Here is a 259,737-nt window from a genome sequence, read left to right as displayed (position 1 = left end):
GGGATGCCCTGCCTCCGGACTTCCACTGCCAGCGAAGCACCCATTTTTGTGCTGCTGGGATCCCCCTGAGGCTCCCCTCCGTGGGAAACCCCACCTCCAGACTTCTGTGTTTTTGCGATGCTGCAGGGGAATCCCAGAAGCGCAAAAATGGGCGCTTCGCTGGCAATGGAAGTCCGGAGGGGTTTCGAGGACTTCAGTGTTTTTGTGATGCTGCAATTTCGCTGAGGCTCCCCTCGCTGGGAAACCCCACCTCCAGATTTCTGTTGCCAGCAAAGCACCCATTTTTGCACTGCTGGGATTCTCCTGCTGGGATTCCCTGCAGCATCACAAAAACATGGAAGTCCGGAGGTGGGGTTTCCCATGGAGGGGAGCCTCAGGGGAATCCCAGCAGCGCAAAAACGGGTTTTGGGCTTGCACGCATTAATTGCTTTTCCATTGATTCCTTTTTTTTTTTTAATAGTTTTTTATTATTTTTCATAAAAAGACAAACAAATACAAACAAACAATGAACATAAAGTGGGGGTGTATTTCCCCCGCTTCTTATGAAAGTATAAATTCAAATATAGAAAAAGAATACATATGTATTAACTATTATAAAAAAAAGAAAAAATTAATAAATTTGAATTGAAGTTTACAAATCTTAATGTGGGTATTAAGGTTAGTATAACATAGTTACCAAAAAAGAAAGATACCTTTAATATAATCCTAATTACTATAATAAAATAGTATTAAACCTTCAATCTAAACAGTAAGACTAAATTCAACTATTATACTTCAAAAATCTTAATATATTGCTTATACTTATACATACATAGCTATATCATAATCATCAAAAAATCCTTTTAAACTAATATTACTATTATTATCATCTAGATAAAAACTAATACAAAATAAAGAGAAAGAAAAAACAACCACTAACGATATATCTTATTTTTTCTTATCTATCCATTTGTAAACGTTGTTCCATGTTTCGTAAAATTTAGTATCCTCTTGATCGTTTAATCTTCTTGTCATCATATCCATTTCAGCGCAATCTAATATCTTAGCTATAACCTCTTCTTCCTTGGGGATTTCCTCCCCTTTCCAGTTTTGCGCATATATTATTCTAGCCGCAGTTAATATATGTATGATTAAATAAAAAATTTCTTTCTTATAGATCTGGGTTGTGACACCTAATAAATAAAATTCCGGGGTATTATCTATATCTTGTTTTATTATTTCTTTTAATATTTTTTCAATCATCTTCCAATATAGTTTTGCTTTGCTACATGTCCACCATTGATGATAGTAAGTTCCTATATCCTTCTTACATTTCCAACATATTGGGGATGTTTTGGGAAACATTTTTGCTATCCTATTTGGTGGGAGATGCCATCTATAGAACATTTTGATTTGGTTTTCTTTTAAAGAAACTGATTTAGTCATTTTCCAATTATTAATCCACACTTTCTCCCATGTGTCTATATCTATTTCCTTACCAATATTTCTACACCATCTTATCATAGTATCTTTTAAAGTCAACTCTATATTTTTATGAGCAATAAGTAGTTTATATATTTTCCCTATCATTTTTGTAGAGTTAGTGGTTATTAAGGTAGTTAAAGGATTCTTACTTTTATTAAAAATGTAAAGAGTTTTATCCTTCTGATATCTAGATCGGATCTGGGCATAGTGCCACCAATCTATTATTATCCCTTCTTCTTGTAGTTCAATTCTAGATTTAAGCTTCATCTGATCATTTAATAGTTCTTTATATCTATGAGTCATTTTCTTGTCCTTTATAGACTTTGGATGCGTTATTGCTTCTAAGGGAGCTAACCAATCTGGGATGCTTAAGAAATGATTCTTCTTTATATCTTTCCATACTTCTAGTAAGTATTTCCTTAATGTATGCCTTTTAAAATATGAATGGTTTTTGTCCTTATCATACCATAAAAATGCGTGCCATCCAAGCATTAAATCATGTCCTTCTAATTCGAGTGTTCTTTTATTATCTAAGATTATCCAATCTCTAAGCCATGTTAGTGCAGCGGCCTGATAGTATAATTTCCAATTTGGAAGGCCAAATCCTCCTCTTTCTTTGATATCTTCTAAACAATTCATTTTTATCCTTGCTTTTTTACCTTGCCATATAAATTTTTTAACTAAGTTGGTTAAAGTTTTTAAAAAGATACCCCCTGGGTTTATTGGTATTGTCTGAAAAAGAAATAAAACCTTGGGTAAAATGTTCATCTTAATTGTTGCAATTCTTCCTAAGAAAGATATTTTCAAATTGTTCCAGGTTGCTAAGTCTTTTTTAATTTCTGCTAACAATTTCATATAATTATCATTTTTTAATGTTATTGTTTTCGCTGTTAAATTTATTCCTAAATATTTTACCTTTTTTACAGTCTTTATTCCAGAAATAGTTTCTAATTTAGTTTCTAGTGTTTTGTTCATATTTTTAGTCAAGTAATGTGTTTTGTTTTTGTTTATCTTTAAACCTGCTACGTTTCCATATTGTTCAATGGTTTGTAATAAAGTAGGAACCGTTGTAGTCGGTTCTTCAATTATAAACATTAGATCATCTGCAAAGGCCTGGAGTTTATAGATTTCATCTCCTACGGTTAAACCTTTTATTCTGGGGTCCGCTCTTATTTTAATTAATAAGGTTTCAAGGGTCATAATAAATAACAGTGGTGATATAGGACATCCTTGGCGAACTCCCTTATTTATATCAAGTATTGGTAATTGACTGTTATTCAATATTATATTCGTTGTTTGTTTTGAATATATGGTATCTATTAGATTAACAAATTTTGGGCCAAATCTCATTTTATTTAATTGCATTTTTATAAATATCCAATTAACGTTGTCAAAGGCTTTTTGAGCATCCAAAAACATTAAAGATGCCATCTTATCTGGGTGTTGTTCATAGTACTCTAGTATATTTATTACAGTTCTAATATTATTTTTAATTTGTCTCCCTGGAAGAAACCCATTTTGGTCTTGGTGTATTATTCCATTTATAACTCCTTTGAGTCTCTCTGCATAAATGGCAATAAAGATCTTATAGTCTACATTTAATAGTGATATAGGCCTATAATTTTTGATTTTTTCTGGTTCTGTACCCTGTTTATGTATTAAGGTTGTCAGTGATTCTGACCAAGATTTAGGAATTTTTCCGTCAAGTCTACAGGAATTAAAAGTTTCTAACATATGGTTTCTTATTGTTTCATTATCTATCTTATACCATTCTGCAGGTATGGCATCTGGGCCTGTGGCCTTGTTGCTTTTCTGTTTTTTAATTGTTATTAGGAGTTCCTCCATTGTTATTGGTCCATCCATGGTAGCCTGTTGATCTTCTGTTATTTGTGGTAGATTTGAAGCCTCTAAATAGTTAAAAACTTCATCTTCAATGACATGATCTTTAGCATATAATTCCTTATAAAAATTATACACAATGTCTGCCTTACCTTCTGTATCGTATTTTATTTTACCATCTTTATCTTCTAATTTTTGGATTAATTTTGATTGACTCTGTTTTCTAAGTTTATACGCTAGCCATCTGCCAGGTTTATTTGCATATTCAAAGTATTGTTGCTTTGCTCTTTTAATCTTTTCAGTTAGTTGGTTTTGTTCTATAACTCTAATTTTATGTTTAATTACGTTTATTTCTGTCATTAGATCTCTATTCTTAGTATGTTGCTGCGATAAGGATTCTAATTGTTTTAGTTCGTTTGTTAATTGTAAATACTCTAATTTCTTTTCCTTATTGTATTTTGCTGTATAAGATATTGTTAAACCTCTTATGTACGCTTTAACTGTATCCCATAAGTTCTGTGGAGTAGTGTCTGATGTTTTATTAATTTCAAAAAATATTTTTAATTCCTTTTCAATCCAATCCTTATATTTCTTGTCGTTTAATATATACCTGTTCATCCGCCAATTGTTCTGTTTATTATTCATCGTCATATAGACCACTATTGGATTGTGATCGGCCCATGTATTAACGTCTATGTCAACTTCTCTTATTTGTTCTGCCACCGTTTTTGGTGCCCATAACATGTCAATTCTCGTCCAAATTTTGTGAGGATTGGAATAAAAGGTAAATTGCCTTTTGAGAGGGTGTCTTTCCCTCCAAATATCACTTAATAATAGTTCCGCTTTCATTTTTTGAAAAGTACTGGGTAGCAAGTTTCTTCTTGTTTTTTTACCTTTTCCCCTTTTTTTATTACCTCCCCCTCCTGAGTGGTCTAATTGTCTGTTCGCGATAGCATTAAAATCACCTATTATCAATAAATTATCAATAGCTAAATCTGTTATTATTTGGTGTAAATTTTTATAGAATGTCATTTGGTCTTCATTGGGGGCATAAATAGAAACAACCACTAGAGGTCTGGGTTCAATGTCTACTTGTACCATCAATATCCTACCCTCTTTATCCTTATATATTTGTTTGGAATTTATAGAATTCTTGACATACATCACTACACCTCTTTTTTTTTGGTCTGCTAATGCAGCATACATTTTTCCAATTTTGGGATTCAACAGTAATTTTTGGTTATCTTTTTTAATATGAACTTCTTGTAGTATTGCAATCTGAACATTTTGGTTTCTGATTTTGGAAAAAATTTGCTTCCTTTTTCTTGGTTCGTTAAGTCCATTAACATTTACGGAAAAGATTTTCAAGTCTTTATTCGTTGTCATTTAATAGGTTTTTTGGTTTCTCGCTGAGGTTGAACTCTTCTAGAACCTTGGTCCTGCTCTATTACTTGGGCAGTTGCCCCCAGGTTTTCTTCTTGCTGAGTTAGTGATTTTTCCCCTGGTTGCTGTTGAGCTGGTTGTAGTTGGACCACTAGTTGCTTACTTGCATGGTCGGAGTGGCCCAAACCACTCTGTTCAAGAAAGAACATAGCTTGATCTACGTTTTCCAGTTTGTACCTTGTAGAGCGCCATGTCAGAGAAAGTCCTTGTGGAATGAGCCAACGGTAAGTGATATTTTCTTTAATCAAGATTTTGGTTAAAAAGTGGTAATCTCTTCTGTTTTCTCTGACACTTCTTGGAACTTGTTTTAATATCTTTATTTCTACTCCATGTCATTGAGGCGGGGAGTTTCTTGAATAATGAAGTATCTCATCTCGCAACGCCTTTCTTGTAAATTTAATATGTATCTCTCTTGGGAGGTTGTGTCGACGGATATAGCTATTCGAAATTCGGTATACTTCATCGATTTCTTTCTGTAAAGCCATGGGGTCCTCTTGAAGTATACCTCCAATGATTTCCGCCATAGTCGTTTTTAAGTCTTCATCTTTTTCCTCTTTTATATTCTGAAATCGAAGTCCGTACGAAGCTCGTTGCATCTCCAGCTGGATGATAGATTCATCATATCTTTTGTATCTTTCATCAGCTCTCCCTTCAAGATACTCCATTCTTTTCTCATTTTTGTCAGCTTGCTCTTCAACTTTTTTTACTCGGTCATCACTTTCTTGAAGAGTTTGTTGGATCTGCTTTATCTGATCTTTCATCTCGCCCATGTCAGCTTTCATTTGAGCCATCTCCACTTTAAATTCTGCCAAGTCAGCTTTTATGGCTTCTCTTTGTTGTGTTGCCTCCTCCTTTATGGCTTCTCTTTGTTGTGTTGCCTCCTCCTTTATGGCCTCTCTTTGTTGAGTGGCATCTTCTTGTGATTTGACCATAAAGTCCTTCAAAGCATTCAAAGTCTCATGTATAGTTGCAAGATTGGACTGCATTGTTTTGTCTTTGTCTTTGTCTTTGGTAGACATGGTTAGCACTTGATGCGAAGGAGAAGAATGCGGTGACACTTGTGGAGATAGGGTAGTTGGTGTTGTTTGTTTCTTTGTTGTTTTAACAAGAGTTGAGGTGTGGGACATTATCAAATTAGAATCCACTATTTCAAATTTTAAGGTTAGTTTCAATTTTATATATAGTGAAAAGGAAAAGAAATTACTATAAATTCCAAATCTATTCAATATATTTTGTTTCCCTTATAATATGACTATACCAATTCAATAGCAATTCAATTAATAACAGAGTTCAAAAAAAGAAGAAAAAAAAAGAAATATTATTGTTTAGTGCCACAGGGAAAAAAAACAAATATTAGCCTTTTCAAGTAAAAGGAGGACAGAAAATGAAAGAAGAGAAGGAATATCAACTATATATAGAAGACAAAAGAAAGAAAAGAAAAAAAAAGAAAATTTTTGGAGGAAAAGACTTTAGGAGGAGGGAAGAAAAAAGAAAGGGGGAAAAAGTGAAGTAAAAAGAATTGTTCAAAAAGAAAAAGAAGGAGGGTGATATTTTAGTTCAACTATTTAGAATAGAGCAGGAACCCAAGGTTTATTAACAATGCATGTAGTTCAAACCAAACTTCTTCTAGTAATAGAAATGTAAGGAAGAAAGTCAAAGAAAAATCAGGGAGAAAAAAACCAGATAATTATTCAAAGACACAATAACAGTATTGTATACTTAAGTTCTTCTTATAGATCCTGTAATTTTGCTAGGAAGTAGAAATGAAAATCCAAATCTCAAAGGGTAAAGTTATATTTGATTTCAATTCAAAATTCAAGGAGTAAAGCAATTCCAAAGCTTGCTTGTGTTCAAGATGGAGTCAGTTTATTTTCCAAATTCAAAACAGGAACAAAGAACAAAGAAAGAGATCCCAAGATGGAGTCAAGTTAATTTTCGTGCAGCAGGCAGATGTTAAACCAAGAGTTCTCAGCAAATAATCCAAAAGGTGTCAGCAAATAGTCCAAAAGGCTCAGCAAGTATTCCAAATAGGTTAATCCAACAATAAGTAATCCAAGAAAGAAGTGATTTCAATCTCTTCTAGATTCCATTTAATTCATGATTATTAAGTTATTCATGTTGTGAAAATAGGCAGCAAGGAAAAAAAAAAAAAAAAGGCAGCAAGACTGTGTTCCTCCGCTTCAAAAATTAAGTCCAGAAGATTATGATTTTAAAAGTCTATCAAGAACAGATTCTGATCATCACTAGAAATTTCCTTTAGCAGTTAAAATTTTCTAAATAGTCATGTCAAATTTAAACTATTTTGTTAAAGCATAAAGTCAGAAAATTATTTTGTAGATTCCCAAGTTCACGTTCAAAATGGAAAAGTAAAAGTGAAGAGAAAAAATTAGGTCCGGCTGTTATTTGCGGATGGGTTTAAACAAGAAAAAACTTTCACTTTCGCCCTGGAAAAAAAAAACTTTTACTTAAAAGTTTTACGATCTTCTGACTTAAAGACGAAACACAATGGAGATTTTTACCTTAAGTCCTTTCTCTGGTATATTCTTTTTCTATGTAGATGTAGATATTTTTACTTTCGCTTCTTTGCTTTTATTCTTCCCGCTGAGTGAGGGGAGAAAGCGCTGGCCGGTCCTCTTAAGCAAAGAGGAGCGGTTCTCCCGTCTCCGAAGCTGCGGGGCGAACCGCTGCCTCTGGAGTCCTGGCGATGGGTCCTCGGGCAGAGGAGAGCCCCCTGTTCATGGATCGGGCCATCCGGGCCCGATCCGATCGCAAATGCGACCTTCGGAGGGGGTAGAAGAGATTCGCCTGGCAGAGCCCTGCCAGACACGTCTCGCCGCGATCTCCACCAAACCGGAAGCCTGCTTTTCCATTGATTCCTATGGGAAACATTGTTTTGTCTTACAAACTTTTCACCTTACAAACCTCGTCCCAGAACCAATTAAGTTCGTAAGACGAGGTATCACTGTATATACAGGGGGTGGACAAAAAATATATATGACTATATATATACATTCAAAGAACACATCCTATATCTGAATGAATGAAATATTCTCATTGAATACTTTGTTCTGTACAAAGTTAAATGTGCTGATAACAAAATGAAATTGATTGTCAATCTGTTGCTTCCTAAGTGGACAGTTTGATTTCACAGAAGTTTGATTTACTTGGAGTTATATTGTGTTGTTTAAGTGTTCCCTTTATTTTTTGAGCAGTGTATATATATATAACAAAATAAATTATTTTAATAATTTATGATATAATTGGAATGAAATTTTGATTTAATATTGGTCTTTTTTTACTTCTTGTCTTGCTTGGCTTCATCTATCTGTTGAAGCTCAATACAACTTAGTATTGAAGGCTAACCCTTTATCTGAAAAAAATTCTCTGTTTTAGTCTCACCCTTTCCACAAGTATTACCTTCATAAAACATATGACAGTCTCAGCCTTAAAACTAAGTCTCAGCTATTACTGTGCCACTAATAATAAATACATTCCTCCCCACATTTCTGATTTGATGAAAAGTGGAAGTCCTTACTTGAGGATTACATACTTGAGGAAATCCTACATAGCTCCATCATAGCTATAGTGTATCTACCTCTATATTGCTCACATTCATTGCTCACAGTCGCTCATGCCCTTATCACCTCGAGGTTCGACTACTGCAACGCTCTCTACATGGGGCTACGTTTGAAAAGTGTTTGGAAACTTCAGATCATGCAGAATGCGGCCGCGAGAGCTATCGTGAGGCTTCCTAGATTCGCCCATGTTTCTACAACACTCCGTGGCCTGCACTGGCTGTCGATCGGTTTCCGGTCACAATTCAAAGTGTTGGTAATGACCTTTAAAGCCCTTCATGGCATTGGACCAGAATACCTCCGGAACCACTTTCTACCGCACGAATCCCAGCAGCCAATAAGGTCCCACAGAGTTGGCCTTCTCTGGGTCCCGTCGACCAAACAATTTTGTTTGGCGGGCCCCAGGGGAAGAGCCTTCTCTGTGGCGGCCCCGGCCCTCTGGAATCAACTCCCTCCGGAGATTGGAACGGACCCCACCCTCCTTGTCTTTCGCAAGTTACTCAAGACCCACCTATATTGCCAGGCATGGGGGAATTAAGACATCTCCCCCAGGCTTTCTTATATTTTATGTTTCTTATGTATGTGTTGTATGGTTTTTAAATTGTTGGGGGTTTTTAATGTAATTTTATTATTAGATTTGTTCCATTGTTATACTGTTTTTATTGTTGTTGTGAGCCGCCCCTAGTCTTCGGAGAGGGGCGGCATACAAATCTAATAAATTGAATTGAATTGAATCATAGCCTCTTTACATCGAAAGCCAACTTGATGGTGACATCACACAAGATCTCCCACAGCTCCTAGATCAGTGCTGCTGTTTCCTAACTCTAATTTTATGTAATTAATGCTTAGATGTTTTCCTTAATCTTCTGAGTTGTCTGACAGCTTCCTCAGCCTTAAGCTTCTGATGGTGGTTCAGACAGGGTGATGTTTTGTGGTTGCTCATGGCTGGGAGGATCAGGAAAGGCACCACTATAGGACTGTACATAAGATCATCTCCTTTTCATTTGGACTCTCCGATTGGCAAGCGAGGCCTGGCAGCAGAACGCTAAAACAGCAGAAATTGAGCGTATCAAAGCGCTTCAAAGCGTCTCCACAGCAACTGAAAACTAAAAATGTTATTAGCAATTCCAGGGACAAAGAAAGAAATTGGGAGATGAAATCAGAAACTAATTCCAATCTGAATGGCAGGTAGATGATACATCTATGAAATCGTTTCATAGGATTAGCACTCTCCCAGAAGACGGAATCATCTGCCTTCTACCCCAAAACTCTTATCTGAGTGATGATTAAACGCTGATTGGAAATACAAAAGCAAGCGATCTGAATCTGAGACTGCCACTGTTATTGTTCTTCTGGATGTTCTGTTTCCTCCTAAAGCAGACCAGTTCTAGCCATATTTTTCAAATTTATCTGGATGTATCTCACACCTTCTCTACTTTATAATCTTAAAGCCCCCATCCACATGCAGTGTGTATGCACATTCCATACAAGAAATGCAGGATACCCACAAATTTGGTATTCCAGTAAAAAGACAATTGGAGCGAGTATCTGATCTTGCTAATATAACGGGTTGGAATAAAAACAAATAAAATCTATTTGTATGTTTACTATATGTTTAAGTTCACATATGTCCTTCTTTGTACATCTGTATTCTGAAGAATGGAATTTTTGTTACAGTAGCCATCTGTAGCTGGGAATGACTAACTGTTCATAGAGTTCATGCCCTTAATGGAGGCATGATTTAAAGGATATATGCTGCCATACTTTATCTCTTCCTGATGCAAATGCAAGCCAGCTTTTTAGAATAACAATTAGGGCTCAGTTTACATTGTCTGTCAACATTGTTACTGCATGTTGCTTTCCCATCATGAAGGGTAGTCATCCTGCTTTTATTTATTTATTTATTTATTTATTTATTTATTTATTTATTTATTTATTTATTTATTTATTTATTTATTTATTTATTTATTTATTTATTTATTTATTTATTTATTTATTTATTTATTTATTTAATTAATTAATTATTTGGATTTGTATGCCGCCCCTCTTGCTTTCTTATCAGTTGTAAAGCAATTCATTCTTCATTTGGGATGTTCTGCTGTTGTGTTTTTGATCAATTTACTACATAAGTACCGTATTTATATATATACATATATATATATTTTTATATATATATATATATATATATATATATATATATATATATATATATATAATCATTTTTCATTAGACGGACAAACACAAACAACATTTAACATTTAAGGAGCTACCATTGCTCCTCTTATCGCAGAAGTCTAACTAATACCAAAAAAAAGAAAACTAACTATAGTCAGATCAATGCAGAAATATAACATACATATACTATATTCTTGTTAGATTTAACTCTGTATTCCTTATGTTGATTAATTTTCTTGTCTATAAAGTACCGTATTTTTTGGAGTATAAGACACACCTTTTGGAGTATAAGACACTCCCTAAAAGCAACTTATAATTTGGGTGCATCTTATACTCCGAATGTAGCTTTTTTAACCAGCCCTAACTAGCTGCTAACGATCTTCCTAGCTCTTACTTGCAGGCTCTTTCATTGTTTCTCTCTGAGAAGAATGTTTTTCAAGCCCTAAGTCTTTGCAGGGTTTTTTTCATTACTCTAACTTGCTCCAAATGTTTCTTTCCTAACCAGGTGCTGACAATGTTACCAGCTCTTACCAGATTGCAAGCTCTTTCATTGTTACTCTCTGCAAATAATGTTTTCTAAGCCCTAAGGCTTCCAGGGTTTTTTTCATTGATGTTCCCAGCTCTTACTGGTTTGGAAACTCTTTCATTGTTATTCTCTCCGAATAAAGTTTTTTTAATCCCCTAACCAGGGGATAAAATAATGTGCTGGCTAAGGACGCTAGCCGGATGAATACCTGGTAAGCAAATTCTTTCCCCTATTTTCCTCCCCAAAAACTAAGGTGTGTCTTATACTGTACTCCAAAAAATATGATAGGCCTTATAGCCTGGCTTTGACTTCTGGCTTTTCTGGCTACAAGAGACCAATGGCTCAAGTCTAGCTATGACCTGCTAATTTTGGACTTGTAAAACATGTAGACTTTCTCCAAGTTGTTGGCTTTCTTGGTAGGTGTTCTGTCTGGGTGCCCCCAGACTTCAACACCAACTGAAAAAAGCAGCCAGACACGCTGGTAAAAGCAAAGGCACTTTATAGTTGGAAAAACAAACACAGAGAAAAACCTGTTCTTCCCAACAGACAGGCTATGAGGCTTCACAGCAGAGTCATGACGGCCAGACAATACAGCAGACTTCTTGCTGGCACACACACCACTATAGAGAATAAGACCCACGTCTTTCCCCCCAAGGTTTCAGCCTTCAGGGCCACAAGCCAGAGTCAGAAACGCCAAAGATCACAGCCAGGTCCCAGGACTCCCAAAGATAATGCTCCACAATACAGGAAGGGTGGGTCTGCCTTTTCAGCCTTTCTGGGGAGAACCACACCCAAACCCAGCTGTTGCCTATTTAGGGCTGGAAATACCTGGCTAATTGTCCCCTTCGTTGTGCTGCTCTTCTCTGCCTGAGATCGATGATGGCTAGTGCATTTTCCTCCAAGGACTCCAGGCTGCTTGCTGGGGAGAGCTCCACCCCGGGGGACTCAGGCTGTTCTCCCTCTCCCTCGGCCTGATATTCCTCCTCCCCGTCTGCCTGGGCCTCCTCCTCCTCCTGCTGTTCCTCATCCTCCCCCTCTGAGCATGGAGCCGGCAGAGGTTCAGCCGTTCCCTGAGGAGCCTCAGACGGAATCACAACAGTAGGCACACTGAGTGCTTCTGTATCAGAGACAAATTGCTTGTGTGTCTAACCACACTTGGCCAAATAAAACATTCCATTCTATTCTAGGTGATTCATAACTATATTGGCAGCCAAAATAGCCATGGAGGCATTGTGCCCAGTGACTTGTTGAGGAAGGTGCTTTTCCACAATAGACCTGCAAAGTCAATTGGAGCTGAACAAATCACTCTTTGATCATGCCTTCTTGAGAGTTGTCCCCGAGGAACTAAAGAACCTGCACAGGAAGTTTTCTATTGCCCAGCAGGGAGGTGACACGGAGCTGGGTCCAGGAGATTGTCAATGCTTCTTTGGGGAGAGGGTCCTTTCCGGATCCCTACAAGGAGGCACTTGTGCGCCCCCTCCTCAAGAAGCCTTCCCTGGACCCAGCCATTCTTAACACCTATCGTCCAGTCTCCAACCTTCCCTTTACGGGGAACATTGTTGAGAAGGTGGTGGCGCTCCAGCTCCAGTGGTCCTTGGAAGAAGCCGATTATCTAGGCCCTCAGCAGTCAGGATTCAGGCCCGGCTACAGCACGGAAACTGCTTTGGTTGCACTGATGGATGATCTCTGGCGGGCCCGGGACAGCGGTTTATCCTCTGTCCTGGTGCTTCTTGACCTCTCAGTGGCTTTCGATACCATCGACCATGGTATCCTTCTGTGCCGGCTGGAGGGGTTAGGAGTGGGAGGCACTGTTCTTCAGTGGTTCTCCTCCTACCTCTCTGGTCGGTCACAGTTGGTGTTAGTGGGGGGCCAGAGGTCGACCTCTAGGTTGCTCCCTTGTGGGGTACCTCAGGGGTCAGTCATCTCCCCCCTACTATTGAATATCTACATGAAACCTCTGGGTGAGATCATCCAAGGGCATGGGGTGAGGTATCATCAGTACGCTGATGATACCCAGCTTTACATCTCCACTCCATGTCCAGTCAGCGAAGCAGTGGAAGTGATATGCCTTGTGCCTGGAGGCTGTTGGGGTCTGGATGGGTGTCAACAGACTGAAATTCAACCCTGATAAGATGGAGTGGCTGTGGTTTTGGTTGCTTATCCAAGTGGCAGACTAGGTATTATCTATGTTGTATCTCAGTAGTTTGGCTGAATGAAACTTTCAAACAGTCATCCATACAGTCAACTACTTTTCATAGATAGTAGGATGAATTGCGATTTTCACAGCCAATTCTGGCTGACAAATGGTTATAAAAAAAAGGTTGGGCAAAAATGTGAACCCAATAAAAAAGAATATTTGGAGTTCAGAATTTAACCATGGAGTCCTTGGTGCTCTCTGAGCTCCATTGTTTGTGTACAGATTTTCATTAATTCAACTAGGAAATATCACCAGGGCTAGTGAGTATTGGGTTTGCTTCCTGTTTATATACAGTAACTTGCTTCATTAATGTGGGTGGGGTGGTGATGTTCTTGATAGTATTTTGATTAGTGTATTCTTTCCTGCTTATTTGTCTTGTGTTAATTCCTGCTTAAGCTGGCTGTTGCAAAAGGGAGTGGTTTTCTTCTTAGCTTTTTAATTGTCTCCTTTGAATGGTGTGTAAATGTGATTTATATCTATGTTTTTATCTCCAGATGATAAAAGATGTGAATCCCTGGCTCTTGTCTCAAAATTCAATATTGGAATGGCGGCTAAGACCTCCCTTAGTCAGGTCATACTTGAACTAACAAGGCAGGCTGCACATACTCCCTCCCACCACTCAAAAACTGTTTAACCAAATGAAAATATCGCTGCTTATGTTTAAGATGGTTCACATAGGTCCAGTGAAGGGCTACCAAAATTTTTACTACCACACTGTGGGTGTGGCTTATGCAGGATGCCCTGCATTTTCTTCCAACATCTTTCTGTTCTGCCGGCGTATCTCAACCACCCGTAATTACAGGGTAATTAGTCCAGGAAGACACACACCACACAATAAAAGGAAAACCCAAAAGTTTTTATAAACATAAAAACAGAAACAGCTCCCTTTTTAAATGTCAAAGGGATTTTCTGGTACACACAAGGCACAGGTTAAATGCAGTCCAATTGCTCACCCAATAACTGGGAAATTGAGTCCAATTCTAAAGTCCAGAGAGTTCACACACACAATCCTGAACAGCAAAAACCACGATCTTGATGAAACAATGAATCAGATAAACTGCCATGAGGCTAACACACCAGGCTGCACTTTTATCTGCAGCACTAATTACAGCAGCCCCACCCAACCACAGGTGGCCTCATTTTCTCTTGTAACAATCCTTCAGTTGTTTTCTCCTATGCATCACTCTACGCATGCGTGGATGTGTCATTAATTCTTGTTCAGAATCCAGCGATGATACAGATGATTGATCTCCTCCTGGGCTGTCTGCCAAACTCCCCTCTTCCCTGTCACTCATGCTTCCTTGGTCAGAGGAGACTTCATCGGCAGATTCTACTGGAAGCAAAACAGGCCTGCGGCATGTGGATGTCTCCCCCACATCCACCTCCACATTCCTTGGGGCAGGAGCTGGGCCAGAGCTAACCACAACATCTTTCAGTGCAAATTGGGTGCTCTGGGATGGAGCTCCATTATCATTACCCCACTGCGTCCCCCCCCCGTCCTGGCAGTAGCCAACCCGTGTGTATGTCCCTAACAATATTAAACATTGAATTATTCTCACTATGGCAAATTGGAACTATTTGCAAGCATTGCTAAAATACGCTTCACTGTGACATTATCTGGGCATCAATGACTACCTCTCTACTCATATAAATTAGCCTCGGGGACTCCCTTCTTAAGCTTAGGTTGAAGTCAAATTCCATTGCTGCAGGGCTGGGGCAGATAAAAGAGAAGACACGCCCTGCTGCTCAGTTCCAGTGATCAAGCAATATGAAACATCCTGGCGAGACTGAGGCTGAGTTGTCAAGCAAGGCAGGAAAGTAGAGTCACACTTGGCCTTGCCCTGTCTACTTCTTCTCTGGAAAAGCATTCTCCCCAGTGAGGGCCAAAAGTCCTTGTCTGTATAATTCTTTTTCTTTCTAATGCGTTTCCTGAAAATGCAAGGTCCACTTTTTTCAGATCAACCGACCATTGGTTGTGATAGAAATTGACTGACTGGCTTGTCACCTGGCCCAAAGTCACTCTGTGTTTTTCATGTCTAGCACGGGATTTAGAATTCACAGTCTCCTGGTGTCAAAATCCTGGCCGAATGTGTCACACTGACCACATCCATACTTTGTTTAGCAAGGGGGGGGGAAGAGTCCCGATATATCATGTGATGGCACCATGATGATATAAGTTTGACACTCCTAGCCTAGAACAACCTAGCTCTCATGTCTGTATGATCTATATCAGTGGTTCTCAATTTTTTTTAGTCCATTGCCCCCTTGGTGATACAAACTCATCCTCAGTGACCCCCCACCCCACCCCCTTCAGGTGGGTGTAGCTTGGTCAGGTGACTGGGTGGGTGTGGCCAACTTGTAAAATTTGATGCTCCCTTAACAACGCTCTTTCTTAGCAACCACAATTTTTGCCTCAATTGTGGTCATCTTCCTTCCTTCCTTCCTTCCTTCCTTCCTTCCTTTCTCTTCCTTCCTTCCTTCCTTTCTCTTCCTTCCTTCCTTCCTTCCTTTCCTTTTCCCTTTTTTCCTCCCTTCCTAGCAGGCCTCCCTGTAGCCTCCTATTACCACAAACGGGCTGCAGGGGGAGCACTGCCCCTCACCCCATTTTAGGCCTAGCAGGCATCCCTGCAGCTTCTTGGGACCAAGAATGGGCCATGGGAGGCACCACACACCCCTGCACTCCCTGTGACCCCCCCTGCTCCCTGCATCTCCCGCATACACCTCACTTTATGCGCATGCATGGCAGATACCCCCAAATCAGCTGGCTGACAGGAAGCAGGCACATATCCACAGTGAAGCTGAGCTAGGTGATGGCTCGGGTGCCCTCAGAGGGCTCTGTGGCACACATACCATAGGTTTGCCATCTAGATTGTTGGCGGCAATATGCTGACTCTGTAAACTGCTTAAAAATGCTGTAAAGTTCTATGAAGCAATATATTACTCTTAAGTGGCATTGCTGTTAAAATTCAAAGTCAAAGTGTCTTACTTTATTATTATTATTATTATTATTATTATTATTATTATTATTATTATTATTATTATATTTTTATGCCGCCTCTCTCCATAGACTTTGGTCATTGACTAGACAAATCTACTATAAAACATGGGAATCAAAGAATATAAACTATACAACAAGTTTAATAAAAGACAATGGGATAAAAGATATATTGAATACAGCCCGCACAAGGTGAAACTTTCTTAGTTCAAGCAACTACTTTGACTCCTGAGATCAAGGATATTAAAGCTTCATTGAAAGTATCATTGTATATAAAGCTTTTAAGTCCTTCATAATTTTAGTATGATGGTCAGATTAAGATGTTTAACAGTGTTATGATGGTAACTTGGTACTCTATTATTATTATTATTATTATTATTATTATTATTATTATTATTATTTAGATTTGTATGCTGCCCCTCTCCGGAGACTCGGAGCGGCTCACAACAGAACACAGTACAAATCCAATAGTTTTAAAAAAACAATTTAAAACCCTTAATATAAAACAGTCATACATCTCAGACAAACCATGCATAAAACGGAGCACCCCGGGGGAATCAATTTCCCCATGCCTGACGGCAGAGGTGGGTTTTAAGGAGTTTGCGAAAGGCAAGCAGAGTGGGGGCAGTCCTGATCTCTGGGGGGAGTTGATTCCAGAGGGTCGGGGCCGCCACAGAGAAGGCTCTTCCCCTGGGTCCCGACTATGATGATAGTAGGAGCTAGGCTGCTTTCACTTTGATGCTCATCAAGTATTTGTTGTCTGAGGTTCTTCCTAATCAGCTCATTGTCTCATTGTCATTAATATAGGAATACAGACACCATAATGGCACAGCTTTTCCTTAACTTCCTCTCCATTTTTTGATAGAGGAGTCAGCTAACACATATGGGGTTAATGCCAAGCCTTGATCAATTTTAAACAAACATGGTAAAATGAGGACCCAGATTTTGGTGGCAATATGCTGACTCTGTAATTTGTTGTAAAGCAGAGCGCTATAAAGTGGTATATAAGTCTAAGTGCTATTGCTATTGCTCTCATATGAAGATCAACGTAAGGCACTGATGAAGGCAGTTGAATATTTTTTAGGAAATGTGGGCTGAAGATATTCATCCCTAGAATAATAATATTAATAATAATAATAATAATAATAATAATAATAATAATATATTAGATTTGTATGCCACCCCTCTCCAAAGACTTGGGGTGGCTCACAACAATAGTGAACAATATATGACAGATCCAATCATTAAAAAATTAAATTAAATCCAATAATTAAAAAAAGGTGGAATAAATAGCATTTGATAAAGGAATTGCACAGATGTCTTTGCTAAAATGAGTTTTATTGCAGCAGAAACAAACCAGGTATCCCAAGAATGGTAAAAGACTTGAAGAGTTGATTCATAATGTCACACAATCTCTGTGGCTGTGCCTTCCCCTTCTGCATGGGAAATTAGTCCTAGATATTTAGAGGCGTTTCCTTATTCTGAATTGTGCCCATTTACCGATAAGGAAACACTAGGACTATTGTTGGGGATTCCTCTGAAGGATTTCCTTTTACTGATAGATAGAATAGAATGGAATTCTTTATTCGCCAAGTGGGATTAGACACACAAGGAATTTGTCTTTGCACATATGCTCTTAGTGTGCATAAAATAAAATATATATTTGTCAAGAATCATGAGGTACAACACTTAATGATTGTCATACAGTACAAATAAGCAACCAGGAAACAATCAATAGTAATATAATTCATAAGGATACAAGCAACAAGTTACAGTCAAACAAACAGTCATAAGTGGGAGGAGATGGGTGATAAGAAAAATGACAAAAACTAATAGTAATAGTAATGTAGCCTTAGTTGACAGTGGTGAGGGAAATGAACAACTTGAATAGAAAAGTGAGACCATGACAGACATCCCAGATATGAAAACCTGATTCACAGAAATTGGGAGAAAGTAAATGTCTTGACTCAAGTGGAAGGCTGAAATCAAACCTGACCAAGTACAGTGATACCTTGTCTTACAAACTTAATTGGTTCCGGGACGAGGTTCTTAAGATGAAAAGTTTGTAAGACGAAACAATATTTCCCATAGGAATCAATGGAAAAGCGATTAATGCATGCAAGGCCAAAATTCACCCCTTTTGCCAGCCGAAGCACCCGTTTTTGCGCTGCTAGGATTCCCCTGAGGCTCCCCTCCATGGGAAATCCCACCTCCGGACTTCTGTGTTTTTGCGATGCTGCGATTTCACTGAGGCTCCCCTCGCTGGGAAACCCCACCTCCGAACTTCCGTTGCCAGCGAAGCGCCCGTTTTTGCATTGCTGGGATTTCCCTGCTGGGATTTCCCTGCAACATCACAAAAACACGGAAGTCCAGAGGTGGGGTTTCCCATGGAGGGGAGCCTCAGGGGAATCCCAGCAGCGCAAAAATGGGTGCTTCGCTGGCAACGGAAGTCCAGAGGTGGGGCATCCCAGCGGCGGTGGTGGGTTTGTAAGTTGAAAATAGTTTGTAAGAAGAGGCAAAAAAATCTTAAACCCCGGGTTTGTATCTCGAAAAGTCTATATGATGAGGCATTTGTAAGATGAGGTATCACTGTATATGGGCAAATAACGACTGTGTCCCTATGAAAAAAATAGGAGTTTCTCTTTTGAAGATACTGGCTTGACATCACAGATGCCAAAAAGGTTATTTTCTCTCTTTGCGTGGTTGGTGGGAAGCGGAGGTGGTGGGTAAAAGACACAATAAGCATGGAGCCAGGTCTTTACCTTAGATAAGACAGAAATGATAGAAACATTGGGGAATATGAGTAAGCTTTCTACAAAACGCTTCATCAGAGGCTTAAAATTAAAAAGCCCCTCCCAATAAAGGTTAAAAAGGCAGAAATGGCTACAGGGTTATGCCTTTGTTGAAAAAGAGAACCAGGACTGAGTTTCATTTTGAAAAACAGACCAATGTCTGCCCAGGGAGCCGTTGTGAAAACCTCCTACAAAATCAACATAATCTGCTCTACCTCTTCCTGGAGGTTCCATTGAATTAAATTTTCCCTATTGGAAGGAAGGAAAAAAGCAGACTGTGGAGGGAAAATATCTCTCTTATAGAAGGGAGAGGTCAATTTGGGTCAGGAGGAGGAGATACCCCAGCAGTTAAGATGGAATATCTCAATCAAGGGCAAACCACAACAAGTGTGATGTAGTCAAATCCAGGGGGTGAGATGCTCTTGGTTCACTTGTGCCTGTCGGTTGTCGGAGAGCCGTTATGAAGGCAGCCATTTGGGTTCCTTTATCCTCTGCGTTTTGTGGGTAAAATAACCCAAATGGCGACGTCTGGGCAGGTGCGCATAGCCTCGCGCTGCCTTCGTGACCAGCTCTCCGATGACCGACAGGCATGAGGAAACTGGGAGCATTTCATCCCTGGTCAAACCCCTATCTGACCCAACCAGGACTCTGATTACCGAGAATAGAAGCAACCAGGGACTTAAGAAGAAACAGCTACGAGCGCCCTATTCTCCTCTACAGAATCTGTTGCCAACAATCTGTTGCTTCATTTGCCCAGTGGCAAAATGGGCCCTTATCCCATCCCAGAAGACCACCAATGCATTTCGATGTATTAAAATTGACTTTCCAAATGAACACTCAAGAATACAGAATATGAGGGGTTACAAATATTCAGACTTTATTATAAATAAGAAATACTGTTTTATACAAAAACTGCCAAGTGTTGCATTTTTGTTGTTTTTGTTCACTGCTCCCAAACAGCAAGACCAGAGGTTGAAAGCAAAAATAAAGAAAGAAAAGGGAGTGAAGGCACATACAAGAGGTGCTCACAGATGTGTGTGTGTGTGTGTTGAGGGGAGTTCTTCAGGAGGTGTTTCCTGTGGCACCTATTTTTATGTTTCTGTGAGCAGCTGTTGCATTATTTTGTTATGCAAAGTAATAACTTGGACCTATACAAATGTGATAATGGCTATTATTAACACAGTATTTGTAATTAAGAGATTCCATATAAAGTCTCATTTATTTAAAAAATAAAACAACATCTGTTACTTAAAACCAATTTGTTTTTTTTTAAGGGAGAGAGAAAAGGGAAAATGCTAGAAAGGCAATGAAAAGGCCAGAGGCACACAATTTGAATTCAATGTTTTTACTTACTTTAATATATTTATATATATATATTCTTTTCTCTTTTTTTTGGCAGGTGATACTGTTAGAATGCAGCCATATGACTGGCTTGGTCAAATGAAAACCACTGGTGTCACTTTTTGATTAACTGCTTCATGTATAAATGCAAGGAGGCTACAGGTACAGTTTGGGTGAACTGTTAGAATTGAAGGCACTAGGAAAACATAAACCAAAGCTGAACTTTGATTTTTCTACACGAAGGAACATGTTGAAAACTGAGCTCAAAATTTACTAGCGGGCCTACAGCAATAATCTCATCCTCAGTATAGTGGTGTGACTGTGTATACCCGATACCAGTTCCAGAAATAAACAAAGAGCTCATGTGCTTATAAACCATTCTTGTTTTCCTTCTGTGTAGATATATGGTGTGCCTGGGAGGAAGGGATATAGAGTTCAACCTGTTCCCTGACATGATTGTCTTCACTGGGGGAAGATTTCTCTGTGAAAAGCAGAGCGATATTATATTTTCTACAGAAGCCTAGCAAGACGCTCATAGCCATAACATCAGAATCAATTCAAATTGTTAATAGAAACCAACAAGACAATCCAGAGAAGCTTTGGAATTCAAGTGATATTTTGCTCCCGCTATAAAAAGGGGAGACAAATCCAGATTCGCTTCCTATTTTGCACCATGTAGAATCTCAGCGGCCAAAGTATCACTTCATGAGTGACAGGGCCCCCAAATCCTTTGGGCATCAGTGCTGATTTTAAAAGAGACGGGCAAGAAGTTGGCCCTCCGGGGAATATACAGGGCAATTTTTTTTTAAAAAAAATTAAAAATCTGAAGTTAGTATCACAGAACATATTAAAGGCCAGCACGGGAATGCAATGGGGCAGGTCTGAGCAGAGGGAATGCTTCACCACTGTGGCCACCCCCTGCAAGGCACTTCAAGAGGAAGGAGGGAAGGGAGTAAGTAGGTGTTAATTATGAAGAAGTGAAGGGAACTGTTCCTCTCTAGAAACAAGACCAATTATATTTACACAGGGGAAGAGGAGAGAGAAACAGATGTCCCCACACAAATAGCCATGATTGGAAACAAAAGACACAAAACCCCCACATTCACACAAAAATATAACTTTGAAATAATTAATAGCACCAGTGTGTGTCAGATAATAAAAAAAAATCTTCCCCTCTACGCAAACATACAAAGTTGCATAGTGTTGAAGGCTTGGTACACAGTTCTCCAAAGGCGGGGATGGGTGGAAGCATCAAACCACACTAACGAGGAAACAAGGGCGGCTGACACAATTTCCTCTAGTTCAAGGTGATGTTCAAGAGATTAGGAAGAAAGCCACTTTCCACCTACAAAGCTTTCCCAAAATAGAAAAAAGGGGCAAAACTTCTAAACAGGACAGACATTCATACTGAGTTGCAATCAACTCAGCTGGTCAATACTGCAGCTTCTAAATATTTGTCCCTAGAATGAGGCCTGACCATTTTTCTTGTTTTGCCAGGGGGGGGGGGAAAGAAAGAGCGCCTAAACTTTATTGGGATTCAGTACTTTCAGGCAAAAGACATACTCTTCATGGCAAAATCCTTTCTGACTTTATATAAAGAGAACTGCAAAACCCTTTGGGCTTGTCTTGACCAGATAAAGTTACAACCGTTTAATATTTTGTAGGGAAACCTAGCAAGTAAAGTTCTTTTTGAATAAATTTCTTCACCTCGCCCCCCCCAAACCCCCCTGTTTGCGGGGGGACCGCAAACAGAAATGTTAAAATCTCTTTTTCATTTTTAAGAGAGAGAGAGAAAAAATCTGTCCATCTTAATCCAGGGACAGGAACAATTCTGGCCAGAAGCAGTTTTTTTCCAATTAAAACTGAAGCACCTGACTTTATCCTTACAGGCCCCAATGCGTGCCCCCCTTACAGGCCAAGCTTTAGCACCATGGAAAACTAATAACATACCACTCCTTCCTCATGACTCCTTAAAGGCCTTTCTGAGAACTGTCTCAGAAACGCGATATACATATACATATTGCACACTATAATGGTTCTTTAAAAGCTGGCAGCTGGCCACCAAAGTGTTCAGGGGCTACTAGTTTAAGAATAAACCCTTTCTCCTTCTTAGCGGGAGAATGCAGATTCTGAAATCCCACCTGCATTTCTCGGAATGGGTGGTTATCCTGGCCATTGCTATTTAATACTCTGGTAGCCAAACCGTTTCCTTCATAGATCAACAACAACTTGTAGGAGGGCGGGAGATGCAGGAATGGAAAAGGGAATGGGGAAAAAAAAAAGAGCCTGTGTTTGTGCCCTCCCTTTACTTCAGTTCTCGGTACAAAGTCCATCATACTGTGAATTAAAATTTAAAAATTTCTGAGAAAAAAAGAATGTAGAGTGTTTGAGCAAAGTAGCATATAGAGTGTATGTCTTGATAACTTTCTGATGCCCCAAGGCTGGCAATTAAATTGCTTTTTAAGTTCATATAAACTTGCATTCCCCTTCCCAACCCCCAAACCAGGAAAGGATGAGCGACTGAACTGTGTGGGAGATGAGGTCAAGGTCCTGAAGAACATCATCTAGGAATTAAGGCACTCCACAGCCAAAACTGTTTCACCAGTCATTGAGGGAATGCCGCCCCTGCCCTTGGTACACCCTTAGGGTTTTTCAATGGATGGGGTATTGAAACAGCCACTTGGCAAGGTCTTCTTGATGTCCTCTAGATTGTTAATGTCTTTCAAAATGGTGTTGATGTCCCTGTTGTATTCATTGATGGCGCTAGCTTGCTTTTCAGCTGCTTTCTCTAGTTCAGATACTTTCCGATCTAGATCGCTATCCTTCATCTGATTTTTTGCAGCGTTTAAAGTATCTTCAATGGTGCTCAGCTGACTCTGGTCCACAGGTTCCACTCGTGCTGCAGAGAGAGAAAAGTAAAAAGTTAGGAAGAAGCCCTCTCAATCTATTACAAAAAGTTATTTCTGATTATCAGGTTGGAGAGAAAGACAGAATCTCTAACATTGAATGGCCTTTTGCTAAGCTTGTTGTTGTTGTGGGGGTTGGTTTTTTTTTTGAAGAAACAATAAAATCACCCTAGCTTGCTAAAGTACACTAGAAGGGAACATTTTCTTTAACTTTGCATTCCAATTGTGAAATTCTCATCTGGGGGGCAAGAAGTCTGTAAATCAAAATGTATAGTGATATTTGTACTGGGCCATTCACTCAATTGAAAGGTTTTTTTTGTTTTGTTTTTTAAATGCCTCCTTGGAAATTTACATTTTGTAGAATTTGTAAATCTTCACACTGTGAATATTTATATTACAAAGTGATGTTTATTTAATCTGTGCTTTAGCATATATTTTTTTTACCTACATATGTATGTACATTTTTCTTTTTACAAGAACTTAATGCAGTTTCTTGCTCACTATCAACATTTCACCATTAAGGTTTCTCTCTAATTTTTTTTTCTTTTAAGACTCCCTTGCATGGGAGTGGAGTTGGGTTGACTGAATGGAGCTGAGCGTTTACTGGCTGGATGCCTTTCCTGATGCCTATGTGGAGTTCGCAGCAGATAACAGCTCACTGTGTCCAAAGAGAGAAATATCTGTTGCTATTTAGGAGTGAACTCACAGCCTACTCGTTGTGAGGAGATAGTGCTACCTCTAGTCCACCGCGCCACTCCCTAAAGTTTATCTCTCATATTATATTTTAATTTTGCAGAACAGCCATCAGGATACCGGAAGCTATGCAGCAAACTACACTACTTGTATTACCTTGAGATGCTTGGCAGGAAATTCGCTACCCAACCCTACATTTCATTACTTTGACCTTTTAGATTCTATTCTAGAATGTTTGAAATTTTGGAGAAAAGATCTGTTTAGGATTTTTAAAACTTCTAGAGTTCTAGAAAGCTTGTGATACTCAAATAAAATTTATTTTTCTCTTTAGAAAAGCAGATCAAAATATATGATAAACGAAATACAGTGGTACCTCTACTTACGAACTCAATTCGTTCCGTGGTCAGGCTCGTAAGTAGAAAAGTTCGTAAGTAGAGGCAAAGTAAAAGCGAATAATGCATGCAAACCCATCCAAAAATTCACCTGCCGGCATTCTGATTCTTGTTTGGAGTGGGTAGAGGAGACCGGGGAGGGGGGGGGAGGAGAGAGACAGCAGAGGCTGCCCGGAGGGAGCCTCATGGGTGGATTGACATGTGCAGGAAGCTGGGGCTTCCACCCTCCTTGAAAGTTTTCAGTGGCGGCGGCAGGCAAAAGGGAATCTGAGGGAGTCCCTTCAAGGCACCCAAAGCAGCGGGCTTTAATTCCTCCTACCTTCCATCTCCGCGGACCCTTCCCGATGCCTCCCTGCCAACCGCCGAGGAAGAAGAAAACAACGGAAAAGGTGTGAGGGACTGCAGAAAGGCCCATTTGAGGAACTAGAAGGACGCCCGTGGGGCGGGGTGGAGAGAGCCGGGCAGAGGAGGAGGGCGCAAGGCAGGGTTTATCTCCAAAGTTGTGGGAAGGCGACGCCCAACCCTTGCTCCCAAAGGCCAGGCCGCTATTGAGGATCAAAACATCTTGAAGAATAGCCAAAGGTAATAATCTGACTCATTTAGGGCAGAATTTTCTAGCAAATCATCAGCTGATCACCCTGGTATTAATTTTAAAAATTCAGCAAAAACATGTGATATATATATAAAGAGAGAGAGAGAGAGAGAGAGAGAGAGAGAGAGAGAGAGAGAGAGAGAGAGAGAGAGAGAGAAATATATACCTAATTTTTCAAGAAGGTCATTGATCATGTTCAGCAAATTGTTCACAGAGCTCTTAGCTTTCTTTGCATTATCTTCTGCTTCCTGAGCTGCTTGTGTAGCCTGTAACATTAAACATAAAAGAATGACTCATGGGTGAACATATAGCTATGTGGAATGATGCCACGTCCTACTACCAAACTTAGAGATTGAATTGTGAGACCCACTTTTACAAGCGCCCTGTTAAAATCATTGAATAATGATCACACTAATATCAACTTTCTCTCATTGATGCTTGATCTCATATCATTTCCATCAGATGGCAAATGTCATCAGGAACAAGATAGCCAAAGGAGGAATGTTATGTGATTTCAGTGGTAAGAGGAGTTTTGCAATCTTATGACAACATATGTATTTTATCTAGTTAAAAAGATTGAGAGTAGCATATTGTGATCTCTATAATGGATGAGAATCAGCCAAATGGGTTTTTTTAGCAATCATAATTACTTACCATTCCTGCCATCATCATATCTTGATCAGCACTTTGTTGCTTCTTATTTAATTCTTTCTCTGCTTCTGTCAATTGCTTTAGCATGTCATCAACTTCTTTGTCCAACTCGGTAACAGTCTTAAAGGTGTTGTCTGCAATCTCCTTTGTGGCACTAGCATTCTAGGATTGGCAAAAATCAAATTCTTGAAGATACTGAACATATTCCAAGATTAGAAAATTAGACACCAAAAGCCAAGCAACACAGAGGACTGTTTACTTGTTTCAACAGAGATCCATATGCATTTGCTCTTAACAGATTCTTTAATTAATTTAACAGTCTTATGAATGCCAAAAGAACATTTATGAAAGACCTCAAGCTACAGTATTTAGTCCAGGCAATCCAAAATTGCCAGCAAAAGTGACATTTCATCACAAAGGTCCTCTTGGTCCCATTTGTAAATCTTGAAAGCATTGGATCAGAGCATCTTACAGTAATCTTTGCCTTATACATGGTGACTTGACTTATGGGCTACAGAAATTCTCTTAACTGCTCAGCTGATGTGGCTGGACTACATAGGTTTTCTTCCAGGAAGAACTAGGCAACAGTCTTACTAATAGGCTTTGCATTCTCCAAGAGAACTATAGAGGCCTGGGTTCATAAACAACACAAATTGGCCAAGGATTGGGGAAGACACTGCTTGTTGAATGACTCAGAATTCTGCTACTAATATATATTTTCTCTACAACTTACATTATTTACAGATGTAGCGATTCTCTCGGCTTCATCGGCTTTGTTTTTTGCTTCTCTGGCATCTGCAGCTGCATTGCCTAGCGTCAGTTCTGCTTGGCGGGTCTTACTGTTTGCATCCGTAATGGTCTGGGTAATGGCAGGAATTTTCCTAAGAGCTTCCTCAGCAGCAGTCTTGTTATCATTAACACGCTTATCGAAGTCTGAAACCAAGGGAAAAGAGAAGTGCAGCTACAGTAAGTAGATCATACAAAAATTTGTCCTTGTTCGGAGTGGGTGGAGGAGACGGGGGGCACACAAATTAACCCCCTGGCAGTTTGCAAAAGCAAACATGAAAATCATGGTACAGTGGTACCTCATCATACAAACTTAATTGGTTCCAGGAGGAGGTTCGTAAGGTGAAAAGTTCGTAAGATGAAACAATGTTTCCCATAGGAATCAATGTAAAAGCAAATAATGCGTGCAAATCCTTCAGGAAAATCCCAAACTTTAGAAGGGAGGCGAACAGAGGGCAGGGAGGAGCAGCTAAAGGGGGCGGGTGGAAGAAGCAAGGCTAGGCTAAAGGGTGAGTGGGAAGGAAGAAAGGCAAGGGGGGCACCCCTCCCTTTTCTTTCTTAAAAAGACACTCAGTGCAAACACGCTGTTCTCCTAGTTATTTAAATGGAGTCTATTCCCCCTCCAAGCCACCCCTCCCTTTTCTTTCTTAAAAAGACACTCTTTCAGTGCTTGCAAACACGCTGTTCTCCTAGTTATTTAAATAGAGTCTTTTCCCCCTCCAAGCCACCCCTCCCTTTTCTTTCTTAAAAAGACACTCTTTCAGTGCTTGCAAACACGCTGTTCTCCTAGTTATTTAAATGGAGTCTTTTCCCCCTCCAAGCCACCCCTCCCTTTTCTTTCTTAAAAAGACACTCTTTCAGTGCTTGCAAACACGCTGTTCTCCTAGTTATTTAAATGGAGTCTTTTCCCCCTCCAAGCCGTCCCTCCCTTTTCTTTCTTAAAAAGATACTCTTTCAGTGCTTGCAAACACGCTGTTTTCCTAGTTATTTAAATGGAGTCTATTCCCCCTCCAAGCCGCCCCTCCTTTTTCTTTCTTAAAAAGATACTCTTTCAGTGCTTGCAAACACGCTGTTTTCCTAGTTATTTAAATGGAGTCTATTCCCCCTCCAAGCCGCCCCTCCCTTTTCTTTCTTAAAAAGATACTCTTTCAGTGCTTGCAAACACGCTGTTTTCCTAGTTATTTAAATGGAGTCTATTCCCCCTCCAAGCCGCCCCTCCCTTTTCTTTCTTAAAAAGATACTCTTTCAGTGCTTGCAAACACGCTGTTTTCCTAGTTATTTAAATGGAGTCTATTCCCCCTCCAAGCCGCCCCTCCCTTTTCTTTCTTAAAAAGATACTCTTTCAGTGCTTGCAAACACACTGTTCTCCTAGTTATTTAAATGGAGGAAGCCAATGTTGTCTGAAGACATTTTTATGGCCATCATGACTTTATACCAAAGCGCATGGAACTCTTGTGACCTTCCCACCAAAATGATGCCTACTTATCTATCCAAGCCGCCCCTCCCTTTTCTTTCTTCAAAAAAAAAAGGGGGGGGAAGAAACCCTTTCATCCCAGCAGCAGCGGCTTGGGTTCGTAAGGTGAAAATAGTTCGGAAGAAGAGGCAAAAAAATCTTAAAACACCGGGTTGGTATCTTGAAAAGTTCGTTAGAAGAGGCGTTCGTAAGATGAGGTACCACTGTATTCTTTATGATTAATCCCAGGATGCCATAATCATCCCTGTTTGTTACTATTTAACACTTTATTTCAATACTGAAATAAAGGTAAAGGTTTCCCCTTTCCAGTTGTTTATAACTCTACAGAGTAGTACTTGAAAAATATTCAGAGGATGTCAACTGGTAAATTAGCAGTTTGTTTTATTTTTCTCTCAGTCAGGTTCAAACAAATCGGTTAGGGTATAAGCACAATTCTCTCTCAGAGAAAGTGGCGCGTCTTTAACCTATTTATAGGCTTCACAAAGTAACAAACCTTATTTGACATGGTAACAAGTCTCCCGCCAGAACGAACAGCCAATCAGGAGACAACATTCAAATACTGAGCCTTAGCAACTCTCTCTGCATATTTAACAGTACTTATCTCAAGGGAGCAAAGAGTGGGTTCTAACTTATCTTGCTGATGGTTCTCTTCCTTCCATTCCTCTGAACTGCGTTAGCGTGTGTGTGAAACATGCGCGCACATGCGCCATGGTAAAAAAAATGGCAATTTTTTAAAAAAAACAACCCTCCCCCCCAAAACCAAAAGCCAAGAACAAGATAGTGATGCATGCATAGTGCTGGGAAACCCCGGGGGGGGGGGGGAATAAATTAAAAAAAAATATTTTAAAAAAGATGGCGGGGGCCCATGGACCAGCACCAACAGAACCAGTTCTGTGATGTCATCATGACATCACCAGTGGGACACTACTTGTTCAGGTCAACCAGTCCGAACCAGGAGGAACCCACCTCTGGAGGAAGCCAATGTTGTCTGAAGACATTTTTATGGCCATCATGACTTTATACCAAAGCGCACGGAACTCTTGTGACCTTCCCACCAAAATGATGCCTACTTATCTACTCAAATTTCATGCTTTTAAGCTGCTAGGTGGACAGGAGCTGGGGCAAGTAATGGGAGCTCATCCCATCATGTGGTGCTTGGGTTTCAAACCTGGACCGCCAGCTTTCCTGCTGACAAGCTCAATGTCAGCAGGAAATTGGCTGACATATTCTCCCTACAGTATATTCTATAGGAACTCCCCCCCCCCCCATGCAAGGTGAACATTGTACCTAGGTTTTACCAACTGCTTTGTTTCACATTTGTGCCTAAAATAATAATTTATATATAGCTATAATTCTAAAGGAATTAGGTGGCTTGTATCTGAAATGCATGATGGAAACGTGCATTGGATGACCGTAAATCCAACTTCATACTGTCTGCACTTGCCTTGCACATACTTATGCTTTAAAACACAGTTCCCAACCAATGATCGAGATTATGAGAAGTGTGACCCAAAATTTTGGAAGAATGAAAGCATGGTAGGCTGCCTTAATTCTTACTGACCCTGACTATTCACAGTTTCAAACAGAATATGTCTTTCTTATTACTATTTGGAGATGCCGGGAGTTGAGCCTGAGAACATCTCCATGTAAAATACATGCTCCACCACTGCGCTATAATTCCTGGAAAACAACAAGGTCCATGTGATAGCTTATTCTTTCTTTAAAAAAAAGAATATGGAAACACAGCGTGAAGCAATGAAATGATTTTTTTCAGTGTAGCAGGCATTGCCCTTATTTCCAAGAACAAGTATGGGCTGTGGGTGAGTTGGCCAGGCATTGTTAGAAAAAAATAGTGGCTATTTTGAGACCTTCTAAGAGACTTTTGTGTCTTGCCCGTTTTTTGTTTTGGCCTGTTATTGTGCATTTTGCTATTTTATGTGTCCACTTAAAATGTTATATAGATGTTTGTGTCTGGTATTTACATCTTTAAAAATTATAAATTGGTAATTGATAATTTGCACTCACTACGGCATGTGTTTTGCAAGAGTATCACAAAGCTTGAAATAGGGAAGTGTTTTTAATAGGAAAGTGAACACAAGAACAAGTGGACACAATCTGAAGTTAGTTGGAGGAAAGATCCAAAGCAACATGAGAAAATATTATTTTACTGAAAGAATAGTAGATCCTTAGAACAAACTTCCAGCAGACGTGGTAGATAAATCCACAGTAACTGAATTTAAACATGCCTGGGATAAACATATATCCATCCTAAGATAAAAATACAGAAAATAGTATAAGGGCAGACTAGATGGACCATGAGGTCTTTTTCTGCCGTCAGACTTCTATGTTTCTATACTCCAAGTAAAATGTCTTAAAAGATTTAAGAACCTCTGCCCTTTTCTGCTTGCTGCTTTCAATTACTATTACCTTACTTCCCAAGACTCCTGTCCATTCCCAAGAAGATTGAATTCTGCCTTTCTCACAATACGAAACGCAACTGTCTTTTCAACAGAACACATTCTAGGGCCAGTAAGAACCAAAATAACAGACTTAGACAACACCTTGATCCCTGGCAGGACATCCTGTCCTTCTGTCACATGGATCCTCTGGAAGTCTGCTTACCTTTCAAATTGTTCAGGATCTCGTTGGCCTCCCGGAGTGTATTACTTCCCTTCTTGGCAGCTTCTTCAGCCAAAGCTTTAGCAGCATCTGCTCGAGCCAAAAGCTGATCAGCAGTCTAAGCAAATACACAGCAAATTACCATATGCTCCCTTCTGACATATCTAGTCCAATTCTATGGTTCAAATAGTGTAAGCACAAAAAAGGAAATCTGTTCAAAAATGCAAGGTCATTGTCTAGATTTATTTCTATTCTATATGCCTCCTGTGCCATCAAAAAGGCAGGGATAATGCATTCTATATGCAACCCAAACTATCAACATGGGGCAGGGACAAACTCAACCCAGACAAGACGGAGTGGCTGTGGGTCTTGCCTCCCAAGGACAATTCCATCTGTCCATCCATTACCCTGGGGGGGGGGGGGACTACTGACCTCCTCAGAGAGGGTTCGCAACTTGGGCGTCCTCCTCGATCCACAGCTGACATTGGAACATCATATTTCGGCTGTAGTGAGGAGGGCGTTTACCCAGGTTCGCCTGGTGCACCAGTTGCAGCCCTATTTGGACAGGGAGTCATTGCTCACAGTCGCTCATGCCCTCATCACCTCGAGGTTCGATTACTGCAACGCTCTCTACATGGGGCTACCTTTGAAAAGTGTTTGGAAACTTCAGATCGTGCAGAACGCAGCCGCGAGAGCCAACGTGGGGCTTCCAAGATTCGCCCATGTTTCTTCACCACTCTGTGGCTTGCATTGGCTGCCGATCAGTTTCCGGTCACAGCTCAAAGTGTTGGTCATGACCTTTAAAGCCCTACATGGCATTGGACCAGAGTATCTCCGGAACCGCCTGCTACCGCACAAATCCCAGCGACCGATAAGGTCCCACAGAGTTGGCCTTCTCCGGGTCCCATCGACTAAACAATGTCATTTGGTGGGCCGCAGGGGAAGAGCCTTCTCTGTGGCGGCCCCGGCCCTCTGGAGCCAACTCCCCCCGAGATTAGAACTGCCCCCACCCTCCCTGTCTTTCGTAAACTACTCAAGACTCACTTATACCACCAGGCATGGGGGAGTTGAGACACCTTTCTCCCAGGCTTTTTTATACTTTGTTTTATGTTTGGTATGAATGTGCTGTTTGGTTTTTTAAATAATGAAAGGGTTTTATATGTTTTTTAATATTAGATTTGTTCCACTACTATATTGTTTTTATTACTGTTGTGAGCCGCCGTGAGTCTTCGGAGACGGGCGGCATACAAATCTAATAAATAATAAAATAATAATAATAAATAGAGAGGGGTTTTTTGGTCAAAAAGAATAATTAGATGCAAGAAAGGATAAGGTCTCTAAAACATCCAGAGCTCTAGCCAATCATTCTCATATGAAAAAGAATATGGAATCAGATGATATCATTCCAGTAGTTATAAAATGAAAATGAAACTGTATTTAAACACAAGTGATGTGTACCACACAATGCAATCTTTGTGTAGACACACACTATATCTTGCAGAAAATGATCAAAGAGCATAATGAATAACCATTACAGTTCTGCAATATGTGATAATTATGAAAAGGAATACATAAACAGCACAGCATATATTCTTGACATAGCAGGGACAAGAATTTATGCTGGTTATAACTGACCTGCTGCTCTGTCTTGCCTTTCTCCAAAAGATTCTGAACTTCCAATTCTTTCTCTCGCATATCTTCTCTCAGATCTTCATAATTCTTTAGTTTGTCTTTAATGAGCAGCTCTAACTCCTGGACTTCTGCCTTGATGATCCTTGCATCTTTCTGCATACGGAAAAAAGGCAGGAAGTAAAATAGTTTCAATGGATTTAAGAAACCGAAACTGATATATCACCCTGCACATTTAAGAGACAGTTCTTATAAAACTATCAGCTGATGAACTGGATCAAACAGACCCCTTAAAAGAGTTTCCAGACCTGATGCAGGCAGATCCCATTGTGCTCTTTGTAGCAACAACTTTGACTAATGGAACGCTGAAGATGTTGTCTTCAGAAACATTCAAGAATCATAATCTTTTTCCACATTTTTTAAAAAAATGTTGCACAAAATAAAGGGATTGGGTGCTTGCTACTATGCTTAGTTATAGGCCTTCTCCTTTAAACCCCTCCCCCCCAATGTATTAAGATGAAATTTTGTGAATAAGGCCTGAAGATATGCCTTGGGTGCTGGTATAAGCAGGAGTAACCAAAACATAACAGATCTGACTTCCTATTTCCACTGTTTCTGTACAAACAGGAAAACGAAATAAGGAGGTCACTATCTCTCAATGAAAAATCATGGGTTGCCAAGATATTTCATGTGTCTTTCCAATCTATGTATTTGTTTGTTGGTCATAGGAGTAGAAACCTCCCAAAAAAAAAGCTAAATCATGGTTTAACCTGATTAGAAATTGGAAAGATCTTTAGGAAATCCTGGGTGATAAAATCAGACTGGAGACTTTAAAAAAAATACTATTATCAAGGTTTTAGCACATGACCACAGAAGCTAGATTCAAACAGTGAATTTTAAGTCGGATTTAAGTCAGATTTAATGCCAAGAAAAATGGGTTGGCTTATAGCAGTGATAGCGAACTGTTTATGGTTTGTGTGCCAAAAAGGGGGGATATGGGCGGGGACACACACCAGTCCTGGCACATGTTGGCACACCCATTTTGCCATAGGTTTGCCATCATGGGCTTATAGTGTTTTTGAAACTAGGTATGTATATTATAGCCCTCCTTTACAGTAGTACAGAGCAACTCTGAGCCATCTAATATTTTTCATAGAGTTCCTAATAGATAGATGCCTTGTTTAACAGTTAAAACGAAAAGTGACATCTGCATTTTCAAGAAAAGGACATTGATGTGTCTGAATAATCATTAGGAGACTGGATTGCATTTTATCTACTTGCCAAACTGTATCCATATTAGATGGATTCAGTTAAAATATTCTATATATCTTGATTTAAACCTGGAGTTATTCTGACTTTCACGTGATTTGTTTTAAAAATCATTTCATAAATAATTCCTCAGCCGAGGTTAAACTTCAAGTGCTGCCATCTATAATATGCCAGTACAGTTTTCAAGACTTGCTAACCATAATGTCTAAGTGCTTTCAGCAAGGAGCCCTTCTCAAAATACCTCTAAGCCTGCAGTGTCAATGGATGGCAGAGTGGTGAGATTTGCATAGATCTGTAGAGCTTTTTCCCCAGCTTCTTTTGCATCTGCAGAGACCTTATTTGCCTGTTTTTCTAGGTCTCGGGCAATATTCTTTGCTTGGTTGTACCTAAGAAACAAAAGTATTCCATCAGTGCTCTTAAGGCTGGAGTGAGAAAAGTCTTTGTAGCCAATGTTCATTCTTGGCTATTTGGGGGGATGTTGGGTTTTGCAACTCGGATAGGATCATGTGTCACACAAAAGCAGGATCCAAAGATTCCTCAGCTTTGATTTAATAATATTTTTTCTTTGATCTTGGTATTCAACTTTTGCCATGAGAAACTGTAACTCAAATGGAAGGAGGCATTCAATGGCAAGGGCACAAATGTTTTGCTGAAAGAAAGCCTTCGTTAAAACCCTTCTACCATCTATTACAGTGTTTCCCAACCTTGGCAACTTGAAGATATCTGGACTTCAACTCCCAGAATTCCTCAGCCAGCATTCGCTGGCTGGGGAATTCTGGGAGTTGAAGTCCAAGTATCTTCAAGTTGCCAAGGTTGGGAAACACTGATCTATTAGAAGAGAGAGAGAGAGAGAAAGAAAGGCTTTCCTTCCATTCCAGTTTTACCTCTACAGGTGATATTGAGATCAAATTGAGCAAAAATGTGGTATATTATGTGATATCTTTACACGTAGCCCTTGACTTACAACCATTAGTTAGTGACTGTTACAATGGTGCTAAAAAAGTGATTAATGACCATTTCTTTACACTTACAACAACCATTACAGCAAACCCTATGGTCACCTGATCAAAATTCAGGCATGTATCAATAGCCATGTATTTATGGTAGTTGGGCTGGTCCAGGATGATGTAATTACCATTTTTGGCCTTTGCAGCCAGCTTCTGACAAGCAAAGTCAATGACAGAAGTTGGACTCTCTTAACAATTGCATGATTCACTTAATATCTCTAGTGATCCGCCTAACAATTGTGGCAAAAAGAATAAATAATTTGTAAAATGGAGCACAAATCACTTAACAACTGCCTTGCTTAACCATGGAAATTCTGGACCCAACTGTGGTTGTAAGTTGAGGACTACCTGTACTATTTAAAAAACCAAAAACACAAAACGTTTGAATAATCAAGTTGAAACATAATTTTATAAAATATGGGATAAAGTATATAAATGGTGGAATTTTAAAAATAGTTCTAAAAATTAAATAAGTAAGAATTTATAATTATTTGAACTTATTAATCTGAAGGCTAATAGATAGAATGTAATAGTTTAAAAACAATATAAACATAGAGTATTTTTACAATATGATAAATTTAGAAGTGTTATTTTTTATATTTTATTTTTTGAATAAGTATTTGATATTTTATAGATAAGAAAATTAATTAATACAAAGAATACAGAGTTAAATTTAATAAGAACATAGAGTGCACGTGTTGAGGACTACCTGTACTATTTAAAAAACCAAAAACACAAAACGTTTGAATAATCAAGTTGAAACATAATTTTATAAAATATGGGATAAAGTATATAAATGGTGGAATTTTAAAAATAGTTCTAAAAATTAAATAAGTAAGAATTTTTAATTATTTGAACTTATTAATCTGAAGGCTAATAGATAGAATGTAATAGTTTAAAAACAATATAAACATAGAGTATTTTTACAATATGATAAATTTAGAAGTGTTATTTTTTATATTTTATTTTTTGAATAAGTATTTGATATTTTATAGATAAGAAAATTAATTAATACAAAGAATACAGAGTTAAATTTAATAAGAACATAGAGTGCACGTGTTATATTTCTGTATTGATCTGATTATAGTTAGGCTTTTTTCTTTTCTGTACTAGTTAGAGTTCTACGACAAGCGGAGCAATGGTAGCTCCTTGAATGTTGAATCTTGTTTGTTTTTGTCTGTCCTTTGAAAAATAATAAAAAAATACTTTAAAAAAAATAAAAAACAAAAAACAAAACCAAAGCAATACAACTGTTAATGTATTGGATTTAAGTGAAGAAAGAACAGACTCAAATCTGCCTTCTGCTTTGGAAGTTTATTGGTTGACATCAAGCCTAATTCTTAGCCTAAGCCTTCTTAGCCTAATTTACCCTAGAGAGCTCTGAATGAAATAGGAGGAAGGGTTAAGTTGGTTTGAGTTCTGAGAAGAAAGGTGGGGCTCAAACAATTGAGTAATTGAGTACTTGTAGGACAATTCCCAACAATCAAGCCAAATTTCATTCTGTAGCTTTCTCTGTATTGTTAAACCTGGAAGTTAGTATTAATTTGTTTGAATCATCTAGTCCAGGGGTGTTAAACTTATGGGCCACGGGCCAGATGCGTCATGTGCTGGCCACCATCCACCCCCAGTTTAGCAAAGGCAAAAGAAGTAGTGATGTGATGACAAAATGACAACACAAGTTGGACACCCCTGATCTAGTCCTTAATCCTCCAGCTTCCAATCCAATTAAATCCAATCCTATTCTATTCTTCAGTTCCAGGTTTATTGGAGCTGACTGCTACCAGCTTTTCTACAAAAGCTATAACGAACCATTTGCCTTCAAGTTTATGCTTCACAGACCTACATCTCTGGGAATTACATCTAAACTAGTATTTCTCAATCTTAGCAGCTTTTACGTGTGTGAACATCAATTCCACATTTTATAGATTAGTATAACAGCAATATATTTCCTAGAAACCTGTATTTGAGCAATGCACTTCCTAGAAAGATATTCATATTCTTACCCTTAAGACTTCCAAAGCAAGCCAAAAGAGGCCCCAACATTTTGGGGGGGGGGGCAATTTGGAGATATTAAAATGTGGCCATTTTAATTTCACAATTTAATTTCAACAGTCTGATCTCAAGATACTGAGAGCTATACACAGCCTTTATTTACTCAATACCCATGAGAAATGCTTTGAATCCATCCTAGATCTTGTTTACTTGGTCCAAAACAAAGATCTTTATTTATTTTTATTTTTTTAAAAAAAAAATAATAACTCACTTTCTCCATACAGCTTGCAAGAAGATCCTGACAGATCCTGTGCTGTCTTGGGATGAGTTTCATAAGCAGCGTTTAGTGCTGCTATTACAAGGTGTTTACCAAGAGGCTGTTAGGGCAAAACATCTTTGGGTGATGTCATTGGTGGGGTTCTAAAACCCTAAAGCTAAATACTTGTATTCTAAGTTCTTGTCTTTAATCTCAGATACACAATGGTTTGAGCAGCATTGTTTCAAGTGGTTTGATTATTCTGAGGTGATTTTTCTCCTCATTCCCTCCCACCCCATCTAGTCAGTAGGGCAGCAAGATCAGTAATGTTCCTGCTGTTATTTGTTTACACTGAATTTAATAATATGGGGCAGGTGAGTTGAGAGAAAAACAGCAAGTAAAATCAGACAGAAGAAAAGTGCTTATAGCAATAGATTTGTTAGCTTGCTTAGTAAATGACTGCTATTTTTTAAAGGAATTTCCTATTGGAAGCTAGAATTCACGTGGGTTCATTGCATAAAGAGTGGTGATGGTGTCTTATAGTTTTTATTTATTTATTTGTAGGCTGACAGGCTTGTCTGGGGGGGGGGGAAGCAGATAAAAGAAGATGGGGTCCAGTGGATTATTCCTAATAGAAAGTTTGGGTTGGTTTGTTGAATTGGGGGGAAGATTTGCTCTGTACATGCTCTTGAGTCTGCTAATATTAATAAATATTAATACACATTAATAATATTAAAATTAGAGAGAAAATCGGAGAGGGGCAGCATACAACTCTAATAAATAATAATAATAATAATAATTATTATTATTATTATTATTAATAACAATAATAATAATAATAATAATAATTAATAATAATTGTTGTTGTTGTTGCTATTATTATTATTATTATTATTATTATTATTATTATTATTATTTAATTAACTTCTATGCTACCCAATCCCAATGGGACGTAGGGCGGCTTAAAACAATAAATAGTACATACAATAAACAAGTCAAATAATTAGTAATAAGAACAATAAAACCCATAATAAATCCTAGTAAAAGCACTAATATTAATATTTTTAATATTTTAATTAAAATATTTAAAAATGTTTTAATATTTTTCTTTCAGGGAAAAGACTTTGGTATAGTTTCAGATATGGATTTCTACATATATTTATTTCAGAGCAAGGACTCTCGTTATTTCCCATGACTGGAATCCTGGAAATATGTCAAAGTTTTGTCTCTGTCAGAAGACAGCCAACTCTGAACAATCTAATGGAATGTATCCAGTGCAGCTGTTTTATAGCAAGCTCAAACATATTTCTTGCTTGATATACATTGCTAGTGGTCATCTTTCCGCAGGTACAAAGCCACCTAAGAAGAAGGTTGTGGGTTGTGAGTAATGCTGATTGGTCACAATTTGTGGGAAATCTGAACAATTATTTATTTTACAAAAATTCATCCACTTATCACTTATCCTGACCACTCCTAACTGCAACTTTATACTCATAGACAGAGGAAACCATGCTAAGAGTCACAAGACTGTTGTCAAAAGGAGAAATGCTTGTGATGAGGGGGTCCCCCTGGGGATTGCCATTGTTATTGTAGTCGTTATCAAGAAGTAGTCAGTGTATGGGATCTATGGAGCAGCTGACAAAGATTCTCAGAAACTTTTTCTCCAACCAAATCCTCCCCACTTTGGCCTATTCTTTTCCTTCTTGCTTTTCCTGTCCATTAATTACCGTATATTTCAGAGTATAAGACACACTGGAGTATAGGACACACCTAGATTTTAGAGGACGAAAACAAGGAAAAAAGTATTCTGAATCTAATGGTGTAGTAATATATAATTTAATAAAATACCAGTGTGGCGGAATACTTTTTTACAACCATGTACACTTGTTACAAACTTCAAACTTGACAGCTTTAAAACTTGTGAACTTCAACTCCCAGAATTCCTCCTTCAGTCATGCTAGCTCAGGAATGGGAGTTGAAGTCCACAAGTCTTAAACTTGCCAAATTTGAAAACCCTTGCACCCCTGACCCTTAACCCAGGGGTCTTCAAACCTGACAGCTTTTAATAATAATTTTAATAATAATAATTTATTAGATTTGTATGCCGCCCCTCTCTGCAGACTCGGTAGACTTCAACATTAAGACTAGTTGACTCCCAGAATTTCTCCTCCAGTCATGCTAGATGGGGTATATAGAAGGCAAAACCACCCCCTTTTTGCAAAAACAGGCCGTTTTCCACAAAAAATGGGATGGGCAAAGGTCTGGGAAGCCTGCAGAGAGTTCCTAGGTGCTGGGGGATGGCAAAAATGCCATTTTTATGAAAAACATCCATTTTTTAAATCCATGGCTGTATTCGGTGTATAAGACACATTGACATTTCTATCCTCTTTTAGGGGGGGGGGGGGAAGGGTGTATCTTATACTCCCAAAATATGGTATCTACTTTCTCCGCCCCACCCAATTCTTCATTGTTGCTTGTCACCTCATGCTTATTTGATGATTTTATTAACTGGTTGGTGATCATTGAAGTGGGACACTGAAAAATATATTTAAAGGATGGCTGTTTCTTTAAGCACTAGCTTGGGAAATCTACAGAACAAAATATTCTGTCATACAAATTCTTTTATTATATAGTTGCAATTTAAAATCAAATGATGAATAAAAAAGGGTGTGCCTGTTTGTATTTAGTATATTTAGAAATAGTTATGTTGCTGTAATATTTCATTTCAAAAGAGAACCTCAGCAGCAATAAAGTTCTTGTCCCGTAAAATACAATTAAAGTGCATTTCAATACTCCTGTAGTTCATAGCTATCCTCCTTTGACTTCTGCAGACTAAGACAGGGATTAAGAGAAAAAAGAGAAACAGCTTATCTTCACAATTCTTTAAACTAGTGTTTCCCAACCTTGGCAACTTGGAGATATCTGGACTTCAACTCTCAGAATTCCCCAGCCAGCATTTGCTGGCTGAGGAATTTTGGGAGTTCAAGTCCAGATATCTTCAAGTTGCCAAGGTTGGGAAACACTGCTTTAAACCACCAGGAGTACCTACTTCAATTCTGAAAAGCAATTCAGATATTTAAAACAAAACAACCATAAGCCTTAGATGTTTCCTTGTTACACTTACTTTCTGTTTAGATCACTAATGTCATTCGTTGTTTCATTCTCTCCTGCTAGTGTGTCCAAGAGTAGCTTATATGCTTGTGATGACGTCTCGTTTGCTTCCTTAGCTATTTTCTCAATATTATCTGCTTCTGCTTTATGCCTGGGACAAAAAAAAAGGAAAACATGATTTGAAATACGCTACTATGTGTATTTGGCTCTTCAAGCATCATCATGCATGGTATCTAATTCATCATTCTTCAACAGAATGGCTTGAATTGTGCTTCTGTCGATAACTAACTCAATCTAAGTTGAACAAGAACCTGTTTGTGTAGCAAATGCACCATCCTGGAAATTTTGTGAGTGGGCTGATTTCTGGCCTAGCATTGTGTCCTGGAGAGCAAGTAGTGGTGCAGTCTTTATTCCAGGCTATCCCAGCTCCATGCTCCCATCTCCTCTGGTTTCCACCTTTGACCTAACTCTGAAAATGCTTGCCTTCCCATCTGTTGGAAAGGATTACCGCAAAGATTCTGTTCTAAATCTTGTGGCAGATTACTTCATCCCCATTGTTCAATAATATTGCTCAAACAGGAAATGAGTGACGCATAGTGGTGGGCGGGGGGGGGGGAGAAGGAGGGGCATGCCATGACAATAGATTGGAACTCAGTTCGCTAGAACATGTCAGTGTCCTCAAATCAGAAGATGGAGGAAAAAAGGCCTGGCTGATGCTGTAGTCAGCTTGAGCAACTGAGTCGTAGAATAACATAATCTCACTAGAGACACAGTATAAACTAAAAGTAGGATTTTTTCAATCTCTCAGAGTCCATTCTTATAAAATGTCTTCTATTTAAAATCAGAATGAATTTATTAAGAGAATTATTTTATTATATAATAAAAGTGCGGGTCCACATTTTCCATTAATAGTGAAATCATGGGATTCCTTCATTTTAAATGAAAACAAGCAGACAGCTCATTCTTTCCAAGATAATGCTTGTCCCATATAAAAACTTTAAAGAGAAAACCTACATATAGTATATGCAGTTAAGTATATACGTATATACCTAGCTAAGGCAGTATATACGTATATATGTATGTATGGGTACTTATACAATAGATAAGATGTAACTTTTAGTTAGAGTATAGTTAAATAAGCAACACAATTCCAAAAAGAGTAATAGTATAGAACTGCCTCATTATGGGTTTCTTTTAATCAGTTCTTTTCAGAGCAGAAAAGAGAAGGGAATGTTTTTTTTAAGGAATGAGATTTGGGGATAGAAAGAATATGGAAGCAGAGAACATTTCATCCACAGAATTGAGGAGGAGATCTTAAGCTTAAAAGTGATGTAGAGAAGTTACCACCTAATGTAATGATGGACTTGGAGAAAAGATTAAATGAACAGGGGAGATGGTAGCCTTGGGTTCCTCAACAATCTGTCAAGTAGAGGTATGGTTAAAATTATCCAGAGGAATAAAGATAAAGGGGAAATCTCTCACCGTGCAGCCAACTGGCGAGCTTCTTCTGCCAAGATAGTCATGTTATTGGGATCACTGGTTGATTCTGGTGGAGTGATAGACTGAAAGAGGAATGACAATACTTTCAAAAGCCATTTCTTGCATTTTACAATACCATAAGCAGATAAGTTGCTTGTATCAAGAGAAAAGAAATAGTGGTGGTGCTAAATCTGGTAATCTAGTTTTGTTGCTTTATCTTATCTGGATCCCGCAGAGCTACAGTTTGCAGTGCCCTCATTTCCTGCATCCTTCCACCACATGCAGGACATTAATCCTAGATTAATGACCACAAGTTTAAAATGGAAAAAAATAGAAAATCAACAACAATAACTGTCAAATTAATCAAAATGATTAAGATCAAGTTATACTTTTTCTGCATCCTTCCCTTCAAGATACCAATTTGTAAATCAATATTGAAATATGGGATTGCCTATTTTTCTATATAACTCCATTCACAAAGTCAACTATTTTAAAAAATTGAATTGGTTGCTGGAAATTCATGAAGCTGTTTCAAAAATGCAAAAATTCAGCAAGGCAAAGAGAAGGCAATGTTTTTTCCTGCTATTCAATGCATTTGTTAAAAATAAAGTAAAACATGATCATTCTTAAACACTTTCACATGATGTACTGACAGACAAAAATGTGCAGAGGAAGAAAAGCACATCTTCACAGCTAGGCTTATTTGTATGAGAGTGCAAATGATTTCACAAAGGTTTTCTTATCAATGCCAATCATGGTATCTGATTGCAGAGAGAATGTTTTATATTCAGCCAAAAGGCAATGCAAGGTGGGCATTACTTGGTGGAGATGATTCAATCCTAATCTCTGAAGTGGAGATACAGAAAGGAGAAATTAGCAGAGGTGAAATTCAGCAGGTTCTGAATTTCAGGTAGTAGAAATTTTGAGTAGTTCGGAGAACTGACAAATACCACCTGGCTCCAGGAATGGGGAGTTAATGGGGATTTTGAAGTATCCTCCTTCCATGCCCACCAAGCCACACACACAAAACCAGTAGGAAAAAATTTTGAATTTCAAAAATTAGGAAATTAGGGTATTCGTCTCATGGCTTCTAAATAAAGTACTGAGATGGTCTCATTGCATAGAAACATAGAAGACTGACGGCAGAAAAAGACCTCATGGTCCATCTAGTCTGCCCTTATACTATTTCCTGTATTTTATCTTACAATAGATATATGTTTGTCCCAGGCATATTTAAATTCAGTTACTGTGGATTTACCAACCACGTCTGCTGGAAGTTTGTTCCAAGGATCTACTACTCTTTCAGTGAAATAATATTTTCTCACGTTGCTTTTGATCTTTCTCCCAACTAACTTCAGATTGTGTCCCCTTGTTCTTGTATTCACTTTCCTATTAAAAACACTTCCCTCCTGAACCTTATTTAACCCTTTAACATATTTAAATGTTTCGATCATGTCCCCCCTTTTTCTTCTGTCTTCCAGACGATACAGATTGAGTTCATTAAGTCTTTCCTGATACGTTTTATGCTTAAGACCTTCCACCATTCTTGTAGCCCGTCTTTGGACCCGTTCAATTTTGTCAATATCTTTTTGTAGGTGAGGTCTCCAGAACTGAACACAGTATTCCAAATGTGATCTCACCAGCGCTCTATACAGGGGGATCACAATCTCCCTCTTCCTGCTTGTTTAACTGTTCAATTGCTTTGGTTTAACTGAAGAAACTTATGCAAAAGACTATTAAAGCCAGTCCAGCAAGTGCTTCCAAATGATGTGGCAGCATCACTCTGGTATCTAAATGGGGGCGAGGGCACCCTGAAGGAATGTTTGGTCAAAGACTTGATCAAGGCCAAGAGACCCTTCAAGACTTTACACATGCCCACCCCAGCAATGCTTGAAAATGTTCTGCAGCAGGGCCATTTTTTTAATCTGCACCGAGAACCATTGAATTCTATACATTGGACAATCTTGTGTTAACATCTCTTACTTAGCAAAAATGTACTGCATCTTTATTTTGTATCTTTAGTTCATTATAAGTCCATCTTACAATTTTACTAGGTATTGCTCAGCTTTCATCATTCCCCAGGATGATTTCACAACCCAAAAAATAAAATAAAAAGGAGGCTAGACATTTGGGGGGGAAATAAGCCACATTCGTTATTGCAGGTCAATGCCTAGAAACCCAGAAACATAGAAGATTGATGGCAGAAAAAGACCTCATGGTCCATCTAGTCTGCCCTTATACTATTTTTTGTATTTTATCTTAGGACGGATACATGTTTATCCCAGGCATGTTTAAATTCAGATACTATGGATTTACCAACCACGTCTGCTGGAAGTTTGTTCCAAGGATCTACTACTCTTTCAGTAAAATAATATTTTCTCACGTTGCTTTTGATCTTTCCCCCAACTAACTTCAGATTGTGTCCCCTTGTTCTTGTGTTCACTTTCCTATTAAAAACACTTCCCTCCTGAACCTTATTTAACCCTGTAATAAAGCCTGTAGTAAAGATTTGATTGATTCATTTTTCAAAAGCATCATTGTAGCACTCATAAACTCTGATTAATTCAAGGTGTGAAATGCAAAGAGAGAATGCAAATGTCACTCACCACATTGGCAACAGCCATCCTTGCCCTGTGGAGCATATTTGAAGCACTGTCAATCAGGCCCTCTGTGTTTTCCACCTGGGCCTGGGCTTGCTCAGCCAGGTTTGTTGTCTGTCTAACTGTATTCTGGATGTTCCTCAACCGACTAAGCTGACTTGAAAGGGTTCTGTTAATTTCCTGCAGACGATCCATCAACCCCTGGTCGACATCTGGAATGAGCAAACAACAATGAGTCACATAAAGAAACTGTTTGTTTGTTTGTTTATTGGATTTATATGCCACCCCTCTCCAAAGACTCCGAGCAACTAACAAATAGAAGTTTATTATCGCATGTTTTTACCACCAATTGATTTTATGAAATGAGGGAACAGAAAAGTGGCTTATAAACCCAATGAATAAATACAACAATGAAAGGGAATTATGAATTTCCTTAAGATTTTGTTGGAATATGCCAAAATCACGACCATACAGCTTAGATTTTTACATAGGAGCTTCACAAAGTCACCTTTCACCCTAGAACAATGTTCATTCTGTACGTCTACAGAGGACAAAATTCTCCACTAGGACCATACACAACCCAACAGATAATTTCAATAACAAATCTTCTACTGTTGTTTTTAAATTTATCTCTTCTATAAAGTTTTTCAGTTATCTCTAACCCAAATTGAGTTAAATGTATCTGCTAACATATGCTGTATAACCTTTGCTATATTTTTCTCTTCTGAATGATACAGTATAGTTTTAAAATAACTGGAAACAGAAATTTTAATAAGAAAAGAAGCAACACTGATGTACATAAACAAAAAACTCAGAAGAAAACCTACTCAACTTTGTTCCTATTGCTCACAGAATGTCAGGCCAAAACCATTTTATTTGGATTCTTTGGACTGCCACACTATATACTATTCTATTATGCATTTTTTATTGTGAGAAAATGGGAGGGGGGAATAGGGTGAAGTGGTTAGTATATAGCCATAACAAATTCCTCTCTAGAAAGCCAAGGTCATTCTTTGTCTCTGCGCTTCTGCACCTGCGCTGAAGGAGATGAGTGGAATTGGCCAGAGTGGCACTTGAAAATTGGAGAATGTGATGAACCTGTGGGCATGAAGACAAGGGCTTGAACTTTCAACTGGGTGATGAAACCCTGGGGACTTCAGATTCAGATTCCATCCAGATGTACCAATATGGCTCTAATAATGAATTGGGACTTTGAGGAATACTTTGACTTGGACTCTGATTTAAGTTTGAATGCTATTTGGAACCCTGATACAGTGTTTAGGACTGAAGTGCACATCTAATCCTTTATTTCAAAGTACTGTGGATATTAGTATATATGTATGCATTTGATTCATCAGTTCCCACTTTCTCTGTGATGACAGGGACTTTGGAAAAGCTCAAGATGAATTTATTTTGTGATTGAATCTTTGGATCATAAAATTCAAAAATTGCCTTTAAACAAAATCTGTAGTAGGTTAGTTTACATTTAATATGATACAGTACTTGGTACTGTACTAATAGTAGGTATAGTACTAATAATTGCAACTGTATTTTACATTTTAATGATTATATTATAATCATTAAAATGTAAAACACAGTTGCAATTATTACTACAGTGGTATCTCGTGATATGAACCCCTCGTGATACGAACCCCTCGTGATACGAACCCCTCGTGATACGAACCCCTCGTGATACGAACCCCTCGTGATACGAACCCCTCGTGATACGAACCCGGGGTTCGGAAATTTTTTGCCTCTTCTTACGAACTTTTTTCGGCTTACGAACCCACTGCAGATTGCAAAATGGCGCTCTGCTGGGTGGCGCCGCCTGGCTGTCACCTTTTAAAACAGCCGGGGGGCTTCTCAGCGTTCTCCTGAACCCGAACTTTTCGGGTTCGGGTCTGGGAGGCCGCCGAGAAGCGCCGCCGCCAGGGGGCTTCTCGCCGTTCTCCTGAATGCCAAACCCGGAAGTTCGGGTTCGCGTTCTGGAGGCCGCTGAGAAGCACCCGGCTGTTTCAGAAGGTTACAGCCGGGCGGCGGCACTCGGCGGAGCGCCATTTTTGCGATCGGCGGCGGCGTTTTCGGCCGATCTTGAGGCTAGAAAGGAGGTGTGGAATCCCAATAGGGAATTCCATGGGCGGAGCTTTGATGTCACGAAGACTAAAATTTAAAATCAATTAAATTAGAAAAATCTTTCTAATTCTTGTAGTCTCTCTTTCCGCACTTTCCCTTTTCTTCTTCCTTCCTTTGTTTCTTTTAATCTTTATTAGTTCAGTGATAGTGTTTATGGGTTCTTTTGAAAAACTTTTGTTTATAAACCCATATATCTATTTGTATATGAACCGATTGGTTCTGAAATAAATTATAGGCCGTCAAATGGTCTAACTCAATTAACTGATGATACCTTTGATACTTTGGGCATCTCGAAGTAAGTCCATGACTTCTCTTTCAGCTTCTTTCAGTCTGTCTTCAAAAGCCTGGTCAGTTATGATGTCATCACCTGTTCCTATGTTAGCTATAAGATTTTCCAGATCGCGCAGCCTTCCCCGTTGCTCCTCAACCTGAACAAAGGAGACACAAAAGAACAACAAACCCATAAGACAACCACTCGGGTTTAAAAGAAGGATAAACAAAAAAGATGTTGAAGATATGCAAAATGGCTCAGGGATGAACATGCAGATTCCTGGAACTGTTAGAATCAAGATGGATGTAGCTTTTGTATTATTGTGGTTGCTGCTGTTGCTTTTAAGTATGTAAGGTATTTAAGGTTCCTAAGTATTAAAGTATTTAAGTATTTAAGGTTCCTAAGAGGCCAGTAAAGGGCGTACATAAGTGCACTGGTGTGCCTTTCGTCCCCTGTCCAATTGTCTTTCCTTTCTTTCACCTATCTTATATACAGTAGTACCCCTAGATATGAGCATAATTCGTTCCATAAGGGAGCTTGTATCTCGAGGCAACTCGTATCTGGAACAAGTTGTTTTTTCCCCTCCGAGATAACCAAAAGCAAGGATTTTTGCGCCACCTAGTGGACGCTCGGCTCGTATCCTGAATTTCAGCTCGGGAATAGAACAGAAATGTCTCTCCCCTCGTGGCTCGTATCTTGAAATACTCGCATGTAGAGCAGCTCGTATCTAGAGGTACTACTGTATTCTCTTCCTTTCATATATCCTCTCCTCTAAGTTCACTTTCACCCTCTTTTATATTATCACATGTCTATCTTTCTTCCTATGTATTTGTGTATTGGACAAATGAATAAATAAAATAAATAAAATGTAACATTATTTTTTTTTGCCAGTGTAACATTTTTGGGCCAAGCACAAATGCGCATCCCATTAATTTTCCCCATTTTAAAAATATATCAGCTCTACATCTGCAAAATCGGCTATAAACTAGAAAACATTGTAATCGGTATGACCTTATCTTTCACCAATCTGTAGCATGCAGGGCATTCTTGACAACCAGGCCAGGATCGATTGTAGAAGTAGTTTTCTTCACACTGGTCACAGCGCATCCCCACAAACCCTTCCTTGCACTCACAGCGGCCATCTTCTTTGCACTGAAGGGAGCGGGAACCTTCATGGTTACAGTCACAAGCTGAGGAAACACAAGGCATTTTTAAATATTGAACAGAGAAGAGGCCCATGAGAAAAGAACATTATGAAGAATCTTTCATCTTGGGATATCTAGCATTCGCTGGCTGGAGAATTCTGGGAGTTAAAGTCCAGATATCTTCAAGTTGCCAAGGTTGGGAAACACAGATCTAGAAGACCAATGAATTAAACCTCTTTCAAATCTCCATGGATTGTTGCTACTACACGGGGGCCTTTAGCTACTAGGAAAATGAGGCATTTCTTACTTTTACCTGTTAAATGAAGCCAGAAATTGGACATGCAATACTGGGTAGTCCTCAATTTATCACAGTTCCATTTAGCGACTACTCAAAGTTACGATGACACTGAAAAAGTGGCTTATGACCATTTTTCACACATAGGATCATCATAGCTTCTCCATGGTCACATGATCAAAAACCAGCCGTTTGGCAACCAATTCACAATTATGATGGTTGCAGTGTCCTGGGGTCACGTTGATTACCTTTTGTGACCTTTGGACAAGCAAAGTCAAGATTCACAAGCAAACCAGATTGACAAACAAACCAGATTCACTGAAACAAACAAACTAACTTAAGAATAAAGAAACTAACTTATGATCGGCAGTGATTCACTTAACAACTGTGGGCAGAAAAGTCGTAAAATTCACTTAACAAAAGTCTCACTTAGTATTGTGGTTAGCTCTGGCCCAGCTCCTGCCCCAAGGACTGTGGATGTGGGGGAGACATCCACATGCTGCAGGCCTGTTTTGCCCCCGGTGGAATCTGCTGATGAAGGCTCTTCTGAACAAGAAGACATGAGTGACAGGGAGGAGGAGAGTGTGGCAGACAGCTCAGAAGGAGATCAATTATCTAGCTCCTCCTTGGATTCAGAACAAGAGTTAATGATACAGCCACGCATGCGGAGAGCGATGCATAGGCAACAACAACTGAGAGATTATTATCAAAGAAAATGAGGCCATCTGTGTTTGAGTGGGGTTGTGGTAATTAATGAGGCTGCTATAAAGAGCAGCCTGTGGGTTTGGCCATTGTGGAGGATTATCTGATTGTTGTGTTTTGTGACTGCTTTACTGACTTTGACCTTTTGTGTGCTGATTTTCCCCCGCTTTGAAACTAAACCAGAGCAAAGTGTGTTTCACTTTGTGAAAGAAGAAGGACTGTGAATTGCCTCAAAGCTGCAAGCTAAATATCACAGAACTGATAAGGGACTTGTATAAATTACCAGTTTGTTTGGAGACGAGTGCTCTTTGCTATACCAAAAGAGGGCTTCGTTTAAATGAATTTTCATTATAAAGAACATTGTTTGGAATTTTCAAACGTGTGTGTGTCTGAAATTTGTACCTGTGAATTTTTGGGAGGAGTCTACCAGAGAGCCCGACAGAACACTTAGCAACAGAAATGTGGGGCTGAAGTGTAAGTCCTAAGTTGAGGACTACCTACAAATGGAAAGTTCCAGCACTTCTGAAAGACAAAGTGGAGCAAGGAAAGATTGTCTGATGTTGTTATGAGCACAGTACGGCTTTCTGAAGCGTCAACGATAGAAAGCACTACTGATGACACTTGGATATGTGTTTTGACACTGATGGACATTTACTGCAAATGGACAAACCTTGTCTGACAAAAGCAAGAAATCATGCCTATGGATTGATCCTGCTTGGTTTGGCAATCCATTTTTGTGAAGAGACTAGTAAAAAAAATGCTGGTGTGCAAATCAATTCTTTACATTGATCCAGACACCTGCCTTCATCCTAGATCTTCATGGAGGCAAATGCTGGTGGAGAGGTTATGCGGGTAAGTCCTTGACTTACAACCACAATTGAGCCCAACATTTCTGTTGTTGAGTGAGACATTTTCTTGCCACAGTTGTTCAGCAAATCACTGCAGTTGTTAAACGAATCGTGCTACTGACTTTGCTTGTCAGAGTCCAGCCCATGACCCCTTGACAGTGCAACTGTTATAAATAGGTGCCATAGTTGTTAAGTGAATCACCATAGTTGACAGGTTAGTAACACGGTTGTTAAGTGAATCTGGCTTCCCCATTGATTTTGCTTGGTAATCACATGACCTTGGGATACAGCAACAGTCATAAGTGTGAGCCAATTGCCTAGCATCTGAATTTTAATCACATGATCATTTATTTATTTATTTTATTTTATTTATTTATTGGATTTGTATGCCGCCCCTCTCCGCAGACTCGGGGCGGCTAACAACAGTAATAAAACAGTATATGACAATAATCCAATACTAAAAACAGTTAAAAACCCATTATATAAAAACCAATCATACATACAGACATACCATGCATAAAATTGTAAAGGCCTACGGGGAAAGTGTATCTCAATTCCCCCATGCCTGGCGGCAGAGGTGGGTTTTAAGCAGCTTACAAAAGGCAAGGAGGGTGGGGGCAATTCTAATCTCTGGGGGGAGTTGGTTCCAGAAGGCCGGGGACGCCACAGAGAAGGCTCTTCCCCTGCGTCCCACCAAGCGACATTGTTTGGTTGACAGGATGCTGCAAAAGTAGTAAGTGTGAAAATGTTCACAAATCACTTTTGTTCAGTGCTGCTCTAACTTCAAACTATCACTAAATGAACTTTAGTTGTAAGTTGAAGACTACCTGTACTCATATGAAGGGGAGGTTTATTATATCATGTGACCCAAACCAGCATCTTCGGACGCTTTGGGACAGGGACTCCCCAAATTCCCACCTAGACTAATTTGCTAATTTGGACTTTGTAGCAGTTGCTGTCCTAAAACATCTGGTGGATGTAACAGTTGAAGAATATTGACATGCCAAGAAAATAAGAGCAGCGAGGGATCCTGTCTAGGCATTGTGGCTCATTTTTCTATCCTGTCTGATTCATTATTCAATCATGAATATAGACTTACCATGTATTATGTTACCATAAAAAACCCCAAAACAATGATGCAGCAAATGTATCTGTAAATAGTCTGACTCAATGCGTCATACCTGTCCCACCTAGCCTTGGCTAAGGTGTGCCTCACAGTGATTTCCAAATATGCACATTGACTGTTCAAAGTTACAAAAAAAAGTTACAAAAGAATGACTTATGACTGATTTTCCCACTTAACAACCACTGTAGCATTCCAGGGTCACATGAACAAAATTTAGGCACTTGCCAACTAGCATGTATTGATGAAAGTTGCGGTCAAGGAATTGTGTCACCCATCATTTGTAACCTTCCCAGCCAGATTCTGACAAGCAAAGCCAATGGCATGATTCATTTAACAACCGCAGTGATCTGCTGAACGACCATGCCAAAAAGGTTATAAAATAGGGCAAAATCATCTAATAACTGCCTTGCTGAGCAAAGAAAATGTCGGACTCAATTATGGTTGTAGGTTAAGGACTACCTGTATATAATGTGACAAAAGTATATGTTTGCTGTACATTTCTATTGTTGAAGGAGGGGTCTCCAAACTTGGCAACTTTAAGATTTGTGGACTTCAATTCCTGGCTGGAGAATTCTGAGAGTTGAAATCCACAAGTCTTAAAGTTGACAAGTTTAAAGACTTCAAGTTCAAGGCAAGTTCACGTCCAAAGTTATATTTGCTATTGCTGAAATTTGTTAGTGGTCTAAATGCCACTTGCAAACCAGGATATGTAAATTAGAAACCAGACTCAAAAGAATATGCTTCAGTTAGTTTTACCTCTTCCCATTTTGCATTAAATTACACCGATCTGTATCCGAACAACATTACAAGCTGTCGTTACAGCTCGGCATCAATATGTTTACGATACAGAACAATGGCAACTGCTCAAAAGGAGAAGAAGAAAGTAGGGTCATTATCTTGAAAAATTATCAGAAGAGAATGCACTGGACATTCCCAAAGCAAGTGTTATATGTGCAGTGGATCACTATATCCAAATCTATTCCTCCAAGACTAATTTTTTTAAAGGAGTAAGGAAACGGGAGGATTAAAGAAATAGGGATGTATGTCCTAGATTTTACACTTTCCATGTTTTCAATCTGAGCTGGTTGCTAAAGGCCACATTCCGCAGCAACAGCGTAGGAGTGTAAGAGCCAAAAACCAGGTCAGTTCTGGGACAAAATTCAGGTCAAGTTTTATGACAAGGAGCAGCAGATGGTCTACACTGTTTGCAATCTGAATGCCCTAGAGACAGTAAACCTCATATAACTGCAAAAACATCCTTGCTGGACTTGAAACGAGAAAACATGCAAGAAGCAGACAAAGGGAAAGGGGGGTGGTGGTTAAACCTCCTGTGATGTCCAAGTCTAAGGACACATTAGTAGCAGTGAACATATTCTCCAAACAGAACAACAGAGATGGAAAACAAATGGATGAGGAAGGGTTGGGACAGGAAATATGTCTTCCCCACTCCCCCTTACGTTTGCAGCCTTCAGGACCAAATCCAAAATGGTTGGCTTCACACCTCTCACAACGCTGGCCGGTAACGCCTGGCTGGCATTCGCATTGCCCGGTCTGAATGTCACAGTGGCCATTAGTGGAGCCCAGAGAATGGCAGTTGCATCTAGGAGAGGAAAGGCAACTCAACATCAGTGAAGACAGGTAAGGAAATAAGAGTGTGCATTTCGTTTGTCACGTTTTGAATTTGACTAATTATGTCATAAAAACACAAACACATGTTGCTGAAAGGGATGTAAGTATGGGATGAAAGACAAGATGTAATTTGCTTACACAATCGGTCAAAAGGAAATGCAGCACTCACAGTAAAGCTCCAAATGGGGGGGGGGGAGATTTTCTGTGAATAAAACCAGTTCAATAATGCACAAAAATTTCTATGAATTAAATCAGTTCAATAATGCAGTAACAATGAAGATTTTTGCTTTTAAATTTAATATTCAATCAAATCTTTTAACACAAAGTGCCTATTATATGTTGTGGTTGGCTCTGGCCCAGCTCCTGCCCCAGGGAATGGGGAGGTGGATGCAGGGGAAAATTCAACATGTCACAGGCCTGTGTTATTGCCGACAGAGTCAGTTCAGAGTTTAGTTTCCTCGGATGAAGAAGAAGGTGGGAGTGACTTGGCAGAGGAGGGCTTGGCACACAGCCCAGGCAGTCAATCTCCCTTGTCTTCCATTGATTCAGATGATGACGTTTTGGACCCACGCAAGCGTAGAATTATGCATAGAAGAGACCAAGTAAGAACATATTACAGGAAATAAGGGAGGCCACCTGTGTTTGGGTGGGGCTCCAGTAATTAGGGCTGCTGCTATAAATAGCAGCATGTGGGTTTGGCCATTGTGGAAGAATATCTGATCGGTGTTCGTCAGGAATCTTGTGTTGTGGACTTGGTTGCTTTTTCACGCCTTTGAAACCAAAGCAGAGCAACCTGTGAGTGTGTGTGTGTGTGTGTGTCTTACTTCATTGGAAGAAGAAGGGGTGTGAAGTTTCTTCACAGCTGCTAGCTAAGTAGTTAATGACTGCTTAAGGGAAATTGTACAGGCTACCAGGTTGTTTTGGGAAGAGTGCTCTTTGCAATACAAAAAGAGTGCTTTGTTTATTTTGAATTTTGTGATAAAGAACATTGTTCTGAATTTTCAAACGTGTGTGTGTCTGAAATTTGTACTCTTGAATTTTCGGGAGGCTCCTGTCAGAGAGCCCGGCAGAACATTATAAAGTAAAATAAGAACAATATACAGGTAGCCCACACTTAATGACCTTTTGAAGTTATAATGGATTCCCACCCCGAAAAAAAACTACTTATGACCTGGTTCCAAAATTCCAACCGTTGCATACACCCCCACCCCCCCATGGTAAACTACTAACTACATTTTTGCCTCATTGCAAAAACCTCACCTTTATGACCAGTTGCAATATTCAGGGGTCACATGATCATGATATGTCCAATGATTATAATCAGTGCAAAAATCAGTCCTAAAATCAGATCCAGTCAAATGGATGTCACGATTTATGGCTGTAAGTCAAAGTCTACCTGTATTTGAACTCTCAGTAATCTTCTTCTAAGCCTTGGCAGAATTTTGAAAGCTTGTTTGGCAGGAAACTGGATGAATTTTCCTATCCTTCATTTTAGTCCCAGGTTTTTTGCTCCATATACAACCCCTTGGAAACATTACCTTCCTCTAAACATGAATATTGACACAGATAATGTAACTTCCCAGTTATATAATAAAATCTGAGAGTCCTTTTTGGCTCTGATCCTTAGCAAGTAGGGCAGCCTGACCTTCGTAGCTGCAATGAAATTAAAGTAGATGAGCCACCCACACCACACGCTGAATAAATGAGAAAGCCTGATGTTTTTGTTGCTATTTCCATTCTCTTTTTGGACAAAGCCAGATATAAAGGCTCCAGGAATGGTTAGATTAGATGCAGGTTTTGAAAGACATCAGGAGTGAGGACAGATTGCCAGATCCCCAAAGGCTTCCCTTTCTGAAGCCAACATTTAAATATTGAAAAGTAGCAGCTTCAAAGAAGCTAGATTCTCAGGTCGGTTCCTCTGCCCTAGCTTTATTGTTGAAAGTTTCTCTGTCCTTAGAGAAGAATTTGTTTTCTGTTCTTTTCCTTTTAAATGATTTGCGTTGTCTTAAAGTAAAGTAAGGTGAAGGCAAAGATTCTTTAAGCAGAATCCACATTCTGGGGACTACCAGCAGATGTCCATGCAGTTTTCTCAGGAAAGGGATTTCCTACTGTGTTTTGGTATGGGTTTTTTTGCCTCCTGGTCCATCCTACCCCCTTGCTATTCTCTCTGGCTTCCCATTCAAGTATTAATCACACTGAACCCTGCTCTGCTTTTAGAAAAACATCAAGATTGGCTAGGTGCTGCCATCTGCTGCAGACTAATGGGAAGATCCAACAACAAAAATAAATCAATAGTCCACGGCCACAGCAACTACCTTGTATGTTTGTACACTGTTCCGTTGAAAGTTCTACACAGAATAACAACGAGAAGATCTCTGTTTTAGAGAGTTAGCAAGTTAAAACTCACCAGTGGCAGGAGAAGCAGAAATGACTGGGCAAGGAAGTGCACATGTGTAATTTCATGTACAGTGGTACCTCATCATACGAACTTAATTGGTTCCAGGAGGAGGTTCGTAAGGTGAAAAGTTCGTAAGATGAAACAATGTTTCCCAAATAATGCGTGCAAATCCTTCAGGAAAATCCCAAACTTTAGAAGGGAGGTGAACAGAGGGCAGGGAGGAGCAGCTAAAGGGGGCAGGTGGAAGAAGCAAGGCTAGGCTAAAGGATGAGTGGGAAGGAAGAAAGGCAAGGGGGGCGCCCCTCCCTTTTCTTTTTTCAAAAGACACCGTTTCAGTGCCTTTGCAAGCATGCAAAATCTTTACTCCTCCAAGCTGCCCCTCCCTTTTCTTTCTTAAAAAGACACCGTTTCAGTGCCTTTGCAAGCATGCAAATTCTTTACTCCTCCAAGCTGCCCCTCCCTTTTCTTTCTTCTTTGTGTTTGTGTGTGTGTGTGTGTGTGTTTGAAGGCATTCAAAGCATAATTGATCACAGGGGAGACCGAGAAGCAGCCTCCTCCTTTAAAAATCTTTTTGTAAGTTTTAGATCAAAGGAAAAGAGGAGTAGCAATGTATGTTGAGAGTTCTATAAATTCCAAACAATTATTTAGTGACAACGAAGGTAGAATTTTGATTGTCCAGGTTAATATTGAACCTAGACCTCTTGCTATTGTTTCTATATATGCCCCAAAGGATGATCAAATTGCATTTTATAAAAAATTACATCAAAAAATTATAGAGTTAAATTTGGAAAATATGTTAATTATTGGAGATTTTAATGCCATAACAAATAGGCAATCATTCTTATTTTAAAAGACATACACTAAGAAAATACTTATTTGATGTATGGAAAGATATAAAGAAAAACCACTTCTTAACAATTCCGGACTGGGTTGCCCCATTAGACGCAATAATACATCCAAATTCTATTAAGGATACAAGAATAATAAGATATAAAGATTTGTTAGATGATCAAATGAAATTAAAAACTAGAATTAAATTACAAGACGAAGGGATACAAATCGATTGGTGGCATTATGCACAGATTAGATCTAGATACCAGAAAGACAGTATACTTTATATACCGTATTTTTCGCTCCATAAGACGCAGTTTTTTTCCTCCCAAAGTAGGATGAAAAATCAGCCACGTCTTATGGAGCGAAGATGCAGGCAGGGAGGGGGGGGGAGGCGCTGGAGCAGAGGGGGGCGGCGGCGATATACTCATCTGGAGACCGCCGCCTCTGTCGCCGCCTCTCCTCTTCCCAACCCCGAAGAGAGCCGCGCCTTTCGGCCTCTGGAAGTGCTGGGCCGGGGGACGCCTCCACCCCGCAGGTTTAGGAGGCGAAGCGGCACCGGAGGAGCGTTGGCGGTTCCGAGCCTTTGGGAAGGCTACGGGAATCGCTTCAGGAGGCGGGGAGGTCTCGAAGACCCAAAACCCAGCCAGTCCCTCCTGGCCTTGGCGACCCTCCCCACCTCCTGCAAACGCAGCGGGCAGCGGGGGAAGAGCGAAGAGCCGGCTCCGGCGGGCGCGGGGCTTGGTTGGCTGGCGGGGGGAGCGCCGCTGGTGGTGCGAAGGGAGACCCTCCTCCGGGAGGGAGGGGGCCAGGCAGCAGCTAGCCAGCCGAGTTCGCAGCCAAACTTTGCACAGGCGGCGCCTGTCAGAGGAAGCTGCCCTGTCCCGGCCAGGATCCGGGGGCGAGGTCGTCAGGGTTTGAGGGGCCCTAAACCACCCACAGCAGAAAAACAGAAAAAATAAGGGAGAAAGAGAGAGAGAGAAAGGAAGAGGAGAGATAGAAAGGGGGAGAGAGAAAGAGGGAGAGATAGAGAAGGAGAGAGAGAAAGAGAGAGATACAAAGAGAGTGAGTGAGAGAAGGAGAGATAAGAGAGAGAAAGAAAGAGGGACAGAGAGAAAGAAAGAGAGGGACAGAGAGAAAGAAAGAGAGGGACAGAGAGAAAGAAAGAGGGACAGAGAGAAAGAAAGAGAGGGTCAGAGAAAGGGAGAGGAGAGATAGAAAGGGGGAGAAAGAGGGAGAGATAGAGAAGGAGAGAGAGAAAGAGAGAGATACAAAGAGAGTGAGTGAGAGAAGGAAAGAGAAGAGAGAGAAAGAAAGAGGGACAGAGAGAAAGAAAGAGAAGAACAGAGAGAAAGAAATAGAGGGACAGAGAAAGGGAGAGGAGAGATAGAAAGGGGGAGAGAGAAAGAGGGAGAGATAGAAAGAAAGAAAGAGAGGGTCAGAGAAAGGGAGAGGAGAGATAGAAAGGGGGAGAAAGAGGGAGAGATAGAGAAGGAGAGAGAGAAAGAGAGAGATACAAAGAGAGTGAGTGAGAGAAGGAGAGATAAGAAAGAGAAAGAAAGAGGGACAGAGAGAAAGAAAGGGACAGAGAGAAAGAGAGGGACAGAGAGAAAGAAAGAGAGGGACAGAGAGAAAGAAAGAGGGACAGAGAGAAAGAAAGAGAGGGACAGAGAAAGAAAGCGAGGAACAGAGAGAAAGAAAGAGAGGGACAGAGAGAAAGAAAGAGGGACAGAGAGAAAGAAAGAGAGGGACAGTGAGAAAGAAAGAGAGGGACAGAGAAAGGGAGAGAGAGAAAGAGAAAGAAAGGTAGAGAGAAAGAGGGAGAGATAGAAAGAAAGAAAGAAAGAGAGAGGGGGGCTTTTTTGTATATTTTCCCAATTCCCCTAGGGCAGTGTTATTGTAATAAATATTTTAGCCTACTTTTTGGCTCAAAATATTTTTTTTCTATTTTCCTCCTCTAAAAACTAGGTGCGTCTTATCAGCAGGTGCGTCTTATAGAGCGAAAAATACGGTATTTAATAAAAATAAAAATCTATTAAGTGATTTAATTACTAAAAATCAAAACAGGGTAATTGGGAAAATATACAAATACTTGATTGCTCACAAGAATATTGATTTAACATTAAAAGATAGTATGATACTGTGGTGAAGAAATATAGGCAAAGAAATAGATTTAGACACATGGGAGAAAGTTTGGATACACAACTGGAAGATGACAAAATCAGTTTCTTTAAAAGAGAATCAAATTAAAATGTTCTATAGATGGCATCTCCCACCAAGTAGAATAGCAAAAATGTTTCCCAAGACATCACCTTTGTGTTGGAAATGTAAGAAAGAAATAGGATCCTACTACCACCAAGGGTGGACATGTAATAAAGCTAAAATGTACTGGAGAATGATAGAGAAAATGACAAAAGAGATTACAAAGCAAAACATAGAAATTACCCCGGAGTTCTGTTTACTAGGAATTACTAACCAAAATTACAAAAAAGAAATTTTGTACTTAATCATACATATTTTTACAGCGGCAAGGATTATTTACGCGCAAAATTGGAAAGGGGAAAATATCCCCAAAGAAGAGGAAGTTATCACAAAAATATTAGATTGCGCAGAGATGGATATGATGACAAGACGCTTAAATGATCAAGAAGAAACGAAATTTTATGAAACATGGAACAATGTTTATGTATGGATAGATAAGAAAACAACAACAGAAGATTAATAATAAGTATAGATGTTTTGGTTTAAATCTTTCTTTTTCTTTTATTAAGAATAATATTAGAATTAGTTTATATACATAGAATTGATAAGATTGTTTGGTTTTATATTAGTTATAATTATCTTTCTTTTTTATAATATCACTTTTTCCTTATTAGATATTTTGTATTAGTAGTATTGAACTATGCATTTAACTATGTATTCCTTTTTCTGTATCTGCATTTATACTTTTGAGAGAAGCGGGGAAGATACACCCCCACATTTTATGTTGAATGTTTGTAAGTCTGTGTGTTATTTTAAGAAAATTAATAAAAAAATATTGGGAAAAAAAATCTTTTTGTAAGTTTTAACAGTTGCTTTCAACAAAAGCTCCTCTACTCTTGGTAAACCTCTCTGACGATGTCTCATCCTTCCAGGCCGCCGGTGGTGTTCAATTCCTGCATCAGGAAAGAAGAGCTCACCTTTCACAGCCACGCCCGCTTTGCAGGTTGTAGAAACCTGGTTCGCAGATGCTGCAGTCCCTCTCTGTGACATGTGAAAGGCATTCACACTGGCCTGTTACTTGATTGCAGCTTCTCTGTAAATTTGCTGTGCCGTAAGGATTGCAATTGCAAGCTACAAGAATAAAAGCATAAAAGGCATCAGGACGGGTTTTCCAACCAGAAGTAATTCAGAGGGCAGTTGCAGGAAGCTTAGGGGGTGCACGGTGAGTCACATTTTCACACTCTGAAAATAGGAACCCCTTTGAGTGCAAGAGGGCTGTTAGGCAATGGAAATGTAACAGCCCCAATTTAGTATTTAGTCCCTTTGCTCATCAAATATGTGCCTACATATTGCAATGCATCTCAGTGGGATAGGCGAGAAAGAATACTTGGCACAATTTATAAACAAAGTGTTCCGCCAGGGGTAGGGGTGAGAAAACTGTTTCTTCTGACCACATCACAAACAATCCATAAATACACAAGTTGGAAAACACAACCCCTCACTTGGATGGAACATCTGAATCCTCCACTCTCCCCAGTCTCCACAAATTTCTGCAGCCATTAATGGATGGATGGATGGATGGATGGATGGATGGATGGATGAGGATTTTAAACTACCATATTTTTCAGAGTATAAGACGCACCCCCACCTCCCCAAAAGAGGCTGAAATTATGAGTGTGTCTTATATTTTGAATGTAGCTTTTACTAAGCACCTAATGAGGTATTAACAAGTGAAATGACTTCGGTGCTTTGCTAGCTAAGCAATCTTCCTTTTCCTGCTTTTTTCACAGCTGCTCCTTCCAACAATCTTTTGTGCTTCAGATGCCTTTTTCCTGGACTTCTGGACTTTAGAAGCCTTTTTTCCAGCCCTAACACCAAGGAAGTGATCTTCCGTGCTTTGCTAGCAAAGCAATCTTCCCTTTTCCTGTTTTTCCAATTGTTTCTCTCTCTGAAGAGAGAGAGAGAGAAGTGGAGTGTTTTAGAAACTGTTCTTTTAATCCCCAACCAGGGGATAAAAAGCAAACATGTTTGAATATGGTACTGCTACCGTACTCAGTTACTGTGTAACTGAGACAACTTTCTAGCAGTCAGTGTTTTTGTTTGCTATTTCAAATATTGAAAGATGCCTCAAAAGAAAAGAGTATTATACTTTATTTTATTAGATTTGCTCTTTTATATTAGCATCAGACTCGAATACTAATTAGTTTAGAGCAGTGATTTTCAACCTTTTTTGAGCCGCGGCACATTTTTTACATTTACAAAATCCTTGGGCACACCACCAACCAAAATGACACCCTAAGACACTCTCCTCTTTTTTTCCATCCCTGTCTCCTCCCCCCCTTGTGTGTGTGTGTGTGTGTGTGTGTGTATACACACTTGAACCATTTCCAAAAACAGGTGAGGGCTGGGGGTATTTTCTCTCTTATTCTTTGGGTGCTTTTTATCATATGCTTTAAATCAAGAGTCACTTCTATCTCTCTTTTGTTTCTCTCTCTTTTCTCTCATTCTCTGTCTCAATCATTTTCTCATTTCTCTTTTTTCCTCCCCTTTTTGCTCTCATTTCTCTCTCTCCCTCTCCTTTTCTCTCTCTCTCTTGCTTTCTTTCTCTTTCTCTCTCTTTCTTGCTTTCTTTCTCTCACTCTTGCTTTCTCTTTCTCTTTTCTCTCTCTCTCTTGCTCTCTCTCTCTCTTGCTTTCTTTCTCTCTCTTTCTCTCTCTCTTGCTTTCTCTCTCTCTCTCTTTCTCTCCCAGCAAAAAGTTGTGAGACTGGAACCTGAGCTTCCTTCTTCGCGGCACACCTGACCATGTCTCGCGGCACACTGGTTGAAAGACACTGGTTTAGAGGAAAGCTACCAAGATGGTCAGGAAAGCAAGTTCTATCAGGAAGGGTAAAGAAGCTTTCTATCATTCAGCAGACGTGGATGCCAACAAAGCTTCTGTGCAAAGTCTGCAGATGTGCTAGACCATTTCTGTAAGAACAGTGCCATGAGCACAGCTTCTGAAATAAGGTCTTTGCTTGCTCGTAAGATACTGATTCTAAGGCAAGAAAGCACATGTCAAATTCTAAATTTCTTCTAAGGCAGAAGAAACAACAGTTGCTGAAGTGTCTCCCAGCCGATCCCCTTGCCAAATATTCTTTTGGGAATGGGGAGGGGGGAGAGTTTTCCTCCTGATGAAAGGGGCAGACTGATGTCCTAGAACTGAACTGTGGCAAAAGCATTACTGAGAAAAACAGGAACACCTACCTTTGCACTTGTCCTCTGGATTCTGAGCTAAGGGATTCCCGAAGAAGCCGTCTTTGCATCGGTCACAGTAGAAACCAGCCGTGTTATAAATGCACTTCAAACATTCTCCTGTCAAGCGGTTGCAATTCCCAACTGCATTGGGGTCAATGTTGTCACTACACTGGCAGAGGCGGCAGGGCCTGTTGGCGTTTTGGACAAGAGGGTCTCCAAAATAACCATCATCACACAGCTCGCACCTTTTACCTGTAGGCCCAGGAAACAGATATGTTAGAACATACAAAAAATAAATAAATACCGCAGTCTGTGCAAAAAAACCCTGAGTAAGGTATAAAAGTAGCTGAGGAATTATAGAAAACTTCCATTTTTCACTCTCTTCAGTTAGTGAGATGCTATCATGGGTGCACAGAAAAGCAGAGATTTCAAGGAATTCCAAAGCTTCCAGAAACAACCCAGGTAGTCCTTGACTTACGACCACAATTGAACCCCAAATTTATATTGCAAAGCGAGACAGTTGTTAAGTGAGATTTGCCCCATTTTATAACTTCTCTTGTCACAGTTGTTTAGTGAATCACTGCAGCTGTGACACGATTGTTAAGTGAATTTGACTACCCCACTGACTTTGCTGGGCAGAAGGTCACAAATGGGGAATCACAACTGCAACCGTCATAAATGTGAGTCAGTTGCCAAGGAACCTGTTGTGGTTAGCTCTGGCCCAGCTCCTGCCCCAAGGACTGTGTATGTGGGGGAGATATCCACATGCTGCAGGCCTGTTTTGCCCCCGGGCGGAATCTGCTGATGAAGGCTCTTCTGAACAAGAAGACATGAGTGACAGGGAGGAGGAGAGTGTGGCAGACAGCTCAGAAGGAGATCAATTCTCTAGCTCCTCCTTGGATTCAGAACAAGAGTTAATGATACAGCCACGCATGCGGAGAGCAATGCATAGGCAGCAACAACTGAGAGATTATTATCAAAGAAAATGAGGCCACCTGTGGTTGGGTGGGGCTGTGGTAATTAGTGAGGCTGCTATAGATAGCAGCCTGTAGGTTTGGCCATTGTGGAGGATTATCTGATCATTGTGTTTCCTGACTGCTTTACTGACTTTGACTTTTTGTGTGCTGATTTTCCCCTGCTTTGAAACTAAACCAGGGCAAAGTGTGTTTTACTTTGTGAAAGAAGGACTGTGAATTGCCTCATAGCTGCAAGCTAAGTATCACAGAACTGATAAGGGACTTGTACAAATTACCAGTTTGTTTGGAGACAGTGCTCTTTGCTATACCAAAAAGGGCTTAGTTTAAGTGAATTTTCATTATACAAAACATTGTTTTGAATTTTCAAACGTCTGTGTGTCTGAAATTTGTACCTATGAATTTTTGGGAGGATTCTACCAGAGAGCCCGACAGAACAGATCCAAATATAAATCATGCGACCATGGGGATGCTGCAATGTTTGTAAGAGTGAAAAATAATAATAATAATAATAATAATAATAATAATAATAATAATAATAATAATAACAACATTATTATTATTATTATTTATTAGATTTGTATGCCGCCCCTCTCCGTAAACTCGGAGCGGCTCACAGCAATGCTCATAGGCCCCTTTTTTCAGTGCCATTGTAACTTCGAACAATCACTGGATGAACTGTTGTCAGCCAAGGACTACCTATAATTGAAAAACCTAATAAATCAGCTTGCCCACTAGGAATACAGATCAATGAGGACTCAGCATCCTTAAGAGGCATATGTACTGGGTCAAAAAGTGAAACACAAGGGGACAAGGCCCTGACATAGATGTAACGCAGGGGTGAAATGCTCATGACTGCCAGTTGTCGGCTGTGAAGGCAGCACAAGGCTCCGCCTACCTGCTCAGACACCGCCATTTGGGTTCTTTTACCATCTGTGCACACGCAAAGTATTATGTGCATGTGCAGAGGGCAAAAGAACCAAATGGCAGCATCTGGGGTGGATGGGTGAAGCCTCACGCTGCCTTCGCAACTGGCTCTCCAATGACAGACAGGCACGAGCGAACCCAGAGCATTTCACCCTTGATGTAATGTCAGTGTCAGGCCGAAATCTTCATGTGGAGTTAGAGAGTTCAGCCTGACACAACACAAGGGGGGATGGGAGGGATAGTGAGTAGTCAGAGGGGAAAGTTACTAGACACCACCAAAGATTCCTTTCTCCATGCCAAGGCCACCGTTTGTTCTGCCTCAACTGAAGAGAAGACCAAGTTGATTAGCCCCTGCACACAGACTGGCTCTCCTGATGAACTTGTGGGTGTGGGGGATGTAAGATGAACCTTAACCTAGGTGGGATTCTGGGAAGTACAGTGATACCTTGTCATACAAACTTAATTGGTTCCTGGACAAGGTTCTTAAGGTGAAAAGTTTGTAAGACGAAACAATGTTTCCCATAGGAATCAATGGAAAAGCGATTAATGCGTGCAAGTCCAAAATTCACCCCTTTTGCCAGCCGAAGCGCCCGTTTTTGCGCTTCACTGGTATCGGAAGTCTGTAGGTGGGGTTTCGAGGACTTCAGTGTTTTTGCGATGCTGCGATTTCACTGAGGCTCCCCTTGCTGGGAAACCCCACCTCCGAAATTCCGTTGCCAGCAAAGCGCCCGTTTTTGCGCTGCTGGGATTCTCCTGCTGGGATTCCCCTGCAGCATCACAAAAACATGGAAGTCCGGAGGTGGGGTTTCCCATGGAGGGGAGCCTCAGGGGAATCCCAGCAGCGCAAAAATGGGTGCTTCACTGGCAACAGAAGTCCGGAGGCGCAGCATCCCAGCGGCAGCAGTGGGTTTGTAAGGTGAAAATAGTTTGTAAGAGGCAAAAAAATCTTAAACCCCGGGTTTATATCTCGAAAAGTTTGTATGACGAGGCGTTTGTAAGACGAGGTATCACTGTATTCAGAATCGGAATGACAATGGAGTAGCTAACATGGTTCTGTTAATAAATCAAGCTCTGATTGAGAGAATTGGACTGGGACTTGGTTTATTTCTCAGATGCTATTTGGAACGCTGACAGTCAGTTGGATCAGAAGACCCTTTCCAGCCCTATGATTCTATATTCTATGAATGACTAGAATTCTGAAGGAAGCTTTCCCGACTTGTTTGTTATTCAGATCATTTTGAACAGAGACAGAAGCACAATTTGGCTTACCAGTAACACACCAGTTATAACAACAAAAAAGGAGGAAAAGAAAGAAGTTTCTGCAAAGCCAATGGAAGCACTTAGGAAATAAGGATTGCATTTTCCATTCATAAATCCAGTATTTTAACCAGACCCTTTGGAAATAATGCTCCAATTATTAAAACACCCACTGCAAAGCACCAAAAATGACCCTTGAGGCAGTCCAGACATAAAACTCCCCTTTGTAGTTTCAAACGTTGCAACCTCTTTGAACAAGACTTAACTTGGGCAGCTACTAGAAAAGTTGCCAAGTTTCTAGCGATAGTTGTGGCTTACAAAAATTAGTTGGCATCTTCCTTTCATTGTTAATTGTTTCAAGTTTGGTTTCTCTTTATTTTAACTTTTGTATCTGTGTTTATTGGTCTGACGAGTGTGGCAAAAAGAAATGGAAGGAAATGCTGAATAATAAAACAGCTATAAGTTTATTTTTAAAACTGTTCTTACTGATGGAGGGGAAGGAAGGGAAAATAATGGCTGATTGACATGCAATATTTCAAGTGACATGCATTAACTGCTTGGAACAACCAATAAATTCATTGCTTTTTGAAAATCGGACTGTACTTACTTTGACCAAGCTATAGCTGGTAACAAATTCCAGTTAAGAAGCAGAGCAAAAACAAAGAAAAGGTAAAAAAGTACATAAACTATCATCTGGCAAGAAGTATAATTAGAAGAATGGAAAGATCAAAGGTTAAATGGGAACCAGAGTTTAACAATACAGTGCAGTAACGTTTCAAAGGAACTTCCATAAATAACCTTTCCCCAAACTGGGTGTTCTCCAAACGTGCAGAGCTTAACTTCTAAAATTTCTGAGCTAGCAGAGCTAATACTGACAATTTTGGTAGTTGAAATTCACACAGCTGAAAGGTGCCAAATTTGGGGAAGTCTGGGATATAAGAAACCAGACTTAAGAGCAACATTAAGAAGGGAAAAGCACAATTCACGTTATAATCTAAGAGAAGCAAAAAATATTTGGGGAATAGGTGGATAAAAGAAGAACCCCATTTATCATATATTTAGGAGGAGGCTTTTTGCCCTACATCATAGATTATTTCTCCTAATGGCTTCCAAATGTGAAATAGGTTACATTATTTTTTCCACTTTTTAAAAAGGTTTTCTACCAGTGCATAGGACTCCTATACAAAATGGGATCATTTATAGACTGGGGTCACCCACTTAAAATTTTGAAGTGTTAAATATAAATTAAGCTCTGGCTGCCACATTTCCATAAAACCCATAGCCTTGAGGCAGGTTATAGTAATAGTTATCTAGCAATTGATTGATAGGGGAGAAAAAAAAGAGTTAGAAGCATAAGACCTTCAGAGAAATCAGGATCTCAGCCTGAAGCATGGTTGTTCGGACTGATAAAGAAAAAAAACTATCCAGCATTCAGAAATGCACAGCAAAGTTGATTTTGTTTACTTTTACGACTCAGACAAGTTGGGTCATGGACAGACACTCTGTGCAACCATCTAAAAACTGCCTCCTCTAAGAGTGATACATTTGCCAAGATTGGCCAATTTCTTTATTCCTTGGGGCCAACTCTAACATTGTTCGGTCATAAAAAAGAAAAAGGGGTGTGATTTCTTCCACCGGCTGTAATGATAGATGGGTCCAAGCATTTATTGAACCCATTTTTAAAAAGCTATTTTTCTTGTGCTTTCCTGGAAATTTGCCATACATGTTTTTGAAACAGCTTTTCCATTTTAATAGGAAGGAATGGGAGGGAAGGAAGGAAGGAAGGAAGGAAGTGGAGGGAGGGAGGAGTAAGGAAGGAAGGAAGGAAGTGGAGGGGGGAGGGAGGGAGGGAGGGAGGGAGGGAGGGAGGGAGGGAGGGAGGGAGGGAGGAAGGAAGGAAGGAAGGAAGGAAGGAAGGAAGGAAGGAAGGAAGGAAGGAAGGAAGGAAGGAAGGAAGGAGTTATCAATTATTGTCATGTATAATTAATAAGCCATGGTGATGCAGTGGTTAGAATGCAGTACTGCAGACTAATTCTGCTGAGTGCTGGCTGCTAGCAGTTTGATTTTCACTGGCTCAAGGTTGACTCAGCCTTCCATCCTTCTGAGATCAGTAAACTGAGGACCCAGCTTGTTGGGGGCAATATGGTGACTCTGAAACTGCTTAGAGAGGGCTGTACAGCATTGTGAAGCAGTATATAAGTCTAAGTGCAAAGTGCTATTGCTACCATCCAGTAATATGAATTAGGAGTGACGAAATGAACTGGGCAGAGCTCCAACATTTATATTTTTGGTCCAGGCTCCAGAACTGTCAGAAACTATATGTCCAGAATGATTGATCCAGAAATTGGTATTTCCATTCTTACTCAAATAATTCTCTTTTGCTCATTTGTTGCATAAAAATGAGATTCAATATAACTGAACTTTGGAAAAGTCTTATGTTTGCTGGGGGGGAAAAAACCTAGAACAAATCCAAGTCCATTCATTACTCCCTCTACCCAACAGTGCAACAGGGCTTGCCAAAGTTGTGTCTTCATAATGAGAATCTAACAAGAGCATACCTGTGGTTCCAGTTGGACAACTGGTACAGACCACTTCCTTGGTCTTGGGAACTACAGCACAGCTGGAACCCCCGGGACATGGACATGGCTGGCAATCTGAAGAGGTGCCTGTGGTGGCGTCACCGTAATAACCATCAATGCACTTCTCACAGTGAGGACCTGCAGTGTTATCTCTGCAGTCACATGCTCCTGAGGGTAAAGAGAGGAAAGTTTATCAACCAGAGGCTGAAACATTAGGGCAGCAGCTTTCCCCCAGGAGATACTCCTGATGTGGCACAATATCCTGTTTTAGATGCAGACAAGGGAAAGGCGCAGATAAAGCAAGATGCTTCTTCATACATAAAAAGAATTGAATATAGATAAGTAGGGCAGTGTTTCCCAACCTTGGCAACTTGAAGATATTTGGACTTCAACTCCCAGAATTCCCCAGCCAGCAAATGCTAGATCAGTGATGGTGAACCTTTTTTTCCTTGGGTGCCGAAAAAGCATGCATGCCCACTATTGTGCATGTGAAAGTGCCCACACCAATAATTCAATAGCGAGAGCAGCTTCTCCCATCACCCCGGGAAGGAGAGACTGTTTCCCAACCTCTGGTAGGCCCAGTAGGCACGTGTTTCACCCTCCCCAGGCTCTAAATGCTTCCCTGAAGCCAGGGGAGGGTAAAAATGCCCCCACCCCGGAGACTCTCTGGAAGCCAAAAACGCCCTCCCAGAGCCTCTGTGCAAGCCAAAAATCAGCTAACACATGCACGTTGGAGCTGAGCTAGGGCAACGGCTTGCATGTCAGCAGATATGGCTCCATGTACCACCTGTGGCACCCGTGCCATAGGTTCGCCATCACTGGTCTAGATCAATGTTTCTCAACTATGGCATTGTGTGGACTTCAATTCCCAGAATCCCCCCACCAGCTGAAGTCCATTCATCCTTAAATGATCAAAATTGGATAACACTAGCCTAGATCAGGAGTCGGCAACCTGCGGCTCTGGAGCCGCATGTCATTCTTTCATCTCTGTTGTGGCTCCATGTTGCTCAAAATAGGCGTCACAACCGCCAGTATGCAACTCCTGCCAGTATGTGATTTATTGAGCTTTTCAATTTCTGGTAGGCCAACCATGGATAAATCCAAGAAAAAGAAAGTTTCAGAAAAAACCCAGAATATTTTTAATTCAGCTACATATTCTAGTTTTGTGGCCGCTCAAGAAATAGTCAGGCACAGGAAGGGTTTGTGGCTCTCAGTGTTTCCTTTTCTGTGGGAAACAGGTCCAAATGGCTCATTAAGTCTTTAAGGTTGCCGACCCCTGGTCTAGATAATCATCACATCCAGGACATCATAATGCAAAACAAAACCTAGCACCAACAGTATCTCCCATGATTCTCTTTACCAGATTCAGAGTTGCAGGTTTCACTGTGCCCGTTGCAGAAACATGGCACGCAAGGACTATAAGGTCCGAGATTTGGAATCTCCCTTCTGTAGCCCTGGGCACAGGTTTCACAGAACTGCCCCAAGTATCCTGCTGGGCACATACAATTCTCCACCCAAAACGCTGGTGTTCCACTCTGAGGAATATTTGAAGCGCTCACGATAGTAACCTCGTCCAAATACCCAGCACCTTAAGAAAACAAAAACAAAGTAATCAAGATTAATAAGATGTGTAGAAGTTGTTGACAACCTCCATGGCACAGTAAAGGAGTCCACTGTTTCCAGGCAAGTCACAAAAAATTAACAGAGCTGGATTTGTTTATAGTTTCCAACCATTATTATTATTATTATTATTATTATTATTATTATTATTATTATTATTATTATTAATAATAATAATTAGATTTGTATGCCGCCCCTCTCTGCAAACTTGGGGTGGTTCACAGCAATGATAAAAACAATATACAGTAACAAATCTAATATTAAAGTTTAAAATAACAATTTTACATTAAAAAGCCTAAAAACCCCAGGATATAAAAAAGCATACACACAAACATATCATACATAGAGCTACATAGGCAAGAGGAGATGTCGCAGTTCCCGCATGCCTGACGGCAGAGGTGGGTTTTAAACAGTTTACAAAAGGCAAGGAGGGTGGGGGCAATTCTGATCTCTGGGGGGAGCTGGTTCCAGAGAGTCGGGGCCGCCACAGAGAAGGCTCTTCCCCTGGGTCCCGCCAGACGACATTGTTTAGTCGATGGGACCTGGAGAAGGCCAACTCTGTGAGACCTAACTGGCCGCTGGGATTCATGCGGCAGAAGGCGGTCTCGCAGATATCCTGGTCCGGTGCCATGAAGGGCTTTATAGGTCATAACCAACACTTTGAATTGTGACCGGAAACTGATCGTCAACCAATGCAGACTCATAAAAAGTTATTTTTTTTCTCCTAGCTTTTGCATCAGAATTGTTTTCTGATTGGCTGATATGGAAGGAGAGAAAAGAGTTCCATGAACCAGCATCGCCAATAACCTTGGCCTTCTGTTGCATTTTCTCCCAGAGTTTTAAACTGAGATTTGGGAGGAGATCAGAAAGTCTGTCTGGTGGGTTTCGACTTGACTTAAATCCCCAACTGGTTGTTATATCTGTATATCTAATTTCTATGGCTCATGAATCCAGGATTCCCAGTGATTTATAATCTTAACAACATAAACGGAGCATTTAAACATGCACATGTGTACAGACACACCATAAAACACAATTATAGAACAATATTCCTGACATAATTTAAAGCATCACATAAACTTATCCAGCATCAAGGATTATTCACTTCCAAGACCCTGAGGTCTGCTTTGGCTGCTTAGTTCTTTGTGTCAGAATTAGAGATGGCTGGGATTTCATATCAAATGTATCCTCTGCACTGATCAAAATGTTGTATGGCAAAATATATATTAAAAAATCATTGGTGTGTGTGTGTGTTTGATTGTTAAAACATTGGATTTACAGGTTATGCTCGACTCTGCCAAGTGTTCCACTTTAATGTGCCACTTCAATGTGTTAACCGGAGTAGTCTCTTGATTCAGAAAAAGAATTTGGGGATTGGATTAGATTAGATTTTTTGGATTTATATGCCGCCCCTCTCCGCAAACTCGGGAGATTCCCTTAGTTCTCATTCAACATAATGGTATACTTCCATCCAAGACATTTTGTGAGCTAATTAACGTTTGGCCATTAACACCCAGGCAAATGTTATTTCCTAACAAATGAACCACATGTTATAATTATTTTTTGGTCAGACTAAGGAAGATGGCCCTGGCCACCTTCCTTCACTCACTGGATTAGCCCTTCCTCTGCTTTAATCATGGTTTTGCCTGGACTAGCAACAAAAAGAAATTATGATGCTGACTCTTTCATAATCAATCAAGACATCAATGCACCTCAACAGTTTCAAATTGAAGATTTTGGAAGATTCTATTTATATTTTTTAATCACATTTTGATTATAATTAGAAAGTTTTAATAGTTATTATTATATTAAATTATTATACATACTATAACATGGTTGGTTATGACCTATAAAGCCCTTCATGGCACCGGGCCAGATTATCTCAGGGACCGCCTTCTGCCGCACGAATCCCAGCGACCAGTTAGGTCCCACAGAGTGGGCCTTCTCCGGGTCCCGTCAACTAAACAATGTCGGTTCGCGGGGCCCAGGGGAAGAGCCTTCTCTGTGGCGGCCCCGGCCCTCTGGAACCAACTCCCCCCAAAGATTAGAATAGCCCCCACCCTCCTTGCCTTTCGTAAGCTCCTCAAAACCCACCTCTGCCGTCAGGCATGGGGGAACTAAGATAATCTTTCCCCCTAGGCTTCTACAATTTATGCATGGTATGTTTGTATGTATGATTGGTTTTATAACAAGAGTTTTTAGCTGTTTTAGTATTGGATTTTTATATTCTGTTTTTCTCACTGTTGTTAGCCGCCCCGAGTCCACAGAGAGGGGCGGCATACAAATCCAATTAATAATAATAATAATAATAATAATAATAATAATAATAATAATAATAATAATAATATAATAATATAATGTATATTATTATTAAGTTATATTATTATAGTTATTATAGTTAGAGTCATAGGGCACATTGTCTTTTATTGGTAAAAAGCTGCCTATCTCACCTGAAGTGACTCTGAGTGACATACAATAATAACCAAGGATTACAACATTTTGCCAACCCATAATCAAATTATTTATCTGGTTCCTAATTTGTAATCAAGGTGTTCAAGGGGTCGGTATTACTTTAAGAGCAAGACCTACCCACGATGTCAGGATATCACTGTGGGCAGATGTCTTGCCTTTGTACAGTAAAGGCTGAGAAGCACACAGAGGTGGCAACCAGCCAAACATTCTCCCTGTAAAAGCATGGGTGGGTTAGGAATGCAAGAAACTTATTTACACACACCATTCCTTCTGCATGTATCCTCAGGGAGGGGGGGGAACTGAAACAACTCCCACCTTTGCAGATTGACAGATGGATTGGTGAATTAATGTTTCCCTTTGAGGGAGGTTCAGCAAAACCAGGCATTCTAGAGAAAAAAGCATTTCCTTCCCCCTTCTCTCTTGACTTTCAACCCAACCAGTGCTGGGATTCCTCTTCAAAACTGGGCTTGCCCTATAACTGCTGTCTCAGAACAGCTTTAAGAACAGCTCGGCCTCACGTACACCACAACTGCTATGGTGCTGGCTGCTGACGTAAAGTTGTTTAAATATTTGGGGTGGTAGTTGTTCCAGCCACAACTCTAGGTGATCCTGCACGTTAACATAGAAGAATGTAAATCGTATCCGGATCTCTGTATTTTTTCCCTTGAGTGAAGTCATTTCCTCCTTAGATATGTGGACCCTTTTAACGCAACTATATGTGTATGTGTTATATTTTTTGCAAGCTCTACATCATCCTGATTTAAGAAGCCCTGGTCAACTTTTGTATTTTGGGTGTAGGTGGCAAGTTAGTATGTATGTTGCGTTCATTCAAATTGCAAACTTACTTACTTACTTACTTACTTACTTACTTACTTACTTACTTACTTACTTACTTACTTACTTACTTATTTATTTATTTATTTGATTTGTATGCCGCCCCTCTCCGTAGACTCGGGGCGGCTAACAACAGTGGTAAAAACAACATGCGACAATCCAATACTAAAACAGCTAAAAACCCTTATTTTAAAATCCAATCATACATACAAACATACCATACATAAATTGTAGAAGCCTAGGGGGAAAGAATATCTCAGTTCCCCCATGCCTGACGACAGAGGTGGGTTTTAAGGAGCTTACGAAGGGCAAGAAGGGTGGGGGCTATTCTAATCTCTGGGGGGAGTTGGTTCCAGAGGGCCGGGGCCGCCACAGAGAAGGCTCTTCCCTTCCTTTCAAGGCTGAGGTGGGATAACATCGTAAGAAAAAAAGTGAAGCATTCTAATATCCCAAATCTTCAATGTGGAGATATTACAGTGGAACCTCGACATACGAGCAGCTCTACTTACGAGCTACTCGAGATAAGAGCTGGGAGGGGAGCGACATTTTTGTTCGCCTCCCGAGCTCACATTCAGGATACGAGCGCCAAGGAGCTGTCTCCGCGTTCGGCTTCAGGAGACAGCTCCTTGGCGCTCGTATCCCGCGTGTTTTAAAAGGTTGCAGCCGGCCTGGGGGGCTCGGGGGGGGTGCTGGCAAGCCCCCCAGGCCGGCTGCAACCTTTTAAAACACGCGCGCCGCTTCGCAGCTGTCTCCTGAAGCCGCTTCAGGAGATAGCTGCAAAGCGGCGCGCGTGTTTTAAAACGTGGCAGCCAGCCTGGGGGGCTCGGGGGGAAGCCCCCGAACCCCCCAGGCCGGCTGCCATGTTTTAAAACACCCGCGCCGCTTCGCAGCTGTCTCCTGAAGCCAAACGCGGAAGTTAGCGTTCGGCTTCAGGAGACAGCTGCGAAGCGGCGCGGGTGTTTTAAAACGTGGCAGCCGGCCTGGGGGGCTCAGGGGGAAGCCCCCGAACCCCCCAGGCCGGCTGCCACGTTTTAAAACACCCGCGCCGCTTCGCAGCTGTCTCCTGAAGCCAAACGCTAACTTCCGCGTTCGGCGGCAGCAGGTTTTTTTGTTGTTGCACGGATTAATTGACTTTACATTGTTTCCTATGGGAAACAATGTTTCGTCATACGAGCGTTCCGACTTACGAGCCTCCTTCCGGAACCAATTAGTCTCGTAAGTCGGGGTTCTACTGTACTATGATCAATTTTACGAAATGGGCAGAAGCATCATAAAAAAATAATCAAGGAATGCTCTAAATAGGGATGCACATTTTCTAACTCATACCATAAATGAGCGTGGCCACCATTAATGCAGTAAAATAGTTAACACTACAATATTTTTTTTACAAAGAAAAGAAACAGGCATGGAACATAAAACAGACTAATCAAGATCCATCTTTCTGATTAAAGCAGACTTGTTTGAACGAAATGGTTTTGCCATGCAACAAAACATTGGAAGAAACACAACAAACATTCCAAGAATTCTGTAAGATAGGTGCAACTGCAAAGAAAGGCATTTCTTGACATTCAATAAGTTTGATCATCAGCAATTACCACCAACTTACTCTGCTCACTGTAGGTTCCACGAATCTTGATAGCTGTTAAGTTATGGAGCAACTTTTGGAATTCAAAGGGAGTGAGAGAAGGCCTCCAGGGGTAATCTGTTGCTTCATGGAGCCTAAAGGGAAGTAGCATTGAAATAGTTTTTTTTTAAATAGTTTTTATTGATTAAATACATTAAAAACAACAGAGAAAAAATAGCAACATATTGTGAGAAAAAAAGAAACAACATAATAGCAAGACAAGCAAAGACAGACAAAACATTTCACATAGACAACAAATTTGTCAACTATACTGTTGACTGCTAGTTTGCGACTTTCCTAATTACGGTAGATACTATCAAAAATTTCTAAATGTTGTCAGATAGTCATCTACCGAGGGGTTTACTATTCCTCTTATCTGAAATATAATGATTTTTCAATTGTATACAATTTTAAATTATTTGTTCATTTCTTTTACTTCTTCATGTATTTATATTGTTTTAGCCAATTTTACCATCGCTCCCATGCATTATAAGAGTCTGTTTTGTCTCTGTTGAATGCATAACATTCTGGCTGCTATTAAAATATATAAAATCAGATACATATTAGCAATGTGTGATGGGGGAAGGTGCCAACAGTAGTACATCTTATAGAGATTTTCTTTATAAGGGATTGCCAGTGCTAACTTATAATTTTGGTTCCAATTTTTTCCCCATTCATTTAGATTTATCGGATAACCAAAATTTTGGGCCCATGCTATCATAGTTGGCTTTACTTGTTCCTCCACCATTAGGTGTTCAAGCAATATACTTTGCTATCGTTTTAATGTCTGACCCTAAAAGAACACTGTCCAACTCATTATGTTTTTGAAAGCCAAAATTTCTTTTATCCTCATTAAATTTTGATTTAATTTGCAAATAATTTATCCAATCCAAATTTATTCCTTTGTTTGCTAGAGTCTGTTTGGATAGTATTTCATTGTTTTCATCCAGTATTTGTTGATATGTGATTTTCCTATCTTTTGTCCTGAGTGTTGGGTATGTTATTTTATTATTATTATTATTATTATTATTATTATTATTATTATTATTATTTATTAGATTTGTATGCCGCCCTTTTCTGAAGACTTGGGGCGGCCCATGTTATGGCCTCAAATTGAGAGATCCATTTTGGGATTGCTTGATAAAATTGTTTTTTTGATTTGAATCCAGTTATCTATTATTTATTTATTATTTTTATTTATTAGATTTCTATGCCGCCCCTCTCCGTAGACTTTTCCTTATGTGGTGTATTTTAAAGTATGAATGTTTTTTATATATATCACTACCAAGAAATGTATGCCAGTCGATCTGGAGGTAAAAACCCTCCAGAGTTAATATCCTACTGTTTTGGAGAAGTATCCACTCCTGTGTCCATTTTAAAATCACAGCCTGGTGGTACAATTCAAAGTTTGGCAAGCTGAATCCCCCTCTGCTCCTATGACCCTGTAACAGTTTTAATTTTATCCTTGCTTTTTTTTTTTAACCACCCCTCTTATGGTCCACATTCTTAATTTCCTCTCTAAAATATTAAGAGTGGTTGATCAGGCTTGCATTAAAAATGTCTTAGGATCCTAGTCCTAGGGAACGGGTGAGGAGTAAGTGATTTTTTTTTTGTTTAGATTGGAAAAACAGTTTTTTGAAAGTTTTATTGGGGCTACCTGAAATAAAAATAATAGTTTTGGAAGAACATTTCCCTTGATTACAGCAATTTTTCCCATTAAGAGTTTTAAAGCCAACAAATTAAACTAACTGGTGTTCATGTTGCTTTTGAACAGGATGTGTCTGATATTACTGGGTAACAGCATCTCTCTCTTCTGTTAGTGTTCAATAAAATAAAAGTCCCTATGCATTTTCCTTGTTTCTTCTGCTGTCATTCAGCAAGTAAATAGGCACATTCACAACTTCCCAATCATTCCCTGCATTTGCACTTCAGACTAATCCAAGTTAAAACTTAGGAAACAGCCATTGGTAGTTAGTCACCTGAACAGAGGATCCCTCACCTACCCAACAACATGGTCATAAACAATTGTAGACCATGGATATATTCTTGGTAAAGGCAGAGATACTTTGCTCCACATCCTAATCCACCAAGTAAAAACAGTTCCCTTCTCTTCTGGTGAGGAAACAGGGAGAAGGTACCCATTCAAGGCTGAGCAAGACTTCTGCATGTACCGAGCATCACTTACTCCTCACCCGTTCCCTAGGAATAGGATCCTAAGACATTTTTAATGCAAGCCTGATCAACCACTCTTAACCTTTTGGAGAGGAAATTAAAAATGTGGACCTTATGGGGTGGCAGAGATGTAAAGTAGGTAAGGCCACATCAGACCAAAGTAGCACAATTTCCTATTTTTTTTCTTCTTGTGGGTTGGGGAGAATTAAAACTATATATTAAGGTAAAGGTTTCCCTCGCACATATGTGCTAGTTGTTCCTGACTCTAGGGGGCAGTATTCATCTCCGTTTCAAAGCCGAAGAGCCAGCGCTGTCCAAAGACGTCACCGTGGTTATGTGGCCAGCATAACTAAACGCAAAAGCTGCACGGAACGCTGTTACTTTCCCACTAAAGCTGTTCCTTATTTTTCTACTTGCATTTTTAATGTGTTTTCAAACTGCTAGATTGGCAGAAGCTGGGACAAGTAACGAGAGCTTACTAGGGATTGGAACTGCTGAATTGCCAACCTTTCGATTGACAAGCTCAACATCTTAGCCACTGAGCCACCACGTCCCCTAAAACTTATAAATCCCCTATATTACTCTCACATTAGCTTTTCCCAAAGGGACGGGAATTTCAATTTTTAGCAATTCTGTATAAAGGAAACTCTATAACAAGCATGCAGTTTGGAGACACACATAGCTCTGAGGCTTGGAGTTGTCTATTTCTGTTTTAATGATTTGCTTTCAGTCTGCAAAATCTGCCTTGGGGACCATGCTTTCCACAAGCCCATCTAAAGTCATTCCAGTATCTAGGATAGCGCAGAAAATTGTGCACAGGGAAGAGACTACTAGAGAAAGCTGCTTTAGTTTACTTTAAAAATAAGATGATTTGTTCATATAAACTGCCTAGATGGGATATCAGTTAAAATCACATAAAATGTGTGAGAAAAGAGGAGCAAGAATAAGCAAAATCAAAATAAAGGCTGTGTATGTATACGCCAGAGTTTTTTCTACTGGGTATTATGAGACGTACCTATTCTAAAAATGTAAAATATCTAAGCTTGCATATTACAACAGCTGCAAGGATTGTATTTGCACAGAACTGGAAAAATCCGCAAATACCTGAAGACAATGAGATCATCAAGAAAATATACGACTGTGCAGAGATGGACAGATTGACAATGGAACTTAATAATCGAAAAGAATCGGACCATTATGAAACCTGGACAAAATGGTACCAATGGACCAAAAAACGAAACTCAAAAGAAACATTGAAATAAAATATCAAGAAATCTAAAAGTAATTAGAAGACAATGTCGATAGGAATGTATATATGATGTAGATTCATCTGTAAATATGATTATGTACTTTTTAAAAAATGGAAAAATTTAATAAATGTATATTTAAAAAAACCAAAAACAAAATAAAGGCTGCTTCCTACCTATCAATTTGCAACTACTGCTTTCAACTATATCATTCATAGAGCTCTCCCGCACTTCTTATCTTTCAGATTGGAAGCTTCAATCAACTTAAAAAGAAATGCTGAGTAACTGAATTTAAGACTTTAATGGAACGCTCAGCTGGGAACTCAGCGATAGTTAAATGCTTAGAGCTACATGGCTCTGAAACCAGAAAAGTAATAACAAATATTATTTCTCCTCTATTAAAGTTAATGAGGTTGCAAAATGTTTAGTTTTGGCAGGGTTGTAGCACACTCCACTCCCTGCTGTAGATAATTAATTGATGGGGGGAAGGGTGTTCTACCCCAAGTATTATTAAAAATAAAATCTTACATAACCATTAAATCCATTATAAAAGCATTACCAGTTACCCCCTCAAGTATAGGAGAAAATAAATATTTCAGTATACAGTGTTCCCTCGCTTTTCGCAGGGAATGCGTTCCGAGACCACCTGCGAAAGTCGAATTTCCGCGAAGTAGAGATGCGGAAGTAAATACACTATTTTTGGCTATGAACAGTATCACAAACCTTCCCTTAGCACTTTAAAACCCTAAATTGCAATTTTCCATTCCCTTAACAACCATTCAGATTAATACTCACCATGTTTATTTATTAAAGTTTATTAAAAAATATATTTATTAAAGGCAGACGAAAGTTTGGCAATGACATATGACGTCATCGGGTGGGAAAAACCATGGTATAGGGGGGAAACCCGCAAAGTATTTTTTAATTAATATTTTTGAAAAACCGTGGTATAGACTTTTCGCGAAGTTCGAACCCGCGAAAATCGAGGGAACACTGTAGTGTACTCTGCCACATTATTACTATCACAGAGTAAAGGTTGATGCATCCAAACAGAGTTGTGTCCCTTAAAACTGCAGTTAAACTACCATTTAGTATTTTTCCCAAAAGAATAGATTTTAGTAATTTCTAATTCCCCAAGGACGTATCAAAATTATTCATTTCGCACTATTCATTTACAATCCAATGTAAATAAATATTCCATTTATAATAATTTGTTCTAATATTTTCAGCTATGCAAATAAAGAGCTTTGACCAGAATCTTTACCTCCAGGCAATCCTGACATTTTCCAGATTAGCAAATACAGACACTTTTACCTGAATGAATATTTCAGAGTGTTCTCGCTGGGGTAGGAGTTGCCTTGAGCAATCAAAGGTACAGATACTCTTAGTCCAGCACCTTCAAGGACTACATCCTCAGCAGAAAGGCGAGTGTCTCGCTGATCAACCCGAAAAGAGAATGACAGGTTTTGCCCATAACTTAATATTTGATTTCCAAGGAATTTGCCTGAGACAAAAGCAACAAAATCCACATTCAAGTAAAGGTAAAAGTAGAATGTTTATTGACAAATCGTTTATATAATCCAGAGGTCTTCAAACATGGCAACTTTAAGACTTGTGGACTTCAACTCCCAGGATCCTCCAAGAAGCATAGCCAGCGTAGAGAATTCTGGGAGTTGAAGTCCACACAAGACTGAAAGTTGCCAAGTTTGGGGACCTCTGATATAATCTGTACATAATCATTATTCCTTTGTACCTGGTGCACTGAAATAGATGGGAAAAGCTGTATCTGAGATTACGGATATTTCTTGAGTCTCAGGTATCCAGCGAATGGAGATTTCAGAGGCACTTCTCTTTTCCACATGCCAGTCTTCCTTCCCTGAAAGCCACAAGAAGAAACCATCTTATGTTAAAAGTTGAATTCACTTTATACATGAAGAAATAACTTGAATTGCTTGGTGAATTCTATCACGAAAAGGAAACAGATTTCAACACTGATTAAAAAGACTCTGTTGTGAGTTAAGAAAACTGTTACACAAACCATGTTGGGAGAAAATCTTGCTTCAGGGATTATAGAAATTTCCACTGAGTGTGTTATTAAATTGGTAAGAATAGATAGTAGACTTGATCTTAGCCACACAAGTTTATTTATCAGATTTAGGGACTTGCCCAGAGTTGCTCTGAGAGTGAGATGGGTGGTCTCTAAATTTGATAAATTAATAAATAAATAAAAAACTGAGAAGCCTATTTTATTAAGTGTAAACTGGAACAGAATAGACCTAATTCAGCCATATGATTCTTAGCCTCCTTCACAATATTGAGATTAACTCTGCTCAGTAGCAGAGTTAATTTAGTCAATGGACTTTTATTGATCATTTGATCAACCACAGTTTTATATACCATATTTTTCGGAGTGTAAGACACTGGGTTATAAGGCGCACCTCAGTTTTTGGGGAGGAAAATAGGAGGGGGGGGATCTGCTTATCTGGTTAGCATTCAGCACATATTATACATATTACTATTCACTGGTTAGGGCTTACAAAAAACCTTATTCGAAATGAGTAACAATGAAAGAGCCTGCAAGCTGGCAAGAGCTGAGAAGATTGTTCATTAGGGCTGGAAAAAAATTTGTTCAGGGCAAGTAGCAATGAAAAAGAGCCTGCAAAGCCTTATCTACATTCTTTGGAGAGAGTAACAATGAAAGAGTCTGCAAAGTAGGAGCTGGGAAAGTAGCATCTTGCTAGGGCTGTAAAAAAAAGCTTAGAAAAAGCTACATTCAGAGTATAAGATGCATCCAAAATTTTCATCCTTTTAGGGAAGAAAAAGTTGTGCCTTATATTCTAAAAAATACAGCATGTACAATGAAGTAGCTACAATTTTCATTTTTCTACTCTTTTCCAGTCACATCATTTGCAAGTTATCATGAGCAGAACTATTGGCTTATCCTTATTGGTTACACATGTTCAGCATATTATTTCATCCTCTCTTACTTTGCTTCTTACCTACAGCAGATAAACCACTCCTAAATAAAAAGTTTTACCAAGTTTTAACAAAATTCACAAGCCAGTAACTAATCCTAGGCTAATCTGGGAGCAACAACTCAAAATAGAGCTTGACATGGCAAACACATCCCATCTGGGGTTTGTTTTATCTATTTGTGTAACCTGCAATAGTTTGTGTGACAGAGGTATGTAGTTTAATAGAGTTTTTCAAATTGTGTTTCATAGAACCTTAGGACTAAATAAAGAGCTAAACAAACAAACAAATAACTATCTAACTATGATTTTCAATAACTAGAATTTGCTTCTTCATCAAGGGTTCCAGCAGATTGATAGCAGCTCTCCAATTTCCCCAATTTCTCAAGCTGCTTCCCCCTTTTCTCTTCCTTAGCTAAAAGTTTGGGATCTCATGCCTCCAGAGTGGTCATTAGGCAGAGTTTCTTTGCACGGTTTATGAGAGTTCCTTAGGTCCCATGGGAGCTGCACTTCTCCTCACGAAACCATCGAGAGTACCCCTCTTTTTCCTTGTTCCCTCCAGGATCTGATTTGACTCTAGGGGTTCCCAAAACACGAAAAAAATCACCTGAAACAAGCAGAGCCTCACATGTTCCAGCCACTACAGTATGATGTCACTACCAGAAGTCTTCTACCATGATGTCTTTGCCACTACATCACATTGTCTCTCTTCAGTCAGCATAGATCCTTTTTTTCTCAGGTGCCGAAAAAGTGTGGCTATCGCACATGCACAAGTGCCCACACCCATAATCCAATGCCTGAGGAGGGCAAAAACATTTTCCCCCGCACTCCAGAGGCCTCTGGAGCCCAGAAATGGCCTGTTTCCCAACTTCTGGTGGTCGCAGTAGGCTCATGTTTCACCCTGCCAAGGCTCCAAAGGTTTCCCTGGAGCTGGGGAAGGGTAAAAAATGCCCTCCCCCATCCCTTGGAGGCTCTCTGGAAGCCAAAAACACCCTGCCTAAGCCTCTGTGTGGGCCACAAATCAACTGGCCAGCACATACATCCATGTTGGAGCTGAGCTAGGGCAATGGCTCGCATGCCAGCAGATATGGCTCCATGTGCCACCTGTGGCACCCGTGCCATTGGCTCACCATCACTGGCATAGACATTCAATTTCTTCCTCTCTAATCATTCTTCAGAAGCTGCTATTCAATGTATCAATTTTCTTTGAAAAAAAGAGAATTGAATTCTGAAAATAATTTACATTATTTGATGATCTCTTGTTACTACCTGAAGAAATATTTATCTTGTCAAGGTCTAAGGCAAGACTACAGGTTTTCCAGTTTCTAGTCTGATACACTATTTCAAATATGCTCTCTCTATGGTTACCACTGGCTATAAAATATAAAGAACTTCACTATTACATGAAAGATACAATGCAAGATAAGACAATGAAACAGCTGTACAGTGATACCTCGTCTTACGAACTTAATTGGTTCCGGGAGGAGGTTCGTAAGGCAAAACGTTCATAAGACGAAGCAATGTTTCCCATAGTAAACAATGTAAAAGCAATTAATGCGTGCAAGCAAAAAAAAATTGCAAAAACGGCGCTCCGCTGGACGACGACGCCCGGCTGTCCCTTTTGAAAGAGCCGGGCGGCTTCTCGGTGTTCTCCCAAACCCGAACCCGGAGGTTTGGCAAAAGTTTGGGTTCGGGAGGCCGCCAAGAAGCGCCGCAGCCCGGCTGTCACCTTTTGAAACAGCCAGGGGGCTTCTTGGCGTTCTCCCGAACTTCGAACCCGGAAGTTCAGCAAAAGTTCAGGTTCGGCATTCGGAAGGCTGCCGAGAAGCGCCGCCGCCTGGCTGTCACCTTTGCAGAAGAGCCACGGAGCTGTCGGCCGGTCGGGAGGCTCAAACGGACGTGGGGAATCCCAATAGGGAATTCCATGGGCGGAGCTTTGACATCACGGAGAAGTCCTTTCTGGAGTCCATGTTTTGGCCGGCCAAAAAGGACATTAAGAAAGAAGTTTCAGGAGGTGATGAAATACACAAACTTATACTAGTTTATAAGCAGATATGGAAAACTCTACAAGTTACCATGCAGCTTGAAAAATAAAATTTATATTCTAAAAACAAAAGGGCAATGCTCAAGAATGTTCCTTTTGAAGTCTGCAGCTCAGACTTCAACCATTTGTAAAATGAAAATTGTCACATACATGAGTTCAATGGAAGCAGCCAAGATCACATTGTGACATGTGAAGGATAATGAAAAGGGGGGGGGGAGTTTTAAAAATATGCATTAAGATGCTTTACTAATTACATTAAGGCTGTTGACTATGTAAAACAAAACAAATTAGGGATCGTTCAGGGGATAGCAGGCCACCTCATCTGCTATTGAAGAATTGATTGCTTGACCAGAAAGGAATCATTAGAATCAAATATGGAATGATTAAATAGTTCAAACACTGATAAAAGAATGTGCCACGGTTGTACATTGTCAATCTTGTTTATTTCACTTGTACAGAGATCATGAGAAATATTTGATTAGAAGAAACAGACAACAGAATTAAAATTGCTGGGAGAAACATCAATATATCCTTTTAACAGCTGAAAACAAGGAGACCCAAGTAAACTGTTGCTGAAGAGGAAAGAAGAAAACACGAAGTTAGTCTGCTGCTCAATTTAAACAAAAATTATCCCCCCCCCCTCTCCCCATATGATGTTAATGGCAATGCTAACCAAAAGGAAATAGGCAGAAAAGAAGCAGAAATAATAATCAGACCTGAACTCCACAGGCTCAGTAATTCACAAGAATGGTGACTATAACTATGAAAGAAAGACAAGGGCTTCCAGAAAAAGGCTTTGACAAAGCTAGACATTCTATTCTAAACACATCACATTGGCAACAAAGATAAAAAAAAATGTCAAAGTGATGGTTTCCCTAGTTGTAACCATGGCTATGAAAGGTGAACCATTAGGAAGGCAGAATGAAGAAAAACAGATGCTCCTGAAGTAGATCATTGGTCTGGAGAAAAACTTTGAGAATACCTTGGATTGCAAAAAGAACAAATTACTCAATATTGGCAGAAGTAAAACTAGACTGCTCACAAAAAAAAGAATAATAAAGCTAAGTTTAAATATTTTGGAAATATTTGAAAACAAAAGTCCCTGGATAGGATCCCAATGCTTGGAAAAATGAAAGGCAATTAGAAAATATGGCAAGAGTGTTACATAAACACAGGCTTTGGAGAATTCCAACAAGAATTGCTAACAATCCTGATGAACTGATACCCATTTGACAATTAAGAGTTGGAAGCAACTGAATAACTGAAAAACAATAACAAAACTTGCTATTATGCTTTGATTAAAAAAAACCTAGAATTGCAAAGTTTTTTTAAAAGCTGTTCTCAGCTGCACACCAGACAACTCTGAGTCAAGCTATGAAGCAACTGAAGCTGAAAGTTAGAAATTGTACAATAACATTGATTATATAACACCTACTTAAAAGATTATAGCTTGTTACGGTATAATTACATGTTTCATTCTCCTAATTGCTAAACAAATTGACTATTAAGTTAGCATAGGCAAGTTAATTTGTCTTATTTTACTTTATTGATTTCAAGTTTTGATTTTTATTATTGGAATACAATATTATGTTATATCGTGACTGCACCAATGCTTCTGCAAAAAAGAAAACAAGCTGATTAATGCTTTCAAAGCATTGTGTCTTACATGGCATGATAACCTAATCGAAGAAAAGCTAAAGTATAAATTTACCTGTTTGGAAGGTGGATGTAATTTTGGAGGTAGTGTATCCTTCAGCATTAGTACAAACAGAGGAATGTCCAAAACAGAAACAGGGAATACACCCTCTAGGATTGTCGGCATCCAGATTAAAAAAGCCAGGTTTACACCTAAAAATAAAAGAAAACACTGAAATTCATAATCCGTCTTTTCTGTTTCTGCATCCATATATTAAGGAAAGACTTTTTAAGGTATAAAAAAAGTCATATCTATATTACATCAGCCTTCCATCTTTCCGAGGTGGGTAAAATGAGGACCCGGATTGTGGGGGCAATATGCTGGCTCTGTTAAAAAGTGCTATTGTTAACATGTTGTAAACCGCCCAGAGTCTAAGGAGAAGGGCGGCATAAAAATCGAATAAATAATAGGAGAACTTCATGCTAAAATATTATAGCATTTCCCTTCATTTAAAATCTCAGCCAGCACCCTGAGCTATGAGATGAAAATAAAAGGAGGCAGAATTTACATTGACATTCTGATCCCTAAGCAAAAAAAGCTTGGATTATAGAGATTTCCCTATAGTGAGCGTAGCATTGTTTTGACTATATGTGCATTGAAGAAAAGCATTTCTACATATATGCTCAAATACAGGGATATTTAATGACCTGAATCTATCAGAGTCAATTAAATCCACTCCATGTTTTCTACAACAATATTATGGTAATGCTAATATTTTCTATAGCAAATTCCACTGTTACAGAAGTCATTTTTTTCAGAAATGACAGGTGGACTAATAGTTCTGGATGGACTGCACTTCTGCAAGTTGGGTAGAAAAATCTAGAGGGGTGGGCCAGAAGATGACACATCTGCCAACAGTGGCTTCCCCAATAAAAGTAAATTGCCAAATTGCCAAAATAAATCCAATTCAAAATTTTTCTTCTCCACAATCGGGAACAAGAGTTGATAAGGATCTTGATTTTAGATTTATCCAGGTAGATCTATCCAGTTAGCACCTAGCTTGAGCAACCTCAGGATTTTTGAACAAAACACTTGGATAATCTGCATGGAGGTTTCCCTGAATTCCTTGCCAGGAGGATACAAGAACACAACCAATTAAAATAGTTGATTCCCCCTGCTAGAAATTGTTTTACCTTTCACAGTTGAACCCTTCCACATTGTCTTTACATGTGCAACGCCCTGTTTCTACATTGCATTCATCTGTGCTGCCGTATAGATTGCAGGAGCAGCGCCTGAACAAGAAGAAAAAAGTCTAGTTGGAAGACTGTGACGAATAAAGGAACCAGATATGTGCAAATATTCAAATAGGGACTGTTTCATACTCTAGTACAGTGTTTCCCAACCTTGGCAACTTGCAGATATCTGGACTTCAACTTCCAGAATTCCCCAGCCAGCAAATGCTGGCTGGGGAATTCTGGGAGTTGAAGTCCAGATATCTGCAAGTTGCCAAGGTTGGGAAACACTGCTGTAGTAGAATATTTTGCACACATTTAGACACAGGTTTTTCCACCTTCCCCTTTACTTATAGGACCAGGTCACTTTTACCTGCATCCAGCCTCGGTAAGAGAATGGAAGCCGGGTTGACACCTATCACATTTGTCACCCATCACACCACGTTTACAACTGCAGCGTCCATAATTGTCACACTGTGTGCTGAGGGAGCCTGTAGAAACAAAATAAGGTTAAAAGCACTCCCTCATAGTGATTTATTCCTCTTCAAGCAAAGTTCTAGAGAAACATTGTTTTTGGATTTCCCTTTTATACTGTTTCTTATTGAACTGCTAAAGACCATAAACAGAAGTCAGATATAAAGTATAATTGCAAATGGGTAAACATTTAAAATTTAGATACTTAAATAGAGTATATGTTTAGCCCAAGTATTTTAAATGTATACTTAGAAGTCCTTTCCCACAAAAATCCATTTTTAGTTTTCTCTTAATAAATCCTTTTGCTAAATTTAGAAAGGAGAAGTTTAATCTGTCAGTTATTTTTAAATAATAAATTCAAAATATTTTTACCTGGAAAAAAAATGAGGGAGGGAAAAATTAAAACATGGGAGTACTAATATTCCCATTATATATGCAACCGTAAATAGAAAAATAAACATGTTAAACATCTACATTCAGAAGTTCTATTCCCAGTCTGTGTAATGAAAAGTAGATAGCAATATTCCATTTGAAGCTAAAAAAACAGAGTCTATATATTTGAAGAAAGCACTACATACAAATCAACAAAAGTCTTTGCTATTTATTACATTCAGTCAATGCAATTTCTCACACTAAACACTGATCTAAAAAAGTATGGATTTAGTTTCTTAATATTTTACACTAGTAAATCTGACGTGAAACAGAAATGAATTTCTGATAGCACATACTTTTATAAGAGTACCGTAATTTGTGTGATTTACTTATGCATGGTATGATTTAATTGTATAGTTTTTAATGATATGGGTTTTTAGATGTTGTTTTTAAGTATTGGATTTGTCACATTGTTTATCGCTGTCGTGAGCTGCTCCGAGTCTTCGGAGAGGGGTGGCATACAAATAATAATAACAATAATATTGTTAAGTAATTTCTTCAATTTCCACAAAATGTGAACATTACCACTAGTAATACAGTGATCCCTCGAGTATCGCGAGGGGTACGTTCCAAGACCCCTCGCGATACTCGATTTTTCACAATATAGTGGTGCGGAAGTAAAAACACCATCTGCGCATGCGCGCCACTTTTCCATGGTGTTTTTACTTCCGCTACATACAGCTCGCCGCCCGCCTGCCCGCCGCTTGTCCGCCGCCTGCCCGCCCGCCGCTACCCGCCCCCTCTCACCGCCGAGTCCTCCTGCAGCAGCGCTGGCGGCCACCGTTCCCCGTAAGCACCCCACCCACCCGCCACTCGCCCCGCCCGCTCACTCGCCGCTACCCGCCCCCCTCACAGCCGAGTCCGGTGCTGGCGGCCACCGCCCCCCCGTAGGCACCCGCCCGCCCGCCGCCCCCCCCCCCGAAAGAGATGAGAGAGGGAGGAAGAGAGTGTGAGAGAGGAAGAAAGAGAGAGAGAAGAGTGGAAGGAAGAGAGAGAGAAATGATAGAAAAAAAGACGTCATCGGGTGAGAAAAACCATGGTACAGTATAGCAAAAAAAACGGGGAGTATTTTTAATTTATTATTTTTTGAAAAATCGCGATATAGCGTTTCGCGAAGCTCGAGATCGTGAAAATCGAGGGATCACTGTATGTAGTAGGAGTACAATATCTCCAGTATGGTCTAGAAAAAAATTGGTTAATGTAATGCATTTTAGAGAACAGCACTATTTAAGAATAATTTATAAACTATGAATATAATTTGTAACATAAATTCAGAAAATTTGGTAACAACTTGATTGCAAACATGCCTGAGTGACAAAATCACTCCATTGGGCCATTGCTACTGTGAGGCAATTTTTATTACACTTCCTTAGTTGTGCAAACTCTTTGTTTCCGCTATTGTACCCTTCATTTGGCATTCCCCCACAATGGCCCATGATTTGGAATTAACCTCTTCCATTTTACATTTGATGATAACTGCATCGCAAGGTGGAAAGACCTGAACTTCCATGGTATTGCACCCAATCACCTGCCCAACCGTTCAGTATGTATCTGAGGAATTTTATAAAATAGTTTGCGATCCAGCAGCAGGAATCTGGTGCTGAACAGAAGGCACAAATATCTCCCCTCTCTCACTTTGCTAGCGGCTGCAAATTGTAAAATATAGTTCACTTCTGGATGATATAATCTAATGCACAAAAGAAATGTCACAAGGAAGTGAAGTCCAGATGTACATAGATCAAGTTGCAAAAAAAAAGTTGCTGTCGGTAGAGCCTGATTTAAAAAGAAATACATGAGGAAATCTGATTTGAAGAAACCAGTTAGGGCTTCCGCTGATTTGGAAGACAACAAACATTTTTAAACACTCTAATAAGGTTTTATATTCCTTTCAGGTCTCACTGGTGACTTCATTCAGGACAAAGGGTAGAATAACTATGTTCAAGAATTCTATGGGATCCGTGTATGCCAAGACAAGTTCCAATAGTTTAATAAGTCAGAAGGATACTATTTTCTGTACCAAATAGATGCTGATGATTTAATTCTGTATTTTCACTTGTGGTTTTCATTCAGAATTGGTTGATAAAGTTTAAAACAATATTTATATTCCTGTATTGTTTAGCTTTCAAAAATATTCAGATCGATTTTACTTTTAGTAAATGCTTTCACTGGAACTTAGGTTAACTCTGATCTAGACTACACAATTTCAAATGGATGTCAAAGGTTCAACTCTGGTTTTTCTATAGCAATCAATCAACGAAACAAAATGAAATAAAATAATGTATAATAAAATGTTTGTATAGATAAAACTAAATGCTAAGTAAAATCATTCTAGTTTAACCTTTTTTTTATGGTATTCTTCTTTTTTCCACACAAAATATATTCATTAGGAGATTTAATGCACAGACTCAATAGTTCCATATATATTTTTCAATCAGGGCTTGGATTCTTTTTTCTACTGATGATTAGGAGATACGTCAACTGTGAGTCTTCTATTTAGAATTCATTTCATTACATCTGAGCCTCAGTCCTTCAAATCTTTTACAAAGAGAGATAATCTCTCTAAAAGATGCCAATTTCTGAAATTGATTCAGTAGACCACAAATAGACCACCACTTTATCAAACCCTGTACCTGTTAACAGCTACATTAGTACTACATTCCTCATACATCCTATGCCAGTGATGGCGAACCTTTTTTTCCTCGGGTGTCGAAAAAGCGTGGGTGTGTGCACCCATAACTCAATGCCTGGGGAGGGCAAAAACAGCTTTCCCCAGCCCCCGGAGGCCCTTTGAAGACCAGAAACAGCTGTTTCCCAACTTCTGGTGGACCCAGTAGGCTCGTGTTTTACCCTTCCCAGGCTCCAAAGGCTTCCCTGGAGCCGGGGAAGGGTAAAAACACCCTCCCCCATCTCCCCTGGAGACTCTCTGGAAGCCAAAAAAACACTCTCCCAGAGCCTCTGTATGAGCCAAAAATCAGCTAGCCAGAACACACATGCACGTTGGAGCTGAGCTAGGCCAGCAGACATGGCTTTGCGTGCCACCTGTGGCACCTGTAGCCTAGGTTCGCCATCACTGCCCTATGCTATCAGACTTGAAATTTTGGGGGCTAGATCAGGGGTCCCCAACCACCGGTCCGCGGACCAGTACCGGGCCGCAAGGCATGTTGCACCGGTCCGCGGAGTCAGCAGCTGCTGTGGAGCTGGCGAGTGCCAGGCTGTTTCCTGTCTCTTTCCCCTCGCGTTCACTCGGGACCGCCGTTTCCCTCGGGCTGAGAAAACCTTTACTTGCTTGCTTGCTTTCTTCCTTTCCTGTCTTTCTTCTCTTGTCGAAAGTGGTCTATTTCCTCCTTGCGAAGCCCTCGCAAAGCCCTTGCTCTGCCTGCAGCTCAAACGGAAAGGCTTTGGCATTGTGCAGCTCTTTTTTTGCTAGGCTCCCCCACCCTGTTCCCGGGGTCCTGGGTGGGAGCGAAGCCAGTGGTGTGCGTGTGACCATGAAACCCCCACCACCAGCTCTGGTAATTTTCTTTTGGAAGGATTCCTTGCTGCAAGAAAATTACCGGATCTGGTGGTGGGCACTCCAAGCAGGCAGCGATCACAAAGGAAGGTGACTGTGTCCATGGAGGCACCTCCCCCTCCTCTGGGATTCCTTGCTGGAATCCCAGCCGGAGCGGGCGGTGGCGGGGGGTGTCCTCTGAATCTGCTGAAAGGCAAACGGCGGTCCCGAGTGAACGGGAGGGGAAAGAGACAGGAAACCGCCCCTTCCTACACTTCCTCCCTCTGTCACCTCGGTTCCCCCGCAAAATTAAAAGGGGGGGGAGGGAAGAGAGACAATGGAATGATAAGCTATACCCTCATGCTTAATCCCGCCCAAAACCACACCCCTTTCCGCCCCCACCGGGCCATAGAAAAATTGTCTTGCTGAAACTGGTCCCTGGTGGAAAAAAGGTTGGGGACCACTGGGCTAGATAATTTAGATCTACGCCGCCTTCAATCTGACCTAAGTGTAGCATACAAAATTATCTGCTACATTGTCTTACCTGTCAATGACTACTTCAGGTTCAACCGCAGCAATAATGATCTCACAATAGATACAAATTTAATGTAAATCGCTCCAAACATGGTTGCAAACAAATTCAACTTCTCCAACAGAGTGGTTAATACCTGGAATACATTACCTGACTCTGTAGTTTCTTCCCCAAACCTCCAAACCTTTAATCTTAGACTGCCTACCATCGACCTCACCCCATTCTTAAGAGGTCTGTAAGGGGCATACATAAGCACACCATCGTGCCTAGCGTCCCTGTCCTAATGTACCCATGTATTCATAAAATCTCTTGTTCTCATAACCATGCTTGTACTTCTTATATATTCACAATCATTTTTATTTTTTAAAATATATTTTAATTAATTTTTTAAAATTAAGGACAAGACATACAACATTTAACACAAAAAGGAGCTACAATTGCTCCACTCAGTATAGAAGGAAATGATATTTTTTTATCTCATTCCAAACATCTAATAATGCCTTTCTGATTGTGTGTCTTTTAAAATATGAGTGGGTTTTAAACTCTTCATATCAGACAAAGGCATGCCAACCTAGCATCAAATCATGGCCCTCTAAATTTAATAATCTTCTATTTTCCAAAGTTTTATCCAAGATAATGCTACTGCTTGGTAATATAACTTCCAGTTTGGGAGGGCAAGCCCACCCCTCTATTTTTGACCTTCTAGTGAACTTTGTTTAATTCTTGGTTTTTTACCTTGCCATATAAATTTTTAGTAATCTTAGTTAGTTCTTTAAAAAAATTCCCTCCCAGGTTTATTGGAATTACCTGAAATAAAAACAATACTTCAGGGAGAATGTTAATTTTAATTGTAGAAATTCTTCCTAATAAGGATAACTGTAAATTATTCCAAATTTCCAAGTCTTTTTTAATTTGACCTCAAAATTTTATATAGTTATCATTTTTAAAAGATTTATTATTATTATTATTATTATTATTATTATTATTATTATTATTATTTAGATTTGTATGCCGCCCCTCTCCACAGACTCGGAGCGGCTCACAGCAACAATAGAAACAATATATTACAAATCCAATAATTAAAAAATCATTAAAAAAACCCTTATGAAAAATAAAACATACCCACAAACATACCATGCATAACTTGTATAGGCCTGGGGGGAAAGGAATATCTCAATTCCCCCATGCCTGACGAAAGAGGTGGGTTTTAAGGAGCTTGCGAAAGGCAAGGAGGGTGGGGGCAATTCTAATCTCTGGGGGGAGCTGGTTCCAGAGGGTCGGGGCCACCACAGAGAAGGCTCTTCCCCTGGGTCCCACCAGATGACATTGTTTAGTCGATGGGACCTGGAGAAGGCCGACTCTGTGGGAGCTAACCGGTCGCTGGGATTCATGCGGCAGAAGATTGTCCCGGAGGTATTCTGGCCCGATACCATGAAGGGCTTTATATGTCATAACCAACACTTTGAATTGTGACCGGAAACTGATCCGCAATCATAGCTTTGGCAGAAATCCAAATACCCAAGTATTTTACTTTTTTTGTTATCTTCATTTTTGTTAAGTTTTCTAATTGTTTTATCTGTGAATCCATTATGTTTTTGTGAGTAATTGTGTCTTTTCCTTATTTATTTTCAAACCTGCCACTTTCCCATTTTATTAGGTCTATTAATTTCCCTATTAGGTCTATTAATTTCAATATTGATGTCAGGGGATCTTCTATTATAAAGACCACATCATCAGCAAATGCTTGGACTTTGTATGTTTCTTTTTTTATCTGTAATCCTTTTATGTCATTTTTTTGTTCTTATCTTTATTAATAATGTTTCTTGTGTTAAAATAAATAACAATGGTGATATAGGGCAACCTTGTCTCACTCCTCTTTGTATTTCTAATCTTTCTGTTTGTTCATTGTTTAATATAATCTTAGCTGATTGATTTGAATAAATAGCCTCTATTATGTTAAAACATTTGGTTCCCACATTCATCTTATTTAATTGCATTTTCATGAAAACTCAATCTATGTTATCGAATGCTTTTTTGGCATCTAGAAATACTAGTGCCATTTGTTTTTCTGGGTGTTGTTCGTAATATTCCAAAGTATTTATAATTGTCCTCAGATTATTTTTAATTTGTCTACCTGGCAAAAATCCATTCTGATCTTCATGTATTATTTCATTTATAATACTTTTAAGCCTAAATGCGTATATTGATACAAAAATTTTATAGTCTACATTTAATAACAAAATCGGTCTATAATTTTCATTTTTTTCCTTTTCTGTTCCCACTTTGTATGTTAATGTTATTAAAGTTTCTGACCATGATCTAGGCAATTTACCATCCGCTATTATCTTGTTAAATATCTCTAACATATTTGAAGAGAATATATTACTGTCTAATTTGTAAAATTCCGCGGGTGCTGCATTTGGGCCTGTAGCTTTGTTATTTTTCTGATTTTTAAGAGATTGCTGTAATTCAAACATTGTAAAGGGTTTATTAAGTTTTTGTTGCTGTTCTTCTGTTAATGTAGGTAAATCTATAGAACTTAAATAATCAAAAATCTCCTCTTTTTTATTTCTTCTTTTTTATACAATTTTTTATAAAATTCTAACACTATTCCCTTCTTTTCGTCTATTCTATGTCTTATTGTTCCTTTACCATCTAGTAATTTTTTAAATAATTTTAGATTCTCTGTCTTTCCTTAGCTTATAAGCCAACCATCTTCCTGGTTTATTTGCATGCTCAAAATATTCTTGTTTTGCTCTTTTTATTTTTTCAGCTATTTGTTATTGTTCTATCAATTTTATTTTGTGTTAGGTCCATCTGATTTTTAACTTTATTATCATATTCATTGCATTGCATTTCTAATTCTAATTTTTTTAATTCCTCCTCTAATTTTAGGTATTGTATCTTTTTCCCTCTCTTTTTTTTTTGCCATATAGGAGATTGTCAGGCCCCGAATATATGCCTTTGTTGTATCCCAGAGATTTTGTGGGGTTGTTTCATTATTTTTATTTATATCGAAGAAAAATTCCAATTATTTTTCGATCCATTCTTTATAAAGAGGATCTTGCAGAACATTTCTATTCATATGCCAGTTATTGGGTTTTTCCTTACCTTTCCAATATATAACTAGTGGGTTGTGATCTGCCCAACTATTGGTTTCTATTTCGATATCCGTAATCCATTCCATTGTGTGGGCTGATGCCCAAGTCATATCTATCCTAGTCCAAATTTTGTGAGGGTTTGAGTAAAAAGTATATTGTTTGTTTTGAGGATGGCATTCACGCCATACATCTTTTAACAACAATTTCCAGAAAGTTGTTGGTAAGATTATCTTTTTTTTCTTTTCTTTCTTTTTACCTGAATGGTCCATTTGACTGTTAGAGATTGCATTAAAGTCACCAACTATTATATAATTCAATTATTTTGTCATGTAATTCCTTGTAAAATTGTTTTTGGTTATCATTCGGTGCGTACATAGATATAATAACGAGAGGTTTTGGTTCTAAATCTAATTGTACAATTAAGATTCTATCTTCTTGATCACTATATATTTGTTTTGAATCTATTGCTTCATCAATATACATTGCTACACCTCTTTTTTTGGGTCAGCTAAGCTTGTATAGATATTTCCTAATTTTGGTTTACTTAGTAATTTTCTATTTGATTTTTTAATATGTACTTCTTGCAGAATATTTATTTGTGCTCTTTGTTTTTTAAGTTTAGTCAGTATTTGATTTCTTTTTCTAGGATTATTCAATCTATTTACGTTGACCGAGAAATTTTTTAGATCTGGTAACATCTCTATTTGTAGTATTTCTTGGTTTCTTTGAGTTCTCGTAATCTACTGCTTAACACCAATTCTTGTTGTATTTGTGGTTGTTTCCTTCTAACATCTTGTATTTCCTCCCTCTCTTTACAGGCAGCCCCCTGCTCCTCTTCTTTGTCTTTGGTTTCTTTGCGTGGTTGTTCGATTCTGTTCAATCTGCTTTGCGTAAAAAAGGCTCTAGCTTCTTCTACATTCTTAATCTTGATCCTCGATCCTTGCCAATACAAGGAAAGTCCTTCTGGTACCAAACATCGAAAGGTTATATTTTCTTTTATTAAAATACTAGTAAGAAAGTAGTATTCTCTTACTTTTTTTGGAACTTGTTTTAAGATTATGTCTTTCCCTTTATACTTCCAAGTTTGGTTTCTTGTCCATTTTAAAATATCATCTCTGATTGTTTTCCTAGAAAATTTAATATGAACCTCTCTTGCCAGATTGTGCTTCCTCGCATAGCCGGTCTGGACTCTGTAAATTTCACCTATTTCTTTTAAGAGTTCTTGTGGGTCCATCTGCAGGATCTCTCCTATTATCTCTGCCATCTTTACGCTTAAATCTTCATCCTGTTCTTCACTTATATTTTGAAATCTCAGTCCGTGTGGGGCAGATTGTAATTCGAGATGGGTTATTGCTTCATCAAAGCCTCTGTTGATTATATAACTATGTTCTTCAAATTCTTCCATCTTCTGTCCTTTGTTCTCCACTTTGTCTTCCATTGTTTTAATTCTTTTTTCATTATCATGCAAATTTTGTTGTATAACTTTTATGTTTCCATCCATTTCTTTCATGCTTCCTTTCACTTCTCCCATTTCAACTTTGAGATCACCCATTTCAACTTTGAGATCTCCCATCTCAACTTTCATTTCTTCAAGATATTTTTTCACTTCTTCTCTATTTGTATCCATAGAAAATTGAGTTTTCTGCATAAAGTCTTGGATAATGGCCAAGGAATCTTGTATAGTCTGAAAGTTTGGTTCTGTCGGAGCTTTCTCCTTTTCTTTTTCCTTGGCCAACATAGTTGTTATTGATCTTTGTTGTAGTGGAGATGGTACTGGAGAACCTTTTGGAGTGCAGGATGGAGTCGATGTCTGTTTTGTTGTTGTTGTTGTGATGGTAGTCATATTTAACATTTTGGAAACAAATTCTCATACCTCTAATATTAATGTCTAGACTATTTAATCTTAATATTGTAACTATTATGTTATAACAACTATAATTAAAATGAATACAATAATACAGTAATACAATGAAAGAATGAAAAAAAGAAATACAAGTTGAATACAATAATACAATATCAAAGAAGAATACTAAGCAATCCAATAAAAAGTAATATACTGTATCTCTATATCTCTATATATTTAAAAAAGGAGAAAGAAAACTTAATCAAAAAGCTATATGTATAATTTTTCAAAACACACTCTTAATTGATTATTATCACTTAAAACCCCTCAGTAAAACAAATATTTGACAGTACTTTTTTTAAAAAAAAGAAAAAATTGGTAGTGTATAATTGGTTAGTTAATTATTCATTTTAATTCAACCTGTTAATCTATTTAATCCGTAAAATCAACAGGAAACAAAAGTTAAAAAGGAAAGAAGGAAAAAAAATAGAGAAAAACACATCTTCATTTAATGAACAACCTATCTATAAAGTTTGCGGCATACCAAATTGAGAGGGGGGAAATTGAAAGTTTAGCACATCATTCTATTTCTATAATTAAAAAGAAACCATAAAATATAAAATACGCTTGACAAAACAAACAAACAAATACATAAAATAAACTTTTCTTGAGAGATTGAACAAAGAGAAACTAACTCCTGATTTTCAAAGATGTCTTTAATTCACCTTTAGGCAATTTTTTTTCCAAACAGAAGCAACCCACAGAGTTTAAACAAGAGGGAATTATTTAGCTTATTGAAGCCTTTAGCATGTACAATCAACATTCTTCTTTCTAGTCTATAATTATTTAGAAATAATTACTCAGACAAAAATATTATCTTAAATCAAGCTCAAAATATTATCCCAAAATAATCAACCTACAGATTAAATACATACTGATTGCCTGGGTGCTATGAAATGTATTAAAGGGTTTTACTGAAGTTTGTAAATTATTCTTGAATGCATGATAAAACACGATATACCAGTATGACTCTACCCGGATGCTCCACTATTTATACTTGAAACAAAACTAAAGCAATTTGCATCAGCCTGGTATTTGGAGATCTCAGATTGATTCCGTGAATGATTTTTAAACCTGAAAATTGGATAATGTCTTGATTGAGAGTATGCATAACTTATTTGATGCTTTCAGTCGTATATCTAAATCCCTTATTAATGTCCAAATGCAAAGCTCTGCACATCATGCTTATTGTGTGATTAAGATTGAAACTGAGGACACACATGGTCAGCTGAAGCCCAAACTATCATTCATCCTCCAAAACAATGACCTTTTGTTTAGCAACTCGTTGAAGTTACATTGACATTGGAAAAAAGTAATGTACAATGAATCCTTGCTCTTATGACTTCCACAGCATCCCCATGATCACGATTTGAACCTTAGGCAACCATTGCATATTAATAATAGTTGCAATTTCCCATGGTCACATAATCGCCATTGGTGACCCTCCTAATCAGATTCTAGCAAGCAAAATCAAGGTGGAAGTTAGCAGGAATTTGTATGTCATGGTGACATGACGCCCTTGCCTAACAATGCAATTGCCATCACTAACTGGGATGGTTGCTTGATACTTTGCTTTGTGACTGCTTTGTTTAGCAACAGAACTGATGGTCCCAATTAAGGTTGTAAAGCGAGGACCATCTGTAGTGCTTTCAGCTCTCTCAATTACCAATATATGGCCATATCCTCACATTTTAAATTAGAAAATGCCACCCAAATCCCTCAAATAAAATTAAAAGGGTTCTAAAGTAAGAATACACCTCTACCCCAACAGGGCCTAATATTTCCTTGACTAGTTTGCATTAATGTTGAATTCAATGTAGCCTTTGGCTGCAGAATAAAATAAAATAAAATGTGACCTAGAGCCATCCAAAAAGTTATCCATTCCTAATTGAGACCTTAAACTAAGCCCTAAATTTAGACCTGTGTAGTGTAGTTTTACAACATACGGATACTGTTTCCATATATTTCCAGTTCTGGCCATAGCACTTAGCTTTCCACTTTAGTGTAATTTACCAAGAGCTTCAATCACATACATTATGATTTAATACATTTCCACCACACACAATCCAGTATTTGTAAACCTAGGAGTATGCTGCAAACACCCTCGTTTCAATATTACGGAAAACATTATTGGAGAAAAAGTGTAAATGCAGAAAAGCAGTCTCCTTAATACTTACCTACAGGACTGCAATTACATGGCAAGCAGCTCTCCTCACTCCCCAGGCGGTAGAAGTTCTCCCGACATCTTTCACAGTTTGGTCCATCAGTGTTACCAAAACATCCTGTGCAGTGGCCTCCATGGCCGGTGGATCGGTACAGCTCAGAATCAAAGTAACACTCCTGTGACCGTCCATTACAGTTACAACCTGTATGTCGGAGAGCACAAACCTAGGTTATTTATTTATTTATTTATTAGATTTGTATGCCGCCCCTCTCCGAAGACTCGGGGCGGCTAACAACAATATAAAAAGACAATGTAAACAAATCTAATATTAAAAGACAATCTAAAAAACCCCAATTTAAAGAACCACTCATACATACTAGCATACCATATATAAATTCTATAAGCCTAGGGGGAAGGGAAATTTCAATTCCCCCATGCCTGACGACAGAGGTGGGTTTTAAGGAGCTTGCGAAAGGCAAGGAGGGTGGGGGCAACCCTGATATCTGGGGGGAGCTGGTTCCAGAGGGTCGGGGCCGCCACAGAGAAGGCTCTTCTCCTGGGTCCCGCCAAACGACATTGCTTAGTCGACGGGACTCGGAGAAGGCCAACTCTGTGGGACGCTGGGATTCGTGCGGCAGAAGGCGGTCCCGGAGATATTCTGGTCTGATGCTATGAAGGGCTTTATAGGTCATAACCAACACTTTGAATTGTGACCGGAGAATTGATCGGCAACCAATGCAGACTGCGGAGTGTTGGTTAGTTTAAAAGGCTGTGAAATTGGGGGAAGGATTAAAATTCTTTTCCAAATCGTCAACTTACCACTACAATACTGCTGACAGTTAATATGACCTGGGAACTCAAATTCTTTTATAAAATGAATTGCTCAGTTCAGGTACCGTATATACTCGAGTATAAGCCGAGTTTTTTAGCCCAAAAAATGGGCTGAAAAACACAGCCTTGGCTTATACTCGGGTTATTGACAAAGTCACCACACGAGGGCGCCATTGCTTGAGCCAGAGCGAGGAGGCACCAGCTTTTGTCCCCTCTGGCACGCCGTAGTTCCTCTCCCTGCCTCAAGCAAATGAGGCAGCCATTTGCTCCAACCGAGAGAGGGAAAAAGCAATGGTGAGTAACTATTCTTTGCTCTATCTGCATTACCCTTAGTCGGATTAAAAAGGCCCCCTGCTGTCAGATTCTCCTCCCCCTCCTTTGAAAGGATTTAAACTGTTTAAAAAATGGTATTTTGTGGTAGTTGCTGTCCTTGCTTGGATAGGATCTAATAATGTGTTATGAGGCAGAGCTAGACAGGAATTCTTTTTCTATCTGTCTATTTTTCTATCTATCTATTTTTCTATCTATCTATTTTTCTATCTATCTATCTATCTATCTATCTGTATCTATTTCTATCTATCTATCTATCTATCTATCTATCTATCTATTTTTCTATCTGTCTGTCTGTCTGTCTGTCTGTCTGTCTGTCTATCTATCTTTCTATCTATATCTATCTGTCTATCTATCTATCTATCTATCATCTATCTATCTATCTGTATCTATTTCTATCTATCTATTTTTCTATCTTTCTATCTATCTATTTTTCTATCTATCTATTTTTCTTTCTATCTATCTATCTATCTATCTGTATCTATTTCTATCTATCTATCTATCTATCTATTTTTCTATCTGTCTGTGTGTCTGTCTATCTGTCTATCTATCTTTCTATCTATATCTATCTATCTATCTATCTGTATCTATTTCTATCTATCTATCTATCTATCTATTTTTCTGTCTGTCTGTCTGTCTATCTATCTTTCTATCTATATCTATCTATCTATCTATCTATCTATCTATCTATCTATCTATCTATCTATCTATCTATCTGGTTTTCTATGCTGATAACCTCACAGCAGCTAATGCTGAAGCTCTTCTTTGGATACACTTATTTATTTGTTTGTTTGTTTGTTTATTTATTTAATTGGATTTGTATGCAATCCCTCTCCAAGGACTCAGGGTGGCTCACAGCATATATAAAAACAGAACAATAATGTAAATCCAATTAATGATGAGAAGGAATCCAGTTTTGAAGGATTTTAACTGTTAGGTTTTAGCTTTGTTCCTGATCGAGCTACTTTTTTTACTTTTTAATTTATTGTTAATATTGTTAATTTGTTTACCCTCTTTTAAATTTACAGAGCTAGTTTACTGGTTTTCTTTAAAATAAATATTCTAAAACATGTCTCAATTAATGTAATTTTATTGTTTTCCATTTTTATAAGTTACCAGTAGCCACTGCATTTTCTAACCTCGGCTTATACTCGGGTCAATACGTTTTCCCAGTTTTTGTGGCAAAAATTGGTGCCTCGGCTTATACTCGGGTCGGCTTATACTCGAGTATATACGGTAATTAGAATGGCCCAGGAATGAAAAATGACAGGCAGAGGTTGGGAAATCAAATTATTCCTACCTGTTTATGGTGACAGAATTTTTTTTCCTGCTCAATGAAAATTCTATTTTTATCAGGTTGAAAACATGAATCACTTCTTTCATCCCCCTTTAGATTTAGGCTGCTTTAAAAAACAATACACATTACTGTGGTTTCTCTTTTCCTACCTCACAAAATACCACAAGTACCACAGCTGGAGAGAACCAGTGAAGCCCCTGGATTAGAAAGCTAAAGCTCTGACTACAGCAGAAGACCTTAAATTGGTTTTGAATGAGAAACAAAAAACAAAAAAAACCTATGTCAAATGTTCCCAACATCCAGATGTGTTGGACTTTAATTCTCATAATTTATTTCCCATTCTTTCACAGCCAGAATGGCCTTTGAATAAAGCAAACTGAGAAGGGCCAGGATGAGTGGATTCCCTGCTCCACCCTCCCAAAATGGAAAAAAAATAATAAGAGCTTTTTCTTTCATAACTCAACTTAATTTCTCTCAAATCTTGAATGCAAATCAAGATATGGGAATCTGTACTGAAGAAACTTTAATAGGAAAGTGAACACAAGAACAAGGGGACACAATCTGAAGTTAGTTGGGGGAAAGATCAAAAGCAACGTGAGAAAATATTATTTCACTGAAAGAGTAGTAGATCCTTGGAACAAACTTCCAGCAGACGTGGTTGATAAATCCACAGTAACTGAATTTAAACATGCCTGGGATAAACATATATCCATTGTAAGATAAAATTCAGGAAATAGTATAAGGGCAGACTAGATGGACCATGAGGTCTTTTTCTGCCGTCAGTCTTCTATGTTTCTATGTTTCTAACTCAACTTAATTTCTCTCAAATCTTGAATGCAAGCCAAGATATGGGAATCTGTGCTGAAGATACTTCAGCGTGGAACTCTGAATTCCTCTCGTTCATGAATTCTTTGCTAAACTTTGACTTACAACCAGAAAATGTCCTATGTGATCCATTTATATATCTGTATAATTGGGAATACAGACTAAAATTCACTAATTCCACAAATGGTCTCTTCTTTCCAGCTAAGTAGGCAAGAAATGAAACTACCCAAGGGGGTAGGTGGTGGTGCATATTCTGTAATAATAAGGGCCATTTTGGTGCAACTGCTCTGCTTCCATTTGCATGGTTGACTTCATTGCCCACTATAAAATGACTAGCACACAGACTAAACGTTGGGCTTGGGAGATGTTGCTGATTGCCCTGGAGTTTCCACCAAGCTGACTTCCCAGCTGTGCTGCTGTTTCTACCCTTCCCACAGCCCTCCCACGCAGTTACTCTGCTCTCTGGCATGCAAACTTCAGGGAAAGATAACAATGAGACCAGACTCCCCCCCAGCTGCATCCTGTGAGAAAAGAAAAAAAAAGATTTACTTCTGCTTTCTTTAGTACAGACAGATGTAACTGCTCATGTCTAGGATGTGAAGCAAAACAAGAGCCATTCACCATTGGCTTTATTACACTTTCAGCTGAAGTCACAGATTTACACAGACCACTGGAATGAAAGCTGGGAAGCAAGGGATCATTCCAAAAATATTCTTTCAATTTCTCCAAGATTTACTATTGAATTTTCAAACCTGTGGATTAGAGCACACTTCTTATAACAAGAAAAAAGTATGTTGTGTTTTCAAAAACCAATCTCTTCTGGAGTTTATCCACTTCAGAGTGGAGAGTAATTTCAACCCATAATCAATGGGTGTGCAACTGCAGCATACCAAACATGCCATGGATAAGCACTGTCATTCTAGGCTAACTAGCTCATTCCATGCCTGGTTGGGCAAAGAAAGTGTTATATATTGAGCTATCACCTGGATCATTGTATAATTCTCGGGAGGATACCTGCCCATTACTCATTGCTCTAGATCATATGTTATCAAAAATCCCAATACAGTGGTATCTCTACCTAAGAACACCTCTACTTACGAACTTTTCTAGATAAGAACCGGGCGTTCAAGATTTTTTTGCCCTTTCTCAAGAACTATTTTCCACTTACAAACCCAAGCTTCTGAAACTGTAACCGGAAAAGGCAGGGGAAAAAACCTCTGTGGGGCCTTTCTAGGAATCTTCTGGGTTGAAACAGGGCCGGAAAAGGCGGGGAGACGTTTCCATGGGGCCTCTCTAGGAATCTTCTTGGAGGAAACAAGGCCTCCATCCTCCCTGTGGTTTCCCCAACCACATACATTATTTGCTTGTACATTAATTCCTATGGGGAAAATTGCTTCTTCTTACAAACTTTTCTACTTAAGAACCTGGTCACGGAACAAATTAAGTTCGTAAGTAGAGATACCACTGTACTTAGATTTGTTACTAAAAGGATTTACCTTAACAGTACAATTTATCTTAAAAGTCTTCCATGGGAAATTATTTGTGCATTATATTTATATTTATTTTTAAGCAAGACAGAATCCTGAAGCAGCATTTTTTTTAGCTTCAAATGTTTTTTTTTTAATTATTTCTGGGACTACTTGTATTACAATTTGATTTAGCAGAAAAACTCTCTCTTTTCCCTCCCTATCACTGTTAGAGATATTGACATACAGAACAGATGTTGAATTAAGTTATTTTTCAGCTCACTGAGTAAGTTTTAGGAACTAAGAGTAGTAGACTGTTCCCAAGGTCTCAGAAACTGATGCTGCTAATACATGCTAATTCACAGTCCTTGGTTTAAAACCCTGCTGTTCTGTTCGGGTCTGTGAGACCCGAAATCAAAGTTTGAGACCCCGTAAAAAATTTTCCCTGCATATCTGAAACTTGAAATTTTCATGACTTTGCATCATTTCAGGGGTTCTCTCTATGAGAAATTTTTTTGAGGGGGGGTTCTTTCTTGCTGAAAAAGAAAAGTCCCTAAAGTTGTGTTCCCGGGTCACCCTGACCCAGACCGAAAATTCTTCATTTGAAATGCTTATGTTTGGTCAATTTGAAAACCTTTTTCACTTGGAAAGTAGTCTGAACATTTCTGCACACAATGAAATGAAAATTGAACTGAAAAAAATAATGCTTATTGGTTTATTTTGATCATAAAAGGCAGCCCCCCCTTTTTTGTGAACTTGTTTTCAATTTATACATAGTTTAGCCTGCAAAATGCATTCAATTTTACTAAAGTTGGTGTGGGATTGGTAGTTTGAACATTTCTGAACATAAGAAAAATATAAATGAACTGAAAAGAATGATGCTTATTGGTTTTTTAAAATCAGAAATACCCCCCCCCCGGGCTGCTTGCAACCATTTTCACTTTAAATTTGTTTTTAGGCTCCAAATACGACATATTTTTAATATCTTAGGCATTGCTAGATTTCATAAATTGTGCTCTATTCTATGGAAGAAGAATTAGCACTTAAAACAGGATTGTTTTTATAGCACAATTTTCAACAAAATGCTAAAAAAAAATCTAAAATTTATGTTTTCAATGTCCACAGACCAAAATAAATCTTTGCAGAATGGCCATTCTTTGTCAAGTGGACCAAGAGTCCACTTGACTGATTTTTGCAGCCTTATTAGAAAAGAAACCATCACAACATATATGATAGAAAAAAATGTGCTCTTTCTAATGAAATAAAAATTAAGATGATTGAAGGTGAGAAAACAGAGAACTCTGTTTCACTATCTTCAATCGTCTTCATTAGAAAGGACAAGTTTTTTTCCAATCATCTTCATTTTTATTTCACCGGACAGAACACGTTTTTTTCTATCATATATATTGCTTTTGTCGTGGTTTCTTTTCAAATAAGGCTTCAATTTCACCTGGTCCAGTTGACAAAGAATGACCCAGAACAAAATCAAAACTAAACCAGAAAGACGGAACTGTATACCAGCAGCCAAGTGAAAGAAGTCACTTTGTCAAGTGGTTTGGTATAAGTAGATCAGAAATTTCATTCTTGAGGAAATTATGGGGGGGGGGGGGGGGGGGGGGAAGGAATATTTGCCAGGTGATATGCTGATACTGTCACTTTATAATAGATGTTCAGGTGTCATTATGGCACTCTTCAGCTATACACTTACAACAAACTATTGTAAATCTGTTCTAAAATTATTTTTGACACCACCAAATTTCTAGGAATATTAACATTAGTTGTTTCGCCAATTAATTTAAAAAAACAGTCACCTGAACCTTTTTGGTTGTGCTGAAAATTGTATGTTTCAGAATTAATTTTAACAATTACAAATCACTCAATTACCCTTTGACTCTAAACTGATTTTCTAGCAATCAATTGTTACTTTTCAATGGGTTTTTTTTTTGGGGGGGGGTTCAGCATTTTACACTGAATCCATACATTTTACCTTTTTATCAACACTTTGTGATGTGTGAATTGCTCAATTACTTTATTTTCTGTAATACCTTATTTGAAAAGATACGTTTTAATTATGTCTTTGACCCAATTCTGCAGGAATTCCAAAAACCAATGGAAGGGGTTTTTTTCAGCTTTGAGAAAACTATTACCACTGTTAATCTTCAACCAAAGAGTTTATGATGTCTTTAAAGTTCATGGATGTGAACAAGGGCATCTGTGAAGAAGGGGTCATAAATGCTAAGAGGGAGGGTTGTGATCAAAAGCGACAAAGAATCAGAACTTTGATCACACAGTTGTACAGTGTTCCCTCGATTTTCGCGGGTTCGAACTTCGCGAATAGCCTATACCACGGTTTTTCAAAAAATATTAATTAAAAAATACTTTGCGGCTTTTTTTCCTATACCATGGTTTTTCCCACCCAATGACATCATATGTCATCGCCAAACTAATAATTTTTGCAAATAAATAACAAAAAAATTAATTATTGTTAATAAATAATTATGTTTATAAATATCAGGATCACTAAGTGTCTTATTCAATGGTGAGTACCAGTAATAATGGTGAGTAAATGGTTGTTAAGGGAATGGGAAATGGTAATTTAGGGGTTTAAAGTGTTAAGGGAAGGCTTGTGATACTGTCCATAGCCAAAAATGGTGTATTTACTTCCGCATCTCTACTTCGCGGAAATTCGACTTTCGCGGGCGGTCTCGGAATGCATCCCCCGCAGAAATCGAGGGAACACTGTATTTCCCATCTTGACTCTTTTGACTCCCCACACTATGGGCATCCTGGATGGAGATAATATCTATGGAAGCTTAGAAGCTGCAGAGATTTCAAAATATAATTTCAAGTAATCAGGAGACAAGGTTCAAACATATTTCATGACACCTTGATACTTTTTAATACTATTAGCATCAAAAGACTGTAATTAAATTTTGAGGACCGGCTGTTTATCAGCTTAATTTGAATACTTCCCTATTCTTGAGATTAAAAATCTGGGTTACCTTATCTATTTATTTTGGCACACTAAATAATGGCTTCAGTTATAACTGGTTGAGCCCAGAATTCCATAGTAAATCAACACTATATTAACGAGAACTGAACTTATTTCACAACAGTTAAATTTACTAAAAATAAACAAAGAGAACAAACCTGCAGTAGGTTAATGTGATCTAGTTTTGAGATACCAACAGGAAAATTACCTAACTTTCTGCAATTCCCAAGACATTTTTATCAGACACCAAGAGATAACATGAACAAAGACATCTGGGGTAAAGTTAAAAATATGCTATGCTTTTGCACTGATATAGAATATCCAGGACAGGAAGTACTACAATTTGCCAAGAGGAAAATGGAAGAAAACTTATTGAAGGCCCTTAAAATTGGCTGCCACCCTCTTGACAGTAGGAAGTGGTGAAATAATTTGGCAGAAAGATCTGGCCTCTTGTGATAAAAGCAGATTATTTTAAAACCACCCCAATACACACTTACGTAAACATTCACTGGCACTCTCAGCCGTTGCTCTTCGCCAAGGCCGGTCATTGTAGAAAGGAAGGCATTTCTCACAGTCAACCCCAAAGGTATTGTGTTTGCAATTGCAGGCAAGCTTTCCATATTCATTTTTCACACACTCGCTGGCATGGCCATTGCATTTGCATCTATAAGACAAAACAGATTTTAGGAAAATTAATTAATTAATTAATTTATTTATTTATTAGTTTATTAGTTTGTTTGTTTATTGCATTTGTATGCCGCCCCTCTCCGTAGACTTGGGGCGGCTAACAACAATGATAAAAACAGCATGTAACAATCCAATCCAATACTAAAATAACTAAAAAAAAACTTATTATAAAAACCAAACATACATACAGACAGACATACCATGCGTAAATTGTAAAGGCCTAGGGGGAAAGAATATCTCAGTTCCCCCATGCCTGACAGCAGAGGTGGGTTTTAAGAAGTTTACGAAAGGCGAGGAGGGTGGGGGCAATTCTAATCTCTGGGGGGAATTGGTTCCAAAGGGCCGGGGCCACCACAGAGAGGGCTCTTCCCCTGGGTCCCGTCAAACAACATTGTTTAGTTGACGGGGCCCGGAGAAGGCCCACTCTGTGGGACCTAACTGGTCGCTGGGATTCGTGCAGCAGAAGGCGGTCCCTGAGATAATCTAGTCCGGTGCCATGAAGGGCTTTATAGGTAATAACCAACACTTTGAATTGTGACCGGAAACTTATCGGCAACCAATGCAGACTGCGGAGCGTTGGTGTAACATGGGCATATTTGGGGAAGCCCATGACTGCTCTCGCAGGTGCATTCTGCACGATCTGAAATTTCCGAACACTTTTCAAAGGTAGCCCCATGTAGAGAGCATTGCAGTAGTCGAGCCTCGAGGTGATGAGGGCATGAGTGACTGTGAGCAGTGACTCCCGGTCCCAAATAGGGCCGCAACTGGTGCACCAGAAGAGAGAAGATCTTGCTACAGTGCAAGCTTCTTAATAAAAAGGACTGAGAGGATAACCTTAGTTTTGTCAAATAATTGCCCATGCTGAACCAAGATTGCAATTACTTTAAAAAATACCAAAGCTTTTTAAATTTCAAATTAAATAATGGAAGTTTAATAATGTAGTTGTGCTATGCTTGAGGAATTATGTTTTTCTAATTTTCCAAGCAAGTGTATGTACTGAACTGTCTTGACAGAGCTCTGTGGCCAAAGCTGGTCTCCCAGAGTTCCTATCTGGACGTAAATTACAAAATTCTTCCCAGCAAGGCAAGAGGTAGACAAATAGCAATTTCACCAATTCTGCTTCAGAATACAATGTACATCTTAAGACAAATTTGCTGGGTTTTGTACTTTATTCTTAAAACTAAGAGCTATCTGTTGAAGTTGACAGAGACATATATGGTTAAAATTTAGTCTGACATGTTCCTGACTGAATATATTAAGCTCTATTTCTTGCTTACTGACTTCTGAATTATTTAAATAACATTTTAGAAGCAGCTTAAGTACTTCACAAACTTAGCTGATCTGTTATGCCTAGGATTCTAAGAGTGAACATTTATTCTATTTTCATTTTTAAAACAAGGATAATGACATAATGAGGGCCGTAAATTCCATTGAAAGCCAATATGAAATGCTGATTCATCAAGCATAGCAGATCATGACTATGCCTTTTGGAAGCATGAACATGATCAGACAATAAAGCCATTTCAAAGTGAAGAAATGCATGCTTATTACTATCTTTAGAAGCAATACACATCCCTAAGCTCAACTTTTATCTCACCAATTGATATACCTCCCCTTCTCCCTTCTCCCATTCCCTCTCTCATCTCAATTTGAGGATATAGATATTGGCCCATCTTACAAGATTACTGAAAGTTGTTGCTATGACTAATGAATGTTACGGAAAAGTAGTAGATAAAATTTTAAGGAAGATTTTCGGCTTACAAACTGAGCCAGAAGGTAGAGAAGGAATTGTAATTAATGGAAAATATCAGAGTGGAATAACAAGAGAATTTTCTTCTATGTGTCGATTATATTAGTCACATTAGAACAGATACTGTGCTTAAATCAGAGATATAGCATGATCAGCATGTAACAGTTAAAAGCAAGACATTTATTTTCATAAGCATCCAAAGCAAGATGAAATTTAGTGTGAATAAAGTTCAAATAAAGTTACGGGTACAGAAATAATTCCTGGATCAGTTAAATATGAATATAAAGCTATAGCAACATTTTTATTATATCACAATTTTTAAAAAACAAGAGTTTTTAAAAAACCTGTTTCAGAGAGAGGCTGAAATCACGCCAAAGCCCTAAAATAGTGTTTTTCAACCTCAGCAATTTTAAGACGTGTGGATTTTAACTCCCAGAAAACCTCATCCTGCACAAGAGTTTGAGAAAGACAGCCCTAAGCAAGAAATTATTTAAGTTTTTAGAAAGAGAATCACTTGGGATTTATTACTTACCGGCCACCCACAGCAAAATCAGAAATTGCATAATAATAGGATTTGAGAACCTTGGGGTCATTAAATACTTCGTCTCCAAAGGTATTCAGGCGATTGAGGCTTACTCTGATATCTGTAGCTGTAACCCACTCCTGCAAGAGAAAATGGAAGTTAAACCACATAATCTAAATCAGTTATGACCAAGAAAACCACAAGAAAAACTTAGTATTCATAAAAGCCACTGCTTTCCAAATGTGAAGAAACCAAAGGTCATTTAAATCATTCTTTCTCAATCTTAGCAACTTTTGAGTTGTGTATACACTCATACATGTTAAGGTTGCTGAGGCTAAGCAACATCATTTAAAGGAAGTGGGAAGAAAGACAATTAAGAGCCACATATATGGGGTAGTGGTGGTGGTAGTGAAGAGATAGAAAAAGAACTAAAACCTGAGTTACATTGACTAAAGACAAAACAGAGAAAGATCTTTTTGAATACAGTTTTAAAATACTAGAGTAATTCCTTTTTAGCAAAAGATACTATGACATCAGCTACAGCCAAAAAGTACTGGTATCTTTTCATCAAAGAATCACAATTTGCCATGAAATAAGTGTATGTGTGTGTGTATGTATGTATGTATGTATGTATGTATGTATGTATGTATGAATTAATTAATTAATTAATTAATTAATTAGATTTGTATGCCGCCCCTCTCCGGAGACTCGGAGCGGCTAAGTTGAAACTGACATTACCAAACAGCATGTAACATTCTTTAGCCCCTAAAGCAGATGCTTTGCTTTTGATATGTTGTATAATTTAATATGTTGGAGTTTACTTAATGAGGAAATAATGCAAAATTAAGTCCTTAATTTAACATGCATAGTCCACGGTTCTCATCTGTTTTTCTAATAGGGCTCTTGGGTTAATTACTTAAATAAAGAAGAAGTATCATCTTTTCTGACCAAAATATAACTAACAAAAACCTGTGCCTGTGCCTGTGAGAGATCATAAAAGCAAGCAATAGCTATTTTTATTGTCTTCCAGCTGGTTTTCAAATCTCTGGTGCATAAATGAGCATCTTCAATAATCATTGCAAATAAAGCTAATATTGAATATGAAATAAGGTTTGTTCAAAAGGAAATCATTACAGCATGAGACCACATCATTCAAACCTTTGCTGCAATGTATCAGATCTCCAACAATTATTCAGACCAAAGGTCTCCAACCTGTCAGCTTTAAGACTTGTGGACTTCAACTCCCAGAATTCATCAGCCAGCTTTGCTTCAACTCCCAGAATTTCCCAACCAGACCATCAATTCGTTAATACAAGTTCAACTCTGAGTTATAAATATTCTCCATTATTATTATTATTATTATTATTATTATTATTATTATTATTATTATTATTATTATTATTAGATTTTTATGCCGCCCCTCTCCATAGACTTTATTAGTACAAGTTACATAAATACACAATGCACTGAAAATGCTCTTTAATAATTTTAAATTTATACAGGTATGGCACATAGATATCAGAATCCAAACTTCCGCTGACATTCAATATTTTGAATATCCCTAAATTTTTGAATATCTAGTTCAGTGCATTCTAATAATTGTGTATTAATTACTATTTATAATTATTTTGTAAAGAATATGATACCTGTTTCCCTGTATTACTATTACTGCAAGGGGCTCTAAAACCACTTTGTTTACTGTATGAAATGTTTCTATATATACACAGACCTATAGAGACAGAGACACCCCAGTCTAAAACTGCTATTTTGAAATATCATGTAACATGAATTAATTCATCAGAAATGCATGCTATGTGTGTGGGAGGAAACATGTCTATACATTTTTGCAAAAATTATTTTCAGTGAAGATTTGTGATATTATCTGGACTTTAAAGGATTAGCAGCAGAAATATCAATTGGATTCTGCAGATGACAAAATGGAAATCCTCCGCATATTTGGAATATTAGAACATCTTGAAAGTCTGACTTGCTATCAATTTTGAAAACATGATTTGGACAGTATGTTATACTGAATTTTCCATGCTCAAAACCTAATTTTGTCCACTTTTCACTTTCTGGAGAAAAATCAAACAAGGGATACTGAGCATGATTTCTATGAAATAAAAGGAAGGAGAAATTATTAGCCTCTACAGTGTTAATTTTTTATATTTTACAAGCTGGATTTCAGAAGGCATAGGACACAGAACCTTTGAGCTCCAAACAATTATTTAAAAGTAATTGTCTAGCTCAGTGTTTTTCAACCAGTGTGCCGGGGCACACTAGTGTGCCGTGAGACATGGTCAGGTGTGCCGCGAAGCTCAGAGAGAGAAAGAAAGAAAGGAAGAGAGAGAAAGAAAGCAAGAGAGAGAGAGAAAGAAAGCAAGAGATAAAGAGAACAAGAGAGAGAAAGCAAGAGAGAGAGAAAGAGAACAAGAAAAAGAAAGCAAGAGAGAGAGAAAGAAAGCAAGAGAGAGAGAGAGAAACAGAGGGAGGGAAGGAGAGAGAGAGAAAGACATAGAGGGAGGGAGGGAGGGAGGGAGGGAGCAAAAAAGAGAGGAAGGAAGGAACAGAAAGAGGGATGGAGAGAGAGAGAGAGAAAGAGGGAGAGAAAGAGGGAGGGAGAGAGAAATAATGCGAAAGGGAGAAAGAGAGAGAGAATTTTTTTGTCCAAACTTTTTTTAGCACCCACCCCCCCACCCCGCCCTCTCAATGTGCCCCAGGGTTTCGTAAATGTAAAAAATGTGCCACGGCTCAAAAAAGGTTGAAAGTCACTGGTCTAGCTCAACAAGCAATATCTTCAAACTTAGATGACTCGTACTTCAAAACTTTCCTCTAAGTTGCATTTAGGTATACAATTTGGGATAAACCCCCTTTGAATGGTGTGGAAGTAGAAATGAATTTCCAGTGGGAAAATTGCAGACTACGGTAACCGGGAGCATTACTCAGGTGATCCCGAGGAGACAGATAAACCTCCAAGTGCTTCAAGGACCCTCTAAAATGGGTGTCAAACTCGCAGTGCCACATTTTCATCATGTGATATATTGCTACTCTCCCCCCCTCTTTGTTAAACCAGGGGTGGGTGTGGCCAGCATGTGACGCATCGGGCCCACGAGTTTATCACCCTTGCTCTAAAAGAAAGTTTGCAAGGAATATAAATTTTTCCTTTCTCTACTATCCTGTCAGAGCCAAAGAAGCTTCTAGAATGAGAAGCTAAAAGGATTCAGAAGAAAAAAATAAGAAAATCCAGTTGCCTCCTGAAAAAAACACCTTTGGAATAAGGAATGAGTGATATAACTTGATATTTTGTTCTTTTCTTTTCTTGGCTAAATCATGGTTTTCTCAATTAAGAAATTCATTTTGTTCCCCTTGAATGACCTTAGCATTACCAATTTTGATTTCAAGTCCACATTCTAATTCTTCAGCCAGAATTGCCCTCTAGTGGCCATGCTGGCCACCAAACTTCTAGCTGAGGAATGGGTACTCTCTGGGATAGTCTCTGTGATTAATAGAAGTCTTGCTCAATTTGTTCATTATATTACCAAGCTCTTGGCCTTCAGGGACCACGAACTGGGGAAGCTAATTGGCCAACAGAATGGAAGACTGGGAAAGACGTGTCAATGAAAATCCAAATGGCTAGAGTTGTGATTTTGTCAAACCTGCAAGTCACAATCTTCTTGGACTGCATCTATATTTAAAGACCCGAATCAATACAGAATCATTTATTAAGCAAATGTAATGGTGGTTGGCATTATTTTTTCAAACTATTTTGGCACAACTATTTTGCAGCTAACCAAGCTCAACCATTATATTCCCAGATATATTTTGCAATTCCATCTGTTGTGTACTGTTACTTTTTGCAAGCAGATATGCAAAATCAAACGGTTTAACTGTAGTGCCACCTTCCCCAATGGGTGCCTTCCACACATGGATAGGGATTATGGTTCTTCTGCAAGGTGAAATGAGGAGCCTGATATAGTGTGTCATTTAATGGACATTTAATCAACATTTGGGTGAGCTTAGTTCCAACCTCAGATCTTTATATGGGGTTTTCTTTTGCTCCAAGTACAGTGATACCTTGTCTTACAAAATTAATTGGTTCCGGGACGAGGTTCTTAAGGTGAAAAGTTTGTAAGACAAAACAATGTTTCCCATAGGAACCAATGGAAAAGCGATTAATGCATGCAAGCCAAAAATTCACCCCTTTTGCCAGCCGAAGCCCCCATTTTTGCGCTGCTGGGACTCCTCTGAGGCTCCCCTCCATGGGAAACCCCACCTCTGGACTTCTGTGTTTTTGCGATGCTGCAGGGGAATCCCAGCAGGGGAATCCCAGCATCGCAAAAATGAGCGCTTTGCTGGCAACGGAAGTCCAGAGGTGGGGTTTCCCAGTGAAGGGAGCATCAGTGAAATTGCAGCATCACAAAAACACAGAAGTCCTCGAAACCCCACCTCCGGACTTCGCTGAGGCTCCCCTCGCTGGGAAACCCCACCTCTGGACTTCAGTTGCCAGCGAAGCGCCCATTTTTGCACTGCTGGGATTCCCCTGCAGCATCGCAAAAATGCGGAAGTCTGGAAGTGGTGTTTCCCATGGAGGGGAGGCTCAGGGGAATCCCAGCAGCGCAAAAACGGGCGTGCTGGCAACAGAAGTTCGGAGGCGGGTCATGCCAGTGGCATTGGCTTGGGTTTGTAAGGTGAAAATAGTTTGTAAGAAGAGGCAAAAAAATCTTAAACCCCGGGTTTGTATCTCGAAAAGTTTGTATGACGAGGCGTTTTTAAGACGAGGTATCACTGTATTTCTTTTTTTTTCCAGGTCCATATAGGCAAGGATTGCCATGTATAAGAGAGAGCATGTATAAGAGAGAGAGCAAAACAGACAGCATAGAAGCATGGTGCAAAGAACCACCAGTCACTGTCTAGAATTACACTGGAGTCATCTCACTACCCTCAATATAATCCAGTTATATCCCTGTGAATGTGAGGATACTGTGGAAATTAGCTCTGTGCCACACCTTCCCTGCCCTATGTTCCAAACCATCTGGGATGTTTCCAGGTTCTCAATCCAAAAATTGGGGGACAAAATAAAAGAATTTTAATACGTAGATAAGTATTTGCTTTTGCTTTTCCACGAACATACACATAGCATATCCAAAATACATTGTAAATACAACGGGTTACATTGTGTGCTGTGTTGATGCGTAATTTGCATTCCTTGCTTGGTCTCGTTATCTTTGCCATGGTTCGTTTGCTAGCCAATGCAAGCTTAAGACATCATTGTTCCAAATGGATATCCAACTTGAACTTCTGTTTTTTCTCAGAACAAAAAACAACTAATGTAACATGCTTTCACTGCATAGCAGCATTCTTTGTTCACAATATCTCACACTCTTCCTGTTCATTTATGTAGAATAGATTTAAAATTATGTTAACAATAACTTGAAGAGGAAGTTAATGCATCCCATGAGAGAAAACAAACATCATAACAATTCAGTGCAAAACTTTTTTCCTTAAAAGGGAAACTCTGGTTTTCTCATTAGAGGTGTGAATCATTATAAATTTAACTAGCTAGAAGTTGGCACTGGTTTTCTCCCACCAAAATGCTAGAAACTTGACTATGAACTAAAACATTATCCTAGTTTTACTAGTCTTGTTCTGAATTCAGTATACAGTGTTCCCTCGATTTTCACGGGGGATGCGTTCCGAGACCGCCTGCGAAAGTCGAATTTCTGCGAAGTAGAGATGCGGAAGTAAATACACCATTTTTGGCTTTGGACAGTATCACAAGCCATCCCTTAACACTTTAAACCCCTAAATTACCACTTCCCATTCCATTAACAACCATTTCCTCACCATTATTACTGGTACTCAGCATTGAATAAGACACTTGGTGATCCTGATATTTATAAACATTATTTATTAACAATTTTTTTTTTGTTATTTATTTGCAAAAATTATTAGTTTGGCGTACGGCGTCATCAGGTGGGAAAAACCGTGTAGAAAAAAAACCCGCAAAGTATTTTTTAATTAATATTTTTGAAAAACCGTGGTATAGGCTATTCGCGAAGTTTGAACCCGCGAAAATCGAGGGAACACTGTACACGTAAACATATGCACTCACTGCCTAGCACAAGCAACGAATTGTGACCTCTAGACCAGACTGGTCTGTTCATGATCCAAAATCATTTGTTACATGTTAAAAGTTGCTTTAGAGAAACTTCTGAAGGCAGCATTCTTTATACATTTCTTGCCTAACTGCATATGCATGCATTCTTCCCCATTGACACAACTAGCCTCTCCACTCTTCATACACGTACTCTTAAATGAATGTATGTCGTATAGCAAATGCTGAAGTCATTAAGTATTTGCTCTGGGGTATTTTTGTTGGAGAGCAGAAATAAATGTCAATAAATTGTGATTACATGACTGAGGTGTTGCCAATGACCGTAAATATGGGATGGTTGCGGAGTGTCCAAAATGTGGACATGTGACTACCGAAAGATGGTGGGAGGCCATTGGAAATTCAAATCTGGGCCGTAAGTACCATATTGAAGGTGTCTCTTATAAATTGAGGACTTGACTAAATAAATAGGAACCTGCACATAGTGAATGCTTCCTCCTCCATCTTGATTTCTTCCCTATGTCTATTATCTTTGGCAACCACGTCAAGTAGGTTTTTATAGGGAGGGATGACAAAGAAGTATGATCCCTCTCCTTGCATACCAAATTTAAGCCATGACAGTTGGCAAAAATGGGGAGAAAGTGAGACTATACAGAATGGCAAGTGTCAGGTTCCCTAGGGAAAAAAAACAAAGAATGACGAGATTTTGGAATGACGTGGAAATTAAGAAACGAAACATGTCAGTCTTAATGTTTGATCCCATTCCTAGTTTTCTTACCTGCAAGACAGGACTGTTATCAAAATTATAAGCACTGGGCCTTCCCTCCAGTGTTGAGAAGGCCACATTGCCACCGGTGAGTGGTGAGATGTCACTGAACTCATCTGTACAAACGGCCTGCTGTTCGTCTTCCCAACTCTTGACAAAACCTCGATTGGGTTTCTGATATGTTTTCTCACAGGAGCCGCTGTAATATTGGTAAGGCACCCATGGGCCATCTTCCCGAGTGCGCTTGTAAATGGCAAAGCTCTCTGGACGGCTGGTATGGAACTTTAGGCGTACATAGGTGATGTCAAAGGCCTTTCCTACAAAGAAGAAAACAAAAGAGATATTGGCAATGCAGTCAGAGATGTTAAGTTATTTTTGCCTGATTGTAATATTTGGGGGGGTTGTAAATTTTACTGTTGTTAACTTGCCCTCCTTTTTTTTTACTGCTATTATCTTGGAAACCTTACAGGCAAAGAAGCTATTTGAACATTTTGAAAAGCAGGCAAGTACAAATGTTATAGTACCAAGATAAGAATGGGTATTTTTTTGCACTGCATTTATTTTAACTTTTGGTGTGGCACAATATGCATGTGGCCTGGGAGAACCTCAATTGGAAATCCTTGTTCCAGCTCCATTTCAATCTAAAGTTTCCAAATGTAAAATAATGCACTTGGGGAAAAGGAATCCTCAATCTGAGTATTGCATTGGCAGTTCTGTGTTAGCAAAAACTTCAGAAAAGAAGGATTATGGGTTAGTGATTTCTGACAGTCTCAAAATGGGTGAGCAGTGTGGTCGGGTGGTAGTTAAAGGGTTAAATAAGGTTCAGGAGGGAAGTGTTTTTAATAGGAAAGTGAACACAAGAACAAGGGGACACAATCTGAAGTTAGTTGGGGGAAAGATCAAAGGCAACATGAGAAAATATTATTTTACTGAAAGAGTAGTAGATCCTTGGAACAAACTTCCAGCAGACGTGGTCGGTAAATCCACAGTAATTGAATTTAAACATGCCTGGGATAAACATATATCCATTGTAAGATAAAATTCAGGAAATAGTATAAGGGCAGACTAGATGGACCATGAGGTCTTTTTCTGCCGTCAGTCTTCTGTGTTTCTATGTTTCTAAGTTGTATGTTGCCCTAAAAGTCTGACTAATCTATCAGTTTTATATCTATATATCTAATGGGCTTGACATTTATTCAAAGCAGGCACTGTAAAAAACTGTCAAGATAATATTACTTAGATTACTTTAATTTAAATGCCACATTTCCCCCAGTTCACTATAAGGAGGGGGGGTGACAAGGTTCCCACAATCTCAGCTCCTTTTCAAGTGAACTCGATGCTGCTGACATTAGAAGAATAAAATGTACTCTCCTCTAATGTACATCCTCCATAGGAGGCAATATACTGTACTACTTCTTTCACTTTCCCCACAGCCCTCAGATGATATGAAAAATGCTGAAGCTGAGCCAGAGAAATGGTGTAATCAGCCTCCTGGTGTTACAATTGGCATCTCAGTCACTTCCTCATTTCATGTCATTGTATTGAAGAGGCCAAGGAAATGTTTTAACAAGCTCAAACCTAACTTATCCTAGGAAGGAAAAAGCAGAGGAAGCTCCTTTGACATTATGTCTTTGTGGATAATCAAATAAATAATAGCATGGGGTTTACAAGCCTTATTAAGACATAAAATATGAGTATGCACCCCACTCCTTTCCCATAGTGATGTAAAAAAAATTCCACTGCCACCAGTCCAGATTCTTTCAGTTGCTGGTTTATCTCCAAATATAGCTAATAAATGTCACATAAACTATTATGAGAGAGCCTCTTTCCAGGGATTGTGAGTCACTTTAAAACTTCTCTTTTATCAAATGGTTTGTACAATGTCCTCCTTCTGATAAACCTTTCTTATATTGTGTAACAAATCCCAGAACTATGAAGATTATCCAAGAAGTAACCTGGCATTCCTCAGCTGTTTGAGATTTACCACTCCTGTAATCATTGATCATTAGCAAAACCGACCAGAACAAATGAGAATTGCAATCCCAAGTATCTGCATTCCCTTCTAATCTATGTTTTTCGGAAATTCTTCCAAACCTCCAAAATCACAACTATTGCTCCACAGAGTTTAAAAGTTGTCTGAAACTTCTACCCACTGTGTTGTATTTTTTTTTTTAAAAAAAAGTTCTTACTTGACCAAATGCACACAATTCTTTTTTCTTTCTTCCTTTCTTCCTTCCTTCCTTTATTTCTTTCTTTCTTTCTATCTATCTATCTATCTATCATCTACCCCTCTATCTATCTATCTATCTATCTATCTATCTATCTATCTATCTATCTATCTATCTATCTATCTTTCTATCCATCCATCCATCTATCTTTCTTTCTTTCAAATGCACACAATTCTTAACTAGTCTAAGAAATCAGATGAAAAGCTGCCTTAATGTACAATCGTCACCCATATGAACTGAGAATATTTATCAAAGGGTGTTCCCAATTTTGTATAAATTAAGGGGCACCAGTCATTCTGTCAAATAACTTGGGGGATCCATCACAAACAAAACATAAAGTTTATCTTTCCCAGAAAGTATTGTAAAATTCAAAAAACATTGTTTTTAATGTTTCTAGTAAATTTCAAAGACAGAAAGTCATTTAACCTGGGTTGCACTTACAGAAACATTCCTCAAACTGGGCGTCCTTCAAAATATTAATGCTAAATATAGAATTATCCAGTTGGGAATTCTGGATATCAAAAGCCCATCGGGAGTATTCTGTTCGCAAACAGAAGCAGCTTTGACTGCTTCACGTTCAGACTGACATTTGCATTTTGCCAAGAATGGACCAAATACAAATAAAAATCTGAACACTTATTCCATATATATCAGTCCCTGATGGAGATGTTTCACAAGAAGAATTACTCATAATTGGTGGAATAACAGAAAAGTTTTTTTTTTTAAAGGTAAAGGTTTCTTCTGTCAAGTTGCATCTAACTATAGGGGGTGATATTTATGTTGTTTCTCAATTGAGGGAGCCAGCATGATACAATGGCACTTCTGTGGTCACAGGCCGGCATGACTATATGCTGAGATGCACAGAACATTGTTATCTTTTCACTGAAGTGGTACCTATTCTCCTACTTGCTTTTGCATGCTTTCAAACAGCTAAGTGGGTAAGGAGCTGGAGCATGCACCATATTTTTCGGAGTATAAGACGCACCTTTTTACCCCCCCAAAAGAGGGTGAAAATTTGGGTGCATCATATATATCAAATGTAGCCCCACCCAGCCACCCTCACCCTTTGGCTTCTACCTCCCAGCAATTTACCTCCTTGCAGCAAACAGTGCACAGCCTGATTAGCACAAACCACTGATTTTCATCCTCCCGACCCCTAGCTGATTTAGGAGGCTGCAGGCAGGCCATATGCTAAAACTGAAAGTGAAACTAGCTGCAAGGAGGCAAATTGTTGGGCAGGAGAGGCAGAGGTGGACTTTTATTTTCTTGTGCTAATGAGGCTGCTGAAACTGGATGCCAGGAGATAAATCAATAACTATAAATGTCCAAAGAATATTCTGCAGAGAGGGGCGGCATACAAATCTAGATGATGATGATGATGATGATGATGATGATAATAATAATAATAATAATCCGACTTCAGACTGACCGAATTCTGAAGCATAACACACCAGACATTGTGATCGTGGAGAAAAAGAAAGTATGGATCATCGACATCGCAATCCCAGGAGACAGCAGAATTGAGGAGAAGCAGCTAGAGAAATTAGTGAAATGCGAATATCTAAAAATCGAGCTACAACGACTCTGGCATAAGCCAATGAAAGTGGTCCCAGTGGTACTTGGCACGCTGGGCGCAGTACCAAAGGATCTCAGCGGACATTTGAAAACCATCATAATTGACAAAATCTCCATCTGTCAATTGCAAAAGGCCGCTTTACTGGGATCGGCAAACATAATTCGCCGCTACATCACGCAGTCCTAGGTGCTTGGGAAGCGCCCGACTGGTGATGAAATACAAAATCCAGCATAGTGATCTCGTTTGCTGTGTTGTACTGACATAATAATAATAATAATAATAATAATAATAATAATAATAATAATAATAATAATAATAATTTTAGAGACTGCAGTAGTAGAGAATAATGTATACTTCCAGAAAGTCACATCAATTTTAAAGATCTGTAAAAGTATAGTCTGTAATTTAACAGTGTCCTGTTTTAGTATTAAGATAAGGCAGCTGAGTTAAACCTTGACTTAGTCATGTTTGGAGTAGAACTATTTAAATGATTGGGAGGAGTTAGTGTATCTACATTTAAGAAAACTTTCTGGCATTAATATGCTGCCATAATGTACATTTCTCCAATTTCTATGGGTCAGTCACACATGCACATAAATAGAAAGCAGGCAGTGTATATCATCTGTACTGTTTATTGTTTACTGAGAAGCAAATTACTGGGAGGCAGAGGCAGACTTTTCTCCCCCTTGTTTTTCTCCCCCGAAATTAATGTGTGTTTTATACTCCGAAAAAATACGGTAATGGCAACTCATCCTGTCAAGCAGTGTTGAGGTCTTGAACTGCAGACCTTCTACTTAACAAGCCCAACATCTTGGAAATATTGGGGGGAGGGACTGGCTTGGATATGTTGTGCCTCACAAATAGCACTTAAGAGCAGGCAAGTAGGGAAGAACTAGATGAGCCAATGGGCATAACCAATGCAGAAGCATGCAGAAGCAAGAAGGGAGAACGGAATGAGGCATATCAGCCTGGCCAGCTTGATCTGTCAGATCTTCTGATTCTGTTTTGTTTTGTTTTCCTCAACCTACAACTATCTAAACAGTAAGTTTCCGCTCCACTGAACCATCGTCACCCCTAAGCAGTTCAAAAGAAACTGTGAACCATTCTGTGTTTATTTTGAGCCCAAACCAAAACCCATTTCCCATTCAGCCCCCCTGGTAACACTCTGTGATAATGGAAAATATTGTAAGAAGGAAGAAGCTGAGGAGAATTGTCTCTTAATATATTTTAGAAACATAGAAACATAGAAGACTGACGGCAGAAAAAGACCTCACGGTCCATCTAGTCTGTCCTTACACTATTTCATGTATTTTATCTTAGGATGGATATATGTTTATCCCAGGCATGTTTAAATTCAGTTACTGTGGGTTTATCGACCACGTCTGCTGGAAGTTTGTTCCAAGCATCTACTACTCTTTCAGTAAAATAATATTTTCTCACATTACTTCTAATCTTTCCCCCAACTAACCTCAGATTGTGCCCCCTTGTTCTTGTGTTCACTTTCCTATTGAAAATACTTCCCTCCTGAACCTTATTTAACCCTTTAACATATTTAAATGTTTCGATCATGTCCACTCTTTCCCTTATCCTCCAGACTATACAGATTGAGTTCATTAAGTCTTTCCTGATAAGTTTTATGGTTAAGACCTTCCACCATTCTTTTAGCCCATCTTTGGACCTGTTCAATTTTATCAATATCTTTTTGTAGGTGTGATCTCCAGAACTGAACGCAGTATTCCAAATGTGGTCTCACCAGCGCTCTATACAGCGGGATCACTGTCTCCCTCTTCCTGCTTATTATACCTCTAGCTATGCAGCCAAGCATTCTACTTGCTTTTCCTACCGTCTGACTACACTGCTCACCCATTTTGAGACTGTCAGAAATCACTACCCCTAAATCCTTCTCTTCTGAAGTTTTTGCTAGCACAGAACTGCCAATATAATACTCAGATAGTGGATTCCTGTTGCCCAAGGGCATTATTTTACATTTGGAAGCATTAAACTGCAGTTTCCATTGCTTTGACCACTTATCTAGTAAAGCTAAGTCATTTGCCATATTACAGACGTCTCCAGGAATATCAACCCTATTGCACACTTAAAATCATCGGCAAATAGGCAAACCTTCCCTACCAAACTTTTCCCTATGTCACTCACAAACATATTAAAAAGAATAGGACCCAGAACTTGTCATTAACAACAACCCTCTGATATCTATGCTTCAGGCAACTGCAAATCCACTGAACAATCCAGGGATTAAGTCCAATCTTCACTAATTTATCTATCAGCTCTTTTTGTGTACATAATCCAAGAGATTCTTCAGCAAGAAAACCAACAGAAAGTAATAGTGCTACTTATTCAAGAGCTAAGCTGAATTTGCAACACTTTGGAGTGAATTCTCATTCCGACGACGTCTCTTCTCAGCTATAAGAAATATACAGTACATAAGGAAGGGACAAAATTTGGGTACAAAACCAATGTCACCAATCCCACATAAATCCACTGATATAACATGAAGATTTTTACAGCTTTAGGATCTATGCACAAAGCCATTCCTCCCTCTGAAAGGAAGTTTAGGAAAGTCAAGGAAAAAACCTCACACAGAGACAAGACACACCCTTTTCTGAAGTGTAAATAAAACAAGCATTCCTAAGCTTTGCTGTTCAAGAACACTGGCACGTCTGTTAAAGGAACACTTTCAGAAATTTTCACAAATGCCTTTGACAGCCTTCTATTACATAGTGGCAAGAAAGCAAGAAACTTATTGTTTCCAAGCTTCGCCATGATGGAAGTTCGGCTGGCTGCCTGGGTGGACAGCTAGGAAACATTTTTAGTCAATGAAGGCAAAAGAAACCTGAGTTATACACAACACTGTAGGCCATCCACTACAGCAGTGTTTCCCAACCTTGGCAACTTGAAGATATCTGGAATTCTGGGAGTTGAAGTCCAAATATCTTCAAGTTGCCAAGGTTGGGAAACACTGCACTACAGCATGGGCTGAATCCTAGGGGAGATAAGGAAAAATGAACTTGTAAAGCAGTTAAGAACAACGGGAGAAGGGCCCCTGGGGAGTCAGAATTGTTTAACAAGAATTACAACAGTGGAAAGGGCTATAAAAATGCTTCAGAAAAACCACCTTCAATCTCAATCTTTCTTAGCTATGAGAAAATTTCCCAGAACAAGGAATACAGCTGCCCACCAGCTGTTACTGTTTCACATTGGAAAAGGCAGAATGCATGCATGAATGCATGTCCGCATACACACAATCATATCCAACTAAGGACTTCTGCAACCAAGCCACAGAGAGAGAGAGAGAAAGAAAGAGAGAGAGAGAGACAGAGAGAGATACAGAGAGAGAGAGAGAGAGAGAAAGAGAGACAGACAGACAGACAGACAGACAGACAGACAGACAGACAGACAGACAGACAGACAGACAGACAGTGCCCTTTGCCTTAAACCATGGGTCACCGACCTTTCGGATCTCAGGGACCAATCCATTCATAATTTTAAATCCTGTGGACCACTAATATGACCTGCCTAATGACTGGCTGGGTGGGCGTGGCTAAGTGGTCATGTGACTGGGTGGGCATGGCCAATTTGATGTCACCCACCGGTCTCTACTTGCCCCTCCCCTCTCCCAGCCACTCCTTGCCTCCCTGTCTGGGCTCCTTGAGCAATTGTTGGAGCTAAGCAGCCACCACAAGAAAGAGTTGACAAAACAGCTGGCTCACTTCAAATTGGATCTGACTGAGAAGGAGGTTCAGCAGAAGCACCTCACTGAGGACTATGAGCATACACTTTCCTAGCCAAAGGAAGACCTGTGGCAGTGCAAGGCCAGGCACTGGCACCTGGAGGCTCAGCAGACTGAGATTGTCAGGCAGTTCTAGATTATGGTGCAATCCGCTGGAATGAGGCCCTTCAGCTCTTTGCCACCAGTGGCACTTCCCTCCTAGCCTTCGTCCAAAGTCCTGCACCAGGAGCCCGATGCAGACCCCAAGTCGGAATTTCTGCCCCCTTCCAATCTGCACAAAAGGACCCCAAAGGGGGAGACTCTCTGCAGCAACACAAATGTTTGTTTCACATATCCGGCTCGGGGGCCATAGGTTGAAGACCCCTAATTTAGCGCAATATAAATAATTTTTCTGGCAGATCACCAGTGGTCCATGGACTGTTGCTTGAAACCATAGTGGCATTATTTTTCTATATACGCTGTTCAAACATAACAAAATTACCAATCATGCTTATTTTTAATAACACAAACTAGGATCAACCAATAAATCCAATTCCATACCCAGAACAGGAATTCTAATTAATTAAAGAACCTATGAAAGATAGCTGTTTTAAGCCAACCTTTTAATATATCCAATGCAATGGAGGTATCCCTTCCCTGACATAGGTATTTGCACTTGGCATGAAATGATTTATTTGTGCATTGTAATATTATTAAACAAGCTGCATCGTTTTACACAGTGATGCTGGCACACGAACATAACAATTAACATATATAACACATGTATGCTTTGACCACTTTTGGGCACCAGAATTTCCTGATATTAACAAGATTTTTCCCCCTAAAAAAAAGTTTAAGCGAAACACCAAGGATTCCTTTAAAAGCAAGTGTTCATATGCAAAACCCCGATTAACATGGAGAAATGTATTTTGCATGCAGTGTGATACAGAATTGCCTACCGTAGCATGATTATTATTATTATTATTTATTAGATTTGTATGCCGCCCCTCTCCGCAGATTCGGGGCGGCTCACAACAGTGGGATGATGCGAGATCCATGCAAAGAAGGCCATCCATCTGGAAGCAGTTCCCAGAATTCCCTGCCAGCATTGCCCAGTTACTTAACATACGGATTTGCAATAGCAAAAGAGGGAAAATGCTACAGTTTTTCACCTGTAACTGTATCTACAGGTATTTCAGATTTATGTGAGGATCTTGCAGCAAGTTATAACAATTAGCACAATTAACCCGTTTCAATGTTATGAACTTCCTGACAGTTTACCAGTAATACAACACGCAGAAGAAAGCCAATTTTACACATATCTTCCTTTCCCTCCCTTTATAGTGGCAGCAAAATAAGCTGTAACTTCAAATACTATGTCACAATAATGATATTCATACTCTGGGTTGGGGTTTGTTTGTTTTTTACATGAAAGTACACATATTTGAGCCCATAACATAGGCAATTGAATGAAAAACTCTTAGTAAAAGAGCAACATAACTGCAATAGCGGTTCATGACTGCTTAATGGTTACCGAATGCGATACTAGCTGCACTGGGATGATGGTAGTTATAACAATAAAATTGTTGTAATTTAAATCCATTTGATACCACTGGAAAGTACAGGTAATTTTCATTTAATGACCACAATTGAGCCTGAAATTTTGGTTCTGAGGCATTGTGGTCATTAAACAGGTTACCATGTGACCTCACTCGATTTTACTACTGCTTTTACAATTATCATTAAGTGAATGATATGGTTAAATGAATCCATTCTCTCAAATGGGTATTTTTTTTCTGGAAACCAGCCAAAAAGTTACAAATCGTAGTGGTTCGTGACTGGTTGCAGTGTCCTGTGACCACAAGTAAGCAAATTACTCGTTCTAGATTAACCTGCTTGTGTAATGTATACCACAATATGTAGGAGATATGAACTACATTCTCCTAATACTAAACCTTGGGTATCCACATACCTAATCAGACTAGAATTCAGGGTTGCCCATTTTCTACCCTGATGCTTTAATCACCATACCAAACCAGCTCTCCACTCAAGGAAGACAGAAAACTGTGGTTTAAGGCTTATAATAAGCACAGGATCGTCAAATCAAACATTACATTATTTATTTTTAGTTACTTCATTTATATGCTGCCAATTCCTGAAGGCCCTGGGCAGATAACAATTGTACCACAAAATTAAACAACATGCATAAACAAGAACACAAAAAATAACAAAAATATAAAAACCAAAAAAAAGAAAGGCTTGTGTTCACAAACTCCATCTTCAATCACAACATAATTTCCTTGTGGACTAGAGAGAACACACTTTTCTGAAAGCCTAGAAGGGGCAAAGATGACAGAACTATCAAAATTTGATAAAAATTATAAAACATTTTGGTGCGATGCCAACTGAACAGAACACAAATCACAACAGGTTACTAAAATGAATTAAGATCCTAAGAATTCATAGAAGGTTTTCCTGCCTCTTTTTTCAATAGTAGCCTCAGGCTGCAGCTAAAAACCTATCCCCAAATATTGGCAGACCTCCAGAGAAACACAACATCAGAATCCAAAAAACAAACAAGCAAATAAGTAAACTATGAAACCCCATTGGAAGTTGCAAGAGTCGAAAAAGAAATCAAATAATAATAACCTCTTAATAATAATAACCTCTTAATGAATTCTCCTTCCTTGATCAAGATAATGTTGATGCCCCTTATGCAACGAAACGTAAGAGAATTGTGAATTCTGATATCAGGAACAAGGAGAGAATTCAGCCTTTGTTTTTATACAAAACAGTAAAAGGATAAATGAGATCGATAAAACCAAGTTCTTCTGTGCAACCAACCACTTTGTGTCTATTCACTTCAATGGATGCTGTTTTTCTCCAGTCCCTCTTCCAATGTTACTATTCCCATGAAGCCCTGACAAAAGTGATTTTGAATCCATTTCTTACTGGTATGACCTTTTTAACCTCCCAAAAGAGGGTGAAAACTTGGGTGTGTCTTATTCACCGAATGTAGCCCCATCCATCCACCCCCATCTTTGGTCTCTGCCTGCCAGCAATTTACCTCCTCACAGCAAACAGAAGACTGCTTAGTCACTGATTATCTGCCTCCTGACACTCAGCTGATTGATTGAAGTTGCTGACAAGTCCACATGCTAAAATGAAAGTGAAACTAAAGCTGCACAGAGGCAAATTGCTGGAGGGATCAGACTCTGCTGAAACTGGCTGTTGGTTTTTTTGCTGCAAGGAGGTAAGTCAATAACTATAAATGCCTATTTTGTTCAGATTATTAGACTTATTTTTTAGAGACTGATTTATTACTAACTTAACAAAATGAAGAACCTTTTTAAAATAAATGCTTGCTTTGAAGAGACCCAGTGCTATTGTATCTTCTTTTAAGTAGAAGAATACTTCCAGAAAGCCACGTCAATTTTAAAGGTCTATAAAAGTATAATCTGAAATGTAACAGTGTCCTGTTTTAGCGTTAAGATAAGGTAGTTGAGTTAAACCCTCACTTAGTCATGTTTGGAATAGATCTATTTAAACAATTTGGAGGGGTTAGTGTGATTACATTTAAGGAAACTTTATGGGATTAATATACTGTCATAATGTACATTTCTCCAATTCTTTGCTATTTCTATGGGTAAAACACACATGCACAGAAATACACAGCAAACTGTGCATATAATCTCTGCTGTTTGCTGTTTTGAAAATTGTTGGGAGATAGAGGGCTTTTTTTCTTCTTTTCCTCCCGCAAAACTAAGGTACTCTGGTGTGTCTTATACTCTGAAAAATACGCTAAGTGTAACACACAAACACACACATTTATATTTATATTTATATTCCTGGCTTTATCCCTTCCTTCACTTTCCCTCTTATTTCCCATCATGATTTCATTGTAAGCTCTTTGAAATAGTAACACCCTATTCTTGAAAGATGTTAATTATGATTGATGTTACCAAAACAATCTGAACACCAACCATACTTATTTCATTCTGCAAATTTAAATTTAAATGGCCTGCTAAGCATAGACGTTTTCCACAGTTAAAAGCAAAGCATAGAAAGATTTGCAAACTATCTTAAAAATTTACCCTGACACATTATTGTTTTGTATGTCAACCATGAAAGCTGGGTAACATGAAAGCTCCCAACTGTGCTGTGTTGCTATAGGACTGCAGGGAAGGACATTGAGAAAGTGGTTTTCTTTTCCTATATGCACAACAGGACCTTGGGAAAAAGTGAAAAAAATTAATGTTGCTAGAATGCTTTGAAGTCTGTTCTTCAGCCTTCACTGATGAGAAGAGCCTGCTTTGCATCTCACACAATTCAAATAAGGAAGGAAGCCAGAAGAGGAACAGGCAAATACAGTGGTCCCTCGAGTTTCGCGATCTCGATCTTCGCGAAACGCTATATCGCGAGTTTTCAACCCGGAAGTAAACTCCACCATCTGCGCATGCGTGCCCTTCCACGCATGCGTAGATGGTGGAGTTTCCCCGCCGGGCAGAGGCTTCCCTGGGTCTTCCCCCTCTTGCCCCGGTAAGGCGCGAGCAACGGCGTGGGCGGGTGGGCGGCACACGCGCGGGGAAACCCCAGGGCCGCTTCTCAGCTGAGAAGCGGCCCCAGCAACAGCGCGGGGGGCGGGCGGCACGCGCGCGCGCGCGGGGAAACCCCAGGGCCGCTTCTCAGCTGAGAAGCGGCCCCAGCAACAGCGCGGGGGGGCGGGCGGCACGCGCGCGCGCGCGGGGAAACCCCAGGGCCGCTTCTCAGCTGAGAAGCGGCCCCAGCAACAGCGCGGGGGGGGCGGGCGGCACGCGCGCGCGCGGGGAAACCCCAGGGCCGCTTCTCAGCTGAGAAGCGGCCCCAGCAACAGCGCGGGGGGGCGGGCGGCACGCGCGCGCGCGGGGAAACCCCAGGGCCGTTTCTCAGCTGAGAAGCGGCCCCAGCAACAGCGCGGGGGGGGGGGCGGGCGGCACGCGCGCGGACAAGCAGCAGCAGCGAGGCGGCGGGGAAACCCAATCTTCGGCTCCTCGCTGCTGCGGTGGAAATAAAAACACCATCTGCGCATGCGCAGATGGTGTTTTTACTTCCGCACCGCTACTTCGCGACAAATCGATCATCGCGAGGGGTCCTGGAACGGAACCCTCGCGATGATTGAGGGACCACTGTAATACAAGGGAGGCAAAATTTAAAATTTTGACCAAGACATCTGGCTTGGGAAGGGGTGTATATAGAAAATATAATTTCCTTATAGATCTTCTGAAAATAATGTACATTCATTAAATATTTCTATTCCTTTGGTACAGAATAGACATCGTCCTGGATGTAAGTGTACGTATTTACAAATTGATTGGCTATTATTAATAGGTTATCACTCTATATTGGCTAGGAATTCTCCACCCCATGTCCAGTCAACGAAGCGGTGGAAGTGATGTGCCGGTGTCTGGAGGCTGTTGGGGCCTGTGTGGGTGTCAACAGACTCAAACTCAACCCGGATAAGACGGAGTGGCTGTGGGTTTTGCCTCCCAAGGACAATTCCATCTGTCCTTCCATTACCCTGGGGGAGGAATTATTGACCCCCTCAGAGAGGGTCCGCAACTTGGGCGTCCTCCTCGATCCACAGCTCACATTAGAGAACCATCTTTCAGCTGTGGCGAGGGGGGCGTTTGCCCAGGTTCGCCTGGTGCACCAGTTGTGGCCCTATCTGGACCGGGACTCATTACTCACAGTCACTCATGCCCTCATCACCTCGAGGTTCGACTACTGTAATGCTCTCTACATGGGGCTACCTTTGAAAAGTGTTCGGAAACTTCAGATCATGCAGAATGCAGCTGCGAGAGCAGTCATGGGCTTACCTAGGTATGCCCATGTTTCACCAACACTCCGCAGTCTGCATTGGTTGCCGATCAACTTCCGGTCACAATTCAAAGTGTTGGTTATGACCTTTAAAGCCCTTCATGGCACTGGACCAGAATATCTCCGAGACTGCCTGCTGCCGCACGAATCCCAGCAACCGATTAGGTCCCACAGAGTGGGCCTTCTCCGGGTCCCGTCAACTAAACAATGTCGGTTGGCGGGCCCCAGGGGAAGAGCCTTCTCTGTGGCGGCCCCGGCCCTCTGGAATCAACTCCCCCCGGAGATTAGAACTGCCCCTACTCTCCTTGCCTTTCGTAAGCTCCTTAAGACCCACCTCTGTCGTCAGGCATGGGGGAACTGAGACATCTCCCCCGGGCATATACAATTTATGAATGGTATGTTTGTATGTATGTGTGTTTAGAAAATGGGGTCTTTTAAATATTTTTAAACAGTAATTTAGATTTGTTGTACATTGTTTTTTTCACTTTGTTGTGAGCCGCCCCGAGTCTGCTGAGAGGGGCGGCATACAAATCTAAATAATAAATAAATAAATAAATAAATTCTGCAAGTTTCATTGCTCAGTACTGTAACCAGGAACCTAAAACTGGTGAAAGTTTTGTCCAAATAACTGATCCTTCAGTAAAATTAAATCCCATTCAATGTTCTAAAATTAATTACTTCCATGTTTGAGTGCCAAAGAAAACTGTTTCATTTGAGTGACCACATGGTGGTGGTCATTGTCAAAATCCGAGGTTAACTAAGGTTAACTAAATTAATACAACCAGTGGGAGAAAAGATTCTATCCAGAAGGTCTCTAAAAGGACTTTTGGTAAGGTTTTTTAAAGCAAGGCAGGAAACCAAAGTCAACCTCATTACAGGCTGCAGGTCTTTACTACAGAAGAAAAGCTTAATAGGGTGAGTTGGTGGGGATTTTCATGACAGCACATTATTTGCAGAATAAGTAGGGAAGCTGAAATTACAATAACGTTATATACAAAAAAATACACATACATACATGCATACATACATACATACATGTGTGTATACACACACACACACACACACACATATATATATTTATACATATACATACATACATACACCCTCAATGATTTTGCCTAGAAACACTGCTTCTGCCTGAAAAGCACAAACGTGTCATCCATGCTTCACCGTGCATGCTTGACAGTTAGTTATGCAGAAGGAGAGTGCTTTTGAAGAATGACACTTTTAAAGGCCTGGCTAATTTCCTGCCTATGTACAGTATGTACAACTACAGAATGTTGCTGGCTGCAAGGAACTGAGATGTCTGACTATTATAGATGAATAAGTGCTAAAACCATCAACATCTATCCCTTTTCACTTAATACAAATTTTCTACAAAGCAAAAAACTGCTTTCATAGAATGCGTGAAACTGGAAGCATGGGAATGAGGTTTGGAGAGATGTTGACATTTTATACTAATTTGCAAATTGATGGTCACTGGGCTTCCAGACAAAGGCAATGTCCTATATGTAAAGTACCATATTTTTCAGATTATAAGATGCACCGGACTATAAAATTGGGGGAAAGATCAAACACAACGTGAGAAAATATTATTTTAATGAAAGAGTAGTAGATCCTTGGAACAAACGTCCAGCAGACGTGGTTGGTAAATCCACAGTAACTGAATTTAAACATGCCTGGGATAAACATAGATCCATTATAAGATAAAATAAAGGAAATAGTATAAGGGCAGACTAGATGGACCATGAGGTCTTTTTCTGCCGTCAGTCTTCTATGTTTCTATGTTTCTATAAAATGCATTTACAGGAGGAAAACAAGGGGGAAAATGGTTTTTAGCCTCTTTGTGTTGCGTTTTCACCCTCCCAGGCCCCCAGAAGCACTCTGCAGTGCTCTGTACGGCCAGTTTTCACTAAAAACGGCCCCGATTTTACTGTTTCACTCTCTGCACATCACTTTTTCTCCCTCCCAGGCCCCCAGAAGCATTCTGCAGTGCTCTGCATGGCCTGTTTTGGACAATAACTGGCCCGGAAAAACACGACATGCAGAGGGCTTGGGAGCCTAAAACTGGGCCCATTTTTTTGTGGAATCAGGCCATACAGAGCACTGCATCTAGGGGCTGGGGAGAGTAAAAATATGGCAAGGGAAGAATACCGGAGGCCAAAACCGCCCATATTCAGTCTACTAGATGGACCTAAATTTTCACCCACTTTTAGGGGAGGAAAGGTGCATCTTATTCTCAGAAAAATACGGTATACTAGGTATGTCCAAAACTTCCTGATTTATGAAATATTCTAGAGAATGCCAGTATATCATGGTTTCAGTTGTCCCAGATAGCAATCCACATGGAAAACTTCCTATCTAGGCTTTAAATTATCCCTGAAATACCTTGAACTATCCCTGGAATATATTGAAGCCAAACATTTTCTTTAGAAAAGACAGAACAGACTCCCGAAATGCAGGACCTGGAAGAGGAATAATATGTTTCAATGGGGGAGCAGAATATTTTGGAGACCTCAGGAACATTCCATTCCCAAACTGCGATAAAGTTAATTAAATCTGTGTATTGGAGAATGGAACAGAACTTTGAATATTAAGGCACCCGGAAGACTACAGTAGAGGAATGTTCAAAGATACATTCTGTCTCTCTTGGCAAGAAAGGAGGTATCTTCATGCAGGACTAAAGTCTAGAAGGGTTCTGCACCCCAATATTACAGCGGGAAGGAGGTAGAACAGGTATTGTGGGTTAACTGTAATGTGTATAGCCTTATCAGTCAACCAATGAATGGCAACTATAATTAAGTAGGTAACTATGATGCTTGAATGGAAGAGGATGAAAAAGAATATATGAAGCCAATGATCAAAGCACATAATGGTCAGCATTATGCATCATGTGCAATTTTTGGAGCTAATAGAAATTATCCAGGCCATGAAAAGACTGATGACAAGAGGCTCATTATTCAAACCTCAGAAAAGATTTATGGCTTATATGAGGACGCAGAATGGAAGGAAACGAGAGAAAGGCATTCTCCGAAGTCAGAATGGTTGCTAGGGAGCTTGTTTTGGTCCAATAATCACAATCCTGGGTGTAAAGGGATAGTAAGGAGAACAATCTATTATGTGTTCTTGTCTCTAAAACTGAGTCTCAAGTTTGAGGAGACTCGGAGAAGAATATGAAGTACAAATGCAGCAGCAGTCTTACTGGCAGAATCAAAGATGGGAGTAATTGCTAAGGTGACACATCCGCAACTGTAAATTGGGGTTCAGAGAAACATCCTTTTATCTCTTTTCCTTCTGATTGGGATTATGATCTTATTTATTTTTTAGAAGATATAGGTTGGGCAAGATATTTCCTTAGTGCCAATAGATTAGAACCTGAAATATGGTTGAAACAAGGCTCCTGTCAACTTTTATGACACAACAAAATATTTTGGGTGAAGATAAAGGTAGAAACTTCAGGTGGGGATAAATTTCAGACTCTGCAGCTCTAAAATCTCACTTTACAGTGGCATGAAAAGGGGAAGAGCTGTTGCATCAAACATGTTTGACAAATGTCTGCCAATGCTTAAGACAGTCTATTGTGATTTGAGCTTCCTCAAACCACAAGAAACAAAAGTTTTGTCCATTTGGGGAAAGAAATTTGTTATTATAGCACTGGCATTTACAGAATAAGACCTTCAAAGCCAGAAGGGTGCATGAGGATAATTGCCCCCAACCTCCCTCATGCCCCACACAGGCAATAAAGTCCTGGAGGCGTCTGTAATATGGTAAATGATTTAGCTTTACTAGATAAATGGTCAAAGCAATGGAAACTGCAGTTTAATGTTTCCAAATTTAAAATAATGCATTTGGGGAAAAGGAATCTCCAATCTGAGTATTGTATTGGCAGTTCTGTGTTAGCAAAAACTTCAGAAGAAAAGGATTTAGGGGTAGTGATTTCTGACAGTCTCAAAATGGGTGAACAGTGCAGTCAGGCGGTAGGGAAAGCAAGTAGGATGCTTGGCTGCATAGCTAGAGGTAAAACAAACAGGAAGAGGGAGATTATGATCCCGCTATATAGAGTGCTGGTGAGACCACATTTGGAATACTGTGTTCAATTCTGGAGACCTCACATACAAAAAGATATTGACAAAATTGAACAGGTCCAAAGACGGACTACAAGAATGGTGGACGGTCTTAAGCATAAAACGTATCAGGAAAGACTTAATGACATCAGTATGGACATTTACGTAAAATTATGTTTAACTACATAAAGAATGTAAAATTACACAGTTCATTAAATTTGGTTTTAATTGACATTTGACTTTAATAGAACCCCATTTCCATAACTAGACTGTACCTTTGAAGCTTTACTACTGTGCATTGAAAAATAAAGTGGGAAATGTAATATTGATAATACCTCAAGGAATTATATGAGAAGCGTGACTGAAATCCAAAGCTGTAGGATCTAAAAATAATCTTCCCTTAATTTGATTTCAAATCACTTCTGCTATCTATAAATCTAACCTTCAATGTTATTAACTCAAAATTTATTTTGTTTCCCTTCTTTGTGGAAAAATGGAAGGGCCTGGTCGCTCAAATAGTACTTCCTCATGGTTTCCACCCTGAATGAAATCTGCTACTTGCTTTCTATGCTTCACAATATCTGACATCAACACAATTGAGAGAGTTCAGAAATATTTCACAAGAGTCCTTCATTTTTCTTCTCACAACAAAATGCCTTACTCCACCAGGCTTGAAATTCTTGGTTTAGAGTTAGACAACTTACAATTCCGCCGTCTCCGTTCCGACTTAATTATTGTTCATAAAATCATATACCAAAATGTCCTCCCTGTTAACGACTACTTCACCTTCAACCGCAACAACACACTAGCACGAAATCGAAATGTCAACCGCTCCAAACTTGACTGCAAAAAATACGACTTCAGCAACAGAGTAATCAACGCCTGGAATACACTACCTGATTCTGTGGTTTCTACTCCTAACCCCAAAATCTTTAACCTTAGACTATCTACAATTGGCCTCTCCTCCTTTCTAAGAGGTCTGTAAGGGGCGTGCATAAGCGCACCATTGTGCCTACCGTCCCTACTGTCTTCTCTTGTTACTTTTTATCATTACTTATCTAATGTTTAATATGTACAAACTATCACCCAATAATTGTTTGACAAATAAATAAAATAAATAAAAAAATTCCAACAGTGTAGTTGGTACAAACGGAGACTGCTCTCCACTGCATTCCAGAATTCTTTTTGATAAGGAGAATATTAGTAGCTCAGGACTGAAATGAGGGATTCTTGGCACTCTCTGTGCTTGGTTGTTTTCTTGCATTACCCAAACTAGGTAACATCATCAGTGCCAGTCCTAGTTTGAGTAGTGAAACATCTGCAAGAAAACAACCAAGTTCAGAGAGATCAACCATCCCTCTTTTGGTATTTTTCTGGCATGCTGGATAACTCTGTTTCAGTCCCTTTAACCACTGGCTAAAGTTCTCCTTAGGGAAACCTCTCACTTCTTGTTGACTTCCTTGCTGATTTTTAACTAAAAATTCATGAGGAAGTAAACCTGGATCTGTGGTGATTGCATTTGAAAAAGAAAGCAAACAGCTCCTCCATCACTCCAACCAGTGAAAAGCCTTCACACCAATTGACTTTTGGGCCAATCCCAATTTTTGCCTTTATTCGGATGCCAACAATATTAAGGCTGGGTAAAGGATGGGCTTTTTGCTAAAAATGAAAATACTGCTTTCCAAAGCAAAAAGGATTAGCTTCATCCAACACAAGAATCCTACGTGCTGTAGTTTACATTTAATTAAAAGGTATTTAACCTCCCTAGTTAATACTTTGAATATTTTATTTCATAAATATACACACACCGAACAGTAGAAGTAGCACTTCAAATTTTTCCACAGAGGACATTCAAAATCACTTATAAAGATTGCAAAAAATACATGAAAATAGTCCAGCTATCACAGTCTCAACACTACAGGTAGCTCTCATTTAACAACTACAATTGGTACCAGCAAATTGGTTTTTAAATGGAGCTATTACTAAATGAAAATGCTTAAGATTTTATTTCAACTTTTTTTTTCCTTTACAGACTTGCAAAGACCACAAATGAAAAGATTGGTTTGTAAAATTACTTTTATTTTAATCATTGTACTAACTGCGAGCAGTCGCTAAATGAGGATTAAGTGTGGTAATAGTCCGTAATAAAGATGTTTGATTTGACAAATGAAGAGTTCTTGTAATTCACCTTATTAATGCGTAGCAGCTTTCCAAAACCTTCCACAGCCACACACGTAGAAAAGAGGAGAGAATATCTGGTATCCTTGAATTGGGAGAAAATGTACCTTTCTTCCCACAACTATAGAGTTGTAGGTTCTGTGGCAGGGGTGTCAAACTCGCAGCCTGCAGGCCCAATGTTCGGACCAGGCTTACCCCCCATTTTAGCAAAGGAGGGAAAGTCACAATATGCCAGGTGATGACAAGATGATACTGCGAGTTTGACATCCATGCTCTATGGCAGTGTTTCCCAACCAGTGTGCCGCGGCACACTAATGTACCGGAAGACATGGTCAGGTGTGCCGCAAAGAAGGAAGCTCAGCTTCTGGTCACGCAACTTTTTGCTGAGAGTGCGAAGAGCAAAAAGTTGTGAGACCGGAAGCTGAGCTTCCTTCTTTGCGCCTTCCAAGTTTTCCGGCAGCTGCAGCACCCCACCCGGCTGGAGATTCCCTGGCGCCGGCAGCAGGTGAGCTTTGGGGCCCGGCAGGAGGGTGGCGGCAGCGGGAGGGCGGCGGCAGCAGTACCGGGCATTAGCCGCTGGGCGGCGGCAGGGTGGTCGGCTGCGAGCCAGAACTCCAGGACATAGGCACCGATGGCGGCGGCTGGACATGTTGCAAGAGAGAGAGAGATAAAGCAAGATAGAGAGAGAAAGAGGGGGGAAGGAGGGTGAGGGAAAGACATAGAGGGAGGGAAAGAGGGAGAGAGAAAGTGAGCAAAAAAGAGAGGAAGGAAGGGAGAAACAAAGAGGGATGGAGAGAGGGGGGGAAAGAAAGAGCAAGTAAGGAAGAGAGAGAAAGAGGGAGAGAGAGAGAAATAGAGCAAAAGGGAGGAAGAGAGAGATTTTTTTTTGTCCAAACTTTTTTAGCTCCCCAGCCCCACTCAATGTTCCCCAGGATTTTGTAAATGTGAATAATGTGCCGCGGCTCAAAAAAGGTTGGGAAACACTGCTCTATGGTAATCAGTGATACTTATCCCACTGCACCTTGTGGTCAATGGCAAGTGATGAATCAATCAGACCACAGGCATCCCCTGGATGTAATCTAGTCCACTTCGAAAGGGAAGTGGAAGGCACAATTGCTATAATCATATCACTTGAGGCCAGCCCTTGAGGCTCTGAGATTTTCAGAGTAGGCCTCTGACTAAATTAGTTACACACCAAGACAAGACTGCTTTGGACACGAAAGCCCAGAACTGAAGCAAATTTAAGAAAACTTTTAAAAAGTTGCCTACCAAACCTATCTTTGCTTGTAACTTCTATGCTTAGCTGAATTGTATTGACTGGGCAGAAAATATACGGTACTATATAAATGCAATGAAAAACAAAGTTTGGATATATAACATTAAACACTTTTGAAGAATCCCCCTCTCCCTGTTCTCTCTGCCTTTGAATCAGTGTTGGCTCCTGACAACTGCCTGGACATGTCCCTGTAGTTTCCTTGGCAAAATTTCAGAAGTTTGCCTTTGCTTTCCTCCTAGGGCTGAGAGGGAGGGAGGGAGGGAGAGAGGGAGGGAGAGAAGCTCAAAGTCACCTAGCTGATTTTATGTCCATGATAGAATTTGAATTCACAAGTTCCTGGTTTATAGCCACTACAACAAAATTGGCTTAGAAGTAAATCTCAATGGTATTTGTTTTTATCATGCTTTACAAGTTAGGTCAAGTTCTTAATAAAAAAAGCTATTTGTTGTAAGGCACCCAAACATACTTGTTTATGAAATGGACAGCCATGGGGTGGGGGGGGGGCAGAAAAGAGAAAGGAGAAAGAGAAAGGGCGAGGGAGAGAGATGGTCAAAGGACATTCTGGGAAACCTATACTTCAAGGTTTTTTTAAAAATCATCGCTGTCATTACAGGTAGTCCTCCATTTACGACCACAATTGAGCCCAAAATTTCTGTTCAGTGATTTGTTAAGTGAATTTTGCCCCATTTTATGATCCTTTCTTGCCTTGGTTGTTAAGCAAATCCTTGGAGTTCATAAGTTAGTAACCTGGTTGTTAAGTTAATCTGGCTTCCCCCCATTGACTTTCTTATTCTTATTCTTATTTATTAGATTTGTATGCCACCCCTCTCCACAGACTCGGAGCGGATCACAACAAAAACAGTACAAATCCAATACCTAAAAACACTTTAAACCCCTTAATATAAAAACAATCATGCATCTCATACAGACCATAAACAAAGCGGAAGCGGCCCAGGAGAATCAATTTCCCCATGCCTGGAGACAGAGGTGGGTTTTGAGGAATTTGCAAAAGGCAAGGAGGGTGGGAGCAATCCTAATCTCCGGGGGGGGGGGCTGATTCAAGAGGGTCAGGGCCGCCACAGAGAAGGCTCTTCCCCTGGGTCCCGCCAGACGACATTGTTTTGTCGACGGGACCCGGAGAAGGCCAACTCTGTGGGACCTAACCGGTCGCTGGGATTCGTGCGGCAGAAGGCGGTCCCAGAGATATTCTGGGACTTTGCTCGTCAGAAAGCTTGCAAAAGAGAGAACCACATAACCTTGGGAAATAGCACCGGTCAGAATAGGCGTTGATTGCTTACCTGAACGCCTCTTCTCGTACGGTGAGCGGGTACAGCAGTCACATGGGTTGCTCATGTCCAATCCGGTGGAACTGAGCCTAGTGTTAAAAAAGCTTGCCGGATCCGCCCCTTCCCCAGAATTCGCGAATCCATAGACTAGGCTCAGCTGTGAAGCTCTGTAGTGTTCAACTCTTATAGTTAGAGGAAGAAAGGTTATAGGAAGGTAAAGAAGACACATACAAGGGCGGGAAGTGACTGCTGTACCCGCTCACCGTACGAGAAGAGGCGTTCAGGTAAGCAATCAACGCCTATTCTCCGTACTGAAGGAGCGGGTCCAGCAGTCACATGGGACATACCCAATAGATGGTCCCTAGGGTGGGATTAGATTGCTATCGTGTGAGATAACGGATTGGAGTACCCTTCTGCCGAAGGCAGCGTCCGCTGAAGCGTAAGAATCAATCTTGTAGTGCCTGATGAAGGAATTTGGCGAGGCCCAAGTGGCTGCTTTGCAGACCTCCTCCAACGGGGCTTGAGTCGCCCAAGCGGCCGAGGTGGCTGCGCTCCTGGTGGAATGCGCTGTGATGTTCCTTGGAACTGAGAGGGAGGCCGACTCATAGGCCTTAGATATAGTCCCTCTGATCCAACGGCCTATTACTGTTGAAGACACTTTGGCACCCATGACTCTGGGGTGATAGGCTATGAAAAGTGCTTCTGACCTCCGAAAGGGTCCTGTGCGTTGGATATAGATTCTCAGCGCTCTAATGAGATCCAGGGTGTGCCATCTAATTGCCAAAGGATGGTCTCGTTGGAGGCAGAAAGAAGGTAGAACAATATCCTGAGTTCTGTGGAACATGGAACTGACCTTGGGTAAGAAGGTGGGGTCCAGTCGCAAGACTACCTTGTCTTGATGGAATTGACAAAGGTCCTGCCTGATTGAGAGGGCAGCCAGCTCCGAAATGCGTCGGGCAGAGGTAATAGCCACCAGGAATGCTACTTTAAAGGATAGGTACCTGAGGGACGCCGATTTTAAGGGTTCGTATGGTGCCTGCGTGAGGGAATGGAGAACCCGTGGCAAATCCCAGGATGGATACCTGTGGACCTTGGAAGGTCTGAGGTTGGCTATGCCCTTGAGGAATTCCTGAACTGCTGGGAAGGATCGGAGAGGCTGTCTGCGGGGGCCCCCTAGGACAGATGAAATGGCTGCCAGATGACGCCGGAGGGTGCTGGTGGAAAGTCCTTTATGGAAACCTTGCATAAGGAAGGAAATGATTCTGTGTATGGGAATGCACAGGGGAGAGAGGCCTTCCTGTAGACACCACTGGTGAAACTTGGACCACGTGTGGTCGTAGATTCGATTGGTCGAACCCCTCCTGGCTTTCAAAATGACCTCCACTGTATCGGGGTCGTGACCACGCAGTTCTAAGTCTCTCCTGATAACAGCCAGGCGGTGAGGTGGAACCACTCCGGGTCTGGATGGAATGAGGCCCCCTGCCGCAGCATATCTGCCGAAACGGGGAGTCGCCAAGGGTCCTGGACGGACAACTGTTGGAGATCCGCGAACCAGGGCCGGCGGGGCCAATGAGGGGCGATTAAGATTACTCGGGCCCTCTCGGTGAGGACCTTGTGAATCACGTCCGGGAGAATTGGAATTGGAGGGAATGCGTAAAGTAGGCCTGGAGGCCATGGGCTCCGGAGGGCATTGATTGCTTCCGCTCCCGGGGATGGAAATCTGGAAAAGAAGCGAGGGAGTTGGGCGTTCGCGTTGGTCGCGAAGAGATCCAGGATTGGTAGACCGAATCTGAGGCTGATTTGATGGAACAGGTCTTGATGGAGGTTCCACTCTCCTGGGTCTATCATTGCTCGAGATAGCCAATCCGCCTGGACGTTGAGGCTCCCCGAGATGTGGTCGGCTAGGAGCGACCGAAGATGTTTTTCCGCCCAAAGGCCTAACTTGAGGGCCTCCCTCATGAGAGCCTTGGATCTCGTGCCCCCCTGTCTGCAGATATGGCTTTTCGTGGCAATGTTGTCGGTGAGAATGAGAACGTGCCGGTTGGGAATGCGAGGAGAAAAATGCTTCAGAGCCAGGGAAACGGCTCTTAACTCTAGCCAATTGATTGGCTTGGAAGCTTCCTCCGGGGACCACGTGCCCTGGGCTATCATCCCCTGGGCGTGGGCTCCCCATCCCGATAGACTGGCATCTGTGGTGATGACAAATTGATCCGGGCACCTGAACGGGGATCCTTTGTCCATGGCCGGAGACTTCCACCACTTGAAGGATCTGCGAACCATTGGTGGGATGACAATGCGACGATTTGAGTTGCTGTGCCCCGATCTCTGAAAGGGTAATAGGAGCCACTGAAGTTCCCTAGCATGAAGGCGAGCCCAGGGAATGATGCCTATGCATGACACCATCTTCCCCAAAAGGGAAGACAGGGTTACTATGGATACTGAAGGTTTAGATAAAATGCAAGAAATTAACTCCCCTATACTGAATTTTCTCTCGGGAGAGAGAAAAACCTGGGAGGATTCTGAATTAATAATGGATCCCAGGTGTAAAATGGATGTGGAAGGTTGGAGATGACTTTTATCAAAGTTGATGGAAAATCCATGGTCCTGAAGGACTGACATGGTGATAGAAAGGTCTGTTTTCACTTTCTCTAGGGAGTTCCCATGAATCAAAATATCATCAAGATAACATAAAATGTGAATGGGAGACGCCCGGATATAGGCCGCCAGGGACCCCAAGAGCTTTGTAAAGACCCGAGGGGCCGAGGAAAGGCCAAATGGCATTGCCCTATACTGGAAATGCCTGCCTTGAAAGGAGAAACGTAAAAATTTTCTGTGGCATTTGGCTATAGGAATGTGGAGGTAGGCCTCAGTGAGGTCTAAAGAGACCATGAAATCTCCCGTGTGGATGGCGGCCAAAATAGATGATAAGGAGTGCATCTTAAACTTCCTATATTTGATGAATAGGTTCAGCTTCTTTAAATCCAAAATAGCTCTCCAACCTCCGGAGGATTTTGGAACCATAAATAGGATGGAATAAAAACCTAGACCCTTCTGACCGGAGGGAACCGGTTGAATGGCTCTGATGGACAATAAGTGGGAAATGGCCTCCTCCATACGGTTACAATCTGAGGAGGACCTGGGAGAAGGGCAAGAAATAAAACGTTTCGGGGGGGGAGAAATAAATTCTAAAAGAAGACCTGTTTGAACAGTGTCAATGACCCAGGGGTCCTTGGAGGTGAGACGCCAATTAGAGGCGAAATGGGCCAGGCGACCACCTATGGGAATAGAGGAAAATTTACCATCTAGGTTTCTTTGAAGCCCTGTTAGAGGACGCTCCCCTTTGGAAACGAAAACCTCTGCCCCTGGAGTTCCTACCTTGGGAACGAAAGCGGGGGGAATACTGACCTGGAGATCTCTGATAGGAAGCCGCTTGATCTTGTTGACGCCCTGGGCGACGAAAGGACTGCGTTTTGGTAGCCTTTTTGGTGGTGGGACCCAAAACTTTCTTCTTGTCCGTGGTTTCCGTGAGGAGTGGATCCAGAAGATCACCGAAAAGAAGGTCGCGCTTTAAGGGTCCCAGGGATAACTGCCACTTCTGGCGAACTCCCGCTTGCCAAGGGCGAATCCATAGGAGTCTTCTTGCCGTTGTAGAGGCTGCAATAGACTTAGCAGAAAATCTAGTAGATTGTAAAGTGGCATCAGCCACGTACTGGGCAGCTGCAAAGACCTTGTTGAAGTCTTGTTGACCTCTCAAGTCATCGGGAGGAATATGCTGTTGAAGTTGGCGAAGCCACAGCAGCATGGCTCTGGAGAAAAAGGAAGCCGCTGCAGAACTTTTAATGGCCCAGGAATCTGCGGTGAATCCTCTTTTGAGCATTTGTTCAATCCGCTTGTCCTCTGGGCGGAGGACTTCCTCTGCTTCGCCTGGCACAGCAGCCGCCGAGTGAAGGATCTTGACAGGTTCATCCGGCTTAGGAAAGGATAGGAGCTCCTCATAGGAAGAGGAAAGTTTGTACAATTTTCTGTCCTTGGTTGAGGGATTAAGCCCAGAGGCTGGGAAATCCCACTGCTTAAGTAAGGCATCTTTAAACAATTTAGGCATAGGAATTACCTCGTTATCCTCCTGTTCCTCTGTGAAGTAAGGTAAATTCTCCTCCGGGGGATCAGTGGATGTGGAGGCCTGTTTCTCCTGGGCCGCCAATCCCGTAGAAATTCTAGCTTTGAGGAGGAGAGATTTGAACAATTGAGAAGGAAAAATAGTAATTGGAGAAGGAACCTTTATTTGGGATTCCTCATCATCTGAGAGGCCTTGAAAGGGATCCTCATCCTCCTCCATATCCTCATATTCGTCCTGAGAGGAATCTGAATCATCCTGAATAGGAGCTCTAACCGCTGGGGAAGAACCCAAGGGGCGGGAGGGACGAGTAGGAGGAGGAGGTAAGGGAAGCTCATTGATGGTAGATAATTTAGCATCAATGGCCTTGGACAACACAGAAAATATAGATTGGAATTCAGGAGGTAAACTAGAAATATCAGCAGGAATGGCAGAAGAATCCCTGAAGGCCTGGGAGGATCCTGGCTGGGGGGAATCTTCAATAATATCTGGTTCCTCTGGACCTATTCCCCATAGGTTAGGTTGGGGTCTATCTAGGTTTGGCTCATCCAGAGATAACACAGGGACCCCAGAAGGAGGCAGACTAGAGGCCTCTGGGGGGTCTTGACTACTGAGTACTTGGGCTTGTACCTTCAAACGCTTTGCTGATTTGTCATGGATTCTTTGTAGGGCTAGGTCCCTTCTCTTCTCAGCCCTGGTGACCTTGGTCGAGGGGCGGGCCCCTGAAGAAGAGGAGGTCGAGGCCTGGGGGATACTGGTAATCTCATCGCCTGTAGGCCTGGCCTCTCTGGGACCTTTTGTTGTGCCTCTCTTGGGAAAAGTAACCATAGTCTGATAATTAACAGAAGACCAGGCTGAGCCAAAAAACTAAATAATTAGGGAGAAGAATTTCAAGCTTTCCCAAGAGGAATGGATCCTGCTCCGAGGCCTCGGAGCTGCTGAGACTTGAGGGCAATCTGGGCAAACCCAGAGTTCGTGTCCCCAAATCCAGCGTGGCCAGCCTCCCTAAACTTTAATTAAAGTAAACCAAGGCACTCTGGTTGGAGGCTTAGCCGGTGGAGAATTAAGCCTGAGCGTCCCAAAGCCCACTCCGGGATCCACGCGGTGGACTGAGGCCTACGCGGCTGGCAGGAGGCCAACACGAGAGGCCTAAATTTAAAAAGGGCGCGAAGGCCTTCGCGCCGAAAAATCGCTCCGTAATAGAAATCTTAAAGGGGAAGCGATCGACTAAGTCCAGGAGACTAGAAACAAGCGTCTCACTCCGCAGGAGGTATTCTTAAGCCCTTTAACAATAATACAATAATGATTTTTATCAATGAATCAATACTTGCACCAAGACCTCCAGGCCAAAGGATTAAAAGAATCCACAAGCGGCAGCGGGAATCGTAAACGGCAAAACAGCCGGGGGAAAACGAAACCGCAACTTCTCCCAAGGAAAAAAGCCGAGCCACAAACGGCTGGCGCTATTAGTGCAAGTAAATGAATAAGGACAAACAATTCTTACTATTTTTGAAGGAAAAGATCGAAGGGAAGGTGTTAGAATGTTGAACGAGCTATCACAATACAACCGCAGGATATGCGAACTGAGCGAATTCTGGGGAAGGGGCGGATCCGGCAAGCTTTTTTAACACTAGGCTCAGTTCCACCGGATTGGACATGAGCAACCCATGTGACTGCTGGACCCGCTCCTTCAGTACGGAGAAATCTGAGTCAGCTGCCAAGCTTCTGAATTTCTGATCACATGATCATGGAGAGGCTGCAAAGGTCGTAACTATGAAAAATGGTCATGCAGCAAATCACATTTTTCTCTGTCGTTGTAACTTGGAACAGTCACTAAATGAACTGCTGTAAGTCGAGGACTACCTGTATTGGGAGGTAGTCCTCGATTTACAGCAGTTCATTTAGAGCAGCAAGCTATGTTAAGAAAGGGACAGATTTCTCACTCCTTGGCCCATGAATCACCACTTTAGTTCGGACAGAATAAGTTAACCATGGTAGAAATTTATATGTTAATATAATACAAATAATGCAAGAAAAGACAGTTCATCTTTTGCAAATTGTTGTGGAGACTGTATTGGACCAGGCACTGGAAAAAAAGTAGTACTAATCTGTTGTGGTTCAGCCTGAGGCTGCTCAGGGACCGGCTGTGTCTCTGCTGGCTCCATGCCAGGAGGAGGATGACAGCGAAGAGGAGGGGGCTGAACAGTCGGACGGGGGAGAGGAAAGTCAGGAATGGGATGAAGGAGAACTGCATGAGAGCCCCGGGGGGGGGCTCTCCCCAGCCAGTAGCTTGGAGTCATTAGGTGATGAAGCACAAGCCGTCATTGACATGCGACAGAGACGTTCAGATCAGAGAAAGGAGCAATTAAAGAAGTATTATCAGCACTGAATTAGGAACAGTTGGGCTTGGGTGTGGTCCTCCTTAGCAGGGTTTAAAAGGCAGACAAGGCCTTGAAGCCATGTGGAGTGTTATCAATTGGAGTTACAGTGTCCTGCTTTGTTCTCGGCGTCTCTGTTCCTGGCTTGTGGCCCAGCAGTTTGGAAGACCCGTGGGAGGTGTAGGTCTGCTATCTACAGCCTCATATTGGCAGCAAGAATCCTGTATTGCTGCATGGACTTTTGCCTTCGTGGATATATCTGAAGATACAGCATTTTCCTGTTTGTAAGGACATTTTCTGTTACCTGTGTTTTTTCTTGAATTTTATATCTTTAGTGCAGAACAACCTTGTGAGCCCAGTTTGCTTTTTACCTGTTCTGCCACTAGATTGATTTTCTAAAATCAAAGGCTGACAGACGGAAATGACTTCCAGCGGGGGGAGAGGTTTCAAGGCACATTCATGCCTTTGCACAAACATTAAAGGAAGTGCTGTAGCCTTGGAATCTATTATTAATACAGAGAAAGGAAAAAAGTATGTAGAGATGCCATGTGAAGTGAATACAAGAAGAAAGCCCCTTTCGTGTCTTCCAAGCACAAAGCTCTCTTGTTCCCTTGCTCTTCAGAACGGATGGATAATTTATATCAAAAATGTTCCCTGCCAGCTGGCATGCCTACTACAAATGACAGATTGTGAGGATTGCCTTCATAAGATAAGCATGAATTGAAATTCTCCTAGTCTTATGTTCTTCTCTCTCTGTGGCTTGAATTTTTGGCACTATTTCCCAATACCCAGCCCAAGTCACTTAACAACACTGCTAATCTGACTCTGGGGCCAAAAGCTCATCTAAGGAAATTTGGGGAAAACATAGAAACATAGAAGACTGACGGCAGAAAAAGACCTCATGGTCCATCTAGTCTGCCCTTATACTATTTCCTGTGTTTTATCTTAGGATGGATATATGTTTATCCCAGGCATATTTAAATTCAGTTACTGTGGATTTACCAACCATGTCTGCTGGAAGTTTGTTCCAAGGATCTACTACTCTTTCAGTGAAATAATATTTTCTCATGTTGCTTTTGATCTTTCCCCCAACTAACTTCAGATTGTGTCCCCTTGTTCTTATGTTCACTTTCCTATTAAAAACACTTCCCTCCTGGACCTTATTTAACCCTTTAACATATTTACATGTTTCTATCATGTCCCCCCTTTTCCTTCTGTCCTCCAGACTATACAGATTGAGTTCATTAAGTCTTTCCTGATACGTTTTATGCTTAAGACCTTCCACCATTCTTGTAGCCCGTCTTTGGACCCGTTCAATTTTGTCAATATCTTTTTGTAGGTGAGGTCTCCAGAACTGAACACAGTATTCCAAATGTGGTCTCACCAGCGCTCTATATAAGGGGATCACAATCTCCCTCTTCCTGCTTGTTATACCTCTAGCTATGCAGCCAAGCATCCTACTTGCTTTTCCTACTGCCCGACCACACTGCTCACCCATTTTGAGACTGTCAGAAATCACTACCCCTAAATCCTTCTCTTCTGAAGTTTTTGCTAACACAGAACTGCCAATGCAATACTCAGATTGTATGTATGTGTGTGAAGCGAAAATGCTACTTGTGCGAGAGATCAGCCATGGGAAAGCTTGATGCTGCCGAGCTGCACTGCCACAACCAACAATAAAAATGTTCTGAAAACAGCCACAAATTCTCTCTTGTCAACAGATATCCAAAAAAACCCATCCATATAATTTTCATTACCTATATTGTCCTTCCATTTTTTTGTTCTGATTATCAGCAGTTCTAAGAACTAGCTTGAATTGCAGTCTGATTTCTGTTTGTAATTACTGGATGGCCTGAGCATACTTAATCCCTAAAATAATCTATCCCAACTTCCATTCAGACACACAAATCTATACTCCAAAAGTTTACTTCAATACCCTTGTAGAGAGAAACTCATCTGCAACAAGGAATATAATGTCAGTATATTTCCACGTCAAAAAAAGTCCACGATAACAATCCTAATTTAGAATACAGCTGTCAGAAAGTTGTATTTTTCCCTTGGAAAATAAAGGTTTCCCAACCAGCCACCCAAAACCTCATTTTCTTTAGCTGCTAGTTGTTTCAGAGTGAGACATAAAAAGTTTGGCAGCCAGCTTTAACACAGGGCTTTGACCACACATGGGGTGGTTCTGTTCCATTTGGTTCTTTCAAATTAAGCACAATGGTAACTTTCTATCTGTGCAAAGCGTGGAACACTTTTAACACCCATCGGTGCAATGGTTCCCAGCTGAGTCCAACGTAGTGCGCTGGCATGCTGAAATCTTATAGAAATCCTAGTGAAGTTAGCGAACCAATTTAAAAACATCCTGGGGAGGCTAATTTCTCAATAAATCTATACCAAAAACATCCGTTTTGATTAGTCCTTGGAAAGTCTAAATGAAAACACAACTTACCTGTTAGTACATTGATTGTGCCAAGCAAATGGGGGTGATTAAGGCAAGAGCCAAACAACGGAAGTCCTAAAACTCTTTTACTCCATTTCTTTTCCTTATCTCAGAACAAAATTGGGGAAAATAATAGTGGAGAAGGCAATTTGGCACGAAGTAAGCATAGGCAGGAAGAAAGTTTAAATCATTTCTCACTTTTTCACATGAAATCAGACCTCTCCTCATCCCCCTATTCTTTTGGCTAACTCTACTGAGAAAACAAACATTTACCACAAAGATGCATGTGGTTTCATTTTATCCATTCTCCTTGTCTGAGCTTGGAAACAAGAGCTTTCTAAGATTTTAGTGCTAGTTCTCCATATGTGGTGGAACAGAAGAAGCAGAACAGGGAAGTGGGCAGAAAAAAAATAAATCTCAGACAAGCAGAGGAGGAGGAGGGTGGTAGCTATTTTCTAGAAATGTTTTGCAATGCTGCCATAATGTTTGGCTATAGCACTATTAATAGGGCTGCACTCCAGTATGAGTGGATTCAAAAGTCACAGCCATACCCTTTTCAACCATGAGAATTCTTCCTAGTCCTAGTAAACATTTTTATACTTGACCATGGCTACAGAAAGTATTTTACTTTTTCCATCCTTATTTTCTGAAAGTATTTTGCCTCTTTTCTTTTCATCTTCTTCTAACAGCCTTAAAGTATTCACCCATGCAAGCAGGAAGCCCTTTGGAAGGTGCAGCCATTTGGGAAATGAAGAACCACACTAGAGTACAGGCATGGTTCAGAAAGGAGACTGGGTTTAAACCATACCCAACTACGGTATGTACACTTAAGAGTCACTACCACTGGTATAGAATTACACCCAGTCCCAAGAATTTGTAAATTTTTCTTCAGGTTTCAAAAGCAAGAATGAATGAAGCATGAACACATTTTAATCATTAATGCAACTTCTGTAAAGTTTACATTGTCTAATCCAGTGTTTCCCAACCTTGGCAACTTGAAGATATTTGGACTTCAACTCCCAGAATTCCCCAGCCAGCATTTGCTGGCTGGAGAATTCTGGGGGTTGAAGTCCAAATATCTTCAAGTTGCCAAGGTTGGGAAACACTGGTTCTAATGTATCCTAGTGGCTAATAATTTTCATCTGAATTTTCCATGAACTTACACAATAGTCAGAAGTAAGCCACTAATTCCATAAGCCTAGTTTCATCTCCCTTCCAGAATTACACAATTGGAAACATGATTTGGGGCAATGATTATACATAATAGGCAGAAGGAGCGAGACATTCCATTAATAAGTATGATACTAACACTGGCGCCTTGTGGCTTTTCATGCTGGTCACTGTAATGTTTTTCAGGATCTCCCTAATTTCTGATCTCCATCTTTTTTCTACCTCATTTGTAGCATCCATCTCACTTCTCTTGCACATCATTTTGTTTTATATTATTCCTTAAACTGATTACTTTTATTCTCATTCTTCGGATCACACCTGTCTTTTTGCTACCTACCTTTAAAAGTGCACATTATTTTACTTCTACATTTTTACATTATTTGCTTTTTATTGTTGATGTTTTTCTCGACTCAAGGTGATATTAAGCTCAACATTTCTCCTCATCCCCAGTCCTCACTTGCGAGCACATACTTAGCTGTCCGATAATAATAATAATAATAATAATAATAATAATAATAATAATAATAATAAAAAATTTGTATGCCACCCCGCTCCGCAGACTCGGGGCGGCTCACAACAATAATAAAACAATATAAAATGTGACAAATCTAATGTTTAAAAGAAAACACATTAAAAACCCAACATTTAAAAACCATGCAACACAAGCATATCATACATAAAACTATATAAGCCTAGGGGAGATGTCTCAATTTCCCCATGCCTGGCGATATAGGTGGGTGGGGCAGTTCTAATCTCTGGGGGGAGTTGATTCCAGAGGGCTGGGGCCGCCACAGAGAAGGCTCTTCCCCTGGGGTCCGCCAGACAACATTGTTTAGTAGACTGGAACCCTCATAAACTGGCTCAGTTTATGCATAGTTTCAAGATTGGACTATATAAAAAATAGCTTCAACTTCCTCTAACTTCTATCCCAGATCACATACATACATACATACATACATACATACATACATACATACGCACATGCACACAGAGTATACTATAATATATACAATATCCATACATCTACTAGGATTAGCCCCCTCAGGTTCAAAATAAATATTATTTTAAAAATTATTTTTTTTAAAAAAATTGTCTAATCTTATCTTGGAGATTAGCCTGGCATCTACCACCACACTTCCTAAAACTTGTATTGATTTATTTTCAAAATATTACAACACGATTAAAGGAATATATAGAATTAATCAAGTAAGTCTATGAATAAATCAAACTTGTGAAGAAGAAATTAAGATGAGTTTTTTAAAAACAGAGCATATGTCACAGCATGCATATAGATAATATCAAAAAGAAAGACCATGTTAGCCACCTGTGAATTCCTAAATAATATCAGATTCAAAAGGGAAAATTACTGAACAGCTACTGAATCAAAGGCACTTATTTGATTGGAAAGATAATAAACTTCACTTGAAAAGTTAATCAAACCTAATTGACTCAGTATTGAAGACTTATTTTAAATGAACATTAACTGTGCTCAGGGAAGGAAAGAAAACATGCATTTTTTCCAAAGAATAAAGAGCAAACCCCTAAATCTAAGGTATGAAATGGGCAAGTATCAAGCTGATGGGGCACATAACCTACCTATTCATGACGTCCTGTCCCCCAAGAATCCTACTGCAGCAATGGACTTCAATTCTGCCCTTGTATCTATTTTCAAACGTAATATTCAAACCTGGGAGACCATATACAATCTAGTATCTGTTCTGCTGGGTACAAATTTCAGACACACACACACGTTTGAAAATTTAAAACAATGTTCTTTATCACAAAAGTCAAAATAAACTAAGCACTCTTTTTGTATTGCAAAGAGCACTCTTCCCAAAACAACTGGGTAGTCTGTACAATTTCCCTTAAGCAGTCATTAAGTACTTAGCCAGCAGCTGTGAAGAAACTTCACACCCTTTCTTCTTCCAAATAAGTGAGACACACACGCACATGTTGCTCTGCTTTGGTTTCAAAGGCGTGAAAAAGCAACAAAGTCCAGCACACAAGATTCCTGATGAACTGCGATCAGATATTCGTCCACAACGGCCAAACCCACATGCTGCTATTTATAGCAGCAGCCCTAATTACTGGAGCCCCACCCAAACACAGGTGGCCTCACTTATTTCCTGTAATATGTTCTTACTTGGTCTCTTCTACGCATAATTCTGCGCTTGCGTGGGTCCAAAATGTCATCATCTGAATCAATGGAAGATAAGGGAGAGTGACTGCCTGGGCTGTGTGCCAATCCTTCCTCTTCCGAGTCACTCCCACCTTCTTCTTCGTCCAAGGAAACTAAACTCTGAACTGATTCTGTGGGCAATAACACAGGCCTGTGACATGTTGCATTTTCACCTGCATCCACCTCTCCATTCCCTGGGGCAAGAGCTGGGCCAGAGCCAACCACAACAGTATCTTGCTAGGAACACAAAGTACACCATTGTAATTCTACCCCTCAGCACGTCTATGTACATGTCTCCACATGCATGCACACAAACAAACACACACATCAAGTTTCCCAGTTATTTTGTGGAGCACCTGAATGGGCAAAGCTTAGCAAGATTGACTTCTCACCATGGTCTCTTGTGAGTAAGGCCTATGCTCATCCCGGATTAAGTCCCCCTTTGAGGCTCCCTCCCTCTTCCTCCCTTCTTTTTCAGAAACCACAGGAGGAGTCTGGCTTTAAGACCTTTTGATGGTGTTGTCCCAACCTTAAAAGGAGGGACCACTGCTCTCTCTGTCTCTCCAGGGCAGCTTAATTGATGTCAACAGTGATGTTTTTTCAATGCCACACAAACTTTTCTTTTGTTTCTGTACATCCCAGATAGACAACTGTGGGCCCTCTGGGTGTTTGGGACTTTTAATTCCTGGCAGGAATCACCAGCTGCTGTTGCTAATTTATTATTACATTCTTTCACAGACTTCTTAAATGTTGGTGACCTAAGAGCTTTTTAGTTGTGGATGGGGGGAGAGCATAGGAAAAACTTATTGTCATTATTGTTAATTTAGAGTTATGCTAGATTTGTAGCATTTCCACCACAAAGCCCACTGCGTACGACAATACTGTCACCCAGCTTTGAAGACCAAAGTTTGCTGTTGTGATGCAGTAAAGAAGGTGGGAGGGGGAGACCATCCCATTCATTTGAACAAGGCCACTCTTGCCATTTGGAAACAAATCTGTGCTATCTACAAAGTTCCATCTTTAAGCAGGAAGGGATACAGGAAATAGTGGGACCCGCTGGGAAATTTAGCAAAGACCTTCAGGATACTAAAGCTACATTAAAACTCCCACCACCCCATTAGCTCATGCATTCTTTTAATGTGGTCTGGAACAAAGAGCCCATTGAGTTTGGCATGTAGGCGGCCTGAGACAGCATAGAGCTGTCTAACACATTATTCTGTGACAATCTGGTGTAAGACTGAGCTCTTGATTCAAGTCAATTTTTCTTATAATTGCTGCTCGCTCTGTTACGCTAGGAAGCAGCTGCCTTTTGCCTTGGTCCATTCAGAGAAAAGTGTTCTCTCCCTCTCTTTCACACACGCACGCTTTCTTTCTCACATATGCAGACACAACGGCGGTATTTAAAAAGCAGAAAGTTCGCAATTTTTTTCCCCTCACGCATGTTGGTTCTAAAACCTTAAAATCCAATTTAGATTTTCTCTAGCCCAGTTATAGTTATTGTCAGAAATCAATACACAGTTTTGGAAGAATGCATAGACTGGTCTTGTACTCGTGTTTTTGATGTATTGTGTTTTGTATTCTTCTTTTTTTTTCTATATTATAATTGTGAATAAAAAATTTCCCCCCCAAAAAAATCAAATTTAGAGGAGAGAAAATGATAAGCTATTCGTGCTTAGGAAAGCAACACAGGATATTCTTAATAAACAGGGATCCACAAATTACTGGGCCTATAACTTGATGGAAATCAATCAAAAATCTGGAACGTGGGGTATGGTGGGAGAAAAAGAGAAGAGAGGTCAACAGAAACATATTTGCAAAGCTATACATTTTAATGAGAATAAGTAACAAATCTACTTTGCAACATGTGTCTCTGGAGAACAATACCAGTGGTCCTCGACTTACAAGAGTTTGTTTAATGACCATTTGAAGCTACAGCACTAAAAAAGTGACCTATTAATGTTTTTTTCACTGTTTTCCTCACTGTAATGTTTCTCACCGTTTTTCTCACTGTAATGTTTTTCTCAGCATCCCCATGGTCATGAGATCAAAATTCGGATGCTTGGCAATTGACTCATATTTATGACAGTTGCCGTGTCCCAGGATCACCATATGAGACCTTTAGAAAGCCAGCTTTCCTTAACAGCCATGTTAGTAACTTAACAACTGCTGTGATTCGCTTAACAACTCTGGCAAGAAAAGTAATACAATGGGACAAAATTCACTTAACCAATGTCTCACTTAGCAACAGAAAAGTTGGGCTCAATTGTAGTTGTAAGTCGAGGACTGTCTGCAGATGTATATTCTTCTAACTACAGCTTTTATAGAATAATAATAACAACAACAGAATTGGAAGAGACCTTGGAGATCTTCTAGTAAAAACCCCTGTTTGGGTAGGAAACCCTACACTACTTCAGACAAATGGTTATCCAACATCCAGTTATACATCTCCATCCCATGTCCAGTCAAGGAAGCAATGGAAGTGATGTGCCGGTGCCTGGAGGCTGTTGGGGCCTGGATGGGTGTCAACAAACTCAAACTCAACCCAGACAAGACGGAGTGGCTGTGGGTCTTGCCTCCCAAGGACAATCCCATCTGTCCGTCCATCACCCTGGGGGGGGGAACTACTGACCCCCTCAAAGAGGGTTTGCAACTTGGGCGTCCTCCTCAATCCATAGCTGACATTGGAACATCATCTTTCAGCTGTGGCGAGGAGGGCATTTGCCCAGGTTCGCCTGGTGCACCAGTTGCGGCCCTATTTGGACAGGGAGTCACTGCTCACAGTCACTCATGCCCTCATCACCTCGAGGTTCGATTACTGCAATGCTCTCTACATGGGGCTACCTTTGAAAAGTGTTCGGAAACTTCAGATCATGCAGAACGCAGCCGCGAGAGCCATCGTGGGGCTTCCAAGATTCGCCCACGTTTCCTCAACACTCCATGGCTTGCATTGGCTGCCGATCAGTTTCCGGTCACAATTCAAAGTGTTGGTCATGACCTTTAAAGCCCTACATGGCATTGGACCAGATTACCTCCGGAACCGCCTGCTACCGCACGAATCCCAGCGACCGATAAGGTCCCACAGAGTTGGTCTTCTCCAGGTCCCGTCGACTAAACAATGTTGTTTGGCAGGCCCCGGCCCTCTGGAACCAACTCCCCCAGGAGATTAGAATTGCCCCCACCCTCCCTGTCTTTGGTAAACTACTCAAGACTCATTTATACCGCCAGGCATGGGGGAGTTGAGATATTCCTTCCCCCTAAAGCCATTACAAGTTATGCATGGTATGTTTGTCTGTATGTTTGGTTTTATAATAAGGGTTTTTAGTTGTTTTATTATTGGATTGTCACATGATGTTTTTACTATTGTTGTTAACCACCCTGAGTCTACGGAGAGGGGCGGCATACAAATCCAATAAATTATTATTATTATTATTATTATTATTATTATTATTATTATTATTAAAAACTTCTAATGTTGGAGCATTCGCAACTTCTGGAGGCAAGCTGTTCCACTGATTAATTGTTCTAACTGTCAGGAATTTTCTCCTTAGTTCTAAGTTGCTTCTCTCCTTGATTAGTTTCTACCCATCGTTTTCTGTCCTACCCTCAGGTGCTTTGGAGAATAGCCTGACTGTATGTCCTATAGGAAGACAATTTGTTGATTGTCTTCCTATAGGAAAAAAAAACCTGGTACCTTTGACCTAGTCTTGAAGGCAGGAATACAAAGAGAAGAACCAGAACCTAAACTTCTTTGCAAATGATTCAAAAGTAAAAGAGTGGTTTGGGCAAATGGTGGTGTGCAAGTAGCACATGTTTGCAAGTCTTTAAAGTAGCTCCGTCTTTTCCTGAGTATCACAAAACCGGTTTTTACTGCTACTTTGTGATTCCAGAAAAAGGCACAATTAGTTCAAGGAGTTTCAAACAGGAATTCCATTCATCCCCTGAAACACATTTTTCCCTTTGAATCTGAAGTGCTACACAGCCCTATTGCTTACACTTAAAACAATCGGACCAGAAATAAATGTTATAACATGCCACTCAGTAAAGCTACTTGCAAGAGAAAAGAAAGTCAAATAGAAAAATAATGTTGTAAATCAAAAATGCAGCATAAAATCAGCCCCAGAACACAAAGAACAAATGTCTGTGTCAGGATGTCGCATCACTTCCCGTCTGATGTTCTGTTTATGTATTAAGGACACTTTCTGATTTTATTGAGGATGTTTTATTTATTACATCCAACATTAAAAGGCAGTGTGATGGTACAGTTGAACTGGTGGAATAAAAGCCTGGAAGTCCAGGATTTAGGCTGCCCTCAAACATGATCCCGCTATATAGAGTGCTGGTGAGACCACATTTGGAGTACTGTGTTCAGTTCTGGAGACCTCACCTACAAAAAGATATTGACAAAATTGAACGGGTCCAAAGACGGGCTACAAGAATAGTGGAAGGTCTTAAGCATAAAAGGTATCAGGAAAGACTTAATGAACTCAATCTGTATAGTCTGGAGGACAGAAGGAAAAGGGGGACATGATCGAAACATTTAAATATGTTAAAGGGTTAAATAAGGTCCAGGAGTGTAGTGCTTTTAATAGGAAAGTGAACACAAGAACAAGGGGACACAATCTGAAGTTAGTTGGGGGAAAGATCAAAAGCAACATGAGAAAATATTATTTTACTGAAAGAGTAGTAGATCCTTAGAACAAACTTCCAGCAGACGTGGTTGGTAAATCCACAGTAACTGAATTTAAACATGAATGGGATAAACATATATCCATCCTAAGATAAAATACAGAAAATAGTATAAGGGCAGACTAGATGGATCATGAGGTCTTTTTCTGCCATCAGTCTTCTATGTTTCTATGAAAACTCACTCGGATCCCACGTAGGATAGTTGTTGTGGGGAAAAGTAGATGATGGGAAAGCCACAGATGCTGCTTTATGCTCCTGAATGAAAAGACATGATATGCATCAAATAATAAATTCAAGGGGAAACTTGTTATTTGCACAAGGCCACCAAAATGAGGGTTAGAATCAGGATTTAGCATATTAGAATATAATAGAAAAGTGCATAAAGGAAATTATACTACAGGACATAAAGAGAACCCCAGAATTTTTTTTATTAGGTATAACAGAACAAAAATATAAAAAAGATATTCTTTTCTTAATTACTCATATATTGACATCGGCTAGGATAGTATATGCACAAAATTGGAAGGAAGAAGATATTCCCAAGGAGGAAGATGTCATAAGAAAAATCATAGAATGTGCTGAAACGGATATGATGACAAGACGGCTAAATAATCAGGAAGAATCTGACTTTTATAATATTTGGAATAAGGTTTATGTTTGGTTAAATTAAAAAAGAGTTTGGACAAAAAAAATCTCTCTTCCTCCCTTTCGCTCTATTTCTCTCTCCCTCCCTCTTTCTCTCTCTCTCTCTCCATTCCTCTTTCTTTCTCCCTTCCTTCCTTCCTCTCTCCCTCCTTCCCCCCTCTTGCTGTCTCTCTCTCTCTCTCTCTATTTCTTTCTTTCTTTCTCTTTCTCTCTCTCTCATTCTGTCTCTCTTGCTATCTCTTTTTTTCTCTCTTCCTTCCTTCCTCTCTCTTTTGCTCTTTCTCTCTCCCTCCTTCCCCCCTCTTGCTGTCTCTTTCTCTCTCTCCTTCTTTCTCCCTACCTTCCTCTCTCTTTGCTCTCTTTCTCCCTTCCTCTCTCTTTTGCTCTCTTTCTCTCTCCCTCCTTCCCCCCTCTTTCTGTCTCTTTCTTTCTTTCTCTTTCTCTCTCTCATTCTCTCTCTTGCTATCTCTTTCTTTCTTTCTACCTTCCTTCCTCTCTCTTTTGCTCTCTCTCTCTCCCTCCTCCCCTCCTCTTGCTCTCTCTCTTTCTTTCTTTCTCTTTCTCTCATTCTGTCTCTCTTGCTATCTCTTTCTTTCTCTCTTTCTTCCTCTCTCTTTTGCTCTCTTTCTCTCTCCCTCCTTCCCCCCCTCTTGCTGTCTCTTTCTTTCTCTTTCTCTCTCTCTCTCTCTCTCATTCTGTCTCTTGCTATCTCTCTCTTCCTTCTTTCTCCCTCTTGTTCTCTCTCTATCTTTCTTCTCTGCGGAGGCCGGCAAAGCTTTTTCTTATTTTTAATTGTCCGGGTGGGCTGGCAGGGGGATGGGGAACACGCGCGCACGCACCCCCGACATTCCAAAGAACCTTCACCGACCTCCGCTGTGAGGTTTTCTCCGCCGCCGTTGCAGCCACCGCTGCAGGAGGAGCTGGAGAAAGGGCGGAGCGCGCGGGCGGGCGTCAGTGATGAGAAGCCAGGGGCGCGAGGGGGCCAGAGGCACTGGGGGGTGGGGGCGGCCGCGGCGCTGGCCTCCGCACTTTCGTTGCTCCCCACCCCAAACTCCAATGCCCGGCTCCTTGCGCGGCCCTGGAAAAGGGTGCTACATTGCCGGCTATTACCTGGTGCCGCCAGGGAATCTCCAGCTGGGCGGGGCACTGCCGGTGCCTCTAACCTGGAGCTCCCATTCGCAGCCGCTGCCCTGGCTACTGTCCAATGCCGCTGCTGCCAGCGCTCTCCTGCTGGGCCCCAAAGGCGTGAAAAAGAAGGCAGGAAGAATGAAGCTCAGCTTCCGATCTCGGAAGCTGAGTTTCGCGGCACACCTGACCATGTCTCGCGGCAAACTAGTTGAAAAACACTATACTAAAAGACTAACTTTTATTTTCTCTATCCCTGCCACATTCTTTCTACTTTTCCTCGCTACTTTTCCATATACCATATTTTTTGGACACACCAGAATATAAGACGCACGTTAGCTTTAGGAGAGAAAAACAAGGGGGGGGGATTCTGCCTCTGCCTCCCAGCAAACAGCACAGATGATATACATTGTTTACTGTATATTTCTGTGCATGTGTATCTGACCCATAGAAATAGCAAAGAATTGGAGAAATGTACGTTATGGCAGTATATTAATGCCAGAAAGTTTATTTATTTATTTATTTATTATTTAGATTTGTATGCCGCCCCTCTCCGAAGACTCGGGGCGGCTCACAACAGAGTAAAACAAATCATAAATAATCCGAATAAGTTTAAAATATTTAAAGATTTAAAAAAACCCATATACTAACAGACACACACACAAGCATACCATGTATAAATTAAACATGCCCAGGGGGAGATGTTTCAATTCCCCCATGCCTGACGGCAAAGGTGGGTTTTAAGGAGTTTACGGAAGGCAGGAAGAGTAGGGGCAGTTCTAATCTCTGGGGGGAGTTGGTTCCAGAGAGTCGGTGCCACCACAGAGAAGGCTCTTCCCCTGGGGCCCGCCAACCGACATTGTTTAGTTGACGGGACCCGGAGAAGGCCCACTCTGTGGGACCTAATCGGTCGCTGGGATTCGTGCGGCAGGAGGCGGTCTCGGAGATATTCTGGTCCGATGCCATGAAGGGCTTTAAAGGTCATAACCAACACTTTGAATTGTGACCGGAAATTGATCGGCAGCCAATGCAGACTGCGGAGTGATGATGAAACATGGGCATACCTAGGTAAGCCCATGACTGCTCTCGCAGCTGCATTCTGCACGATCTGAAGTTTCCGAACACTTTTCAAAGGTAGCCCCATGTAGAGAGCATTACAGTAGTCGAACCTCGAGGTGATGAGGGCATGAGTGACTGTGAGCAATGAGTCCCGGTCCAGATAGGGCCGCAACTGGTGCACCAGGGGAACCTGGGCAAATGCCCCCCTCGCCACAGCTGAGAGATGGTTTTCTAATGTGAGCTGTGGATCGAGGAGGACGCCCAAGTTGCAGACCCTCTCTGAGGGGGTCAATGATTCCCCCCCCCAGGGTAATGGACGCACAGATGGGATTGTCCTTGGGAGGCAAAACCCACAGCCACTTCATCTTATCCAGGTTGAGTTTGAGTCTGTTGACACCCATCCAGGCCCCAACAGCCTCCAGGCACCGGCACATCACTTCCACCGCTTCGTTGACTGGGCATGGGGTGGAGATGTAAAGCTGGGTATCATCAGCATATTGATGATACCTCACCCCATGTCCTTGGATGATCTCACCCAGCGGTTTCATGTAGATGTTAAATAGCAGGGGGGAGAGGACCGACCCCTGAGGCGCCCCACAAGGGAGAGACCACGGAACCGACCTCTGACCCCCCACTAACACCGACTGCGACCGGCCAGAGAGGTAGGAGGAGAACCACTGGAGAACAGTGCCTCCCACTCCCAACCCCTCCAGCCGGCGCAGAAGGATACCATGGTCGATGGTATCGAAAGCCGCTGAGAGGTCAAGGAGCACCAGGACAGAGGATAAACCCCTGTCCCGGGCCCGCCAGAGATCATCCATCAACGCGACCAAAGCGGTTTCCGTGATGTAACCGGGCCTGAAACCAGACTGCTGGGGACCTAGATAATCGGCGTCTTCCAAGGACCGCTGGAGCTGGAGTGCCACCACCTTCTCGACAACCCTCCCCATAAAGGGAAAGTTGGAGACTGGATGATAGTTATTAAGTACAGCTGGGTCCAGGGAAGGCTTCTTGAGGAGGGGGTGCACAAGTGCTTCTTTATAGAGTGTTGGAAAAACTCCCCTCCCCAAGGAAGTGTTGGTAATCTCCTGGGCCCAGCTCCGTGTCACCTCCCTGCTGGCCGAAACCAGCCAGGAGGGACACGGATCCAGTAAACAGGTGGCGGAACTCACAGCTCCAATGACCTTGTCCACTTCATCAGGTGTCACCAGATCAAACTCTTCCCAGACAGGTGGACAAGTACGTGCCCCAGTCACCTCGACTGACTCGTTGTCAGTCGACTCTGTTTTACAATTGGAGTCGAGATCGGCCCGGATCTGAGCGACTTTATCATCGAAAAACGAGTTAAAATCCTCGGCACTGCTCTGCAAGGGCTCCCCAGCTCCCCTCTGGTTAAGAAGGGAGGGGTCACCCTAAACAGAGCGGCCGGGCGGGATTCCGCTGATGCAATCAAGGCGGCATGGTACGCGCATCTTGCCGCCTTGAGCGCCACTTTGTAAGTCTTAATAAAAGCTCTTACAAGTGTTCGGTCAGATTCAGACCTACTCTTCCTCCATCGCTTCTCTAGACCGCGAGACATGGTCAGGTGTGCCGCGAAGAAATAAGCTCAGCTTCTGGTCTCGCAACTTTTTGCGAAGAGAAAAAAGTTATGAGACCGGAAGCTGAGCTTGCTTCTTTGCGCCTTCCAAGTTTTCCAGCAGCTGCGGCGCCCCGCCCGGCTAGAGCTTCCCTGTCAGCAGGTGAGCTTTGGGGCTTGGTGGGAGGGCAGCGGCAGTGGGAGGGCGGGGCGCAGCGGGAGGGGGAGGGCGGCGGCAGCGGGCAGGAGCCAACGCGTGGGGCGGTGGCAGGGTGGTCCCTCTCTCTCTCCCCCTCTCTTGCTTTCTCTTTCTCCCTGTAGCCTTGGGGCGAAGTCAGGGTGATCAGCTGTGAGGCGGAGCTCTGGAACAGAGGAACAGAGGCACCGACAGCGGCGGCTGGAAATGCTGGAATTGCGTGGCTGGCACTTGCCTGCTGGCTGGACCAGGACGGAGGCTCAAGCCCCACGTCCATGCCCAGCGCAACGCCAGAAATGTACGGCGTCTAGCACTGCCATCTGTGCCTCCGTTCTGGACCTCCGCCTCACAGCTGATCACCCTGCCGTCGCCCCACGGCTACCGGGAGAAAGAGAGAGGGAGAGAGGGGGGGAGAAAGAGAAAGCAAGAGAGGGAGAGAGAGAAAGAGAGGGGAAGAGAGGGGGGGGGAGAAAGATAAAGATATAGCAAGAGAGGGAGAGAGAGAAGGAGAGAGGGAGAGAGGGGGGAGAGAAAGAGATAGCAAGAGAGGGAGAGAGGGAGAGAGGGGGGAGAGAGAAAGAGATAGCAAGAGAGGGAGAGAGAGAAAGAGAGAGGGGGAGAGAAAGAAGGAGAGAGGGGGTAGAGAAAGAGAGAAAGCAAAAGAGAGAGAGAGAAAGAGAGATAGGAAGAGAGAGGGAGAGAGAGGGAGAGAGGGGGGGAGAGAAAGAGAGAAAGCAAGAGAGAGAGAGAAAGAGAGATAGCAAGAGAGAGAAAGAGAGAGGGAGAGAGAGGGGGAAGAGAGAAAGAGAGAAAGACAGCAAGAGAGAGAAAGCAAGAGAGAGAGAGAAAGAGGGGGGAAGGAGGTTGAGGGAAAGACAGAGAGAGGGAAGGAGGGAGAGAGAAGGAGGGCAAAAAAGAGAGGAAGGAAGGGAGAAACAAAGAGAGATGGAGAGAGAGGGGAAAGAAAGAGGAGGGAAGGGAGAGAGAGAGAGAAAGAGGGAGAGAGAAAAATAGAGCGAAAGGGAGGAAGAGAGATATTTTTGTCCAAACTTTTTTTTTCACACACACACCCGCCCCCCCCGCCCCCGCTCAATGTTCCCCAGGATTTTGTAAATGTGAATAATGTGCCGCGGCTCAAAAAAGGTTGGGAAACACTGCTCTAGACGTCTCTTTTGGCGTTTCAACTCCCGGAGCTCCTCGTTGAACCATGGGGCTCTACGGGGTCTAGCGCCACGGAGAGGTCGCAAAGGCGCAATCCGGTCAAGAGCCTCCGCCGCAGCCCTGTTCCAGGCCTCAGCAAGAGACTCCACCAAACTGTGGACGAGTGCCTCTGGAATAACCCCAAGTGCCGTCTGAAAGCCCTCTGGGTCCATCAGGCGTCTGGGGTGGAACATCTTCATTGGTTCCGCCTCCCTGCGGGGAAGGATTGGAGCCAGGAAGTCAAGCCGTAGTAGAAAATGGTCTGACCATGACAAAGGCAATGCTTCTAAGCCCCTTAGTCTCAGACCATTACTCAATTGCTCAGGAAGAAATACCATGTCAGGTGCGTGCCCTCCCTCATGAGTCGGACCCTGTACTACTTGAGTCAGGTCCATGGCTGTCATGGTGGTCATGAACTCCTGTGCCAACCCAGAGGTTTCGCCGAGTGACGGCAGGTTGAAGTCCCCCAGGACAATAAGTCCGGGGAACTCCACCGCCAACCCGGCTACCTCCTCGAGTAGCACAGGCAGGGCTTTTGACACGCAGCTGGGAGGCAGGTACGTGAGAAATAAGCCCACCTGAACCCCTAAGTCCAACTTCATCAAGAGAGACTCGCAACCCGCAATTTCCGGAGCAATGAGTCTACGTAGGCAAAGGCTCTCCCTGGCTATAATAGCCACTCCTCCTCCCCTTCCCTGGGGTCGAGGTTGATGCCATATCTGAAACCCGGCTGGGCAGATTTCAGAGAGAGGAACACCTCCCTCTGGGCCCAGCCAGGTTTCAGTTTACTTAAATGTAGTCACATTAACTCCTCCCAATTATTTAAATAAATTTACTCCAAACATGACTAAGTCAAGGTTTAACTCAGCTGCCTTTTCTTAATACTAAAACATGACACAGCTACATTTCAGAGTGTACTTGTACAAATTATGTTAAAATTGGTGTAGATTTCTAGAAGTTTATTTATTTATTTATTTTATTATTTAGATTTGTATGCCGCCCCTCTCCGAAGACTCGGGGCAGCTCACAACAGAGTAAAACAAATCATAAATAATCCGAATAAGTTTAAAATATTTAAAGATTTAAAAAACCCCATATACTAACAGACACACACACAAGCATACCATGTATAAATTAAACATGCCCAGGGGGAGATGTTTCAATTCCCCCATGCCTGACGGCAAAGGTGGGTTTTAAGGAGTTTACAGAAGGCAGGAAGAGTAGGGGCAGTTCTAATCTCTGGGGGGAGTTGGTTCCAGAGAGTCGGTGCCGCCACAGAGAAGGCTATTCCCCTGGGGCCCGCCAACCGACATTGTTTAGTTGACGGGACCCAGAGAAGGCCCACTCTGTGGGACCTAATCGGTCGCTGGGATTCGTGCAGCAGGAGGCGGTCTCGGAGATATTCTGGTCCGATGCCATGAAGGGCTTTAAAGGTCATAACCAACACTTTGAATTGTGACCGGAAATTGATCGGCAGCCAATGCAGACTGCGGAGTGATGGTGAAACATGGGCATACCTAGGTAAGCCCATGACTGCTCTCGCAGCTGCATTCGGCACGATCTGAAGTTTCCGAACACTTTTCAAAGGTAGCCCCATGTAGAGAGCATTACAGTAGTCGAACCTCGAGGTGATGAGGGCATGAGTGACTGTGAGCAATGAGTCCCGGTCCAGATAGGGCCGCAACTGGTGCACCAGGGGAACCTGGGCAAACGCCCCCCTCGCCACAGCTGAGAGATGGTTTTCTAATGTGAGCTGTGGATCGAGGAGGACGCCCAAGTTGCGGACCCTCTCTGAGGGGGTCAATGATTCCCCCCCCCCCAGGGTAATGGACGCACAGATGGGATTGTCCTTGGGAGGCAAAACCCACAGCCATTCCGTCTTATCCGGGTTGAGTTTGAGTCTGTTGACACTCATCCAGGCCCCAACAGCCTCCAGGCACCGGCACATCACTTCCACCACTTCGTTGACTGGGAAGTATAGTTATTCTCTGCCGTTTCAAAGAAGATACTGGGCCTCTTCAGCTCAAGCATTTATTTTAAAAAACTTCATTTTGTTGTCTAGAATAATAATAAAGCAAACTTTAAAAAATAAATCTAATAATTTGAACATTCTACAGACATGTATAGTTATTGACTAACCTCCTTGCATCCAGTTCAGCAGAAAATTAAAAAAAATGCCTCTCCCTCCCAGCAATTTGCCTCCTTGCAGCCAGTTTCGCTTTCAGTTTAGCACCTGGCTGGCTGCAGCCTCCAATCAGCTGAGGATCGGGAAGCTGATAATGAGTTGCTTGGCTTAACAGGCTTTGTTCTGTTTGCTGCAAGGAGGTAAATTGCTGGGAGGCAGAGGCCAAAGGGTTTGGGTGGCTGGACGGGGCTACCTTTGGTATATAAGACGCACCCATGTTTTCACCCTCTTTCTGGGGGTAAAAAGGTGAGTCTTACACTCCGAAAAATATGGTAGGTACAAATGAAGTACTCAGCTCCCAAGCTTTATTTCCTAAAAAAAAGCTTATGGACTTATTTGGGAATAAAAAATACATATCAGAAAAGAAAGATGATGCTTAAAATTGTTGCCTAGCTTTAGAACATGATAGCTTCTCCTCTTCTGTTGTTGTACTGAATTTTTAAGGACATTTTGAATAGATAGAAATGCAAGTGGAAAGAAAATCTGATAACAGGGAGATTTTATGGCACGCCAGCATCACTGGGGACTTTTTCTAAATTTGGGTGCATCTCATACTCTGAATGTAGCTTTTTCAAAGCTTTTTTTTCTCAGCCCTAATGAAGTGCTAATGATCTTCCTGGCTCTTCCCGGCTTGTAGGCTTGTTTTCATTGCTACTCCCTCCAAAAAAGTTTTTTTCCCCAGTCCTAATGAGATGCCAACAATCTTCCCGCTTGTAGGATTTTTTCATTGCTACTCCGAATAAGCTTTTTTCAGCCCTAAACTTTGCAGGCTTCTTTTCATTGCTACTCCCTCCGAAGATTTTTTTCCTAGCTCTAACCAGGGGATAAAATAATGTGCTGAAGCTGACCAATCTAAGGACACTAGCCAGGTGAATACCTGGTAGATAGATTCCCCCCCCCCCTATTTTCCTCCACCAAAACTAAGGTGTGTCTTATACTCCACCGTGTCTTATACTCTGAAAAATATAGTAGTCCTCAAACCCAAAATTTATGTTGCTAAAGTTTGCTCCATTGTATCACTTTTGTTGCCACATTTGTTAACTGAATCACTGCAGTTGTTAAATAAGTCACACGGTTATTAAGGGAATCTGGTTTCCCCGTTGACATTGTTTGTCAGAAGGTTGCAAAAGATGATCACATGACCCCAGGAACAGCAACCGTCATAAATGTGAGTCAGTTGTCAAGCATCCAAATGTGACCATGGGGATGTTTCAATGTTCATAAGTGTGGAAAATAGTCATAAGTCCCTTTTTTCAGTGCTGTTGTAACATCTAATGCGGCAATTACTGAGAGAAACATGGGAGTGTATGGTATTAGATGAACACCTCAATTATGAAAGTATCACAATTTCAGCTGAGACAACAACACTTAAGAACTAGTCCATCTTAAACTGCTGATTTTATCTATTACAAGACACACTATCAGGTTCCTGCAAAGCCAAACATTGCAGATGGCGAGAGAGCCTGTAAGTTTGGAAAAGTACAGTAGATGCAATTTTAATCAACTAGCCTGTTCACCACTGATTTTCTAGTGAGCAGGGAAACAAATATTGCAATTCCTCTCTTTGATGGGTTTCCCAGGACTGCTGGCATTTATGTTATATCTCAGCCTAGTTTAATGCGGCTGGAGACTGTCACAATTCAAGGTAAACTTTTCCTGAAAGATAAGGAAACAGTTATGCTATTCTAATGCAAACACAATGAGGCTTAGTTGAAAGGCACCCTACTTGGTTGATGGCCACACCTGAAATGAAAACAGTGTTATTGGAAATGATATGAGGTCATCAATAGCAAAGGTTAGAAAACACCCCTGGTTACAATCCTGAATTAAATTTGAAGACCAAGGACCCACAGGCACTTCTTTTTATTTTATGTATTAGATTTGTATGCCGCCCCTCTCCGTAGTCTTTATATTTTCAACTCATCTGTGCTTAGAGTTTGCCTCAGAGGTGCCAGGTAAAAGGGCTATGCTATCTTGCCTGAATTTAGAGAAAGCTTGTATGTCTCAAAGCTGCACAAGCTGCCACATCATTACACTCTTCCAACTCTTGACAAAATCGTTGGCTAGCAGCCACAATACAGTGCACTGAAATAACCCCATCCTAATATGTCACCTGGGAAAAGTCTATGACTGTTCTAGAATAACTTCTGCTGAAATGAGAAGAATTTGGCAACTATGAGTTCACATCAGTACTGCAGTTTCAGAAATAGAGGGTATTTATTTATTTATTTGTGTGTGTGTGTGTGTGTGTGTGTGTGTGTGTGTGTGTGTCCCCTTTGCAGTTCAAAAGTCCAAAACTCTTGATATTTAAAATCTGGAGTATACAAGCATTTATCATAAAACATAAAAGGGGTGTTGGTTCTTACATGATATGCCCTTTTTACGAGTCCAGGATGGGTTACTCTAGCCCCATAGGTTGGATTTTCTGAGGATCCGCCTTCTCAGTCAACAACAAATCCAAAGCGAATGATGCAAGCTCCCAGTAGAATCCACAAACCGTGGCCAGAAAAATCCCGAAATACAAAACACCAAATCACCACCTGCAGCTCACCAAAACCAGACCCATGGATAAGACTGGAGTCTTCCTTTGATCCTCGGAAAAAGGGCAAACCAAATAAGAACCAACATCCCCTCATATCGAAGGAAGAGTCCAGGATGGACATACCAAAGGGAGGAAGTCCAGTAGGGTGGGCCAAAAATATCCACGGCTCCTCAGGTACCCACTGCAGCACCCTTCGGCCACATCAGCAAAAACAAACAAATTGATCGGGTAGTGATGAGGTGAAAGGAGAAACTGATGTTCAAGTTGCTGGCCAGCAGATCTTCTCAACCAAAGTCTGTGTGTTCCAGGAGTGTGGTAGACGCATTGCTGGTTGAGTGCGCCATCACACATTGAGGCACAGGAAGTGACTGTGACCCATATGCTTTAGTGATGCAGGTCCAAAGCCACCGACCGACCATGGAAGGTGAAACCTTGTAGCCAAGCAATGAAGTTTTAAAAAACACAAACAAGGCCTCCGTCTTCCTGAGGGGTGGGGCGGTTCTGCTCATGCGGATGCAAAGATCCCTCCGCATGTCCAGAGTATGCCACCAAATCTCCAACTCGTAGTGCGGTTCCAGACAGACATTATGTAAAATCAACTTCTGGTCATGATGGAAGGTGAATTGACCTATGGCAGGAATCCAGGATCCAGCTGCAGAACCACCCTGTCTTCATGGAAGATGCAAAGGTCCATGCGACCAACTCTAAGATTCGCCTCACACATGTCATGGACGCCAAAAATGCCACCTTTCAGGACAAGAGTTGCAGGCAAGCACCCAACAAGGATTCAAATGGAGGCTTGGTCAGAGCTTGCAACACTAGAGTCAAATCCCAGGTGGGATAGCAGTGAATGGGGTAGAGTCTCCACAAAAAAAGGCAGATCTGTGGATGATGGGCCAGGGAAACACAGACCTCAGAGTCCCACACTGAAGCCAAAGCAGCGACCTGCTGCCGCATCGTGGGAGAAAGGTCCTTTTTGAGTCCACCTTGAATGAAGTCTAGGACATGAACAAACCCCCCTGCCCCCCGAGGTCCAAATGGCACTCACCGCACCAGACACAAAAGGTCCTCCAGGTCATCTCATAAATACCTGTGTGGAAGGCCACCTGGCCCCTTGCATCGTCCGGATGACCTGACTGAGAAATCACTCCTGGACTAGGAGGCTCCACTCAACCTCCAAATGGCTAGCTGAAACTCCACTGTGACAATAATTTTGGACTCTGTCCTGCAGCTGACGGAGCCACCTCAATGACACTCTAGTGAAAAACAACACCATGGTAACGGCCCAAATGGCCTAAAAATTGGGTTGATGAGCACAGCGCAAGGCCATTTCTTCCCATTGCTCACTGGCTTTCAATGCATAATCCACATCCAGAGGCAGAATGGAATTCGACATCAAGGAGGCCACTGCGGCAACTGGACCAGCTGGAGCAGGTCGGGTCCCACAGCAAAAAAGGTGTTTTCCGGACCATTGGGCCGCTGAGTACTTGCAAGTAAGGTCCATTGGCACCTGATAATGTCAAGGAAATGGCAGTTATCAGAACTTTATCAGGCGCCACCTCCTGTTTGGGAAAAAGAAAGTCCTCCTGTCCTCCAGGGCCCTGGAACTGCAGAAGGTTATTGGAATCAGATCCCAGGTGGGCAGTAGCCCAGGTCTTGGCCAGGAGCTGTTTAAACAGGGCTGGGTCAAACAAGCCCTTAAAGGAAGGTTTGCTTGATGGTTCCAGATCCAGGTCCAAATAATCCTCCTCTCCCCCCCCCCCTTCCCCCGCAGCTCTCCTTGTGAAAGGGAAACCTGGATGGCATCTGAATGATCAGCAGAATAGGCCCCTTGAAAACTATAATACTCCTCTGTTTGCCCTAACTGGGCCTCATACACCCCTCACAGAGCTGTAGAAACAATGCCGGATGGTCTCTGATGCAGCTCAGCAGCAATACCCTCCTTGATGGCTGCAGCAAGCCAAGCCTTTAAAGAAGATGGAATGTCTTGCTGTGGTAGGGGTAATAGTAGCAGAAGGCATGGGGGCCACCGCTTGAAGCTGACATCTCCTGGTGAGGTACATATCATGAACCTCCACCAGGCCAACTGCAGACCATGCTCCCTGTGAAACCTGGCCTGCTTCTATGATTTGGCCAGACTGAGAGGGAGGGAAGCTCCCAAGGAAGATCTAGATGGGAATCAGTCAAGTCCACCCAGAAGTCTCCTCAAGCACCCCTCAATGCCCTGCTGCAGAGAGCCTCTCTGAAGCCTCCTCTGCTCTAGCAAAATCCTTCTCCACAGAACTGTGCTGGCTACCTGTAATGACACTTGCCAATGCTGCCACTTGCCGGTGCAGGATATTGGGACTCCTTGTCCAATCCATCTTGGAGAAATGTCAGAACCTCAATTTTGGTTGCCTCTGATGGTACTACATCTAGTTTTTTACAGCAGCAGCAGAAAGCTACCCAGATCGCATTGTAAATCCTTGCTGTTGAGGGCCTTCGTGATAATTGCATGATTCTTGATGATTCATCCCGGAATCCTGTCTCTCCTCAGAGTGACCCACTCAAGTACCAAGCGGTCAGTTTGAGCCACTGTGGGTTCAGATGAAGCACTGCTCCCTGGCTGAGCAAGTCCATCGTCTGGAGCAATCGCCATGGGGGCGACACAGAGAGGGCTTGAATGTCCGTGAACCAGGGTCTACGTAGTCAGAACAGAGCTATCAAAATAATCTCCATTTTCTCTGTATTGTCTTCTGCATGACCCTTTGAATCATCGGTATTGGGGGGAAAGTATAGAGTAAGCCTTTGGACCAAGGAGAGTGGAGAGTCTCCGTGCCCAGAACCCCTGGCATGGTGAACCAAGTGAAAAACCGAGAGACCTGTGCATTTGCTGGACTGGCAAACAAATCCATCCCTGGGTTTGTTGGTTGGTTGGTTGGTTGGTTGGTTGGTTGGTTGGTTGGTTGGTTGGTTGGTTGGTTGGTTGGTTGGTTGGTTGGTTGGTTGGTTGTTAGAGTTGAAAGGGACCATGAAGGCCATCGAGTTCAACCCCCTGCCCAAGCAGGAACCCTATAGTACACCAGTCAAGTGGCAGTTCAATCTTCTCTTAAAAATGTCCAGAGTGTTGGAGTTCACAACATCCGCTGGTAGGTTGTTCCATTGGTTGATCGCTCTGACCATCAGAAAGTTCCTCCTTATCTCCATGTTGAATCTCTCCTTGGTCAGCTTCCAGCCGTTGTTCCTCGTCCGGCCCTCTGGTGCCCTGAAGAATAAAGTGATCCCCTCCTCTCTGTGACGTCCCCTCGTATACTTGTAGACTGCTATCAGGTCGGCTCTGGCCCTCCTTTTCTCTAGGCTATCCATGCCCAGTTCCCTCTCCATGATCTCGCTGAGTAGGTCTGGGTGGAAACACCATTCTGCCTGAATGAGCGCCAATCGGCTTGAACGTTGTCTCTGCCGGAAATGTGGTCTGCTCAGATAGCTAGCAGGTTAGTTTCCCCCAATGAGTTGATCGGTTAGTTCAGGGGTCGACAAACCCAGGCGCCTGGTCGCCAGTGGCGCCTAGAAAATGTTGTCTGGCGCCTAGAAAATGTTGCCTGGTGCTTGAGGAGTTGAGAAAGGGTCGGACCACATGGCCACATCCCGCCCTTCTCCTCCCGGACCTGACGGAGCTGCTCTCTCTCCATTCTACCCCCCTCCACCTCCCCGAAGCCATTTCAAGAGGACGCCCCGCCGCTCCCTCAGCCGTCGGGGGAGAGCGGCTCTGCGGGGGCCGTCCACGACCTCCCCAATCGGGGCTCTCTCACACCCCGGGGCCCTTGTAGCCTCCCCGGGAGTCGCGGATTGGCTGGGCGTCCTCCCCGTCCCAGAATGCCTTGCATGGCGCCATTGAAGAGAGACCATGATGGCGGCGGCCGCGGCGGCGGCAGGGGGAGCCTCCGAGGTGATCGCCCAGCTGGAGAGCGCGGCCAAAGTGCTGATGGTGAGGGAGCCGCGCGAGGCCGGCAGCTCGGCCGGGGGGAGGCGGAGCGGGTGACGGGGCGGGAGGAGCCGGGCTCCGTCCTTTCACAGGGAAGCCCCGGGAGTTGCCCTCTTCCCCCGGGGGATGGCTTCTCTTTGGACTCCTCTAGGGAAGCATCCTCGCATAACCCCGGGAGGTTGCCCATCGCCCTTTCATGGCCCTAAGAAACTTTTTTTGCAACCGGGACGGGTCTTTACTCTCCCGTTCCGTCCGGTCGGAAGCTGCAAAACCCCGTGCAATCTTTTCTTCAGCTTTTACGAGCCTCTCCAGACCCCGAGGCGGGCAAAACCCGGGCAGAATCACGTTGTTGGCCACCCTTCGCTTTTCTCCCTGTGCGCTTTCCATTAACCTCTTGGGTGAAGCTTGGATTCCACTTCATTGATACCATCCTATCCCGGCGTAATTCTTTCCTTCTCACTTCCACAATCCACGTGTTCGAATCTATAATCAGGAGTGGTTCCCCCCTCCCAACACACACTTCTCTTCTTCCTCCCCTTTTAATACCATTTTATCCTCCCTCATCTATCTATCTATCCATCCATCCATCCATCCATCCATCCATCTATCTATCTATCTTCTATGCCGCCCAATCCATTCATCATCTAACATTTATTTATCTATCTGTCTATTTATCTATCATCTATAAATCCATCCATCTTCTGTCTTTCTGTCTATCTGTCTTTGACTATCTGCCTGACTGTCTATTTATATCTACCTACCTACGTCTGTCTGTCTGTCTGTCTGTCTGTCTGTCTATCTATCATATACCCACCCTACCTATCTACCTACCTATCTATCATATATCTACCTATCTATCTATCTATTTATCTTCTATGCTGCCCAATCCATTCATCATCTGTCTCTCTGTCTATCTCTCTTTGACTATCACTGTCTGTCTATTTATACCTATCTATCTATCTATCTATCTATCTATCTATCTATCTATCTATCTATCATATATCTACCTATCTATCTATCTTCTAATCCCCAGCACTTCTCCTAGGAACACAGGGAGGCGAAGGGGCGAGGGGGGGGAGAGAAAACGGGAGGCTCAGGAAGGGAGCTCGGGAAGGAGCCCACGGTCAGTCGGCTGCGGGCGGGAGGAAGGCGATTGTTCCGCTGCCGCCAGCATGGCCTGGCTGGCAGCGGAAGATGTAACGGAGCCCACGGGGGATTCGCCTTCCTCCCACCCGCAGCCGAGACTGATCGTGGGCTCCTTCGCAACCTCGGAGAGCTTCCAGGGCATGAAAGCTCACGAAAACCAGGAAGCTCTCCGAGGTTGCGAAGGAGCCCACGATCAGTCGGCTGCGGGCGGGAGGAAAGCGAATGCCACGGGGCTGGGCTCGGCTCCCCCCTCGGCTCCCCCCCTTACCAGCCCCGCCGCGGAAGGCTCCATTCTGTTCCCTGCCGGCCCGATTTTTTTTGTTAAATTAAAAACCAAGTTTGCTTAAAAAAAATTCTGGCTCCTAAATTTTTTGGCTGGCTCCTAGATTCTGAACAACTTTGTCGACCCCTGGGTTAGTTTATGCAATGCTACATGCAACCACTGAGTTACATGCAAGTATTAAGAATTATTACATATAACCTGACATATTTGTCTTCTCTACTAAACCTACAAAACTTTGTTTCTTTCGTATTGTTCTTCGCCACAAATTTAATTACAGTGATATCAACAATATTATTGTATTAGGCATAAAATTCAGTAAATTATTTCCCTAGATGCTAATATATATATGCTAAATAGCCTTTAACAAGAGTATTCAATTTATCAATCTGAGCTATAATGCTAAAAGCAGATAATTCCTAGTACAAGTGATACTGTAAAACAATATCTGGACAACTGTCAACCACAACTGATAAACAATTTTAACAATTTAAGTGACTTAAAGAAATTGGGCAATCATAATGCTGCCAATGAAATAATAGTTTGCAATGTCATGCTGATGTGATTTTTTCCCCATACAAAAATATGAATTATAGTCATTTTCATCCAAGCCCATTTTTAAATGTATAATTATTTTCCCAAGACAAAAAGCTGCACTGGAAAAATATTCAAGAATCTCCTATATTATGTTCTTGGCAAGCAATTTCCCTTTATAATTTATGCTTAGTTCTGATGACTATTTAAAAGAAAAGTCTCTACTTATTCTTCACTCTTGTTAGTCAGTCACTAGACCAGGTTTGCTGGCAGGCATCCAAATATTCACCAGCTTCCAAGAAGCAAACGCTTGTGGCCTTTAGTGAAACTCACATTGCTTGTTCTTAACTTTGGAGGAGGTTAAAAATAGCAGGACAGATTGTACAAGTTTAAAAACCTGGCTTTTCCTAGGCCCATAAATGTGTCAAAAGAGTTGAATAAATTTGTTTGACAAACACAAAGAATCTGGGCAGTAAGCAATGTTTGTGAACCTGGCTAACGTCTAGGTTAGATTGGGCTTTTGTGTGTGTGTGTGTGTGTGTGTGTGTGTGTGTGTGTGCGTGGCAGTAGGATGATGGTGGGATGATGATGATGATGTCATATGAAAGAAATTATCCTACCAATTTGAGTGAGATTAAAAATACTTCAAAAATATGCTGCAGCTACTGTTAAAATCCTCAAACCCTTCCAAGACTGGGCTGCCTATCTTATTTATGAGGCACCCATCTCAAATACAGTACAGTAGTACCCCTAGATATGAGCATAATTCGTTCCATAAGGGAGCTTGTATCTCGAGGCAACTCATATTCTGGAACAAATAACTTTTTCCCCTCCGAGATAACCAAAAGCAAGGATTCTAACCAAAAGTAAGGATTCTTGCGCCACCTAGCGGATGCTCGGCTCGTATCCTGAATTTCAGCTCGGGAGTAGAACAGAAATGTCTCTCCCCTCCTAGCTCGTATCTGGAAATACTCGCATGTAGAGCAGCTCGTATCTAGAGGTATGTACTACTGTAATGTAATTCTGAGTAGCATAAAACAAACAAACAATAACAAGCCTATCAATCTAAACAATGGCTACATACAGAGATGGTATTCACTTACCTTCCCACCAGTTTACAAATATGCGCGCATGTCCGCCCATGCGCCCGGCCTTCCATGCATGAGCTTTTCTCGTGTGTGCGCCTTCTGTGCATGCACCCGGCTTCCATTACATCCGGGTGGGTGGGTGGGTCCACCCGCAGTGGCCGCTACCAGTTTACCCAAACTGGTGCGAACCAGCTGAATACCATCTTTGGCAACATACAAAACAACCACAAAAGGAACCACAAAAGTTCCTAACCACTTTCCTAAAGACAAACAGAGTTGGTTCTGTTATACAGCCAAGGATAGGAGGGGGGGGGGGGGGGGGAATCATTCCAGAACACAGAGGTAATCACAGAAAGGTACACTTTAAGATGACAAGATTTTAAAACAAAGGTAGCGCTTGCCTTTGTGGTTGGTGTCTATGGGGAAAGCAGATGTTCTTCAGAGAAGGCAGTCTTTCATGCAACTTGTTCCTACGCCATGTAAAATTGCAAAGATGATAACCAGCATCTGGAAATCAACTGGAAGCCAAAGAAGCTTATGGAGTAGTAGACTTACATGGGCACAATGAGATATGCCCATCATTATACTCATCACATTCTGGGATAACAGGAGCCAGGGTGAGGCAGCAGGTAGAGTGCTGTACTGCAGGCCACTGAAGCTGACTGTAGATCTGAAGGTCAGCGGTTCAAATCTCATCACCAGCTCAAGGTTGACTCAGCCTTCCATCCTTCCGAGGTGGGTAAAATGAGGACCCGGATTGTGGGGGCAATATGCTGGCTCTGTTAAAAAGTGTTATTGCTAACATGTTGTAAGCCGCCCTGAGTCTAAGGAGAAGGGTGGCATAAAAATCAAATAAATAAAAAAAAAATAATAATTCAAGCTTCCTGGTGATTTCCAAGGACAACCCCACGTAGACTGCATTACAATAGTCCAGGCAGGAGTGACTAAAGTATAAATGACTATGAGCATTATCCCCTATCCCTTAAGTACAGTCTCTGGAAATGTCCAGATTGTGGAATATATCTTTAAATCAATTCAACACATCCAAAGGGACTAGCAAGAGAAAGGTTGGATTTTTCCCTTACTTTTCATCCAAAATCTAATAAGGTCTCAGTAATCACAGTAACATTATTCATATTCAATTTAGAATCCTTATTTCTCCCATTGTTACTCAATGTCTGCTGCTGTCTCCTGACTAAATTGTCTAAATTTATGTTGCAAACGCCTTGGGGAAACTTGCAGTTTATCAATGTTTACAGAATTCTTAATACATTGCTTAAAATGTCGCGTAATCAACATTTTTTTCTCTGAGATATATCTCCTATTTATTTTTATTTGAATATATATTTAGACTGCAAGATAGAGCATCTTGATTAGGAGTCACCCAGAGTTTGTTATAAGATGAGCAGCTATATAAATGCTTAAAGTAAATAAATGTGAAACTATTGGTATAATACTACATCATTAAATTTTATCAACAACTATCACTTCATACAGAACAACAAAGCACCTAGAAATCTCTCACAAAACTGCAACAAACAGATATTATCGGTCTGTGGAAGTTTTCATATCTTTAAAATCAAAGAAAGCAAACAAAAAACCACCCAAGCTTTCCAGGTTCTCTCCATGCTACAGTGTTCCCTCGCTTTTCGCGGGGGATGCGTTCTGAGACCACCCGCGAAAGTCGAATTTCCGCGAAGTAGAGATGCGGAAGTAAATACACTATTTTTGGCTATGAACAGTATCACAAGCCTTCCCTTAACACTTTAAACCCCTAAATTGCAATTTTCCATTCCCTCAGCAACCATTCAGATTATTACTCACCATGTTTATTTATTAAAGTTTATTTTAAAAAATATTTATTAAAGGCAGACGAAAGTTTGGCGATGACATATGATGTCATCGGGTGGGAAAAACCGTGGTATAGGGAAAAAACCTGCAAAGTATTTTTTAATTAATATTTTTGAAAAACCGTGGTATACTTTCCGCGAAGTTCGAACCCGCGAAAATCGAGGGACTACTGTATTACTCAAGTATGACCAAGAAACAATTCTCAGAATTGCATTAAGTATTAAGCATTTGGTTGACTTTTACTTTGATTTTTATCCTCAAGGTGAGTTCTAGCTAGGAGCAACATTAATGGAGAAAGATGAAGGACATTGGATTTGTGGAGCTCCCCCAGATTCTTCAGCCATTGGATTTAAGAGGAAAACACTTTTGCAAACATTGATATCTCAAAGGCAGTTTCTGCTTGTTCCCACCTGAAAAATTATACCTAGTTTAAGAAGTAGCCCATTCAGATGGACAGTTTATGCCAACCCTTTACATCTCAATTAAAGTTACACCTTTTAGTAAGGCTGAAAAGGAAACCTTTACTAACTCAAAATATTTAAGATAGCAAAAGAGTCTGGAAAGTTAAAGCAGAAATTCCATAGTTTCTTTGAACAATGATCTTGAAAAAGATACATCCTTCATCTTTGCAGGTGGGAATGGTCACCAGGAGGACTGCCAACTTCATACTTTTAGTAGAGCTGCTACATCTGTTCACTGGCCCAGTGTCTAAACATCTGACAAAGCACATCTTGTCCTGTTATTTTGCTTTGCTTCTTTGGTGTGGTTTATTTTCCTCTGTTTTTTAGAATACCACAGCTGCAGCTAAAAAACAATCCTTCTCTAGAAATCCCAATGGGCAACTGGGCTGCAGAACACCATGGAAAGTATGGATCATTGTCCTCCATAACTCAAATAAATGGCCACGTCCATATTACAAAACAGTACCGATCCCTACTCCTGAACTCAAATATCTTAAATCAAAGGAGATTTGAACTCCCAAGGAACACTGCAGGGAAGGGAAGGAGAGAGGAAGCTACCTCTTGGCATGGAAGTATTAGTTCAGATTCCAAAGTCAGCATGCCATTTGCAAGGCAAGAAAAACATGTGTCCATCTAAACAAACACCTAACAGTTTTAAAAACATTTCAAAACTTGCTACCTTGTGTTATGTGCTTTAAAATTTAAGCAAATTCAGTTTAGACATAGGGAATGAGGTAGAATGTCTAGCTGTTATCCCAGTTGTACTTAACAGCCCAACTTTCTAAACAAATACTTAAATTACACATATTGTATGCAAACCAAATCAAGAAGCTCAATTTCATTTATATGCTGGAACCTGATTAAACATATCTAAAATTGCAGCTAAAGCCTCACTATAGTATTTGCTGCTACCCTTGAGAACAACATATTGAGGGGGGAGGATTGAGAAACGTAACCAGCAATTAAATAATAATGTCAAATAATTTAAAATGTGAATACACATCCAGCTGCAGAATAGTTTGTCCAGGACTAATATTTTTGCAAACAGAAAACCATAGAGAGCCACAAATAAAACAGAACTTGGTCTTGTTCCAAACAAAGACCAAAAAAAAAAAAGGCAGACTAGATGTGAACCTTATGTGCCAGCAATCTCTGAGAACCAGCCTCAAAGTTAGGATGATCTTTCCCTCTGGAATGAGCAATGTCACAACAGCTCATCCTATTATGTCTGTTACCTCGAAAGCTCTAAAAAAAGTTTACTTTAAGTTGAAATTTAATGAAACTTTACTCCAACAATTTCTTCGGACTACCCCAGGGGTCCCCCAACTTGTCAACTTTAAGACTTGTAAACTTCAACTCCCAGAATTCTCCAGCCAGCATAGTTACACCAACACTCCGTAGTCTGCATTGGCTGCCGATCAGTTTCCAGTGACAATTCAAAGTGTTGGTTATGACCTGTAAAGCCCTTCATGGCACAGGACCAGATTATCTCAGGGACTGCCTTCTGCTGCACGAATCCCAGCGACCAGTTAGGTCCCACAGAGTGGGTCTTCTCCGGGTCCCGTCAACTAAACAATGTCGCTTGGCAGGACCCAGGGGAAGAGCCTTCTCTGTGGCAGCCCCGGCCCTCTGGAACCAACTCCCCCCAGGGATTAGAATTGCCCCCACCCTTCTTGCCTTTCGTAAGCTGCTTAAAACCCACCTCTGCCACCAGGCATGGGGGAACTGAGATACTCTTTCCCCTAGGCCTCTACAATTTTATGCATGGTATGTCTGTATGTATGTCTGATTTTTATAATAATGGGTTTTTAACTGTTTTTAGTATTGGATTATTATTGTATGCTGTTTTATTACTGTTGTTAGCCTGCGGAGAGGGGCGGCATATAAATCCAATAAATCCAATAAATCCAAGAGAGAGAGAGAGAGAGAGAGAGAGAGAGAGGGAGGGAGGGAGGGAGGGAGGGAGGGAGGGAGGGAGGAAGGAAGGAAGGAAGGAAGGAAGGAAGGAAGGAAGGAAGGAAGGAAGGAAGGAAGGAAGGAAGGAAGGAAGGAAGGAAGGAAGGAAGTTGACAAGTTTGGGGAGCTCTGTACTACCCCCTATCAGAAGAGAGTGTTGAGTCACTGGTCCATTTTAAGGGTCTCTTCCCACAAAGATTCCTAATGCAGTCTCATTTGCAGCTCTGGGTGCCTTTATTTTCCATGCCAATACGTTCCCTATTCCTGGCTGTTGCAGCTTTTCTTACAGGATCCCAGTCTTTCTCCTCACAGTAGCCATGTTTGGGATCCATGTTCAGCAGCTTTCTGTTTCCTGGGATGTTACTGAGAAATCAGCAATATTTGCTTTGCAGCAGGGGTGGGTTCCAGTTTTCTTTGCTCCTGGTTCACTTAGGGATTCGCTCAGGGACATGTGCGTGCATGCACACTACTTTTTAAAAGCTTCTGCGCATGAGTAGAGGCTAAAAACAAGATGGCTGTGTCTATAGCACCACTGAGAGAACCGGTTTGGGGGTGTGGCAGCCCTGAGTCACTGCCGTTTCTAGCAACCCAGGCCAAGTTACTTCCGGTTCTATAGAACTGGTTCGAACCAGGTGGAATCCACCTCTGCTCTGCAGTATCTCCAGGACAGCTCATTCTGCAATCCTGATACTTAGGATTCATGACAGGCAAGCATCTTGAATCATCTGCATTCTAATCATCTGCTTTACCTCCCAGTTAGGACTTCTTCATTTCAGCTTCCTCTTTCTTCCCAAACCATGAATATATTCATTATGCAGGCCACAAACCACAAGGCAATGTTCAACAGATTGCATACCGCAATCCATATACCACATAATGAATACTACCATTCTAACAGAAGCAACTGAAACAGTTTACCAAGAAATGTAATTTTAGGAGCATGTGCCTCTGGATGTAGATACAGTGGAAGATACGAAAATCCTGCGCTGGTAACTACAGATCATCCCAAATGCTAGAAGATCTCTCTTTTTTTAATTAATTAGTCATAATGATTATATTTGAACAATGAAGCCCCTTAAACAATTTATGGCATTCAGACTAAAGCAAACAACATCTTTTAAGCATCCTGTCTTTAGCAGACATTTCCAAAACAAAGCATTCTGGATTTATTTTAAAGATAAACAGACACATTAACAGCCTAACCTTTAAGTTAGCATGTATGTAAGATGCAAAACTATCTCATGATCACTTTCTCACTACTCAGCAGAACGTTATGGGATAGTGTCTCAAGCAAAAACAAAAAACAAAAACCATTGCATTTAAAATGAGTGGCAAGAGGATATCTGGGCAGGATCTATCTAGTCCTGAAGCAGAGCAAACTTAAGTGGAAGGGTCAACTCCATCATCGGGGTTGTGGGAAGTAACCAAACCCAGATTTCTGTAAATGTACTGAACAAGTTAATGAAACAAATTTAAATGCTTTCGTCATTCTTTCCCAAAGCACTTAAGCAATGACCCGGATTATCAGACTGTGTGGGCCAAATTTATCAACTACCCGTTGAAGTTTAAAATATTTTTAGAGATGCAATAGCTGACCTTTTAAACTGCAATGCAGGAGATGAAGTCACTTGCTCACCAGCCCATCTAATGGTCAGTTCTGTTTCTCTTGAGGATGATCACTTGGATGGACTGGAGAGTACAGTTATTTTACAGTTAAAATTTACTTCCCTGAAGTTATGATGGCACTGAAAAGCAAGTTTACAACCAGTCCTTGCAGATAGAACTGCCACAAAGTCACCGCAGCCATGTGGGATTTGCAACCAGTGGGTATTAATGACTGTCACAGCACTCCATGGCTATATGATCATTATTTGGACACTTCACAAGTAGTGAAATAGGCTTCAGAACAAGTAGAGTCAATGGAGAAGTCAGCAGAAAAACTGCAAGTTGCAATCATGTGACATTATGTTTAATGGCTGTGGGTGATTTACTCAATGACCACAGCAGATGTGAGGCCATGAGTCCAACACAGTCACACATGTGATTTGTTTAACAATGGTGTCACTTCGCAGCAGAGTTGCCGGTCCCAATTGTGATCATTAAATGAGAACTACCTATGGAAGCTTTTATTTTCCTCTTCCTATGATCCATAAACAAGAAAATGCAACCTGTGTGTGTATATGTAGGGGTACCTCTGAATCAGGGTTGACTTCTGGCAACTGTATGGCCAAATGCAAGTTTTATTGGTCGCATATCAGCAGTCATTTGCCTTTGCCTTCTTCCTAGAGATGGGAGTGTGTGACTGGCCCAAATTGGCTCCTTTCAGTCAGTTTAGACCTGCCCTTACTTTTTCTCTAATCACTCTTCACAAGCTGCTACTCACTGTGCCAATTTTCTGTGAAAAGGAGAGAATGGAATTCTGAAAGTAATTGAAGTTTATTTGATTTTCTCAGTTATATTTGAATAAATATTTATTTCATCAGGGTTTTTTTTAACACGCCAGACCTAATTCTGCCAAGAGTTTTTAATACTTTGCTATCTCTTTCTCAAACAAACTCCATAATAGGAAAATTGAGTGCCAAAACTATTCATAACTGCTGCTGCTTTGGGGACATTCTAGGAGGAGGACCATATTAATCTGTGATAGCTAACAACCAGGAGAAGTTTGGAAGCAATTTTTCAGCCCAACAGACGTTCTGAAAAGGCATACATTTTTATGTAGTTCATGAAAACCTGTGCCTTTTAACAAAAACTGTTAGTCTGCAAAGGAACTACAGTAATACCTCATGATACGAACTTAATTGGTGCAAGGAGGAGGTTCGTAAGACGAAAGGTTCGTAAGACGGAACTTTGTTTCCCATAGGAAACAATGTAAAGTCAATTAATCCGTGCAACCAAAAAAACCCCCGCAAAAAAACAGCTTTCGGCGAATGCTGGGAAGCCGCGCGGCTGTTTTAAAAGGTGACAGCCGGCCTGGGGGGCTTCCCAGCAGCCTCCGGAATGCCGAACCCGGAAGTTCGGGTTTGGCGTTCGTAAGACGAAAAACGTTCGTAAGAAGAGGCAAAAATTTTCTGAACCCCGGGTTCGTATCACGGGTTGTTCGTAAGACGAGGGGTTCGTATCTTGAGGTACCACTGTACTGGACTTCTCTGGATAAACCTTTATTATCTGTCAAAACCAAATGTAGAGAAACTGAGGTTCAGGGTAGGGGGGGGAGTGAGATAGGGTTGTCCTGATGCATGCTTACCTCTGGAATGAACATAATGTAAGAATTGCAGGACTGGAAGAGATGACCAAAAGAAAAGTGGAGGTAAAAGCTCTAACCATGTGAGATATGCAGACAACAGCACTTTTCAAGCCAAGAGTAAAGACTTGGAAGAGCTTGTTATGAAGTCAAACTGGAAAGTGAAAAATAAACATTAAGCACAATATTATAGAACTCAAAATATCTTTCCTTACTTGATAGAGAAGAAAAGGAAATGGAAGATAATTTTGTTTTCTTAGGTTTAACAACAATTAAAACTAGAGAACAATGGGGAACTTAATCAATAAATTAAGCCTTGGAAGGAAAGCAATCACATGTCCTTATTAAGATCATAAAGGGTAATGCTATTTCCACGTCAGTAAAAAATCCAAATGGTTAATTCAATATTTTCTCAGCAATGCATGGCTGGAAAAGCTGGCCACTAAAAAAACCCCCAACAACCTTGAAATAAGACAGATGCTGTCAAATTACAGATTTGAAGACAATAACTATAAGCATTAGAGGCTTCAAGAAGGGCCAATTTGTGAGCCCTGGGCCAAATCAAGGCCAATTTTTTCTTCTTCCTGTTTGCTTAGAAAACAAAAATTCCTACTTTAGGCACTTAATGCAAGCAGATAATTTTCCAGATAATGTACCACAGAAAAGGATTACAATATGTTTAGCAAGACTGAGGAAGTGGGAAACAATGGATAAAAAAAGTGGATGAGATCAAAGAGTGTCCTTGGAAGATCTATGAATTACTTATTAATCTTCAACTACAGAATGAACACGGAACCAAAAGAAAATGTGCATAGAGATCTGGAAAAGTAATGGAATCACTTATCTTTTGTCTGCTGGGACAGTTATATAGCAATCCATGTCTATTAGTAAAATGCTAAAATTTCATTTTTTTACATAAAACTAAGCAATAAAAAGTTAACATCATAACAAATATATTGTACGTAGTACTCGGAGCGTGGTGGCATGTGGCCAACTGACACTGTGATCTACAGAAGGCCTACAGAACAGGACAAAATTAGCAAGCAATTTTTAGAAATTCTTTTTCTAATACTGTATTTACTCAAAGTGAATGACATTGCTCCTGTAATGTTACCCGCCCTCACACATGCTTTAAGTATTTCAAGCTGCAGCTTCAGATGAACATTTTTGTTGCAATGTTACACTGCCAAATATATAACCCACGATTCTAAACCCAGTAGCAGGGACCAATGGAACGCATGTTTATCAAAATATCTGAACACTCATTAAGTTACAAAGAAAGTATACTCCCCAAAGAAATGTTCTTCTTGGTGCAGCAGACTTCACCCCACTGTTTGCAAGCTCTGGAAGTTCACAAACAATGCCAGTCCTTCATCATTGGTGTTACAGTAAAAAGAGTCCAGTCAATACAGAAAAATACCCATAAATTTAAAAAATTGGATGAAGATTCTTAAGCAGGGGTCCCCAAACTTTTTACACAGGGGGCCAGTTCACTGTCCCTCAGACTGTTGGGAGGGCCAGACTATTTAAAAAAACTATGAACAAATCCCTATGCACACTGCACATACCTTATTTTAAAGTAAAAAACAAAATGGGAACGTACTATTTAGAGGGGGGGAAGAAGTCTGAAATTCATATATCCTCCAGGTGCAATCCCCGCCTTGGCGGGAAGCGCCAGCGATAAACACAAGTGGTGGGGAAGGAGAGGGAGCCGCTGCCGCCCCCGGTACCACCCACTGCGGATGGGTCGGTGCCATGCCTCTTTGAAGTTCTTTTTTTAATAGTTTTTATTTAAATTCTTTAAAAATATAACAAAAATAAACAAACATACATTTACAGAATACAAAAAGAAAAAGAAAAAAATGAAACAACAACAACATCACCATAACAAATAACAATCAATGAAGTTCACGGCGGAGTGCTCAGTCTCCCCACCCCCGGCGCATGGCAGGCTGGCAGTGGAATGGGGAGCTCGCTCGCGCAGGCGCACGCGAACCTTTGCTGGTGCAAGACTTCCCTGCACTTTCCTTGCCGCTCCCTCCTTGGAAAAGATCCGTAGGCCAGATAAATGGCCTCAGCGGACCGCATGTGGCCCGTGGGCCGTAGTTTGGGGACCGCTGTTCTTAAGTCCATTCCAGTGGTCCCTAACCTTTTGGGCTTGGTGGCCTGGTAAGGCAGGAGAAGGGATAGTTTCTTGCAAGTGACAAGCAGGGAGGCAAGTGCAAGATGGCTGCCGCTCGCACGAGGGGAACTTTGCACACAAGCACAAGATGTCCACTGCTTGCATGACGGGAGCTTTGCCTGCGAGTTTATGCACTCACCCGCCCCTTGCACAGCCTAATTCTGAACAGGCTACAGCCCGTAGTAGGCCACAACTTGGGAGTTGGGAACCCCTGGTCTGTTCTATATATTGTATCTCTTGTTTATTTATTAATTCACAAGAAAATTATTCTTCCTCAATCACTGCTCTACTGCATTGCCTTAAAAAGGTGGCATTACAATTTACAAATAGACCTCTGGTCTTTTGCACAGCAATTTGTTTTTCCACTGATATGGCTTAAGTTTAGGTTTGGTTTCACTGGGTAGAAAAAAAGAACAGTATCATTTTGAATGATTCCCCTCCCCCCATTGGAGCACTTAGTCTATTTAAATGCATGCTCACTTAAATTGAATTATTTCTTCCGATTTAGGCTAGTTTGCTACTTGAAGAGCATTTAAGGATACTAGTTTTTACCTCCATTCTGAAAGAATACTTTCAGATTTGAATACAGTACTCTTAAGCAAAATTGGCCAGAGTCCAAAGAATGGCTTTTTTCCCAACATTAAAGCAGTGATTCCCGCTCACCCCCACCCCATATTTGTGTAGTTCCATCAAAAATATGCTCATACACATCCACTCCACTTCCTTTTTCTTTCATATGTTCCAAAGCATCTCTTTCAAAGGATTTGTTCAGTCTTGCTGTACACTCAATTGAAGAAAAAACATTGTGAATCACTCTGAGCTGTATGTCATGGGCGAGAAGCAGCAGATATATGTGTGTATACACATACTGATTACATTTGAAAGCTTACTAATTTACTTTCTCAAAACCTTTTTGAGCAATGTCATGAGGAAGGGGTGGGGTGCCAAAATCATGGGACCTTCTCGTGTGATTTCCCTAAGCCAGTGTTTCCTTCATTACCAAGCCTTATTTAAATGTCTCTTAGTGTGATCGGATAATGCATTTGTGTGTTCTTATCCAAAGAAAACCCACTTTTTGATAAATTTACCCAGGTATGAGAAGCACTGGCCTAAGCAATCAAAATCTGTTTCTGAGTAGATCTTGAGAATTAGCAAAAAGCTGCTAGAGATAGAAGAAGTTACGGTACTTTTTCCCATCCCACCAAGAAAAAATTTAGTTTAGTTTGCAAGAGTCTGACAGGAGACAACTTGGTGGTTTTATTTATTACTAAATTGTGTGTGCCTGCCCATTAAGGTGTTTGTTAGTTAGTTAGTTGGTTGGTTGGTTGGTTGGTTGGCTGGCTGGCTGGCTGGCTGGCTGGCTGGCTGGCTGGCTGGCTGGCTGGCTGGCTGGCTGGCTGGTTGGTTGGTTGGTTGGTTGGTTGGTTGGTTGGTTGGTTGGTTGGTTGTTGGATTTGTATGCCGCCCCTCTCCGCAGACTCGGGGCGGCTAACAACAATAATAAAACAGTATATAATAGTAATCCAATACTAAAAACAGTTAAAAACCCATTATTATAAAAACCAAACATACATACAGACATACCATGCATAAAATTGTAAAAGCCTAAGGGGAAAGAATATCTCAATTCCCCCATGCCTGGCGGCAGAGGTGGGTTTTAAGCAGCTTACGAAAGGCAAGGAGGGTGGGGGCAATTCTAATTTCTGGGGGGAGTTGGTTCCAGAGGGCCGGGGCCGCCACAGAAAAGGCTCTTCCCCTGGGTCCCGCCAAGCAACATTGTTTAGTTGACGGGACCCGGAGAAGACCCAATCTGTGGGACCTCACTGGTCACTGGTATTCGTGCATTTTATTACACACAAAACTCCATACATTTTCTAAATATTTTGTTGCTCAAGCTGAACAAGTCATGCATGAATCCACAGCGGCATTCTAATGTTTATATCAACACCGGAGTTTTTACTACGTATATTTTGATAACTTGGTACCAGTTCGTTTGGTTTTTCTACAACCTTAAGATGTGAGAAAAGAAATGCAAGTTGGAGAAGGATGTCTTTATCCTTAAATCCAGTCAATTTCTCTCTCTCTCTCTCTTAAAATAAATTTTTTGCTCTTGCAGGTTGCTTGCGAGGAAGAATGCAAGTGTATTTTTATCACTATATTTGGTGCTGGTTCAAAGCTAGCTATAGCAAAGAATGAGAAGTACAATGGAACGCTGCAACACTTGTCTACAGCCTGAGGAATGTGGTTATTAATCATTACAGTCAGGAATCTTGTATCATTGTTAAGATCTTTACTGGCCAAGTGGGTACGTTTCAAGAACCTATTTCCAAGATTTGAAGATTACATTTCAATGGATGAATACTATATATTGCTATCCATACAGCAGAATACGTGAAACTACATCTAGATTCTGCATCGCTGCCAAGTCATACAAGTGGTTATAGAAGAGGATGATATTCAGATTCACAGATCTCATACAGCATCTCTCTGAAACAAAGCAAAACCAGGCAAGTGTAGTCAAATATATTCCATATGGAGTTCTCAAGGAATAAACATATTCAGAAACAGAATCAAAGCTAACAATACATAGATGTAGGCAAAACTAAGATTCACCAACAATATACAGTGGTACCTCATCTTACGAACGCCTCTTCTAATGAACTTTTCAAGATACGAACCTGGTGTTTAAGATTTTTTTGCCTCTTCTTCCGAACTATTTTCACCTTACGAACCCAAGCAGCTGCTGCTGGGATGAAGGGGTTTCTTTTTCCCCCCTTTTTTGAAGAAAGAAAAGGGAGGGGCTGCTTGGAGGAGGAAAGATTTTGCAGAGAACAACGTGCTTGCAAAGGCACTGAAAGGGTGTCTTTTGAAAAAGAAAAGGGAGGGGCGGCTTGGAGGAGGAAAGATTTTGCAGAAAACAACGTGCTTGCAGAGGCAATGAAACGGCGTCTTTTGAAGAAAGAAAAGGGAGGGGCGCCCCCCTTGCCTTTCTTCCTTCCCACTCACCCTTTAGCCTAGCCTTGCTTCTTCCACCCGCCCCCTTTAGCTGCTCCTCCCTGCTCTCTGTTCGCCTCCCTTCTAAAGTTTGGGATTTTCCTGAAGGATTTGCACTCATTATTTGCTTTTACATTGATTCCTTGTTTCATCTTATGAACTTACGAACTTTTCACCTTACGAACCTCCTGCTGGAACCAATTAAGTTCATATGATGAGGTACCACTGTATTCCATATGGAGTTCGCAAGGAATAAACATATTCAGAAACAGAATCAAAGCTAACAATAAATAGATGTAGGCAAAATTAAGATGCAACAACAACATACTAAAGCTTCTGACAAACAATCTCACATGTTGGCTGGAGTCATATACAATCTTAAATCATGGAATGCTAGCCACATTATTTTTAGTGCAAATGTGTGAACAATCAATATATAGCTCAGTGTGGTTCATTTGCTTACAGCTAACACAGTGATGGTGAAACTTTTTTTGCCTGGGTGCCAAAAGGATGCACGTGTGTATGATAGTGTGTGCATGTCCAGATCCATAATGCAATGCCCTCCTCCTGTGCATGTGTGCACAACCCACCCACCCCGGCTGCCCCTGTGTAGGCCTGACTAAAGTCTTCGGACTTGCGGTAAGCCCGTTGGGCTGTTTTTCACCCTCACTAGGCTTCAGGAAAGCCTCCTGAAGCCTGGGGCTAGGTCTGCTTTTCGCCATCCACCAGCTCCGGCGGCTTTCCTGAAGCCTAGGAAGGGCGAAAACTGCCTGCCCTGGTCTCTGGAAGGCTGAAAATCAGCTGGCTAGTGTGCTGGAGCTGGCATAAGGCAATGCCTCATGTGCCCTCAAATATGGCTTGGCATGCCATAGGTTGGCCATCAAGAGCTTAGGATAATGCATGAATCCATATACCTTGGGCTAATTAGGCTACTATGCTTGTTAAACAAATCATGATTTAAGCAAATCACAATACCACGTGACAGTTGGAGGGATTGGGAGTGGGAGGCACTATTTTACGGTGGCTCTCTTCCTATCTCTCTGGCCATTCACAGTCAGTGTTAGAGGGGGGACAGAGGTCCACCCCTCGGCCTCTCCTTTGTGGGGTGCCACAGGGGTCTTTCCTCGTCCCCCCTGCTATTTAACATCTACATGAAGCTACTGGGTGTGATCATCCGACAGCATGGGGTGAGGCATCATCAGTATGCTGATGATACCCAGTTATACATCCATGCCAATTCAGTGAAGTAGTTGACGTGATGTGCCAGTTTTCTTAAATATAATCACACTAACTCCTCCCAATTATTTAAATAGATCTACTCCAAACATGACTAAGTCAGGATTTAACTCAGCTGCTTTTTCTTAATACTCAACAGGACACTGTTATATTTCAGACTATACTTGTACAGAGCTGTTAAAATTGATATGCTTTTCTTGAAGTATACATTATTCTCTGCTTTTTAAAAGAAGATACAACAGCACTGGGCCTCTTTAGATTTTTATTTTAAAAAGCTATTTCATTTTGTTAAGTTGTCTAGGAAAATAATAAAGCAGTCTTTAAAGAAATAAGTCTAATAATGTGAACATTCTACAGACATTTATAGTTATTGACTTACCTCCTTGCATCCAGATTCAGCAGCCGACTAGTACAAGAAAATAAAATTCTGCCTCTGCCTCTCCCTCCCCACTTGCCTCCTTGCAGCTTTAGTTTCACTTTCATTTTAGCATGCGGCTTGCCTGCAGCCTCAAATCAGCTGATAATTAGTTGCTTGGCTTAACAGGCTCTGCGCTGTTTGATGCAAGGAGGTAAATTGCTGGGAGGCAGAGGCCAAAAGTGGCTTCGTGGGTGGGGCTACATTCCATGTATATGATGCACCCAGGTTTTCACCCCCTTTTCGAAGGTAAAAGGATGTGTCTTATATTCCGCAAAATATGGTAATTTAATGTTTACAGAGGTGAACACATGCGATATTTAATAAAGTATATTTTAAGAGAGAGAAAAAGTCCAGCAATCATTTAAAAATAAGTGTTTTTCCAGTTAGGGTTTGCTTATCTTCCGTCGTCATGTTCTTAGTTATAATTTTAGTTTTAACTTTATTAATTTTTAATCCTGCTAGGAGTCCATAATTGTTTATTTGTTCCATTAATTCTTTACCCGTTTGTATCGGGTTTTCAATGATAAAGGCTGTATCATCAGCGAAGGCTTGTAATTTGAACTCTTGACCCTTGGATTTAAGGCCTGTTATTTCTTCATTTTTACGTATTTGGTTTAATAGGATTTCGGTACATAAGATAAAAAGAAGAGGATATAGGGGACATCCCTGACAAACTCCTTTGTATATTTGGAAAATATCTCTTGTCTCTCCATTAATTATTATTTTGGCTGATTGTTTTAAATATATTGTTTGAATTACTCTAATAAAATTTTGTCCAAAATTCATTTTGGTCAGTTTTTCCTAAATTCAGTTTGGTTTGTTTTTCCTAAGACATTTCTTACTGTTAGATGGTTCATTTTATTCACAAAATTTCCCATTTTTAAGTCATGGAATCCTTGGCATTTTACTGAAAAATTTAAAGCCATGGTTCCATACTTTGCATATACAGTAGTCCCTCACCTATCGCTGGTGTTACGTTCCAGACCCGGCCACAATAGGTGAAATCCGCGATGGGGAATTTATCGACTGATAGTACTTATTTAAGTATTTATATTGTAATTTTTTGGTAAGTTTTCATTGTTTTAAGTGTTTATAAACCCTTCCCACACAGTATTTATTTTAGATACAGTATTTAAATACAGTATTTACAATTTTAGATATATTTTTTTTAAAAAAACTGCCGATCGAGTTCGGCGGGCTGTTTAAATCTGCCGATCGATTTCCTCAGAAACCCGCGAACCAGCGAAGATCCGCAAATGATTTTTCTCATTAATATTTCTTGAAAACCCGCGATGAAGTGAAGCCGCAGTAGGTGAAGCGCGGTATAGCGAGGGACTACTGTATACAGCAGCACATAAAAACTACATCTATACTTTTGTAGCGTTATCATAACAACTTTATACATATGTTAAACAAATTGCGGCTTAAATTCCTGCCAAAGAGATGGACATTATTTATGCCAAATTTGGTAATTTCATGAAAGGAACAAATTTCTGTTTCAGTAAGCTGTTTTTTTTAATGTTGCTCCCTGTGAGCTCTTTAAAGAAAATGAAACCCATTAATCCCCGACTCTCATGACTCAAACCAAGAATTTCCCACTTTCTTCAATTTATGTTCCATATTCCATCCAACCTTGAAAGGTTCCCCCTTCATAAATTCAAACAATATAAAACTATCCAACTATCTTGTGGCTTTAGTTATATTTCACCTGTTAACATATCTCTCAAGAGCAACCAATGGATGATTCACAAACTCTTTTAAAGTATTCCTAAAGCTAATAAAATAGAGACAGAATAGAAAGTACACGTTTCATTAGACGGTAATATGAATTCAAACTGTTACCAATGGACAATCGAAGCAAAATTAGAAACATAGAAACATAGAGGACTGACGGCAGAAAAAGACCTCATGATCCATCTAGTCTGCCCTTATACTATTTTCTGTATTTTATCTTAGGATGGATATATGTTTATCCCAGGCATGTTTAAATTCAGTTACTGTGGATTTATCTACCATGTCTGCTGGAAGTTTGCTCCAAGGATCTACTACTCTTTCAGTAAAATAATATTTTCTCATGTTGCTTTTGATCTTTCCCCCAACTAACTTCAGATTGTGTCCCCTTGTTCTTGTGTTCACTTTCCTATTAAAAACACTTCCCTCCTGGACCTTATTTAACCCTTTAACATATTTAAATGTTTCAATCATGTCCCCCCTTTTCCTTCTGTCCTCCAGAGTCCAGACTATACAGATTGAGTACATTAAGTCTTTCCTGATACGTTTTATGCTTAAGACCTTCCACCATTCTTGTAGCCCGTCTTTGGACCTGTTCAATTTTGTCAATATCTTTTTGTAGGTGAGGTCTCCAGAACTGAACACAGTATTCCAAATGTGGTCTCACCAGCACTCTATATAGCGGGATCATAATCTCCCTCTTCCTGCTTGTTATACCTCTAGGTATGCAGCCAAGCATCCTACTTGCTTTCCCTACCGCCTGACTGCACTGTTCACCCATTTTGAGACTGTCAGTTCTCACCCTGAAGAAAACAACTAAGTACATCTATAAATAAAACTCACTGTTGGGCATCAGAAACAGGAGCTACTTTGTCCTGTGCCTGCCTCTGCCTGCATCTAATATATGCTGATTTTGAGCCACTTCATCCCATTCAGCTGGCTCAGTGCAGGCATGGAGTGTGGGCAACTGAAAGTGGAGACAATTTCAATGTTATATTTTAAAAGGTAATTGATGATTTTGAATGAATCATCATTTTGGGCATGTTGCCCATGGAAAGGAAGCGAGTCTGGTCAAGTGACATATTGAGCAAGATAATGGACAAGCAAGGCAAAGAATTCCATGGGGCTTCCAATTGAATCAAATCCAGTAGAGACATAAAGCTATGTCATTCTTACCTATTCCCTAAAGAAGTCAAGGCCAGAGCAATGAATCACGCAGAGATTAGATAAGAAAGTACATTCCTCTATTTCATACTAAACAGAGCAACAGCTACCACAATAAAAGGACAACAAAGGCTTTGCAAAGAGGCCAAATTCCTCAAGACTTTCCTATTAGTTTATATATAAAAATATAATTATTACATTTGGGGTTTCAGGTACTCTCCACTTTAATTTAATGTATCAGACCGCACCTAACAAAATCACTTTTTCATTTAATGATTACTACTTATTATTTATTGTTCAGTTATCATAAGATACCACAAATCAATCTTTATCCATTATGCTATTTAAAAACTTGATGTCTTGTGATTCCATTACCAGCACTGCAATAACACACTTTTTCTCCTTTACCTTGAGTCCCACCTGTTGAAATTTTGACAACATAGCCCTCACACGGTCAATTAAGTCCAGATGACTGGTAGCCGAAATTAAAACATTGTCAAAATACGAAATAGTCCTGCTTCATCAAATTCTGAAACAGCCCAGGCACAATACTAATTCCAAATTGAAGTCTTCGGCAACAGAAAGCCCCACGGTGGGTGATGGTCATCTGGGCTTCCACTGCAGCTTCATCAACAGGCAGCTGGTGATATATTTGGGGCAAATCCAGCTTTGTGAAAATGGTGCCCCTTCTCATCGAGTGCAACAGGCGCTGAACAACTGATACTGGGTATGTGTGTGTTGGCAATGCACAATTAACGGTGCATTTGTAGTTGAATAGAGCCATCTGCACACAAAATGAATAGAGACATCCGCTTTGATAGATATCACAATGGGGCTTTTCCATTTTGAATGGTCCACTGGCTTTAAAACATCCTGGGCGTTCAGCTTGTTCAGCTCAATGAATGCAGTCGCGTGAGTTATCATGGGTGCACCTTGGTACACCCATATAACACCTATACTCCGCGAGCTACACTGGTTACCCATCAGTCTCTGGGCACAAATCAAGGTGTTGGTTATTACTTATAAAGCCCTATATGGCCAGATTATTTATGGGACCGTCTCCTGCCACATACTTCCCAGAGACCAATTAGAGCACACAGAGTTTGGCCTTCTCCAGGTCCCGTCAGCCAAACAATGTAGACTGGCAGGACGTCGGGGGAAAGCCTTCTCTGTTGCCGCCCCGGCTCTTTGGAATCAACTCCCACCCGATGTCCGCACTGCTCCCACCATGCTGGTTTTCCATCCCATCCTCCTCGCAAAAGCTCTGTTTGTGAGCCAGGCTGGGAGCAAGAACAGAGGCAAGGAGACTGAAATAACAGTTAACATGTGAATATTTATTAACATGTGAATGTCAACTGGATAATTAAAAACAAAGCTAAGGACTCTGTTCCACAGCCTCTATTTACAGTTGGCTATCAAACAGAACAGCCAATCACAGAACTCTTCTATTCCACATCCTAGAGTGGCCCAAAGAAATACCAGAACACAACAGTACCCCATTTTGAAAAACAACCTTTAAAAAAAAAAAACTTCTGGTAATCTTTAAACTTGAGTTTCTTTTTATTCAAATTTGAAAAAAAAATCTTAATATTTTAAATGCCTTGATTAATATAGTTTCAGTTATAAACTTACAACATACATTGTATGACATACATTCTATTTAAGAGTACAATTAACCATTTCAACAAGCTTCTTTAAAAATCAGAATACTAGCACAATATAGGTGTTAGATTTATTGTACATCATGCTAAGCAATGTCTTGTATTAAAGATTATTTTAACTATAATTTGCTAAATTAGCTATAGTGGCTTAGATTGCACTAAAGCTATAAATTTCCCATAGATTTCCCATCATTCTTCAACTACACCCATGTTTCCGGGATTGACATGTGTTGTATTGGAAAGAAAAGAAAAGAAACTATGGAAAGGTCAAGATTGAGGAAAGCCATTTTATAAGCCATTCTACAAGCAATTTAGTAGCAACTGTTTATATAATCCTCAACAGAAGCTGGGCAGCATTTGAATTCCAATGTGACAGATTTGAATTATTCCCTCTTGTCTACCACTCAGCAGCAGTTAGAAGGCTTCAAATGAGATTATGATCCATAACACTGTAATTGTACATTTAGAATCAGATTCAAGAGACCAAAGTCTACTCTTGTCCCTTCCTACCCTGCAACATAAAATCACACGGGAGTCATTGTTCAGCTTCTATGGTTTGTAGAAAGCTTTGTGGAAACTGATAAAGAAAACAGGAGCATTGGATAAACTTCCTGGGATGTTTTCCTTAAACCACTACCGTTTTTCTGATACCAGTCTAACAAAGATAGCAAGCCAAGGAACTTGTTTCTGGCTCTGAAATCTGAGTCTCAATCATAGGGACTTCTTGAACCTTGATGTTAGATGACCAAAACATCTAAATCAGGCCTGTCAAACTGGTGGTCTATGTGCCGGATGCAGGCCATGCCCACCCCAGCTCCGCAAAGGCAAAAAATGTTGCAATACATCACGAGACGTGATTGAGTTTGACACCTGTGATCTAAATTGATCCATCAGTAGATAATACAAGAACAGCAACAAAAGTGCCAGATATTGCCAGCATCCAATCAACCAGACCATGATGAAGACACTAGGATTTTGGAGCTCTGCAATATTTAACATGCAACAGCATCCACATGCTGGGATGGCAGCCTAAAATATATTCTTCGAATATCTTTAAAAGCAGATGCTACTGTAGAGATCTTTCACTGCCCTAAATCAAGACACTTAACAGTACAACACACAACTAAAAAGGGGGTCCTATTTCTCCTGGTCTCTATTTCAGGTATATAACGCTCCATGTTTGACCTTGAGTGACTTTTTGGGAAGAGTTCAAGTGTCATTATGGCTGTTTCTTGGCCTGCAATTTGTAGAGTTCAGAGCTCACTGGTAATTTCTTATGATACTATCTACATTATTTGGGCGTTGCTTTCCTAATACTGCTTGCATCATGTGTAGGGACAAGGTAATCCCTACAGTATCACAACCTAGGTGTTTATATCAGAATCTCTGATCCAAGGACATAATTATGGCATTTATGTGATTGCATAGTCGTTGGCATGGCATTTTGGCATTTTTGCCATTTCTTGCAAACCCCAATAACTTGAGGGTTAATTTCACATATTGTACAGCAACCTTTTTCAACATGGGCATCTACTATATGTGTGGTCTTCCACTTTAGACTTCTCAGTCAGCATAAACACTGCTGAAAAGATTGTATATCTTGGTTGGGGAAGGCTCCGTTGTGACATGCATGTCATCCCCAAAGTTAATGGCTGAATTCAAATACTCCCTGTAAAAAAATAAATTTAGGCTGCAATCTGTATTCATTTACCTATGATTAAATTGGGAAGACATTCAGTAGGATGTATAGTTCTAAATAGTAGGTATTATACAATTGTCCTGCCCCCCCTCCACAAAATAATCCAAACAAATGCAAAATATTACATAGAAATGCACTGTATATTAGAATGCTTGGGATTATTTTCAGATATACACAACTGAACAACATACATTTCCCTGATTATTTTAAGAAAAATCAAGAATGCATTGAAAGTATACAATTAATGATAAAATTCTAAATGCATATGCAGTTACACACATATATCCAATATCAGGGACAGGGATCAAGGGGGAGGGACCTTAATTACAAATTTGATGATAGAAACGGCATTCCAGCTGCTCAATATGACTGACATCATGAAAGCAACACATCGGGGTATTTAAGGGCAAGTGCATTCAACCAGAATAAAGATGTACTTAATAGAGATACATTCTGTCAATATCCTCTTGCAATCTTTCAAATCTGCACAAAATGAGCCAGTGACAACTTGCACAATACTTCTGAAAGTCTTGTAAACAAACATTAAGTTTCCAACAGCAATTGCAAGGCCATAAACAAACCCTCCTGCAGCTGCAGCACAGCTGGTCCAAACATCTTTCAGATTCTTCTGTTAATCCCTATGTGTTATAAACAAGAACACAAATTTCCCCCAAACAAAAAAAGGATATTGTAAATTGCACATTGCAGGTAAGTCGCAGCTTCCTTCCTGTTCATCCTCTGAATTTGATAGCCTTCTTTGCAGCAAGATTAAGCACAGAAACCAATCAATCAAAAGAAAGTACAGACATTAGTGATCAACTGCTCCTTTCCCTACTATGCTGGGATATGATCATGTAAACATGAGCACAATTTTTGAAATTACAAATAAACTATGGGTGTACCTTTACCCCTTGTTAACAGGCCCACAGTTTATCCAGTCTTATATTCTTGTTTTAAACAATACAGTGAACCATAAACTAAACATGTTCACAATCCTCTCTATTAAAACGCAGTTGAAGCTTTATGATGTGGTGAATTATTGGAATACAGGGGCAAAATCACTAACGGTTGTGTTATCAAACAGCAAGAAAAACTCGAATGTTAATATTCTAACAGCTCTTTTCTGACATACTCTTGTAACTTGAAATAGCATAGTTACTAAAAGAACAGCAAGAAAACAGCTCTGGAGAAAGTGCTTTTGCCACTGTTTTTACACAAAATAACAAATCTCATATTATGGACTGAAGTGTTTTTATATCTTTTTACTCCTTTGTATAGTTGATTATAAAGTGAACAGTTTTATTTAAGCAGACCTAAATCAGTTGTCAGGAATGTTTTGTAAATCATTTTCTTATTTTTCTCGGCGAGACGCTTCTTATGATAGAGAAATATATTAAGCCACAAAAATGATTTCATTCCTAGAAATTCACTCCCTACACTTCAAGCGGAAACCTGTAAGAAAGATTCTCAAAGAAATTTTGGAAGGAAGTGCAGAACGAAATAAATAAAATGCTAAATATTAACTGGATAATTACAAAAGAAATAGCGATATTAATTAAACAAAGAGAACTAAGAGATTTTAAAGAAATAAAAACTGCAGCACTGGAAAGCGCTCAAGCGGTAGTGGTATTGGGTTGGAAAGAGTCTATAAAATGGACACTACAGAACTGGTACTGGTACATGGTGGATCACATTCATTTTGAAATCATGGAAATAAGATTAAACAACTTTGAGGAAAATAAATTGGAGAAGCTGATGGCACGATGGAATAAGGTGAAAGGTTATATGCTGAGCAGAATCTGTGACGAAAATGGGAAAAATAAACTCCAATCACTCTTTCAATAATAACAAATGCAAAGTAGAGCTAAGGAAATATATATATATAAACTAGTAAATATTTGACACCCCCGCAATTGGTGGTGGTGGTGATGGTTATTGTCAGTCGGGTGATGGGCACATGCACTGTGCACTGTTTTATGTATGTTTTATGTAACCTTATGTGCAAAACCAATAAAAAAAATTTTTTTAAAAAAAAGAAAGATTCTCAAAGTCCCAAAATCTATGCTCATTACCCTGTGCCTTCTGGAGAAAATACTGGGGTATAAACTGAGTAAAAACATAATCAATGCATACAAATCTAATTAAATAAATAAATAAATAAAAATAAATAAATAAATAAAAAATAAATAAAAATAAATAAACAAACAAACAGATAAATAAATAAATATTTTTATCTCTTTTTCTACGCCTCTCCAAAACTGTAACACATAAATCATCCTGTTTGAAACATAGAATCAGATAGCACTCAATATGTTCCACTACAAAGGATGTTTAAACACAGGATCACATAGCATTCAATGCGCTCCACTAAAAATCGCCTCAAATTTTCGGCCTCTGCCAAGATAACTTTCTATGAAGTAATAACATTCATATTCATCACCTTTCCCCAGACTGTAATGGGTGTGGTAATTCTTAGTTTGAGTTTGTGAATAGAGTACAAATCCATTCATAAACGTCCTTGCAGAGTTGGGTGGCATATAAATCAAATTAATAAATTAATAATAATAAATGAACCACCAGAGAATCATAATGTAGTTGTCTCAGTCATTTCAGTTTTCTAAATGGAAGGATTTGATGTCTCCATCACATATGCCTCTTTATGCAATACTAAACAGACAAGTTTACCTTTTCAATTAAGAGAGAAAATATTCCCTTGCAAATTATCAACTTTTAAGAAGATACAGAAAGTCCTTGACTTACAACAGTTTGTTTAGTGATGGTCAAAGTTACAACGGCATTGAAAAAAGTGACTGATGACTATTTTTCACACAACCATTGTGGCATCCTTATGGTCACACGATCAAAATTCAGACACTTGGCAATTGGTTCATATTTATGACAGTAGGGTCCCAGGGTCATGGGGTCACCTTTCAAGACCGGATGAGCAAAGTCAATGGGAAAGCCAAATTCACTTCACAATAATGTTATTAACTTAACAACTGCAGTGATTGTCTGTAGGGATTCTCAGTCATCCATATCATGGTTGTCCCAAAAGTGCTTTTTCAGGAGACAACTGGGACAACTGAAGTGATTCATTTAACAACTGTGGCAAGAAAGGTCATAAGATGGGGCAAAACTCACTTCACTAATGACTCTCTTAGCCACAGAAAGATTGGGCTCAATTGTAAGTTGCGGACTACCTATACTGTACCCAACCTTTCTGCTCTGAATGGACTAATCTAGCCTAGCCTGGAATCTCATCCACTTTTTCTAAGTGATGGCTCACAGGCTCTACACATCACCAGTACCGCCCCAAACTCTCTTTGCCACCAATAAGAGCTTCAGCTAGTTAAAGAGGATTTGGGTGGTCCTTCTTCCAACAATGGTTAATTGCTCTGTGAATCTATGCAGAGTACCAAGCACAAACGTCCAGAGGTCCAAAGTTATTGGGCCTTTCTCCTCCACCTGCACCCTAGCAAGATGAGCTAAGTTTGAAAAGAATGAACTTAACGCATATACCTGTTCACAACTCACCATTTATTTGGAGGATATTTGAATTTTTAATAAATAAGTCATCTTATGGAAAACTCTAGGATAAATTCCCCTCTCAAACGGAATTCCATTTTTAACTTACTCTTTCATTTTCAGGTAATCTTTCTGAATATCTCAAACAGTCCACACAATCATCATGGTGTAGTACCTCGGTTCTCAACCACAATTCGTTCCAGAAGTGTGGTCGAGAACCGATTTGATCGAGTACCGAATTAATTTATCCCATAGGAAATAATGGAAATGGATTTAATTGGTTCCCAGCCCCTGTTGATTCGCTGGGAACCAATTAAATCTATTTTCTTTATTTCCTATGGGATAAAAAATCTGAGGAGCTCTATAAGTGCTCCAAGCTGCAGAAAGGGTGGGGGCAGCTGCAATCCCTGCAGCTTTGGGGGGCTCCTTTCCTCAGTGCTTCGTCTTGTTACCTGTAGGCAGCTGTACCAACTTTCTCCTTCCCGGTGGCGGCAACGGTGTTGGCTTCCCTTCGAGTAGCAACCGTGCCGGGAACGTCACTTAATGAAGGGAAGCTGCTGGAGCGGCAGCAACTGCTGAGATGGCTCCGGCGGCTTCCCTTCATCATGTGACATTCCCGCCGCTGTTGCTCCTTGAAGGGAAGCCACCGCCGGGAAGGAGAAAGCTGGTGCAGCTGCCCACAGGTACTATAACAAGACGAAGCACTGAGGAAAGGAGCCCCCCGAAGCTGCCGGGATTGCAGCCGCCCCCACCCTTCCTGCAGCTTGGAGCGCTTATAGAGTTCCTCAGCCCCCCGAAGCTGCTGGGATTGCAGCCGCCCCCAGCGGTAACATTTCAGATAATGAACAAAATTTTCTGTGGCTGTTCGGTATTCGAATTTTTGTTCGGATACCGAAGGAAATTTTTGCTGAAAAGTTTGTTCGGTATCCGAAATGTACGACAACCAAAGCATTCGAGAACCGAATGTATATAAAACATGCTGAGCCCAGATTTGTTTTTTGTTTATTTATTGAACAAATTTATATGATTACCCAACTCAAACGCAGGTGACTCTAGACAGCTTTAAAAATCAGCAACATAAAAGCCATCTACCCATCATTACTTAAGCAGCACCATTGCTGTATAATCATTTGATCACTCCATTCATGGTCCTCAGTCCTGGCAACAAAACTGCAATCTTCAGTGCCTTCTGGAAAAGCAAGAGTTTTCTACAATTCTTCTGATTAATATTCCTACACATGCTAAGGCTAACTGTTAAATTCATGGTACATTTAAAAAATGGAAGCACTGATGCCACGTTTCTGTAAAACTGAATTAACACATAAAAGAAATCCAGTGATTTTGTAAAAAAAAAATAAAAAAAAATAGGCAGATTCCATGAAGTATATAGTTTGAAGAGAGTAAGAATCTACTTCCTGTTTACATAGTTAATTTGAAGCTGCCAGATTATTTAACCCACCAGAAGAAAACCTATATGCTAACTATCAATGTTTTCTTTAAGAGGAAAAAGCAAAGACGGTGTTGAGACCATGAGTAGGAGGAAAAAAAATCCAGGGTGTGAGAAACTAGCTTTTATGTGCAGATGTATGTATAACTAGGCTGCTTAAAAAGCAGAGGAGCAGTGAGTCGTGTAATGCAATTTAATCAGTTAACTCCTGCCTGGAGGGAACATTAAGAGGGAGTGGGAGAAAAGAAACTTTTCCAAAATTCCCAGCCGTACGTATGGTCATCTGCCATAATCTCTAAAAAACACAGCATTGATTTCCTTCCTTCCTTTACTTTCCTTCTGATAAAAAAGCGGCAATGTTAATGAGGCAACCAAGTTAGATGGATTTGTTTAAGCCGAATAAAAATAACAGACCCAACGAACCTAAAACAAGAATTAGGATCAAAGTACAGAATATTTCTAATCCCTTTGCTGAGATTACTTAAATTCTCTTCATTTCAAGCAGGAAGAAAATGTTGTTGACATTAATTAATGAGGAATTAGAACCCTTTTGTGATATTCTGCAAAGCCCTCAGAAATTAACCAAATTCTACCCACCTTTTAAAAGAGTTCTCCCTAATGCTGAATAGTGAATGCTGAAGCATATTTTGGTACAGCAGAAAATTAGATAGACGCCAACAATCTAATCTCTCAAAAATTCATAAAAATGTCAGGAGGCTGTTCCAGACAACCCTGAAAACCTCTACAAGGATTTGAACAGATATAAAAGTCTTATTTCTGCTTTTCCTGTCTTTTTAATGAGATACCAAGATAATGCTGCACTAAAATAATGTGGCCACCTGACTGTTGTGGAATCAACATCATCAATATGAATCAGGAAGTCTTTGGTCCTAGATTAGACTAAACTTGTATATGATTTTAGGAGCTGCAAAACGCTGAGCGATTGTCAAAGTAAATAATAAGGGCTAGAATTGAGTGTACAGTGTTCCCTCGATTTTTGCGGGTTCGAACTTTGCGCATAGCCTATACCACGGTTTTTCAAAAAATATTAATTTAAAAATACTTCACGGGGTTTTTTTCTATACCACAGTTTTTCCCACCCAATGACGTCATACGTCATCGCCAAACTTTCATCTGCCATTGCTGATTGGCCAAAATCTCGGCCAATCATCGTTGTTATCGCAAAAGAAATAATTATTGTTAATAAATGTTTATAAATATCAGGATCACTAAGTGTCTTATTCAATGGTGAGTACCAGTAATAATGGTGAGTAAATGTTTGTTTAGGGAATGGGAAATGGTAATTTAGGGGTTTGAAGTGTTAAGGAATGGCTTGTGATACTGTTCATAGCCAAAAATGGTGTATTTACTTCCACATCTCTACTTCGTGGAAATTCGACTTTTGCGGGTGGACTCAGAACGCAACCCCCGTGAAAATTGAGGGAACACTGTATTCTGATCTGATATAAATTCAGTATCTAGTAATATACAAAAATAGATGGTTAGGCCAGATTTATATAACTGCATTCTTTTAATTATAACACCAAGATCCATAAAGTAGAACCATTTACACACCCTTAAACAAAGCATTCTTTGTTCTTGACTTACCTGATCTAACCATGTGTGAATAGGGTGAAGCGGCTATTAGTCTTCCAGCAAAACAAGGCAAAATTTAAGAGTACCCCTACTCTCTCCTTTTACTGTTGCATAAACCAATGATGGGGGGAGGGTTGTCGGAACAAAGGAAATGAACAGAGAATTACCCTTCCCTACCTTGGTATGCAATGACTCTGATATCTGACAGAGCACAGTGGATCTGCTTTTTCCATTTCAAAGTTCAAGATACCAGACACTGCAAAGGTTGCTAGGATAGCAGCTGGGCAGGATGGGAACAAGCAAACCATGGCCAATACAGATTTTCCATTGTGTATTTCTTGGCTATTCGTGGATATATATGATTACTGCTGAAGATAACTTGCCAATGATGCAAACAAATTTTTGGACTTATGGAGCAAACACATTTTTGAGAACAAGTTTAAGCCAGAAATCTGTTTGCTGTATAACAACTAAGCTCAACTCCTCATATACAATTCCACTTGAGAGTCATCAAATTTACATCATTTTAATTTGAGAGATTTGATGAGATGGACAAAATAATTATTTGTTACTGCTCTGGGTGGTAGAAAATATTTGATCAATGATATCGCTCCACCAAGAACTAATAGGCAAAACTCAAGTGATTCTTAACTACAGGTAGCCTTGGCCACAAATGAGCCCGACAGTTCTGCTGTTAAGTGAAATACTTGTTAAGTGAATTTTGCCCCATTTTACAACCGTCCTGATCACAGGATGTTAAGTGAATCACCGTAGCTGATAAATTGGTAATATGGTTGTTAAGTAAATCGGGCTTCCCCATTGACTCTGCATATCAGAAGGTCGCAAAAGGTGATCACAGGGCCTTGGGAAACAGCAACAGTTGCAAGTGTGAATCAGTTGCCAAGCATTTGAATTTTGATCACATGATCTTGGGGATGCTACAAAGGTTGTGAGAAAAATGGTCATGTCATTTTTTTAGTGCCATTGTAACTTTGAACGGTTACTAAACGTATTGTTGTAAGTCGAAGACTACCTGTATTTTATATCATTGTGGTGTAACAAGCCATCTTAAATAATTTTAAAATTGTCTATGGCAGTGTTTCCCAACCTTGGCTACTTGAAGATATTTGGACTTCAACTCCCAGAATTCCCCAGCCAGCAAGTGGCCAAGGTTGGGAAACACTGGTCTATGGAGCATAAAGGTGCTACTATTTAATGAACTACTGATAATCCTAGACTAAGATTCACAATTGGGATTGGAATTTCCCTAATAAGTAAAATCAAGTTTTGTCACGTGATATTCACTTTATGGTCATTTTTATCATAAGCAAATCTGACTTCCCCAATTGACTTTGCTCATAGGTAGCTGGCTGGGAAGACTGAAAATCATGATCACATGACAAGATGCTGCAAAACCATCATAAATTTATTTATTTATTTAGATTTATATACCACCCCTCTCTGAAGACTTGTTGGTTGGTTACCAAGTGCCTGAATTGCAAACACAGAACTGCGGAGGTGATATGATAGTTGTAACCTTGAGAGAATGGTCATAATGGCCAGTGTTGTGCCTATCCACAAGAAGGGCAGTAGAGAAGAAGCTGGTAACTACAGGCCAGTTAGCTTGACATCAGTTATAGTTAAAATGATGGAGACCCTACTCAAAAAGAGGATAAATCAGCACCTAAAAAACAATAACTTATTGGACCCAAATCAACATGGCTTTACTGAAGGCAAATCATGTCAGACTAATCTCATTGATTTCTTTGACTATGTCACAAAGGTGTTGGATCAAGGTGGTGCCGTGGATATTGCCTATCTGGACTTCAGCAAAGCCTTTGATACGGTTCCACATAAAGAGCTGATAGATAAATTAGTGAAGATTGGACTTAATCCCTGGATAGTTTAGTGGATTTCAAGCTGGCTGAAGCGTAGACATCAGAGAGTTATTGTTAATGGCGAGTATTCTGAGCAGAGGCAGGTGACAAGCGGCGTGCCATATGGGTCTGGTCTGGGTCCTATTCTTTTTAATATGTTAGTGAGTGACATAGGGGAAGGTTTGGTAGGGAAGGTTTGCCTATTTGCCGATGACTCTAAAGTGTGCAATAGAGTTGATATTCCTGGAGGGGTCTGTAATATGGTAAATGATTTAGCTTTACTAGATAAATGGTCAAAGCAATGGAAACTGCAGTTTAATGTTTCCAAATGTAAAATAATGCACTTGGGGAAAAGGAATCCTCAATCTGAGTATTGCATTGGCAGTTCTGTGTTAGCAAAAACTTCAGAAGAGAAGGATTTAGGGGTAGTGATTTCTGACAGTCTCAAAATGGGTGAGCAGTGTGGTCGGGCAGTAGGAAAAGCAAGTAGGATGCTTGGCTGCATAGCTAGAGGTATAACAAGCAGGAAGAGGGAGATTGTGATCCCCTTATATAGAGCGCTGGTGAGACCACATTTGGAATACTGTGTTCAGTTCTGGAGACAAAACCTACAAAAAGATATTGACAAAATTGAACGGGTCCAAAGACGGGCTACAAGAATGGTGGAAGGTCTTAAGCATAAAATGTATCAGGAAAGACTTAATGAACTCAATCTGTATAGTCTGGAGGACAGAAGGAAAAGGGGGGACATGATCGAAACATTTAAATATGTTAAAGGGTTAAATAAGGCCCAGGAGGGAAGTGTTTTTAATAGGAAAGTGAACACAAGAACAAGGGGACACAATCTGAAGTTAGTTGGGGATCAAAAGCAACGTGAGAAAATATTTTACTGAAAGAGTAGTAGATCCTTGGAACAAACTTCCAGCAGACGTGATTGGTAAATCCACAGTAACTGAATTTAAACATGCCTGGGATAAACATATATCCATTGTAAGATAAAATACAGGAAATAGTATAAGGGCAGACTAGATGGACCATGAGGTCTTTTTCTGCCATCAGTCTTCTATGTTTCTATGTTTCTATAAGTCACTTTTTCTGAGGCCATTAAACAAAGAGTTGTAAATCGAGGACTATGTATTATATGTACAAAAAGATATTTATAAAACAAATTATACTTCAAATAATAATTTAAAATAGTGTGTGTTGGCTAAAGCTGTATTATTTCATTATTTAGTATGTTTTTCTTCATTAATTAAATATTATTTAACATTTTTCTTAGGGTTTCTCATATGGCAATGCCCTTAATGGATTTTCACCTAGCTTTCAATGGAGCTTTTCAATAGGTAGGGCTAGTCACCTTCCACAATTTCTGAAATCCTAAAACAAATAAAAAATAAAATACTGAGCACAGAAATTTTTAGTCTTGTGATTAGAGAGAAACTCAAGAGTAGTGTTGGCAATTCCATGTGAATCTTTGAAGTCAAACAGTACACAAGATTTCCTGTTGTAAGGATTTCCATGTCCTTCCTTTCTGATAACAAACAGAAACAGATATATGCAGACTAAGCAAGAACTAAGCTATGTTTAGTTAACTAGTTTTAAAAGGTTACAATTTATATACACATTTTGTTTTCTTTTAGTTTGTATCTTTTTAAAAATATATAACTTCTTTATCAGTTGAAACAAAACTGATTGACTTTATTACTTGCATTATCACTTTTATGTCATTCAAAAACTCAATAGTTATGTACACATACAAATGTTTAATTAACTCATTAAAACAATTAATTAGCTATTAACTAATTAGAATTTAAATGCATGCAATACACTTTTACATACACATTCGAATTACTAATTCCTTCCCTTTCACCTAAATGTTGTGTTAACTGTGTATACATTTCAGAAAACTCACGGAGGAAATAATACCTTTTTACTTCCTATTTGCTTGCAAATCTGTTCAAATAAATCATAATCAGATTACAACTTCAGCAAAAAGAAAAGTCATTATGCATATATTGCAAACTTATCTAAGTGACATTCATCTGAAGACAAATAATGGGTCAGTCACAAGCTGCTGCAATTATACTTCCTCCCCACAGATTTATTTATTTGTTTGTTATTGGGATTAATAGACTGCCCAACTCCTTACGGACTCTGCAAAACGCAGGATGCCAGAGCTGCCCTGCCCCATTATTCCTGATTGACGTGATAAGTAGTGACTTTATTTATTGCTGGTTTCTGTACAAGGGCTTAAATCCCTTTGTTCTTCTCACTGTGCTTTATTAGCACAACAAACACCGATGGAAGGGAACCCTGCACAATAATCGGTGCCTCTGAGGTCCGTAGATACTTCATAATTGAAACCGAAGAAGAAACAAAATTGTGCCTGTGCGGGCCTGCCTTCCAAATGATTCCAAGCCATTCCTGGGAAGAATACTGTATTAGGATTTTTTAAGTTAAAGTGCTTTTTTTGCTGCCGTCGAATCTCCTGCAGTTTTCTTGGCAAGATTTTTCGGATGTGGTTTACTACTGCCTTCCTCCTACATCTGAAAGAGAATGACTGGCCCAAAGCCACCTAAGTGCCTTTGTGTCAAAGGCAGGATTGCAGTTCACAATCTTCTGGTCTCTAACCTGGTGCCCTTAATTAATTTATTTATTTTATGCCGCCCTTCTCTTTAGACTCAGGGTGGCTTACAACATGTTAGCAATAGAACACTTTTTAACAGAGCCAGCCTATTGCCCCCACAATCCAGGTCCACATTTTACCTACCTCGGAAGGATGGAAGGCTGAGTCAATCTTGAGCCGGTGATGAGATTTGAACCGCTGACCTGCAGATCTACAGTCAGCTTTAGTGGCCTGCAGTACTGTACTCTACCTGCTGTGCACCTCTGCTTATAATTGCTCTTCAGGGCAGTGTTCCTCAACTTTGGCAACTTTTAAGATGCGTACAATTCAACTCCCAGAATTCCCATGCTGGCTGGCTGGGGAATTCTGGGAGTCAAAGTTCATACAGCCTAAGGTGTCAAGGTGAAGAAACACTGCTCTACCGAGAAGGTAGCAAAGGCTTAAGCAACTCTTTCCACCATGGAATCATCTCCTGTGATAAAATCTTCCATTTACAGACACACACAGTTATTCTGGTTAAAACACACACACACACACACACACACACAACTAAAAATAAATTGCTAAAATATAGGAAATCCTTGACTTATTTATTCATCAACCATCCAAAGGCAGGATGGTGCTGAATGGACTTATGACCCATGTCCAAAGTTACATGGTGGTAATTATACCTAGAGTCATGTGATCAAAATTGGCACCCCCCATCACAGTTAAGATTGTAGGGGTGCTTTCAACTCCCCCACCCACATATCTGCTTAAGACCTTCCACCATTCTTGTAGCTTGTCTTTGGACCCATTCAATTTTGTCAATATCTTTCTGGAGACCTCACCTACAAAAAGATATTGACAAAATTGAACGGGTCCAAAGACTGGCTACAAGAATGGTGGAAGGTCTTAAGCATAAAACTTATCAGGAAGGACTTCATGAACTCAATCTGTAGAGTCTGGAGGACAGAAGGAAAAGGGGGACATGATCGAAACATTTAAATATGTTAAAGGGTTAAATAAGGTTCAGGAGGGAAGTGTTTTTAATAGGAAAGTGAGCACAAGAACAAGGGGACACAATCTGAAGTTAGTTGGGGGAAAGATCAAAAGCAACATGAGAAAATATTATTTTACTGAAAGAGTAGTAGATCCTTGGAACAAACTTCCAGCAGACGTGGTTGGTAAATCCACAGTAACTGAATTTAAACATGCCTGGGATAAACATACTGTATATCCAACCTAAGATAAAATACAGGGAATAGTATAAGGGCAGACTAGATGGACCATGAGGTCTTTTTCTGCCATCAATCTTCTGCCATCAATCTCTAGCCAACAGTATCTTTTTGGACCCCTGCCACCCGGTGTCCGAATGTCCCAGCTGAAATTTGTCACCATCTCCATGCTGACAAAGCATGGCTGACCTGGTTGCTGGCCCTCATAACTGGCTTTGCAATGCAAAAAAGGGAGAAAGAGACACATGTGGAGGGTGGGGAGTTAGAAGGAGTTCCTTATCTTATCTCCGCTTATGGTTAGGAGGAACCAAGCCCAGAAGGGTCTTCAGCTAATGACTGGAAAAATTCACTTAATAATAACAATGGGGATTGCCAGGATTGCAATACAATCATAGGACATCTTTCTTTATGACTGCATCACTTAGTGCCTAAAGTTCCAATCCCAATTTTAGTTATAAATTGAAAAGTTCATGTACAAAGGCACATTTAAGCTTCCTGTACCTCTTCTGAATGTATTCCTCCTCCCCAAAATAAAAAAGTTAAAAAATAATAATTCCATCAACCCCTTTAAGGAATCAGCATCATACTTTCCTGAAGCCCCTGAAAGCGGAAAAGAAGGGTTGTATTAAAGCCTGTGCTTTCCAGACAAAAGATACATCTGCAAGTGGGCATTGCACACCACCCAGAGGTTACCGTACAAGGATAATTCACGCTTTGCAAAGATCTCTTGGAGGTGGGAGATATTTCTAATATAACCTACCAGACCCCCTGCAGGGATTGCCTGTCCCCTGTGACTATGTAGGGCAGATGGGGAGAAAGCTAACCACTAGATTGCAAGATCACAAGTGAGCAGTCAAACAACTAGACCCAAACTTATTGATAGCCTTTTGAAGACTAAACGTCTGGTCCCAGTGGCTGACTCAGATTGGATCTTGCAACATTATCATGGGACACTATATTTACCTTCATTCGTCACAAAAAAATACTGCCTATTTCTGGGGCATAGAGATAATCGTTTTAAATACTTCCATGGTGGTTTCAGGATTGCTGAAATAATACATACTGTGCCTCACTAAAACATTTCCATCTTCTATTTATAGCACTGTAGCATGCACTGTAAAGATAAACTGAAAAGAGAAATTGGCTCATTGCAAAATTCAGTTGTTAGAACTGTGGTATAACAAAAGCCATAGTAACAAAAGCCAAGCCTTTTACTGCCTAAACTGCAGGCTTTAAGTAACACTTCATCACTATTTAAAATTTAGCAGAGTAGCAAGGAAGTACATTTTTCATCTTCCTCCATTTCCCATAAACAGGCCATCTATTCAACTCAGCATCTTTGTATTAAGTGTGTTATGTTCCAATTACATAAACAAGCATTTTTCAATTTCTTACTTCTCATGCTACCAACAGCAACTCATCTCTAACAAATAACAACTCTTACAAACAGTGAGCGAATGTTTTATAAACCCAAAAAGAATTATAAGACCTTATTCCTCTCCTATTTAGGGTAAAATACATACAAATGACTAGCATGGGAGTGTGTAAATAAACAAGTTGGGGAAAATATTTATGTCCTAGAAACATTTCTGGATTTATATGCCAACCACTAAGAAAGTATTTTGAAGACCCTAATACACACTATCCTCATATACTTAATATACCAATCAACAGAAAGAGAGATTAGACAAAGAAAATATAATCTTTTAACTATGTGGTCTGGTGTTTGAATTGATATATCATGGCATTCAGTTACTCATTGTTGTACATACTCCTGGTCGGTTTGAGGATGATGAAGAAATTGAGGACTCTGATACAGATAGTGTTTATGAATTAGTGGTGGGCCCGGGGCTACAGGTAGTAGAACAGGTGGGAGGCCAGCCACAAGATGTGGCTATGAGCCCAGAATCTAGCGAGGAAGAATCAGACGTTCGCTGGGTCAATCCTAAATTCAGAAGGGTCCAAAAACGTAAGGAACAGGTGTTTGGAAGAAGATATTAAGGTGAGGAACGGGTTAAATACTGGAGTGATGTATTTGGTACGTCAGGGGGTCAGGGGGGAAGAAGGGTGGAGTTTCAATGTTGTAGGGCAAAAATGAAAGGTATTTCGTTCAGCTCCCAAGCAAGCAAATGCATTCTGTGTTATTTTACAGTCATTTCTGCTGTTTTTGAATCATGCTGTGAGTACATAAATCTTGTTAAACGGAGAAGGCTAAGAGGAATGTATGAGGAATTCAATTAAGAAAGATAACAGGAGGAAGAGGAATGTGCTAGTATGAACTGTATTTTGAATACAGAAGGGAAGAGAAATAAAGATGGAGTTTCTTTGTTTATGAAATACTGCATTTAGTAAGAGTTATTTGTAATAGCTAAAGTTCTACCAGAAACCAGAACACTCACTAGATGCTTTTCAGTAGAATTGCAAACCACCACTGGTGGCAACAGAGTAAAATAATAGCCAACGCATGGACATCCATTCTATTTAAAGTATATCTTCACAAGCTCTTTAACGTAAGTGCAAAAGTATTAAGAGCAGATAAAAGGTAACATTAAAAATGCCAGGGGACAGCTATAAGTGCCTGCACTAGTGATAAATCCCTCTGTCATAAGTCTGTCCAAGACCACAAATAGCAGCTATTTTGTATAGCAAAATGCCACCCAGTCACCTCCTTCTCCTTAAATAATTTCCCACTCATTCTATTACTGAAAATAAATTCTCAGCCATGCTTAGTATTATCAAGTGTCTCTTGGGGTCTCAGAGGCACCAGTTGTGTGAGGATGAAGGGAGAGAGGTTGGAGGGGGGAAATGGAGGTTCGGGACAGAGATCAAGAGCTGTACAGCAACTTTATATAACTGAACTGAACAACTGCTGGCCTTTTTTTTAATGATCCCTTAAGCACTCAAGTTGAAACTTGCAATGTGTAAATCAAGCCTTTGTGAGTCTAACTAAAATAGTGTCCCCTCAGGGCTCCACAAATACCTCAGTGAAATCACTAAAGCTATTCCCAGATCTTAACAAAGTCTCCAAAAGATTTCCTGACAAAATGTATAGTTAGAGATAGTTTTTGGGTTTTTTTTCAAATTATGTACATATTCTAAGAAAGGTTAAATAAGCACACAATTTATGACACTCTAATACAGGGGTCTCTCCAACCATGGCAACTTTAAGGCTTGTGGACTTCAACTCCCAGAATTCCTTAGCCAGCAAAGCTAAAATGACACTCTAACAGACACATATTCAGGAACAAGTCCACTCTCTTCAATGAAAGTGGATCTTCTTTTTGATTACAGCCTAAGAGTCGCATTTCAATTTATCCATTATACAATCTCATGAATTAGTGAGATTTTCTAACACTACAATACAGAACAACAATTTTAAAGGACTCATCATTTTTTAACAGCAAAGAAAGCTAGGTGCAACTTTCAAAATAATCACCATGGATAAATGTATAGATTGGAGTACCAAGTCCGGTAAATTTGTTCCTTACTTGGGAATTCTACCAATATTCTCCCTTAAATTATTCATCCAAGTATGGCTGATTTTCTTTCTTCCCCCAACTATGCTACAACCCAACTGAAACAAATGTATAGCTGAAAGACTAATGCTAGCAATTGAATGGTGGAAGAAGAAGAGTAGGAACAGAAGGAGGAGAAGGAAGAAAAGGAGGAACAGGAGGAAGGAGGAGGAAGGGGAGGAGGAGAGGAAAAAGAGGAAGAGGAGGAGGAGGAGGAGGAAGAAGAAAGTCTCCAAGGGAAAATCTAATGATTTTAAGATCAAGCCAGAAGAGGACAGGCAAAGAGGGAGAGAATATGTGGGTGGATAGTCAGAACCTAAAGAAGAGAAGAAAACTAAAGTTCACAGATTGGAAAAAACAAGCCAAATTTTTGGCTGCAAGCCTGTGATTTATTTTCAATGCAGGAAACAAAAATAAGTTCCCATGCAGTTCAAAAGAGATGCATACTGTGTACAGTGAAGCAGTTAATAGGCTGCAATCCAGTTTAAAGTTATTTTCACTCTTGTACCACTGTCTTACATATTTTTTAAAAATCTATACTTACATAAGCACTAACCCTTATTTCCTAATCTAGTGTGATTCTAAGTATCCTAACTCTTTATGTCTCGGTTTATTTATTACATTAAGATGGAAACTGAAGTCTAATTTAAAAAACAACCCTGCTAGATCTGCAATTCAAAAGGAGCAACTTCTAAAAGGAGGCTGTACATATACACAACATTATGAGTCCTGATTTACTTCTTTCCCTTCAAATTTAAATAGGAGGAGAGATTTGTGTAAGTGGAGCACAATGATAATCTCACATTTATAAAGTAATTTGGGGATTAAAAATAACATAACTATACAATCCTCACAATACAAAATGGGCTGGCAAATTGGGGGCTCCTTGCTTATGGACTAAATCTTTTGGCTGAGATTAGCTGTCTACCCAAGAGTTTGCTTCTTCCAATCTTTTCACCAAATCTTATAACCTACCTTAAACTTGTTTTGATTCTCTTACACTATGCAAGAAGGGAGAAGCCATCTGAAGTTCATAGAAACATAGAAACATAGAAGACTGACGGCAGAAAAAGACCTCATGGTCCATCTTATACTATTTCCTGTGTTTTATCTTAGGATGGATATATGTTTATCCCAGGCATGTTTAAATTCAGTTACTGTGGATTTACCAACCATGTCTGCTGGAAGTTTGTTCCAAGGATCTACTACTCTTTCAGTGAAATAATATTTCCTCACGTTGCTTTTGATCTTTCCCCCAACTAACTTCAGATTGTGTCCCCTTATTCTTGTGTTCACTTTCCTATTAAAAACACTTCCCTCCTGAACCTTATTTAACCCTTTAACATATTTAAATGTTTCAATCATGTCCCCCCTTTTCCTTCTGTCCTCCAGACTATACAGATTGAGTTCATTAAGTCTTTCCTGATACGTTTTATGCTTAAGACCTTCCACCATTCTTGTAGCCCGTCTTTGGACCCGTTCAATTTTGTCAATATCTTTTTGTAGGTGAGGTCTCCAGAACTGAACACAGTACTCCAAATGTTCTCCTGCAAGCGGGCATTCCCTCAGATCACAATACTTGGTGAAAAACCTTCTTGGTTGTCCTCATGATCAGCCATGTCTATAATGGCAGAGATTATTTTGACTGTTACCCTGATCACAAATTAGTCAATGCATTGAATATATTAACCCAAGCCGGGTGCAAGTAGCCCTGGTCTGTATCAGGATAGTTACTTCAACTACATGTCCAAGTCAGGCACCCTGACACATCCTGCATTAGCTGCAACATCTGGTTGACGTGCAAAGATTGTTCTACGTGCAGCACATTATTATCATTTGCAGTAAATATGAGACTATAGTAAATATGAGACTATTCAGTAAATATCTGAACAAATGTTGCTAAATCATTCCTCTTCAGGAATATGCACAGTGGGCATGTGTATACAAACTGAAGCTGAGAAGAAGGGCTCCTAGCAGAAAAAACCAACTTGCCTTCTAAAGACAACGATGGCTCCGGAGGTACCTCCAAACTAGACACTGCTACCCATTATTGGGATTTCATTTCATTTCATTTCATTTTATTGGATTTGTATGCCGCCCCTCTCCGTAGACTCGGGGCGGCTAACAACAGTGACAAAAAACAGAATGTAAAAATCCAATACTACAACAGTTAAAAAACTTTGTTATAAAACCAATCGTACATACAAACATACCATGCATAAATTGTAGAAGCCTAGGGGGAAAGATTATCTTAATTCCCCCATGCCTGACGGCAGAGGTGGGTTTTGAGGAGCTTACGAAAGGCAAGGAGGGTGGGGGCTATTCTAATCTCTGGGGGGAGTTGGTTCCAGAGGGTCGGGGCCGCCACAGAGAAGGCTCTTCCCCTGGGCCCCGCCAACCGACATTGTTTAGTTGACGGGACCCAGAGAAGGCCCACTCTGTGGGACCTAACTGGTCGCTGAGATTCATGCGGCAGAAGGCGGTCCCTGAGATAAGCTGGCCCCGTGCCATGAAGGGTTTTATAGGTCATAACCAACACTTAGAATTCTGACCGTAAACTGATCGGCAACCAATGCAGACTGCGTAGTGTTGGTGTGACATGGGCATATTTAGGGAAGCCCATGATTGCTCTCGCAGCTGCATTCTGCACGATCTGAAGTTTCCGAACACTTTTCAAAGGTAGCCCCATGTAGAGAGCGTTACAGTAGTCGAGCCTCGAGGTGATGAGGGCATGAGTGACTGTCAGCAGTGACTCCCGGTCCAAATAGGGCCGCAACTGGTGCACCAGGCGAACCTGTGCAAACACCCCCCTCGCCACAGCTGAAAGATGTTTCTCTAATGTGAGCTGTGGATCGAGGAGGACGCCCAAGTTGCGGACCCTCTCTGAGGGTAATGGATGGACAGATAGAATTGTCCTTGGGAGGCAAAACCCACAGTCACTCCGTCTTATCAGGGTTGAGTTTAAGTCTGTTGACACCCATCCAGACCCCAACAGCCTCCAGGCACCGTCACATCACTTCCACTGCTTCACTGACTGGACAAGGCGTGGAGATGTAAAGCTGGGTATCATCTGCATATTGATGATACCCTTACTCCATGATTGTGTGATGGAGTAAGAAACAGCCACACCTATAACAGAAAGGAGCACTGGAGAACTACTTGAGACCACCCAATGTGCCCAAATGTTCTGTTTGATCTAGATTAACAAGGACAAATCAGCATTCAATTGTCAATAAGAAATTTAGGGACATTCACTTTACAGTAAGCATTAAAAAAGAGGTAAATTGTGAGAAAGTAACTACAGTATGTATGCTGCCCTCAGCATTACTCCAGCAATGTAATTACAATATTAGTACCCTCAACTATATAAAACAAACTTGCAAGGAAGCTGTAAGACAAAATTACTAAATCTGTTTCGGAGTTCCATAAATACTAATATCAATACCAGATTACCAATTAGTAATTTTAAAAATGAATTGCTTTTAAGTATTTTACATATCTGGATCACTGCTCTATTTACTGATAGAGCAGTAAATTTATCTGATTTATCTTCACCAGAAGAGGCAGAGTTCAGCCAAATTTATATTTAAATAGTAGAACTGTAAATCAAATCAGGAATCTACTTACTGGGCACAAAGACATGAAGGCTGTTCAGCTTGGATGTTCTCTACCAAATGGCTCCTAAAATGCATGAGGATTTCCAGCTGAGGAGCCAGACAGACCATTGTCTTTGTCTGTTCCTTAGTGCTCCCTCTAGCAATGTCTGACACTCAATACAATCACAGCAGTCTAATGGAGAACATGGCAACCCTGAATTATAATAGTTAGTCTTCACTGCAGACTAACAGAACAATCTTTTATATTACAGCTTTTTCCTAGAGAAGGGACTAGAAATGGACTACATTTGAATGAGAGTTACAAATCCAGAAACTTTGAGAAACATTAACACCTTCAACAAGACAGCCAGTAGCATAGAGGTTAAAGTAATGGATTAGGAATAGAGAGACCCGATTCAAAATTTATTCTCAACTATACAAGTTCACAAAATGATTTTGATTACTGCTTCATAAGGTTGGGGGGTTGGGGTTGGGAGAGGTTGGGGAGGAGGTAAGTAGAGATGGAGGTACTATGTCTGCTGCCTTGAGTTTCTGGAAGAAAGGTGGATATAAATCTAATTAAAGACATAAGTAAACCTTTGACCTCTCATGCCATATCTTACATAGAAGCCTTCATGTAAAGGCAGAATATGCTGTTCACACCTGTGGTCACTCATCAGTACTGCTGCCGTACTACAAAAAGAATCAAACAAAACGCCATATTTCCCAACTCTGCTTACCTGCAATTTGAACAGTATACAGTGTTCCCTCGATTTTCGCGGGGGATGCTTTCCAAGACTGCCCGCGAAAGTCGAATTTCCACGAAGTAGAGATGCGGAAGTAAATACACCATTTTTGGCTATGGACAGTATCACAATCCATCCCTTACCACTTTAAACCCCTAAATTACCATTTCCCATTCTCTTAACAACCATTTACTCACCATTATTACTGGTACTCACCATTGAATAAGACACTTAGTGATCCTGATATTTATAAACATAATTATTTATTAACAATAATTATTTTTTTGTCATTTATTTGCAAAATAAATAAGTTTGGCAATGACATATGATGTCATTGGGCGGGAAAAACCGTGGTATAGAAAAAACCCGCAAAGTATTTTTTAATTAATAGTTTTTGAAAAACCGTGGTATAGGCTATTCGCGAAGTTTGAACCTGCAAAAATCGAGGGAACACTGTAATGGCGCAGGCTATGGTAAAACAATTACTGGCTTCTCTTCCTATTGGCCACAGCTCTTTTGGACTCTTCTGCCCAAAAGACTGACTACAACTTGTTTCTCTTGAGTCTTCGGAGAGGGGCGGCATACAAATCTAATAAATAATTATTATTATTATTATTATTATTATTATTATTATTATTATTATTATTATATAAGCCAGTGGAAGTGGGGAATAGGCGTTGGAACTTACCTGATACACATCGTTTCATCCAAGAGGAGCCAGCATTGAGGACAACCCATCCTGGATGCGGGCTCCTCCTCAGGATGGAGAAGAGTGGGTCACGCTTCAAGAAGAACAAATAAGGTTCAGAAGATATCCAGAGTCCTGCTGTAGTTGGGTGGCATATAAATATCACAAAATAAGAAACCTTTCATGCTGTCAGTGTCAACAGGTCTCTTGATGTGTGTTTTTTCTATCCACTTTGACAAACGGCTACACAATCAGCTGGGTCATTGTCTACATAAGACACACACATCCCACTGGAGTCTACCTTGGCAACAAAGAAGAGCAAATGGAAGTGACGCAAGAAGGGGGGGAAAAACAGGCCATGAAATAGACCTTTTATGAGCAACTGGAAGAAATTACAGTTGGTCCTCACTGAACCATCACTTGGTCAGAGACTGTTCAAACTTAAAACAGTGCTGGATGGATTCTTTTTAAAACTGGTCCTCGAAATTCCAGCTGTTGCAGCGTCCCTGCAGTCTTGTGATCACTATATGCCACCTTCTTTGCTGGCTTTTTACAAGCAAAACCAGTGAGGAAGCAGGGGAAAGGATGCAAACTGAGATCACATGAACTTCTTTCTTAATGACCGCCAATTTCTTTATGCATTTTAACCACAAAAGGATTGATTTCATATACATAGAGCTGTGTTATTTTTACTCTGTTCATTTAAAGAAAATGAATAAGATTTGCTAATACCATATACAGTGGTACCTCGAGATACGAGTTTAATTCGTTCCGGACCTGGGCTCTTAAGTCGAGCAGCTCTTATCTCGAACGACTTTTCCCCATAGGAATTAATGTAAATAATTTTAATTGGTTCCAGCCCTCAAAAAACTCACAAAGTTAGTCTAAATTATGCAGAAAGACATGTTTTTAATGAAGAAATGTACATGTACATATAAATGAATAATGAAGTTTCTTTCACTTAACTTGTAAACTTTCTTAAACTTTTAAATTTACATATGTTCAACTTCTCTGCCACCCAATCCTGTAGGACAGAGGTCCCCAACCCTTTTTGCACCAGGGACTGGCTTTAAGCGATCAAGAGAGGAATGGGTGAATGAATGGACGGAGGGTGGGAAGGAAGGAAGGAAAGAGGGAAGGGACAGGAACAGAGGAAGGAAGCAAGGAAACTTATGAAAGGGGAGAGTAAGAGAGGAATGAGTGAAGGGAGGGAGGGAGGGAAGAAGGTGGGAAGGAGAAAGAAAAGAAGAAATAGAGGAAGGGAAGGTAAAAGAGAGAAAAAAAGAGCAAGAAAGAAAGAAAGAAAGAAAGAAAGAAAGAAAGAAAGAAAGAAAGGGGGAAGGGACAGGAACAGAGGAAGGAAGCAAGGAAACTTATGAAAGGGGAGAGTAAGAGAGGAATGAGTGAAGGGAGGGAGGGAGGGAAGAAGATGGGAAGGAGAAAGAAAAGAAGAAATAGAGGAAGGGAAGGTAAAAGAGAGAAAGAAAAAGAGCAAGAAAGAAAGCTGCAAGCACCCCCCCCCCGAGCCCCCCAGGCCGGCTGCAACCTTTTAAAACACGCGCGCCGCTTCGCAGCTGTCTCCTGAAGCCGAACGCGGAAGTTAGCGTTTGGCTTCAGGAGACAGCTCCTTGGCGCTTGTATCTCGAATTTGGGCTTGTAAGTAGAACAAAAATATCTCTCCCCTCCCAGCTCTTATCTCGAGTTGCTCTTAAGTAGAGCAGCTCTTATGTCGGGGTTCCACTGTATGTCAAATATGACCAAAACACAAAAATAGCTCAGTGCTGATGTACTATTTCATTGCTAAAAGCAGTCCTCGTTTATATACTCTTCCATCTTCAATAAAGACAGTTTGTCTCGGTTTACTAATATATAAAATACCAATATCCCCAAATATAATTGCAGAATATTTATATTAACTTTAAATTAAACATAAAAGATGATCCATAGGGCAGAAGAAAAATGTGGAAAATTAAAGTAATAAATAAGGATAACAACACCAATCTATCTAAAGTAGTATTTTTAATCAGTAAATTTTAATCAGTAAAAATCTCAAGAATAGATAGCCTAACCTTTACTGCCACAAATGATGGAAATTGATGGAATTTGAAATTTGATGCCTTCCAGATAAGATGGAACAACAATTCTAACAATTCCCAGCCAACACATCAGTAATTATAATTTGTACTAACAAAAGCTGTGCAGCTATATGCAACTACAGTACTATTCATGGGTTCAATTACATTGTTAATATACCGGTAAGTGAAATTTTAAAAAGGAACTGTATGAACTTCAAACCAGTTGTTCACTCCCTTCCTCTGCATTCATTTTAATTACCTGCAGAGCACTTGAAGAGACTATAGGCATCCTTGATTTATGATTGGGACCAGAAGTGGTTACTAAGCAATGCAACCATGAAATGAGTTGTCACATGACTGAATCTAATTTTACAACCTTGTTTGCTGTGGCCATTATGTGAATCATGCAGCCATTTCATGCTTTCCCCACTGACACTGCTTGACTGAAGCCAGTTGGGAAGGTCGCAAACAAAGATCTCACGATCCAGGGATGCTGCAACCAATGTAAATACAATCGCCAAGTGATAGAGTTGCCATCATGTGATCATGGGGAAGTTGCAATGAATTAGTCACAAGGCACTTTTTTCAATTGCTACAGAAATAGTTTTAAGTCTAGGACTACCTATATAAGAAGATCTTTAAGAATGAAAGCAATAGCAAACCACTACCATATAGTTGCAGAGAAAACGTTTATGTGACTATTGGGGGGCGGGGGAGAGATAACTTATACGTAGTCCTAGCTTACTGACAACAACTAGGAATGGCAACTTGCTTGCTAAGTGGCACAGCTGCTAAACATCAAATCATGTGACATCCTCCCCTCATTTCTTATTTTCTTATACCTTCTCTTTTAATTCTGCTTGTCACAAGTTGGTTGCAAAGTCCACAACTGGCGATCATAGGACTTCAGGAAACAGCAACGCTGCATACACCTCGAGGTTCGACTACTGTAACGCTCTCTACATGGGGCTACCTTTGAAGAGTGTTCGGAAACTTCACATCGTGCAGAATGCAGCTGCGAGAGCAATCATGGGCTTTCCCAGATATGCCCATGTCACACCAATACTCAGCAGTCTGCTTTGGTTGCCAATCAGTTTCCGGTCACAATTCAAAGTGTTGGTTATGACCTATAAAGCCCTTCATGGCATCGGACCAGAATATCTCTGGGACTGCCTTCTACCGCATGAATCCCAGCGACCGGTTAGGTCCCACAGAGTGGGCCTTCTCCGGGTCCCGTCGACAAAACAATGTCATTCACATGATTGGTGAGACCCAGGGGAAGAGCCTTCTCAGTGGCGGCCCCGACCCTCTGGAATCAACTACCCCACCCTCCTCACCTTTCGCAAACTCCTTAAGACCCACCTCTGCCGTCAGGCATGGGGAAATTGATTCCCCCGGGGCTGTTCCCGCTTCATATATGGTTTTTGTCTGGGATGTATGACTGTTTTTATATTAAGGGTTTTAAATTGCTTTTTAACTACAGTACTGTGTTTTTTGTTGTGAGCCGCTTCGAGTCTCTGGAGAGGGGTGGCATACAAATCTAATAAATATATAAACAAACAAACAAACAAACACACACACACACACACACATACATACATAAATCTTGAAACAGTTGTTAAAGGCAATCAGTAAGCAAGGAATACCTGCACCCCCTTCACTAAGAGCCAGTCTGGTATGGTAGTTAAAGCCAATAGGCTAGCAACCAAGAAACTGTGAGTTCAAGTCTTGCCTTATGTAGAAATCTAGCTGGGTGGCCTTTGGCCAGTCACCTTCTCTCTACCCTAGGAAGCAGGCAATGACAAACAACTTGAAGTCTTGCCAAGAAAACTGCAGGAACCTATATGCAGTCCACCAACACTGATTCAAATGTACAAGGGGAAAAAAACTATAGCTTTTCATTAAGCTATTACAGCATTTTTAATTTTTGTATTCATTTTATATTGACTGATAAACTCAGAAATATGTTAAGTAGAATTCCAAAATACAATTCTTTTGGTATCTGCAAATTTTGGGAGTCAGAAATAACCAATTCTCTATTAATATTAGGAACGTTTTAGTAATATTGACATTTGATACAAGTTTTACAATTAACCCAATGACGTCATTAAACCTGCCCTGAGAAATGGCAACAAAGTAGAAAAGATTTTTTAATATTATCAAATGAATAAGTCACTGTTCCATTCCCCACCTCCCTGTTTGCCATCCAGATAACAGAAACTCAAACATCCTCCTTCAAAACGTGAAATGCGTGCAGGCAAAATTCAGGGCAATTGCTAAATGAACAATTGTTCCGTTTTGTTTCTTTCTAGTGATCATAATATTGGAATAAAAGTCCCTCCAAGGATACTTAGTACATCACAGGTGTGCAAACATTTGAATGTTTGCAGTCAGGAAGTGTCAAAAGCATCTTTCCGAAATGATTACTTTGTCTTTTTAAAAAAACTTCATTTTTTAAAACCCTACATTCAAGACTTCAAAATCTCTCTCCACCACACACATTGTTCAAAGCAAATCGAAGAAAGGGTAAATCCAGCATGGAATAAACTGCTAAGATACAATTTATTATTTCTTTCAGACAAGTCATTTCCTTTGTATTTTGCCTACGATAGGATAAACTGTGGCACTGCTTTGTTACCTATTTTAAATTCCATTTGAGTACCACAAAGCTACAATTTAACCTTTGAGACAGAATACCTCTTTGAAGTATTAGTCTATCCAGATGTACAAAGGTGACATGGAACTGTTCCCCTCCACCAATTTCCCTAAAGCAACTAGAGGTTGTGTGGTGATTGTTTTAACTTTTCTACATTTATGTTCCTGCCTCAAGTCAATCTTTAACCTGTAAGTCTCCCCTTACACCACAGTATCTTCCAAGGAAGACAGATTTGTAAAACTGTACAAGTAACCCTCCAGTATTTTCAAGAAAGCAGAAAGGAACGGGAAAATTAAGATTCCTGCCACAATGGCAAGGAATGGGGGTGGAAGAGTTAAGAAAAGGAAATTGAGTCCTTGTACAGGAAAATGAAGAATGCATGTTCAACCAGCACAGGAAATGAGGAAAGGAGAAAAGTGCCACTTTACAAAAGATACAGAGGGGGGGGGGTCTGCTTTCACACAAAAGTGCTCAGGACTGATGTGAAAAAGACTGTTAGTGAGAAATAATAAAGGAGAGGGCAAATGCTAAAGTAGTTTGCAGTTAGGGAAATCCACAATGTCAACATTTAACAATTAAGGTGCAACTAGTTACATATGTATACAGACAGCAAAAGAAATCATGTCTATTGTTTGTCTTTTAGCCAGAGAAAGATGCAAGACCAGTGAGGCTCCTTAATGCCTACCTTCCCTAAGTTAAGAAGAGAAAGGACCACAAGTTTCAGAAAGGAATTAATAAAATGACAGAGGGCTAGAGTTCAGGAGGAGTATAATGATACACAGCAAGAGTCCCCAGGCAAAAATCTATGGACACCTGCCTGGCTAGATGTCAGATGTCAGGCTATTTACTTTCAGAATCTTTTAATTAAAAATCAATTAAATCCACTATACCCAGAGGATGCCAGGTTGGGAGAGTTCACAGAACTAAATTAAGTTCATTAGGATTAGCAGCATGGAGTGCCAATGTAATCACAGAACAGTGATCTAACAATGGGTGCTGAATTACCAATGCTAACTGTCCATGAAATAATTCACTGGCTAAGGACAAATCGGTAACCAGGCTCATGTATAATATTTAGCATAGTATAGCATTTATTTTTAGCTCAGCATTTTCCACCAAACTGTGATTTAAATGATCATAGTTTGTTAAACATTTTGGTAGATGGGTTCCCTAAGGATAGACTCCATCATGAGTCCGAAAGCTCAGAAAACTAAGCCTCTGGTTTAGATGACCAAACCCAGACTGGATCTCAGAAACCATAGTTTATCTAAATTGAGAACTAAGCCCTGTCTAAGCCCATCCTTCTTCGCAGGTTATAAGGATATGGTAGGAAAGTTCTCATTCATGCATTTCACCATGAATTCAGCAGAGAAAGAGTGGGGCGTGAATATTAGTAATAGGGAAGCATCATGGTGTGCTCAGCATGCCATCTCCTATGCCAGTGAGGCTCATTTTCAACAGTCTCAAGTAAACTTTCTCAACCTGGTATCCCCCACACTTCTGGACCTCAATTACTTTTCCCTAGCTAGGATAATGCACTGAAATGCATGAAACTGGAGAAGACTTTGATGAACAAACAGCAAGAATGGAAATTACACTCTAATTTTAAAGTAAAGAATGTTCATCTTCATGTCTTAAAAAAACACCTACAAATGGTCTTTGATAAGTAACTATTACTTGTGGTACTCTTGCAAATTATATAATTGTTCCTGTTCTGAAAGGCATCCAGAAGTTCAGCTTTTCCATAGGCTCCCTCTGCTACTGCCCAAGGCATGGAAATCTAACAACTTAAAAGTATATTAATTATAAACTAGATAATTAGTATGTAAACTACAGCCATTGACTTATACCTGGTAGTTTTCCAGATCTGGCAGTGAACACAATGGCTATTTACACAACTAATTGCCGCCACTGGACAAAACAAGTGAAAGCATATGTCTCTCTTAATCTTGGGTGTGGCTGCTATTTCAGTACATTTGGATTTCTCTAATTTGTAAAATGAAGTTCCCTTTGTCTTCTACACACCTGTTTTAATAAACAGCAACCAAAGCCAATAATGCAGACTTTCCTTCCATCAACCCTTTCGGTTAAAAAGGAAAAAAAAGATAGAAATCCATAAAGAAATCAAGGAAGATGCTGTGCAGACACCCACTCAACAGATGTAATTCAAAAAGTATGCCAAACAACTTCTACACACAATGTACCCAGAGCCCTCATTTTGTGATAATTCATTTTTTACAACTGTACTGGGAAAAGTAGAGGGGGGTTTAAAAAAAACAACAACCCTGAAGATATTTTGGCAGGCTACTGAAAAGAAATAACGTTCATGGTTAGAAGAAACTGCCAATTGTGCTATTTGTCTCTCTTTCTCACAACATTACTCTGGGCAAGGTGCAGTAGAGATCCTGCATTTATTCGTAGTCTTTTTTTCCCACTCCATGCTTAAAATCCCATCACTTAGAACACAACGTCCTGGAGCTGGGATATCAAGAAATAAGGAATTCTGTGCCGCTCCCTCAATTCATTCCATGTTACAAATGGGACCTAACTATACACCCCTTAAGAGAGGGGGAGCAGAAAGTCATTTCATTTCCTGTTCCACCAAAAAATAAATAAATCTACCACATTGCAGATCAAAGAAGAAACCATCTTATGATTTGTTTCCACGTGTTGTGAGCCGCCCCGAGTCTTTGGAGAGGGGTGGCATACAAATCTAAGTAATAAATAAATAATAAATAAATAAATCTTCCAACATCTGCTTGCTAGAATCCTTAATAAAACTTCCTCTGCATCCCCAAAGTTTCATAGAGGATGATTGCTGCTCAGAGGCCCAACCCTTCCCAAATTCCTGCCCAGGAGATAGATGCTGCAAAACCCAAGTGTCGGCTGAGAGCAGAAACATCAAAGAAATAATAATAATGACAACAACAACAATAACATCACACCCGGAGAAAGGGCCTCTCCGAGAGCCTCTAGTCCACCCCGAAACCCGTCCTGCTGGTTCCCAATCACCAAGATGGAGTCAGATTAATGGTGCTGGGATACTGGATGCCGGACAGCATGGTCTGGCTCTGCCACCAGTCGGGTGCTTGGGAAGCACCGGACTGGTGATGAAGTACGAAATCCAGCATAGTGATCTCGTTTGCTGTATTATACTGTATTGACATCATCATCATCATAATCATCATAAGGCTCTACTTTCAGAAACTTCTGGTTGTTTACTCCAACCAATGCAGGTTGTTTGCTTTCTTTGAGGTATTTTGCCAACGCATGTTTTTCCTCTACTACTATTTGTTTAATAATAATAATAATAATTAGGATGAGGATGATGGAGGACCCAGATGCCTCGCCAAACTTAGCAGCCTGCAATGCAGCACCTATATTGGCCGGATCAGGAGAAAGGGCCCCTCCGAGAGCCTCTAGTCTACCCCGAAACCCGCCCGGCTGGTTCCCACTCACCGAGATGGAGTGTCAGATTAACGGTGCTGGGGTACTGGATGCCGGCCAGCATGGTCTGGCTCTGCCACCAGGTGGTGTCGGCCTGGTTGTTGTAGTCGGTGAGGACGGCCGCGCCGTGCTGCAGGTGAGGCTGGGAGGCGTCGCACAGGTGGCAGGACTTGGTGACCCCGGTGACGCCGGTCTGCACGCAGTACTCCTCGGCCGGGCTGCCGCACGTGTTGGTGGCCACCACGGTGGCGTTGAAAGCCGCGTTGACGAACTCGGGCATGCAGCGCTGGGGCCGGCCGCTCTGCTCGTCCACGCACTCGTCCATGGCGCCACCGCACGGCCCGACCAGCAGCAGCCAGAGCAGCCCGAGGCTCGAGCGGACGTCCATCCCCGCGGCTTCTTCCCTTCCTTTTCCTCGCCGGAGCCCAAGAAGCGCCACTCCCAGCAAAAGCGGCTCGCCTGCCTGCCTGCCCGCCCCTTTCGCTCTCCGCTGTCTCCCGAGGAAAGAGCGGCCCCGGCTCGCTGCAGCGGCGCTCACATCCACCGAGGGCGCGTAAGGAAAGTTATAGGACACAAACACACGCACTCACGCACGCACGCAGCCTCTCTCTCAACTCTCTTTGCTAAAGGGTGGGGGCAGCGCGTTGCACGCTGGGATACGCAGCCCTCCAGCAGAGGCGGAGGGTGAGAGTGAGGGGAGGCAGGAGTGGGGGGGGGAGGAAGAAGAGGGCTTGACCGGGGTCCTTCCAGGCACGGGATCATTTCCCTCGCCCCCTCCGCCTCTCCCTCTTGGAATGTCCTGAATGGGGAAGGATTCCCGCGTGGGAACTTTTTTTGCCAAACGGGGGGAAAGAGGGGGGGAGGAAGAGATGGCAGCAAAAGCCTTCAACTTCCTTTACCCCGCCCGCCGGGGCTAGGTTGTTTATTTATTTATCAAATCTCTTTATGTACTTTTATTTTTAATAAACTTTATTGCTTTTCCAACTTTTCTTGAAAAAAAAACCAAATAGCCGCGTCGTTCCTTTGAGGAGTTCCACACTGTTGCAACATCTCATAATTTTTAAATCCATGTATTGATTTTATTGATTCTAAATCAATCAAAAATGGCAAAGCAGCAGCGCCGAGCGACTGGAGTCCCGGCCGGGCCCCCCCTGCCCCCCTGCTGCAGGAATGTAGCTTCTTGCCTCCGTTGCGCTTTTTTTTTTTTTACGCGGAAGGAAGTCCTGCAGAATCCCGGGGCGGTTATTTCCAAGTATGGAAAAAAGCGCAGCAGTTGGGAGTTGTGGTCTAACTTGGAAGTACAGGACGGGACGGTTCGTTCGGCCGCCGCCGCTGCCTTTGCAACAAACCCCGCCGGCTCTGATTTCCCCACTCTACGTTGGTTTTATAAACGGCTTTACTAAAAATAAATAAAGAGTTGATCGTCTCGGTGGGCGAGGAAGAAGAAAGATGCACCACCGCTCCCTGGGAAGATGTGAACTTGAGTTTTTGTTCTTGTGTTCCATTTCAAAGAGACCCGAATTAAGACTTGGCGGGACTTAAAGCAGTAAAATCCTTTTGATTAAATTTGCTCTCTGAGCATAATAGTCACAAGATTTTCAGTGTTTATTCGGATGTGAGTCAACTTGATTTGGGGCTATGTTACATAGAAGCTGGCTCTGATTACCTAGTCACTTTTTTTCTTTTTTCTTTTTTAATATATTTTTATTGATTTTTTAAAGTTTTTACAAAAAGAAAAAACATAAATTCAAAAACATAAATGTGTGTACCATCACCAAACAAAATAATATGTCCCTCCACCAGGGAAGATTCAATTCTATATCTTTCATTTACCTCAGCTCCAAGTTACATTGCTCATATTTATAGAGTGATTGAATTTTATTTTTTACATTTGCATCGTTTACTAATATTAATATATGATTTTTCACCTTTTCCCACCGCCTCATTGTTGCTGCCAATTTATCTTCATTATAATTATGTAATCTAATTTCCATAATTTCGTAGTGAATGTGATCCACCATGTACCTGCACCAATTTTTTATCGTCCATTTATTAGCATCTTTCCACCCAAGCACTAAAGTTGCTTGGGCACTTTCTATTGCTGCAATTTTAATTACTTCATATTCTTTTACCTCACTATTTTTTATCAATAATGCTGCTTCCTTGGTTAGTTTCCAGTCAATATTCGTAATTTTATTCACTTCCGTTTGTATTTGCTTCCAAAATTTTTGGACTTTACTGCATTCCCAAAACATATGCATAAATACTCCTTTTTCCTTACATCCATGCCAAAAATTTCCTTTCATCATCGTTTGAAAGCGTGCTAGTTGTACTGCTGTATAATACCATTTATGTAAAAATTTTCTTCTCATCTCTCTTATCCTTGTATTTTAAATTCTTTTAATATTTTCAATTATGCCTTTCATATCCCATTCATCAATTTCTAACTCATGTCACATTTTTCTATAAACCAAGAAAACTTTGTATAGCCAATCAGATGTTAACAAAAGAAAATTAAAAACAAAACATAAACATACATGAATTTCAGACTTCTTCCCCCCCCCCTCTAAATAGTACGTTCCCATTTTGTTTTTTACTTTAAAGTAAGGTATGTGCAGTGTGCATAGGGATTTGTTCATAGTTTTTTTTATAGTCTCTCTATCTCATACATCATATCTACTGTTCTTCTATTCTTCTACTACTCTCATAATATCCTTCTATTCTCTAATTGATATACAGTGATTCCTCAATTTTCGTGATCTCGATCTTCGCGAAACGCTATATCGCGATTTTTCCCACCCGATGACGTCACTCTCTTCCTTTCTCATCTTTCTTTCTCTCTCTCTTTCTCTATCTTGCTTCTTCCTCTCTCACACTCTCTTCCTCCCTCTCTCATCTTTCTTTCCTTCTCTCTCTTTCTCTATCTCTCCCCCTCTTGCTCTCGAGCGGCGGGTGGGCGAGCAGCGGGCGGGCAGCAGCGAGGAGCCGAAGATCGGGGTTTCCCCTTTGCGTGGGCGGCGGGGAAGACCCAGGGAAGGTTTCTTCGGCCGCCCAGCAGCTGATCTGCTCGGCAGCGCGGCAGCAGCGAGGAGCCGAAGATCGGGGTTTCCTCTTTGCGTGGGCGGTGGGGAAACCCCGATCTTCAGCTCCTCGCTGCTGCGGCGCTGCCGAGCAGATCAGCTGCTGGGCGGCCAAAGAAACCTTCCCTGGGTCTTCCCCGCCGCCCACGCAAAGGGGAAACCCCGATCTTCTGCTCCTCGCTGCTGCGGCGCTGCCGAGCAGATCAGCTGCTCGCCGGCCGAAGAAACCTTCCCTGGGTCTTCCCCGCCGCCCACGCAAACTCCACCATCTGCGCATGCGCGGCCATGGAAAAAGGGCGCGCATGCGCGGATGGTGTTTTTACTTCCGCACCACTATATCGCGAAAAATCGATTATCGCGAGGGGTCTTGGAACGTAACCCTCGCGATACTCGAGGGATCACTGTATTCTATTCCTAAATTTTCACTTCTATTCTTTCTCTAATATATTTTACTCGAGTATAACCTCTATAACCTTCATTGTGTATTGTTGTGCATTGGACTAAATAAATAAATAAATAAAATAAAATAAATAAATAGTCCGGCCCTCCAACAGTCCGCGGGACAGTGATCTGGCTCTCTGTGTAAAAAGTTTGGAGAACGCTGACCTAGTGTAAATAAAGCATGAGTACATAGGCGCCAATCTTTTCACGCTTGCACTCAGATTTGAAGGTGAAACAGCCAATAGTTGGATCACACTTACTCCAAGTAATCTTGGCTGAGTAGGGTAATCTAATCATGCTTTCTTAAATGTTAAAGTAATCCTATTGGGGGAGGGGAACTCCCTGAGATAAACCAGCAGTACTCAAAAATGTTTTAAATCACTCATAATTCAATCATTTAGAGCAGTGTTTCCCAACCTTGGCAACTTGAAGATATTTGGACTTCAACACCCAGAATTCCCCAGCCAGCTGGCTGGGGAATTCTGGGAGTTGAAGTCCAGATATCTTCAAGATGCCAAGGTTGGGAAACACTGATTTAGAGAAATACTCAGTTGACAAAAGTTCTTATGAAGGGATCTGTCATTGATTGAAACACATACTCGATAGTACATCTTTTAAAATGCAGGGCCTTACATTTCAATCTTTCAAGATGTAAATGCTCAATCTCTTGTATACGCATATTATAAATATACTATTTATTTATTAGATTTTTATCCTGACAATATTACTTTATAACTAATTCAAATTAGCAAATATATCTAATAGTTCTATTTTGGAGGATTGTCAGATATCTTCCCTAATTTGAGTTACTTACTAATAAAGGCGTGCTAAAAATCTAATAAATAAATTGTGTATTTTCCCCACAACAACCCTGTGAGGTGGGCTGGGCTAGCCTGAGAGATTAGCTTTCATAACTAAAGCGGAATTAGAACTCAGTCCCCCGGTTTCTAGTCTGATGTCTTAACCACCATACCAAACTAGCTCTGATTTGGTATAAATTTTCAATAGATTTGAACATTCTGGAATCACAGTTAATTATTGTGATACTAAAGTGAATATACCATATAATGTAGGTTTTTGGTGTGGATGATTGAAGCCGCCTTCTGGATAATATAGCTATGCATTCAATCCTGTTGAGTTTGTGCCATGTTTGTCCCTTTTTTTGTCATTTTATTTTATAAAATGTTCTATGTGTTCTTAACTCTGAATCTCCAAGTCACTGGAGTCAAGCAGCACAAACATTTAATTAATAAATGACACATATGGCAAGATACATTTTGGATATCACTTATGTTATATACCACCATTAAAGATGAATGTAAAGATTCGGTCCCCAATAGCCAACTACTGTACATTTCAACACAGGAGAAAGGAAATGAAGAATAGTCTGGCTATTCATGGATTCAAGTGAACACATGTAAATTACCTGTAATTGGGTTTATATTTAGTTAGGAAAAATCTTAAGTTCAATTTCATACTTCATATACATCAAATCAAACTTTAAGTCAACTTCAACTTTTCCCCTGGTTTAAACCTAAAAGGATGCCTATCAGTTACTTTAAATGAACCAAAGTGATCATGGAATTATAGAAACATAGAAACACAGAAGACGGATGGCAGAAAAAGATATCATGGTCCATCTAGTCTGCCCTTATACTACTTCCTGTATTTTATCTTACAATGGATATATGTTTATCCCAGGCATGTTTAAATTCAGTTACTCTAGATTTACCAACCACGTCTGCTGGAAGTTTATTCCAAGGATCTACTACTCTTTCAGTAAAATAATATTTTCTCACATTGCTTTGGATCTTTCCCCCAACTAACTTCAGATTGTGTCCCCTTGTTATTGTGTTCACTTTCCTATTAAAAACACTTCCCTCCTGAACCTTATTTAACCCTTTAACATATTTAAATGTTTCGATCATGTCCCCCCTTTTCCTTCTGTCCTCCAGACTATACAGATTGAGTTCATTAAGTCTTTCCTGATACGTTTTATGCTTAAGACCTTCCACCATTCTTGTAGCCCATCTTTGAACTCGTTCAATTTTGTCAATATCTTTTTGTAGGTGAGGTCTCCAGAACTGAACACAGTATTCCAAATGTAGTCTCACCAGCGCTCTATATAAGGGGATCACAATCTCCCTCTTCCTGCTTGTTATACCTCTAGCTATGCAGCCAAGCATCCTACTTGCTTTTCCTACTGCCCAACCACACTGCTCACCCATTTTGAGACTGTCAGAAATCACTACCCCACTACTTCTGATTCTGTAGTAAGTTATGATTTATGATATGTATTCTTCCAAACATTCACCAGTCGCATAAGCACTTCATCTGATTCAATGTGCCCTTTCAACAGGAGAGAGCATTTGCGGGATACATTACATATAATGATTTATATTTATTTAACTCAAGGCCATTTTAAAAGCAATATCAAATTATTTAAGAAAAAAAACATACAAACAAGATTTGACAATATAATTTCAATAGTTAAAATGATCCAAATTACTATTGGCAATAGGTGCATTGATAGCAATAGCACTTAACTTATATACCCGCTTTACAATGCTTTACAGCCTTCTCTAAGTGGTTTTACAGAATCAGCACATTGCCCCCACAACTTGTATCCTCATTTTGCCCACCTCGGAAGAATGGAAGGCTGAATCAACCTTGAGCCTGGTGGCATTTGAAATGCCAAATTGCAGGCAGCCAACAGTCAGAAGAAGTAGCCTGCAGTACAATAACTACTGCGCCACCATGGCTTTATGTTACAAGTTGTATATATATTCTATTGTCTAACAGAGATTGACTAAATGTAGATAGATTTGAGGGACAATGGGACCGAAAGTCTGCATCCTTGCCTATTTATTTGGTGGGGGGAACTAATTCAAATGTTCATAAACAATATGTGAAGAATTTATTCTGAAAATCAAGATCACTTTGTCCTGATTTGCTAAAGATCCCTAAAAGTTACAGTTTTTAATAATAATAATAATAATAATAATAATAATAATTATTATTATTATTATTATTATTATTTATTAGATTTGTATGCCACCCCTCTCCGAAGACTCAGTACAGTAGTGGAAAGATTCCAAGTATTCTAGGTACAGTACAGATACAGTAGTGGAAAGATTCCAAGTATTCTAGGCCAGAAGAAAACATACATTTCCCCCCAAAATATGGCAATAATAGGGCAAGCCCTAATTATGTAGATTCAACTTCTAGTTCCTACGCTGCATTTCCAAGTTAAAGAATTGGAGAATGCATGGCTCTTAAGTAAGATATATAAGCAGTCTACAGGGCATTTTGACAATAAGCAGCCACGAACAGTAGCAATTACGCTAGTCCTTTAGCAAACAGGACATTTACTGGAAACTGATAAAGGCAGAATTTAGTGACATTATCTCATTTTGTGATCTTATTTAGATTGTGACTAGGTTGGTTACTATTAAGTTCAACCAATATGTCCATGAAAAATCTTGCTCCAGAGGTAAATGGATCCATTCTCATAAATAATACCATAGCTACTAAAATTTGGGGCAATGCAGACAGACAGACAGACAGACAGACAGACAGACAGACACACACACACACACACACACACACACAAACTTAATAGATACGGTATTCTTGGTATGGAAAATAAATAGTTGATGATCCCAGGCATTGTGAATCAAGATAATCATAATTTCCCAACTGCATTCCAGATTCTTGTTCTTAGTCAGGGTGAAGAATGACAAGATGTTATCTGAATTTTAATATTGATTGTATTTATGACAGATTATTTTTAATGTTTTCTTATTGTTACACTGCCTCCAGCAGCTTTTCCCATGCAAAATTCTTAATTGTTTTTTAAAGCAATAATAATAGATATTGCTGCTGATATTATCAGTGTATAAACATAAGCAGCCAAATGATAGGATATTTCCCTTTCTTTTGTTCCTGTTTAGTTTATCCTACATGTGATCTGATCTAAATGATAGCATTGTCATCTTTGTAGTAGATTGGTCCCGTCAGACAAGGCTAAGGACTAGTTCTGATTTATTATTCCTAAATCAGAGACAGTTATCACCATGGAATCTCCATAGCTCTTTTAAGATTCAGGAATGCAAACAAAGATTGAGTTAGCTGTTGTGTAAGATGTCTGTTTGCTTTTTAAGGAAGACAGACTAGGTAGGGAAGGCAAGCTGATTTCTGTATACCGATTTACTGTAGAACTGAGATACAAACTGTTGGGGAAAGGGCTGAAATACAGTTTGTGCATTGTTTTTAGTTTTCATTACATAACAGCCATCATGCAATGTATTAATGGCATGGCAGATTTATTAGATATAAGAAAGAATAAACATTTCAGAATATGATGCCTTTAATACATGTTTTTACAAGTTTATGAATGTTTAGAAAATACAGAGTTTGAGATTTTAACATCAGTCTGAAAATGATTTACCTAATTGTGACTACAAGGAATTTTATTTTTATAGGACAAATGTTTATTGTTTTCTTTGCATCACAAATATGGAAAGTGATGTCTCACTGTTGCTGTTGCCTTGGTATACATTAATAATAATTATTAAGTATGGAAGACATTTGATCCATAGAGGAGATTGTAGTTCGTTTCATAAATAAGAGGTGCAAATCAGACAGCAGAAAGTATACAAATGGACTCATTGCTGTTCATTGCATGCAAGATCTTTGCCCACAACTCTCTTGAATGGTCTGGTCACTTGTCTCACAAAGGAACTCTGCAGAGATGCACTGTGGCTTTCAATCAGAATGGAATATAACAGACATGATATTTGCTGTAAGACAAGTCCAGGAGAAGTGCACTGAACAGAGCAAGACTCTTTCTTCTGTCTTCATTGACCCGACAAAAGCATTTGACACTGTAAACAGGCAGGCTCTCTGAGTCATCCTGAGGCATTATAGATGCCGGAGGAAATTCACAAAGTTGATTTAGCTACTCCACAATGGAATGACATGTCAGATTCTTTACAATGGGTAATGTATCAGCTGCATTTGCCACTTCCAGTGATGTAAAAATTGTTTTCTATTCAATCTGTTCTCATTTGAGCAATGTGTTTTTGGACAAAGACATTGACTCCAGGATCAGCATAGTAAAAATATAAAACAATAAAATACCATAAGTTTGTTCAAAATATGTTCAATCAGGATTAGGGACATTTGAACCTAGCTCCTACCTATGAATAGCAGTAACTGTAAGCTACTTTATGCTACTCCCTTACATGGTTTGTTTATTTGGCTTAATTTGAAATGTGAATTGAACCAGTTATGGTTTACTAGCCGATACCCATGCTTTGCTATGAAGCTATGTGATGGGGCTTTTGACACTTAAGGCTTGAAAATTAATGAGTAGTTTAAAAAGGGACTGTACTATTTTGTTAGAGATGGTAAGCTAAATTTCCGTTACAGATGAAGACATTATTTGCATAGCATAGACTTTCAATTCGTCCCATAGATGAATTGCTCAGGACCTCCCTGTAAACAACATTCCTGGTTTTGCTGTCTGGTTGGAGGATGACCAGGCTGTCAGGTGAATTGACTCTGGAGCATTGCCACCTAGAACTGGCCATGGGAGAAACAGGCAGCTTCCCTTACTTGTGATTTTAATTGTTTCTTGCATTTTTTGCCTCTTTTCCTTTTAACCTATTACAGTAGAAGGAATAGATTGGTCTGAACTGAGGAAGAAATAAGGGTGGGGGGGATGTGTCTTTGCCTACTAGCATCCATTGGTATTCATCTAGCTAGCATTCTGTTAGTGTGTGAGAGAGTTGAAGGGTGTTTGGAAACTCAAACAGTATTTGCTGTGTGTGAGGAAGAAGGAGACAGAAAGGCGTCTGTGCATGGCTTAGCTCAACTGTTCTGTAGTAAAGCTGCTTGCTGCTCTGAAAGCAAAAACGAAACTGAAATTCCTCTGCTTGTGTTTTGCATTTGGATCAGATTTGTTAATAATAATATAAGAAATACTCATGGTCCAATGGTCATTTTGAAAAATCTTTTCTTAGTGAGCACCTAGAAGCCAAGAGGAATATGTGTGGCAAATTTCAAGTTTGTAGGCTTTATGGTTCTGGAGATTTCATGATTAATGTGTGAGTAGTTTTTGCTTTTATATAGAGAGAGTCAATAAAGCACAATTAAGCCAATAATTGTTTCCTGTGATGCATTCATCCATCCAGAAGGCCTTTGTGTACTTAATTCATCCTTTACTTTTTGACCAGCTCAAAAAAGGTAAATGGTGCTAACATCAGTCACCTATTCAGCAAGAAAAGAGTGGAATTTTGTAGCAAGCCCTGGGTTTCTATGCAGCACAACAGTGCCCCCAAAAGTTTTGATAAATCGACCTTGTGCTGAGAAACATACATGGATGGAACTACTAAATTCTATTTGTTTCCATTTTTTAATCTAATAATCCTAGAAGAAAAGTGCCTGGTTTCCACTGTAAGTCTGGTTTTAAAATCGTCTGAATGACATAGATGGAATAATCTTCGACATACTCCCAAATTTCATCTGCAATGCAATCTTTTTCTACAACAGTGAAAGTAATAAAAAACCTAGTTTATAACCACAATTCCTTAGAAAAGTGAGTTTAATCACTAAAAATACTATTCAAATTTGCTTTCTAAGTCAATGACATCAGAGAAGGCCATAGTTAGATTGGGCAAAGCAACAATTGGGCTTCCCGAATCTACCTGACAACACCCAATAAATGGTTTTAACAGGTGATTTGCATCTAGTTCCATGGTTGGTTGCTGCTGGTTCACCTGTACCATTTGCAGAAATTTGCATCTGCTTGTTGAACCAGCAATGATGGCAAGCTGTCCATGCCCTAGAACTGGTTTTCTGGTCATCGTGGCTAGCAAAGAGATGTACATATGCAGATGTACATATGCAGAAATTTCTATGCATGTACAGAGGGTCATTTGTGTGACGTGATGGGTAAACGCACACTTCCATAACAATGTGAACTAGTAGGGAAGGTAAGTGGAACCTACCCCGATCTACCATATTTTTCAGAGTAAAAGATACACTGAAGTATAAGATGCACCTTAGTTTTGGGGGAGGAAAACAAGGAAAAAAGGCCTCCACCTCTCTGTTTGCCAAACAGCAAACAGCACAGCTGATATACACCGTCTGCTGTGTATTTCTGTGCATGTGTGTCTGACCCATAGAAATAGCAAAGAATTGGAGAAATGTACATTATGACAATATATTAATGCCAGAAAGTTTTCTTAAATGTAGTCACGCTAACTCCTCCCTATTATTTAAATAGATCTACTCCAAATATGACTAACTCAGAGTTTAAGTCAGCTACCTTATCTTAATACTAAAAGGAACACTGTTACAAATCTTTAAATTTGATATGGCTTTCTGGGAGCATAGTTATTCTCTGCTATTAAAAAGAAGATACAGGAAATAGATTTGATACAAGAGCAGATAAGATTAACTAAAAGTAGAGATTGGAATAATTTATTGAAATTGAAAAAGAAACAATTGATGGTGTATGATGAGATCCAATGGAATAAGATGAGAATGACGACGAGACAAAAAACTTTGAGTTGGGGGACAAAATCAATGCAGCAATTGGCAAGATATTTGAAGAAGAGGAAAGAAAAATCATGTATATTAGCATTGAGAGACTCTAGTGGAGAGGTTAGATATGGTAAAGAGCAGCTAGAGAAGATAATGAGAAAATATTATGAGGATTTAGGAGTCCTCAATATTGGGAAAATAGTAAATGAAGAAGATAAACAAATATTGAATGCAGAAATTACACAAGACGAAATTGCTAGAGTAATTAAAGGGTTAAAACAAGCCAAAGCACCAGGCCCGGATGGGTTTACAGGGAAATTTTTATAAAACTTATATGAATGTGTTATTGCCGGATTTGGGGAAACTGTTTAATAATACAGTAATACCTCATGATACGAACTTAATTGGTGCAAGGAGGAGGTTCGTAAGACGAAAGGTTTGTAAGACGAAACATTGTTTCCCATAGGAAACAATGTAAAGTCTATTAATCCGTGCAACAACAAAAAAAACCCCGCAAAAAAACGCTGCCGCCCGGCTGTCACTTTTAAAACAGGGGGGGGGGCAGCAGCTGCCACAGCCGCCGGCTTCCCCGCCGCTCGCCCGTCCAGGATGCTGACCTGCTGCCTCGCGGGGAAGCCGGGCAAGAGCGATCTTCTGCCGGCCATGGGCGAGCGGCGGGGAGTCGCCCATGGCCGGCAGAAGATCGCTCTTGCCCGGCTTCCCCGCGAGGCTTTCCCCCTCCTCGCCCGCCACCCGCCCGTCCAGAATGTTGACCTGCTGCCTCGCGGGGAAGCCGGGCAGGAGCGATCTTCTGCCGGCCATTGGCGACTCCCCGCCGCTCGCCCATGGCCGGCAGAAGATTGCTTTTGCCCGGCTTCCCCACGAGGCTTCCCCCCCCGCCGCTGCCCGCTGGCTGCGAGCGCTCTGCCAGGCGGCCAAGAAGCATTCAGGGCGAAGTGACGTGGAGGAATGGGGAGCTGAAACCGGGCGGTTTCAGCTTTCCATACCTTCATGTCACTTCGCCTCTAAATCGTGTGGCAGCAAACATGCTTTGGGGTTTTGGCTGGGGTAGAGAAGTAGGACCTTCCTAACTCCCTCCCCCCCAGCCAAAACCGCAAAGCCTGTTTGCTGCCACACGATTTAGCCAGGACAGGAGCGAAGTGACGTGGAGGAATGGGGAGCTGAAACCGGGCGGTTTCAGCTTTCCATCCCTTCACGTCACTTCGCTGCTAAATCGTGTGGCAGCAAACATGCTTTGGGGTTTTGGCTGGGGGGGAGGGAGTTAGGAAGGTCCTACTTCTCCCCCCAGCCAAAACCCCAAAGCCTGTTTACTGCCACACGATTTAGCCAGGACAGGAGCGAAGTTTGGGTTTGGCGTTTGGCTTCGGGAGATGGCTGGGAAGACGCGCGGCTCTTTTAAAAGGTCACAGCTGGGCTGGGGGGCTTCCCAGCAACCCCCCCAGCCCGGCTGTGACCTTTTAAAATGGCCGCGCGGCTTCCCAGCCATCCCCCGAAGCCAAACGCCAAACCCAAACTTCCGCATTTGGCGGCTGCTGGAAACCCCCCCAGCCCGGCTGTCACCTTTTAAAACAGCCACGCGGCTTTTCAGCAGCCTTCAAATGCATTGTTCTCCAGACCCCGCCTGCTCAGCCCGGCTGCTGGATTCAAAGTGCTGGGGTGGGGGGGCTGTCGGGATAAGGAGCGAGGGGGCTGCGAAGGGGCGCACGCGGCAGAGCTCCGGCGGAGGAGCCGTGCACAAAGGCCGAGGCGAGGCTGAGCAGGAGGCGAAGCCAACCAGCGAGGCGGTGGGCTGGGAGCCACAGGTGAAAGGAGCTCGGGCATTGTTCTCCGGACCCCGCCCGCAGCCTGGAGAGGGAAAGGGCCGCCGCGGGGCTGAGCGGGCGGGGTCCGGAGAACAATGCCTGGCGCCGCGCTCCGATGCCCGAGCTCCTTTCGCCTGCGGCTCCCAGCCCACCGCCTCGCTGGTTGGCTTCTCCTCCTGCTCAGCCTCGCCTCGGCCTTTGTGCGCGGCTTGTCCCGACAGCCCCCCCACCCCAGCACTTTGAATCCAGCAGCTTCTGCTGGATACGGGCGGTGGGTGGGACGAGCGGTGCGGAAGCCAGGGGCTTGGCAGCTCGCCCCGCCCATCGCCCGTATCCAGCAGAAGCAGCGGGATTCAAAGTGCTGGGGTGGGGGGTGTCCCGACAGCCCCCCCACCCCAGCACTTTGAATCCAGCAGCTTCTGCTGGATACGGGCGGTGGGTGGGACGAGCGGCGCGGAAGCCAGGGGTTTGGCAGCTCGCCCCGCCCACCGCCCGTATCCAGCAGAAGCGGCGGGATTCAAAGTGCTGGGGTGGGGGGTGTCCCAGACCTGCTGCCTTTTCCCGCGCCCGCCGCCGGCCCGATCCTGCGCCTCCGGCTTCCGCCCCCCCCAGCCAAAAATATAAAGGGGTCTCCGGCGGCAGACTGTCTTTGTGTTTTTCACTGGGAGGGGGGAGCAGGAGGACCTTCCTGACTCCCTCCCCCAGCGCCGGACCTCCTGTCCTCCCTCCCAACCAAAAACCCAAAGCGGCCTCCCGAACGTTTTCCATCTTACGAACCTGCCGCCGCCGCCGAGAAGCCCCGCCGCCCGGCTGTCACCTTTAAAACAGCCGGGGGGCTTCCCAGCAGCTTCCCGAAGCCGAACGCCAAACCCGAACTTCCGGCTTCGGCTTCCGGGAAGCCCCCCGGCTGTTTTAAAAGGTGACAGCTGGGCTGCGGGGCTTCCCAGCAGCCTCCCGAACGCCGAACCCGGAAGTTCGGGTTTGGCGTTCGTAAGACGAAAAAAGTTTGTAAGAAGAGGCAAAAATTTTCTGAACCCCGGGTTCGTATCTCGGGTTGTTCGTAAGACGAGGGGTTCGTATCTTGAGGTACCACTGTATATTGTTAAATCATGATATCCCGCAGACATGGAAGCTTTCAGAGATTGTTACTAACCCGAAGATGGATCGAGATTTAAGAGAGCCTAGGTCCTACCGTCCTATCAGTTTGGCAAATCAAGATTATAAAATATTTATGAAAACATTGGCAAATAGATTAGAAAATATTTTACCAAAAATAATTGAAGAGGATCAATATGGATTTGTGAAGGGAAGGAAAATAAGTGAACCAATTAGAAATGTAATAAATGTGATGCACCATGCTACCGTTACTAAAAGGAAATTGGGAATTTTGAAATTAGATGTTGATAAAGCCTTTGATAAAGTTAACCATAGCTATTTATATAAATTATGTAAGGAACTAAATATGGGGGATAAATTTTGTGAAACTATAAAAGAGATTTATAAAGGGAATGAAGCGTATATAAGGGTGAATGGACAAAGAACGCAAAGAATTAAAATATTAAATGGCACAAAGCAGGGATATCCTTTATCTCCAAAGCTATTTGTAATAGCAATAGAGATTTTAGCTAATAAGATAAGACAAGATAACACTTGGGCAGGATATAAAATAGGGGAATTAGAAATGAAATTAAACTTATTTGCATATGATGCAATTATATTGACCCATACCCCGATGGAGATGATAAAAAATATAAGAAATATTTTTCCAGAGCTTAAACAGGAATCAGGACTGTTGGTTAATATGGAAATATCAGAGATTATGTGGGAGAGAGATCAGATAGAAATTAGGAAGGAATCAGGGTTGAAATTAGGATGAAAGAAAATTAAATATTTGGGAATTTGGTTATTGAGAAATCCAGCGAAAATTGAGGAGGTGAATTATAGATATGGAGGAAAATGCTGAAACAGATGAGGATCTGGAAAGAGAAAAGGCTAAGGAGAATCTCTAAAATAAGAGCTTTGAAAATGATGATAGTTCCCAAAATGCTGTCAGGGGGGCTATCAACATTTAAGTTTAAAGAATGGGACAAAAAACGTAATTATTGGATTGAAGAAGATAAGAGACCAAGAATAAGGAAAAAGCTGTTAATTGTGAACGAAAAAGAGGGGGGATGGGGAGTTCCTTGTTTGGAGCTGTATAGGGAAGCATTTCAAATGGAAAGGTTAATGGAGTTGCAATACTGTAATGTGAAAATAAATGGGTGAAATTGGAAAAATAGATAAACAGGATGAAGAATAGAGAATTAATTTTTATAAAGTGGAATAGGAGCATGAAAGGGACTATGGAAATTTGGAAAAAATGGCAGGGGAAAATAGGAGTATATAAATCTAAACTGTCATCGCTTTATGTAATAAATAGAAATAATGAAACAAATTTAAATAGGGTTATATAGGAGAGTTGAAGGGAAGAGGGATAACTTAGATATAACAGTTATATGAGAAGGATGGAAGGCCAAGTAGAAACTGTATAGAATGGTGGTTAGGTAAGGGAAGATGGCTACAAATAAATGCAATCTCAATGAAAGGGAGAATAAAGAAGCAATATTGAGAGAGGAGACAGTGTTAGAGAAAATAATAAGAGAAAAAAGTGAGGGTATAAAGGCGCAAGCAACCAATATATATAAGATGCTAGTGCAGTCAGACGGGGATACGATCCAAGGACTGACTAAATGGTGGCAAAATGAGATACAAGTACAGTGTTCCCTCGATTTTCGCGGGTTCGAACTTCGCGAATAGCCTATACCATGGTTTTTCAAAAAAAAATTAATTAAAAAATACTTTGCGGGTTCTTTTCTATACCACGGTTTTTCCCGCCCGATGACATCATACGTCATCGCCAAACTAATAATTTTTGCAAATAAATAAAAAAAACAATTATTGTTAATAAATAATTATGTTTATAAATATCAGGATTACTAAGTGTCTTATTCAATGGTGAGCACCAGTAATAATGGTGAGTAAATGGTTGTTAAGGGAATGGGAAATGGTAATTTAGGGGTTTAAAGCTTGTGATACTGTCCATAGCCAAAAATGGTGTATTTATTTCCGCATCTTTACTTCGCGGAAATTCGACTTTCGCGGGCAGTCTCGGAACGCATCCCCCGCGAAAATCGAGGGAACACTGTAGAGGTACAAGAGATGGAAAATATAGTAGAAAATAATAAGGAAAATTAAGAATACAAGAATTAGAGAAATGAGAAGGAAAATATTACGTAAGTGGTATTATATTCCCGTCCAACTCGCACACTTTCAGCAGAATGTCAGGGGTATTTGTTGGCACGTGTGTCAAGATAAAGAAGTGTTTATGCATATGTTTTGGGAATGCCCGATAGTGCAGGAATTTTGGCAAAAAGTGCAAGAAGACATTAATAGAATGTTAAATACACAATGGACAATTACTAAGGAAATGGCAGTTTTAGTTAAAAGTAATGCGATGGGAGAATTTAGAGAAATAAAACAAGCAGCAATAGAAAGCGCTCAGGCGGTAATAGTTTTGGGTTGGAAGGATGCTACAAAATGGACAATGCAAAATTGGTATAGGTACATGGTGGACCATATTCAATTTGAAATTATGGAAAAAAGGATAAATTTGGATAATGAAACTGACTTGAGACAACTGATGGGATGGTGGGACAAGGTAAGAGAATATATGACTGGTAGAATCCAAGACCAAGCTACAAGGAATAAATTGGAATCACTCTATAATATGTAAATAGATATATTGCTCTTGGGTTAAAATGGTCTATACAAGAAACACCCCCGATTTGGTGGTGGGGTATGTTTGTTTGTCGGGGTGGTAGGCACTTTTCACTATACACTGTTTTATGTTGTGTGTATATTAAAATTGTTAAAAATCAATAAAAATATTTAAAAAAAAAACAAGTTGTCTAAAATAATAATAAAGCAATCTTTAAAAAATAAGTCTAATAATTTGAACATTCTATAGACATTTATAGTTATTGACTTACCTCCTAGCAGTTTCAGCAGTCCAACACTGCCAGCAACCCACCTCAGAGCAATTTGACTCCTTACAGCTAGTTTCACTTTCAATTCTAGCAGGTGGCTTGCCTGTTTCTGAATCACCTGTGTGTTGAAGTCTGATACTCAATTGCTTATGCTAATCAGGCTCTGGGCTGCGCTGTTTGCTGCAAGTAGGTAAATTTTCAAGACAGAGACTCTAGGTGTGGGGGTGGCTGAGTGAGGCTACATTTGATGTATAAGACGCACCCAAGTTTTCAGCCTGTTTTGGGGAATAAAAAGGTGCGTCTTATAATGCAAAAAATACGGTAGTTGTCTTTTTGGGCAATAACTAAATGTACATTGGAACTCAAGATGTTATTTAAGGAGGCAGTGTGTTAGTATGTCTCGGTGTAGCCTTGTGCGAGACCTTCGACATACACACAGCAGAGTTATTGCAGTGGTGTAGATATGTGATCCAGCCAGTGAAAGACACAGACTTAGTATTTAACAAAGTATTATTTACATATATACAACACAAAGTAGCAAAAGATAACAAACTGCACACAGCCCCACACAGCTAAGAATATCTCAAAGTAAACTCCCCTCACAGAGAATGGCCAAACCAACCAAAACTCTTAAAGACATATTACATCTTTACAGTTATAAACTACCATTGGTAGTTTACTACATGGCAACCCCAAAACTGGTGACTAGCGTGTACTAATATAGTGTACTTATTTCAGGTAGACTGAGTTCATCTTCAGCTTCCCCTTCCAATTATGGCACAAATAGGTTCAGGTAATCATTGTTATATAAGATGCACAGAAGATGGACATGGGAGGAGAAAGGAATGATGTAGATCTAAGTATTGGCCACAAGATCATATGCTGCAACGTCCTTCCTGTCGGCGACTACTTCAGCTTCAACCACAACAACAAAAGAGCACACAACAGATTTAAACTTAATATTAACCGCTCCAAACTTGACTGTAAAAAATATGACTTCAGTAACCGAGTTGTCGAAGCGTGGAACACATTACCGGATTCCATAGTATCATCCCTTAACCCTCAACACTTTACCCTTAGATTATCCACGGTTGACCTCTCCAGATTCCTAAGAGGTCAATAAGGGGCTAGTACAAGTGCACTAGAGTGCCTTCCGTCCCCTGCCCTATTGCTCTCCTATATCTCCTATACCTTTTTTCCATTCCTATATCTCTTCTTCTATTCTTTCATTGATATGTTCCTATATCTTCTCTTCTATTCTTTCTTAGATATATTTTACTATGAGTATATCCTCTATAATTTTTATCATGTATTTTACTATGTGTATACCCATTAAAACCCTCATTGTGTATTGGACAAAATCAATAAATAAATAAATAGAAAGAAGAGTCTCCAACATTTCTTTACATTTTTCCTTCATTTTAGTGACTTGTTATTTGGGACAATTCTTAACATGGGCCTTGCATTGTTGAAGATGTGGTACAAGATGAAGCAGGAGGGGTGCTCTCCCAATGATTTTTCTTCCAGAAAATTACAGACATGTGCAGAAATTAACTCAACTGGCACAGACAAAGATTCTCCAGCTTCTCAGTTGGATAACTTGACAGAAAATTCGTTCATTCGTTTTCTGATCTGAGATACATGAAAACCAAGCAACTGGCTCACTGCAAGAAACCCAATGCATGCTTATATTTCATCTATAACTATAACACCCTGGAAATGTATATGATAATTTCAAGTGATGAACCAAATTTTACTACATGCTTGTATCCATCAATGGAAGCCAAAGAGTGACAATATTCTATATTTATCTTTAGCAATGCTATTTTTAAAATAGCAATAGCACTTAGACTTATATACCACTTCACAATGCTTTATAGCCCTCTCTAAGCAGTTTATAGAGTCAGCCTATTGCCGCCAACAATCTGGAGCCTCAATTTACTGATCTTGGAAAGACAGAAGCCTGAGTCCACCTTGAGCTGGCTGAGACTCGACTTCTGCAGTCAGAATGGGTCTAGATCTCCCAATGGGATTGAGTCCAAGTGACAAAGGAAGGGTGTAGGTGCTTGCAGAATAAATGTATGTAAGAAAGCAGAACTCATAATATTGGACATTTCCAAGGTCTCAGGCTACAGATAATATCCAATACACTTGGAGCCATTAGATATTTAGAAACTGTACTTAAAAATGGATCCTGTTAACAAAAGGAGTCATTTTTAATTTTAGCTTTAAAAAAATTAAATCCTACAGTGCAGAGACACATTTTTGATAGCTTTATACAATATAAAGACTAAAAGATGCAAAAGAGAAGATGTTTTGTAGCAAAAAAAATGTGATTAAAATGTCCTATTAACATAAAAATGTGCTTCATTTTGGCTGTCTTACACCTTATAAAATACTAACCATTTAGATTTTTCCTTTTTTTGTGATTTATCCTGTACAATATCCCAGAATTGTAGAAAATGCCACTGTATATTGATTACTATTCAGGGCCTCCATTATAAGGGATGATTAAATGGCCTATGTGTTAGCAAAAACTTCAGAAGAGAAGGATTTAGGGGTAGTGATTTCTGACAGTCTCAAAATGGGTGAGCAGTGTGGTTGGGCAGTAGGAAAAGCAAGTAGGATGCTTGGCTGCATAGCTAGAGGTATAACAAGCAGGAAGAGGGAGATTGTGATCCCCTTATATAGAGCGCTGGTGAGACCACATTTGGAATACTGTGTTCAGTCCTGGAGACCTCACCTACAAAAAGATATTGACAAAATTGAACGGGTCCAAAGACGGGCTACAAGAATGGTGGAAGGTCTTAAGCATAAAATGTATCAGGAAAGACTTAATGAACTCAATCTGTATAGTCTGGAGGACAGAAGGAAAGGGGGGGACATGATCGAAACATTTAAATATCTTAAAGGGTTAAATAAGGTTCAGGGGGGAAGTGTTTTTAATAGGAAAGTGAACACAAGAACAAGGGGACACAATCTGAGGTTAGTTGGGGGAAAGATCAAAAGCAACGTGAGAAAATATTATTTCACTGAAAGAGTAGTAGATCCTTGGAACAAACTTCCAGCAGACGTGGTTGGTAAATCCACAGTAACTGAATTTAAACATGCCTGGAATAAACATATATCCATTGTAAGATAATATACAGGAAATAGTATAAGGGCAGACTAGATGGACCATGAGGTCTTTTTCTGCCGTCAGTCTTCTATGTCAGCGTTTCCCAACCGGTGTGCCACGAGACATGGCCAGGTGTGCCGCGAGAAGCTCAAGCTGGGCGGGGCGCTGCCTGAGTGTCATCCTGTGGATGGTCTTGGGCTTCACAGTCGCTTCCTGGTTCCCTCTCCTCCCACCGCCTGTGTCTCCCGCCGTCGCCTCCCACCAAGCCGTCGCCCGTTGCCGTGGGTTCCTCGATTGGGAGCTGCCGCTTCCCTCCGTCCAGCTCAGCCACGCTGCCGTAGAAAGCACAGAGGTTATTGCCACCGCTTCTGCCTCCACTCAGGGAGCCACCGTGGTCACCGCGCCTTTTCCTCTCCCTCAGCTCAACCACGGTGGCTCCCTGAGTGGAGGCAGAGATGGCGGCAATAACCTCTGCACTTTCTACGGCAGCGTGGCTGGGCTGCCTGGAAGGAAGCGGCAGCTCCGAGGAATGAGGCGCTGGCGGTAGACACAGGCAGAGGGAGGAGAGGGAACCAGAAAGCAACCGTAAAGCCAAAGACCAGCCACAGGACGACCTTCAGCCAGGGGCACCGGAACCGCACGCAGCCATGGTGGGAGCAGCATGAGGTAGCAACGAGGCGCGAGGACAAGCAGGCAGCTTGGCGGAGGGGAAGCGCTGAGGGGCTCTCCTCCTTCCCCACCCCCGCGCTTCTCTCCCGCCCTGGCTTTCGCTTCGCCCCATGATTTCCCCGCAATTTCATCCAGGCCACCTCTTGCCTCCTTTTGAACTGCGGGGAAATCTGCGGGCGAAGCAAAAGCCAGGGCGGGAGAGAAGCGCGGGGGTGGGGAAGGAGGAGAGCCCCTCAGCGCTTCCCCTCCGCCAAGCTGCCTGCTTGTCCTCGCGCCTTGTTGCTACCTCCTGCCTTTTTCCAGGGGCCTTTGGAAGGCACCCAGGGAAGGGGGGGATTGGGGGTGGCTGCAGCGGCTTCTTGTCCTCCTCATCCGGCTGCTAATGCCCACCCGGCCCCTCTTGCAGTCCCTTCACGGAGCGCTTTTGTCCCAGGCTGTCAGCGAAAGGGCTGCAGGACAGGCGGGGCAGGCGTTCTTCTCACAGCTGAGGCAGAATTTGGAATGTCGGGGGTGTGTGCGTTCGGGCTCCGCATCCCCCTGCCACCCGGAACATTTAAAATAAGAAAAACCTTCGCCGGCCTCCGCAGAGAAGAAAGGAAGAGAGAGAAAGAGAGACAGAGCAAGAGAGACATAGCAAGAGAGGCAGAGAGAGAGAGAAAGAGAGAGAAAGAGAGCTAGCAAGAGAGAGAGAAAGAGAGACAGAGAAAGAGAGACAGAGAGAGAGAGAAAGAGAGAAAGAAAGAAAGAAAGAGAATGAAAGAGAGATAGCAAGAGAGGCAGAGAGAGCAAGGGAGAGAGAAAGACATATAGGGAGGGAAGGAGGGAGAGAGAAAGAGAGCAAAAAAGAGAGGAAGAAAGAAAGAGGGATGGAGAGAGAGAAAGAAGGGAAGGAAGGAAGAGAGAGAAAGAGTGAGGGAGAAATAGAGCGAAATGGAGGAAGATTTTTTTTTTTGTCAAAACTTTTCTTTAGCCACCCCCCCACCCCCCCGTTCAGTGTTCCCCAGGATTTTGAAAATATGAATAATGTGCCGCGGCTCAAAAAAGGTTGGGAAACACTGTTCTATGTTTCTATGATTCTGATGCATTTTCAAAATATCAGTAAAAGGGGGAAATAGGTCGCTATGTTAGCTGCAATTACAACATACATATTCAATAAACCAACTTTATATCTCTTTCCCCAGATGACCTCCCACTAATGTCTTGTTGATCAGTGTCTAAATGTCATTTCACCAAGGTCCTCGATGGTGCAGTGCTTAGAGCAGTGTTTTTCAACCAGTGTGCCGTGGCACACTAGTGTGCCATGAGACATAGTCAGGTGTGCCGTGGGGAAATTAAACACGGGTCCCCAAACTACCATTCCTGCTAGGATCTCCCTTTTGTGCTCATTGAAACAGGCCCAGGTTTCACACTAAGTTAGTATAAATACATTTAGAAACTATATTAATAACTATATGTATAATATGTACTGCGTTAGAGTGTCATTTTGTGTCATTTTGGTTGGTGGTGTGCCCCAGGATTTTGTAAATGTAAAAAATGTGCCCTGGCTCAAAACAGGTTGAAAATCACTGGCTTAGAGTGCAGTACTGCAGGCTACTTCTGCCGATCACTGGCTGCCAGCAGTTTGGCAGATCAAATCAGAGTAGGCTCAAGGTTGACTCAGCCTTCCATCCTTCCAAGGTCGGTAAAATGAGGACCCAGATTGTTGGGGGCAATATGCTAACTCTCTTTAAACTGCTTAGAGAGGGCTGTAAACCACTGTGAAGCGGTATATAAGTCTAAATGTTATTGTTAATGCTATTGCTATTTCACTCTTGGGTAGCCAAGGGATGTAACTGGAGGAACTTCTAGCGTGATAGGAATTGTGAGAACCATTAAAAGCCATCTTCCCCAGCAGAGTAACTTTTCCATATTTCTCGACAACCTGAATTTATGCCTCCATAATGTAAAAAAGAAAGCCATTTGCAAATACAAATTCAATTCCCTGCTGGCCACACAGACCGCCCCTTCACTAAAAGTTATTTTTGGGGTCGTGCTTATATTAGGTGCATGCTTAAAAATCAGGCTAGAGTTCATTTTAGGGGTAGGTCTTATTTTTGAGAAAACACAATAAGAACACCTTGAGGAAAGCCACCAGAGGAAGTGCATAATTCCCCTATCTTCTAGGAAAGAAAGCAGGGACCAGAAGGAACAGGTTTACTCTAGTATAACTTAAGAAAAATAGATTCCCACAGAAGAACCCAGATATTTCTCTCTCTCCCTCCCTCCCCCACTTCTGAAAATCCTCTCATTTGGGAATGGAATTGATTTCATTGATTGACAAGGTTTTCAAATGGAATCCTAAGACTAATTAGAATTCAAACCAAACATAGCAGCTAGACCTGAAATTGCATTTTTTTTCATTTGAAGAGCCAAGGCCGAGAATAACTAGAATAAATCAAGATTTATTTTTCTTCCCAGTTGCACACAGATGATTTAATCTTGGAAGACTTACAGAAGGAGGATAAGGAAGAATAGGAAAAGTACAACCCTGTGCTTCTTACTGCAGGGTTTCAATGCTCCAGAGGATTCCCACTCAGAGAATAACCTGAAGCTTTGGAGGACAAAAGATGCATTTGCCAGGAACCCATCACTGTTTGATGAATGAAGAACTGGAAGAGGCTCTTCGGGCAACTTTGCAAAGAAGTGAAGCCAAATACAGACTGCTTCTTTCTCTGGCCAAGATACAGTAGGAGGTTGCACATCTTATCCAAATACAGCTCACTTTGACATGGAAGACAAGGCTATGTCCTCAAAGGGAAGCTTAGAGAAAAGGAAACAGCAGGTAAAGATCAATGATATCTAGCTCTGCTCAGGATCTGTGGAGAAACAGAGATTTTCCATGAGAAGAATATCTCTCTGAGCCCTAGATGGGGTACTTGGAATACCACCTTTAAACTAAAAGTGCAATTGATGTTGGATTTGGCTCACTTTGTCATGAACACTATACAGTAATACCTCGTCTTACGAACCTAATTGGTTCCGGAAGTAGGTTCGTAAGGCGAAACGTTCATAAGATGAAACATTGTTTCCCACAGGAAACAATGTAAAAGTGATTAATCCGTGAAAAAAAACAACAACCCAAAATGGCGCTCTGCTGGCCGCCGCCGCCCAGCTGTCACCTTTTAAAACAGCCGGGGGGCTTCTTGGCGTTCTCCCGAACGGCGAACCCGGAAGTTCAGGTTTGGGTTCAGGTTCCGGAGGCCGCCGAGAAGCACCCGGCTGTTTCAGAAGGTTACAGCTGGGCGGCACCGCTCGGCAGAGCGCCGTTTTTGCAATCGGCGGCAGTGTTTTCGGCCGATCTGGAGGCTAGAAAGGAGGTGGGGAATCCCAATAGGGAATTCCATAGGCGGAGCTTTGACATCACGAAGACGTCTAACCAGTCGGACGTCTTCGTGACGTCAAAGCTCCGCCCATGGAATTCCGGGTTCGGCGTTCAGGAGAACGGCGAGAAGCCCCCCGGCTGTTTTAAAAGGTGACAGTCAGGCGGCGGCGCCCAGCGGAGCGCCATTTTGCGATCTGCGGTGGGTTCACAAGCTGAAAAAAGTTCATAAGAAGAGGCAAAAAATTTCTGAACCCCGGGTTCGTATCACGAGGGGTTCGTATCACGAGGGGTTCATATCACGAGGGGTTCGTATCACGAGGGGTTCGTATCATGAGGTACCACTGTACTTGCCTTTTGTCTCTATTTGGACTCTGCTTCTATTGCCTGTTATATCCATCAACATCTTGGATTTACATTGGACTTTGTGTCTCCCAGGGCAATGCCTGTCTCTAAAACAGAGAACTTAGAATTAGTAGCCTACTGCTAAATAGGGTTTTCTTGCAGAACCTTTCTGTGCAATATGACTGAATAATTGCTACTGTATTCATTGTCATTGCATCTTCCCTTTCCAGCTACTGGTCATTCAGTCAAATTTACTGAGCTTGCCGAATGATTCCCCTCAGACTCGGTTACTATGATATACTGTTTTATTGGATGCACCATGCTTGAATGTGAACTGTGTTTCTGATTATTTTTTTTCCTTTCTGAGAAAGAGAATTCTTCAAAAGAATCTCTTCATAAATAAATAAGACCTGAGTGACATCCAGGACTCTATAAAGTCCAGCTTCAACATGTTTCATATCAAACAGCTGCTTTCTCATTAATGGTCTTTGTCTTTAACTTTCTTGCTGCTGGTTATTTTACTAGATTTGAGGGAAGGGATGTTGAACATCACTGTGTGTGCATGTGAATATATCTGAGAACAAATATCTGACTAGAGCAATGATTAATGATGCAGGTTTTAAACTATAACAGAAAGGAGATTTATTTAAGGAAATAAGGTGTAGGGAAAGGGAAAGCCTAACACATAATTAACACCATCCTACCAAGAGAAGAGCCAGCATGTATTCCATGCTTATATACTCATATACTGTATACCCAAAAACAAAAACAGGAAGACATGATCTGACATGTCAGACATGATCTGAAAACAGGAAGACATATTATAAACAAAGAGCATTCAGGTAAAGGAGACAGAGAATAAATCCCTAGTTCTTACCTACATTCCACTGATTTTTATGAACAACAAATCATGGAGTACTGTACTGAAGAATCAATGCCATTGAAACCACATTTTAATAAGGGACACTGGGACAGGATGTATACTTCCCTGAACAAGACTCTAATAAGTGCTTGAGCGGCTCTGATGCAATGTTACCCTCACAATTGCAGAAGAATCCATAGTATCATTCAGATTTTAGAGGGAGAAATTATGTTCACTGTAGTAAAAATAAAATACAGAGGCTAAATAAAGTAGAGTTTGGATAGAATGCAAACCAGCATTCAGAAACAAGAAAAAGAACATTTCCTCTTAAATAAACAGTGACATATTTTAAAAAATACCTCATTCAATAGGGAAGTTAAATTCTGAGCTAATGATAAGCCCCAAACATGCTATCATGTGTACATATGTCTGTCTCTGAATGTGTGGGATCCTGGCCACTGCAATTTTTAATGGGTGTGGGACCTTTCTTAGCTGAGAATCTTGATCTTATCCAGGAATTATTTATTTTATTTTATTTTATTTTATTTTATTTTATTTTATTTTATTTTATTTTATTTTATTTTATTTTATTTTATTTTATATTTTATTTTATTTTATTTATTTATTTATTTATTTATTTATTTATTTATTTATTTATTTATTTATTTATTTATTTATTTATTTATTTATTTAGTTAGTTAGTTAGTTAGTTAGTTAGTTAGTTAGTTAGTTAGTTAGTTAGTCCAATACACAATGAGGGTTTTAGTGGGTATATATATATATACACACATAGTAAAATACATGATGAAGGTTATAGAGGAGATACTCATAGTAAAATATATTTAAGAACGAATAGAAAAGAAGATATAGTAATAGAACATATCAATGAAAGAATAGAAGAAGAGATATAGGAATAGAAGAAAGGTATAGGAGATATAGGAGAGCAATAGGACAGGGGACGGAAGGCGCTCTAGTGCACTTGTACTCGCCCCTTACTGACCTCTTAGGAATCTGGATAGGTCAACCATAGATAATCTAAGGGTAAATTGTTGGGGGTTTGGGGATGACATTATGGAGTCCGGTAATGAGTTCCACACTTCGACAACTCGGTTACTGAAGTCATATTTTTTACAGTCAAGTTTGGAGCGGTTAATATTAAGTTTAAATCTGTTGTGTGCTCTTGTGTTGTTGTGGTTGAAGCTGAAGTAGTCGCCGACAGGCAGGACGTTGCAGCATATGATTTTGTGGGCAATACTTAGATCTTGTTTAAGGCATCTTAGTTCTAGGCTTTCTAGGCCCAGGATTGAAAGTCTAGTCTCGTAGGGTATTCTGTTTCGAGTGGAGGAGTGAAGGGCTCTTCTGGTGAAGTATCTTTGGACATTTTCAAGGATGTTGATGTCTGAGATGCGATATGGGTTCCAATTAGAAGGGTTTAAAGGTGGACTGGGAGAATTGTACCTTTTAAGGGGGAACATCCACCATTATTTTGAAAGTTTCAATTTTCAAATCATTGCTGTTGGAATACTGGAGGAGCTATAAACTGGGACGCAAGGCATCCCATATAGCCTACGGTTTGTGGTGGGACACAATACCCAATCTCAGCCATTTTGACAGCAAAGGGCATGAATGGTGATATTTTAAAACTGAGAAAGCTGTGAGAATATAGTACACACACAACATCCCAGAATTATAGAAAATACTGTCGACACATAGTTATTCATATTCAGAGCCTCACTCTTAAGGTATTCAAGGTATGTGATTTTGATGTATTTTCAAAATAGTAATGAAATGGGAAACAGATTTCCATGTAGAGAATTCAAGCCCTACATACTAGATAGATAAAAGTAATGAATACCTCAAGGCCAAATCGACTGGATTGTTTACATGGAAGACTCAATGCTATGTTTCAAGTATCAGTGTGGAAGAATGTTATTTTTCCTTAATCCTTTGTGACTGAATCCATGGAGTTTTTCTTGGAAGTAATTTGCTATTACGTTCCTTTAGGATTTTTGATAACAGTCAGGAGATGCACACACACACTTTAGAATGTTTAGAACAGCTAAGGAATATGTCCTTTGAATTTGCAATATTTCAAGTCTAGAGGTTTTTCACTGCTGCATCTGCTTTTTCCTGAGACATTGTGAACTTGTATTCCTGTTTCAAGGGATCTGCATGTAACACTGATGCATAACAGTTTAATCCTCCCAGAAGAGCACTGATAGTAGCTCTACCACAGAGGCATTCCTTTCATTCTTCTGTAAATATCAGCATATGCCAAACAAACAGATTGCACTACTTGCCCATTTTGAATGGAAGGATGATTGGATCATTAATAATCATGCACATGGTGATTCTGCACATTGACTGCTGACAAGAATAATGCATATGCTAAGTTAGATAGTTGTTAAGTATCAGATAGTAATGAGCAGCCCAATTTTTACTGCCACACTGGCTGTGGCTTATTTTGTGGGTGTGGCTTAATGGTCATGTGACTGGGTAGGAGTGGCTTGTCAGCCATGTTATCAGGTGGGAGGGGCTTGAACGATCATCATTGTTCAAGTGAACTGTTAAATCCTCAACTTACAACCTTCCCAGTATCGCTCACTGAGGTGACAATTTGCTTCGCGTTTCCCGCACTCTCCTTCCTGGGTTGCCCCCTGCCTCAGGCTGGGTAACTAGGTGAATGGGTGCTGCTACCAGCGCTGCTTCCATCCATGCCTTCTGCTTGCACCTCAGGTGGGAGGTGGCCGTGTGAGGCTGGAAGGGAGCCAGGCAGGAGAGAGGGAAGCTCCTTCAAGGCCAGGAAAGAGGAAAGACAAAAAAAGCAAGGAGGGCAGCAGCAGCAGCAGCAGGGGGGAAAAAAAGGAGAGCTGAGCCGAGACAAGTAATCCAGGAAGTGACAGCCACCGATCAGTTGGAGCTGCGCACACATCTTCATTTCTGCTGGTGGAACTGTGTTCCACCCCATCCTGCCTGCTGCCCACCCCTGGTATCAGATTAGAATCCCATATATCAGGTCATCGGGTCGCTTTCCACCAGGACTTTTCAAGTCATTGTTCTACAAGGCTTGCCATGCTGCTGGCCTGGACAATCCAGTTCCTCATGCCACAGACTCTGCGTCACAGCAACCTGATCCATTGTTTGTGGAATTCACCCCAGAGATGGACTTTATTCTGGCTCCATTATTGTTTCTGGACAAGGTCCAAAGGCAGAAGTCATCTCTGGCATTTGGACCCATGCCTTCCTTGATGGACCCCAAGCATTTCAATGTTGCACTGAAGTTGGCCTCTTTTGACTGTCACATTGGTTGATGCGCCAGTAATGGCTCTCCCTGCGCCTTCCACCATGCCAGGGGAGTCGGAGAAAGTATTGAAACCTGAAGACAAGAAGGCGGAAAAGACTCTCCTCAAGGCCCACCAGGTGGCTGCCTGGACCGTCAGAGCCTCCTCTTCAGCATCCTTCTTCACATGTTCCTCCATCATTTGGCTGAGACTCAACCAAGAGCAAATACCAGCATCAAATCTGCAGGCCCAGCAGGACATCAATACGGTTTTTGCAGCCACTGAGTTTGTGGTTGATGCCATCCTACATGTGTCTCAGTTTGCCTCCAAAGCAATAGCTTCCTCAGTGGTGGCCAATTGCATGCACTGGCTCCACAAGTAGCCAGCTGATACCCACCACAAGTGGTGCTTGGCCTCGGTACCTCTACGGGATCAGACCCTATTTGGGAAGCACTAGACCTTCTCTTGGTCGCAACCTGGGATAGAAGGAAGGGCAACTTCTGTAAGTCCCTGTACTCTCAGTGGCCCTTTCGAGCACCTGACCATGGTTTCAGCTTCTCCCAACCACATGGTCAGTTTGGATCTAGGCAATGCCAGTATCAAGATAGATCAAGGAGGGGGAGGCAGGTTAAACGATAATTCAGGGCAAGGGAGATTGTCCTTTCCAAAGATCCTCCCATTGGTGGTCATCTGGCCTTTTATTCCAACATCTGGAAACAGACCACCCAGGAAAGATGGGTTTGATAGATTGTCAGTCAGAATCTCTCTCTGGAATTCCTCTCCTTTCCCCCGAGGTTTTTCATTCAATGCCCCATATTCTAGGTGCCCTCAAAGAAAGCCCTTATGATTTTGGAGGTCCAATACCTGCTGTACATTCAGACTATCCAGCAGGTGCCTCAGGACCAACAGGGGCTGGGGCTTTATTCCATCCTTTTTTGTAGTCCCCAAAGCCTCAGGGGGATGGAGGTAATTCTGGACCTAAAGCATTTGAACCGATATGTTAAATATAGGAAGTTCAAGATGCATTCCTTATAGTTTATCCAGGGGTGCATATGTCAGGGAGATTTCCTCGCTTCCCTGGATCTGACTGAAGGCTATCTGCACATTCTGATTAACTATCAGCAGTACCTTCAGTTCTGTTATGTAGGTGGGCATTTCCAGTATACCGCCCTTCCCTTTGGCCTTTCCCCCTCCCTCCAGGTGTTCACGAAAGTGGTAGTGATACTAGTGGCCCAGCTCAGGTCCTTCTCTGTGGGTGTCCAGTGTTACCTGGATGATATTCTAGTGCAGGAATCATCTAGACACCTCGCAGTCCATCATCTCCAGGTAACCATTTCAACTCTAAAATAGCACAGGTTTTCGATCAATTTGGACAAAAGCTATCTCACCCACTCCACTAGCTTGCTCCATCTCGGAGTTGTTATAGATTCCATAGAGTGTAGGGTTTCCCTCTCCCAGGAAAGACAAGATAACATTAAAAATCTTGCTGTTCTGGTCCATTGCAAGCATAGAGTCTCCCTGGTCCTTTTGTCCACTTTCCTGGGGAAAATGATTTCAAGCATTGACATAACAAAGAGTACACTCTAGGGATCTTCAATGGTTTCTTTTGCCCTTTCAGAGAGTGGGTCACAGTTCTTCAGCATTCACGGTCCTGGTTCCTCCAGAGGTTTGGCACTCACCGGCATTCACCGGCAATCTCTTGGGGAGTCTCTGTTGCAAGAAACACACAGGATAGTGATTACAATGGATGCCAGCCTGTTCAGTTGGTGAACCCACTTGCAGGGTCTCATAGCCCAGGGCCAATGGTCACCAGCAGAGGCCAAATGCCCATCAATTGGCTGGAGCTATGAGAAGTGTTCCTGGCCCTTAGACAATGTTACTAGTGTTCTCATGTTAACGGACAATGTGGTGACCAAAGCCCATGTGAACTGGCAGGGCAGAATTTGATCCAGGACTCTGATGTGGGAGACAATGAAATTGGGACTGTGGGCAGAGCGCAATATCTTGTTCCTATCAGCAGACCATATCTCTGGCATCTCAAACACCCAAGCACAGTGACTCAGTCAGGTGACAGTGGACCATGCTGAGTGATGCCTTCATCCATCCATACTCTGAGACATCACAAGCCAATTTGGCCTCCTGGAGGTTGACTTGTTTGCAACCCTGAAGAACACCCAGCTACCAAGGTTTTTCTCTTGATTTCCATCCCAGGGAGCAGAGGGGGTGAACACCCTCTACAGGCCTTTGTCTTCAGGCCTCTTGTATGTCTCTCCCTCACCCTGGCAAACGTCATTCAGAAAGTACTGGTGGAACAATCACAGTGATTCGCTTTGTGCCTACACTGGCCATGTGGGCCTGGTTCACCAACTCGAAAGCACTTTGGCGTCACTCAGCCAGGGGGCTTTGGTCCACACGAATCCTCAATGGTACCAACTGATTTCCTCTCAATTGAGTGGAATGCTCTAAGGCAACAGGACTATGATCCAATGGTCATCCTGACCATCCAAACCTCTCGCAGACCATCTACCAAATGTATACTCAACAACCTGAAAATCTTTCTGTGCTTGGTGTGCGACCAAAGGCTGCTAATCTCTGCGGGTTCCATTCCTGAAGGTTCTAAAGTTTCTTCAATGGGGTTTGATATGGGCCTGTCTCCAAACATGATTCATAGGCAGGTGGTGACTCTGTCATCGGTCCTGTCTTGTGACTAGTTTGAGTCCCTTATGCCATTACCTATGCTTCATCACTTTCTGAGAGGGGCTTCCAATCTTCGCCCTCCGATGGTTTACGGCTACCCAAACTGGGACCTTCCTAGAGTGCTGAAGTCCTCCCTACAAACCATTGAGATCAGCTAGTCTCAGGCATTTGTCATACAAGGTCGCCTTTCTGGTGGTGATTACATCTATTCATAGGACTTCAGAGCTGTCTGCTCTATCCTCAAAGAGTTCCTTTCTGACCCGGTCGTTCTCCACTTAGACCGTCATTGATGCCTAAAGTTAATTTCGCATTCCACAGGGCACAGGAGCTCATTCTAATTTCTATCCGACTCCAGCCTATCCATTAGAAAGACAATGGCACAACCTAGACATTCAGAGAGCGCTTTGAATTTACATAGAAAAGACAGGTCCCATTCATAAAACTGAGGCCCTTCTGGTGGCTTTTCAACCACAATCCTTGGGTCTCAAAGTTTCTTCTTGGACCATTGGCCTGTTGATTGGAGAGGTCTCCAGAGGGTCCACGAGGAGGCTCACTAGATGGACCAGAACTATTCCCACCCGAGGGACTTTGGTATGTTCCATCCTGAATGCTAGTTCCACCCACAATGGAGAAGGGATGTTGGTCTTACCTGACATTCCTCTTCTCGTAGAGTGGACCTAGCATTCAGCCCTACCTATGATCAATCTGTCTCTGAACTGTGCTCCACATGTTTGGTATCTGACCAACTGCTTTTTCCAGAGTTGTATTTCATCTGTATATTAGTGACTGATTCCAAGGAGTGGCTACGTTGAGTCTGTTTCTTCGGATTCATCAAAGCTGGGAATCCTAACAAGGTGGAACCTCTCAACAAATTGACAGACTCAGTCCTCATTCTGAATGGACAAGAACATTCCATCTTGAATGTTATCTTCACTCTATGAGAAGAAGCATGTCAGGTAAGACCAATGCCCCTTCAATGAGACATCAATATTTATGGGGTATTGAATGGGCTAATGAGTCTCACTATATGACACATAGTAGACAAGAACATTTTTATGAATCTCCTTTCTTTATTGAATGCAACATATCGAGACTTTGCTTACATACATACACACACCACCTCTTATATTCACCAACACTCATCAAAGTAACTGATCAAGAAGCCGGAGAGGAATAGAGAAGACAGATCGAGAACCATGTCATTTGTACATGGAATGTCTCGTAGTTACTTTTCTATCCACCCTCTGTTTTCGTAGGTTGCCAGCACCAAATTTACTCTGCACTTTGTTGGTTAGCTACTTACATTTTACTGACTTTTTTCACTTCATGGACAGCCTCCAATTCCTGGCTTAGTTTCAGCTGGTTCAAGCTTGCTCATTAATCATGTTATAGAAAATGTCTGAAGAACAAACTGAAGTAGACCCATGGTAAATTTTGACTGACCAAGGGAAGAAAAAAGACCATCTTGGTAACAGCAATAGAGAGTCTGTGATCTCTGATACAAGAATGGAAAGCAGCTTGGCAAGATGTTTGAAAAGGCTTAGCAGCAGATGAAAAGTTTAACAACAGACTTCAGCAAAGTAAGAGGTGTACCTCTAGGAAAAGCATGTGATAACTACATGCCACATTGGAAAAAAATAACAGGAACAATAAGGTAAATGATGTTGGTGGGTAAAATCAAGCTCACTGGAACAACCATCAGATATAAATCATCTTGCTCAGACCAAAGCCTGGCCAGTCTGGGTTGTTGTATGTCCAGAATTTCTATATGATTATAGAAACTGCTTAAATGATCTGCTTGATTTTGTGTCTATGGTTTCATATATATGGTTCCACAAAACCTTAAGCCTAAACTTCTCAAGTCAAATCAAGTACTGTATATTTAATTATGGTCAATGCCCAGCAAAAATGAAAAAGAAAAAAAAAGCTTAAAAGCAATGATCAAATAACAAACAAATAGAGCCCTCACTGTGTAAGTTATATAAATCCTAAAAATAAAATCATGTCCTCAAACTGTGGAAACAGAGAAATTAAATAAAATACAGTCAAACAGTATACAGTAAAACAAGATAAAACAGAAAAAGAGTAATAATAGAGGGCAAACATGATAATAACATAACTGTAACTCCAAGATCAAGACATCGTACACCCTCTTGTGGACATGTTGCAGATAGAAACTTAGCAACTTCATTAGTGATACCATAGAAGGATTTCAATCTGTCAATTCTCTTTATTAATCCTGGAGTCCAACCATCACATCTTGGTATAGTGGACAGGGGTATTCAGCTTAGACCACCACACCCAATTTTGGCATGTTCATATTTTATTATTACTTTATTTCCTTACTTACTTTGTTTTCTTTTCTGGTGAATGCTTACACGCTATTAAATGCATATAGTGACTGTAAAATTTATAAGATTTTTTTACAGTTTCTTACTTCTTACTTAATTTTGCATAAAATATTGCTTACCCTAAGAGTGTATTATAGCATGATGAGTATGTATATCCATTTGAGCCATAATTTTCTGGAGCAAATTGTCCTCCCAGAAATGTTTGGGTTAACCACATCATTGCCAGTTGTTTATGTATATTATAATTAGATGTTTTTGCTTTAATAGCTATTAAACTATTGAGGGAGGTTTTCTTTGTCACCCAGCATCCCGTCCCTCCACTTGTTCCAAAATTTTAAAATAATGTTATTTTGTCAATTAATGTGATCTTTGAACATTTAGAAAGCATTCTATTACTGGAATTTTTTGCTAGACAATGGTGAAAGATGGAGAAGAAAGGCGCTCTCTATCCTCCACATTATTTTAAAACATTACAAACTATCTTCCAAAAATACTATCCTCCATTTCCATCTCTCCATTGCTAATACTCCACATTTAATGAGCATATGATTGCTGAGTAAGATTATGATAAGCTTGCGTTTCTGTGATAGCAGAAAAGATTAGTAACATAAAGTTTATATGGTCTAGCTTTAAACATACCTATATTGGTCTAGCTTTAAACATACCTATATTGATTATATTGATATTGGTCATTTGTGCAAATATTCTAAAAATACTTCCAGTTTGCAAACACTTGTTATACAGAAAAATGCTACCTTGTTAAAGATAAGAGATATAGTTTGTTATTTTTCCATTTGATAAAGTTACAAAGGAAGTTTATTTTTATTTTAAACTTAGATGTAGGTACTGACAAACATTTCAATAACTGTACTATTGTTTAAAATAGAGAGTTTCCATTTCAGGTATAAAAATAGACTTGTTTGCTTTTCAAACGCTAGCAGTGGTGCTGATATGCAAACTATTTAAGTGCCAGATTGCATATGACATATATTTTCTGATTCCCAACCTTTTGGACACCAGGGAACAGTTCTATGGAGAGAGGGCTTTTTCACGGACTGGAGGGGACGTGGTTTTGTGTGCTGCCTTAATCTTGTGGGTGGGGTTTGCTTGTTTGGGCAACCCAATTTCTGGCATGCCATAGGGCTGAGGAGGACCCCTACCCTAGAAGATCTGCACAAAGCAAGGTCAGAAACAATCATCAGCCTTGGACATCCAGTTAGGAAGCCACTGCTGTATCCCCATAGAGTTTTGTATATCATTACGTGGATTGTGTGGTATATGTATACTTCTTTCCTGTTCTCGTTATATGCTAAACAATAAATAATAACTAAGAGGCAGTCTACATTGGTAGAGCTAGCTAAGCCAGGCAAAAAGACCAATCTGCAGCTTTTCCAATTTGTTTTACATCTTCTCAAAGGCATTTTCCTGCAGTGCTGGGATGCAAAAAACTGTGGAGCAGGTAGCCTATGACAGAATCCCCAAAGTACACCTGTAACTTAAAGAGATCCAAGAGGCAGTCCTCACAACTCTGCAGAAAGGACAGTGTGCCAGGGACTAGACATGTCACATCTCCCAAAGAAGAAAAAATACAATAATTATTGAATGTGAGGAGAGTGATAGGTATCAATACTTAGCAGTCACCTATCTTGCCATCATGATGATAGAGATTATTTATTTTATTTATTTATTCATTTGTCCAATACACAAATACATAGGAAGAAAAATAGACATGTAGTAATATATATAAGGGTAAAGTGAACTTAGAGGAGAGGATATATGAAAGAAATAAAATATATATGATATATATGTGTGTGTGTATATATATACTCCTACCCTCAAAACGTCGCTACAGAGTACTGCACACCAAGACAACTAGACACAAAAACAGTTTTTTCCCAAACGCCATCACTCTACTAAACAAATAATTCCCTCAAAACTGTCAGACTTTCTACTAAATCTGCACTTCTATTCTACTAGTTTTTCTCATCATTCCTATCACCCATTTCCTCCCATGTTGACTGTATGACTGTAACTTGTTGCGTATATCCTAAGATTTTTATTAATATTGCTTCTTCATTGCTTATTTGACCCCTATGACAATCATTAAGTGTTGTATCACATGATTCTTGACAAATGTATATTTTATTTTATGTACGTTGAGAGCATATGCACCAAGACAAATTCCTTGTGTGTCCAATCACACTTGGCCAATAAAAATTCTATTCTATTCTATTCTATAATTGAGAGAAAGAAAAGACAATTGGACAGAGGACGAAAGGCACACCAGTGCACTTATGTACGCCCCTTACTGGCCTCTTAGGAACCTGGAGAGGTCAATCGTGGAGAGTCTAAGGGAGAAATGTTGAGGGTTAGGGGTTGACACAATTGAGTCTGGCAATGAGTTCCACGCTTCGATAACTCGATTGTTGAAATCATATTTTTTACAGTCACGTTTGGAGCGGTTCGTATTAAGTTTGAATCTGTTGCGTGCTCTTGTGTTGTTGCGGTTGAAGCTGAAGTAGTCATTGACCGGTAGGACGTTGCAGCATATGATCTTGTGGGCAATACTCAAATCGTGTTTTAGGCGCCGTAGTTCTAGGTTTTCTAGGCCCAGGATTTTTAGTCTATTTTCGTAGGATATTCTGTTTCGAGTGGAGGAGTGAAGGGCTCTTCTGGTGAAATATCTTTGGACATTTTCAAGGGTGTTGATGTCTGAGATGTGGTATGGGTTCCAGACAGATGAGCAGTAGTCTAGGATGGGTCTGGCAAAAGTTTTGTAGGCTCTTGTGAGTAGTGTGAGATTGCCTGAGCAGAAGCTGCGTAGGATCAGGTTAACAACTCTAGAAGCTTTTTTGGCGATATTGTTGCAGTGGGCTTTAGCACTTAGGTCATTCGATATTAGTATTCCAAGGTCTTTTACTGAGTGTGGGTTGGCAGTGAGAGATTGTTTATTCAGTTCGTATGTGCGGTTTGGATTCTTTTTGCCGATGTGGAGGGTAGAGCATTTGTTGGTTGATATTTGAAGTTGCCAGGTGTTAGACCAGTCTGAAACAAAGTCCAGGTCTTTTTGGAGAGTGAGTGTGTTGTCAGTGGTGTTGAAAAGTTTCACATCGTCGGCAAAAAGAACACAGTTGCTTTCGATATGGTCACAGAGGTCATTGATGTAGAGAATGAAGAGAGTAGGACCTAGTACGCTTCCCTGGGGAACGCCACAGGACAGCTGCCAGGGTCTTGAAAGGAAGAAGGAATGCAAGCCTAGCTCAACTTCCTTTGAATAGAAACAGCATATCTCCACATATCAGACGCTGGTGAGAATAAAATTGAAAAGTAGCTACACTGCTCAAAAAAAGAAAGGGGGAATACTTAAACAAAACAATATAACTCCAAGTAAATCAAACTTCTGTTAAATCAAACAGTCCACTTAGGAAGCAACACTAATTGATAATCAATTTCACATGCTGTTGTGCACATTCAACTTTGTACAGAACAAAGTATTCAATGAGAATATTTCATTCATTTAGATCTAGGATGTGTATTAGAAGAGCTGTGCATGCGTGTGTATACTGTATACACATAGTTTATGTAGTAAATAATGTATATTTTTGTGGGTCTGTGTGTAATACACATATGGCATACATACATAGAATTAAATATAGTAGTATATTTTGGATGTTCAGTAATGGAAATAGATAGGGAAATTGTATCTCTTTGAGGCGAGTAAAGGCCAGGCATCCTAACCCTAATCCAAGCCCTTGACATGAGTGACATGATGTTGGCCACCTTTAAGCCAGTCACATGACCTTTAAGCCACCCCCAGTCACATGATCATCAAGCCACTCCCACCTAATCATTTGGCTGGCAAGCCACACCCACAAAATAATTTTGTGGGTGTGGTGAAATTTTTTGCAGCCCTTCACTGGATATAGCCTCACATATTTATGGTAATCTATAGCCAAGAAATTAAGAGCAGAGATTTTCAGGGCATCTGTTTCGAGACCCAACATTTATCTGACTGGAATGCAAAAAGGTTGATCAAGCCAATCCAGGACAGTGACTTCTTCCCAAAGGAAATGTCTTATGCTTTGGCTCCCTTATTAGAAACATAGAAACATAGAAGATTGACGGCAGAAGAAGACCTCAGGGTCCATCTAGTCTGCCCTTATACTATTTCCTGTATTTTATCTTACAATGGATATATGTTTATCCCAGGCATGTTTAAATTCAGTTACTGTGGATTTACCAACCACGTCTGCTGGAAGTTTGTTCCAAGGATCTACTACTCTTTCAGTGAAATATTTTCTCACCTTGCTTTTGATCTTTCCCCCAACTAACTTCAGATTGTGTCCCCTTGTTCTTGTGTTCACTTTCCTATTAAAAACACTTCCCTCCTGAACCTTATTTAACCCTTTAACATATTTAAATGTTTCGATCATGTCCCCCCTTTTCCTTCTGTCCTCCAGACTATACAGATGGAGTTCATTAAGTCTTTCCTGATACGTTTTATGCTTAAGACCTTCCACCATTCTTGTAGCCCGTCTTTGGACCTGTTCAATTTTGTCAATATCTTTTTGTAGGTGAGGTCTCCAGAACTGAACACAGTATTCCAAATGTGGCCTCACCAGCGCTCTATATAAGGGGATCACAATCTCCCTCTTCCTGCTTGTTATACCTCTAGCTGTGCAGCCAAGCATCCTACTTGCTTTTCCTACTGCCCGACCACACTGCTCACCTGTCTCTGCTCAGAATACTCGCCATTAACAATAACTCTCTGATGTCTATGCTTCAGCCAGCTTGAAATCCACTGAACTATCCAGGGATTAAGTCCGATCTTCACTAATTTATCTATCAGCTCTTTATATGGAACCGTATCAAAGGCTTTGCTGAAGTTCAGATAGGCAATATCCACGGCACCACCTTGATCCAACACTTTTGTGGCATAGTCAAAGAAATCAATGAGATTAGTCTGACATGATTTGCCTTCAGTAAAGCCATGCTGATTTGGGTCCAATAAGTTGTTTTTTAGGTGCTGATTTATCCTCTTTTTGAGTAGAGACTCCATCATTTTAACTATAACTGATGTCAAGCTAACTGGCCTGTAGTTACCAGCTTCTTCTCTACTGCCCTTCTTGTCGATAGGCACAACACTGGTCATTCTCCAATCCTCAAGAACATCTCCTGTTAACAGGGATTGGTTAAACAAATCAGTCAGGGGGGTAGCAATGACAGATCTGAGTTCTTTAAGAACTCTGGGGTGGATGCCATCTGGACCCATTGCCTTATTTATCTTTAATCGTTCAAGTTCTTCTAAGACATGATGATTTTAATACTGAATCAACTTTATTTTGGGGGGTGATGGACAAAAAGTTAGGAAAAAAATACAGAACTTTAAATTTATATATTGTAACAGCAGCAAGGCTTTATGGATGCAATAATGGAAAGATTTGACATTACCCATAATGAAAGAGTAGATGGTGAAAATAACAACTTGCCAAAACTGCAAAATTAAGTTTTGATTAGAAAAAAAGACAGATTAATTTGACGCTATTTTTGCCTCATTTCTTTCTGCGTTTTTAGATTTAGTCTCTTTCTCATCTTTTTAGTTAGTTTTAATTTTGTTTAAAAAATTAAGAGTTATAGATTAGAAGATGTAAATCAGCTCCATTGAAGCTTATTGGTCTCTCAATTTTTTTCTATTTCTCTGTTTATGTAAGCATCAACAGTTTCTTCGTAGTCTTTAGTTTTCGGTAGTCCTTGCGGATTAGATTTTGCAATACCTGGGGGGGGGGGGGCGGGCGGGAAAGCTATTTTAGTCCAAGCCATAGTTCCCTGTAAGCTGCGCAGCGCGCTATAGCGCAGGCAAATTTTAACGACAGCCCAGAGTTTTCCAAGCTGGCGCGGAGCGGGTTTCTCCCCGACAGACAGCTGATCCGCCCCTCCCAAGCTGTTG

The 259,737-nt window shown here is 40.7% G+C and overlaps 1 protein-coding gene across 1 annotated transcript; it reads right to left on the bottom strand.

Annotated features, from left to right (window-relative positions):
* Window positions 1–19,859: 19,859 nt before the first annotated feature.
* LAMC1 (laminin subunit gamma 1) lies at window positions 19,860–220,808 on the bottom strand. Its single transcript, XM_070746294.1, has 28 exons — window positions 220,202–220,808; window positions 113,896–114,200; window positions 107,015–107,145; window positions 104,543–104,709; window positions 96,318–96,506; window positions 84,582–84,699; window positions 84,170–84,268; window positions 83,052–83,188; window positions 78,078–78,200; window positions 77,639–77,828; window positions 72,888–73,000; window positions 67,716–67,943; window positions 66,335–66,523; window positions 60,628–60,870; window positions 58,361–58,514; window positions 51,781–51,923; window positions 47,219–47,397; window positions 46,208–46,364; window positions 43,810–44,015; window positions 41,207–41,286; window positions 39,738–39,875; window positions 33,600–33,744; window positions 32,096–32,245; window positions 30,464–30,578; window positions 26,315–26,514; window positions 25,585–25,743; window positions 25,097–25,196; window positions 19,860–23,246 (listed from the first exon to the last, which is right to left on the bottom strand). The coding sequence occupies exons 1-28, from the start codon at window positions 220,575–220,577 to the stop codon at window positions 22,990–22,992; spliced, it is 4,791 nt and encodes a 1,596-aa protein (XP_070602395.1). The 5' UTR covers window positions 220,578–220,808; the 3' UTR covers window positions 19,860–22,989.
* Window positions 220,809–259,737: the final 38,929 nt, after the last annotated feature.

This window comes from Erythrolamprus reginae, chromosome 3, assembly GCF_031021105.1.
Source record: "Erythrolamprus reginae isolate rEryReg1 chromosome 3, rEryReg1.hap1, whole genome shotgun sequence".
NCBI classification, from domain to species: Eukaryota; Metazoa; Chordata; class Lepidosauria; order Squamata; family Dipsadidae; genus Erythrolamprus; species Erythrolamprus reginae.
This window is presented reverse-complemented; position numbering and strand designations above follow the sequence as displayed.

Excerpts from the sequence above, each read along its gene's own strand:
- LAMC1 (XM_070746294.1), bottom strand. The coding sequence starts at position 220,577 with ATGGACGTCCGCTCGAGCCTCGGGCTGCTCTGGCTGCTGCTGGTCGGG. Across the intron at positions 44,016-46,207 it reads AGATGCCCAAAGTATCAAAG|ATGTCGACCAGGGGTTGATG; the intron begins GTATCATCAGTT and ends TGCTCATTCCAG. Across the intron at positions 33,745-39,737 it reads ATTAGTGATCTAAACAGAAA|GTACAACCAAGCAAAGAATA; the intron begins GTAAGTGTAACA and ends TTTGTTTCTTAG.